The sequence below is a fragment of the Leuciscus leuciscus genome (assembly GCF_965113295.1).
Source record: "Leuciscus leuciscus genome assembly, chromosome: 3".
In the NCBI taxonomy this organism is placed as follows: domain Eukaryota; kingdom Metazoa; phylum Chordata; class Actinopteri; order Cypriniformes; family Leuciscidae; genus Leuciscus; species Leuciscus leuciscus.
In genome coordinates this window covers 11097250-11320640 of record NC_138727.1, presented here as the reverse complement: position 1 = coordinate 11320640, position 223391 = coordinate 11097250, and the positions used below count along the sequence as shown (strand labels likewise).

The window sequence follows — 223391 nt, the reverse complement described above, 5'->3', positions numbered from 1 at the left end:
AAATGTATCAAATGTTACTCCATTCGTTGGAAAAACCTTAATCATTTTCTTTGATAGGTAGGATTCTCTCTAACAGCGACCTTTCAAATTTTTCAAAGAAATTGTGTTCCCATGCACTTTTAACTTTAAGTTTTGTGATTTGTATCTAAATGCAGGAACTATGAATATTAGTTGAACCACTGGCACAACTTACCCTGAAGCATCTGACACATTCACCATTTTGGGTAAATTTTTCATGTAATAGATGAGCTAAAATAGCTAACCTTTAGCCATGTAAAATACATAGTTTGATACATTGGAAATTTACTAGCAAGTTTAAAAAAAAAAATATATATATATATTCTGATAAATTTAGTTTAAAATAATTTTTGTCTAGAAAGTTTATTTTGACAGGCAAAAACAGTTGCATCAAAACAATGTTCATCAGTTTCAGATTTCATGTTCATCTCTCAATCATAGCTGTATATATGGGTCCTTAATAAATATTAATTCAAATGACAAAAAATTGTAGGCAGTTTCCTCGATCAAGGGGACGACACATCTTACCCTATTCTCCACTACTCTACACAGGTATTATTAGACATCATGTCATAGCCCTCAAAGCTTAGAGCAAAACACTATGCTCAGAAGAGCCACAGGTCTATTGTGGGCGACCGCCTTCTAGAAGCGCATAACCGCATACATAACGCGAGTATAGAAACATTTGTTGTCAACTGAATGTTATCAATGTCCGCCTCTGGCCCACGACAGCTGCATGCCCGTATTAGAGCCAGTGCCTGCTGCCAACCGTACAGAAGGCAAGTTGGATCTGGGAAAAAGACACGAGAACCACTACCCAACAAAGAAAGAGAGAAAAGAACAACTGCAGAGGTGTGAGGGATATGACAGTCTGAAATCATGGCATCCAATAAGAAAGGAGACAATAAATCTAAGATGGTGACATCCAGTATAATAACAGCATATTTGCCTAAATCCTCATTTTTAAAATGCAACGTGAGGGGAGAATAGAGTCAGTTCAATTCTGAAACTTTGGTAACACTTTAAAATAACTTAAGAAAGACCAGAGCTAGATGTCACATGGGGAAAATCTCAATAACTGTATGTCAGTAAATAAATGTCTCAGTCAAAATCCAATAATTTTGTATGATGGTTACAAACAAAAAATTCAAAAATAAAATTAGGATATTTTTTATTTTATTTGTTCTGCATATTTATGTAGACTACTAGGTAACACTTTACAGAACAGTTTAACAATTTGGTAACATGAATGAACTACAATGAACAACTTAAAAAAAATGAAAATGTATTAGTACTCATAGATATTAACATTCATGAAGATTAATAAATGCTATTGTTCATATTTCATGTTAACTATTGCATTAACTAGTTATAACATATAGAACCTTAATTTAAAGTGTTACCAACTACTCATCTGAATGCACATGAACTATTACACATTTTACAGTGTTTATCAACTTAATGAACGTTGTTATAAAGTGTTATGGTTAAGCATTAAGTCTAACTTTTATTTCCATTAAGTACCAAAGAAAATATCAACTTTCACAATAATTGTGGGTGAAAAGAGGTCACCAGCAGAACAAGGATTCTTGATTTTTTTGCAAAAAAAACCCCCAAAAAACACAGAGTGCACCTTTTGTTGTAGCAGAAGTTGCAACAGAAAAGATCTAAACATTTAATGAGTAGAGACCGGCCATGGTTAATCTATCCTCCAGAGCCGTGGAGGAGCTGGGTACGGGGCTATATAGGACACCTGCTAACAGTATGTAAAGTATTTGCATATGGAGTAGTTGGGCCTTCACTCATCTCATGCATTACCATCATTAGTCCGAACGGGTAAACGATGGATCCACTATGACAGCTGCATATATAACCGTCCCGACTAAATGCTTCAGAGTGGCCGTTTTCACACCAGAACACAAACTGCTTACAAACTTGTCAGTGTCTGAATTTTTAACGACCTCTACAAAGCTGTTAAATTTAGGCAGCTATTTAAAATGTGGACGCCACACATGCAAGCACTTTGAGATCAGTTACTCACAGAGGGCCATATAAAACAGCAGGTGGCAAATCATGAGTGCCATTAATCAAAGCACAGGCATTAGCGTGGTATGTCCTTCTCATTCTCACTCTGCTGTGCTTTGCTGGTCTTTCGGCCTTACTTTGACCCTAAAGGTCAGCAGGGTTTGGGGACATCATCAGCAGCGCAGAGACGCTAAGCAATCTTTACAATTTATATCTAGCAAAAGCAGCGTTACATGGCACAAAATAGATGTACCTGTAAAAGCAGTTTATTTTCTAGCTAATATTATGCTATACAATATATATTCTTATTATTCGCCTGTAACTATCAACAAATAGACTTTTAGACCTATTATCACAGTACTTATGTGATTGCAGGTGGACAATTTAGTAGACAGCTCATCTCATGTCCCTGTGTGCATTAGTTGAGTCAGTGTGAATGATGATAAAAGTGTGGAGGGTTTTGAATTTCAGAACTGCTATGCTGAGACTTCACAATTAGGTCACAAGAACGCACTAGGCATGAGAACAGAAATAAAAATGCCCCACTAAAAGGGCTTGAGGAATGAATTCATTACCCTTTTGCGACTTTAACACTGTTGAATAATTTTGCATCCATAGTTCACACATGAGTTTTGACATAGCCTGACTAAATGAATATGCAGGCCATTCAATCAATGGGAGGAAAATGTATGGTCTGAAGCAGTGAACATGTGCCTTATCAATTATGGTAACAGCTAGCTATGAGAAAGAGCTAATGGAAAACCAACCAACAAGCTCTGCACATGCACCACCATTTAAAAGTTTGGGGTAAATTGATCAAAATTGACTGTAAAGACTTTTAAATTGTTAAAAAATAAAATACATTTCAAATAAATGCTGCTTTCTATTCATCAAAGAATACTGAAAAAAACGGTTTTAGCAGCACAACTTTTTTCATTGACAACAATAATAAAAAATAAATTATATATATATATATATATATATATACACACACACACACACATTTGTATTATATTATTAGAAGGTTATCATAAATTAAATATAGGATATTACTGGAGGTGTCCTACGTTTGGTCTTATTCTACAGTGGCCAAAATGGGATAGAGAAGAAAAAGCTAACAAGATATAGGGCGGACACAAATTATGACAGCAATGCAAGGCATGTGTAACCCTGCCTTAGTGGACATCACGACAAAAGGAACTATCACACATTCACTCTTACTCACACACACAAGCTTTCCATGATAAAAGTGGGCATGTGGTCGCTGGTCCGATCATATGAGTCCCTGAAGAATAATAATATGCATGTTTGTGGTCTTTGAGACATCGAATAATAAAAGCTGATAATGGACAATGTAAACACAGAATGGAGAAACATTTTCTAATTTGTAAAAAATTTATTACAAACATTTCATAGACTAAATTCATTATTTATAATACAGCAAGAATGTATCTAGCAACCTTGGCACGAAAGGTGAGGACGAAGAGCGTGTTTGTGCTCCTTGTCGGATACTTTCAATAGTCACAGAGACTGAAACACAACACCGTGAGAGAATCTGTATGGAATCATCAAAATCCCTTGCCGAACAAACAGGCACTGGACTTTACGAGGTAGGAGACTGAGAAACGAGATCTTGTTACAAGCTCAACTTTGGACCAGTTTGGTGCTTTTGCCTCGTCATTTATGATAATATCACATGTGAAAGAGCAGGTTTTTGGTTGTCACGTCCTAAATATTAAATACACAATTGAAAGGGTGTAATATTGAATATATTTCCTTAGTATTTTTTTCTTCTCCATTTCAAAGATATAAAACATGTTCAACAGTATACTCGCCCCTAAACGACAAAAACGCAACCTTACGTCATCTATCATTTTGATTGCAGTTTTCTCAAAATGGTAGCTCTACAGTGCCCTCTTGTGATCAAATCTAGTGCAGCAAACTCTAATCTGACACTACTGCTCATGCTTCTACATTCTACATAGCGCCACTGTGTTGGTTAGGACAGGAGTGTCGGATAAGTTCAATTCTGATTCAAATTCATGAAAACTCCATTCATGAAAACTGATGCAAACCTGTATTGGTACCTGGACTGCGAGCCAAAGGAATGTGTCGAGGACCAGAAACGTGATCGGGATTACTCTTCGCTGACCTGCATCCGGACGCTGCTTCTTCCCTGTACAGTGGTTTGAAGACGCATTTACATTTTCTCAAAAGTGAGTTCGTGTCCACAGGTTTGACACACTTTCCTGTAGAGATCTTCCTCTTCGTCCAGAATCTCCTCAGGGCCGTAGTCATGCTGATGGATGCTGGTATCTTTCTTAAACATACTGCTCCTTACCGCCCGCCTCAGCTCTGAAAGCCAGACGAAGATTGACAGCAATGTATAATTCCACACTGTGACCAAATGAAGTCTCGGTTTATTCATTCATTTGAAGGTGCACAAAATAATTTTGTTTCACGATAATTTTAAAATATAGATTATTTTTGATTACTATTTTTATCTCTAAGTATACAACCTTTTCAAGTGGAAAAAGATTTTAGCACACATTTTAAATCTGACCGTCCAAGAGTAATGCACTAGGCTGGTCAGCTTTCATACCTTTAACCTTTTTATTAAAGCGTTTCTGCTTCTGAACCTCCCTGTTCTCCTCTCTACTCTCCTTGGCCTCCTCCAGAGCTTCCTCACTGCCCCATACCTCCAGAGAGCGGTTTTCCACCTTAACATTCAATAAAATAAAACAAAATGGTATACAAAAATCAACAAACCAAACACACATAAGAACTCATGAAACCGTTGCATGATATAGTAAAACTTAAATTTTTTATTTGTTAATTTGATGCATTAGGTATTATCGCAATGAAAACTATGTTTTACAGCATTTATTATTCTGGATTTATAGTTAATTTATAAATATAGTAATGGTCATTATTGTTATGTTTGCTCATAATACATTCATAATAATGAATAATAATAAAAAAGAAGAAATAATACTTTTATTTAGCTAGGTCACATTAAATTGATTAAAATGTACAGCATAGATATAATTTTACAAAAGATTTATATTTCAAATAAATGCTGTTCTTTTGAACTTTGTATTCATCAAAAAATCCTGACAAATGTATCACGGTTTCCACAAAAATATTAAGCAGCACAACCGTTTTCATTGAAAACAATAATAAATGTTACTAGAGCACCAAATCAGCATATTAGAATGATTTCTGAAGGATCATGTGACACTGAAGCTTAGAGCTGGAAAAAAAAAAATCAGCTTTGCCATCACAGGAATAAATTACATTTTATAATATATTAAAATAGAACACAGGTAATTTAAATTGTAAAAATATTTCACAATACTATTCTCTATATTACTACGTTTGACCAAATAAATGCTGTCTTGGCAATCATAGGAGCTTCTTTCAAAAACAAACAAAAACTAATATCATTTATCCTTAGAAGGGATTTGAGTTTAATAACTGGGTTGAGTGAGATCTGGTTATATTTACAGCTCTGGCTTGAGGATGTGTTGAACCTACCTGTGTCTTTAAATAGAGTTTCATGTCTCCCCAGTGTGGATTGTGAGGATTTTTCCTCAGGATAAATCGCAGCAGTGGCTCCCTCTTATCCAGATCACAATCCTTCAGAAGGAAAGTCTGTTTCGCTTCAGTGCGAGATATTAGCTTGTGCTTCACTTCATTGTCTCTATGCAAACATATGCAATTATAAAATGAATTACGCATACACATTACAGTACTTGTTTTGAGCACTTGTTGAACTGCAGGTGCACAGGAAACACAAATAAAGTAACGGAACTGAAATACTGAGACAAAAACAACTACATTATACTAACAACACCAGCCAGTAAACTCTCTGGAACAAGTTTAACAGTATGTTTTAACCCACTGTGACCACGTACAGAATGGATGACATACCTGCATTTATCACACACAGACAAATCAAAACTGTTGCTGAGATAAGAGTCCATAAATGGCTTCTGACACTCCTCACACATCAGGTAATCAGGCTCCATCACTGGGGCTGAAACACACAGTATTGTCACTCAGTATTATAAAGGATGTCTATTGGGCAGGTAACATGGTTATTAAGCATGCATTTTTTGTTAAAGCACTTACATGAAATATTAATTAAAATAGATATTTAAAACAAATGCCATTTTTGGTCACCTGGTTGCTGGACCACTCTCTTTTCCTGCTGCTCATCCTCTGCTGTCTCCTCTTCAATAAAGAACCCTGCACCAGAGTCTATGGTTTTTGCCACTTTAGCACAAGTAGCACCTGAGGGAAGACAGATTATTATAAACCATGGTACATGATCAAATTAGGTACACAATCTTAAATAAGTGAAATTCATGCAATTTCAAGTACTGTAATTTCAACACATGCCTTCTACAGCTGAAGATGGTCTACTGGCGAGCCTGGCTTGTCTGAGCATCAACGCCCGTTGTCTGTTCCGTTCTATTTTGGCCAACATGTGTGGTGTTAAAGACACGCTGGACTCGTGTGAAGAGTTTACAGAATCTGCTGGTGCTTCTTGAGAATGACCGGCCTCTGGTACATCCATGATCAGTCTATATACACAATACCAGTTTGGGAGAAAAAAAAAAAATCCTCAATTTTCAGTAATTTACATTCATTAATTTATTTCACAATAAAATAATAAGTAAGCAATTAAAACATATTCATATAATGCAGTCACCAAAGATCAAAAACCTTTCAACCTTTCACAAAAAAAATACTATAATATCAGTGTTGAAATTATGCAGTGACTAAAATCAAAATCTTTCAAGATTTTAACACAAGCAATAAGATCAATATGAATAAATAAATAAGAACATACATATGTTATTAGAGAAATCACTCATCAAATGTAATATATTATGAACTTACAGTGGTAATATTACTACTATTATGTATAAAGCATAAACTAGTTGAGTTGATTATCATAATTCATCAGATCAAAACAAATAAATAAATGAAAAAATACATACAATATTAGAGAAATCACAAAACATAGTGAATATACTGTAAATTTAAAGTGGTAATAATAATATATGTATGCAGCATAAACTAAAGTTGGTTATTACTATACAGAAAGCAAACAGCTCGAGACTTTTAGCGACAATTAATCTATAAAGCGACGTCTTACCGGAAACCGTTTCTGTTTTTTATAGTCTAATGAGGAATTAAATGGAATATTAAAAATAACAGTCCAACAGCGTTTCTGTTCTGTTTACGAGTGTTCTCCCTTTCTTTCACTGTCTATGAGCGTGCTGTCAAGTCCTTCTCTTCTTTGGATATTTTGCGCCACAAGTCCAACATCGCCATCTATCGGTCCTTTCGCGGCTCCTGAGACTATGACTGAGACGAACTGCAGTCATTACAGCCGAAACTTCATTGGAAGAGTTTGCAGCATCCGTCGACAACTTATGTCATAGCTACACTTTGATATGTAAAGATGTAACAACATTAATAATATTGCACGTTGCTACAAGTTAAGCCGGGGACACAGAATACGTGTTATGGTTTAATTTCTTGAAGCATTTTGACACTGATAACGATGGATCTTTAAGAAAAGATTGAAAAAAATATTTCTTTTAAAGATCAGTTGTCTTTACCAGGAACTCCTGAACAATGACATGGGCAACTAAGACATTCCCTGTCGATTATTTGTGCTTGGAGCTTTTGCATCAAATCATTAGGCTACTGATATAGGCCTACCTGCGTATGTCTATTTTTTCTATTCTTCCCAATATTTCTCTTTTTTATTTTATTTTTTGATACAAGAGAACTATATATATATATATATATTCTTTCGAGGTTTAACTTTGCAATATCATCTTCTTGAGAGTGTTGTTGATGCTTGCAATGCTTGAGGCTGCATATCTTGTCTGGCAAAAGGACTGGCAAATCTGGAAGGAATTAATGTAACTAGTGGAATTCTTAGCAAAAGCCTAAATGTTTTCCCAATGTCAACGATACTGTTTTACAAATTGTAAATGAAGCTCATGGGATCCTCCTGGCACAAAATATCTACTTGAGGGCAGTTTGGCATGAAACCAAACGGATGTAATCTCACAGCTCTCCTATCTGCAGTTATCCTCGACTATGAGGTGCGTCCTATAAGGCACAAAAGAATGACTTGACCAGGGAAAGCTTTACTTTATGTAATTAATGAGTTTTGCATCGAAAAAGAACTGATGCAGGCCTGTGCTTCATCTCCATCACCTGTGGAGGATATCGATTCATCTCTTTGCTACACAGCTCAAGCTTGCGTCAATGAATGAGTACCAAGATTCTGGCCAGGAAGAAATAGATGAATGATGCTGTGCAGACCAGAGTCTAGATTGTGATAAATCTCTCGGTCTAGCTAAGTAAAGAAATGTATTAAAGTCTCCCTTTCCAAACTCTTCTTATTTTCAAGAACAAGGCTAGTCAGCGAGTGGGTCCATCCATGTCCTTAAGAATATTTATTTTCCCCCCAAAAAAAAAAAAAAAACTTGAACCATGAGAAACATTAATAAAAAGTGTTTATTTATTAAAAAGCATTTATGTGCCTTTTATCTGAACCTTGACTTCCCTAAATACTGTAGGCACATATATTTTATATGTGGAGTTCCACACATTCAGAAGATATTTAATTATTTTAGTATTTGATTTATAATTTTAAGCACTTTTTGGATGATTATTATTATTATATTTCTTTTATTAAATAATAATAGCTTTAGATATCTTTTTTATACAAAATCTATTTCTATTATTTTTTTCATTAAATATATTTAAATCTTTATTGTTTTTCTTTATTTGATTTATGAGTTTAACATTTTATTATTATATTTAGGCATATTTTATTAAATAATATCCTTTTATATATTTAGGCCTAGTATACTAATTGCTTTTAAGATAGCCTATTTACATAAAGTTGCTTTATTGTTCTTTGTTGGATTTATGAATTTAAATGTTTTATTATTTGTTTTGAGTTTTACTCTTTTTTATTTGAGTAAATAACAGATAGATAGATAGATAGATAGATAGATAGATAGATAGATAGATAGATAGATAGATAGATAGATAGATAGATAGATAGATAGATAGATAGATAGATGGATAGATGGATAGATGGATGGGGGGATGGATGTCCAGTAGATGGCGTAAATGCGCCAGTTAGTTTGCCAAACGCCATTCAATGTAAAGGTAGGTAGTAGAAGAAGAAATCTGCTCATACATCAGCAGGAAGTAAATACTGTCGCCGACTCGTACTGTATTGATAACTATTTCTATTAGTAAAAACAACCTAGTTATCGCAGATCTATTTAAACATTATAGTGCTCTTTTTGGAAACGTAAATAAAACAAATACTTTACACATAGAAGATTGTAGAGGTAGCCTGTAAAGTGGCATTTGTTGGACTATGCCCTGTCGTGTCATCTCCTGCGTTACACTGCTGCTCTCTGTTGGGATATTGATGGATGTGGTTAAAGCTGATGAATTTAGTGAAGAAATTAAACCTCCAGACTGGAGAAAGACCTTAAAATCCATCCGGAAAGGGATTCACAGCGTGGACGCATACCTTAACATGGCTTTGGACCTGATCGGAGGTTCAGACGGACGGTGTCACTTTAAGTGCAGCGACGGTTGGTCATACTTTTAAGAGAGATTAGACATCAATAACTGATCTATTAAACATAAAAAAGTCATATATATATATATATATATATATATATATATATATATATATATATATATACAATTAAATAAGCATCTTTAATTTAACGTTGAAGGTGTTTGACATAAAGGGAAAAGACGAACACCGTTATTAGTTTGGTTTAATTATTTGGTTTAATTAAATTGGGTGTGTAACCCATTACTATGTCACTAATTACTGTAATCTAATTACTTTTCCCTTGAAATATTAAATAAGGGAAAGTTAATTTTCTGTAATTTATTAGGTAAGTTACTTATGGTGTTTTGCATTAGTACGTTAACGTTACTGTACAGAATACAATAGTGGATTTAACATCAAAATTTAACATGTAATGATAAAATGTATTTTATTGTAACCTTCTCCCTTTAAATACTTTGGTCAGTTCAAGAATAATTTATGCAATTTTATATTATTTATTTAAAAGAATTAAAAGAGCAATTTCATGTCTATCCTTGTATTGTTCGACTGGGCGAGGTTGATATAGGATTTAGAAAGTAATAACAAGTTATGCAATACTTTTTGGTAAGAGATGATAAGTAGTACAGTAATCTAATTACACGTTTGAAGATGAAATTAGTAGCTATTAATTAGTAACTTAAGCAACACTGTTTATAGGATACTCACCAGTTCCTCGCCCCAACTACAAATCCGCTCCTCCCAACGGATGTGGCTCTCCACTGTTTGGGTTTCAGGTGAGGAGGGAACACATGCAGTCACTCCTGTTGTTGTGTAGGAGCTAGCTATTATTGAAATTGCTGTTTTGTGGCTTTCATGAATTGTCTGAGATTGAAATGCTTACTCTTTTAATATTCTCATTGGTGGACTGCAGTTTGATGTTGGGATGCCATCTTTGACCAGATGCTGTAATGAGCATGATCAATGCTATGATTCCTGCGGGAGAAAGAAACATGACTGTGACGAGCAGTTCCAGGTCTGTCTGGAGAACATTTGTAAGAATTTACAAACGACACTGGGCTTGTCCCAAAGTGTTCAAGGTAATTGACAGTCTTGCTAATATCATGTATCGTCTTGTTTCCACCACAGAAGAAAAGAATAAAAAAAGTATTTGCAAGTTTATATCACAATTCTGAGAAGAAAAGTCTGAGATTGTGAGATACAAACGTGCAATTATGATTTTTCTTCTAGTTTATAGTTTATCAATGCTTTTTTTCAGAATTGCGGGGTTTTATCTTGCAATTCATACTTTATAACTCACAATTGTGAGTATATCTCACAGTTCGGAGGGAAAAAAGCCAATTGCGGGTTATAAAACTTGTAATTGCAAGATAAAAAGTGAGACTTATGAGATCATTTTTATTGGTATCACTTTACAGTAAGGTCTCATTTGTTAACATTAGTTAATGTATTAACTAACTAACATTAACTAACAATGAGCAATACATTTGTTAGACTATTTATTAATTTTTTTTTAATGTTAGCTAAACAAAATCCAGCTGTTATTTGATTGTTCATGTTAGTTCACAAGAGCATTAACTTATGTTAACAAATACACCATTTGATTTTAATAATGTATTAGTAAATGTTGAAAAATGGAAAAGTATTGTTAATTCTTATATATCTATTATATTATTTATTGTTTGCCATTTGCAGGATATGTATAGCTGGCCTATTATATCCTACTGTATTTCTTGGACATTATGCTGAGGTAAAACCTTTATACCCATATGTTTTCACAGCCTGTGAGTCAGCAGTGACTGTGCTGTTTGATACTGTCATGCACTTGGGATGTAAGCCTTACCTGGACAGCCAAAGATCATCCTGTATTTGTCACTATGAGGAGAAGGCTGATCTGTGAACACTTCATATGAGATCTGCTGATCGATTGTTATTGTCTCAGGGTGCAGCAGTAAAATATCTTATGTTATTTTTTTTTTAAGTATTTGTTCATTGCAATGTCGATGTCAGTTGTTTATTTTGTAATTACAAAATAAGTGAGATTTATTGAATGTGATTCTAAATATATAATATATATATGTATATATTTTTATATTTGTAAATGTATAAAATGTGATTCTAAACACTACAAGTATAATATATAAATATAAATACAAATACAGATGTACCTTTTTGTGTGTGTGTGTGTGTGTGTGTATATATATATAAATGCATACATACTTATACATAAGTGAATAGAAATAAAGTGTCATGAAAAATAATAAATTTATCATGGTTATATTGTTCTGTAACCTAAAATGAGTATTTACTTAAACTAGTATGAAATGATTCATAGTTTTTTTTTGTACCGGCATATCATAGCACCTTTGGACACCAGTGGTGAGATACAGTATCGTAAATAAATGTGATATTTTGATATGAGATAAAAGTTACAATTTGAAACCTGAAAAGATTAATAAAATATCTTTATATTACATCAAGTGAAAAACCTTGATGCGCTCATAATCTGAATCATGACTATAGCAGTAGACACATACCCATGATTTCACAGACAAGGTTTAAGCTAGTCCCAGACTAAAATGCATGTTTGAGCAGCTTCAACTGAAAGCAGCTTGCACTGACTTATCTTAAAATACATCAGTGCCACTGTTTTGTATCAAGATGCACATCAGTAATGTTTTTTTTTTTCTAAGGCACAGGCACATTTATCAAAGCTACTTAGATGTCCTAATTTAACTAAGGCCTAATCCTGGCTTAATCTAAGCCCTGTATGTGAAACCAGGCCATTATGTAGAGGTGTATTTAGTATGAACATGCTCATTTAATTGAGACAACCTTCAAAAGGTCTACACACCTTGTCATCAACCTGACATGATTATTAAACAACGTCACAGTATAGTCAGTCAAAGCTTTTCCAAATCAGAATTTTAATATAAAGACAGTAACAGAGTAAGCAAATTTACATCTTTATGCCTTAACGAATCAGTTTGCATGTTTTCACGATAGCCAATGGCTTAAGCACTTTTTCACAGTAGGTCCAGTAACAGTTAATTTCACACACACACACACACACACACACACACACACACACACACACACACTTTACATGATTTTGAGTATATATTTTTATGAAGATATAAAGTCAACATAAAAAAAAGCCATTTTACTTTATTAATTCACCATAAAACAGAATTTTCAATGAGAATCTATCCAGGGGACTTATTTTATTGACTAAGATTGTCAGAAGTGGGAGTTCTATGCCAGAATGGAGCCAGAATAAATTCTGATGACATTTTTTACAAGGAGGCATTTAATAATAATAATAAAATAAAAATTTCTTTGGAATAATATTGAATCACTGCAGAATAAGACCAAGTACTTGCATTAAGTAAATAGGGTTCATTTTTACTTTATATATTTACAGAAATATAATTATATGGAAAATAAAGGCCTTTAATATTTAAAACATTCAAATAACATTTTTCTTTTGAGAAAAAAGTGCAATAAATGCTTGATAAACAGTAATTCACTTGTTTTTTTGTTGTTGTTTTTTTATCCATAGTGAAAAAGTGAAAAAAGAAACCGCAACAAACCAATCTAGATCAATAACGTGCTACATCTGGGTTATGTATGAAGAAAAAGTTGTAAATATTTGTAATTTGCCTGTTGATCATGTCCAATCTGAGAACTGAGGCTGTGAGAGTAGACGCTCATATCTCATCTATCTTCTTTTAGTTCCTCCAAAACCTGCATCAGAAAACAGCATAATTATAAATCACCAAAACACATTTCTAATTGATGTCTAATGGGCTACTCAAGGCAATATGCAGCCTCGGGAAATCGGCTTTTAAAAAAAACACAAGAGCACATCTAATATCTGTAATAGAGTTTATAGCTTTATTATTTGCTGGAGTTTACCTGAGGCGGTTCGTGTTCCTGAGCTTGTTTTTGGTGCAGGAGAAGGAGAAGGATTGTTGGAATAAGATGGTCTAGCAAACCCCATTGGTGGCTGGCGTCTACGATCAACATAAAAGTCAATTAGTGCAGTTAGATTTATATTTGTTGTTAGCAAATATAAATCTTACCAAAAATACAAACAAGATCCAAACTGTCATGATTAACAACCAACAGTTGCAAACAGAACCAATGCCATTAAATAAAAGATAAATACTGTTAAGGTGTGGTCACATTTACTATAGTTGGGAATTTTCTTGGGCGGAATAGAGTGGTGCAGGGATGACGTATTTTTGTAGGCCAAAACAGAGAAACGAGTTAGCATTTTAGCACTTCCGGTTCCATCGTCCCGAAGTCCATGTGATTTTAGTTAAAAGCCTGAAATAAGGTCTGTGGTGAACACAAGCTCAAGAGATTTACATGTTTTATTCTACGACATAAAACTCACCAGTAATAACTCACTCGCGATTTTTTTAAAAGCTTTTACATGTCTTGAAGAAGGCGGTTGCTAACAAGTGTCATTGTGGTGGACATTAAACATCATCAGCTAAACTCATCTACTCACACTAGTCCGCTTTCACAGCCTTGTTGTGTTTATAATCACGCTCTTGCAAACTATTATAACTCATACTTTCAGTGAAAATGTTTTTTTAAAATAAAGACTGCAAGAGCTGTTGGAAGCTTAGTGATGGTGACGCTTAAGTCACACAACTGTGGTGTAGTTCGTATATAGCCTAAGGATATTGAATTTAGGCTTTGTGTTCATTTGTGAAAATTATCTTGATGGACAAAACATTTAAACATCATAAACTTTTGTTAATCACAGAGCTTATTTTTTGTGATAATTCAAAAGCCTATGGATAAATCTTATTGGGTTTTTGTCGAGGGAACCAGAGTGATGCTTACTTCCGGGTTGGCCAACAAAAATAAGAATCCATGGCATCAGGAATTTCACAATGAGTTCTAATTGGTTGGCTGGCCCATTGAAAAGCTGCTCGGTTTGAAAGTGACTTCTGTGTAACTATAAACTGTTGCAAATTATGTGTGAGAAAAATTAGCTTTCTTACCTCTGATTCCCAAACAAATATCCAAGAATTCCACCTGTGCCCATTCCAGTCCAGAATCCACCTCCACCCCCACCAGGTCTGTTTCCACCAGTGAAACCGGTCCAGGAACTCTGAGGTCTGGTGTACGCATCGGAAAAGCCATACCCGGGCCTTGAGCTGGAGTGGTCTTCTGAGAGAACCCACAAAATGGAAATCTTATACACTAGCCACAAATAAATATGCAAATATTATGCACACTAGGATATTATGTACACTACAGTTTCAGTTTGGAATCATAATGTATTTGAAGTCGCTTATGCTCATCAAGCCAATATATTGGATCAAAAATACAGTAAAAAACTGTAATATTGAGAAATATTATTACAATTTAAAATAACCGTTTTTTAATAACCGAGTAAATTTTAAAATGTAATTAGTTCCTGTGACGGCAAAGCTAAATTTTCAGCATCATTACTCCAGTCTTCAGTGTCACCTGATCCTTTATTACAATTTCCCACCAAACTCTTGCTCTTCGAATAGATTATTACCTGAGTAATAATCAGGTTTAAATCCAGGAGGTGGCGGTCCCATGCCATGGCTAGAATCTGAGGCCCCGCCGAATCCCTGAGTCCCATCTCCATTGTAACCTTGGTGGCCGTGAGAAGGACTGCACAGAAACATCTTGTATACAGCATATGCCACCAGCAAAAGGAAGCCTATTGCTACCAGACCACCCACTCCATCGCCAGACGGGCTGTTCTGGGAGGAATACTGGCTGCCAGCCTGCTCATAGGGGTCTCTTCTATGCTGTTGTTTTTGATTGGAAAAGCCTTGGAAGAAGTTAGAGGCAAAGCCTGAGAAGCCAGACGAGCCATGAGTGTTCTGCTGCTTCCCTTCTGCCGTGAGCTCTAGCGTGTACTCCAGACCGCATGAGCCTCTCAGTACATAGGCATCATTAGGACTGCTGTAGCCCTCACAGGAGACCTCCACACGCCCAAACCTGTACAAGTTGTCCATGTCAGCCTTGCATTCCCACTATAAAGAGAGAGAGAGTAATACTATGAATAGGTCCGAGACAGTTACCGACCGTACGCAAGAGGGACATTTTTTAGCCTGACCTGTGTGTCTATGCCATCTGATCCTCTGTTGTAACACTGCACCACCTCTGGAACAAACGACCCGCAGCCAGCGGTCCCTCCAGCGCACTGCAGCTGTAGAACGGGGCTGGAGCGGCGTGCAGTGGTGTAGCGTCCTCTGTAGAGTGTCAGCACCTGAACATCACGCAGTAACACCGCGTCTGTTGAAGGAACAAACACTGTATTATTACTTCTTATCTGTCTGTCTGCATCTGCACCGAACTGCCCTCTTAAAGATACAAAGCTAATGAAATATTACACTTATATTTTCCTTCTGTTTTGTATTATTTATGTATTTATATATTTTTGTTAATGTCAAATTGATTAATCATAATTCATTGCATCTTACATAAAAGTTTTTGTTTATATATGTGCGTAAATATATTATTATACAGTATTTATGTATAAATTATATATATGTGTGTGTAAATGTACACACACACATATATATATGTATGTATGTATGTGTGTGTATACATATGTAAATTTACACAAATTTTGTTTATTATATATATAAACAAAAATATAGCACTAATAATTAGGCCTACATATTTATATGATTATTCTAGTCTGGCCACACCCCCCAAATTTTGTATCACATAAAAGCACCAACTGTCCTCTTTAAGATATATAAATGTATTTAATTTATATTTCCTCTTTTTATCATTGTTATTATTAAATATTAAAAAATATCACATAATTATCATATTGGCCACACCTCAACAATTTTGTATCATATAAAAGCACCTCTTTAAGATACATATTATACAAATTTACATATTTAATTGATGTTTTCCTCTTTCTTCTTATGTAATATTAATAAAATATCTTCACATATTTATATAATCATATTGGCCACACAACCAACAATTGTGTGTCACATAAACTGTCCTCTTTATGATGTATTACAAAAATGGACATTCATTTATATTTTCCTGTTTTCTCTTCTTCTTATTATTAGTATCAAATATTACTAAAATATAATATATTTACACATATCTGCCACACCCCAAAAAACATCCTCATTATAAATAAATAAATAAATAAATAAATAAATAAATAAATAAATAAATAAATAAAGTAGGCTACATACATACACATATTTTATTGATATTTTCCACTTTCTCCTTCTGCTTTTTCTTTATATTATAATTATTATCATTTTAGTCATTATTATGTAATACTAATAATAGGTATTAGTAAAATATGATCATATTGGCCACCCATCCCCCACCCCAAAAATATTATTTATAAAAAAAGCCCCAACTGTCCTATTTAGGATACATACAAAATGTCTTCCGTTTTCTTCTTGTTTTTCTTATCATGTAGTATTACTAAAACATCATCACATGAACTTAAATGCTCATTTTGGACACATCCAAAAAATATTTGGTATAAAAAAGACAAAAAATTTGAACTTCAGGTCGAAATGAACAACATAATTGTCTCGGAGTCTCAGCAGGGTAACGTTAACAGCATCCACTGAAACTGAAACTTCAATGCAAATATAAAGTAAGTCCAATACAAACTTATTTTACTCAGACTGACCCATCTATCTTCTCTGAGATCTCTGATTTGATTAGGATTGTTTATTTAGCTGTATGGTTCATATAAAATAAGACATTACCATCATTCCAGCAGCGGATGTGAGGCACAATCAACAGCAAAAGTTGAAGTAATAAAACTCCTGAGCTCCTCATTTCTCCGGTTGTGCTGGAAAAATCACGTCTTTATCCTCGAGTAATATGGTCTGAATGCCCCTACTGTAGACAGGTACGTGTCTTTTACCAATAAGTAAAAATAAAGTCTGATGTAAACAATTGTAAGAGCTCAGTGCATCATCATTCTAATCACACTTCCGCTTCCGTGTTTCTGGTGTTAGGAGCTTCTCACTATCGCCATCCACTGAAAGATGTCTTGAATCACATGCTATTGACCGCTAATAACAAAGCGGAAAAGTTTTAGACTGACAAAATGTTTGAGGCTAAAAATGTAGGTCTCTTTTCTAATAGTAAATGTAGCAACCTCTCTAAAAGAATTAATTATTTACATGATCTGGTAACGTTAACTGTTTTAAAGCGCGCGCCTGTTAGCATTTGACCCAGCTCTCACTTTATGGGTATTTATTTATTTTTATGAGATGAAATGACCATTAGAAATTACTATATTCAGAGGTGGACAGTAATAAAGTACATTCACTTGAGTACTGTTCTTAAGTACACTTTTTGAGTATCTATACTTGAGTATTATTTTTCTGGAAACATTTTACTTTAACTTCGCTACAATTGAAAAACAAATTACTTTTTACTCCACTATATTTCTGTCAAGGTCCTTGAGTAGAAAGTAGTAATGTCAGTCAGGGGATGATTTTGGTTGCAGGGGTTGCATTTTGGTTAGAAATGAAAGTCGGGTTGACATTTTCAACCACAATACAACGTCTGTCCAACGTTGGAGATTAATGTCAATCTGACGTTGGATTCTGACATCAATCTGATTTTCATTTTCAACGTTTGGTTTGGTCTTCTAAATGCAAATGTTGTCATTGTTTTGGAGCACACTAGCTTATAACAGTAAGGCTAACATATTACTAAAAGACAAAAAACTTTTAATAGGGCACTATTTGAGGGAACAGCCATTTGGGTGTCCGAAACCATCGTGGACGTTATTGAGTGCACTTATTAATCTCACATTCAGTCCCACTACTGGAACTGTGTTCTAGAAATAAATATGATATTGATATTAGGGTAGGTAAGCAGGCATATATTCAGAGTTATAAGGTACTGTAAGTATTACATACATCAATGCATCAATAATAAAACAATGCATTGACATTTACTTTTTACTTTTGATACTTAAGTACTTTTAAAAACGAGTACTTCTGTACTTTTACTTAAGTAAAAATCAGTCTTTACAACTTTTACTTGTAATGGAGTAATATTTGACCAGTAGTATCTACTTTCACTCAAGTAAGGAAGTTGTGTACTTTGTCCACCTCTGACTATATTATGTAATTTTATATCATATTAAATGATCTAAATTATTCTGTGGTACTGAAGGGGGTTTGATATTTATTGTTTAATCTCACAAACAAAGCTAAACCACCAGACAATAACATCAGCCAAAATTGTAGGTAAGTGTTTCACTGTCTCTGCCGTACTGAAGTAAAATTACAGTGTAATGTATGTTTTAATGGCTTTGCAATACAAGCATCATCATAACATTTGTAGCTAAATACATCACCATGATACTATAAGCAGGGTTGAAGCTTCACATTGCCCTTATAAGCAAAACATGTGAGATAACATTATTTTAACAATGATTTATGGCAAGAACCATATCAACATCTCAAAAATATGAAGCAAAAACTATGAATTACTTCCTCCAATGATTGTTTGGCATGCACCACAAAACAGCATTTAAGCTCAAATTTAAAATTTAAAATAATTCCCAAATAAATAGAAATCCACCAAGTTATACCGCTTACATGTAGGTTTAGAAATAATTTTATTTTGTCCACCACTCATGTAAATATACAGAAATTATGAATGGATAGATAAATTTGTATTTAACTAAGAATGACAGTCAACTGCAAAGCTGTTGGGTGCTCCATTTCTTTAGTACTTTCACTTCCAAATTTCATCCCATCTTCCGAAATTATTATTTCAGACAGGAATAAGAGATACAGGCAGAGATTCTTAAAGAGTTCTGCAAAGTGCGCCGTACAGATCTACTTACATTGACACCGCCTGGCAGCTCTGATAACAGTGGATCAATAAATGTTCATGAACCCTGCTCAATGTTCTAGACAGAGGATGATGATGAAGACTTGTAACTGTAACTGACTGTGAGAAGAAAGTGATAACTGGTTCTCCTCTACAAGCAGAGAATGTCTTGCACTATTCATCCATTCATTCGATTTCGCCAAACAAATCACCTCAAATTAAACATCAGTCCCAGAGAATAAGCATACAAAATATCGCATTTACAGGTAGCATCATTAATGTGGTTGATTATATTCAATAGTACGAGCGTTTCAAATCTGTGTCGGATACTGTTTATTTGCAGTTTTAGACTTCTGAAGACTACAAGTCTATTCAATAAATTATATGATATATTATACTCAGAATGAAAATAATCAGATAACGATCAGAAAGGACCAGCAAATATAGAGCTTTGTTTCTTCCTTCTTTCTTAAGTTATTGTGCAACACAAAGCTTATGATATCATGAGCTTTAAAGCACAGTACCAGGATCTTGATTTATTTACTATTGCATCTTTGCACCAAAGGTCCTTTCCTGAGTCTGTAGACATTCCCCACTGATGTCTGCCTCCCCATTGGATGTGGTTGTCTCCTCGCTCTTAACGTCAAGCCTCATCCTGCGGCATATTAAAAATGGCTAAAATCTACAGTACATCAAGTCTCTATGTACTGCTTCTGAGAGTGCATGCAGAATATTGCACTACTTTCCCATAACAAACTACTGCTTGGAAAGCCCTGCTACTCAGACGTCAGTGGATATATAGATGCAGTGCCACAGCGCAGCTTCTGTGTTATAACTCGTATGCCCTGGAGTGCCTTCGGAGCAATAAAGGAGGGTCTGTTCCTGGAAAACGAACAGCGGCGGGCGTGATAAAGGAATCAGATGGAGACTGGGCAGACGATGACCTTGTCCTCCAGCATTACGCTGACCACCAGAAACACAAAGTACAGCAGGAACATTAAGAGACCCAGCAGCTTGCTCATCCTCCACTTGCACACAGCGATGGAGATAATGACGAAGAGGAGCATGAGGAAGAGCAGAACGATGGCGCAGAACAGACCGTTGCTGCTCACGGCCACTGGAGCCATGTCGTTCAGGATTGCAAAGAGTAACCAAGGAAATGGCAGGCTGGGGACAGTGAACAGACATGTATTAGAAGCTTGTTTTAGGTAGTCGATGCAATTAAATGAGGATTATTGAGTTGATGATGAAGATTTCTCACCCCACAGTGATGTCAAATATGTTGGAGCCGACTGAGCTGGAGACGGCCATGTCGCCGAGACCTTTCCGGGCGACAATAACACTGGTGATGAGATCAGGAATGGAGGTACCAGCCGCTAGAATAGTTAAACCCATGATCTCCTCCGTTATTCCAATAGTCTCGCCAACCTACGGGAAAAATTTGCATTGGGTGTTTAATGTGCACAAATATTAACCACAGTTGATAACACTATGATAAAATGATGCTAACCTGGTATTAGCAACAACTGTCGTCAAAGAAATTAAGTGACAAAGACTTTGTAAGCTTTTACTACATTCCTAAATTCATTTATTATGATTTTACTCTAGTGGCACTACAGGAAAATGCGGTAATTTGGCTATTATTGGTGGGAATTATGGTTACCATGGTAAATCTCTGTAAGGGCAAATAGAGTGGTGTAGGTATGACGTCACTTTGTAGGCCAGCCGACATTTCGCATCACACTGGTTCCCTCGAGAAAACCCCAATAGGATTTCCCCAAAGGGTTTTGGATTATCGCTAAAACAAGCTCTGTGATCAACAAAAGTTTATGATACTAGCACGTTTTGTCCATCAAGATAATTATCACAGATGAACACCACTTTTGAAGCCTAAATGCAGTCGCCAGAAGTAAAAAGCTAAAGGTAGGCTATAAACAAACTACACAACGGTCCCATGAATTTAACATCACTAAACTTTCAGTTTTTATCTAAAAACATTTGCCTGAACGTTTGAGTTAGAATAGTTTATAAGAGCACAATTATAAGCATAATGAGGCTGTAAAAGCGGACTGAGTTTGCCTTTTCTACTTGATGACGTTTAATCTCCTCGACAGCCTCTGTAGTCTCATTTAGCCACTTGTTAGCAACCGCCATATGTAACAGCTTAAAAAAATCTCGAGTGGGGTAATACTGATGTATTTTATGTCGTAGAATAAAACGTGACAGTGTCTTGAGCTTGTGTTCACCACAGACCTTATTTCAGCAATTTAAGCAAAGCCCCATTCAAAAAACCCATTGACTTCAGAACGATGGAACCGGAAGTGCTAAAATGCTAACTCGTTTCCGCTTTTTGGACAACAAAGTGATGTCATACCTGCACCACTCTATAGAGTGCAACAGTGCCCATCCCCTTTTTCAGCATCGCTGGTTCCGGAATTTTTTTTTCCATTCATTTTTCTCATAGGGATTTTAAAATAGTCTTCGTTAAAGAGTTATAAGCCATGAACCAAGCCAATCAGCTGTGAGGTGAATCACAAAACTACAAACTTTGATTTGAAGTACAAAGGTTTTTTGAAAATCAGACAAAAAGACAAAAGGTACAAGACTGTGTACTTAATGGTTTAAGTGAGGGAAAGAACTACAATCCCATGAAGCATTGCAAACAGCATAATCGAATTAAAAACTTTACAAAAATTAAAAAAACTACTCAATTACAACTGTCGATTATACTATATGTATTAAAAAAATACACTTATATTAATTTATTGCAAAATATGCATATATATATATATATAAATAAACATTTCAGCCTTTTGAAAGCGTAGGGAGAACGACTCGATTACATAATTTGTAGAGCATTATGGGAGTGGGCGGAGCTAAAGAGCTACTTTGGAGCATCTCGACTCTCTGATTGGTGTAATTTTCTGTACAGCATCATGGGTGATGTAGATTTTCCACCCAGAATTCCACTGTTAAACACAATTTTAAAAATAAGCTGAAATAATGTGGGCTGAACAGGTTTATAAGTTATTGAGTCAAAATGCTGTCATCATTTAATCACCCTCAGGTTGTTTCAACCCTGTATGCATTTCTCTATTCTGCTGAACACATAAGAAGATATTCTAAAGAATGTCGGTACCAAACAGTTGATGGGCCCCCATTGACTTCCATAGTATGAAAAAAAAAAAATACTTTTGAAATCAATGGGGCCATCAACTTTACCGACATTCTTTAGAATATCTTCTTTTGTGTTCAGCAGAAGAAAGAAATTAATACAGGTTTGGAACTAATTGAGGATGAGTAAATTATGACAGCATTTTTATTTTTGGGTGAACCACTGTTATAGTTGATTCGCTGGAAATCTGGCTGAATAGGTTTAGAAGTGTTTCTACTGAGGGAGCTGATGCAGAGCTAGAGAACAGTTGCCTCTGAGGAAAATGACAAGAATAGCTAATTGGCTTTAGGATTTGGCTGGTTTTATTGTGCTGCTCTGAGTTACAGATTTAAAGCAGAGTGATAAGGATAGATCAACCTTCACCTATGACTACCTCACATTGAAGATAACGCTCCTCTTTCACTCAACAGTTCTATTCTTTTTTGGACATACAGTATCCCTACAGTGTGCCTAATTTCAGAGTATTGCTAACAGTAATTTAAATACATTGGAAAAAGAAAGGGCATTAGAACAGGTGTGTGTGAAGACATTGAGGTACCTGATGAGCCCACCACACCATCAGGTAGGAAAAAATAGCAATCCAACAAATAGATCCCAAAAATGTAAACGGGAAGAACCTCTTTGACGTCTATGGAAGAAAAGAGGACAGAAGGAAAATTAAGGAAGGGGTGTCATACTATTGTAATATACAGTACATACTGTGTACACACACACACACACACACACACACACACACACACACACACACACACACACACACATATATATATATATATATATATATAAACACCAAGCAATCTGTTTGTTTCACAGCCTGAAATAGCAAGTGTTAGAGAGGGAATAAGTCTTTTAGTAACACTATAGCACAGAAATTGCATGTTGCACCTTTAAATACAACGGCAAGATCTGCTTTGCTGTCTGTTGTTGTAAACAGCATTAAATATGTCAGTTTCTCAAATGTAAAAATAGAAAATGCTACTCGATCATACATCTCTGCGGACATCTGGCAGTGACAGCCACAATGGAAAGACGATGGGGAAGATTAAGACGTATGTTGCTCGCTTTCTCGGTGTGTCTGGCCATGCCAAGCTCAGAGGCTGGTCTTCATCTTCCTCCTCCTCCTCAGCCTTTGAGATAAGAACCACAAAAACACAGGGATGTCAGTCAGTTGCCAGTGAAATTTTAGTATAGAGGGTATGCATTGATGTCACTTTCCCGGCGGAACGCGCCCCCCTCAGCCGGACTGAGTGGCAAAAGAGCTGCTGCGTGACTGGATTTAATAGGGGAAACTGCGAAAACGCGAGTAAAACAAACGATTATCAGTTTAAACTAAAAGTTGGACTTTGATATAGTGTTCCTTACAACTTACCAAAGATACAGTGATCCATGGATATTGACATGCAGCCAGGAATCGTGTTTCCTGACATTTATGTGCCTGATTTCGACGCCGGGGAAATACATCAAGCAAATTTACCAGTGAACGCTTTATATAAATACAATATTGGAAGGTCTAAATCCGAGCGATCACTTATATCAATGTTATATATATTCATATCGTCATTTGGATGTGTTTTGTGTGTTTTTCACGCATTCACACTGAAAACAAATGCTGCCGCTCAGTCTTTTAGCCACTCACTGGACGTAACTGCAGTCACTCCGGCCGACGGTGACGTCACGCGCATACCCTCTATTAGGATCTTAGGGATTCAGATATATTAACATTTGGAGGGAGTATGCTGGACATGTCCGAGGTGATCTGGTCGTGTTTAGATTATTGTGTATGATGACATCACCTCTGCTCCAACACTGCCATTCATGGGAGGAGTGACTTCTACCTCCACGTTACTGCTGTTGGGAAGGTTCTTATCGGCTAGAGAATAAAACAACAGGAATCTCAATTTAGTCAATTGAAATCTTATTTTAATATTACAATATGTAATGATGTGATTTAAGCACTAACCCCAACACTATCAGCAGATTAAAACAAATATTTACTAATAATTTTTTCTGGTTGTAGGCTGTGGCAAAATAGGAAGGACATTTTTTTGAAAAAATCCAAATGTTGCTGCTGATGTTATTATGCACAATTCATTGCAAACTGCAAGTTTCCAAAGAATTTTTTTTTTGTCTTTATAGTATTCTTTTAGAAGTTCTGCATCAGAAATGACTTTTCGGCTGACGTCACCAAATCACCAATCACTTTTTTTTTTGGAATGGCCACTTTTCCTTGGATAAATGGTAAACCCTGCTGTGATCATCCAGATTTTACACAAAATTGTCACAAGTGTTCCACGTTGAATTTTAACAAAACATTTAAACTCACCAACACCATTTGCCTCATCTTCTCCCTTTTTTCTTGCGATCTTGTGTAGAATTGATGCCTTCTCCTTGAACTTCCCTGAAGTTTATTATTTAATTAATAAGACTACAAATCTACAATGTGAGTCAATATGTGTGTATATTTGTAAATTTGGAGTGTTTGTTTTAACACATTACCGTCACTGAGAGGATCGAGTGTGTGAATCATAAGCTGAAAGATGCTGTTTCTCATGAGAGTGTTGTGGAGGGAGGCGGAGCTTCCTCCTCTCTGGAGGCGGGGTTTAGCCTATAGGGAAAAAAGAAGAAGAAATATCGTCAGATATCTAATTGTATTGTCTATCATTACCTAAATTATGCTGAAAAGCGGATGTAGATGTTGAGAACAAGTGCTGATACTTACAGAAAGTTTATTTTCCTCATCTACTGCAGTGATAACCTTGAGAGAAAAAAAGAGAGAAACAGAACTCATTGAATTCTAGAAGTGGGGGGAAGGGGGGATCAAATTAACAATTAGTTTAGACACCTAAAATACATATTCTTAAATAACTGAACAAAAACAAAGAGAAGGAGACTTTTAAGGCCACCTTTAAAATAGATCAGATCAATCTGTCAACATGTAGGTAACCAAGAATACGATAAGCTGTTACACAGAAAAGCTAAAAACAGCTAAGACCTGCTGTAGTTCTGGTCTTCTGCTTCTACATGACCCTAAATAGCACCTCTTAAGTATTGTATAGGAAGGCCTAACATAGAATTCTGACCCACCATCAAAATACCATCAATTAGGGAATCAAAACAGTTTCAAAACAGTTTCAAAGACACCACTAAAACCAAAATATCAAAATCACTCCTTACAAAATTCGGCCTCAAAATCTCATTCAGATGTAGCCTCGAGCATTACATCCTTTCAGACAAAAAGTACTGCATTTAATACCATATCCAATAAATATGCAGTAAGTCAACCATATAATACTACACTAAAACTTATGAGGAAAGGTGAATCTTTTAAATATTATATTATATTATGTAAATGTTTTTGATTAATATTAATATTTATATATTTACATTTTATTTAAGTTTTTACATAAAAATTTATATGTTTGTATGTATATATATATATATATATATATATATATATATATATTCAAAAACAAAACAAAAATTCTGCATTTTTTGACTCTAAAACTTATTTGTATATATTTATGTATATATATGTATATATATATATATATATATATATATATATATATATATATATATATACATATATATATACATATAAGTTTTAGAGTCAAAAAATGCAGAATTTTTGTTTTGTTTTTGTGGAACTACTTCATAAGAGAGAACAAAATATCATTAAAACATTTTAAATACATTTACACTTTACAATATACTTCACTTTCCAAAATGAGTATCAGATGTGAAAGCTCTGCTCCTAAAGGGTTCAAATAAGCTGTATTGAAATAAGCGGTTGCCCAGTGGGGTGGCAGCACCAGCGGTGTCCTCAAGAGAAAATGAGTTGGCTCAGCAGAGACACACGAGCAGCCTTAATTAAGCCTAATCAGCCCAGTAGAACATAGAGGGCAAGCACGTTTCGCTTGTGATTAGCGGGCCCTGCCACTTGCTCTCTGTTCATGTTCCTCCCTCCCCAGCTTTGGTCTTTCTGCAGGTGGAAGATAAGCTCTGAGCGATGCCTGTGGAAATAGAGCTGAGCTCTGTGTGCCCAGCGAGCTTTAAAGCAGAGGTCAGCCAACAGGAGACCAGCTTGCTGAAGCTGTCTAACATTAGCGGACGTCCTGCTGCTAGGCCAACAACACTGAGTTAAGGCCGTTCGCACCAAGAATGAAAATTACATTAGCGTTATGTTTATTCTTACCTACTTTCCAATTGCCCATACTTTAAAGTCAGATGGATTCTGATTGGCCGTCAATACGCTTAAGAAAAAAACGCTCTAAATGTGATTCCAACAAAATAATTTCTCTGTGTCAATCATTATTGTTATAGTTGTGGTGTGGACTTCGCTATTCTCGTATAACGTTATAGTTTTAGTTATCATTCTTGAAGTTGATATTTTACCACTTATTACACTGGCATTTTTCAGATTATTAAAATACCCTTTACACTAAGAAAAAAATTATCTTTTGAACTGTTCACTGAAACGTTCTTTGGGGAATCCAAACTGGTTCTTCTATTGAATCGCTACGAAAACCCTGTTTTGGAATCTTTATTTTTTTAAAGTTTAGCTTAGATGCAAGTGCACATTCACGTTACAAAACTCATTACACAGCAATCATGTGAACATCTTTTTTTTTTACATAAAATTAAGCACCAAATGGTCCAACAACAAAAAAAGAGCGTTACCAGACCCTCAAAGCTGAACCCTGGATCAAGATCAGTTAAAATGACTGGTGTTTAAAGCAAACCATTTTAAACATGGTAAAAGAATTGAGGTAGAAAATGGTTTGAAATAGTGGATATTTTACTGCATTTGTTTTACAAAGTAGCACATTGCAGAGACTGTCCCCATTCATCACAAAGCCAGTTGCATGAATATGCGATTCAAAATAATCTTTGCCCTGACTTTTTGAGCCAATCCCGTGAATCATAAATCATTCTGAAGTTGCAGGAAAATTACAGTACTGGTGGGCTGATGGCACCACCACAACATGCACATTTTTAAGCATTTTGCTAGCGACTAGCTGAGATGTGAAAGGCAGAGTCATCCACAAAGGAAAAGAATCAACCTTGTTGAAGAGCTACCATTCAAAACGATTTCTAGATGTTTCACCAGTCATGCACACAGTACGCATGCAATAGCTTAAATTCTAACAGGATGACCTGTCGACATCATGTGACAATGTTAGAAAATAAACAACTGACCTTGTGAAACCTTAAATTCTAAACTTTATGCATGACTAAAAATGGATTGTGGAGGTAAATTTAACACAATGTTATATAACTATGTCATTGTGTTTGGCATGTCATGTACCCTTACACAAGACACAGATGCTGCTGAAATTGAAGTCAATGGGATCAAGGGCTGTCTTACCAAGAGCAGCTAATGACATTTGCAGAGTAACAATTTTAGCAATTAGTTGGACCAATTAGCAAGCTGGATCCATGCAATGCCACCATTACAGTATAGTACTGCAAGCAAGCAAAAAAAAAAAAATATATATATATATATATAGAGCACGTCACTGTGGAATTACAGTTTTTTAAGCAATGATGCAAAAGTCCATTTTCAGCTTGCATATTCATTCTTTTCATTCACTTCATCACCCTCAATTACAGTTTTAAACCTTGATAAATGACGGTAAGAAATGCAAACACTTTATCTTATCATTCCCAAATTATTAAAAAAACTAAACCAAATTCAAACTTCCCCAAACTTTTAAGTAACTCCATCAGTCTGCATCAGTCAGTATAACAATGGATAAATAGACTGTCCGTTACATCACAAAAGCAACTGAGCAATGTTCCCATTAGTCTCCTGGCCTGATGCCTTTACTAATGAAGATAATTCCAGCAAAAGATCCAATTGAGCTCAATTCTGCAACAACTGTTTTTGCACACATCTGTGAAAAACACAGAGAGACAAGGTCGATAATCTTGTGGAGTTAATTTCAGATTATTCACATGGGTCATCTGGGAACTTGAAATGCCTCTATAGTGTCCTGTAGTTAACCAGAGAAGGCAGGTGAGCACACTAAAGAGGCTTAAGGTGACAGGTAACCAATTTTAGAGACAGATGCATTTAATGATTCACAAATAACCTCACACAACAAATGACACCAGGTTCTCACACTCTCCCCTCTTTACTTTTCATATGAAGTTAAATATCCTTAAGCACTTAGAATTATGCTTAAATATTCTAAGCATTAACATATTACATAACAAAAGTCAAATGCACTGCTTGTTTTTTTATAAGTCAGAGGGCACTTAGAATAGTATACAGAACCACAAAATGAATTACACAATGCAATGTTTTCTCAAAAGGTGTTTGTCTTATTTTGAACTCAGACACACAGCTGCTTTATCACTCATCATTTAAAAGGTTTCAAATTATCCATAGTGCGCAGCACGGTGTAATTATTAATAATTCAAAATTGTCTCCTAGGTAATTGTCTTTTGTAGGACAGATAGTGAAAAGGGTTGTTGTAATGTTCCCTATTTCTTCAAAAGTCTTCTTCAGAAGGCAGGTCACTTCCCTAAGCACTAAGAGTCTTTTTACTTTGGTTGGCGTCACCCCTTCTAAGCAGTTGATTTGGGATTACAAAGGATTTCAGGTAGGCAGTCATAAAATTCAGAGATAAAGATATCCGCCATGTTTGAGGCCATGTTTCAGAACTTACATTAAACACTAACAGACACAAAGGTCTTATCGCGAAAGAAATCCGATGTCCTGATTCAAAAACCTGCTGGTTTCCCACAATACTCTATATTTGAGTCCTGTTTTAAAAAGAACAGGACACCTGTCTATACTTAGCAGTACTAAAAGGATCACGTCTTATTGGATTAACCCGAGCTTCGGCTAAAGGAGCAAAGAGCACATGTCCCAACTGCCCTATAGCACCCCCCCTGACTATTCATTTTAATTTTAGAAGTCTTTCTAAACCAAAGCCATTTTTCATTCCAATTCAGAAGGGTGAAAATCATTTGTAAAGTGCTCTATAACACTGTCATCTTCTACTAGGCCTAACTGTCAAATCAATTCTAAATGAAAAGTGGGAAACATTTTCACAAGCTTTCTGGAATCATATTCCCAATGTACACTGTGGTGACATTCCTACATTTAAAAAGCAATCTACCAGCAAAGAGCCATCTAACACTAATGAATGTGGGTTTGTATAGATAACATGCTACTAATGGTTCTTAAAAGTAATGTAAATGCCCCTGATGCATCTCTAAGAAGCCTATCAAAGCAGCGCGGTATAGGCTGATTCACCTGTGTTCCATATGTGGGACAAACTGCATCTGCAAACAACAAATCCGACTCCAGCTGTTTGAACGAAACAAGATACAAACGAGAGCTTTAATCCTTAACTGGCTTCAAATAGGCCTAAACTATACCAATAATACATTTCACTAAACTGATATATCCAGATTCATGTTACTTTGACAATGCATACAATCATACATTATTTATATGACATAGTAGTGGGTTAATATACAGTGGCCACAAAACCATTTGGACACTTTTGGACATGTTTAAAAATGTTGCTGCATTAGTGACTTCTGCAAATAAATGTTGCTTTTATAAACTGTACTTATACTGTATATGAGGCTAATTTGTCTAAATACTTTTTGGAGCCACTGTTTAAGTTCTTACCAAAGAATTGTAATAGAATCGAGATCTACTGGAAATATAAAAATCAGCTGCATATACTGTGTACATCGATGTTCCTTGTGCCAGTCAGATTTATGCTTATTAATAATGCGTATTTGATAGAGAAATAACTCCACCCAGTTGTTGTTTGTGGTGTTTGTCCTATAATGCACTTGTAATATTCTATGATGGACACACAAACACACACAAAACATTTTAACAGTTCAGTAAACAGTTGATGTGAATCTAGACGTTTTGCACTGTCATTTTTTTTATAGATTTCCCTAATGACCAAATCGGTATTTGTATCGTTTTTGACCCAGGACAAAAAAATCTAAACATATTTAAAACAAGATTGCAAACACTGCTGTTCATATATCTTGATTCTTAGTTTATTGATCTTACCGTGCTGGCAAAGTTAGTTTTTCTTGTTTAAACACAGTATATACAAAATTTAGTGAGGTTTATGCTTAAAACCTAAGATTCTCTGTTATAAGAGAGATGTTTGGACAAAATTCCTCTGTTATAATTGGCTTTATTGAAGCCTCTAAGGCTTTAATAGAGCTAATAAGACAAAGGGGTGTGCCTAATAGCATCCTAAGAATTTTGGTATCTTGGTATGTACCAAATGGTATGTACCTATGTAATATGTTTGCACTGTTTTTATGTTTTTGTTTTTGTTTTTTATTTTCTCTTTTATATTTTTCTATATAGCACTTTGGTTCCACTTGTGGTGTTGAAAGTGCTCTATAAATAAAGTTGAGATGAGTTGAACTAAAGGGGATAGGGACTTTAATTTTCCAGATTTTTATCTGTCAGGGCAAGTAGTAAATGTATGTACTAAAACGAAATATTTGGGGCATATCATTAATGATGAAATGTGTGATGATGAGGATATGTATAGGCAGCGTTGTATGTTATATACCCAAGCTAATATGTTGGTGAGAAAACTGTATGTGTGTTTATGCTGCTCCTTTGTGGGTTGAGTTAAAAAAAAAAGTGAGCCTATGTTTATTTGTTGGCTGGATAATTCACAGAATTCTATTATTATGCTGTTGTCAAAACCTAAGTGTGGTGCAATACCAGCCACCTATTAGAAAATAATGGTACTTTTAAATGTTTAGTATTGTATGTAATTTTGTGTTGTCTCTTTTCTAATGGACCTTGAGTCTGGACATAAAGTTCTGAATTGAAGTTTTTAAATTGAATTGATATCATGCAGCTTTGCTTTTCGAGGGATGATATTAGATATTTGTTCACTGCAAAACAAGACAAAATACTGCTTGTCACAAATTCACAAAACCAACCCTAAGAACTCTCTGAGGTAATATCAACAAAACTAATTGAGCCAAGAAAATACAAATATAGATATCCATCCCTCTTGAGATGTCTGGCTGCTAAAAGGCTTTTTTAGCAAAACGGTTGAAAGTAAAAGATTGTACCAACTTTCTTCCTTTATATCTCCATCTTGCCTCATCTCTACTACTCTTGATCTCACTCTCTCTTTTTCTGTTGTCTATCTCTGTTGGTACCGCAGGGGTTCTGGTCTTACTCAGCTGATTGTGTACTCAGAGCAGTGTTGTGTGCTCTGTCCAGTTGACACCTGATAGAAAGCCTAATCCGGCTCAGAGAGGTGATAAAACTGTCTGTGTTCTTTTCATTGGGAACGCTAATTCTCAGCCAATATTTGTGTTCAACTTCCATTGCTACTGCGATCAGCTCCTTAGTTCTGTTGTAATTGCTCAACAACCCTAGAAATTCCCCAAATCCACCATAAAAACCAGTGAGCATCGGCTGCTCGCTATATTCACAGTGTTCTCAGTGTTTCTCAACTGGTGGGTCACGACCAAAAGTGGGTCGCAAGACTGATGCTTTTGCTGATGCAAGACTTTTATTTTGAAAGACTTGCGTGAAAGCTGTTGACACTTCTTTCAGATGGATAGCCTAAGTGCCTGAGAAAAACGCGTTGTCCTGATTCAGTAGCTGCTGTCAGAGGAGATACTAGGCTCATTTGAGATGAGAAAAATCTGCGCGATCACCGCGAGATGCATGCCGGTTAGAAATGTGTCTGAGTGCGGTCTGCCTTGCTCTGATGTCATGCTGACGTTACGTATGTCAAAAAAAACTCTCGCGGCGGCGAGGCGGACGTGTCGGACTCTGCAGTCAAGCGCAGTTGCTCTCCACCAACTGCGCAGATCAAAAGCATGATGGGAAACGACTTGCTGACAACACAGCTTAATGCTCATTGATTGGTTTAAACAACCATGATGTATTGTTCTCTTTTAAAATGTGTGTCAACAATTTTTGTGAAATAAACTTGCTTGTTTAAAAAAAAATTTTTTTTTATTATTATAATAGGCCTATATATATATATATATTTCAAAAAAAGTGGGTCGTGGCTTATTGACCATGAGAAAATGTGGGTCCCATGGCCAATCCAGTTGAGAACCACTGGCGTAGATGTTGCCATGTCTTTTTGAATCAGTCTATTATATGTGACCCTGGATCACAAAACCAAAATAACCAACAATACATTGTATGGGTCAAAATTATTGATTTTTCTTTTATGCCAAAAATCATTAGGATATTAAGTAAAGATCATGTTCCATGAAGATGTTTAGTAAATTTCCTACCGTAAATATATAAAACATTTATTTTTGTGAGTGAATGCAGCACAATCGCGAACATAAATGGACAACTTTAAAGGCGATTTTCTCAATTGTTTTGATTTTTTTGCACCCTCAGATTCCAGATTTAATAATAGTTGTATCTCGGCCAAATATTGTCATATCCTAACAAACCATAAATTAATGGAAAGCTTATTTATTCAGCTTTAATGTTAAAAAATTGACCCATGTGACTGGTTTTGTGGTCCATGGTCACATATTGGTTTTCCCCCTATTTCATGTTTTTTTTTTTACCATCACCATTGTCCCTTTAGGGGCACAAGTGCATATTTCAAAGTGCAGCTATTGCACAATGGTGTATTTTAGAGCAAAGTTATTGTTAAATGCTAGTTATAGCACATCAAATTCATCTTCATAATATACCAGTGGTTCTCAACCTTTTTGACTTGAAGGCCCCCACTGTAAATAATATAAACTATCTATAGTTATATTAGAAAGATATCTATATCTATCTACTTTATATATATATTTGCTGAGCCCCACTGGTTTAGAACCACAGTGATATACTGTTTCCTAACAGGAGTGGAAGGAGAGACATCTGTAATTCACATCCACTGAATACCATTGACCTGGGAAGCAAATAATTTGCCTGGAGTAATGCAACTCACCTTAGGAGGAGCTTCAATGTCGTCCACTTGATTCCTGAGTAGTTTAGTCTTGATCAAAGTCTCTACAGACGCATTGTACTTCATAAAAGTGACATAGGTAGCGTAACAGCTTAACAGCGCAATGCTCTCACCATAGGTAATGTGGTTATCCAGGAAGAAGACAATCAGCATAATTAGTCCAATGATATAAAAGGTGACATCTCTAAACAGAGGCCACCAAGTGAGGTTGAGAATTTCACGTGAAAAGAGAGCGCACATCCCGATCACGAACAAGATGTTGAAGACAGCAGAACCCACAATGGTCCCGATGCCCACGTTGCTGTGTGAGACGAACACCCCGATCACAGAGGTGAAGAGCTCGGGTGCAGAGCCTCCAGCGGCCATGAAGGTGGCTCCCGCCACGTCATCCGAGATCTCCAGTATTTCTGTGATCACGGTGAGGGCGGGAACGAAGAACTCGTCGCACACGATAGCGAGGGCGACGAACATGTAGATCATGCCGAACATATGCAGCGAAACAGCACCCTGCCTCCTCTGCTCCAGTGTGAACAGATCCTCAGGGTAGTCGCCCTGGCTGTGTTCATCGGTTGAGGCCATGGCGATGGGCGTATCTGCTGAAACATTATGCTCTTCCTTGGAAGACAGGACAGTTCTGTGTGGCACTGGCTCTGCAAGTCCCTCGTGGTTGGCGAAAGAGGTGAGTGGCATCCATGTCGGGAACGGGCCCAAAGTGAGGGTAAAGGCACTCCAGGACAGGAACAATGTGAGGGCAGAGAGGCTCAGGATAAAACCAAAAATCCGTGAAGGACGTAGTTTCCTCCTGACATGCTGCAATCGGTGGCGCTTGCTGTTCCGCTCCAGAGGGGTGCAGTATGACCCCAGTTTGATGCTGGGGAACGTGGGATCCATTGTTGACGGGCAGCTTGGGGGTCCGGTGGTCTGAAGTCTATGGAGTGCCGGTCATGGTTACACTCCTACTCTACTTAAACCTGACAGGAACAATGTACTCCCCGATTCCTCGAAGGGTCCAGAATCTCTAATGGTTTCCTCATAATAATCTCTGAAACACAACATATCACAAGAGTGTGTGAGAGAGAAAGATTATTCTTTTGGATAAACAATCACAAATATCATAATTACCAGTCTGTGATACCAAAATATAACATTCTAGTATGACTGAATGGCATGAATATTCATTTTATTTATTCATCCTACTTCATTTAAGTAGGATTAACATAACAGATTTCCTCAGCCAATCAGGTATCTGGCTGTCAGTCACCTTGCTGTAACCTATTAACTTCCAGAGCGTATCTGTCTTTGCAGTAAAAGTAGCAACATTTTGAATACTACAGGTTCACTAATCAAAGATGGAAATGACAGATGACAGATGCTGTGGTTTTGGTTCGGCACACATACAAAGCTCTCTCTCCCAGTATAATAGTGCCATTGAGCTGTAGATCGACAGTAATCGGATTGACAACTGGACTGTCAACAAAGCAACAGAGAGCTTAACTTTTCTCACCTCACTTCCTACTGTAACTTCTAATCAGTGAAATTATGTCAATGCTTTGTGCAGATTTGGCGATAGACCATTTTTATCTTCCCATAGTTTCATAGTTCAAAAAGAGTCGATGTTAATTGCCATGTTGTAAGAAGCAATAACATGCACTTGGTAGCTTTGTCCACCATATCTGACTCAAGTTGGTGTAAATACAAATGTCAGAATGATTCAGTCATATTAGTATTGAATAAAACCAATTAATTTAGATGTTAGCACATATTTTAACGTGCATAACATGAAAACACAAAGCCATCCAACATGTCATGAAAAGGTCACTTTAGATCACCCTGATACTGTATATCAAATCATATTAGACACCTCACAAGTTATCGTTCTCCTTTTTGGAGGCCTATATACTGTAGGCTACCACGTGAGTCCTAAAATAGAATCCAATCAGATATGATTACCAATCTAAAACAGTCTAAACCACTGAATGATGTTAGTTACAGTTAACATTGCCAATAATTCAGCTCCGTAGTGTCTGTAAATCAAAAATGTAACAATCACAGTGTGCAGCTTTTGTTCTGATCTGTATAGGTTACAGGAGGACATGTGCTAATGTGCCTTAAACCCATATATAACCACTATAATCTGGCAGACAGGTCCTGTACTTACACAATGCATACAGCTAATAAAGTAATAATTCATTCACATGAGATATTAATCCAATAAGCAAAAGGAGTGTTGCATGGCTTATTTCATTAGCAATTTTAACAATAAGATAAACCAATAAATAATTACACTTATTATATAAAAATGATACATTTCTATTATAAATCATTAAAATAAATGAATAATAATAATCATCAAAATATAAAAATGATCAAATTAAGCAATTTTTCTAGCTCTGTAGAAAGACGATTTTACAGCTTCAGCATGGCTCATCCAAGTCAGAACAATAATTCATATTTTAACTTAACATTAGAACCATGAACAACTCGTTGGCATTTTTTTTTTATGCATTTATGTCTTTCAAAATGTAAAACTCCTGGCTGGTTCCTCTGTTGAGTCCATCTGTCAAGTTAAGGATTTAATCGGATCTATGGGCCACTGTTATCCTGATTTACACAGCCTTTACTTTTACCCTAACTCACAGTATATCCCAGCACATTCTGTATCACACACACACTTATATATATATATATGCTTAATCAGTGATCATATCTGCATGATAGGAATATTAAGAAACAAATCAGTAAACAGCTAAATGCACAAGCACAGTGGATGAACACCACTTGCATCGGTGACCTTGATTTAAAGACATTTATAGAAAATCTCCAAGTTGAATAGGATAAATAATCATCCCATCATTTCACATTAATTTAATAGAATTACCTTATGTCTTTCTTTGAATTTGTGCATTGGGCTTATAGATCATATACACTTACATGAAAAACTATTCATTAAGAAATTATAAAAACAGAAACACAGGAAAAACATGCCAAATGCCAGAATACCACTATTAAATAATAAATTTACCTTCACATCTGGTGGTTTACCGTGTATGGTGAACCTCTCAGAAGAATCCCACAGACTTATGGACACCAACCACTTGCTGTTTCACTGTCATGGATCAAGAATACTGCTGCCACAGGTTAAAGGGGAGGTCTGATCTTTCCTCTCTCGCTCCCTCCCCCGTCTCACTCTCTCCTTCCTTGCCCCATCCCTTACCCATTCGTTCTGTCCTTGCCAAGTTGGGTACAGAACCTGCAATGGTGTAAAGAACACATAATGTGTCAATGGGCATAATGCGTCATTTTATTATCATGAAAGTTTTCGAAAGTACAAATATTCCATGTACTCTCAATCAACATGAGATGATAAAATGCATGACATAAAACAATTAGCAGAATCTTTGTAAAATAATTGGTAAAAAATTTTCACCTTTCCAAAACCCATATTCCACTTATAAACTCATAATATTATACTTTGATATGATACTTTGAATTATAAAAGTTAGCAGTTGGAGGTTGCATGGATAAAAACCATAATATTACATAATATTTTGCCAGACTTTTATATCTCATTGCTCATCAGATTTAGAGGGGATTTTTTCCAATTAAATGAACATCATTTCTTTCTCTGTGTTCAAGTACTAGTCTAAAATAGTCATCTTTAGCTATGATCTCACTCTTGAGTGGTCATCTGTGTTGCAGGGTTAAGATTACCTTTAGCCACTCTCTTAAGCCATATGGCAAATATTATGCAATCTCCACACCGCTCCCCTCCCACTCCTTCCCTCCTTTCAGATAAACTCTGTCTTTCTCAAGGGCCTGTTCCCAGAGACAGATGCATGTTAGCGAGCCCCGCACGCAAGGACAAGATATACACCAATACCATAGAGTCCTGAAGCAGCTGTAACCCATCCCACTCTTACTGGACCTAACGCTGTCATCCAGCCCCATAGATTGAAGCCATAGATTAATGCATCTTTGTGAGGAGAAGATTAGGCCTGTAAGGCCAGAGCTTTCGCTAGGCTTTAAATAGCATATGAGCGCAGCATGCTGGATGCAGCTGAACCTGACCCTGCCCTGCATAGAGGACATTTCAGCTTAACTATTGACTAATTCCACCTCCAATCAACCACACAATCTTCCAGGAAATGGTCCTTGCAGTTATATGGAAAATCATGTAGAGTGTGCAAACACATCTGACCTGAGGCTAACTCTGTTCTGCAGGGTGAAACATCCTCCTCCTGCGGTTCTTGACGCTCTGGAGATTCACACTACACTGTACAAACATTGCCGTTTAATTTAGTTTGCCCGTGGTTGGTTTAGGCATTAGGATGGCATGGTATAGGCCTACATAAAATGTTATAACTACATATTACACTCCATTAGTTGGTGACAACAAGTCTCCATGAAATCAGAATTGACCATTTTTATTTAATTTTTTTATAGAACATTGCAGTATTTATTTAATGAAATAAAAAATAATAAAAAAAGATTCCCTCTTGCAATAACATCCCTTATCTATGACGTTATTACTGGCGAAAGGGCAGGACAATTGGGACCTTCATTTTTTCTTGTTCAAGAAGCCATTTTCTCGGATATGATAAGACTATTGCAACTTCCATTTCATGCCGACTTAAACTAAAAATCGGTTGATACTTATATGTCGAATCCATGATTTATCCTCCTGAATTCAGTGATGAAACAGTGACCTTTGACCCCAGTTGTGTGTCTATGAAGAGTGATGCATCCATGACCACCATAATAAAGCCGCATCTGATAAAGTCTTTTTCAGTAATAGGGTCAATATTCATACATTCACAGTGTTATATAAAGACACATAAAATAATGCAAAAAAACATAAAGCCACTACAAAATAAATTTTAAGGTAAAAACTTTTTAAAATGTCAATTAATGAGTGAGTAGATTAAAAATCAGTGTTCACGTCATTGGTCCTTGTGTCTTCTTCGTAAGTAAAGAAATGAAGGTCTTGCTACTTTAGCAGCAAAAACTCTAATTACTTACTTATTTTCGAATATACGACTTGTAGGACTTTCTTACTGTGAGTGGCTCATAGTGTTGAATGACACTGATAGTATCCACCTTTTTGTTTTTGTTTTTTTGTAAAAGCAGGTACGGCCATTTGAGGCTTCCGGTGTCATCCGCTTCCAGTTAAAAAATAAAATAACTTGCACTTGTATGTTTAACCACAGATGGCGATAGAGAGCTAGTGCACCTTTACATGAATAACATAATTTTACATACAATTTTAACCGTCACATTGTAACAATTATGGTTTGATATTTTAATAAATACACCTACTTTTGTATTTTTATAAATAAATCCTTAATATTTTTATAAATAAGTTTATAAATGACGTAAAGGCAAATCAAGGACATACTGTACTAGAAGTTACAGTTTACTGTAGCATGGTACACGTCGGACTTGATCTTGTCCATTGGGAATTGATTGGATCATTGTGGTTTGCCATTGCGATGTCATGTGAGTAACAGGTTGTCCCGCCCTCGCGCCTGTAAACACATCATCAGAGAAGAGATGTTGTTGCAAGAGGGAGGAGGAAGTTGTTTTTGATTAAAGATTACAAGGGCACTTGAATAATTTTTTTATTTTTTATTAAAATAGTTGTGTATGGATAAATCATACTGCCCTACCCCTACAATGTGATCGTATGAAGTAGTATTATCTTCATTTCAAACCACAGACTGTATAAAACAGTTTCAAACTTTTTTGTTGTTGTTGTTGCTATTAAATTATAGCCATACATTGTATGCATATGTGTATAGGATTTGGTAGTGAGCAATGCCATGCTGCCTGACATTATGAGAGTTCACCCCTATTGCTGTTCCTTTGGTCCATGGGACAGAAAGACGGAGTGGCAGTGCCACTGAGCAGTTACTGTGATACTGAGGCCAGGAGATGAGTTCTAATCCTATTTTAATCGTGGTGGGATTAAGAAGACACAGCAGATCCTAATCTGCTCAGATTACCCATCCTGCTTCCCAAAGAAAGAAGGAGGGTTGTATAAGCAAGTGCAATTAAGGTGATTTAGACATCGCGGTTTCATTCCCGCTTCCCAGCAAGGTCTCGAGGTGGACACACCCCTACAATTTAGTTAAAGTCAGTGTGTATGCACATGTGTATTATGTATTGGCTACTAATGTTACAATTCACGTTTCATATTTATACTTTAATGTTTGTTGGTGGATTTCAATGAATAAATAAACTTTTAAAAGGGCATCAGTGAAATACAGCGTTGAATCATACCTTCTGAGATAAAGATCCACGTTGTTTAATTATTCATAAACCATGAAGACTCAAGCAAAGGTTAATCTGTAGCCTAATCGTGTCACGTGAACCATGACTGGCTCATAACTGAATCGAGGTTTGTTCTGACAGTTGCTGTACAGCTCTCTGCTATGAGTAAATATATTTCTATGCAATTTAATTAACTCCAAACCCTCATTAGTTTATCTTTAGAGGGCAGTTCCTATTACACCTTGGGTTGGGTAATATGTTTCATGCATGGTTTCATGCCTCTAGCGCCATCTGACGTCCAAACTTAAAACTGCACGAGGAATGTTTTGTCTTCAAATGTACAGGTAGCCACAAATTTACATTATTAATAGCTAAAATAGATTGTTATGCTCATATTCTTAATGATCAAACGCAAAACATAAAAGCAAATGCTGTAACTTTAAAGTACATATTTAAATAAATTCTAAAATAAAATGTCAGTAACAATTAGTGTATTGCTGATGTTTATGATTAAATTTTATAAAGTGATAACATTAAAATATCTAATGAATAATATGTTTTTTTTTAACACTCCAATGGTATTTTATTTTTAAAAAGTATAAAACTTTAAAACACATTAAAAACATGCAGCACATGATCCTTATAGGTTGGTGATAATTAAATATTGGAGACAATTAATAACACTTTATTAATGAGTAGGGTCTAGAAAAGAGTCACAGACATAGACACAGGCTTACCACACATACAAAAACATATAAAATTTATTGTTTCCAATACCACCATATTGGAAAACAATGTAAATTGTTATTACATTTGTTAAATAAGATAATGCAAAATTAATATTATGAAATGACACAGAAACATGGGAAAATTAGAATTAAATAATAAAAACAAAGTTCTGCCCAAATAAGACAAGCAGATCCAGTTAAAAATATTTTTTGTAACCCCCCCCCCCCCCCCCCCCCCCGCCCCGCCCCCTAATATGCCATTATTAGATACATATTTAATCAGAAAAACTATACTTTCTGGTGATAACAAGATGATTGTGTGATTATGCAAATTTTTCATTTTACCATAAAATTTCATTTTCCCAACACAGTTTTCTGAGAAAATGCATGAAAATTAATTACACTTTTTTTTTTTTTATGGCACTACTGGTCAATGATCGACCAAAAGTTTAAGCTGGCCTAAAATTCAGACTAAATTACAAGTGCTAGAAAAAAGGGAATCTTTTAGATCTGGACATTTTCAATACTAAAGCTTCCCTGTTCTCCAGTTTCACTGTGCACATACTGCAAAACCAGTGAACGCCAGTTTAAATGCAGTCTTTTGCTATTGTTTGGACTTCACTTTTCACAAAGACAGTCCAAAATTTTAGCCAACTGAAAACAAACATATTATGATGTATTACGGTTATACACATCATGAAAGTGTAAAGTGAAAAAGCATTATCACAACCACATTGATTCATCAAATCAGCTTGTGTTTCAAATAATCTCACAAACCCTGTTTTTACAAAAGTCACAAAACCACTATGTAACAGGCTGCGGATTCATTTCACAATCAAGTCAAAACATTCTCCTCATCTTTCTGACAGACACTATGAGTTCAGAAAGATTTCATGATTCAATATCATAAATACAGGTGAATCTCATAATAACAAGCCCCAATTATAATCCACCCCATTTACATTTATGCACATGGCATATGCTTCCATCCAAATCAACCAGTGGTGTAAAGTAAATGAATAAATGTAATTAGTTACTGTACTTGAGTATCTTTTTGGCTACTTTGTAGTTGTACTGAGTATCAAACACATTAGCAACTTTTACTCTCTTCTTGACTGCATTTTTGAACAAGTATATACTTTTTACTCCAATACATTTGTAATTCACCCATATGACCCAGTTTGCTTTTGTTCTAAACCTCCCCAGAATCGGACAGTCTGAATCAAAGTATTAAATTCCAGTGCTAATGTTTTTAAAACATTCTAGTGACACCATTACTTACACAGTGGCTATAATTTCAAAATCCAGTACAGATAAACAGAGCCATTCACAAAAATATCTTCATATAGCTGAACACACGGGGAAAATGTAGTGTAATTCCAGTAAGCATGCAGTGCATTTTCCTTAAGTTTCAAAAGCAACCGTTTTAATAAAATCCATTAAACAGTAAATATACACACAATCTGACAAATGTGAACAAAATAGACACATAGTTTCAATGAATTCTATACATTTGAGAGTCATAATGAGACTCATGTAGTGTGTAACTCAACATTTAGCACAATCTGCCTCAGCAGAATTACAGAAATCTGAAGGCCCCGGTATACTTCATTTTCCGTGATCGCTGTCGCATGCGCTTTTGTCTATTTCTTAAGCGGTCAAGTCAGTCGCACATGCGCTGTTGTACGCGTCCGTGGTCCTACTGATGATGAAAATGACATCACAGGGACAGTGCGCGGACAGTCGCGGAATGCGGACGGCCATATACTTTGGGCTTGAGCAGATTTCCACAGGATGCTAGTAATTCCCAAAATTTTAAACATCCCCCGCAAGTTATTAATATTTTGCCTAATCTAATCATGTTTTCAGCTACCAATATAACTATTCTCTTAGCACTGACAAACACATTTTATAATATTTAAATTTCCATTCAGTATAATTATGCAAATAGTGCAGAAAATGCAGGAAAAAGGTGCGCTCATTTGTTTAGGCCAACTAATTATCTATAAATACTGAGCTTATTTGCATTTACCTGCAAACATGGACGGATTTCAATGACTGAATCGTTGTTGCATCTGCCAAACTGATGAACTGCAGTGTAATAATCATCTACCAGACATTTTGCAAAATGCAATGCTCAACGTTTCAAATACGTTGTGGATGGTCTTAAGGAAGACAAATTAGTTGTATGTAGATTCAACATGTTAATACTGTTGAGATTATTGTGATATTTGAAGAACAAATCTAGCATTGGACACACCATTATGATGGAAACGTGAAGATGTCGATGTACAATGTAATAAAGGAGGTATGTGAATGGAATCCCTCACTGGTTGCTAGGAGACTGTGATGACAATGCAAACCCTGTTGCTGAGTGACAGAGAGATGGAGGCTCTGTCTGCAGAACGGCTCAAGTGCTTCAGGTAAACAAACTGGAGGACGAAAAAAAGAGAGAAAGAGAGAGAGAGAGCAAAATGTTAGCAAGATGAGACACCCTCTACCTGTCTATTACCATCAAACTGACTGTTTGATTAAGAAAAGATTTCTTCCAGTGCACTACACACCAAAAAAGGTCTGAGAATGCATTAAACTAAACAGATTTTAAGTCTGAATTAATACAAAAGGTGGTTTTTAGCCATAATTATACAGCCAAATTATCTGTAACATATCTGCATTAGTCAGTATCATCATTGTTAATGCCCGTTCACACCAAGAACGATAACTTTAATGACAACTATGTTCACACTTGTAGTTCGGTTCTCTTGATCCGAACAAAAACAAATATTTTCATTTAGTCCTGGTTCGCTTAGTGTCCACACTGTCATTTTTAACACCAAACCTAAAGATACAGGGAAAAAAAAAAGGCTTTTATGACGTATATTTTGCAACAGAACTTGTCGAACATCCAAAACAATACTGAGTGCTAGCTAAACACGCTCGCTGTATGTGCGTACAGTACATATGATGATGGTATATGATGGAGCCGACACCCCCCGTGAAGAGCTTATAAAATGTGTAAAGGAGTCAAAACAGCGGCAGGAATCCCTCCGTCACACACACACACACACACACACACGAAGATCTGCTGTGAGGAGACGCGGTTCGGAAGCCTGAACTGAACCGTGATGGGCAACATCTAGACTATGATGAAAAAAACCAGGGTTCAGATGGCAGCGTTCACACTTAATCAAATGAACGGCACTTACAGAGCATTCGCACCAAGGTTCGTTTTAATCGAACCAAACCTGCCAAGTGCGAACACACCCTATATATTAGCGTCCCCGCCAGCGGACGACATCATTCTGTTTATTCTAAGAGCGAGCTGCAGTTTTGTCATCTGCCGCTTTAAATGCTTGAGCTCATTAAAGCAGAATGGATTCTGATTAGCGCTAAATGTTTTTATCGTTCATCAGCTGAAAAAAAAAATAATAATAATAAATAAAAAATTTTTAATCGCTGTGAAAGTGATTCCAGCAATATCATTTGCCTTTGGTTTTATCGTTATAGTGGTGTGGACTCTGCTATTCTTTCAAATTTAGAATATATACTGTATATTTAGAACTATATCTTTATTATTATAGTTATCATCCTTGGTGTGAACAGGCCTTTAGTCTTTTCTTTTTCAATGTTTCCCAGCCTTACATTAGGGTGTGTGGTGGCTCTAATCAAAATGCAGAGCTCAAGACAGTGTGCTTCTTATATCATCAATGTTTCTTACCAGCTCTCCCTGACCGCCTCAATGTCACTCAGTAGATTCTGTGCCAGACAGATCCCAAATATCTAGAAGCAGAGGACAGGTTAATGTCTCAGGCAACAAGACAACACAGAGATGACACATTACATAGCACAACAATTTATTAGGTGGCTTCCTGGACATTATTAAATCTGATCTAGGCTTAATGCCTTCTAAAAGTATTCAAACACCCTGAAGAGCACACAGCTGTCAATAAATCAATAAAATAAGCACACTTGGCAGGTTGTTTAGGTTGTAAATTTGAAGGACAGCAGCTGAAATTAAAAAGCACTCACGAGAAGCTGGAGATAAATTAAAACAATGCATGAAATATAAAAATGGTGATCAATGTTGAAGGGTTTTGATGTATCTGAAGGCCCCAATTATTTAATTGTCAGAGATTGTAAGTAATATCAAACCAGCTACATTTTTGTTCAAAAGTAGTTTGGGTAGAATTAGTCAAATAAAATAAATACATTTAAAAAGTCTCACCAAGGCTGCATTTATTTGATTAGATCAAAAAATACAATAAAACAGTAATATTGTGACATATTATTAATTATTTTATGATTTAAAGGTACAATATGCAATAATTTTTTGCCGCTAGAGGGCGCTACATTCCAAACAACAACAACGGCGTAGCTTGATGACGTGGAATGATGGGAACTGTCGTTTTAAACTCCACCGTGGATGTAAATCAGTCAGACGGGAATCGAAAAATCATGTTCATGGATGAGGCTAAGTTCTATTTTTATAAATGTTGCGTTTAATGACATGCTTTTTTTGGCGAGGGGGGCGTGGTTCAGCGCGGTCTGTGATGGGAGAGAGAAGAGACGAGCAAGTAGGTCAAGTGCAAATGACGAACACCTGTGTCTTATTGCAGTATTATTGGCGTGGAGAGACCGCTTATAAGCCGCGCTGGAACGAGAGAGAGACTGGAGAGAAAATTGGACGCAGAGGAAGAAAACCGGTGGATCCGAGCTCTCATTTTTGAACTGTTTTGTGCCGTCGCGGTTGCCACGGTGAATGCGCGTTGTGCGCGGCTTTTGTTTGTTTTGCTTTATTTTAATAAAGTACGAGTCCCAGTCTTCTTCCTTCCTGACTCTTAAACCTCATCACACTTTTATTTCATTAAAATGAATTAACCGCAAGAAAAGTAAGGTTTAATACTAAATTTGTTGAATTCATTGTTGTGATAACGCTGCGCAGTTTTACGTGTTCTAAACAATTGTTGTAAAAGTACATTCGAACATACCCACATCATTTGCCAAAATACTGATTAATCTTTATGTATAACACATGCTATGTTTATTTACATGGCCATAAACACCAGACGTGATAAACAATGTCAATAAACTAATCACAAATCTAAAGCAATAATACTTTCCTTACATAAACATAACTATTACCGAATGCTACATTTGGAAAATATTAAATTAAGCATGCTTTGTCGACAGAACCAGCAGCAATCGGTAAAGAATAATTGTGTACCATAACGACTGCAAGAAACAAGCTAAAGTTTGTAGCTTGATAAACGCTACAACTACAACTTTCGCATTTGTCCAGGACTCCACGCAGTACGAGCGGAAACCGAGGGTAGCGCGGATATGACGCAATTGACTGGCGACTCCCAGCTCACCCCTGATCTAACGCCCCGTTTCCTTGGTTAAAATTGCAATTTTCTCACGATTTAAAAATAGTTGGAAACATTTGGGATATTGTAAGTAATCAACTTAACAAAATATATAACACTGGCCTTAAGATTTTGGGATATTTTAATGCAAAATTCTTACATATTGTACCTTTAAAATAACTGGTTTCTTTTTGAATATATTTTGAATAATTTTATAAGTAAATGAAAATAATAAATCACTTATAAATTAGAATGTAGGGTAAATGTAAAATGAGAGAACTGTATGTAGGTCTTCATATTCTTGCAGAGCACTGTATCATGTTTCAAGGTGCCTGAATTTTCCATTATCAGTTATCCATTATCCCTTCATTTCTGTTAACAGAGGCACATGCACAACATGTGTGTGTATTTCACTGATTGTCATTGTTTATTCACCTGCAGAAGTGCAATTCCTATGAAGATTCCGGCAACTACGGTTAGATTCTCCTGTAGCCATTTTTCAAACTGCGGCACACATCCTTTCGTGTGTATAAACACCTTCTGTTCGTTGTCCTTTACACACAAAAAACACACATTTACAGAGTATCTACACCAATAGCTTGAGGCTGTTTGCACTGGACGCGACAAAATGACCGCTGCAAATCTATTTGTTCTTTGTGTCAGAAGTAGCACGAGCACTTGGCGTATGCCAGGAATTTGTCATGTGTGTCGCATCCAGTGTAGACAGCATCAGTGATTATAATGGGTTCTAGTTTCTTTTGTCGCGTCGCGCCGCTCAGGTCTGGTTCTGACACAGTGTTAGCCAAAGATAAATTAAATACATGCAAAATATAAAACAATTATACTTATTAAAACACATTAAGCTGTCAAACAGCTTCAGAAAACTTGCAATATAGTTCATATGGATTACATTTATGTTAGTTTTATTAGGATTTTGAGTAATTTTGAAGCTTAACAGTCCCAGTATACTTCAATTATATGGAAATGCATATTCTTTAAATCCATATTCTTTAAATTGGTTGACTGAATTTTTGGGTGAATATTATTTTGCAGAAGAGAAGAGTACTTACACCTTTCGCTCGAATGTCATATCCACACTGAGTGTTGATCACATCCTCCTTTGGGAAGAAAAACAGGAAGAAAGCTTAGATTAAGTCCTCTGAAAAACATCAACTTAACATTCCACATTAAATCCTAGGGTCTGAGCATTATAAAATAGAGAACTGTTGTTTTGTATGTGGGTGTGTAGGTTTATGTTCCCACGCCTTCCGGAAGGAGACTATGACACATTCTAGGTGATAAGATGACTGAAAGATGTGTGTTTACTTACAGCAGGGTCCTTGGTGCAGCAGGAAAAGGGAACCCCACATTTCTCTCTGCTCAGATTAGTGTCAGTACAATTAAAGTAAATATTCAGATTCCAGTCATCAGGCCCAAAAGCTCCACAACACTCCCACTGCAGAAACATTCATGCAATGAATATTGATGTGTGAACCAACCAATAGATGAAAGCCATTACAGATTAGAACAGATTGCAGCTACTAAGATTAACATTAACTGCTTTAGAAGAATTTTCATTGTTAGCTCATGTTAACAGATGGAGCCTTATTGCAAAGTGGTAACATACACATACGCACACACACACACACACACACACACACACACACACACACACACACACACACACACACACACACACACTGTATGTATACACTTTTCATGGTTTGGTTTTCTGTGTCCTTACATAATCTTGCGTGAAATCAATGAGATTCTGTAGGTCAATGTCGTCTCTGTATGCTCGAATATTGTTGTTGATGAAGAACTTGAGCTGGTCTTTAATCCAGTCCTTAAAGACAAACGCCAAGACTCCCGCTGTCAACTCCAGGAAAAATATGATTCCCAGAAAAACGGAAAACTGCAAAAAAGGACAGCAGAGTTTGGGTTACGCAACTCATGATGGATAATATCTGCCCTAAGGGTCTCCAATGAATAAAGAACGTGTTACTTTCCCACAACAGATTAAACTAAATTAATGTTCTCTGTTTTATGATTCCTAACCCTGCCAACAACCCTTGACACATTTCCTTTTTTTTGTTGAGATGACGTAGTTCTTATTTTCCCTCTCAAAACATTCACATATTTTCACAACGCTCATCTCCAACTGCACACACAATCTTTTATACAAGAACAGTGAGCGGTGATTTGTCACTGTGACCGCAATGAATGCTTCCAGAGTGACATCACAGTTCATCTGGTGTTTCCAGATGTTTTAAGAACCCTAAAGAGGAAATGGGCCTCTTGTAATACTTTTGCAATACCATTCTTGACATTCCCACAAAGCTCTCACAGCATCCTCTCTCACATGAAAGGAATAACACAGATCATCAGAACCTGTGGGAGAGGAAGTTCACACACTTTCAAGCCCAGTCTATCCCACCCCTCCACGTAGTTACTCATGTCATATCCAGCCATTCAAAAACACATTTACACAACTGCACTCTCTATTCACATTTGTCTGCACAGTAGGTATATTCTATGCAATTGTGTTGATAGAAAAAAAGAAAAAAAATTTATTTGTTGTTCAGATATTCCTCTTTAAATTAAAAAAGTAACAGCTGTATGCAAAGTGACCCGCATTTGGTTTTTGGCCACTGAAAATGTGTACAATTGACCAATTTACTCATGGAGTTGCAATAAAATCTCCAAATATCTGGGATTGAACCATATAGCGCCTTTAAAATGAAAATACCAAAACAAACGTTTCTTAAAACCCAAAATCTAAAAGGGTATTAAGATATACTTAATACTTCTTGAGTTACAAGCATGCAAACTTTGGGCAAAAAAAAGAAAAGAAGTGGATTACATCATTACATTTAATTTTTTTGGCTTTCATAATCACTATTTATGTTTGTCTTTCGTCAGAAAAAATATTAACAATACATGTTTTTTTTTTTTTTTGACATGGAATGACCCTGCAGCATGAGTATAATAAACAGAAAGATATTGTGTGTTGGTGTGGAGGACACTAATATAGTCATCATAGCTATAGTAATCTGACAGGCAGTCATGACGTCAATGTAATAATTGCAATCATCCTACATTCTTCCAAATCTCTGTAACAACTTTCACCACAATACATTGCAAAATGGGGCACAGAAGCTGCATTTGGAGTAGAACATTTGCACGGCAGACAGATAAAGATTACAAAATATATGCCGAGTGTCATAACAAGGAAATTAATTTATGCCAGCATGAAAGCCTAAAACCTAACCGTACCTAAAACTTTAACGTTATTCTTTTGCTGCCTTGTAGACCAACCTAGAGGTTAGCATCACTCTGGTTTACTCAACAAAAAGCCAATGGGATTTTTCCATTGGCTTCTTGATTATTGCCATAAAATAAAAAAAGCTATGTGACCAACAAAAGTTTATGACTCTTGCATATTTTGTTCATCATGATAATCTTCACAAATTAACACAATTTGAATACATTTTTAAGCCAAAATACAAAAAAAGCGAACACAGGCTATAAACAAACTACACCGGCACGGTCACATGACTTCAGTGGCAGATGGTAGGTGCACTAAATACAATTTGCTTAGATGTTCTACTTGAACTCATTGGTAAAAACAAAATATGACATACAAACTTAAGAAGAAAGGAGTTTTCCCTCAGAGCACCGATGCATCCTGCGAAGCCGAGCACGAACATCACCCCTCCGACCACAAGAAACAGCCACACTGGGTCAAACCCACCCAGATCTGTGATGGAGGATATGTTGGAGAGGACCCCCTGATGGAAAGACAAACAGGAACAAAACTGAGAACACTAACTTTATTTCACTTTAATTAGACCAAGATCTCACTTGATTTTTTTAGATTGATATATGAAGTGCTTGTGAAAAGATGGGCTTCACTCACCTTCTCACTCCAGGCCCACAGAGCCACGGACAGGAATGCCACTCCCAGCAGCTAAAGGGTGTGTGTGTGTGTGTGTGTGTCAGACAGAGAGAGAGAGATCAGATCAGCACTATAAATTACTTTTGAAACTAAATTTGGTTTGTGGTTACATTCACATTCATTCCTATGGAAGCTCATTTCTGCCAAATAAGAAAAGAAAATCTTGCTTTTGTAAATCATAATTATTAGAAATTATGACATGCTGAATCTAATTTGACATGTCGAAATTCTGACTTAAAAAGGCACAATTATGACATAAAGAGAACTTAATCTCATACATTTTTTTAATCTCATAATTACGATTTACAGTAGTTATAATTATTCATCAGTATGCCATCAGTTGACATAAAAAGTTGTCACACTAAGTCTAATTTATGACGAGTAGAAATTCTGACTTAAAAAGGCACAATTATGACATAAAGAGAACTTAATCTCATACATTTTTTTAATCTCATAATTACGATTTACAGTAGTTATAATTATTCATCAGTATGCCATCAGTTGACATAAAAAGTTGTCACACTAAGTCTAATTTATGACGAGTAGAAATTCTGACTTAAAAAGTCATAATTATGACATAGAAAGTGAATTATGACAGTTATAACTAACTTTTAATCTCGTAATTTTGATTTATTCTATCTCATAATTACAATTTCAGTAGTCATAATTATTACTTAGTATGTCATACTTTTGACATTTTATCTCAGATTTATGACTTAATGTTGTAATTATGACATACGTCAAAATTATTTGCATAAGTTATTGCATAAATTGAAATTCTGTGAGTCATAATTTAGATTTTTTTAAATCGCATAAATTCACATATAAAGTTTTATGAATGTACATAAAGGTGTACAGTTTAAGATGTTATTTACAGATGAAACAATTACGACCAATGTATAAATTATGACATACAATTATGACTTATTTTTTTCTTATGTGGTGGAAATAGGCTTCCATAGATTGACCTCTGATACGGACAAAGCACAAACCACCTGTCACATGGGTTGTGTGCTCAAAACCTACTGAGCTGCCTGCGTAGACAGCATGTTTGGAAAAGTTGACAGCATTTATGTGTCGATCATAACACAAGCATATTGTGACCTTTAGAGCCGCATTTTTTTTAAGCATCATAGGTGCATTTGGAATGCTTTAACAGCATTTCTGAATTACTTTTTAGCAGCAAAACGTAGTGTTTGTAACGTTTGAACATTATTTATATTACAATAAGTGCAGTCGGAACGTTTTAGAAGCATTTCTGGAGTTATAAGCGCGTTTGGAAGGTCGAAGATAAATTCCTTTCGTAACGTTCGAATGTACTTTAATGTGTCATAGCATTTGAAGGATAAGCTAACGAACATTTAACACAGGTTTGGGGCTTCATAAGTAAACCTAGAACGTTCGATTCTGGCTCTCATTGGCGCGTTTGACAATGCTGTCTATGTAGACAGCTCACTAGGATTTGAGGCAAAGCCAATGTGTCAAACAGCCAGAGGTTGGTCTAATGCAAACCCCGGACGAAAAAAAAAAAAAAAACAGCACGCACACAATGTCAAAAATGGATAACTCACCCAAAATATTATATTAAATCCAAATATGAAGTATTTGATGCAACAGCCCACTTCGTGCACGTTAAAGTGTTGTCCTGACATACTTGCGTTTGATAAAACAGAGAAATTCCTCCCGGTTTTATTAATGACGGAGAGAGAAAAAATCGCCCACCGACTGGAAACCTGGCTCCGTCCTTTCACTCCATGTTTATGACATTTCTACAGACTGGTAGGCAATGCCACACGGGGCTTTGCCTGTTTCGCCGGAACAGTTAATTTGCCTCGAAAAATCTAAATAATTATTGATGATGATAATAATGATAACAGCGAATAACGGGACGAGCGCTCGTCTACAAATAAAGACTGTAGAGTCACTTCCGGTTAAATGAATTATGTCATAACACGATTCTTCAAAATAAAGGTTCCATAATTAGCGCTAAATTAAGCGTATGTGGTTGACAATGATGATGACTTGTAAAATAACGAATTTTATAATAATGATAATAGCTGCATGTGTATTATGATGTAAACAATTATTATGAAAAAGGAAAAAATAAATACAATATGCATATATAAATGCTTTATGTTATTTATAGTGAAATACTGTAACATTATACATGATTTCTTTTTATTTATGCTTTTAAATTGTGTGATTAGAAATTTCAAAGTCTAATTCTCGGTTGCAGCAGTATCACTTCTGAATAAAAAAAATTGAAACTCAAAATCACATGGCTTGTTGTTGGTTGAACAAAATATATGTGTGTAATTGTGCATAGAAAGAATAATCTTCAGAGGTGCATGTAGTTGTATTATCACGTTCTGAACTGTCCTTGTAACATGCGAGTATTCAATTAATCACAATTTAATTGTCACTGCCACTGTAGAGATGCAGTTGTCATTACCACACCCATTTGACAAAGGCAAGGCTACAATTTCAAAATAAAAGTCACCAAATCTTGAGACCCAAATATGAAATAAACTGATACGACATAAACTAAAGCTACACATCAAAACTTAGTTGATGTGCCAATAGTACAGGAAAAGCATTGATTCTGTTTTACATTATGTTTTTGGTGTACAAGGTGACTACGCAACAGAATACTTTTGTACATTTTTGAAGAAGCAAAGTGCTGCCATAAGATGTGCTTTTTGATAATTAGTCACATTTTGTGGGTCACAAATACTGAATAAAAACACTGCAGTGCTCCGCATCTATTTTGATTGGGTCAATTCATGTGAATGGAATGTATATTGAATAAGTGGATTACAGATTCACTTTGACTTAAAGAGGTGTGTTTGATAAGCTTTGCTTTCTACAATATTTCATGCCATAAAACCTTTAGTTTGCAGAGACACTAAATGCAGGTTAGCTTGGGGGTCTATTGGTTATTATGGAAGCTTATTTAGTGACAGTGTCTCAGCCAATTAATTGGAATATCAGACAGCTGAGTGTGCTGTCTAGACAGGCTGTATCTGTGTGTCCTTGTGTAAGAGTGAATCAGGCTGTAATATCCCCAAGGGCGGTGGAAATCCAAGGCCTTGCGACCACCTCACTGTTCTGCATTAAGGTCATCCATGCACAATCACCTCATGAGTCAGCAAATCACTGCAGTTATCATTATAGATCTCACCCTAAAATTCCCAGACACAGTGATTATACCAAAGATCACGTCCTTCATTAAATAAAACTCACTTGCAGTCAATACTCATGATCTTCATATAGTCAATTGAGTTCACAATGTTGATATTTCTCTAAACTAGACCATAAAAAATATATTTTCATGATTTATCATCACAACTTTTTTTCATTTGTCAAATCAATAATTAATGTGGTTCAGATAACATATTATTTTGAATTTCTGTTCATTAAACCAATCTTCTTCATTGTATTACATTTTTAATTCAATGAACACACAATTTTAAGGCAACCAGGTAACTTACTTTTTTTAAGTTAAACCAAAAGTACATTTTCTTCGGTGTACAAACTATCAACACTTTATAAGGGCCCTGCATGAACAAGTTGAACTGCAAATTGAAATTTTAATGATCTATTATGATGATCTCCTACAGTATGTATCCAAAAAGAAAAAAACATTACAGTGCACATTTTGTGTTTTCAAATATTTTGTTACTAACTTGCTCAACTTCAAAATTCTGATATTAAGCAAATAGGTGAGAAATATGTATAATGTGAATTTAATCTTATCCTCAGCAAATAATGAAATATCTACTTTTGAAATGATAATATGAAAATGAACTGCCCTGAGAGACATTCAAATTGCAAAAATGTGATGATGAGTAAACTTGATTTTAAACAACATTGTCTTTTTGCAACATTTAGAGTAATATATAATTATATATTATTTCTAGTGTAAGTTACTCAAAAAATTTAATTAGCTACTAATTACATCTTAAACACTAATTAGATTCTCTCTCTAAACAGTATTGAATTGCTTATTACCAATTACTTTCTAAAGCCCATTTAATAAATAATATAAAATTGCATAAATTATTGTTGAAATGACCAAAGTATTTAAAGGCAGAAGGTACACTATTGTTTTATAATTGTTTGGTATTTAATGCAATTACGATCAGCAGTAACTGTAATTAAATTCCAGAAAAAATAAGAGTAATCTCTTTAGTTTTTCAAAGGGAAAAGTCATTAATTCATTACTTAGTAATACATAACACCCAACACTGATTATTTCCATTAGAACTTTTGCTGTAATGATGATAATGCTGCTTGTTTGCAAACTTTTTAGGAGTGTCAATTAACCATGATTCATTTTGATGATTCCACAAGTTTTAAGAACCGTATGTTCTTTAATAAAAACAGTTCACAGGACAAATTGAAATTAAATGTCAGTTTGACATGTTGTACATCGTTTTCTGAGGCCCCCTAGTGGACCTCGTCCCCTTTGTTGAAGAACCAATGATGTGAATTCATTGTTTGTTTGTTTTTCACCTTAAAAATATACCACAGTATACGTAACATTAAAATAAAATTAATAATATATAAAAATAGTAACTAATTATATTAGATTATTTCATGTAGGCTACATACATTAGTGTAAAGTCTGTTAGTTACACTTTGTTTAATGTAATGGATATCGTATCTTCAATATGCTAACATCAGTAAAAATCCATAGTTGCCCAGTTTCCCAACAAATAGTTAAATAAATAAAAAATCTGTAGCCTGTTTATCTGGAAGTTTCTGCACTGAGATGAACTTGTTCATAGCCTTGTCTTTGCTGGGTAAATGTAGTGGACGATAAATCTGAGTAGCTATTATGTGTGAGAAACGTGATGTTTTATATATAGCATATTTGCAATACTTTGAGTATTGTAGGCTCTAGGCTTCGCAAATATTGTAAAAGCAGACAATCAGATAGAGAGCGAGACTGTTAGGTTACATTCTGGTTGTAAGATGATCCCTCCTCCTCCAGAGCTGACGGTGTAAGCGAGAGCTCGCTCGAGACAGGAAGGACTGCTGAGCACTGAATGCTAACAAGGGGGAGAGAGAGTAACGTTACATGTCCACGGCGAGCGGAAAGGTGGGGGGTTCAACAGCGAGATATGGAGAAATACAATTAACCTGCAATGTGCCAACGCCAAATTCACGCCGATCATAACCATCCTCACCACCGAACATCATCCTCATCATCACCACCACCAACAGCGCGACCGTCCTCGTCTTTTTTCTCCTAAGTGAAATGTATCGGGACTGCACGGGATCTTTTTTCTGACAATGGAGATTGAGAATATCGTGGCCAACACCGTGCTGCTGAAGGCGAGGGAAGGTAAGATACAGGCAATGGCGCAATCAATTATCGATAAACGAATCCCGTATTAACTTTATCATGGACGGGACTGAATCCAGCGTCTTATTGGATCTGACTACATTCGCCACATCTGTATAGCCTACATTCTTGAATAAGTGCTCTCTGTTAAATAGCATCTCATTTAGTATGCTAGTACGCACTTCCAATGCTCAGTCTCCTCTGTCAGACCCCTAATGGAGGTTACTATGTAATTTTCCCTGGATTTATAACGCAGAGACCGCAGTGTACACCCATCCCCGTCTCTTCACCTGAGAGGGAGGTTGAACTGCAGCTGTAGGCCGCAAGGTTGCCCCTCTATCTGCGCACAAAGGAGTACACTGTGATATGAGTGAGGTCGGCTTGCTCCTAGCTGGACCTGGTCTTATCTGTGATAAATTGGGTATTATTGGAAGACTCGATTCTGATTGGTCAAGCGCATAATTGAGCGGTCAAATGTGTCTTTTCTTCTTCTTCTTTTTTTTTTTTTTTTGTATAATAACTGGCAAACAGAGTGGCTGCTTACGAAATCGCATACTCTCTTGAGTAGGTACTTATTTTAAATAAGTAATTACTTCGCAACCGCTAAAAAAGTATGTTCTATATGTGTGTAGTCGGAATATAATCTGGGCGTACTATATTTGCCAAATTGTCATCATCATGTGACATACCATCAGCATTTACAAATTCTCAAATTTATAAAGTGTCCATCATATGCAATCTCGCCAGAAATAGTAGGTCTTTTGGGTACTTTTTTCCTACTCTTTTATGAATAATGTGAATTCACACATATTTATTTTGTCGCATAGCCTACTGTTTTTCGCCTACTACATAGGGAAGTATGCGATTTCGGATGCAGCCGATATTTCACCATTGCCAATGGCAACTTACCGGGGCTATGTTTATGTCTCGGGTATAACTCTGCGTACTCGCTCTTCGTGTCAATGCAAGTTTGTGAATCAAAACCTTTATTACAAACGCTTACAGTAATGACCTCGGATGACAGTATTAATTTTAAAGTTGGCATGGAATTAATATATTTTTTTAAATGCATGTTATAGATGTTATTGTGAACAATTCATATCTGAGTGACACTGCTTCTCAAACAAGAAAAAATGTAGGACGGGACTTGATTTTGTCTGTCAGGAATTGATTGGATGGTTGTGGTTTGCTATTGATGTGATGTCATGTGAATGACAGGTTGTCCCGCCCTCACGCCAGTAAACACGTCATCAGAGAAGAGATGTTGCTGCAAGAGGGAGGGGAAGTTATTTTGATTAAAGATTATGAGGGAACGTGAACTAAAACATATAATGTGCACGAATAAATCATTTATAATAAATACTACATTATTACATAAAAAACAAGAATTGCAAACTTTGATTTCATGGTGACTTTAAAGGGGCGGTTGAATATGATTTTACTTTTCTAACTTTAGTTAGTGTGTAATGTTGCTGTTTGAGCATAAACAACATCTGCAAAGTTACGACACTCAAAGTTCAAAGCAAAGGGAGATATTTTCTTTTAAAGAAATCGCTTTTTAAGGACTACAACAAACGGCTGGTAGGGACTACACGACATCACTAACCCTAAAATTTACATAAACCCCGCCCCGGAACACGTTTTATAGATTATCAAGACAGAATATGCTAATCAAAGACTAGATGATAACTACACATAAGCTACATAAATTCACCAACTAACCATTCAGAATTGTTGTCTACATGTTGTCACTTCTTCTTGAGTCTCTCCATCTTTCTGACTTCGGTTTGAACATAAAAGGCTTAAAGTTTTTTGAAATTTTCAGTACGTCTGTGTGAGGTAAAAGGACTCAAACTGTTGTTGCTCCGCCCACTCTTCTGGGAGCAGCAGCTCATTTGCATTTAAAGGGACAGTGTTTTTGCGTTTTTTTGCTCACCCTCAAAAAGTGACAAATTTAACATGCTATATAAAAATATCTGTGGGGTATTTTGAGCTAAAACTTCACATACACACTCTGGGGACATCAAAGACTTATTGTGAAAAGGGCATTATACCACCCCTTTAAACACCTACAAGCTCATGTTCATCTGCTTCTGCTTTTGAGTGCAATACCCACATTTCAAAATCCAATCAACAACTGATACATAGAACTAATTCCCCGTCCAATTTTTTTTTCCCCAATAATCCGTAACACTCAAATGCACGTCACAGTATGGAAGTAAAGATATCTCATTACCTCCAATTCATCGCAACATGGTGTGCCTAAAACTTTTGGGTAGAAAAAAAGTTCAGGTGCGCTCAAGAAACCAAAATCATCAGTTGGAAGATACCAAAATTTGGGTAGAAATTAAAATAGAAAGCACTGAGTACATGTTAGCTAACTATGCCTTTAAATAGTGATAATATATTTTAATAGTGTTGCAGCCTTTGTCCTGCTGTTGTTTTCGGTATTTTAATGGACTATATCTCTTAAACCACATTTAATTAATTAATTAATTTAATTAAACATATTGTGGCTTCCGTATTGCGACTTGCATCCGAATGTAACATTATTGAAAAAGAAAAAAATGTGGGGACTTGGTTCTATGCATTGCTTGTTAATTGGATGTTGAGTAAAAAAATTGGAACGACGCACCGTCGACGTAATAGATTACGTCGATTACAAAAATCCGTTGATTTGAGGGGAATGTGTCGATGTGTCACACTGTTCACATTAATCCCTAATCCCCTGTAATGTTTCACATAAAACAAATCCATCGATTACAAAAATCTGTCAATTTGAAGGGAATGTGTCGATGTGTCACACTGTTCACATTAATCCCTAATCCCCTGTAATGTTTCACACAAAACAAAACTCTTGACCAGATGCTAATGGCTAGTATGGCAGCTCCGCTTAATACGATTGCGTTCATACAGCCTTTTGACAAGCGCATTCTATAACCAAACTGACACCTGCACATTTTCAGGACTCGCAACCACATTCTCGACAAACCTGCGCTGAATGAACAGAACCGCACTGGACAACTAGTTGTCTGCCACGACATATAATGTGAGAGCCACACTGAACTGTATAATCATGACGGCTTTAGTCTACTTAAAATATATATATATATATTTAAATATCTGATGGTGATCTGGCGGCTTGATTGGATTCGTTTATTTAATAACTCTCTGTCAATTGTGATAAAACTTCCTGGTGTTATGGACATAGCCATTTTTGATACTGTCGATGCATGGCGTTGTGACTGTCTTCTGCTCTTTGTTCATACAGAATAGATATGAACGAAACATTTCAAGACTCACACCTTGCTGTCAATCCTAAACAGTGACTATGAGTGCAGCCATCATGGACATTTGTATTACTGATAGATGCCTTTTAATTCTTGTCATTTAGTTATTTTTTAAATTGTATTTTATGAGAAAATGTTTGAATACAACATTGAAAGATTAATGGCAGAAGCTATGTTTATTATTTATTGGTAAATTAACCTAAAGGATTAATCGACTGATCAGAAAATAATGAGATATAATAATAATAATAATCGATAGATTAGTCGACTAATCGTAAAAAATAGGCTAATCATCAAATATAATTGTAGTTACAGCCCTACATGAAACATGGATGAATCATTCACTGTAAGATCTATAATGTGCATTTGGAATGTTCGATAATCTACTCAATATTTCTGTTATTTATTTTGACAAGCTATGAAATACTCCACAGGGAATTAGGGGGCCTCAGCAAACTTCTGGGGGCTGCAAGACAAAAAAAACAAAACTTACTTATTCACTTAAAATGCTAAAAAGACTTTATGCTAAATGCTAAAATCAACATAAACTGACATCATATGTATCGTTTTAATTTGTCCTAAGAATAGCTGTTGTTGTTATTTCTGCTGAACGTATACAGTTCTGAACAGAAAGTTCTGAAAGTTCTGGAATCACAATGTTAATCGCAGTTCATTATTTTAATTAACCGACACTCATAGTTTCTGTTAATAAAAGGATGGAAAACAAACAGTATTGTCATCAATACCGCAGAAGTACCTAAGGGACTATCTTAGCCTACATGAGAATGGGGGCTTTATATGGTCTGGACAATGGTGGTCTCGGAGTTAAAAAGCTTGAGAACCATAGTTTCTTTATAAGGCCTTTTTTGTTCATAGTTGCGTCAGTAGCTTCCTCTTTTCTTTGAGTGTGTTAGTTGATTAGATGTTCTTCACTACTTGTTTTGTAGAGCAAGTAACAGGTCGTGCACTGTTTTTTTTTAGATAGGGCTCAGTATTTTTTTGTCCAAGATAAAGCTATTCTTTAGGTAACTGCCTTTCTGAGGTCATCTAAGCTTATTACATTAATAAAGCTTACAAATGGAGTGGTTTCATGAATTGATTTAGGTATTTAGCATTTGCTGGGATTGTTTCAATTTAGATGATTGGTTATAATTTATAGATTTTATACGTTTTGGGTTTATAATTCATACGAATGTACAAAGGAAAGGGTAGGTCATGTATCTGGACATTTTTACTCTTAAGATTTTCCACTGTTTTTAAACAACTCGTTGCTGTAATCTCATAATTAATGTCAGCTCATAAATGCTGAATTTTTATTAAAAGCACAATGCTGTTTAAAATAGTTTTAGATGGAGTACTGTAGGACATGCCAACTTTCCGAATGTATTTCATGTCAACTTCCCAAATACATTTTGAGGAATGCTGAAACAGCATAAACATTGTGTTTCTTTTAAGGTGTGTGTTTGTGTCGAATAATGAGGAAAAAGTATTTGTCGGACTTAAATTTGTCTGTAGGCAAATTGATTCAGAGTGAAAGAGTGTTTTTCTTGTTTTCAGCCGGTCATCTTGCTCTTCTTCCTGTTTATCTTGTTGTGCCTTTATGTAAATACAGAAAATATGCTTGTCCAGCTTTACATTAGCTGTTCCAAAAACTACTTACAGTCTTACATAGACAGACATTTGACTTGTGGCATGAAGTCTTGACCAGGATGTTTATTGTTGTCTCTTTCTTTGTCTCACTTCAGCAGTTGCTCATATCTGTCCTTGTAGATTTTAGAGTAGATTGAACAGATGTGTATCATCTGTGAGGGTTTGACCGGTCAAACGGCTCAGTGGTTGTGTGTGTGTGTGCGTGTGTGTATGTTATTGCATTAGTATTGAGTGAGTGATATGTTGTCAATGTATAATCAAATGCAAGAATGCACATGTGGACTATGTGCATCTGTGCTGTGTGAATTAACATGTTAGATCTTAATTATGTGTAGGAGAGACTGTTGTTTATATTAAATAATATATAGATGATTTTAATAATCACAATGCATAACGACTACATATTTTTTGTTGCAGTTAGTGGTTTAACAGATCACAAAACTCACGGTTAGGATCATATTGCGTTTTGAGTCACGGATCGGATCATTTTTCACATTTTAGGGGTGGGGTGGTAACTTTGCTATCCATTTATTACTTAAAGCACACTTTAAGTACTCTGATACCACATCAAAAACTTCTAGCCTAACTAATAAAGTTCAGACATTATTAAAGGCAAGTGAACAGTCAGTAAAAAATAAGAACAAAACAAATAGGCTACACAAATCAGAAGCATAGATAAATACAATATAACAAAGTTAAATAAAGTATTCATTTCAGGTACAGAAATGTAATAATTAATTGTAAAATAACACCATGTTCACTGTATAAATTTAACATAGATTCGTCTTTGTTAAAGCTGTGTTTTGTAGTTTGATGACAACAGCAGGTATTTATAGGCTGTGTAATCTAGCAAGACAAAACACGTGCAAATTATAAAACTGAAAGTTTATAGTGGTTAAACTTGAAAGTGAATTCACATGCGTGTCGAACCGTGGGGCCTCGTCTATACGGATCACGGATCAGCAATGATCCGTTTAACCCCTAGTTACATAATAATTCATTTAGTTAATTATGTAAAAAAAAAATATATATTTTGAAAAATGTTAGATATTTTTTTTTTTTACTCCTCTCAATAACTATTGGTTTTATTGAAGAACATACGGTTCTTGAAACTTCTAAAATAACAAAATTAATTGTGGTTACTTAACTTTAAGGGATAGTTCACACAAAAATGAAAGTTCTGTCATCATTTACTCACCCTCAAGTTGTTCCTGTATGAATTTATTTCTTCTGCTGAACACAAAAGAAGATATTTTGAAGAATGTCGGTAACCAAACAGTTTCTGGTCCCCATTTTTTTCAAGGGGGACCAGCAACTCTTTGGTTACTAACATTCTTCAAAATATCTTCTTTTGTGTTCAACAGAACAAAGAAACTCAGACAGGTTTAGAACAACTTAAGGGCAAGTCAGGGTACGTTTACACGACAACAATGTACTAAAAAAGGACGTTTTTCCTTTCCTTTTTTTCACGTTCAGACGACAACATTGTCAAAACGATCCCTGTTCACAAGAATTGGCGAAAACCACTAAAAACGCTGTATTATGCTGCCAGGCCAGTAGTTGGCGATGTCACTTTGTAAAGGAACACTATGCGCCTATAGACTTGACCGAACACATAATACGCATATGCATTATGTCACCGTTTTCACATATTTAAGTTTTTGTAGTTTACACGGAGAGATAACAGTAGTTTTCAAAAACTTGCACTTTGAAGCCCTATTTCAAAAACTTATGTATAGCGTATATTCAGAAGATCATTCAAACCAGTTATTCGTTCTGATTTCAGAGTACAATAACATCCAATCGCTAAAAAAACATCGGTGCAATGTTTACATCGGCGCAATGGCGGTTTCCGATAGAATGGGTGAAGGTTTGTGTGTTACTGTCTTTCCGCGTGGCAAAGTAATTTAATTCCATTTAAGCTTTTATCTGACTCCATTTTATCACAACCTCGAATTTAGGTTAAATTTCCCAATTGGTTATTGGTCAATTATATAATAGTTTAGCAATACATTTGATTATTCTATTTAACTCTTTACTTTATATTTTACTCGTTCATTAGGAATCTATGTCGCTAAGAGAGTCTCGTGCTGGCCGTATTTATATCACAAACTCGCCATTCTGATCAATAACCAGAGGTTATGGCTAAAGCAGTTACACGATGCCACCGCACATGCTTGCTATTGTTAAAAAGAACCCATGTAGCCCCCTACAGTCGCCCATATAACAACTTAGTTAATTACCAGAGGTTATGGCTAGTACATTAAGATAATGCCGCTCCAAACGGTGCTATTATCTCAATAGTAGTTTTATCTAGCCACCTATTTGCGACTGCATAACAACTTAGTTAAAGTCAAGCAGTTAGTCAGGAATCTAGAATCCCACCAGATGTGCCTCATGCTCCATCTAAACTGGGATTAAAATCAAATGTAACAATTTATTATGTCAGGTAAATGTATCATGCCAATTTCATATTCATAATCAATTCAAAGATAATAAATACAAAACATCAAATGCTCTGGAATAAAGAGAGAAGATGCGAACCTGACATTTAAAATACATGATGCATACACTCTGCATCACAGGCTAATTTGAGTTACAAATCACCTCTTGTTGCATTTCTTTATATAGACAGAAACTTTTTTTACATGGAAACATTTGCTAACAGTGGGAATTTGCATTCAGAGTTGACACCTTTGAGAGCAGGATGCCATTTGCCTGGAAAACACACCCTCCTCTGTGTGCAAGTTATCTCTAAACTCTTAAGAACTTTATTACCTTTTGGTTTACTTCTTTGGGAATGAGACATTTGTACCAGTCGCACTGAGACATTTCAAATGATACCTAACATGTGTGATACTGTATGATAATTATTCACATTAAACCATGGATTTTGGTGATCTCAGCATGAGAGAGAAGGAGTGGGGGAAGAGGGAAAGAGATGTGTTCTGAGGTGAGACTTGCATCTCAAATGGTGATGCTAACTTCACAAGAGAGAGTTCAAATGTTAATTTCCTTTGTTTTCTCAGAGAGTTGCCATCTCTTCCAGTTCTTCCAGTTTTTCCACTCTTACACACTGCTAATTTGTTTTCCCTCAGAGACATATGCAGCTGTAACCTAAACATTTTATTTAGAATAAAAATGTTGTGTATTTAAAAAAAAAAAGTACGTTTTTTTTCTTTTTTGCAAAAAAAAAAATCCTTGGATGGAAACCCGGATAATAAGACCCTAAATAGTCACCCTAAATGTCTCCAAGGGTAATTTCAGAGGCCAGCAGTTCTCTCTCTCTCTTGTGTGTGTGTGTGTGTGTGTGTGTGTGTGTGTGTGTGTGTGTGTGTGTGTGTGTGTGTGTGTGTGTGTGTGTGTGTGTGTGTGTGTATTTTCAAGAGCATGACTTGTAAGTCTTTCTGTAATGTGGCTGGAATTTGCAGTCACTGAAATTACAGTAAATCCTGGAGGATAAACTCTTCTCATTCCTCAGTTTGAGGAAAACTGTTTTCCTGGGTACGAGGAATGCCTTCTCTACATTTCGGCCTCAAGACGGCAAGCTTTTGATTACAGTCTCTTGTACGCTCCTTGAGTGTTTTGCATTAAACAATTATACGAAAACAAGGGATGATTACTTCATATTATCTTACAGGTTCAAAGTTTTCCAGCTGTCATGATCTCTCTAAGGCAATGTGCATTCAGGAATAATAGCATTGATTACCAGATGTATGGAAGAATGAAAAGTGATTGGAGACTGAAAAAAGTTTTTCTGGAAAACAGTTGTTATTGTTGTTTGACTTTGTCTGTAGTCTGTTAAAATGCCTTATTTCTTATGTCATCCTCATGTTTCTTTTCTCTATTTCTACAAAATATTCTTGTGTTTTGACAGGTTATTACTAGGGCTTATTCATTTAATATTATAAAGGCTATATTATGAAAATGATATAATATTTAATAATTAATATATAGAGTGGAATTTTTTCACACTCATGTGGAATAAGTGTGCCTAATAAATTCAGTGTTTATGTGTTTTAACCATTGATAGAGACTGAAAAATAATAGTAAATAGCCAATTGAGTTTATCTTATTTGTTTCTCTCTTTATCTCTCATAGGAGGAGGAGGGAAACGGAATGGGCGGAGCAAGAAATGGAAGGAGATGCTCAAACTGCCTCATATCAGTCTGTGTGAGGAACTTAGACGCACTATTGGTAAGATAAATGTATGAAAGAGTGCATTCAGAAATGAGCTTTGGCAGAATATATGTTTTACGTAGGGCTGGCAATCAATAAAACTACATAACTAACCACATAAATATTTGATGAGGAAATCAATCAATTCAAACACATTAGCCTACATTATTGTGGCAAGTGTGTAAATCATTGAATAGGCATTACAAAACAGTGTTAAAGGTCAAAATATTGTTTGTTTTATTTCTGTATCATTGAACATAAGCCTATCACTGGCCTATACAGGCACGTTTCATGTGGACTGGTACTTCAAGGTTGAATTGATCTGATGGTCGGAAAATCCCTCTAAACAGAATTTAGATACGGGTCGGGGGGCATGATTAATTGCATGAATAATTCACTTTTTTATTTAATTAATTGCACTAAATTTACAGCCCTAGTTTCAAGGTATTAAAAATACCAATTTGTTTGTATTTGTATACATACAAACATTGCTAGTCATGCAGGGACCAGGTGCAGTGGTGCAGATATCCTCTGATCACGTTGTTTTTTTTTGGTAGTTAAAATCAAATTATGCAAGCTAAATCCTCTCTCATTAGTGCTGTTTGATGTTATTTAAGCATTGCCCGTCTGGCTGATACCTAGAAACCTTTTTTAGCATTGCAAATAACACGTATAGGATGACCTAAAAGCAAATGTATTTCTTTTTTTTCCTCTTCTTTTATGTTAGATTTATCTACATCAACTTTTTAAATATGCATATCAGATTTATAATGTTGGCCATTATCACCCATTAAAATTCTGTCATTATGAGCAATGTTTTATATTAATGCATCCCTGATTTAAATAGTTCAATCAATGAACTGATTCCTTTAAATTAAGTTAAATAGTTAGTTGCAGATGCAATTGTGCGGTATTTGTCATCCATAAGTAATTAATTCACAATACGTTGTTTTTTTTACTTGTTGCACCTTAAAAGTAGTACATATTAAAATATTTATTTATAATTATAATTATTCATAATTATTTTGTGGTTCTCTAAACAAAGCATACTTATTAGTGTATTCCTTGTTAGGTTTACATGGTTTAGAATGTTTCTGTCAGTTAAAGATTTATGCTGGTGTGTGGGCAGGTGTGTGTGTATGTGTTTGCGTCAGACAGCTGTAGACCTTGGCTCACTGAGGAAGTCCTGGCTGTTTCCTCTTGGCCCAGAATGCACCAGGCCTATAACGTTCCAGAGAGTCCTGCAGCAAAGGGCTCAGCCTGAGCGCTCTGCTCAGCATCACTGTGATTTAGTGTTGTGGCTGTATGCTGAGTTTTGCACTTTTTGTGTGTATATAGAGGAAATATTTCATAAAAGGGGTCATATATCATGTATTAAAAATTTTTATTTTTTCCCTAAGGTCTACAAAAATGTTATTTAAGGGCATTGCACCTCAATCAGTCAGAATTATGTTTTTCATGATTTTCCATCCTCCCTGGCACATTCCATGAATGCAGCACAGTTTTGTGTCTGGTGTCTTTATTTCTAAATTAGAGGCACAAATGTCATGTTTAATCTGAGACCTATTAGATATGTCGAGAAATTATTATCTAACATCAAATTAACGTAGTATTAAAAGTATCTAATTTCAAATATATTTGATAAATGTCAAACAAGGTTTCTGTTTTGTTCCTTTGCTGAGTCCATGGCCCTGTTTACACCTGGTATTTAGATGCATTTTGGTCAATCCGATCATAAGTGAACGACGCTAAATACAGGCGTAAACGGGGTCTAAACGTTTTGAGCTTGTCCCTTTCAACCACTTCGAAAGGTAGTTGAAAACGCATTTGACCGAATTGCTTTCGTAGTGTCGATGCTCATGTGGTCGAATGCGTTTGAACAACCACAAAAGACCGCCTATTTTCCGGCTGACCTAATGTGTAAACATAATGAGAAGCGCACTAGCCAGATGGGATTTAAACTTTGTGAGCTGAAGACCTAAGTTTAGTTTGAAGACAAAAAACTTACCAAGCATGACGTTCTCGCACCATTTCTGATTTCCGGGTGATTCTTGCCTGGGTTCAAATCCCGGACGAGCCCCCATAAATGTTACGTCCCTTAGATGTAATTTGATGTTGATACAAAACAGGACGTCTTATGTGGTGGGCAATGTATGTCATGTGACTTACCTGCTCCCTCCTTCCCAGCCTCACACAACGTGTCGACTGAAGAAGACATTAGCAACAGTACACTTTACAACCACAATGCAAAGTATGTTTCAATCAAAGATTAAACACACAGTATACAAGGACTCTACCACAGCAATGTACAAAACAGCAAATAAGCAAGAGCAAATGAGCAGCAACAAGGTGAGCAAAAAGCTGGAGGAGATACAGGTATTTGAAGAGGCTGGTGTAATGTGATTGGCAGTGTGTACTGGGGTGTCAACTTCCTTAGTGAAGACTGACAGGCTGTGGATCCAATGATATCTGAAACACTCACAAAACAGACCCACACATACATATACAACACTCATTCCTACTGTACGTAACACGCACTGGTCTTGCCATGGTCTTGCGGCTATCAGAGCAGAAACGAAAGCTGCTGCTCTCTGTGGGTTTTTTCGTGGTCTCCGGTCGCATTCATGTATGTAAATTGCGTGAGCTTATTTCGTTCATTAGATTGAAAGATCTGAAGAGGCCCAAATATTTACCCTAGACCCTCTCCTCAAAGAAATCAGGAGAGAAGTGGTTGAAAGTGCACAAAAGAGACAGATTAAAACGCCAGGTGTAAACGGGAATCATTCTCCCTCATCTACTTGTGATCCGATCGGCCAAAATGCATCTTAATACCAGGTGTAAACAGGACCTGTGTTTCCTTGGTTTATAAAATGTTCTCTTTTGTTGTCATGGCTACTCATTGATTGATTGATTTGTTACACCCAACCCCTTGTGTAGCTCTTCAGTTACTCTGTGTTTACTGTTTATATGGTGCATTCAAGTTATGTCGGGAACGATCGTATGCAAATTGAATGCACGTTTTTCCTTCTTTTCCCACCTCACTTACTCATGTACTTACTCATACTCTCAATTCAGTTCATTAGGCCAACTAGAACTTCTGTCAGTATTATAGGCTAATTAATCGGCCTGGTTGATGGACATGAACCATATGAGTTACATGTCAAAACATCTCAAGGGCCCCAAAAACACCTCAGACCCCAGAGGGTTAAATCGCTTACGGGATGAGGAAAATAATGTGACGATGATAGGTTTAACTGTCTTTCTCTGTCTATCTGCTTTTTTTAATGCTCTCAGAGAGGGATTACACTAGCCTTTGTGAGAAGCAACCAATCGGTCGTCTGTTGTTTCGGCAGTTCTGTGACACTCAGCCCAAATTACGACGGTGCATAGAGTTCCAGGATTCTGTGGTATGAAATCTCTTCACAAACATACACCTTCAACCTCTCTATCTTTGTCTTTTTCTCTCCGACTGCCTTTGACATACGCATACAGTCTATCTCTATGTCAAAGATCGAATTGTTCTCTCACCTTCTCTTTAATGGAACACATATTTTGTGCACCCTTACTGATTGTCATATGTAGTTTTCAGCAAATTAATTTCAGCATTATTTGTGTGTGTTTGTTTAGGCAATATATCAGTTGGCTGCGGATGAGAAGAGGAGAGACGTCGGTTTAAATATTTTAGACACATATTTTAATAATGGGGTAAATATTTATTCAAATTTTGATCGCACGCACCTGTGTCCACATGTTCATTGAAAGAAGTGCTGAATTAATGATTGAACTTTAAACTTCTCTTTTTTTTAATGACGCACTATCAACCCCCTTCCTGTTTACTCTCCCTCTTTTTCATTCTGTCTTCCTCATGTAGTCAGCAGCTCATCTACCAGAGATTGCTCAGGATGTTGTTGGGGAATGCAGGCAGAAACTAGAACAGACTCCATGTAAAGAGCTGTTCCAGGAGTGTACCAGGTAAATAACACATTTATTTAATATTAAGTAAAAGAAGTTCACTTGGCAGTCATCTACTGCAGGTAACAGATATGTTGCTGTCAAGTAACACCTATACAAGAACTATGAAGGGAAAACTCCAAGACATTTTCTGAAGTTTACTCTACTATTCAAAAGTTTGGAGTCGGTAAGATATTTTATGTTTTTGAAAGAAGTCTCTCAGCCTACAAAGGCTGGATTTATTTGATCAAAAACTTAAAATTCACTTTAACATGGTGTTTAAACATAAATGTGTGTCACCAAATCCACCCACTCCTTTTTTATATTCCCCATAAATCATAAACAGTTTCTAAAAATGAGTCGTTCTCATTTTGTATACATTGTGACCAGTGTAAATTTTGACAGCCATTTTTGATTTAGTCTTAGTCTTCAGACGAAAATGCTTATTAGTCTTAGTTACATTTTTGTCATTTTTGTCTTTCATAGTTTTAGTCGGCTTGTAACAGAAAAAAACCAGACTGAATGACACTTTCATTTCAGCAGAATCAATGAAGATCGCTGAACTCCAGCTTACTTGTTTGTCAGTATTTTCAAATCATCCGCGCTTATTCCACAGTGTATAGAGAGCGTGTGCGGATAGTTGCCAGATTGCAAAGATTTCATAAAATGCAAAAATGGGGGGTTTAAATTCTTGATATCTGGCAACCGTAAGCATGAAAGCTCGTAATGCTTTGTTTCCTCCTTTATTTGACAAAAACAAAGAGTCATTTTGGTCACGTTTTTATTTTTAACCACATTTTAGTCTCGTCTTTTTTCGTCAACAATATTACATGTTGATATAGTCACAGTTATCGTTTAATGACTTTGATGTCGACTCGTCATCGTCTCATCTTAGCCATGGAAAAAAAGGTCGTCAACGAACATTTTTCGTCATAGATTTCATCAACGAAATTTAACACCGATTGTGACGTCACAATGTAACGGACTCCGCCCACGACTGGTGACAGAATCTGACCTGTTAGTTTAGATCCTCCCCTGAGTGAGCTGTACACAGTCCGCCATGTTCTCTTTCAATATCGGTCTCTCGTTGTTAGACCTATGTTTATCTCCTCGCTAGAGCAGCTTAATGGAAACACAAGAATGTCACAGCTACGTGATAATCTAAAAATTTTATCTTGGCTGTATCAGTGAACACAGAATTTGTTTTTCCATTCCACTGCGCTACTTTTCCATTGTGTTTCTATGTAAACGTGCTAGTCGGACGTGCACTCGCGTCTCACATCTTTACAGTATCTCACACAGGAAACATCATTCTAAAAACGCAGCACTCAAGTTAAAAGAAGTTTAACTTTTAAAAAACATCTCGACACCTTGAGTTTTCCACTGCCTGCGACTCGCGTTTTTAGACGCATTGTATTTGAATGGCGCAAGGTCCGTTTAGCGTGTTTACATAAAAAATAATGATTGAATCTGGAAATAAAGCATAATAACTGAGAAAAATTAGAAATAGTCCTCAGTGTTATTATCAGTGTCTGTAATTTATATCAAAACAGCCATTACTCCAGTCTTCAGTGTCGCATGATCCTTTTTAAAATGCTGATTTTGTGCTCAAGAAACTTTTCTCATTATTATCAGTGTTGAAACAGTTGTGCTACCTATTATTTTTCTGGAAACCGTGATACATTTTTTCAGAATATTTTTGATGAAGAGTAAGTTCAACAACATTTATATGAAATAGCAATTTTTTGTAACATTATAAATGTTACGTAATGTATTTTGATACATTTTTTAATGCATCCTTTTTGAATACATATACTAATTTACTTTCTGACCCCAAATAGGGTAGTGTTGGTGGTGTATATACCAAATCAGCTAGCTCAAATCAGGCTTGATAAATAGTATATTTTTTAATACTATTTTAGTAATAATTGAGCATTAAGATTTTTCCAGCTATGCTCAGAATGGAATACTAACATACAGCATACCACCTACTGCACTGTTCACACTACCGATCAAATGTTAAGACATTCTTTGACTTTGTTCTGCTCATGATCTTAAAAATGTGTTACTAAATAACTTGGTCTGTTTGTCACACAAAGCTGTTCTGACTTCAGAAGATACAGCACACAATGGTGCTTTCATAGATAATTTTTTTTAGCACAAAAGCACCAGTCCATATTCACTTTATTTATATTTAATAGAGTGTCCAAATTATTCTTTAAAAAGACCACCTTTTTGTATTTTTAAGAAAGAAGGAAGGAATGTCTTGAGGCTAAGCAATTGCCTGACTTTTCATTTTTGGTTGAACTATTCCTTTAAGTTTATGCAATAGGATGGTGCATGTGTTAACACATGCTAGTTATTTAGTTTATGTAAATATTGAAGTGGAATCAATAGTTTATCCACCTCACTTTTAGTTGTGGTTTTCACCGGTGTTAGTGTGAAGACCTACGGTATTAGAATGAACCGTTCGCTGTAGCCGCACTGTTTGTCTGAGTAACGTAAACACGTGACTTTAAATCTAAACAGAGTTTTGTGTGTTTGTGTTTAGCCTCAGTCAGTCTTTTAGTTCTGTTTAGTTTAAGCTTCCTTTCTGTTTGAGAGGGGGTGAGGTGGAGTACTTTAACCCTTCCTGTTAAATCTCTATGGGCACTGACTGAGTTTGTTAAAGTATGTGTTGCTGTATTTAAGCGTGATAGCGTGTGTGTTACATTAGAGGGTGAGATGGCATGAGATGCATGAAAAATATCCGGCTCATTTCCAATCATACTTGTACACGTCATCATCGAGATGCTACTAACTAAGGTTCCATTAGTTAACATCACTTAATGCATTAACTAACAATGAGCAACACTTTTTTTTTTTTTACAGTATTTGTTCATCTTTGTTGACGTTAGTTAATTAAAATACAATTAAGTATTATATTAAGTGTTTTTCCGTGTTATGTCATGTTAACTAATGTAGTTAATGTTAACAAATGGAACCTTATTGTAAAGTTTAAAGTATTGTAAAGTACCTCAGTTTTCAAAACACGGCCTCTCAGGACCAAGTTGTTTGGACTGTTTATTTCATTTAACAAGTTCTAGAAGTTCTTGCATGACGTTACATTTTTGTAGCAAAATAAATATTAGAAATATTTTCAGCTCTATTATTTATTCATTTATTTGAGTAGTTTTACTGTCATTTAACTACTTGAAATAATGAATAGCTTGTAGCAACACAAACAAGTATTATGGCAGTACTATGGTACAATGATGGTTACAGAGGGTAGATACTGTATAATTACCATATTCATGTACACCATGGCATTTGTACTTATCTACATTTTCTCAAACATCCCTTCTCTTTTTTCAGGATAGTTCGTGAATATTTAAGTGGAGTTCCATTCTCAGCATATCAGGAGACAATGTACTTTTCCCGTTTTCTTCAGTGGAAGTGGTTGGAGAGGTGAGTAACATCTCAATCAGCCTTTGTGATTGGTGGAGCTGTTCAGACTTCCTGTCCAGTCAGGACTAATAATTAACACACACAACTAAACAATCTTGCTCTAACAAAGGGCCATTTGAAATCATTAATTAATTTTTTTTTCATGGATTTTCATATTTTTACAGTAAAATATACAAGTTTCCAAGTTTTAACATGACCTTCATACAACAAAACGAAATGTTTGCTTTAATAAAAATAAGTTGTGATGCCCATAGTTGAAGAAATGTTCTTTTGTTGCATCATGTTCGGTTTCTGAAATTGTTTTGCGCAGTGAATTGACTTGATCTGTATTTCATTTGCAGGCAACCAGTAACCAAAAACACATTTAGACACTACAGGGTATTGGGCAAGGGCGGATTTGGTGAGGTGAGTAATTTCATTCAGTCACTGTCAGATCAGTTTTTAAAGAATTTAACATGACTTAATAAGTCTATTTTTTTATTTTTTATTATAATAATTATGTGTGCAGTATTTAAGACCTTTTAATTGAGAGACTCTGTGGAAGAATTTTCCAGTTACAGTTTAAAAAATTACTTTGTTACACAGCATGACTGTTTAAAGGTGCACTCAGTTATTTTTTGCTAATTGAAAAAGTTTTACATATGTAGAAATGAATAGCACTTTAGAGAAATAACGTTGACAGGGCTGAACACTATGGATTTTTCCTAGTGGATAGTGGTTAAAATTGGCCCCACCACAACAAAAAGTAATAAATAAATACATTAAAATAGTTATTGTTGTTGTTGCATTTGACTCATGCAACCTATAAATAAGGTTATGACACCAGATTTTAGTGAAATTTCACAATTCTAGATTTCAATTTTATTACTACAGCTAAAACTACCAAATAATATAAATTTCAAATATTATTAAAGGCAAGTAAACATTCAGTAATAAATTAAGACCAAATTATCAAATTATAAGCAATAGCACTAATAGATACAATAGAACAAACATGCAAATGAAATAGTCTAAAGGTTAAGGTTTTTCAGGAAGATCTAACAGTCGTTTTCAAGTACAGAAATTGAATAAAGTAATCAAATGTAAAACAACACAGCAACATCTTCACAGTATAATTTAGTACTTTATTAAAATTATATTTTCTTATTAAAGTTAAAGTTATTAAAGTTATATTCGGGCAAGAGCAATGAGTGATTTTTTTCTTTGCCTTTTGTTATTTGATTAACATAAAAAAACAGAAAGCAGAAGGAATATTAGGCTGCTGTCACTTTAAGACCTAATACCCGGATCCAATATAGTGTTACACGTGCGTTTTTTTCTCAACTGTTTACAACCACTCGAGACATATTTACGAGGATACTCACCAAGACGGCTTTTTTGACAAAATGTTGTGTATAATTTGTCCGTTCAAGCGCAAGAAGACGAGAAAGAGAACTCAATTCAGTATCGGCGCACTGTCTGCGTGTGCACACTTCCGAAAGCTGCGTCAAGACAGCATGTCACACACATTGTGCGAGTACCAAATTTAGTTATTTTTCCTGTCTTCTTGCACTTGAATATTTAAATTGGCAAGACTTATAAACACATGCAAATGATAAACTTTCATGATGATGCAGCACTGGCCCGATTGGGCAAGTGACATGTCCGCCTACTGTCCCGAGCGTCGTTCACGCTTGCCCCAGACCCCAGTCTGTATCGAAGTCGAAGTATTACTTTCAATAAAAGTGGGGTTATTTTATTTTATTTGCTTATATTTTGTTAGGTTCAGTATCATTAAAAATGATTCAATTTCATTAAAAAGTCTAATATAATTAAAAATAAATTTCTGTTTCGTTTTTTGGCCAAGTGCATACAGAATTTTTGGTTTCGGTTTGGGCCCAGAATTTTTATTTCGGTGCATCACTAAAAATAATAAGAATGTGTGCAGATTTAAGTGAACTGCAAAAGGTGATTAAAAATAATAAATCAATTTTTCTGTGCCATTTCGCTCTCTTCATCCTTTCAACCAGGTTTGTGCCTGCCAGGTTCGTGCCACTGGTAAGATGTACGCCTGTAAAAAGCTGGAGAAGAAACGGGTGAAGAAAAGAAAAGGTGAAGCAATGGCATTAAATGAAAAACGCATTTTAGAAAAAGTTAACAGTAGTTTTGTAGTAAGTACTACTTTCTTTTTATTCCTCATTTTTTACTTTTCTCTTAACCTGACGTCTCAGTTGCATGCTGGTCTTGTCTGTATTGTTTGTGCAATAAACGTTTGACTCACTCTCTCTGTGATTCAGTTTCCGTGAGCTTCTCAACAGAGTTTTAGGGAAAATCTGCCTTATTTTCCAGCTTAATGGCAAATCTCGATTTCATTTGTATTTATCATGGGTAGTTGAGCTAAATCTTGCCCAGTGTAGAAGTTCACAACCAATTGCTCTGAATTGAATCATTTACCTCCTGACTTGCTAAATCACAGAGAGATGGTTTAAAACAGCTATTTGGCTGTGGTCCCAAATATCAGCCATAAAAATTATTTTAATATTTGCTGTGTAAAAAGAAGAATTTAAGCTATTTTCATGGTAAACAGATATTAAAACTAAGCATATTTCACAAAGCAGTTCAATTTCTTCATTAACAATGTCTTAAATAAAGATGTCTACGTTTTGAACCAAACCAGTCCGCTCCAAGATTATTTTAATATTATGACTTTTGATTCAAAATAAAATAGCATTTAAAATTGTGAAAAAGGAAGACAGTACAAGACCATGTACTTAAGTAGGATTGAATTAACTATTTTTGTTTTTGTATGATTTTTTTTCTTTCATTATTTATGTACTATTATAATATTTAATTAATTTTGAAAACATTATTTAACAAAGATTTTATTTTTATTTGTTCAGTTTTCATTATAAAGTCACCATGACATCAAACTGGAAAATTCTTATTTTTTATGTAATATTGCAGTTTATTATAAATTATTAATTTACACACATCATTTAAAAAAAAGAAAAATCGTGTGTCCTCGTAATCCAATTGTATGGACAAAATCACTCAGATATAGATCAAAATAGCGAAAGAAAAGACTATCGCAACATCTGTTTAATGCTGACTTTAATGCATTTTAGTTTTAGTAATTTTGTTATGTACTTCACTCATTTTTAATTGTTTTTTTAATATTTCTATGTAGCTTTAATTTATTTTAATTTTAGTTTTAACTATTTTCATACTGAAACTTATTTCAGGTTTTTAAATATTTCTATTTTACTTTAATTTAGCTTTATTTTAATTACTGAAAATTATTTTAAATAGTGTTAGTTAACAATAACAACACTGCCATGGAAAACACAGGGAGATGTTAGTAAACAATTTTTTTTTTTTTTTTTTTTTTTTTTTAAATGACTTGATTTGTAAAAAATGACACAAAATGCACTAAAAATAGTGGTCCATACAATAAGTGTTCTCGTGCACATTCAAATATGCACCTCAAGATATTTTACACCAGATTTAATGCCAGTGACATCAAATGTCATTCAACTTGATTGTATGCAAACAAAGATTTTCGATTAACAATGATTCATGTTTTGGTCTATTCTTTACACAAAGATATTGTATTCAGAGGACTTATTATATTGTGCACAGGTCTTACAGACCACTTTTATGATACTTATTTTGGTCATTATTGAAGCTTGATAGCCCCAAGTCTACATTCACTTTCACTGGAAAGCGGCCATAACATTCTGCAAAAATTCTTCTTTTTTGTTCCACAGATGAAAATGATTTGAGTTTAGAATGACATAAAGGCAAGTAAATTTGCCGTTTTAGCTGAACCATTCCTTTAAATAACTTGAAGCCTTTTTACATTATCTTTTTGAATTTGGTCACGCAGTAAACATTCTAGGACCTCAAAAAATTTGCCATTCTAGCACCTCAAAAACGATATTGAAAAGAGAACAGCCAGCCGAACATGTGTACAGACAAAGCACAGTGCCTGCAGTGTAATGTCGGCCTCTGATTCATTCCACTACAGCTGTAGAGCACCTGAGCCTCTGTCCACCCACCCACACACTAACACACACACACACACACACACGGCCACATACACATACAGGTGAGTTGTGCTTAGTATTGCAGCTAGTGCAAGTGTCTTTTAGGTATGTAAAGTACATCTAAATTTAAAAGAAAGATTGTATATGTGTGTGGATGTGTGTGCAAGAGTGTGCATGCGTGTGTGTGAGTCTTTGTGCGCATTCATGCTACAGGCAGGCACGATTGCTCCTCATGAACTACTTCACAAATGAGAACATCTCTGTTGCCTAGCAATGCTGACCAAACAGCAGCTTTAGAGAGCAGAGTCAAGTGCTCTAAACCCTAAACCCACACATACACTCTCACTCTCACTCTCTCTCTCTTTCTCTCTCTCTCTCTCTCTCTCTCTCTCTCTCTCTCTCTCTCTCTCCATCTCTCTCTCTCTCTCTCTCTCTCTCTCTCTCTCTCTCTCTCTCTCTCTCCAGCCCCAGAGTTAATTCAGTATGTATAAACAGACTCATGTTTAAAAGTTGGGGACGACAAGTAAACTCCAAAAGTATAAAGTGACATAATGCCGTGACTAACATGAGCTGTGTGTGATGGGAAACAGCTTTTATTCTATTCACTGTTTCTCTGACTGCGTCACACTGCTATTAATCGGTACACTTTAAGCAGTCAGACTACTGATAAATGAATAATATATAGATCAATATTCATGTAGTTATTTTATATAGTGTTTAGAATTTTTTGGGTATATATTTGATCAAAAATACAGTAAAATCAGTCAATATTTTTATGAAAATTATATATAAATGGGTAAAACTTTACAATAAGGTTTAATTTACAATAAGGTTAAAAACTTTACAGCAAGGTTTAATTTGTTTACATTAGTTAACTACATTAATTAACATGAACTAATGATAAACAATTTTGTATTATGTTGTAACATAATACAATGTCTTAATTTTCACTTCTGGTCAATTTATTGCATAATTTATATATGCATCATATATATATACTGTATATTCAGTGCTCGAAGTGGGCCAGTACCGGCACTTCTGTATTTTGTTATTTAGCGTACTTTCACTTTTTCTTGCACTTCTCACAGGTTGCCGATACTTTAATATTTATATAGTGTGTGGCAGTACCATTGTACAGTTATGGTAGTGTCATGGTGTTGATATACATGGTACAGTATTTACATGGTAGTCCAAAGTAGTTGGTAAAACCAATGTACAACGGATCCTATGGTATTACCATCTGTAAAAAATGCTAGTGTAATAGACAAAGAGATGTATTTTTGATGTTATTGGAGTTTTTGAGGAGCCATTTATTTATTTCAGATTTAAAATCAGCTATTTACATGATAAATGAGCAGATTGCTTTACAATATAGTTATTAACCATTCAGATATGCTCCCATTGGGGTTATGTTTCATGTAATGATGTAAAGGGTCATTTGATTATCCTTGTGGTCTCGTTGAGCAGCACGTTTTCACAGTAACATCAGCTTGTTGCTCTTAATTCACAGCCCATTCCCGCATCTGACTACTTTTGAAACCTAACCACCCACAATGTTGGGTGTAACCGCTGAGATATGAGAACCCCTCCTTAAAACAGCGGTTTTCAACTTCTGCAGTGGTTTTCCTCACACGTCACTCAACAGATCACAGAGGACGTGCTGGTGTAAAATGATAATTCACTACAATAGATGTAGCCCTTCTAGACAGGCTTGCTAAGTCAAACATCACCATTATTACTGCAACTTGGGATTTTTTGAAACCCTTAATCCTACATCTAATATGCTGATTATATCACAATATTACAGTTTTTAATGCATTTTGTGATAAAAAAAAAAAAATGAAGCTTTGGTGAGCATAAGACTTATTTAAAAACAATCTGAAATCACATATAAAGTCACATACTAATGTCCTAATGACTTCACAAAACACCCTAGCAACTGCATAGCAACTTTATATGGGCATACGTCTTTTTTTCTTCAGAAAATATAAAAATCTAGTTTTCCTTTGATTCTCTGACCATTGAAATGTCTCTATTAATCTCTATACTAGTATAAAAAAAAAACTAAAGATAAAAAGCAATAATCAAGAATAGATCCTTTAATGGTTTAAGTGTATACTGTATTATATTTCCTGAGTGTCAATTTATAGTTTATACTGGCATAACCTTGTGGAGTTTTGAAATGTGCAGTATTACAGGTGCCAGTCACCCAGATGATTCATGTGAAAGTGCTTGAAAAACATTCTCATGAACTACATTTGTCTGTTTCACATGCACCTCAAAGTTTCATGTATCCTTTCTTTATGAATAGATAACAATGCACCTATTTTTCTCTCTTTTATTTCCCCTAGGTTTGTTTGGCATATGCATATGAGACTAAGGACGCTCTGTGTTTAGTGTTGACTATAATGAATGGCGGTGACTTGAAGTTTCATATCTATAACATGGGAAACTCTGGTTTTGATGAACAGCGTGCCATCTTTTATGCAGCAGAGATCTGCTGTGGCTTAGAGGACCTGCATCGAGAGAGGATCGTCTACAGGTGTGTTTAGTTTTCTCAACGCTCACATTCTAACATATTTACATCCGTTTTGCAGATTTTCCCAAAAAAATTCCAGCATATACGTGATAAAGTCCACAGATTCTGTCTAGTGATAACTTTTTTGGACTTTTTTCCTTGTGTTTTGCATGATAGATATAGCAAATTTTGAATGGTCAGGCATAGCAATGTTAGGCTGTGAGATTTGAATATATTTAAATTGTGAATATTTAAAACAAAATTCATGTAAGGCTTTACTTTCCGTCAATTTTCGCAGGCACCATTTTCTATGCAAAATATTTAAACAAATTTTTTTTTTACGCCTTTTATTAAAAGCAGGCAGATTGAGGAGACAGTTCGTGTGGAATTACCTGGTCAGTGCTAGAAATAGAGCAGGATTATTATCGGGTCTGTGGTGGAGTAGTGAGTTTGACGTGATTGATTCCATTCCTAGAGCTTCCGAACACAAGCCAGGTTTTTTGGGGTGCGGACTGAAGAGGCAGTGAACCCGAGGTTACCCCGTGAGTCGGTCCTAGAGCTCCTCCTGTCCGATTTTAGGGAAAAATCTGGTCTATTAGAGACGTCCAATAGATTTTTTGGGTGCATCGAAAGAACACCACAGACACAGTACAATCCACATGGGAAAATCTCAGAGTAAAACAAGCAGGTGTGCAAAATGTGATACACCGGTGTTTTGCCAGATGAGAAGTTTATTAATGTATAATCTTATTACTCTTTTTATTCTTTTACTGTATCCACTGTATGTCCGACTGATTGCACTGTATTCCTCCTTTTGATTCTAAACTGAACTGTTAGGTCTAAACTGTATGGTATGTTCTGTTAGGTTTATATTTAGTGAACATAATATAATGCAATGTATTGAGGTCCTGGGCCATTGAGTGATTTATTTACCAGTAATAATACTTTAAAATCAATTCTAAATGCAACTGGAAGCCAGTGCAAGGACCTGAGGATAGGTGTGATATGTTCATATTTTCTGGTTCTGCTCAGAATCCTGGCAGCAGCGTTCTGTATGAGCTGCAATTGACTTATGGTCTTTTTGGGACGGCCAGTGAGGAGTCCATTACAATAATCCACCCTGCTGGTGATGAAAGCATGAACAAGTTTTTCTAAGTCTTGTCTGGAAACAAAGCATCTAATTCTTGCAATATTTTTGAGATGATAGCATGCTAAGGTCTGACTCCAGAATCACACCGAGATTCCTCACTTGACAGGGAGTCAATGGGGCTGTAGTCGTTAGACGATAAGGCTAAGTAGATCTGTGTGTCGTCTGCATAGCTTTGGTAAGCAATGTGGTTCTTTTTCATTATTTGGCTCAGTGGGTGCATGTACAGGTTGAACAAGAGTGGCGCAAGAATTGAGCCTTGAGGGACTCCGCATGTCATGGATGTCCACTCAGACTTATGGTCACCTATACTCACATAATAACCTCTCCCTCCTAAGTATGACCTGAACCATTTTAGGACTATCCCAGAAAGCCAGACCCAGTTTTCCAGCCTGTCAAGAAGTATGTTGTGATCGACAGTGTCAAATGCAGCACTGAGATCGAGTTGTACCAGAATTGATGTTTTGCCTGTATCATTATTTAGCCGAATATCGTTTATTATCTTTATGAGCGCTGTCTCTGTGCTGTGGTGCGGTCGGAAACCAGATTGACATTTTTTCAAAGTATCCATTTGAGATTAGGAAGTTGTTCAGCTGATTGAAGACAACTTTTTCAATGATCTTGCCTATGAAAGGAAGATTTGAGATCGGTCTGTAATTGCTCAATATGTTTCTATCCAGATTGCTCTTTTTCAGGAGGGGCTTGACAACTGCAGTTTTAAGGGACTTTGGAAAAGTTAATGAGAGAAGTGAGGAGTTTACCACTTCTAGGAGATCTGCTTCTTAACAGTTTAACACACTTTTGAAAAAAGAGGTGGGGAGTGTGTCAAGGGTGCAGGTTGATGTTTTAAGGTGCCGTACTGTTTCTTCCAAAATTTTAGCATTAATTTCTTCGAAATCAGACATAGTAACTTTCTGAGGATGTGGTCTGATCTGTCTGACCTCAATGCCACACAAGGATATACTGATCGCTTTACTGATATTATTCATTTTCTCAGAGTAAGCAAACTCATTGCATTTGCTGTCTGAGAGCATTTCACTGGGAATCTGGCTTGGGGGGTTTGTTAGTCTCTCTACAGTAGCAAAAAGAATGCGTGTGTTATTTCTGTTTCTGTTTATGATATTTGAGAATAAAGTCTGTCTAGCTTTGCCTAGTTCCACATTGAAAGCATGAAGGCTGTCTTTATGGATGTTATAATGGACTACAAGTTTTGTCTTCCGCCACATGCGCTCAGCTTTTCTGCATTGTCTTTTCATATTTTGCACTGCTGTTGAGTTTCTCCAAGGTGCTTTTTGTCTGCCACTCTTCTTCCTGACTTTCACAGGAGCAATATCATCAATTACACTCTGTACTTTTGAGTTAAAGGACTCAAGGAGAAAATCAACAGAGTCCGCAGATATGCCTGGTGTTAAAGATATGGCCTTCATAAATAGCACACTAGTGTTCTCATTTAAGCATCTCTTCTTGACAGACACAGATCTAGCTTCAGTGGCAGGAGAGATCAATATATCAAAGAAAATACAGAAAGGATCAGACAGTGCTACCTACGTCCTTAATAACAATCGATGAAATGTTTAGACCCTTACTGATAAGTAAATCTAGAGTGTGCCCACGATTGTGTGTGGGTCCGTGTACATGCTGAGTCAGAACAAAAGAATTGAAAAAAGTTATGATTTCTTTTGCCATATTGGTTTCTGCATTATCTATGTGAATATTAAAATGCCCAGCAATAGCAAAACAGTTAAACTGAGGAAATTGTTGATACCAGTTCTGTTAAGTCCTCAGCAAAGGCTGGAGAGTATTTTGGAGGCCTGTAAATAATGATAAGTAAAGTGCGTGGAGCACCTTTTAACACAATGCCCAGATATTCGAAAGACGGGTAGTTCCCAAATGATACTTGCTTACATTGATAGACATCTTTAAATAGAGCAGCTACACCCCCACCTCTCCTACCCGCTCTGCAGACACTCATAAAAGTAAAGTTAGGAGGGGCTGTTTCATTGAGGACTGTTGCACTGCAGCTGTCTTCTAGCCAAGTTTAATTTAGAAACATAAAATCTAGGTTGTTTGTGGTTATTAAGTCATTTAGATATGTAACAGGCAGCAGATTAGATAGGTTTGCCGTACGGCTTGAGAAGACCTTAGACTTTCTATCATGTAGTAGAACAGAAACAGAAAGATGTAGGAACACTGGGTTCCCGCTTGTTCTGTAAACATTTGAGAAAGTTACTGTTATCATAGCGGGGACCCGACACATATCACTGAGAGCTGGTATCAGTTGTTTTTGCTTCACCTAGAGCAGATGGAGGAGAGTGTGGGCCCTGGTGTTGTGGCAGAGGCCGAAGAGCTCTCACAGGAGGAGGGGGAGGGCGAGCTGGGCCCGCAGGCTTTGGTGGTCGCCCCTTTTTGGTTGATATCTGGGGGCTTGCAGCAAAAGAGTGAGATAGTTTAGTTCCAGCATACACCATTTCCTCCAATTTCTCGGAGAAGCTCAGAAGCAGGGAAGCTGGAGAGAGGAACAACATGTCTGGTGAGAGGGGCAGTTGCTCTGGTGTTACCAGAGGCTGTGATATGTTGTCCTGGTTTTCCTGGCTAAAGACTGGAGTAATAATGCTGAAAATTCAGCTTTGCCATCACAGGAATAAATTACATTTTAAAAAATATATTACAATTGAAAACCTTTTTTTTATTGTAATAATAATGATATCATATATTACTATATTTTCTATTAAATAAATACAGTCTTGGTGAGCATAAGAGACTTGTTTCAATAATATCTTACTGACCCCAAACTTTTGTTTTGTATAGTTATTAGAATTCTGCTCTCTAAAATTATTTATTTTCTCTATTTTTGCAGAGACTTGAAACCTGAGAATATTCTCCTAGACGACCGTGGTAAGCCATTTTAATTTTTACCACTACATATTAAAGGGGTCCTATTATACTTTTCCACTTTTTCAACTTTAGTTAGTATGTAATGTTGCTGTTTGAGCATTAAAAAGATCTGCAAGGTTACAAAGCTCAAAGTTTAACAGAATCTACTTTCCAAGAAGTACAACGAATGGCTACAACACTATTTTTCCAGATCTTATGAAGTCACAATGTTCCTCATTTAAATAATAAACGCCCATGGAAAACGCAAAAAAGGGGACGAGGCCTGCGTTAGAGAAGACTGTGCTGTTGCTATGTCAAAGAGACACAGTTTTTTCCTAGCTTGAGTTTCCCCATGCTGCTAGGCAACCTGGATTCCATGGACCAGATTTTCGCCTCAGCGAGGGGACCAATCACAGAACGGGGAGGTACAGCAAGATGATGACGACGTCTATGCGACTGTCACCCCTAATAACGCTAACCTCTCGGATAAAAACTGTTTTTTTTCGATAAAAACATGTCTGTAGAATGTCCATATATACCTTCTACCCTCATGTTTGTCTTGCACAAACGGCAATAGTCGCTGAACGCCATCATGTACACATAAATCTCTGACCCATCGTCTTCTTCCTCGTCAGATTTCTGTCGCTCTACATACGTCATCTGGTATAATTGAAACGATTGGCTATGAGCTACGTACAGGCACATTTGATAGACATTCATAGCACCCAATAAACTCTGGGCATTCGTAAACCACGCCTCAAATACGAGAAAATGAACATGTGGTTCCCAGACCACGTCTCAATGAGACGAGGTCTGACGTTAGCCATTCTAGTTTTTTCCACCACATTTTCAAAATGTATTTGTTTGACCTTCCTGAAGCTGACGAACTTAGGTTGGTTAAAATTTATTTTAAACACTGTTCCTGAACTTTAAAATCCAAACGTTTATCTGTGTGCGGCACATTTGATTGAGAACAGTTTGTTTTTTGTTGCTTCTGTAATCTCTCGCTTTTGTAAGACGTTGACCGATCCTTAGGAAAATTAACCATGGTTTTGTGATCGATTGCTGTTTGTTTTACCTTAGTTTTCCGACGAATATCACAATTCAATAGTGGATAACATCGTATCTATAATGTATAAGAAAATTACAAAAAACATACCACTCTGAAACGTCCTGTAAAATCTGTGCTTGCAAAATCTGGACATGAAATCCGTTCTGCACAGTCCTCCTGTTCGTTAACATTGTCAGGGTCTGAATCTGGCTTGAATTGGTTTGAAATTGTCGCCATCATTAATATTTACACTAGAGAAGAACTTGCCGTTATGGAGGGGCGGGACATTACATCTCGAGTTTTCGAGCCAGACTGGAGATAGAGGTGCTGTAATAATGTAAAATATGTGAAAAATAATGTGTTGTTTTGAACGATCAAGCATGAAATCATATTCTAGTACACCTCAAAAACTAAATCAAGACTTGGTAAAAGGCCATAATAGGACCCCTTTAAGGTCTGTTTTTGTTATGTTTTTTTCTCCTGTTTATATTATTTATGCATATCTTCCCTTGAGGGTAGTCTCTTTAAACATTTGCCACCCAGAACGCCCTAGCAACCACATAGCCATGTCTTGTCATTCTCCCATAACACTCTTGCATTGTGGTGATGCATTTTGCACAAACAAACACTACTCGCATTTTGTTCAGAAAATTTTAAAATCTAGTTTTTCTTGTTAAGCTTCTTTAATTAGAGTTTTTACCTCTAAGCAGAACATTGTTTTTACCTGTAGCCGTTTTGAAGCATGTCATGTTTGGGCATGATAGGAATGAAAAAACTGCAGGACCTATAAAGCCCTTTCACAAACTCCATTTGGAGTGGACTTTGTGCATTGCAGACCTTTGAGCAACATTACACACTAAAGAAAGTTGAAAATGTAAAAAAGTATAATAGGTAATCTTTAACGAGATGCTGTTCTTCAGGGCACATCCGTATTTCTGATCTGGGACTGGCCGTCCAAATTCCAGAGGGTGAGACGATACGAGGGCGTGTTGGCACGGTGGGATACATGGGTAAGAGCCAAACGCATTCCGGATCTCTTCAGCAGTACTTGTCATAGAGTGTTTGACCTCATTCTTCTCCGTATGTGTTTTTAGCACCAGAGGTCATTCAGAATGAGAGCTACACCTTCTGTCCCGATTGGTGGGGTTTGGGATGCCTAATATACGAAATGATTCAGGGTCAGTCTCCTTTCCGTCGCCGCAAAGAGCGAGTGAAGAGAGAGGAGGTGGACCGTCGTGTATGTGAGGACCAGGAAGAATACACTGAAAAGTTCGCTGAAGAAGCTAAAGACATTTGCCGACAGGTGAACACTTAATGCTCTTTAGGTTTTTTTGGTGCTGTTGCGAATGATCATAGTCATGAGATGGGAACAAATGAACAAAGCCACAGTAAGTTGGGAGCGTGTCAACTAAACCATTGTCAACATAAATTGGTATTGGGGTCAATGACATGATCATATTTTTTACGATTGTATTAGTTTATACAGGGTTCCCACGGGTCATGGAATTTCTGGAATGTCATGGAATTTAAAAAGGTCTATTCCAGACATTGAAAGTCAGGGAATTTTATATATTTTTTGTCCAAGTCATGGAATATCAGGGAATTTAGTTTGTTGCTTTAAATTTTAGTTTCTATTTATCAAAACGTAATTTTCTATACCGATTTTTTTATCGCGCTGTTTCACACATCTTTCTGTATTGTTGTGCTTACTGTACGTTCACACCGCCGCCGACTTGAGCTTCCAAAGTTACCGGAAGTCATTCATTTTCAATGGAAGCTGGCTTCTCTCAGCTGCAAGGAGCGTCAAATCCATCGGCGTCGCGTTTTGGGCGTTTTGAGCGTCAATCAGAAAGTTGAAAGTAGCTCAACTTTATGGTAATGAGCTATGACGCGGTTCAGCGGCAAGCAGCGGCAAAACGCCAGAAACCAATCAGAAATATAGACGTCCTTCGCGCTGGCTGATTCCGGAGAAACATACGATGTAAACTTTCGTTCCTACCAAAAACATTAGTTCCGAGAAAATGGAGGAGAAGCTGATCATCGCCGTTGCTGGGTTTCTTATCATTATCGGATTAATTGCAGTTTAACCATAGAGTGAAAGTTTATCATTTGCATGTGTTTTTAAGTCCTGTCAGTTTAACAGGGCGCGCTTGACAGGGCATAATATATAAGAACGAGCCCCGGCCGCGCGCGCGCGCACTCACTATTAATAATAATAATAATAATAGCTAATTATTTTTTTCCCCCGACCAAATGTGACCAAAACGGTTATAAAAATGCTGTCATTATAACATTTCATGGTGTGACAGACTTCAGAGCGTCAACAAGCGTCAACAAGCTTCCCCGTACTTTTTGACAAGCGTCCTTGACAGGGCGGCCAGAGCTTATTTGCAGCTCAAGTCGGCGGCGGTGTGAACGTACAGACAGTTTAATTTTGTTTAATTCTGTTTGGTTTTCGTGTTTAGCTACGAACAGAGCCCACGCGCGGTTATGATTGGCTGTGATTTATGATTGATTTTGTCGTCTTGTAGCTTTGTCACGTCAGGTTAGGACAAGGTGAGCTAAAAAATAATTATAATAATTATAAAAGGGTCACAGTAAGCAGCCTTTTCACTGCACATGGCATTAGGATACGACTGTCGCATTTCGCCCCCTAGTGGCAGTAGCACATAATTTTAAAATTGATCATTCGCAGCCCTTACCTTCATTAATTTACCATGGTAGAATTAATAAATCAATATATGCACATTAGATAAACTACCAACATTACTTTTGAAGGACAAATATTATGGGTTTTCCAGGACTTAAATAATTAATATTTATCAAATAATTATTTCAGACCTACACTACCAGTCAAAAGTTTTCGGACAGTATGATTTTTAAGAGTTCTTCTCTTAGGACAACTTTGATGCACTTTTTTGATCCACTTCAAATGTTGACTACTGTATATTCAAACAGAAGAGTTATTTTAAATAGTAAAAATATTTCAAAATTGTACTGTTTTTGCTGTACTTGGATCAAATAAATGCAGGTTTGGGGAGTGTCTTCTTTAAAAAACATAAAAAAATCTTACTGTCCAAAACTTTTGACTGGTAGTGTAAATAATCATCATAACCATTTTACAGAAATAGCCTAGTGTTTGTAACATTTTAATGAAAACATCAGTTTTTCAAACTTTACACTCATAGCTTTGATCTTAATACTTCACATCCAGTCGGTTGGTTGCATACAGTGTAGTCATTCAAATTCAAATATTAATGTATCCACGGCTCAAATTGGTTGGATTTAAAACACTGTCTGTGGCTGTTTTTTGTCTGTTCGGTGCTCCGCAAAACAGCGGCCTGTTTTGCCGTTCATTATAGGTCATGGAAATTCATCTTTTTAGTCAGTGAAAGTCAGGGAAAAGTCAGGGAATTTGACATTTGGTTTAGAGTGGGAACCCTGTTTATAGAAATATACATAAAAATGCAATGCACAAATGCATCTCTTCTGAAAATAATGATTTAGAAGTGTACTCATGGTGCAAGGGAAATGTTATTTTGCTTGACTACACCACATCAGTGTAATTTTAGTATTATTTATATACTATTATAGTATTTATTATGAATTGGTTTTAATTTTTATATTTCCGTTTTTATTTTAATTTAGGTTGTTTTGCCTTTTTAAATTTTTGATATATCTATTTAGCTTTCATTTATTTTTATTTCAGGTTTAATCATTTTAGTACCGTACTTCAACTTATTTGATTTCAGTTAATTGCCAAGTTAGATTTTTTTTTCCATCTAATTTTTTTTATTTTATTCTATTTCAAAAAAAAAAATTATTAACGAGTTTAGTTAACAAAAACAACACTGCACCACATTACATTTTGGAGTCATTAAATTTCAACTTTTATCAAAAACGCTATGAGTACTAGAGCTGCACAATTAATCATTAAAAGATCACGATCTCGATTCAAACTCCCACGCGATCTCGCTCCTAAATGACAACGGTTAGCCTGTGTCTATTAAACCTTTGACAAAATCATACCAGAACATTCAGATCTGCGTCGGCGCTGCCGCTGATCCAGAGAGAGCAGATGTCATGTATGAAACCGCTTCACAAACAGTCTTTTCAGCCACATAGTATCGCTATTTCTGTGCTACGAATACTCATATTATCTCAAAAGAACTGGGATAAAAGTTTATAGTTCGGTTTGGATATAAACACTGATGTCTACGGTAGCGGTCAAAATAGAGCAAATCACCTTTTTAAAGTAAGATGGCTCTTCAAATAACGATTGTATCGATTACATCATTATTTCAGTAGGTGGCGACAAGTGACCGTTAAAAATGTATTTGTCATTGAATCATTTATTCAAGAGATTTGTTCAAAAACGCTGATTCATCCAGTACCTAATGAAACAAGTGAAGTATTAATGAGTGAGTCATTAAATCATTCATTCAAACCAATTATTTTAAATAATTCATTCAGATTCATTAAACATTTAAAATAGATTACAGCAATTATAATTTTGCCAGAACCTCTAGTACATTACATGTTATTTTGTTTTAGTTGTCTGTTCAGAATCGTAGGAGAATCGTGATCTTTGAGTACTAAGTATAGGTGTATAAAAACTTGTGTCCTTTTCTTTATCTTAGACATGTTTATTGGTCAGAAATAAGATGAAATTTTGAATGTTTGCTATAATATGTAAGATTTTCTACATGGAAAAGAGTTAATGCGTAGTAGTGGAGGAGTGAGTGTTGTTTAGTCCTCTCTCACGGTGTCATGGAAGACTGTGACCCTCAAGGTCAGTTTTACTTCCACTGGGATTTCTCCTCTTCTGTGTCAGCCTTACTTCTTTCCCTCCCTGACTCAGTTCCTGTTTCTGACAGCACTTTCCCTCTCTTTTCCTGGGCTCCACAGTTGTTATGTAAAGATCCAAAGGAGCGGTTGGGGTGTCGAGGTAATGGAGCGGCCGAAGTCAAACTGCATCCCATTTTCCGCAACATCAATTTCAAGCGATTGGAAGCCAACATGCTAGACCCACCGTTCTGTCCTGATGTGAGTTATTGATTGGCTGTTTTCATGTTTTTATCTGCTTGACTCATGAGTACCTATTAGACTAAACATATAGGATTTCCAGGTGAATGTTTGTCATATCTGCTCATTTTTTTTTAGCCACGTGCGGTGTACTGCAAGGATGTTCTGGACATAGAGCAGTTTTCTACTGTCAAAGGTGTAAATCTGGACCCTACAGATGATGACTTCTACCACAAGTTTGTAACAGGAAGTGTCTCCATCCCATGGCAAAATGAGGTACAGCACTCTGGTCAATGTTGATATTTTTTTTTATGCTCACCAAAGTTGCATTTATTTGATCGAAAATACAATAACTTGGTGAAATTAAATTATCTATTTTAATATATTTAATGTAATTTATTCCTGTGATGGCAAAACTGAATTTTCAGCATCATTACTCCAGTCTTCAGTGTATTTTCTAAAATGCTGATTTGGTGCTCAAGAAACATTTCTTATTGTTATCAATGTTGAAAACAGTTGAGCTACTTCATATTTTTGTGGAATCCATGATACATTTTTTGATGAATAGAAAGTTCAAAAGAACAGCATTTATATAAAATACAAATCTTATACGATTCTAAATGTCTTTGCTGTCATTTAAAATATAATTTATAACTTTTAAAACAATTTTATACACTCTTGCAGTATGTAGTTAATTGTGTTTTTTTTTTTTTTATATTTCGGCGAAACATCTGATATAACGTTAAATGAGACAACTCCATTAAGTCAATAAAAAAGTAACTTCTGAGCAATAAAATTTCCTTCTAGAAATTCACGATAGATCATTGAATTATTGAAAATCCTAGATGGAAACACAGCCAGGATGTGAAATAGAGGACTGGCGTGGAACGTTTTAAGTGTGTACAGTAGTACGCGTGTGTGTGTGTGTCCATGTTTCAGATGATTGAGATGGAATGCTTTAAGGAGATTAATGTGTTCGAGATGGATGGAGCACTGTGTTCTGATCTGGATGTAAACAGGCCAAATCCACCGCCCAAGCGAGGATTCTTCTACCGGTTATTCCGACGAGAGGCAAGTTCTAGCGTGCCGCCCGCTGTGGTCAGAGGGGGTGGGGCTTGAGGTATTTTCTGGCTCTTTCCAAACAGACTTTCCCACCTTCATCTTTAGTTTTTTTGCTAAAACATTTTTGTTTAACATTTATGATCTTGAATGGTAAAACCATCTCTGCAGGGCCAAACTTCTCATTTCTGTCTCTATGTTCATACTACAGGGCTGAATGTATTTATTTTGGTTTACATGTTGTACTGTGTGTGTGTATATATATATATATATATATATATATTGATTTCATGTTGACTTTAAGCCCTGCTATATGAAATTCCAGACTATCTGTGTGTGTTTACTTCGACTAACTCTAACCAGAGTAATGCAAACCTCAAAGTAAATGACTAGACATTTGAATTTATGTGGTTTACCACTTATAGCAAAGTTTAGTTGGTTAAATAACAGCTGAATCCAGTTCAAACTTTTAACTGTGTAGTGTTTGCTCTGAGTTGAAAAAACTATCATTGGTTACAAATAATTTGCTCTCCAATAATAAAATATATCAGAAAAACAATATAAATAATTTGTGGTCTTCTAAAATACATTTAACAAAAAGTTAAAATACAAAGTAAGATATGTTATTAAAATTACAAACTAATGAAAACTGAAAGCAATCTAGTGATTACAACTGCACTTTTTCATTACATGGCAAGACATTTCTAAAGTGATTCAAAATTGGTCTGAAATTAAAATTCATAATGGAGATAAATTACATAATAAGGTTGATTATAAGATTAACACATTGATCCTTGGGTAATTTGGGTAATATGTTGCTAAATTTATACAAAAACTCTTCAAAAGTGGCCAAGAAGTATGCAAGTAATCACATGTAAAAAGTAATTTATCAGTGCATGTAGGTTGTTTTGGTAAATGATTTCAATAAAAACTATATTTGGTCCCCCAAACATTAATTTTTGGTTCATCATTATGTTTAGCCTTATTATGTCAGTCACTTTGCAGATTAACACATTTCATACATCATATTGTTGTGGGTTTGTGGTCAGATTTACCGTTGTGCAGCAGATTTTCGCAGGTGAAATTGAGTCATTTCGATAGGAATCCACAGTTGCTTATGTGTGAAAGATTTCCCCACGCAGATTTCGCAATGGGTTCAAGTTGGTAATGAATGAGCATTTGCTGCGTTTACCAAGAGAAAGCTGCTTGATGTCAAAGTGACTTCAGTGTGAGCGGTGCTCCCGTATGCATCCATATACTATAGGAAATAGACAATTAATCTTTTTTGACCGACCTCAGCTTTATACATCAGAAACACTAATGTTTGCCATGTTAGTGTGTATAAGCTTCACTGCATTTGATATATTGTCACTGTGTTCTTCATCATTTACAGGTTTGTTTTAGGAGTGCTAGCAATGAGGAGGAGGAGCCATCTTGACTTAAAACCACTCCCACTTCCCATCAGCTGCCAATCAGAATGCTAAACGTATGAATGTTCAACTGTATTTATGAACTGTATTAAACTGTATCATAATTAAAGAAAAGGGTATGAGTTTAAAGAATTTTGTACATTTGTACTTGAATTATGTGTAGATGTATATTTTCACTAAAGGTTGTATTGTACAAAAAGCCATAGAAATACCACTTGAATGCATATATAATGTTTTTATTGTTATTATTTTTCATCTGTACTGAATATGAAATGTGTATTTCTTTTTAAGCACAATTTAAACACTCACTTTTATTTTTTAATGCTAACATCCTGTTAGCACAGCCTTTGTTTGTATGTTAGATGGCTGAACAGATTTGGTGCACTTGTTTTGCACAGTGGGGTAAGATAAACCAAGTTAAAAGAGCAGTACAAATTATCTATTCATCGTATCATTTCTAGTGGTCAATGGAATGGGGGTTTTCTGATTGCCAATCTAGAAAGCAAGGTGGCTGATGGTCGAATATAGATGTAGATGGTATAGCCTACGTATGGGGTCCAAAAGTCCGAGAACACCAAGTAAAATGCTTACATATTTCTAATTCAATTCAACTTTTTAATTTCAAATTATCATCTTAAAAGGGGCTATATGTAGAATTCAGAAACCTTTGTTATTAGTGACACCGGTGGCCGTTAAATGAACTGCAACTTATTGCTCGCACTCGCGCACACGTAACGTAGGCTACACGAGACTGAACGAGATTGAAGTCCCCGATATACTCAAAGAGTTATTTTTCGTTAGTTCTTTGGTTAGAAATAAAAAGATTACGTTTTTTTAACGAACATCCCGACGCCGTCCATGCTGCTGAGAGCAATGATGAATATGTAAATAGCCTATGTACTGCTCGCTTTCCTCTCTATAACAAACTAATAAACACAACAAAAATGACAGCGGTGAAAAAACAGCAGTTGAGGAAGCATCTGTTCATAGCGATGTGGATATGTTTGCACAAGCTCTGCAATTCACCAGCATCACGTCAACAGATTTTTAAATAGCATTCACTTAATGTCTCATTCTGATGAGAGGCTCTCGGGAGCGCGCGGAAACTTCCCATCCTTTTGATTTTCCCCGCAAAAACGCACCGAGTCCTTCACATAAAAATCTACAAAAAGTCTACAGGCTTTCTTAGACAACTTACAAAGTCGGGGAAGGTCTAGTTTTTAAGTTGTTCATACATTGTCAATAAAAAAAGCAATTAATACATGAAAGTTTTTACATTATAGCCCATTTAACATTTGAGTAAAAGTTGAATTGAAAAAAATTACCTGAAAATCAAAATTTCTAGTTTTTGGTTTGTCTTTTTTTTATTTAATGACAAGCACTCAAGCTGCATGAACTCCACATGTTTGAGTAAAACCTGATGATTTTAGAATGATGAGTCTCTTGTGCTTTAACAAGATATTTCATATCAGTTTTATGTAATAACTTTTCTTTGTTTTAAATGTTTTTTTACTAAGCAATGTTTATTTTGTCTCCTCGGACTTTTGAATCCATTGTATATATATTTTTTTTTTAAACACGAAATGGGCACAGATCTTTGACAAATCTGTCAATGGATATTTATTGACACAAGGAATTAACATTTATGTTCATGATAAACAGTGTGCCAAATAGCTAGTGCCAAGAGCCTCAAAATGACCAAATATTGGACGATTAATTAGCCTGATCGTTATAAACATCAGTCAATCACTAGTCATGATAATTCCCCCATGCCATTTATTGAATTCATGCAGATGTTATGAACTGCATGAAACAAGTAATCATTTTGTATCTCTGTGCATCAGGTGATTAATCCCTGTTTTGGCCATGTGCATAAACAAGACATAAACCCACAATTTTGTTCTTGTTTCTAAACTGCTCTGTGTATGTTAAATACTGTGACCTCCACATAGCTTTCAGACGACAGGGATACAGTTGGGCATTTTAAGCAATTTTCAACTGAAATGGGTTTTTCAGTGGCTGATAACTGGTGCCGATATCTGGAAAGCAGAGTGGCTGATGTAATGTGGATATATACATAAATGACTTAATGACGGCATATCACACTATATTTACTCAAAATCCACATACGATTGAAAATAGGAAATGTTTATTATTATGTTGTTAGAATTTGGACCTGAAACAAGGGAATGATAGTAAGTGGCTGGTACTGATAATCTCAAATATTAGCCAAATATTGACAGATTAATCAATTTTGTTGACTGTTTGCGAATCTCCATTCAGTTCAGCTTTCTGCCTCCGTTCTCATTGTTACCTTTAGTGCCATCAGGTATCTTTACAGTGGTTTTAACCAGGCCAGTGTAAAATACCTAAATAAGCTTCATCTTTAAATTTGCTCAAATGACGGCTCTTGGATGAGCTGTTGATTTTGCCTTAGGTGTCATAGGTTCAGTTAATATTCCAAAAGGAGTATTGATTGATCGGTTACTGAAAATCATTTAATGTAACTTATGAGTGTGCACTATCAGAACTGTGCAATTTGTTTATCATACACGTGCACATGTCTTTGTTGCTCATTGTTTATTATTTAGTTGAACTTTTTGTATGCATATGGCATATATCACAATTCAGAGATGGGAATTAGTCACGAATACATTATACTTAAATATGTAGAGAAAAAGCCTTTATTCTTACTATTTCCCCCAAAATGTCTTTATATACGACATTGTATTTTGTGTCTTTTTTTTTTTTATCTTGAAAATATTTTCTCCTTCCCCATCTTAACATGCATAGACAAAATAAACCATCCGTACGTTGATTCCGTCTCTGGCACTGCTCTGATTGTTGGAGAATCCCAACCATGTCTCAACCAATAGCGTGAAGTCTTGGGCAGGGCTACAACATAATTCAGCACTGACAGTAAAGCTCAAACAGGAACCATTGTTTTACCTTGCACCATTGCCCATATTTGTTTCTCTCTTTATGAGGATCTTTATGGTCCCTTTTGCAAAGCTGTGAACTTAAACTCTTAAACTTCTGTTATTCCCATATGTGTGCATGTTCTACTGTATTCACGAGAGGAAGAGCACTCACTTTAGTTGACAATAAAATTATGAGTTGACATATGGCCATTAAAATGTACTTTTCATTCTCTTGTAAAAACATTATTAAAATGCAAGTTTGTTTTAACTTGTGAAGATTACACTGCCTTTTATCCCACGTGGTCATATCTTTGATTACAATATTCTATATAATAATATTGAAAAATAATTCAGTAAGAAATTAACTAAACATTTTGTGGCTGAACCAAACAGGCCAAGTTCTGTGTATTTGATGTGTTTGGCACCCTGTTAAGTTTAGAGACTATAATGTGTATCTAAAGAGTTACATTTTTAGACAGGAGGTTCAAAATGTAAAGACTGAATCTAATGTACACACAAACATAACTGTAGAGACTGTTCAGATTAACACCACTGGTAAAAATGATGAACATGACATGATTTCATCTTAACCTGTTTCTTCTCATTATTTAGAAAAAATTCTCTTACACTGTTTGTTTTGTTTCTCTCTTTTCGGTGGAGTTGACTGGACTGACTTAATTTGAAATCATTTTTCAAAAATCATCAATTTATTCACTGATACCTTTTAACATAAATGCTTTAGTTGACAAAGCATCTACTAGCTGCAAGCTTAAATTTCATGCTAACTGCCTGGTGTGAAAATGTCAGATCAAAACAATGACAACAGACCTCCTGTGCTGTACCATACCTGACATCTGGAATTATTAAATGATACTCTGCCATTTGTAAAAAACGTATCGGTCTTGTCCTTTGTATGTGTGATGGTCAGTGTTGGGGAAAGTTACTTTTAAAAGTAATGCGTTACAATATTGCGTTACTTCCTAATAAAGTAACTAATTGCATTACTTAGTTACATTTTGCATCACTTTTTCTCCACTGGGCTGGGCTTGCTTGTTTGAAAAGAATATGCCTCAGGCTGAAGGATATGCAACTGAACGCCTGTACAGTAGAGATCAATAAATGGGAAAGCAAAGTAAATTGCGTTACATAATTAAAAATGTAACTTGTTTTGTTGTAAATTTAAAAGTAATGTGTTACTTGCTACCTTAAAAAGTAATCTGATTACATAACTGAAATTATTTGTAACGCATTACCCCCCCCCCCCCCCCCCCCCCCCCAACACTGCTGATGGCTGTGGATCGTTTTTCGAGGACAGGTGCTTTCCCGACATTACATCAGCTGGTCTTGCTTAAAATTTTTTTTTTCCAGAATAACATTAGTCTTTCTTTGAATTTCTGTACAGGGCCGTTTCTGATTAACATTTTCATCCATACTCAAAATGTGGCCTTATCTGAAGGACAACACATGTAATCTCTGAATATTATGTAAGTTCCTGCCTAAATGAAATATTATTATGGGTTACCTGAAAAAAATATGAGATGAGCAGGTTTTGGAAGATGTGGGATTATTTATTTAAATGCGTAACCCCGTATTGCATCAAACATATGTGGTTCAAGTATTAAAAGAAAAAGGGAAATTGGGAATTCAATGAAAAGGTCAAAAGTGAAGACATCATCATGTTAGTCTCAAAAGGTGTTTTTCAACAACAATTTTTAAAAAATAAATATTTTCTATATTCTCTGAATATATAGAGGCCTCAAAAAGTATTTGGATACTTAAGGCGCAATTAAAAATGTTTGACATTCCTTTAGATAACAAAATATCAAACCAAAAGTAAAACAAATTCACCAATTCAACTTAAAAACTTACGTTCAGATACTGCCTTACATTTTTTAAGTATATTTCAATTTCATTTCAACAAATTATATTTCCATATTTTGCTTAAATAATTTTTTATGATCTTAAGTAATGTAAAAACATGCTGCCATGACCTAATGATCGATGATCAATTTTTATTTTTTAACATTATTATAAATGGTTAACAAAAATAAAGTTACTTTTGATAGCACATTTGGTTAGCAGACAGTTTGATATTTTGTCTCTAATGACAATTTATGTGACCTTAAGTGTTCAAATATGTTTTAGGGCCACTGTGTTTTCTGTATTTACATATTTGGAAAAGTAATGAAGATAATTATTAAAGTATGTACAGTCAAGAGAAAGGAAACACGTTGCATGAAGCAGTATACTGAGTTCTTGGGTTTCGAGAAAAGGCTGGGAGTTTCCCTCATATTTTACTGTCCTGGACTGGTTATGCAGGGCCAATGACAGCGCAGGTCTTCTGTCCTCTGGAGGTGTGTGTTTGAGAAGAGGAGCGAGAAGAGGGTTCATTAGGGCTCTCTAACAGATCCTTCAGTTTCGGATGAAGTTCACCCCACACATCACCCATCTGAGGAATGAAAATGCACAGTTCACACAGTGTAAATAGTGTTGAACTGCTAAAATAATCAGTTGAAGTAATAGAGTTGATGTGTCATTGGAAATGTACCTCTTTGTGCCCTTGTATTTGTGAGTGGACAAATGTCCCCAGTATTGAAGTTACAAGGGGCAGATGGGTGAAGACCATCTGGGTTTCTTGATGCAGACACAAAAGGGAGAAGTAGCTCCTCATCTCCATGGTGATAATCGTGTTTTCCTGCTGTAGGAAGACAGAATTATAGTGTTTAGTTCACCTGTCAGTGCTGTGGATTTTTTCTGCAGGTTACATTGTTATGCCACTAGGCAACAAAGTGAATCATTCACTCGTTTCGTTCAAACGATGATTCATTATGTGTGCTCGACACTCAGTTGATCCTGCTTTGACTTTGTTTGAAATTTTTCCATTGGCAGAGCAAAAGTGGACAAAACAATTGGAAGAATTGTGTCTAAAATTTAAGTTGCTCAATATTAATGTCATGTTTGTATAAAACTATTGTATAAAAGCAATATCACAATATCAGTTAAATTATGAGAAATAATTAGAAAATAAAACACTAACTAAAAAATATTAAATATTTGACTTTTCCATGTTATAGTCGCCTGACTAGTGGCGGGTCTGTGAGCAATTTCAGAATTTTTTTTGAAGATAAAGATAAAAAGGAGAAGGATTAGGGAGAATCATCCTGCCATTTTGTAAATATTAAGTAATCATGTTATCAGTAACAAGTATTTTAAAAAGTAATAATCTAATTACAAGTATTACATTTTTGGAATCTGATTATGTAATCTAGATTACATATATTAACATTACCCAGGACTATATTGCGATGTAAATCCGAGTAAAACGGCTTCTCAAAAAAAAAAAAAAAAGTAGAACGGGACTTGATTTTGTCCATCGCTCAAGGAGTTGTAGTTTTTTTAAAACACATATTTATACCTTGCTTTTTTACATTCCACTCCATTCCATTCTGCCTTTTTTGTTGCAAAAAAGCAAAATTTGTTGTGCGTGAATCACCCCTAATGAATCTTTTGGACTGATTCATAAGCCGTTGTGAGTGATTCATTCTAAAGAACCAACAAGGACCAAGAACAATTTGCTCACAAGTCAGACATCATTATGTGCACATTAATATTTAAAATGGATATCTAATATAGAAATTTCTATTCCATTCTCCATGCCAGATTTTTTCTCCTAATATTCCCAGGCTGTAAATGTGTGAACCCTGCTGAATTACTGTAATGTTTTTGTTGTGAACAATGTAATTTTACTATGGTAATAGGAGACCTGTATACCTCAGTTTGGTTAAGTAGTTTGTACTGTATATGTTGGTGGTGCAATACTGTATGTGTTACCTGTGTGAGTCGAGACTCTGGTTGCTCAGTGTTGCTCTGGTATTTTAAGTGTGTAGCCACAGGCCCGCTGCGCTTTTCAAATGCTCTCTGATGCTCTAATAACACACCGCTGTCATGGCGATCACACAAGTCCTATACACGCACACACACACATACATATGCAAATATATTAACATCGGAATGTCATTACAGTTGAATTGTTAAAGTGTAAAATGACCATCCTTTCACAGATATTGATTTAATCATACAAACTCCATCTTACACCAGCTGCATATGCCCCTTTAACATCCATACTATTTTGTGGCACAAATTGATATGAAAAGTTTTCTACAGACAGAACTCACTTTATACGACCGCAGCTGTTCGAGGAGAAGGTTCAGTTTCTCCACCACTTCATCCTCTTCTCTGCTGCCCTGGAGTATTAAAAGGGGTTGGAAATATTCAGTTTAATTTCTGTTCAACCAAAGCAAACTGAAGAAACTGTAGCGAGAGTCATAATATCGTGGGGGTATATTATAACACTTCTGTTCAGTGCAGATCAGTGATCTGCGTAATTTTTGTAGTGGTGTTTGTGATTAGGCTAATGCTCAATAATGATCTGTTTTAATACCTGGTGTGCAGCTTTGTCTGCGAGAAGACCAAATTCTCCTGACAGCTCTATGAGTGACTTCCTCTGTGTTTTCCATGCTTTGCTCATTGTAGCGTTCACTGGCAGGTCTGGTGTGTCCGAGCCCAGTTCACTGTTGAAGAATCAAGTGATAACCTCTGACTTGTCCACATAGACTTTCACATTTTCAATATTACTTATCAGGGTTATTATCGTTAAATAAAACTAAAACCATTAATTGAAATAAAAGAAACTAAACATTTTAAACTTTTTTAATTTCAACTAGTTGCCAGGGCAAAATTACTTATTTTCATTTGACTTGACATGAAGTACTAAAATAACTAAAATAAAATAAACATTTATAAAAAAAACTACATCAAATTACTTTATAAAATGCTATAAAAAATCACTTATAAAATTACTAAAACTTTAACTTAAATTAAAATAAAAAATAATTCAAAATATTATTGTATTATATTAATGATACTAAAATAACACATCAAAATAATTTACTATTTATCATTCTATAAGTGTTAGAAACCACACCATGCACTTGGTTTAAAGGTTAAACACTTTTAAATATAAAATAATTAATAATTTAATGTTAACATTGATATCAAGTTGTACAATTGTACATTGTACAATTTAGCTACATACATTTTTAGAAATTGTATGATATTATATTTTATATTCTATCACTACATTCATTATCTTGATTATAATGATTATTTTTTCATATTTCTATTAAAATTAGAAAGATGGATGGATGGCGGATAATGATGAATTAGTTTACCTCAGGTCTTTTCCAAACATGAGCAGATCCGTGGAGTTTTCTCTTGAGCGCTGAGCCATCCGCTCAGCTACATCTCTGAGTTTATTGAAACTGCTGTGGATACTTGCAATGACCTCTCGATTAGCGGCAGCCTGGCTCTGCATGTCTTCAGGTAGGTTCACCTTAAAAATGACAATATTCATTTTGTGTGTTAATTTCCCTTTCAAGAAGTACTGTTATACACAGTGTTCTTATAGCCAACCAATGTCCTAGACAGCAACATAGTGTCGGCCCAGATCCGGCTCACATCTGGTAGGCTACACGTTGAATCCACATGTGCGAGATGTGGCCCAGATTGACAATACTGGACAAATGAACTGAGAAAACTCTTTACACGACACGGTTTTCAACTAAAAGCGATAACTCTTTATGCGTTTTGGCCATTCGTTTACGACAATGGAGTTTTGGGTGCCTGAAAACGCAAACTTTTGAAAACGGGTTTCAAAGTGCACGTTTTTGAAAACGGTCACCGTGTAAACTACAAAAATCTCTGAAAACAATGACGTCATGCACATACGTAGCCTATTACATGTTTAGTCTGTTTCATCGTTAATAGCCTACAGCATTTTTTGTCGCGGAAAACTCAAAGGAAAACTTCTCTGTTTTAAGCATATCGTTGTCGTGTAAACGTACCCTCTCAGTGCTTAATGTGGAGAGTAATCATGATAAAACAGAACAGTTGTGTAGGATTAATTAACAACAAGGCCACACAGGCAAACAGAGAAAACAGAACATAGCCTACATGTTACAATTACTTCTGATGTAATTGCATTAAATACTGTATACTAGAACAATTCTGTATAAAACAATAGTGGATTTAACATCAAAATTTAACGTCTAATGTTAAAATGTATGTTCCCCCCTTTCTCCCCCCTGTCAGTTCAAGAATAATTTATGCAATTTTATATGATTTATTTGAAAGAATTAAAACTGGTTGAGGTTGATATGGGATTTAGAAAGTAGTAATAAGTAATGCAATACTTTTTAGAGAGAGTCATCTAAATACACTGTTGATGACGTAATTAGTAGCTAGCAATTAATTACTTTTTAGAGTAACTTACCCAACACTGTATACCAATACATGATTTTTACATGAAATATCGATTTTTATTTCATGTCTTTGTTATTTTTTACCCACCTTGCCATGCAACGCTATTTGGGAGGTCAGAAACTCGTCCCCTGTCTTTTTATATGCATCACGCATCTTGTTTAGAACTTCCTGTAACATAAAGAAGGACGAAACCTGATAAACAAGTTTTTATTAAACTTTTGGAACAAATGTTTGATCAAAGATGAATTAGTTTGACTGCCATCTGGTGGTTTACAGGACTTACTGCGCTGCTTACTGACAGAAAGATGTTGACCAACTCATCTCCTGCTAGGACTGGATGTCTGATCACCAAAGTCATGAACCTTTGTAGACCACGGCGGCGACTATCGTTAAACTCTCGGTCTGATACTGAGTTCAAAACTGAGAATTAATAGGAGAGATAGAAAAAATAGAGAGTTTTAGTGGCATTATAGGAGCGCACTCATTTGAGGACAGTTAGTTGAAATCTCACCTCCTTTAAGGATACGCTTTGGGGGCAGAGACGGGACCATCCTGTAGATGAACTTTTGCAGCAGCAGACCGTGGAACACCTCAAAATCACTGTATCTGCGTTGAACCGGGATCTGGAAACACTAAAAGAGATGGAATAGTTTAATATTGTTTAGGGATAGGCCATATGTGTGTGTTATGCTGCATGATAAATTGTTAAAACACCCACATGAACTTATTCCTAAAGAGTCAGAGGTCACTCTTCGGCCGGAACATAGTTTATAAAGTTATAAATAAGGATTTTTCGGACAAAAACACAACGCTTCGCTTCAGAAGGCCTTTATTAACCCACTGGAGCCGTGTGGATTACTTTTATGATGGACGGATGTGCATTTTTGGGCTTTAAAATCTAAGTTACCATTCACTCCCATTATCAAGCTTGGAAGAGGCAGGATACTTTTTAATATAGGTGAACTAACCCTTTAAAGTTTCACATAAAGTTTGTATCAATTACATCGTATCACCAGTAGGTGGCGACAAGTGACTGTTAAAACATGTATTTGTCATTGAATCTTTCAATCGAGAGATTTGTTAAAAAAATGCTGATTCATCCAGTAATGAAACAAGTTAAGTCTGTATGAGTGAGTCATTGAATCATTCAATCAAACCGATTTAAAAAATAAATAAAAATTGATTAATTCAAATTAATTAAATATTTTTAGATAAACTGCAGCAATTCACATTTTGTCTTTACATTAACATTTAGAACTTCTTGTAAATTGCATGTTATTTTGTTTAGTTGTCTATTCAGAATCGTGGGAGAATTGTGATCTCTTTTAAATAAATAAAAACTTGTGACTGAATTTATCCAGAATTGTGCAGCTCTAGTGTGTGTGTGTGTGTGTGTGTGTGTGTGTGTGTGTGTGTGTGTGTGTGTGTGTGTGTGTGTGTGTGTGTGTGTCTAGGCCTATATAGAAAATTGAATTTACCTTGCTAACAATACGGTACTCCACATGTTTGAGGAAGGGCAGTCCTTTCCTTCGGGGCTCTATCTCCACCAGCACACTGTCCCCCAGCTCTTTGAGCGACAGCCCATCCACCAGGGCGCTTTGTTGACCCAGATGCATTTTCTTTGCACCTGACAACAAATGCACAAAAGGTCCAATTAACAGTCTGCTAATTATTTAGTTACTTCCAGGAGGGTCATAATTTCATGAATGGCATAATTTCTTGAGGTTCAACCCTGATTGCCTTTTTTTTTTTGCGTGCTTTTTTAGTCCAACGTTAACTTACGCAAAACACTAATGCTTTTTGTTTTTATGTTTGTTTTATTTAAACTGTTTTATTATACCATTCAAAATCTACCTTTCAAAATTTAGGGTCAGTACAAGTTTTTTTCTGTTATTTAAATTAATACTTTTATTCAGCAAGGATTAATTAAATTGATCAAAAGTGACAGTGAAGACATTTATAATATTATAAAAGATTGCAATTTCAGTCACACTTTACAATAAAATTTCATTTGTTAACATCATTTAACAACATTAGTTAACATGAACTAACAAATTAACAATATACAGCATTTATTAATCTTAGTTCATTTCAACATTTACTAATACATATTTAAATTCAAAACTTGAATAAGTTAACATTACTATGCAGTGAACCAACATGAACAAAGGTAAATGTGGTAAAAATGTAATGCTCATTAGTTCATCTTAGAACATTAACTAATGCTAACAAATGAGATCTTATTATAAAATGTGACCACTATTTCAAATAAATGCTGTTCTTTTGAACTTTATTCATCAAAAAATCTTGAAATAAAATGTATCATGTTTTCCACAAAAATATTAAGCAGCAATAATAACAAATGTTGCACCAAATCATAATTAGAATGATTTCTGAAGGATCATGTGACTCTGAAAACTGAAGTAATGATGCTGAAAATTCAGCTTTACAATCACAGGAATAATTTTAATTTTAGTTAGCCTATTTTAAATGGTAACAATATGTCACTTTGTTGATGTTTGTTATTTTGTCCGATATTTTTACTCTGTAGATAAGGATGATTTCGCATTTGAAATAATTGTGGTTGATTAATTGAAAATTCAATATCCATTTTGTATTATATAATACTCATGCAAATTACTAAAAACAGGGAATATTGTGATGGATTTAGATTCATCCCCACCCAATATGGTTTAAGTGAAGCGTTTTAATCTTCTGTAGAACAAAGTGACCTATTTCACATCAGATAACACAAGCTAAACGAGTATGCATGACTATTTTTCGTGTAAATAACAGTGGGGTGCATGGTTTATATTTATGGTGCATAAGCTTTGCTGAGGCTCATGTAAATGCATGAGTTGTGGTTTCGCCATTCAGCATATTTTAACAAGTTTTCCCCTATTTTAATTATGAATATTTCTGTGTTTCAACATAGGTATCTTAAATATAAATCTCCTAATGCTGTCTGTCCGTCTCTCATGTCTCAATGTGTACTTAGGTCTATATATAAGCTCTTTGTGAAAATAGGATTTGTTACCTTAACACTGGGGCAATAGGTGATTTCAGGTGATCCTGGAGAGCAATGCACTGGCCTTCGAAATAAAGACGAGAACTTGCTATTATAATTCCCATATAGCTACATGACTTATATGACAAAACACATTAACATTGTTTTAAACACTGTCATATAATACAAAAAGACAGGCTATGTCACTTCTCTTGAACGTTCACAGCAATGAAATCAATATATGCCTTGAACTATAAATATAGCTCTTTGCACTTTTGATTTAAAAAGTGTATCCAATGAAACAGTCATTTTAAGAAGCAATATCATTTAAAATACATTTCTAATACTTTATCTTTAGTAGTTTTTGTAGACACGAATGCACAATTTTCTTCATCAAATGCACAAGCTCTCATGAAAATATTATGTTTCGTTTTTTTGAGTGAAATTGTTTTAAATGAATAGTTCACTTAAAATGAAAATTATGTCATCATTTACTCACCCTCAAGTTGTTTCAAACCTTTATGAGTTTATTTCTTCTGCTGAATACAAAAGAAGATATTTTGAAGAATGTCGGTAACCAGACAGTTGATGAACCCCATTGACTTCCATAGTAGGAAAAAAAAAAATACTATGGAAGTCAATGTGGCCCATCAACTGTCTGGTTACCGACATTCTTCTTTTGTGTTCAGCAGAAGAAAGAAACTCATAAAGGTTTGAAACAAATTGAGGGTGAGTAAATGATCATTTTAAAGTGAACTATTCCTTTAAGATTGTTTCTTCATATCCTTACCAGATAGCTGATGTGTAGGAAGTTGGCTTCGCTTTGCAATCCCCAAGAGACCTTCGTTCGCACCTCGACTGCCCTCTTCACGCTTAATGCCTGACTGTGACTGTATATAGACCAACAACACCAACAGATCAGATAACAGTCTTTTCTCTCTCCCTCCCTCTCTCTCTCTCTCTCTCTCTCTCTCTCTCTCTCTCTCTCTCTCTCTCTCTCTCTCTCTCTCTCTCTCTCTCTCTCTCTCTCTCTCTCTCTCTCTCTCTCTCGCTTTGCTCTTTCCCTCCCCTTCTCTTTGCATCCCTCAACACATACATATGACCATTAATCATCTTAAGAGGATAGGAGCTCTTTAAAAAAAACATCACAGCCTCTTGGCAGGCAATCTGGAATTAAAGCTTGTGTAACTGGGTTATAATAATGAGAGTGGCAGGCAAAAGATTTAGTTTTTTTGTAAAGCTTTGCAACAGAGCTGCTTGATAACTACAGAGACAAGCAGAGAGGTTGTCTCATGTTACCCACACATTCATATACCTCTGTTTCCATTTCATTGAAAGAATAACCTCTTATTTGAATAAATAGTTGTAGTTTTAGATGAATTATTAGAGAGTAACAGGTGGCTTTTTACACACACACATGTAATCCCTAAACCAAATCCATCTATGAGATGTCTATCATATCGTGTGGGTTATGTGATGTGGTAGCACTAAATTACCAATGCAAGGTCATAACTGTTTTTACCCCACAGTTAAATATCAAATGATAGAAGCAGAGCAGAATTATGTCCCCCCTGTAGCGCTGCTCTAATCACTGTTTACGGTTTCTGTAACATTATTTTAATGATTGTCATCTTCAAGCATCTCACTTTCTATTTGATAAACTAGTAGTATGTTATATATATATATATAAATACAGTTTTCAAGTAGCTACATTTTGACATTAGTTACACATAAAGCCCAGCATGTTTCTACTTCTAATAAAAGCAATTACATATTTAAAGATAAACACATACAATCCTAACCCTACACATAATAGGCTACATACATACATAAATATACTACATACATAGATACATGCATGCATACATAGGCTACATACATACACACATAGGCTACATACGTAGATACATAGGCTACATAAAGAGTGATTGGGTGAATAACAAAAAAGAAGGAATTATGGAAAGAACAAAATGGTGCTTTAAGAAATCACATATTTTAAAGACCCACTCCGATGAAAATCATGTTTTTCTAGGTGTTAACATGTTCTTGTGGCATTTTTCTTATGCTAGAGGACATATCTTGAGAAAAATAAGCTCAAAGTTGTATTTCTGAGTATTTCTGCATTCAAATGGCTGTGAATCAGTAGCAGACGCTAAAATGCCAGCTAAAATAGACTGGAGTTGTGACGTAGTAACTCCACTGGGCGGGGCCACAAGCTCATACTCCCCTCCGCCCCGCCCGGTCAGGTTCTGAGGAGTAGAGAAGACGATGGCGGATCAATACCTATGTGCGGTAGCGGGTTGCAATGCTAAGAGGAGAGATATTGGTATTAGCTTTCATGCTTTACCAAAACATGTTGCTGTGAGAGATGAATGGATTACGTTCCAGGGTTCCAGACTGCGACCATTTTTTGAGAATGTGCGAGTTAAAATTTTATGTGGTCGCATTTGTGCGAGTGCATGGTCATGTACTACTCAGTTAAATTCACGCATGAATTTTCCTGCATTGAACTTGTTTTAGCGCCCGCCAAAGTGAATTTTTGTCCCGCCAAAGTCTTATTTGATCGGTGAGTAATGTAGATGAACTGCTGCTTGTGACAGGACATGTTTATAACTGAAAGAACGAGCAGAGAGAGAGACCCGGACGCGCGCGCGCGCACTCTCTGTCTTCGGAGCCAGGCGAAAATGTAAACAAGACCTCACCGTCTCCAAACTAAGCGCTGTCTTGCTCTCTCTTCCTCGCACATATTAATAAAAATAAATCGACACGGCGGTAAAAGGTCGGAAGACCAAAGTTTCATGTGGAGCATTCGGAGATTTTTTTTTCTTTTTCTGAATTGCCGCTGGGTGTGAATTGTGCTAAATAAGTTGCCTTATCTTCTCTGAAAAGCGTTCCGGACATTCAGCTGACATAAAACAACACTTTAATTAAACGAAAAAAACTATCCAGTGATGAAATGTTTTCTGTGTTGACAGAAAGAAAGAAAGACAGAAAGAGGCTGTTGCTGCCTATGTATCTCGCTTCAGCCAACGGCTCCGCCCACAACGCAGAGGCGAATTGCTAATGAGCTACTGCCGCTCTGCTGAAGAGAAGTCCCAGAAAACGGCACCGGTTTTGTGATTTTGGCTAAAAACGGCATAATCATCATTTAAAGACCACTGCGAATGTTTAAAAATAGCTCAAAATATGATCGGAGTGGGACTTTAAGGAAAACCACATCATTTTAATAAAGCTGTATTTCAAACAGGCGACCGCTCACAGTGTGCGCAGGTATTGCGCAGTGCTGACGCACATGAACACGTTTGGTTTGCTGTTTATTGTCATGTTAAACATTTTCAGTTGCTAGACGACAGTAACGTTAGTGCACATTACATCCGTACAGCGAAGAGAGACGCGAAACGACGCTGTGCAACATTATTGCGTTTCATCTGTAGCTTTCACTCACAATATCGACGTAGGATCTGTTGCTTTTCCTAACGGCGACATCAGGAAACAGCTGCATCTTGGGAACTTCTTAACAGCCCCTAAACATTTCAATGCTCGTTTATGCTGGTTTATATTAGGATTTAACGTTACATATCTTTGAAATTAGAAAAATACAATTTCCTGCTGCATCATAAAACTCGGACATTACAAGTCGTACCTCCATAGATCATACTCTATGAGGAAGAAGGATTATGGTCCTGTTGTTTGTAAAAGGTGATGATAAAATAAACACAGGCCATCATCACAGGCTATAATGTCTGTGGTAGCTGGAGAACTTGTCACAGAAGAGGAGGTGGAGGATCTGGTAAGTACAGTTACAGTTCATGATGCTTATTCGTATAGATCTCCTGGACTGTAACACTAGCTAAAAGTATCATGCAATACCATGTGTTTTAGAGATGCACTATGGTAAAAATGCATTGCTACCACGCAATAAAAAAGCGTGTCATGGTAGTGTATCAATAGTAGGCTATGTATGAATGTTTCATATATCTCCATATGTATTTTTATTAATGTTTCATGCATGTGTGACTTATGTTGTTTGTTTTCAAGGCAGAGGACAGTCTCTGTAGCAGCTATGTGTCTGACACTGAAAAGGTGAGATAGACAGTCTTTAAAGACGAAGTTGCGATAGACTTTTCTTCCCTATTGTGATGTATGTCTGAGTGACACAGCTTCTCGAACAAGAAAGAATTTAGGACGGGACTTGATTTTGTCCATCGGGAATTGATTGGATCATTGTGGTTTGCTATTGGTCGATCTCATATGAGTGACAGTTTGCCCCGCCCTCGCGCCAGTAAACACGTCATCAGAGAAGAGAAGAGATGTTGCTGAAAGAGGGAGGGGAAGTTATTTTGATTAAAGATTAAGAGGGCATGGATAAATCATTTATAATAAATACAGCAATATTACATAAAAAAAAGAATTGTCCATTTTGATTACATGGTGACTTTAAGATTTTAGGCTTATCGGTTTCCTTAGTTCAACTGTTGCTCTTTCATTCTTGGATCTTTGCGCCAATATGGTATCACATTTATGTGTCTTGATTGTTGGATTTCTTTTCAGAAGTCAAGAAAAAAGAAAGTTTCAGGCAGACCACCTCCTTCTCCTAGTAAGTTTAAGACTGCCACACAGATGCCGTCACCTTTTTGTGTGCATTAGCCTATATCAACACAGTATTGTAAAAATGTGAAATTTGCTTGTTTCATTGTGTTTACTTAATGCAGCTACACTGCAAATATGCCTTTAAAATAATAAATATTTGTATTTAAATAAAGAGTCACCGTACCTGAACAGTGCAAACTTGCATTTGAAGAAAACTCCAGTAACATCATGGAGGACGGTGAAAGGGACACTGCTCCAAAACTGTAAAACCCCTCCGGCTGGTACACCTAGGGACGTCTGGCTGCACTTACAGAATGATGGGCAGGGTCTGTTACTATTTTTAAATAACTCTGCATTTAATGTTTGGTAACACTTTTTCTCCTTACCCTATAGTAAGTCTTAATATTTCTCACTCAGTACTTAAATGTATAATTACAGTGTAACAAAGACACCTTAAAATAAAGTGTAACCTTATGTTTCCTCTACCAAAAAAATAAATAAAGATTTTTCACATGTTTACATTCTAAGAACCAACCAAAGTTCAGATCTGTACCTCAACATAAAAATGCAATTTTGCTTCTCAGATAAATGTAACTTGTTTTAAAGATGTTCAAACATTTTCTGGAAAACTAGACAAAACAGATTATCATCACAGAAATCACATTCAAAGCAAAGCTGTGTGCTCTATCATAGCTATGCATTTGAAAGACATGCAAATATATTTAACTCTATAAACCATATTGTTTCATATTGATGCATTTATTCTAAGGCCTCTAAATTAACATGAATAAAATTTTGCTAAAATTACTAATGCTTTCTGCCCTCTGATTGATAGCGTATACCTTTTAGTATAATTCTAAAAAATGTCCACCTTCAGGTTGTGGTATACGTGTCTTTTTGCTGTAAAATAGTTGCTGATTTGTATAAAGTCATTTTGAATAATTTTTTATATTGTTAGTAATATTTCAAGATCAACATTTACTGGACTGAAGCAAGCAACTTAGGCTTACTTGATTGTCCATACATCATGTGTTTTATTTGAGGAAAATCATGTTAAAATGCTTTTAAAGGAATGTTTATTTGTACGTCTTCATTGTATTGTAATGTGTGCTTTATGAGTACTAGTAAACAGCCAATATCCTAGTAATATGCATGCTAATAAAAAACTATTGAGAATTGGACCCTAAACTAAAGTGTTACCATCAGGCTTTACAGGGTTACATTTTGTTCATTTCAGGGAAGTCTCCAAAAGGAGCAGATTACAGTGTCACACAAACCAGCATCTCCATGACCAGCACACCTGAATACTTGAAGGAGGCCTTAGAAATGAAAAAAACGAAATATTCCCGGTCTCCATCTAACGGTGAGATATTATAAAAAAAATAAAGTTCATATAAAAAGTTTTATTTTTCTAATTTTGTCACCATGTTATTTTTTTTTACAATTCTTTATCAGGTTATGTTCCAGGGACCCCAGTCTACAAAGAAAAGGAAGAAATGTATGATGAAATACTTGATCTAAAAAAGGTGATGCTCACCTCTGGCACACTCACTCGCTGACGTAATACTGCAAGTGTTTTTCAGGATGTGTATTTAGAATTTTGATTACATCAGTGTTTTCAACGAATTTGGATTTATGTAAACTCTCAATACTATCAGTCCTATATGTATACCAGGGATTAGTGGTTAGGATTAGTGTGTCCCAAATCATAGTTTGTTAAAAATAGCATGCCAAATGTTCCTGGATGGTGTATTATTTCCACTGGATTTCAGGAAATATCAATGCGAAATTCAAGGAAATGTTTTTTTTTAGATTTATTTCTGTACTGCGTAATTTTGTCTAAGATTTCCTATCACCAACCTAGAATGTTGCTATCTATGAACTAGAAGTATGCATACTGAAATTGCATGTACACATATTTTCTCTCCCTTTTCTCAGACCATCCAATCCCTAAAGGCTGAATCTGACAAGATGAAAGCCAAGCTGCGTCGTCTTGAAGAAGACAACACAAAGAAAGACAGACAAATCGAACAACTGCTGGATCCAGCGAAGGTGATGAGCAATTGTCAGTAAATCCAGCAGCAGAGATGAGCTTGAATAGTTTATATGAGTGTTAACATCCCTTTTATTGTGTAAATTAGTAGCTTAGTGTGTGGCCTGTTTTACACCACATGCGTAACTGCAACTGCCGTTATTCTTTCAAACTGTTCAAACTGAAAAGAATATGATTTATATTTTATTGAATATTTGATTGTCATGAAAGCTAAAAAAACCATTATGTACAGGGCAGATAACTGTCAGTTATACAGTACACTACCATGCACATGTTTGGGATCATATTTTTTTAATACTACATTTTTATTATTTAATTTTCAGAAATTAATACTTTATTAATCAAAAATGCATTTAATTGATCAAAAGTGACAGTAAAGACTTTTACATTGTTCCCCCCCCCCCCCCCCCCCAAAAAAAAAAATCAGTTTAAAGTAAATGCTTTTCATCAAAGAATCCTGAAAAAAGTTATTTTCACCATAATAATAAAAATTGTTACTTGAGCCGCAAATTTCATATTAGAATGATTTCTGAAGGATCATTTGACAATGAAGACTGAAGTAATAATGCTGAAAAGTCAGCTTTGACATCACAGGAATAAATTACATTTTAATTATGTATAATATATAATCATTTTTAAAGAATTATTTTTGCGTTGATCTTATAGGACCCAGATTATGCAAGGGGTTTAGTGGACAGAAAGACCGATCCTAGATCAGTGAGTATACCATTATAAAAACAATCTCGTTTCTTAATTTGATGAATGATATAAAATAAAATTTTTATTTCTCTCTTTTTAAACACACCAGATCATTAATGGACTGAAACAGAGGATTCTACGATTGGAGCAGCAGTGCAAAGAAAAAGAGAATGCCTTGAGGCATGTCGTGTTATACAGTCATGCAATTAATCAGGTTATGGTGAATCAAAACAGTATGAATGAACTTAACAGAACTTCAACATGAGAGTTATAGGCTAAGTGGAGTCAAAAAAAAAAAAAAATTGTAGTTTACATGGAGACGATAATAGTATCGTTTTCAAAAACGTGCACTTTGATACCCGTTTCCAAAAGTCCTAAAATGCAATTGTTGTGTAAATGCAGCAAAAATGCATGAAAAGTTTTCAGTTTTTTGTTGAAAACAATGTCGTGTAAACACCCCCTTAGACAGTAATAATAATAATATGATAAGACTAAAGACGTAAAGATGTTCTGAAACTCTTGAATTTTCCATTTAAATTTTCACTCAGTATTTAAAATATTATGTTGACATAAACTAGAGACTCCAATGTATTGGACCCCAATGTATGTTGTACCTAAACTGATGAATTGTGTATTTGCCATTACAGTCAGCTTCAGAGTGACCTCAAAACTACCAACATGCAGGAAATGAAGATCACTGTAGAAACCTACTTTGAGGAGGTAGCTTATATTATTTGATATAAACTAAATGTCTTTCACTATATATTATCTTCTGTTTTTTTTTTTTTTTTTTTACTAATACATTCTTTATTTTTCATGCTTAGGTACAAAGATTGCGAACACTGTTGGAGTCAGCTGAGAGAAGGTACAAACATTGTTAATTTTACTCATAGTTTGATGGTTCCTCTTGATTCCATGTGATTTGTATCAGTCTTTCTCTCACTCTTTTTTTACTCTTTATCACTCTTCAGTAATAAGATGGAGAGCAAAGATATCAGGCGCCAGAACAAGACCCTTAGTGCGACAGTTCTGAAACTCACAAAGACTGTTCAACAACTGGAGGACGAGAACCAAGACCTCAAAAAAGAATTGACAGAGGAAGAGATGAGCATGATGGACAGCCCTGTGTGCCGCGCCAAGGGTACTTGCATTTACAAAGGCGCATCTTAACTTAGATTAACAGTAGAACTGGAAACCAAACATTGTTTTCTATGAACAAAAATACTGGCTTAAGCCAGCCTAAGATGCTTAGCTGGTCTTAGCTGGTCTGTTGACTTGGCCAATTTGGTGTTTAACTGGTTTAGTTGAACGGCCAGCTGTTCTCCTAGCATGACAAGCTGAAATGAGCAGAAAAATATTTAGTATTTAAAATGATTTCCACACCCAGGGCTGAATTCAGTCAAATGATGCATCATATTTTAATGTTTACAGGTTATATGGATTGGAGTAAACAGAGACTTGTGCGACGAATCCTGGAACTTGAAAAGGTATACAAAGTTCTGTCGTGAAACTCTAGATGGCACAGGCTAATAGGTCCTTAACTCAAACTGCTTGCTTTCATCTCATTCTCTATAGAGCACAGCTGATTGTTTTCTGCTGTATCAGTAGCCAATGAGCTCGTGTGCTAAACCTTCAAATACTTGATTAGCTTTTGCCTTTAGCAGTGCAGTGTGCTTTCAGATACCCTCCACCTTCCCCAGCTCCGCCTAAATAGATCTGCAATAGGTAATGCATGTACGCTATATTGTACAGTATTTGGTCTTAGCGGAATAGATCTGCTACGCTGCTGCTGCTGTTGGTTATTGTAGCATTACTTGTAGAAAGTAATGATCATGTCCATCATCAAATACATAAAGTATGTATTTTATGTTTTTTGTTTATTTTTCTGTACAGCACTTTGGTCCACTTCGGTTGTTTTAAAGTGCTTTATAAACAAAGTTTGATTTTATTTGATTTTATTTGATCATGTGAATGTTGTTTGTCTCATTTTTTCAGAGAGTCGAGCAGATGAAGAATCTTCATATTACTAAAGCATCAGACTCACAGAAGAGCTCAGAGGAGAAAGCCACTGAGCCAGAATCGGCCAATCAGAGTGATTCTGTATACACAGAGATGGAGCCGTCTGAGATTACAGAGAATGATGTGCATTTGAGGGGAGCATTTAAGAAACTGTCAGAAGAGAAAAAGAAACTACAGGAAAAACTATCCCAGAGAGAGTGAGTGTACTCACAGCATACACACTAGCATTAAAAACATTTGGGGTCGGTAAGATTTTTTGATTGTTTTTAAAAAAGAAATCTTTTGTGCACACCAAGGTTGCATTTATTTGATTAAAAAAAATTATATTGTAAAATAGTATTACAATTTTAAATATATTTTGAAAAGTCATTACCAAAAAAAAAAAAAAGACATTACTCCAGTCTTCAGTGACGCATGATCCTTCAAAAATCATTCTAATATGCTGATTTGGTGCTCTAGTCATATTTTATATTATTAGCAATGTTAAAAACAGTGGTAACATGTCCCATTTATTATATTTATATTTCTGAAATGTTTAATGTATTTGAGAGTAATTCTGATTGAGCGTATTTGTCTTGTCTTATCAGTGAAGAGATAAAGCAGTTGTCTGCTGAGAAGGATGACGGTCTGAAAGAGGTAGAAAACGCGCTGAAGGAGCGAATTAGAGAGCATGAGAGACTCATGCAAACACACAGGTTTGTAATATAAACATAATGAAGGAATCAAAAATTAAAACTATATTTTGGTGGTGTTTTGGAAGACACTGAAATCTCACAAGATTGAATCATATGTGATTTTACTGTTATGTGAGACAAACTTATTTAAGCCTAATTTATATTTCTTATAGTTATTTTTTTTTATATTGAAAGCATTTGTGCTCCTTTAGAGATGTTTAGAGAAATGATTTACTGTGGTTATTGTTGGAATATTGTCACATTTCTGTGACATTTTTCTGAGTGAAACACCTTGGTTACGTGTGCAGAAAGAAAAGTCATTTTAAAGGTATAGGAAGTTATTACATTTCTATGATTTTTTTATTTATTTCTGTAGAATAACATGCATTGAATCATGAGCAAGAAATTTATTAAGAAAGTATGTAATGTCAGTTTAGATTTCATGGTGTTTTATTTACAGGCAGGAGATGGGTGCACTGACTGTAGAAATCAACTGTTTAAAAGAGAAATTAGAGGAGGAGAGAAAACTCAGATTAGTACAAGATCCAAATCAGGTAATACTTTCAAAATACGTATTAGCTACACACACGAACAGTTCACTCAAGACAGTGAAGATGGCAACTCATAGAAATGAAACGGTCACAGTCTATATATTTTCTCATCTCACAGATTCGAGACGGTTCTTTATCATTAACACTCACAGAACCATTGTCGTCATCAGCGGTTGCGTCAATAGAGAAGAACAAAGCAGCTAAGATCATCCAGACACACTGGCTCTCACACCGAACACGGGTTGGTACAACACATCGACATGAACTCTACTCCCACAGAGAAAGCAGATTATTCATCTCTTCCTTTATTCTTCTGCTCCTTTGCTTAGGATCTAATTCTCTTGCAATCCTGTCTCAGAGGGCATCTAATCAGGCAGAGGCAGATAGATGGACCTAGGCAAGCAGACCCAACAACCGTCCTTGTTGCCATGGTAATTCTTTTGATGGGATTTTTTATTATACACAGTTTGTTTACAGATATACATAGTTCAGTCATGAAACTCTAGAGGGTATAGACTGATAGGTCCTTTACATGCAATCTGCTAGTCAAGTCACCTTCATTTATATAGCGCTTCTAACAATATGAATTGTTTCAAAGCAGCTTTACAGTGATAATAGGAAGTTACAGTAACAGAGATTGTTTTGGCTTTACAGCAGCTCTAGGATAAAGTTATTGTCCAGCTAAAGTTAGTTTCGATTGATTGATTCACTTCCGTTGCGAAGATCATTAGTTATTAACTTAGGGGCCGCTAACACGACAACGTTCTAACAGAAAACCCTCAACACGCTCCGGCCTCCCATCCGCACGAAACAGTGCCTGGTGGCTCGAGAACGCACTCCCGGAAATAGGTTCCAAGGTGCAAACTGCAAGGTGCTAGCAATCACATCATTACCAGGTGGCACACACTAGCTGCTTTTCCACTGTCGGGCCAGTGCGAGCCAGGGCTAACAGCGTGTTGGTTGAGGCCTATAGCCTCGGACATCAAGCCATGGGGCCAAAATCAAGCTGTGTTTCCACTGTCGGGCCAGTTGCCCCACAGCGCTACCCTTACAAACCCTCCCTAAAAAAAACGTCACCCAACCCTACCATTTCACCAGCTGACTGAAGACTAGCTGGATTGCAAAATGAGCATGACATAATTGGTTCTTTACTTTAAGACTTAAGATTCCAGCATCGATATATGACCACTGATATACAATTGTAAACTCCTTGACCATATATTTCAGAACCAATCTGGTATTAACACTCAGGCTGTACAGGAAGAGGAAGTGACTCTGCTGCAGGCTGTCTTTAGGGCTCATCTCAAACGCAGCACTCTGAGGATGGACAGGTGATTTAGATACATAGTGTATACACTAAATTACTACTACACTGAAATTCTACATACAGTCAAACCAAAAATTATTCAGACACCAGATATCATTTTTTATTTATTTTTTTACTAGTGGGTGCAGGACACTATAGTTCATTTATAGTGAGGATAGCAAAATAAAGTTAACTTTGACATATTATGCCCAAATGTTCTTCATAAAGTGGACTACCAGTAAAATTTATACAAATTTGGGACCCTTTGACCTGACCATGTTTTGCTTAGTGTGTTTTCTTTAATTGCAAATGCGACCTTTTTATACCACAGATTGAACAAAATGAAGCATTGCTTGGTAATTGGTTGACCTAAATTGGTATTATCTAACTGTGTGCTTAAATTTAACAGCTGACAGCTATTCAACCTAACTCATTTGTGAGACAGTCTAACAGAAGGATGGCCAAAACTAGTGAAATATCAACTGATTTGATAACTCTGAGTTCTTGTCATACTTTATTACCATTTTCTAAAATATAGCAAATAAACTGTGATAATGTGAAAAATGTTGAAGGTGTCTGAATACATTTTGGCTTGACTGTATACACAGTTTTTGCGTATTTCCATATTTATGCATATTTGCACATTTATATGAAATAAATTCCATTAAAAAATAAACCTTGCACAGATGATGTGCTGGGTAGAGAATGCAAGAATGCAGTCAAAACAGTTGGTTTGAGTGAATATGATTGCATGCATGGCCAGGTGGTCTCCTGACAGACATACATTGACTTGACTTTGCAGGGCGTCTACAGTGACACAGTCTGAATCTTTCATTCATCAGAAAAAGCGGTATCTCTCCACCCCTCCACTGCTGCCCACAGCATCCCCACAGGCCATGTTTACCAACAAAACGCAAACCTCAGGTGATTATTCATCTTTAATAATGTGCTTTGTTCTCACTGAAGAGATTGATATGACCTCATGTTAGTATTCTTCTTTGTTAATCTAATAACCATAAATAAGTTTTGTAATCAAAGATATAACCCTGGCCATCCTTAAATCTCTTATACTGACCTCTCTTTAAAACCACTGTAACTTGTATTGGATGTTTTTTTATTATATTCTTCTAGGTGTAACACATAATAATAGTGAGGAGACTGAAGAGAAACTAAATCCTGCTTATAATGATGAGCTACGTGACAAGAGATCAATACCAGGTCTGAATATATAACTCATTCCTATTACACTGCCGTTCAAAAGTTTGGGTCAGTAAGATTTTTTTTTTTAAAGAAATTAATACTTTTATTCAGCAAGGATGCAATAAATCGTTCAAAAGTGACACCAAAGGCATTTAATAATGTTACAAAAGATTTCTGTTTCAAATAAATGCTGTTCTATTCATCAAAAGATTCCTGAAAAAAAAAATGTTTTATGATTTCTTTAAAAAGAATAATAAAAGACACTAAATAAGATCATATGAAATATTTCTTCCACATATTTGAAAGATTTCTGAAGGATCATGTGACACTGAAGACTGGAGTAATGATGCTGAAAATTCAGCTTTGCCATCACAAGAATAAATTACATTTTCAAATATTTAAATTTTAATAAAATTTCACAATATTACTCTTTTTGCTGTAAATAAATGCAGCCTTGACTTACTGACCTCAAACTTTTGAATGGTAGTGAATGTCGGAAAACACCAGTATATCTTTGAATAATCTGTGATAAACTACAATTATGCTTACAGTATAATCATTCATCTATTTAATGTAATGACCTATATGATTTTGTTTTCAGAAGAGCTGAAGATCCACCAACAGCAACCAGCCACTGCGATTCCAAAGACCACTGATTCAGACGACTCTGATGACATCATTGTGTCTCCTTCAAGGCCACTGAGAAAAAGAGAAAAATGCTTTAGTCCGTTCAATGCTAATGACTTGATTTAGCTCTTTGTTGTTGTTTTTTTTACAGTATGGACCTCAAAGGGTTTCATTAATAATCTCTTAATTTGGAACACACATTATTACATGAACAATTTAAAAGGGAATTAAAACAAACAAACTGTCATTTATATGGGCAATAATAACTGTACATAGAAGAACACAGATCATGGATGATAGATCATTATGGCTTTGTGATTTTACACTTTATTATTTTGCCATGGTAGACATTTCAGAAGTCGTGTCTTCAACTCCAAAAGTGCCTTGTGTTGGAAGATCATCTTTAAACGAGGATCAGGGATTTAATATGCTTCATATACTTTTCATTTCAGATAAATATACACATGACACTAAGCAACATATCTTATAAAGTATATTTAAGCCATTGTGTGCATTTAAAGGGATACTTTACCGTTTTTTCATATTAAACTATGTTATTCCCTTAACTAAGACGAGTTGATACATACCTCTCTCGTCTCAGTGCGTGCACTAAATCCCTCTGTCTTGCGGCGAAACTTTGTTAGCCCAGTTCATTTAATATGGGCCAAGCAGAGAAGCTACCAAACACCTCCACGTTTTCCCTATTTAAATACAGTTACTCGCGAAGTGTAACTCGACCTAGAACGGTGACACAAAACAAAACGTTGCGCTTTTCTAAGCGTGTAAAATGGATAACTATTTTGTATGGCGGAATACCATAGCAAGTGCTTGTAAGCACTTCGACTTGGCGCAGTAATATCTTCACTCGTGAAAAATCCTCTCACCGGCCCCCTCTCCCTCTAGTGAAGATATTACTGCGCCAAGTCGAAGTGCTTACAAGCACTTGCTATGGTATTCCGCCATACAAAATAGTTATCCATTTTACACGCTTAGAAAAGCGCAACGTTTTGTTTTGTGTCACCGTCCTAGGTCGAGTTACACTTCGCGAGTAACTGTATTTAAATAGGGAAAACGTGGAGGTGTTTGGTAGCTTCTCTGCTTGGCCCATATTAAATGAACTGGGCTAACAAAGTTTCGCCGCAAGACAGAGGGATTTAGTGCACGCACTGAGACGAGAGAGGTAGCCTATGTATCAACTCATCTTAGTTAAGGGAATAACATAGTTTAATATGAAAAAACGGTAAAGTATCCCTTTAAGGTACACCTCTGATTTATACAAAAGTACTGTGAATCTCCACAAACACATTGCTGTATAAGAGAACTTCAAGTTCAGATTGGGGAAAAATGTCAGTAAATGCTGTTAATGCAGTTAAAATATGTCAGTGTGTTCATTGTTATTATAGACGAATCTGTATTGATCCAATAATGGCACTGAAAAAAATGTGAAGCTGTTTTCTCGTTTCGATGTCTTTTCAAGACTGACTTTGCTCTAAGAGCTCATTATTTTTTGTGCCATTGTGTTTAAATTTGTGTTAGATTTTTCTTTATTAAAGATTTGATTTCCTGAACGTTTGTCCTTTGTGCTAAGAGTGTAAAAATAAAATGTCCTCATTATTTAGTCTAACTTCCTATCTAGCAATGGCTACCTGATTGTTCAATTTCAGAAATTAACATAAATACAGTACAATTATGTGATCTATTATGTTTTTTTAATACATTGGAGGCACAAACCCCAGTATATCATATATCAGTGGTTTTCAACATTTGTCCCCAACAAGATTTGATTGTCTGATATTCCCAGTTTCTTTGAATTCAATTTCAGGACTCCTGAAGCTTTAAGAGCTGAATGTTCCTCAGGCATCCCAATCTTTTTAAACAATGATTCGTTCCCAGTTGTGGTGTACTGGATAAGGTTTAAGGATAATGAATTTGTATTCAAAATGACAGATAATTGATTGCCACTGCTATCAGTGGTTGTAGGTTGGAGAAGTTTTTATTTAAGTGTTTGTAAAGCTTTAACATACTTAAGATTTATTGTGAAATCTCAACTCTCATTTATTTTTTGACCAGTGAGCATCTATTAGAAATGCATATTAGTGTTAAGTGTGCTATTATTGTACAATAAATAGGCTTACCAGAAATACAACTACAATTGTACTGTAAAAATAATCTTACTAACAATGAGCCATTTCTACAGCTGTTACTGTAAAATTACAGTAGGCTAGATATAATATGTATGTTTACTATAAATATGTGACTGGAATTACATGTCCTTATTAAACATTTTACAGTAAATTAGAGCATTTCCTGTGAAATTCAATAAAAAAATAATTACAGGTAAGATTTTTCAGTGCTGTGATATAGTAGATTTGTATAAACCTTCTTTTGCTGTAAATTCAGCTGTCACATACTGCATTAGTCTTTCCCTTTGTTAATTGGGTTGCGATTAATCGATTTGACAGCACGAAATATAACCTAAAAAAGTCTACTCTTGTATATTTACAATCTTGCTAGCAACTAAAATTGCCAGTAAGTTACTGTAAATTTTACAGTAATTTTTTTACGGTGTAGTTGTCACGACGAGCTAGAACGGTTGACATGGATCAGCTAAATCTCGAACCTCCGGGAATCACCCGGACAGAGGAGAGTCTGCTGGCAAAGAGAGAACGCGACAGAGCTCGTAATAAAACATCGGCATTGGCTTGGCTTTTCGGAGATAGCTAGAACTGAGGGATTTTAAATGTAAAAGCGATGGCGGCTGTTTTAATTCTCAACAGGTATTTTATTGAACAGATAAATTCCCTAATGTAGCTCTATAACAGACAGCTCATTGTAAAACATCAGGCTATCGATTGTGTAGGGTCATATCCCGCAGTTATGCAGAGCCGATCGGACAACCAAACAATGTTCTTCTGCAAAATACATGCAGTTTTGTCTCTTAACCGCTAGAGGGCCAAAAGTGACATGTACAGGAGTGCCCATGAATAAAAAATACTTCAACATTAGCCTACATGAAAATATAAATCTTCAATTTTGATTTCATGGTGACTTTAAACACTTTTTAATAGTACAATTTCTTATGATTTTAGGTGTTTAAAAATCTAAATCAATCAGGTAAACTGCATTTAGAGGTAAAGTTGTCTAAGGGGTTTCAACAAAACATAATATAAATAAAACTTATAAATATAATTTACAGTATAATATAATATTTTGTTAGACCTCCTGGACATTTTGTTGACAGTTATTTTTTTAAAAGACACAAAATAATAATACATCGTGCTATTTGGAAGATCACTTTGTACATGCCTTTGGCAAATAAAATATCTTGGATCAACTGATTATGCAAATTTAGAATCGCATCATTGTAGTCGGGAATTTTTCAGACTATAACATTGCCTAACGTAGGCTATTGGCTATAACGTTTATAGGCCTACTTATAAAGTTACAATAGGCCTACTTATAACGTTTATAATACTTATACAAGTCTCAGACGTTACCCTTTTTATAACGTAAACAGCTAACGTATTTAGACGTTTATAATACTTTTGTAGCATAATTAGCATTAGCATAACCTTTGAATTAAGAAAAAAATATTGTTAAAAATCAGTAAAATGGCCGAAAATTGTGGATGAGAACAATAAAAAGCAGACTTAATACAGTATTGCCAAGTGATATTCTGAGACCCAGAACATTTTTTTCTTTAGTTTTTTTTTTCTTCTTCATGTCATCACAGTGTTTAGACTAGACTAGAGCAGTGGTTCCCAACCTTTTTTTGTCTGAGACCCCCTTTTTCCCAAGAAAATATTTTAGGGCCCCCCTTCACATTTAATTATATTATCACTCTTGTAAGCTTGCAGCAAGGATGACAAAATATGTTGTTTTCAAACAAACGGTATGTTTACTATAAACAGATATGTTTATGCACAAATAATAGCCTATAATATTGAAAATACAATAACAAAAACATTAGTAGGCCCTTTGTAATTAAAAAATGTAAGCCTAGGAGTAGCCTATAAATTTGCCCTATTTTAAATGCAATAACAAAAATATCAGTATTCACACTTGTGTGTAGGTAAAAAAATAGCCTAATGAATATAGGCTATTACTAAATGACTTCTGTCTGGGGCCTCAATACTTGCATGTTATTAGTGAGGCTTTATCAATGTGAGGCTTTATTTTTGAGGCTTTTGGCGCTATAGCGAGAGATAATAAACTTGCGTTTATTAACAGAATAATGCGTCTTTCGGAAGAACATTGTAGCCGGAACTACTTCTCTCTCTGTGTGCGTCTATGACGAGTCACGCAGGTACTGGACTACTCCGCAGCGGCAGCGATCCGAACCAGGGTAAAATAGTCCCAATGAAATCACTTATTATAGGTGTACCATAGTGATTCAGGATAAGACAAAAACACGGTTTGGAAAATGGATTCATGATGAACTCGCTCATTATATAAATTTTTAACAGAAAAAGTTAAGGACTTTTCTTTAATACAAATTGCTCAAAACTTTTCAAAAATATGACGCGACCCCCCACCGAGCTCGCTGAGGCCCCCTTGTGGGCCGCGACCCCCCTGTTGGGAACCAATGGACTACTAGAGCATAAGAAACAAATGGTAAAAAAAAAAAAAAAAAAAAAAAAAAAACCTTTTTGCTAAATTATATTTTATTCTTGTTATGCTATGTCCTCTGTAGTGGACACCTGGACTCAGTTGTTTAAAAAATAAAATGACATGAAATTATATATAGGCAAAAACAATAGGATTTTTCTTTTCAATCACCAATACATTTTGGGGTTTCAGGATTTTTTGTAACCAAAATTTGTATAAAGATGATTCTCAACTATGTTATGAAAGATATAACGGAATGAATTGATACACTATTTTACTTTATGCAAAATGTGGGTAAAATGGCCATAAATGTATATTCCCATTCAATGCAATGTATCTATTCACTGTTTCTAATTTGCACACGTGTTCTTGGAGCAACATTTAATGAAAAAAGAAGTGTAATAACTGGAGTAATAATTAGCAACATTTTAATAACAATATCTAATATTTCATAGGAATATTGATGTATAATTTAATTCCATATTCACTTGTGTCTCCCAAAATGCCTGATAAACATGATTTAAGTCCTGATGTCCTCTACAGTGGACACGTATGAAATCAATGCCCTGTTCTGTGACAGAAAGTCATTTTTTTTATTTGAAACCCCATAACGTTTTCCTGAGATGTTGGTTTATGAAGTACAATTTGAAAAGTAGTCCGATTTAAATTATAATTGCAATATATTATCATATTTCCATAAGAGTGCTACATTTGATCACTAAATTAATGTCAGACATTTTTAAAGACCAAGGAGAAGTTGTTTTCATGGTGAAACCTCCAAACATTTGGTGTCTCTGAAAAGCCCTGAATGTGCTCTTTATAGACACCCAGGCTGTGACCTGTGACATGTATGGAGTCACAGAAATTCACTAAAATATAATGCCCACTTCATTGGACAAAAGTCTATTCCTGTATCCCAGGAGGATATGATTTGAATTTGCGTAATTTGGCCACCAGAGGTCTGTAAACACACTAATCCATTTGAGGATAGATGGACGTAGATGATTGACATTAACGCCCGTTTGTAGTCTTCCCACAAATCACTACTTCATCCTCGTAATGCGTGATATTATCGCGTATTTTATACATCTAAATTTTAACGCAACAGAAATGCACAAGCCCTAAACACAGGCGTCTACTGGAAGAAAGCAGTGCGGGACAACCTTAAAACAAAAGCGCATTGGACATGAAAGGCGTTTAAGGCTCTGGCTTCAGTTCCTGTGAGCGTATCGCTGGATAACATGCAGACGGCAGTGACGCAGGGCAGCGTTCGCTCGGTTCATGCTGACTGACTGCTGAGTTCAGATAAACCTGCTTTTGTTGCTTTTCGCCCAAAACATCGAAGGACAGGAGCCATTTGTCTGTTGTTGAGATCATCGCAGGTTTTTTTTTTTTGCTGGAACTATGGTTTAGGCTGATAACGGGTAAGAATGGATTCCAGATAACAAAAGCCTGTCTGAGCAAATTGCGGTTTAAATCCTAGTATATAAACAATGTATGTTAATTAATACATTTAAGAACAAATCTGTATTATCTAGTTAAGAACAAGGGGTGAGTGTTAATCACAAAATTCTAGGAAAATCTATCCATTTGTTTGCTTGGTAGTCTTTGGTGCAGATTTTAACCCCTGCTTAACTGCAGGTATGTTAGCGTGTAAAGAGACACTTTAAATGCATTTGATGCAATGCGACGTGATGTAACAGTCGAAGTCTAGAATCGGCTGCTGAATGCATCATTGTGTCTTTTACAGTCAGAGATCTGGATGAACGCTATGGCTGCAGTGATGAATTATTCTCCGCCGTGGTGGGTTAACCTTTTCCATCGCCTTCCACACTTAAACCTAGAGTTTCAGCTGACCAGCAGCGATTTCCGCCCGGAGGACACCGAATATCAAAAGGTAGGTCGAGTTCAAGTGCTAACGCACATGATTTTGGAAGTATGTATGAGACAACATCAAGATCGATGCGTGCGTGCGAGCGGCAACATCAAAGGCTGTTCTCAACATGACGTCACTCTCTGAAGGCTTTTACTGCATTGTGCCAGCTAGTTTTGAGGTACTAGATTGTGTTGTGCCATTTAGTGTCACATATTTGATAGCTAGTTATAAATAATAAACACTAAATGTGCGATTCATACGTAAATGTGATAAAACATCAAAGAGTTGTCCAAGAATAGACATTGATAATGCAGTAAGACAATACATATCTATTTAAAACACTCCGGCTGATGCCCTACCAGGCTCGATATCTTTGGTCAACCAGTCTTTTTTTTTTTTTTTACTGGTTAGTTAGTAGCATGGCTTTGTTGATTAGGTAGCTTGATCAGTACTAACCAGTTTAAACTATGATGGAAATTCCTGCTGGTCAAGCTGGGATGTCTTTTACGCCTAAAGAGTGGCATTGATTTGTAATCGGTTTGAATGACTTCATCTTTACTGAGCTTCTCGTGTTGCACATGAGAACAGACTGTCCAATCACTGAGCAGTTACTGTTCAGAAATGATGTTATGCTTAGGAGCAGTGTGGAGATAGTCAGTGTTTGTCTATTTAACCACCCACATAAATAGATATCAACACCCAGTAGGAGACATTATGAGGGTGTGCATAGGCTATGCATTTCTACATGCATATGCAACATTTGGTCATATGTATAATGTAGAGGCATTTGAGATTACTGTATCTCAGTCACAGCAATATTAAGGGAATGCTGCCAAAAAAAATTATAAACAGTATAATTGTGCATGGTTTCCCTTTCAGATGCAAAATTTATAAGAGGAGAGCATTTAAATGAATCATGCAAGGTGATTTACTAAGGTTTTCGCTCGTCAATTTACTGATATTTGTGCCATTATTTACAGCCCCAAAAAAGCAAGTTTTAAACCAGATGCTAATTTGCGCTGCTCTTGGTAGATTGCGTTGGTCATCATGGAAATGATCCGGCTGAGTCTCTCTGTTTTTTAATTTGCACGTTGTGAATAAATCATGTGCAGACCTTTCCAGCTTGTATGGTATTGCGCTCTCACGCTAATTTACAGTTTAGTAAATCCGGCCCATAGACTTCTTTCAGACTGAGATGAAGGTCACAGAGACACTTTTCAAGTTCAAATGTCATGAAGGTTTGTTTACTGTCCACTTCATAAAATGACGTTATTTTGTCAAAGCAGCCATTCTCCAGAGGACCAGTAGGAAATAGCATCCAGCTGCGTGAAATTGCAGCCATGGTTGCCTTTGCTCACCAGCTATAGCTGTCAGTGACCACATCCAGAGCACTCCAAAGCTGTATGGTAAAATGGCCAACAACAGTCACTTGTTCCCAAAAAGAAATATCTGCAATTGAAAAGATACTCAGGGCTGCTTTAATAGAAATTGATCTCTCAGGTTCAAACGTTGTTTGGAGAAATCGGATGAATGCAATACAGTGCTGCCATGTACCATCAACTATCGTTTAAGAGAAACGGGCTCACTTATCACTGCAAATTCAGTTGAATACAAATACATTTTCTGCTGTGAATAATTTTCCAAGGTCAAGACATATTATATGCGATTACATTCAACTCAGTGCTGAAAGACGAGTGAAACTTGTATGTGCTTGAATGTGAAGGTACTAACATCGTGGAAAACATCAATAAGGCCTGGTTTTCCTGGGATGTTTGTAGATGAGATTGGCCTAGTTGGTTGGCTTGGTAGGTACGAGGTCACAGGAAAGCCACGGGGTATGTGGGGGTAAATCTGTATGAGATGAGGTCATGACAAGCCCTTGGGTCTGTCTGGCCTGGCAAGAGCAGAAGGGAAGAGAGCGAGGGAGGGAGGGAGGGAGGGAGGGAGAGGAGAGGAGAGGAAGAGGAAGGGGGGTTGGGTGTTGTTATTCTCTTTTTTTATAAAAGATGAATGCACCCCTTTCTGTGGGCTTCTGTGAAAATGGGGTTTAATCCCTAATGTATCCCAGAGTGCTTTGCTGGCATCCTTTTGTCAAATGGACACATAGTCTTTATGCCAGTACCCCTTCGCTCTCATTCTCACACTCTTACACATGCATGCTGGGACATATGGGGGTCTGCACTCGTTCACACCGACACATAGGGAGAGCAAGCAAACTATTTTATTTTAAGATCACATGCCAGTACAACAGTTCTAAATGGAGAAATACAGCCTTGAAGTTAATACATAAAATTAATTCATAGTTTTAATATATTAAAATATTATGAAATAATACTATTATGAAATTTAATAGAATACATCAATAATAATTAATGTATATATTATAATAAACATTATTTTAAATAGTCTATTATGTTGAACAAGGCTGCACTTATTTGATAAAAAAAATGCAGGAAAATTTGTTATATTATTTTAAATGTGTAATTTATTCCTGTGATGGCAAAGCTGAATTTTCAGCATCATACTCTAGTCTTCAGTGCCAAATCGATCTAAAAAGCTGTTTTAGTGTTCAAGAAACATTTATTCTAATTATAACTGGTCAAAACAGTTGTGCTCCTTTTTTTTCTTTCTTTTAAATTTTTTCAGGATTCTTTGATGAATAGAAAATTCAAGAGAACAGCATTTATTTGAAAAATAACGAAATCCATTTTTTTGTAACATTGCAAAATCTTTACTGTCACTTTTGATGTGTCTTTGCTGAATAAAAACTTGTAAAAAAAACAATCTTACTGACCCCAAACGTTTGAACGGTGGTGTGTAATATATATTATAGACTGACCATTAGCAGATCACTCATTTATTTATTAGTCACCCATTTGTTGATTTTAGTGCACACAGAGAAAGAGGCGTATCGTTTCTGTACCCAAAGGTACATTTGCCACAAAACTGCTAATTTCTTTACCTTTTTGCAGTTCACATAAATAGTCCTGAATTGTGAAATAGTAATTTTAAAAGTACAAATATTCTACATAGTCTTTCATAGTTATTAATATGAGGTCATAACTGAATGTAATGTAATTATACTGTAATTTTTTTAAATAAATGTTTAAAATTAAAAAAGTTTTAGGTGGAATATAGCATTTTTTTCTAAACATACACCTTTCTAAACCATTTTTTTCAACAGACCTAACTTCCTTTTAAATGGGAAAGGGACAAAGAGGCCACATATGCACCCAAATGAACTCGGACACACACATAGCCAGTGCCAATTCAACATTATTCAGCCCCCAAGGCCTCCCTTCAACCACCTTTAAAACTGTGCTTACAACCTGGCACTGAGAAGACATATATTTGCACTTTTGGATTGAAACCATCTGTGTGGCGGAGGGTTTACTTGGATCTCAGGGCACTCAGTACAATTGTTTGTCTGGGTCTGGCCCGCCAGTAGCTGCCAAAACGTGTCAGCACTTTGTCCTCCTCTTTTCTCGGTACTTTAATGCCACATGGACCTTATCCACAACCAACACTGGGTTTTCTTATGTCTTTCTATTCAAAAGATCATCGTGATTGTCTGATTCGCTAATGAATCATTCATTTGAATCAGTTCTTTGTAATGATTTGGTCAAATCTATTCACAAAGTGCCTGTAGTTCACTTGACTTCAAGAGTTTTTTTTTTTACAATCTGTGCAACTTTATTGAGAACATGAATATAAACACTAGTATTTTATATTATAGTATATAGTATCAATATTTAGGAGTTTCACAACAACACAAAAACATAACCACACAGGGACATCTGGGAATGCTGTTAAAGGGCTAATTCACCCAAAACAAAAATGTACTCACTCTCATGTCACTCTAAACGTGTATGATACCTTATGGTCTGTGAGGATATTTTCCAAGAACTGTTTTTGTTCATTCAATGAAAGATAAAGGGATCAAACCCTGGTCTTCACTGACTGTCATTTGTATTTACAAAAACAAAAAACACACCAAAACATAGCTATTATTTACATTTGTTTAATATTTAATCTTTTATAGACCTTTTTCACAATAATATATAATAATTGTTAAAATAATTCAGTTGAATATATATATATATATATATTGAGGGTGAGTAAATAATGACAGTTTTCATTTTTGGGAGAAGTAGCTAAACTAAATATGTAGGCTAAATTTTCCTGTATTTTATCTGTACTATTTGTGTCCTAAAAAAAACTCCCTTTGTCCACCTTGGGCTAGCTGTCTCCTTCCTGTAAATGGGAATAGCAGATGCTGTACATATGTTTTAGTTGGTATCAGGCTTCTCAGCGCTACTGTTATAAAGGTCTCGGCACAACTTTTGTATGTTCCGTGTCCAAAATGAGAGGTTTTTACGACTCTTTCTAACTGCAATAGTTTGAGAGGATTTCTGTTTGCTTGAGGCGGCTCGTACAGCTGTGTTGCTATTTCTCGTTTGACATGTGGAAAAAAGCACTAGGGTTTTTTCTCAGCAGGGAATGCTGGGATAATTAAAAGCATATTGGGCAGGAAAGGGGCCCAGCTGGCAGGAAGTCACGAGTAGTGCCGATGAAACGATTTACACCAGAACACTGCGCTGTACACACAAAAACACACGTACTAATGACACATAAACACTGAGCTGAGAGGTAAATGTCATTGCGCTTAAATGACTGTGATTACTGTTTTAGCTTAACCATTATTCTCTTAGCACAGATTGAGGTAATATGGTGATTTACGTGTTCTGTGGTTTTGCCAATAGCAGTGTGTGCTACAGTGTGTATTACGGAGTAAAATTGTGCTGTCATAAACCAGATCCTAAAGATCAGTCCTGTAATTTACAAGCACGTGAATTAAATGATCTGGGTTTACCTTCTGATTCAATTGAAAACACTGAGCTGCACAATTAATCATTAAAAGATTGCAATCTCGCAAAAACCCTTGCGATCTTATTCCAAAATGACAACGATTCGGCTATGTCTATTAAAACTTTGACTAGTACGATCACAGTAGAACATTAAAATCGGCCTTCATGCTATCGCTGGGGTAAACGTTTTTAGTTTGGATATAAATGCTTGCATTCAAAATAGAGTAAGCCACCATTTTAAAGTAACCTGACTCTTCAAATGAATATTGTATCAATTACATAATTACACCAGTAGGTGGCGACAAGTGACTGTTAAAAATGTATAGACTATTTGCCATTGAATCATTCATTCAAGTTTCTTTCAATAACACTGATGCATCCAGTAACAAAATGATTTTTTTATGAGTGAGTCATTGAATCATTCATTCAAACTGATTAAATGAAATATTTAAAAATTAATTAAATGGTTTTTAAATAAAAAATTTACATTTTGTCAGAGCCTCTAGTGAATTACATATTATTTTGTTTTGTTATCTATTTAGAATTGTGGGAGAGTTCTGATCTCTATTTAAAAAAAAATCGTGATCATATATACTTGAAATTCACATTTGAGTTTTTTTAATTATTTGTATAAACAAATATTTTTATTTTATGCTATGCTATTAGTTTACAAAATATTTACTGTAAATTCACATTTGAGTTAAGTTTTACTATTTTACACTATTTTAGACCGTATACACTTAATTCACTTTTAATTAAACATTGTGAAGAAAAATTAAAGCAAATAATACAATTTAACAAATAAAAAAATATTTTATTATACATTTATCCAAACTATTAGTCTCCTAGGTAAGAAAGGATATGCTAAAGGAACAAATGTATAATTTCTGACAGTGCTGTTAATATTGCATATCCGCTTATATTTACCAATTCTGGTGCTTCATAATGATTATAGAAGACATTTGGCTTTAAAAACATATTGGATTCCTGCATGCACATTCATGAACTATTTGGGTTTGGTTTTAAGGCATTCCTGTAATTAGATAGTGCCAACGTCCTGCCATCCTGCTCTTTATTACTACTGAGTCGCCCAATACAAACTAAAGTTCAGTCTCTCCCTCCCTGTGTGTGTCTCTGAGGGCTGCTAATAAGATAATTACATCTGAGAGTTTTAGACTCCCTCCCCCACTCTCATCTTCTGCTGGATTATTTATATAGTCTCTTCTCTTTGGTCTTGATCACTGGTTATAGTCTCATTTTGTGATCACATTTTCTGTTGCCTAAACTTCATCACTTTTCCAAGAAATCTCAGCTTCATAAACTTGAGTTAGTGTTAGGTTATAGTAATTATAATAAGCTTTATATAAAAACAATAAAAGTCTCTGATATATCCTCATTTAGATTAGCTACGTGTGTGTGTGAGGGGGGGAGAGAGAGCTGATAATTAATTCTCTCTAATCTCTTTACGAATGCTGTCAGTGGTGACTGACTCAAATGAGCTTTGACACATCAACAGATAGAAGCTGACATCAACGCGCTCATAGGTCCCTCAATCTCACAGATGACCAGGATCGAATACTAATGTTGTAAATATCTCATGACTCCTGCTCTAAGCCATAGCACTAACAATAAAGCATTTAAATGTAACTTTACGGGGGTAAATGACAGCATTGTGTCAGCACTGTTTCAGTGACACTGGTGATCCTGCCGTGATGAGCGTCTGCACTGGGCCGTATCTGACTAGGTCACTCTGGGCATTTGAGGAGAAATTAGTGATCCTGCTATATTTTGCAAACCTGGGCTTGTGAATATCAACTGTTTGGAGATCTGGCTTTTTTCTTTTATTCCCTGAACTGTCTTTTTAGTAAGGTTTTTAGAGTAGAGGTTATCAACCTTTTTGGCTCGAAGGCCCCTGACTGTCCAACACAATATTAGAAGTCCCCCATATATGTGTGTGTGTATTTATATAATATTGTGTTGGTATGTATGAGCTATATTATATTATTTACAGAAACTATTGGCATTGGACAATTTCTTTTGTTGCAAGAACTGTATATATACTATATCAATAGTATATCTCTCTCTCTCTCTTTTTTTTTTTTTGCATTTTAATCAAGTTTTTAATAATATAAGATTTTAATAATATAAATATGAATTATATTAGTACTAATAATTCATTCAAATAAATTTAACTCATCATGCGGCCACCTTGGATGGTTTCAGTAGTTTGTCACCTGGTTGAGAATCCACTGTTTTAAAAGATATTCTTTTTGTAATTATTGGTAGAAGAAACTCAGGGATGGGATGTTGACTTCAGTCAGTAAGCTCCTACCTACAGTAGCCACCTCTAGTAACACCCTAGCAACCACTTTGCAACTATTGCAATGCCCGCAACCACCCTAACATGTTTGCATGAGCAAGCACCTCTCGATTTGACTTAAAAAAATAAGAACTATAGTAAGAATAGTATTGATATGAAGATTGTACTGCAAGAATAATAATTAAAAAAAGAAATCCCCATTGTATTCATTTAAACAAATTATCCTATTTGTATTCCACTTTTGGAATGCTGGAAAACACAACAAAAGATGTATTATGATGGAAAACACAAAGAAAAAGTCTGAAGCCAAACCTTTGTTGGCTATATTTTTTAAATGATTTACCCAAGTAGGACATGCTTCTGGATCAGCATCGTTGTTAGTGCTGGATGAACATTCAGAAGATAATTTCTCTGTGATTTTAAATTATGGTTGGTAATACCTTTCAGACTGTGATTTTGATAGGAACGTTGTTCCAGGACTAACAAGGGATGTTGATTCAGTATCATGTCCTACAAGAACTTGGCACCGTGTGTGTGTGTGTGTGTGTGTGTGTGTGGTTATGCAGACGTGTATACAGTAGAACTTCTGAGCTCTTACGTCACAGCTCTGAGACCAAAAGAAGTCTCCCGTGTTCAGGCTGACCTACATTTGCTGCATATGGAGATTTTCATGGTACACGGTAGCCATGGATTAAAAAAAAAAAAAATCTAGATAATTCATGACACTTCTGGTGCAGTGGAAGAGACTGTGGATGTAAATCTGGATTAAAAATGCACGACTCCTTCTGAAAAGGTCTTCTAGAAGACCATATCACACAATCACTCAATAAATAAATAAAATATTCTTAAAACGATGTTACTCCAGATTTCAATAAAAGAAAACGTGATGCCGTACAAAAACAAAAGATTGTGATTGGAAGACCCAGCCTTCAATGGCTTCTATTCATTGTATTCTTTATTGTTGTCGGTACATTTACGGTCTAAATCTCTCTAAATCTCTCTCTCTCTCTCTCTCTCTCTCTCTCTCTCTCTCTCTCTCTCTCTCTCTGCAGTCTGTGTTGTTGCTAGGTGCAGCTGCATTGGTGTGTTTGGCACTGGACCTCCTCTTCCTCCTTTTCTACTCTTTTTGGCTGTGCTGCCGTCGCAGGAAGAACCAGGACTCTCCCAATGCGGACTGCTGCTGCACCGCTTGGTGTGTGATCATCGCCACGCTCGTGTGCAGGTCTGAGAGTTGCACTCTTATACACTTCAACACAAATCACTCGTCACCTCATAATGTGGCAATACACATTATACATTCAAGTTAATCGGGCATCACGATTGAACTTCCACACAAATAAAACTGATGCAATCCATTCATCTGGGTCTGTTCCAAACAGCTCCCTTGCCGTCCGCTGTCAAAATAGGCAGCAAACTGAAATGGACGCTCGTAGTTAATCTTAAAAGCTCTTCAAGTGCACGAGAGACTAAGTGCGTGTTCACACTTGGCAGGTTTGGTTTGATTAAAATTAACTCTGGTGTGATTGCCCTGCCCTGTTAGTGCGGTTAATCTGAATAAGTGTGAACGCTGCCATCCGATCTCTGGTGCGCACCAAACAAGCGGACAGAGACCCCTGAACATGAACTCTGGTGCGGTTCGACTGAAATATGAACGCAATGTGATATCACAAGATGCAACCCTAAAAAGGACATAATGCTCAAGCATACCTGTTTTTCTCGTCATATGAGCTACGTTGCTCATTACAGTTCGGTGCAGGCATTGGAAACGTGTCTCCTCGCAGCAGATCTTCGTTTGTGTGTAATAGAGGAATTCCTGGTGCTATTTTGACTTCTTTACACACTTTATAAGCTCTTTCTGAGTTCTCAGCTGGTAAAAATAAATACCATCATATGTACGCACATACAATGAGCGCATTTAGCCCAGAACACAGCATTGGTTTAAATGTTTGGTAAGTTTCGTTGCAAAATATACGTCATAAAAGTAAAAAACAATTTCTTAAAAATATTTTTTCATGTTTGGTGTTAAAAATGACAGTGTGAACGTAAAGTGAACCAGGACAAAATGTATTATTTTCTTTTTTGATCTGGACCAAAACAAGCAAGAGAACCAAATTACAAGTGTGAACACACTGTCAAAGGGTTAGTTCACCCAAAATGAAAATTGCTGTTCCAAAGAAGAAAGACAATTTTGGGAACGTTTACACGACAACGATGTGCTAAAAACAGAAAAGTTTTGTCTTTGTACAGATAACAACGTTATCAAAACAATCCCCGTTCACACGGATCTGCAAAAAACGACTAATAACGCTGTATAATGCATGCCAGACAAGTAGTTGGTGATGAAAGACTACGCACCTGCGCACATCTGCACTCATTTACCACAGTGCCTTTGAGCCGAACCCACAATACATGCTTCTGAAATTACACAAATTTCACAAATTACATAATCTATATATTTTTTGGTCCAATATTCATTCTAAGGATGCTAATCTCTATAATACTGTATTATTACTTTGTCTTCTGGCTAATTTCATCTTTGCAAAGGCAGAAACATTCACTATAATCCCATTTTTTTAATGTTCTCCTCTAATATAAAGTCGCTTTTTACTTGCTTTAAGAAAATGTCAAAACCTTTGAACAAAAAGGCTTCGAAAACGTATATCATCTTTGAGTCTGTTGTAAGGAACCTTTAATTTTTCATGATGACCAAATGTATATGCCCCCCACCCTCACCCTATTTCTTACTGTTAATTTTTGTATCCTTTAATTTGCAAAAAAAAAAAAAAAGCCTAAGACTAAACACTTAATAGGCCTACGCATGTGCATGCCGTCACCGTTGTCACAGATTTGCAGTTTTGTAGTTTACACGGAGAAGATAATTTAAGAAGTTGCTCTGTTTGTTCTTTTGATATATTGCATGTTCAGATATTCATACAACAAAATATTCTGGGGGCCATGAAAGATTTGTGAAAATGACGAAAAATCCTGGCGGTGGCTGGAAAAAAGATGCTGACCGGGAAAGATTTAACAAAAGCCAAAAACTAAGAACAAAAGAGCACTCAACTAATAGCTGTATGACACATAATTCATGCAACGCTTATGGCAGCTTATTAAACGCCTAACCCACGCTGATGAGCGCCGGTGGCCATGATTCATATGAAATTGTAGGTGTGTGTTTCTCCTTGCGCAGTGTGGAATGGATGGTAACTCATCTGTATTTTTAGTAATAATTCATGTCTGTATCTCAATGTACACCTGACAGCATCCTGCACACACTCGGTTGTGTTAACCCATTCTTGCTTAGGATAGTTAGGACATTGCTGTAACATTTTTCACAATCCACATGCTGTCACATCTGACAGTTGACCTTGACAAATCACCTCAACATTTTAAACCATTTCTTTAGATTGACATGGTACTTCCTTTTATATGTGTTCAATCCAGTAAATATTCAGGTGTTTATATGCAGTTTAGCTTGTTGTGTACATTTGGTCTCTGGTTAAAACGTCTTTAATTATTCCTGTCAGATCTCTTTAAATATAGAGAGAGTTGCGAGGTCAGATCAGGCAGGCAGCCGTTGCACACTGAACCCTGAACACCGAGGTTAAGTAGTTTAATCGAGAGTCTGCATTAGTTGGGGGTTAAAATGATGTCGGCTGAATTGTCCTGCAATGACCCTGTTTAATAATACCAGCTGCTATTTTCTGTGGTCGTGTGAAGTAGTGGATTGGTTTTTAAATAAAAGCTTCACGGAAATACTTTGATTTTTAAATGGGAGTCTTTGCTGTAGTTGTTCACACTTGGTCAAAAATGGGTTTCAAATTATTTTAGGTTCTTTCATTTATGTAAACCATAAAGTTGCGTCACATTTACAGTTGCTCTGTGAAATTACGCTGATGAAATCGGGGAATTTCAATAGGGATCCATGAATTTGGGTGTCCCCCATGCAGATTTTGCTTATGTTCAAGTAATCTACAAGTCTATGATTTTGTACATCAACGGCCTTTGGAAGTAATCATAATGTTATCAAGTTATGTAGCTATTGAAGGGAAAACTCTTTTAAATCAAACAAAGTTACTCTAATTTGTGTAAATAATAAGCCATCTTTTTGCATATGAATTTTACATAGTTTTGTTTTTGTTAACTGTTACTCGTTATTGTTCTAATTGCTTTTGGGTTTTTGCTTTCTTTGTCTTCTGTTCTGATTATTTTCTGGGCTCTCCTCCCATTTATCCCCCCACAAGGGTCATCAGACGATCTTCTCCTCCCCTCTGTTCCACCCCTTCTGCTTTCCCTCCCTCCTTTTTTCCTCTTCAGCTCATGTCTGTCCTATATCTGACTTCATACTCTGCCGTTCATGCTGTGATTGACAAACAAAGAAGAGATTATTTCCCTTAGAGAGAGATGGATGCAGAAGAACCAGAGAAAAGGACAATGATGACTGATTGATTGAGCGAGATGCAGATAAAGCTTAACGGAAAAAAGAGAGCGAGTTGGGGATCAGACTGAGTGATGGGTCCATGGCAGAGATGAGAGATGTCATGCTGATATGATGGCTCAGATGAAACACATTGTGCCTCATGCATCATTAAGTACATCAAATAGTGCACACACTCATGGGGTGCCGAATAACGAATAACGAAAACATTTTAGCTCTCTCCTAAAAAGCTTAATCTCACTAATGTTTTGTGTTTTTTAGCTTTAGTAGCTCAATGAATGTTCAATCAGAAGCATTAAAAATACTGTAAGCAAATAATTTTCATGACATTCAGTTCCACTAAAAGAATATTCCGGCTTCAGTACAAGTTAAGCTTTAACAACAGTTAGGGTAATGTTAATCACCACAACATTTTTTTTTTTGAGCTTTCCCAAAAGTATTTTTTTGTCACATACAGCAAACATCTCCTCACTATCTGCTAGCTGCCTGTCCCCTGAACACACAGTAAAAAAACGCAGTCTCTTTAGACAGCCCAGGCTCCACAAACGGCAACAAAAACAAACTGGCCCAGCCTGGACCACGAAACATAACAAACAGTGTTCCAGCCAATAACCGACAAGAATGATTTGGGGGTGGGGGTTGGGGGGTTAGTGCGCGTGCACATGAAGGGGAGGAGAGAGAAGCATGAAGAGGAAAGTTAGCTAGAGGAGAGATGTCCACGACAACGACTAACGTTAGAATTATATTCTCTTGAATTTTGATATGGCCGACACACGGCCAAAGAAACAACGTTCCGATGAAGAAATAGCAAAGAAGAGGGAAAAGGAGAAAGAATGTGCGAAGTCCAGAATTTCGGAAAAAAGCCTGTTTCAGGAAGCACTGAAGGGAGGGGGAGGGGACAGGATGAGGAGGAGGGAGGGTCGAGCTATAGCCTCCGTTTTGTTTGACAATACTTCGAACGTGAACAAGAAGTGACATCACCCAACATCGCTTAGAGCAGCTTTTAGGGATCAAAGTTGATAGTTCACTTAATTTGAATCGCTTCAAGTTAGAAAAATACAGAAATGCTTCACTTGGTTGGTTGTTCCCTATGATTCAGATTTAAGGGCCGTTTTCAACTAAACACAAAAAACTTCTGCTTTTTGGCCATTCATTTAGACGACAATAGCGTTTTGTGGGCCTGAGGCTACGTCTACATTTATCCGGATACATTTGAAAACGGCGTTTTCATTTCAAAATGCTCTCCATCCACACCCGTGTTTTTAAAGGACAAGTTCGGTATTTTACACTTAAAGCCCTGTTTACAGATCGTATCTGATGAAATAGAACGGTTAAGATTAAAATTTGGACACATGCTCCTGTCCCGAGAATTTTAGGTTTATTTCGCTTTTGTGGACCTATTTTGCCAAACGCGTCACACCCGTGATTCTTCCGTTGAGAGCTTGAATAATAGACACTCCAGCCCAGTTGGTGGCGATAATGCACCTTTGCCAATTGCAAGCAAACCACGGGCATTTCATTGAATACACAGAAGAAGCAGAAGAAGAAGCGGCGGAGTAATACCGTAAAGGTGCTGCGGTCTCACAGCAAGTCAATGGAGTTGGACAAAAACTACGATAAAACCTGTTGGAATGCATCTTTTTCAGCGATTTTTGATGGAACATATCAGTGAACACCCCCTGACCACTCGGTGAGTTTCACGTCTTTGTAAACGAAAGTTGAATGTGTTTTTAGGACGGAATCTTCCAGTGCATATAGACAACCATTGTGGGGGTGGGGGGGGAAAGCGAAATAAACCTAAAATTCTCGGGACAGCAGCATGTGTCCAAATTTTAATCTTAACCGTTCTATTTCATCAGATACGATCTGTAAACAGGGCTTTAAGTGTAAAATACCGAACTTGTCCTTTAAGTGTTTTCCAAAAGTTTCTCGTCCACACTGAAATGTTGGAAATGGCAAAATTCACATTACTGTGTATGTGTAAACCCCTATAAAAGCTCACTGAGATGCTACAAATGGAACAAGACATAAAGTTATCACGCAATTCTTCTGGCAGGATCATTTTATTTAGCAAAATATCTCACTATTCACTGACGCGTCCGGGTCGCACTCACTCACCATTATACTATGTTTGGTCTAAAACGCATCTGCTCTCATGTTTTGCCACAGGACAGCAAATGCGAGTAAATTATCTGTCATCTTTGTAGGACTGCGATATGAAGAGTGTACAAAGTAACATATTTTAGCAGCCGTGTGAAAGTGAATAGCATGTAACAGGCACAATAGCAGTATAAAGACACATATCTATAGGTTCAATATGCGTCACATGACTAAACATGCTTCATCGTTTTCAAATACCTACATTTTGACAGTCCACATTACTATGCGAAAATGGCTTTTTCAAATTTATCAACTTTGTAAAGCAAAAAAGCTTTGTTTTCGTTCATAAAAATGCCATCTTAGTGTGGATGGATGGCCAAAAACGGAGAGAAAAAGATGCGTTTTCAAACAAAAACATATTAGCGTGTACAAGGCCTGAAAAGGCAAACTTTTGAAAATGGGTTTAAAAGTGAAGATTTTTGAAAATGATACCGTTATCGTCTCCATGTTAACAACAAAACCACAAATTAGTGACGTCAAGCGCCTGCATGTTACTTGTTCAGTCTATAGGCGCGTAGTGTTTCTTTATAAAGTGACATCACCAATTGGTGGCCTGGCTGCAGAATACAGCGTTTAGTTGTTTTCGCGGATCCGTGTGAACGAGGATCGTTTTGACAACTTTTCCAATTTTAGTACATCGTTGTCATGTAAATGTACCCTTAATTTTTATTTTTATTTTATTGTTTTTAGGGCTGGGAAAAAGTTAATCGCGATTAATCGCATCCAAAATAAATGTTTGTGTTTGCATAATATATGTGTGTGTACTGTGTATTATTATTTTGTATATATAAATGCACACATATGCATGTATATATTTAAGATTTTTATTTATTTATATATAAATGATTTATATTTATATATAATATAAATTATGTATAAATGTATATACAGTATATACATGCAAATATTTCTAAAATAAATACATGCATATGTGTGTATTTATATATACAAAATAATTATACACAGTACACACACATATATTATGCAAACACAAACTTTTATTTTGGATGCGATTAATCGTGATTAACTTTTTCCCAGCCCTAATTATTTTATTTTATTTCCATTCATTTATTTATTCTTTTCATTTTTATAATGTTTTTACAGTATGGATATTTTTATATTGGTATACACTGCAAAAAATGTCTGTTTGAAAATAAGATATAAAATAATACATTTAGTGAGGTTTATCTTCAAACTAATGAAAAATATATTTAAGAAATATTCAAAAACATCTTGTGAATTCAATTCTTATCTTATGCAGTATTGTTTCACAGATGCTGATGTTTTGACATGTTTACTGGAGAAAATAAGACAAAGCTACTGATGATAAGAATTGGTGTTTTTAGCAGTGTGTGTATGGTATTGTCCTGGGCTAAAGCGACCCGTTTCGGATATAAAAAAATTTCTTCCTCTGCATTACGTTCTCTCTTTTTCCCTCTGTCGCCCTCACGTCAGTTTTTTCCCCTTCTCTCCCTGGCGCTGCTCCCTCGGTTCCTTGGAGATGTTGCCATAGCAACAGAATCAGATTTTGAACATTGAAGCTGCGAGATGAATAATGCACTGCAGGTCTCTGCCAGTGTGTGTGTGGGGAGGCTCTGCGTATGTGTTTGCCATAGCCGCATAGTCATTATTCAATATCTCTTATCTAACAGTGCCAGATTCTCACGAAGATGTGTCTGGTTGTATCTTTAGGTATTTGGGTTCACTGTTTAATTATTTTAAGTCATTTTGCCTTGGTTTATGCATAACACTTTGGCTCAGTAATTGACCCATCAAGCCAGAATCGATTCTATTTAAAGCAGCCAGGACTAAAAAAGTAATGGCTTATTTTCCACAATAATGACATTTAACTGAGTTGATCTTGTTAAGGTTGAAAGTCTAAGGCGGCTTGTCCTGACTTTTCACATTTATGTTTGAATGTGACCCATATATGTCTGTGCCAACTGCATCTCTGAATGAACCCACACGAACTTCACAAAATTCTGTACTGAATTTCCTGTACCATTGTGTTTATATGATACTTAAAAAAATTATACTGCTAGTACCTTTGCTCTTTTTGGTGCTTTGTTTTTTAAGTGTGATTAATAATTTATTCAATATCACATTACCATCTTAAACCAACACTGTATCACTTGTGAATCAAATATTTTCATACTCATTATACTTTAACAATTAGCTTTGGTAACAGTTACTATTATCCTTCAAACAGAACTGTTAACATATGCCCACTCACAACTAACAGATAAACAAACAAACAAGCCAGTGATTGTGGTCAGTGGTGTTAGAGTGAGGGTTTCTGGGTAAGAGAGGGAAAGCCTAGTTGAGCCACGTGACTCCTGACCTTAACAAAGAATGACAGCTTGACCTCTCTCTCGATATCTCTGTCTCACACACTCTTAAGCTTATAAGAGCTCTCCTGCCTAAATCCTCTTGTATTTGAGTGACAGAGACAAAGAGTAACACATGCGGGAAAATGTGCACGTGGCATCAGATAAAACCCTCACTCTTACACACTAAAACTGCCCTGAGAATAATGTACTTTAAATAAATGCGCCATTATCTCACATTAATTCCGTTGTGTTAAAGGGGTCATGAATTAAGAGATAAAAAATGTCCTTGATCTTTTGTAAGAGGTCATTGTAATATAAAAACATCCTGTAAGTTTCAGAATTCAGAACTTCCTTGTTAGTCCAAAATCAGCTTATATATATATATATATATATATATATATGAAGAGTTCAGATGCAAAAGCCTCTAAGTGCCATCTGAAATTTTCTTCTAGAATTATCTTTTTTATCAAGCTCGTATATTTAAGTTAAATAATTTCACTTAAATGGCAATGCAAATTACCTATTGTTCTAGAAGAACATTTCAGATGGCACTTAGAGGCTTTTGCATCTGAACTCTTCATATATACACACACACACACACACACACACACACACACACACACACACAATGTGTTATACTTTATTGATGCAAGCTGGTAATTTTAGGGAAAGCCCATGGTTCTGTGTTTTAATGTCTTTATAAAAGCAAAAACCACAAGTTCAGATCTGGTAATTTTCAGGGTCTTCAAGAGTTCTTTGTAGTCTTAAGATTCCAGAATAAAGACATTTGCTTGTGAGAGAGTGTTATTACATTCTATATAAAAGAGTCTGTCACAGTCACATGAGCTAATTCCTATTTTGATGACTTTCCCGCAGTGCTGGCATTGCAGTTGGTTTCTATGGAAACGGCGAAACGTGCGATGGCGTGACACGACTGACATATTCTTTGCGCCATGCTAACCAAACAGTGGCAGGCATCGACAAACTGGTGAGTCATTCACGATTTTGTTTGTTCTGAGCTGTGGACAATTTTCTGTATCCAAGTGTTTAAAAGAGACTTAAATGCCCTTCTGTTGCCAGTGATAAACACTTTGTAACACTCTTTACATATTTTCTTTTCGTTTTCTATTTTACAGCCGTAACTAATAGTTGCATGGCGTACCGATACTAAAGTACTGTTGTACCAAAAATCTACCGCCGCCTCTACTGAACATCCCACTGCTGTTGCTAGAGAGTTCATTGCCCTTTGATGAACACTTTAACTTGAATAAACACTACTTCTCTTGCCAAATACTTCACTGCACCTCCATGGCCACAGCTACAATCCCCACCATGCTTGGTTGTTAAATGTTAATTATTTCAAAAGGTCATGAGCGCAGACAGATGCGTTTGGCGAGTACGCACTATCTAGTGGACTTTGTTTTCAAGCGCTCAAGTCACTGGCTTATGCGCTGTTGTATGTTGTTGTGCGCAAATGATGACGAAAATTACGTCACGTGGACAATAGTACGTCAGAGGACAAAGTTGGGCTTTAGAGAACCAGAGAGATCATTGAGACTAGTAATGCACTGAAATTATTTTTTTGCTGAAACACTGAAACTGAAATAGTTTCCATTTAGCCACAAACCAAAAATTGTTTATTTGATATAATTCAATAATTAGTTGTATATAAGCATTTAAATTGCACAGTGCATTTTTATATAAATGATATGTTTCTACTACAATTTGTTGTTGAAATATATTTAAACTGTGGTTGCAATAACTTGTTTTCATGACAGATTTATGCAAACAACAAACATACGATAAATAATAATGGCAATAGGTTAAGTAAAAATAAAATGAATATGTAAATATACTGCATATATTTAGCAAAATGCTTCTCTCTAGAGTTATTTCTTTCTTGCTGACTAATAAGCTATGGACAATGAATGGCTTTCCTGAGGCAAATGTAACATGATGGGACATATTGTTTACAAGATATTTTATTTCTTTGTCTTTCCTTGGTTGAAACACTGAGGGATTACATGAGTCATGCCGTGAAATGAAAACAGCATAGACTAAGAGCATTTTTAGACCTGAAGATCGTTTGCTTTGCTTTGTTTCCGAAACAGGGATTTCACAAGGCAACATCTCAAAGCATACCAAAATGTGTTTATGCAAGTCACATGAGAGTAAAACTGGCCTCTTATTGGTCAGAGTTTCCTCTGCGTCATCCATCAAGATGATTGGACAAGTTTACTCAACAAGCTTATTGTGGCTTTATCTGTAACTGTTGAGACACACGCAATCACTTATGCGAATGTAGCGATCTAGGAGTGATTGTTTTAGTGCGGATCCGAATGCAGTTGCCATGTTCATATATGCCTAAATGAACCGAACTAAGGGAGAAAACCACCAGGTTCCGAAACAAACGCTCCAAATGAACCAGGTGTAAAAATGCCCTAAAAGATAAGTTCATCAAAATGAAGATTGATTAAAAACATCAATATCGATATTGTCAACCCATCCCTAGTGCCCACAAAGCTGGCACATTTACCTCCGGTAGCTTATCCATATCATGTGCTAGAAATGACACTCACACAGCCAAAACGCACGTCATCGGATGAGCGCTAATTAAACTTCACTGTATGTAAATGGGATTTTGGTCCCTTTGAACATAGCTATTTTTAGGCTTTTTTGCCTTTTATTTAGATAGGCCAGACAGGAAATCACGGAAGATGAGAGAGGGGAATTGGACCGAGACAGGACCTCGAGCCAGGACTCAAACTCGGGTCGCCGAAGTGCAACCGTACCATATGTCGGAGCACTTGCACACATGGCTATGGCACCAACTGTTTTAACATTTCTTATACAGTAATCAGCCAGGCAGAAAATTCTCCAGGTCCTGGTCACTAATTATATCATTGTAATCTACCTATTTGATTCAGGTGGCAGGAAAAAAAAAAATGGATCTGATGTATTGAGCCTAACGTATTTCCTTTTGTGCGCGTGTTTGTATTTTAGGTATCAGAGAGCAGCAGCAGTCTGAATGAAACCCTGCAGGAGGGTTTGGTGCAGCTGGAGACTGTGTACTCCAAGCAGACAGACTACTTGTCCATCGTCCAGAAACTGCAGGGTCAGCTGGATGAGCTGATCAATCTGATGGTGGAGGTGCCTTTCTGGAGCGCTACGGATCTCTCTTTGGATCACTTGGCATCCATTACTGAGCAGTTTGACTGGTACAGGTAATTATAAAGTCCAGTCAAGTCATCTTGCTCTGTCTAAATTAGTTTCAAAGGTATTACAGCAGAGAGTGGTGGTTTCTTAAATCCTGTTTTTACAAAAATGTAGTCTAGTGTGATTTGTTTGCAGATTTTCTTAAAAAAATAAAAATAAAATAAAAATTCTAATTCGGTGGCTTTCAGGCATAAGAATGTCCAAAGACGTTACAAAGTAGAGTACACAATAGAGTTATTCAATAATAAAGTCCAGACCTGTCCCTACTTTTGGATAGTTATAAAGAAATGTAAGTGATCGTGTGTGTGTGTGTGTGTGTGTGTGTGTGTGTGTTTTGTAGGTGGTTGGGTTATCTGGGCCTGCTGCTCTTTGATGTTGTTATCTGCCTGCTCGTTTTGGTTGGTCTCATACGCAACTCTAGAAGCATCTTGATCAGGTGAGTGCAAAAATGATTAACACATGTTTTATTTAATATCACACACAATAGCCACCCATGTAATCTATCACAACAAATGCCTAATGAACCTTTTATGTACTTTTAAGAAGTGACTTTTTATCATTTTTTATTTAATTTAGTTCCAAAAAATAAGATTTTTTTAAAATCCTAAAATGAAAATATACTGTTTAACCCAATATATGTGTGTTGTATGTGTTTAATACTTAGTTTTTACAGTATTACTGTATAAAATAATTTTCATTAATAAAGCTGAGATAAAATAAAATATAAATATTAAATATTTTTTTTTACTAATTTCAGTTCAGTATTTCAGTTCTAGTTTTCTTTTTCTAAGTACTAAAATGATTTTGAAAACTCAATTAATAAATAAAAGCTAAATAGAAATATTTAGAAAAAACAAAAGCTAATAAAAATCACACGCACATAACAAAATTACTGAAACTTAAATTTGAAAACTTAAAAATAGTTGAAAACTGAAAGAAAAAAATATGCTACAATAGGATATAAATGCTACTAAAATAACACTTTGTTTTTTAATTATGTTTGTGGGCATTATTGAATTCAGCAGGGCGGTTTGAGAAGTGACATGACAATGTAGGGAAAATGAAATTGGAATATGACCCTGATTTGAACTTGTGTCAGTAGAACTTAAATAAATGTAACTGACTTTGACTATCACAACAAAGAAATACTGAAGTATAAGAAAAAAGAAAACTGGATATCAATGTTGAGCAAGATCACATGATATTTCAAGATTAATCATAAGGGCCTTTCTTGTTTTCCTGATGCATTGCAGGACGTGCCTCAGGATAAAATCCACTACCTGACTTTACAGTTTCAATTTGGAAATTTCCAGGTTGAAAATCGTTGTGTGAAAAGGCCTATTTTTAGCCTGTAACTATGCAAAATTGAGATCCATTCTCCGAAAGCCTTTAGAAATGGAGAGAGAGAGAGAGAGCACGAATCAGAGAGAGTTGTCAGTGGAGAGATGGATTCAGGCAAAATAAAATCTATTTAGTATACAGGGGAGGGTGAAGATCTCCCCTTGATTCACTCTGACTCACTTTCTCACTCCTTCTGCTGCAATAAGACACCTCTTCTGTCGCGTGTTGTGTACATGTGTGTGTGTTTGTGGTTATATTAGTGTTTGAGGGTGCATGTGTATCTAGAAGCACATTTGGTCGGTGGGAGGTTGTTTTAATCCCCAGAGATGTTTACTAACTGGGTTACTCACCATGAGCCTAAACAAGTTTAAAAAGAAGCCAACCGGAAAATATCCATAAATAACACAGATGCATTTAGGCTATGTTCACAGTAATAGCATTAAAAGAAAACTCAAATAACACCCAATTTTTGTACAGTTTTGTGCATTTAAAGAAGCCATATTATGCCCTTGATTTTGTTTTGGGGGGTCTACTAGAATAGGATTTCACGCTTGAATGTGAAACACATTATTTTGCACATATTTTACATTGTTGCAGCATCTCTAACGCTCTGTTTATTTTCGGTCTCTATGAAGCCTCTCCTTCTGAAAAGTACAAGGTGCTCTGATTGGTCGGCTGGATCAGTGTGTTGTGATTGGTCAGCCATCTTCAAACATGTTTCGGAAATGTCATGCCCCTTTACGATAACCCCGAGTTTCAACACACTACTGAGCTTCCAAAGTCTTCTATTTGTATATGTATGACTGTAAACACTGAGGGATGAGTGCAAATAATTTTCTATCGTAATCAATAATCTTTCTCTATTTCTTTCCTTCAGTGTTTGTTTGCTTGGTGTGCTGACGCTGGTGATCAGCTGGGCTTCACTTGGGCTGGAGTTTTCTGTTGCTGTGGTGTGTAAATTAGCAGAAACATCTTCAATTCTTTTCACCTTAATGCTGATATTTCTGTTTTAAGCAGTCTAAAGAGAGTTTGAATCATAAAGTAGAGCCAAATTATGTGGAGATTGTATTATTCAGGGTTCGGTAAGGTTTTTATTGATTTTTTTTAAATTAATATTTAAAATAACTAATTTCTAATATATTTTCAAATGCAATCTATTATAATTTTCAGCAGCCATTACGCCAGTCTTCGGTGTCACATGATCCTTCAGAAATCATTCTAATATGCTGATTTGGTGCTCAAGAAACATTTCTTATTAATAATCATGTTGAAAACAGTTTTTGCTGCTTAATATGTTTGTGGATACAGTGAGACATTTTTTTTAGGATTATTTGATGAATAGAAAGTTGAAAAGTCCATTTTCATCAATTGAATGCCTACTTGCTAAATAAAAGTATTAATTGCTTTAAACAATCATAATGCCCCCAAACTTTTGAACTGTAGTGTATGTTTGAAATGAGAATTATAGATAACTTAACAAACATGTATGTGGCGTTAGTCAATTAAATGTTCATAAACATTTGAATGTTTGTGTCTTTGTACCTGTATTTGAGTGCTTGTGTCTTGTTCTCTTCCCTAGACTGCCAGTGATTTTTGTGTTGCCCCTGACTCTTACATCACCAAAGTGACACGTGAGAACGCCGTTATCAACCAAGGTATGTACTCCCCAAGTCAAGTCCAGTTTATTTGTCTTTTGCACAGTTTACACAGGGTTCACTGGGCATTGAAATGCTTGTGACTAGGCTCAGATCACAAAAAAAGACAGTGTAGACAATTATATGCAGACAGATGGTGCCATGCATTTTAATCTGTATTTTTTTCTTCTTATTTGTGTTTTATTAATTACATCATGCACTGATAATTCAATGTATATCGATGTGTATCAAGTCTTGAACTCAATACTCCTCAGAAAATGTGCATGCTGACAATCGCTCTCATTCATTCATTGCTTTAAATGTTCTGAAGCATTGCTATGCAGAGGAGGCTTTCTTAAAGGGTGTTTATGTACAAAGCAGGTTTTGTATCCTGCACTCAGACCTTGGCTTTCCTGGACAGACGTGAATGTCTTTGCTAATTAGTTCTCACAAGCTGAAAATTCAGCTTTGCATCACAGGAATAAATTACATTTGAAAATATATTAAAATAGAAAACAGTTATTTTAAATAATATAATATAATATAAATATTTTGATATCATGTAATAACAGCAAATGATAAATACACAAAATTACTGAAATTAAAGTTAGTTTACACAATATTTATTAAAATTCACTCAAACGTATTTTAAAGTGAAAATTATGTTGTTATATTGTTATTATATTGGGATTTCTTACTGTGACTTTTCATGATTTATTCTCTATTTTTACATCTGCTCCTAATAAGAGTGTGATGATTTAGATCCTGAGGTTAATTCATCATTAAACCTCTGCCTGAGGTCAATCCACTGCTGCTCCTCTCATTCTCTCCTTTTTCTAGCACACAAACATAATATTGTTTGCAGTAATGTGGTTCAGATCAATCCAGCGTCTTTACAGTCATCTCTCTCACATACACTCATACTCACATTCACACAGAAAACGAACTTAATATCCTAACAAATGAAGCTAGTTGGCATTGCCAGTAAAAACCAGCTGGCTTAGTAAATAATAAACTAGTGGGTCACAGTGACTCATGAGAGGCAGACGCATGTACTGCTACCAACAGATTTGTTAGTTTGCATCAGCTGTTTATTTTTTTGTTTATTTGTTGAATTATTTCAACAATAATTCCATATCTAATCTTGAATTATCTGTTTGTTGACCAACGGAAGATGAGAGGAATGTTGCGGAAACCTATCATTGATGAGCAAAACAATGATCATGTTTATTGTATTTATTGTATTTATTATTATTTATGCTTTATGTCTATGTTAGATATCATGCAGTATTATCTGAAGTGCAGCATGGGACAGACCAACCCATTTCAGCAGGTACTTAATTAATCTCTCTCTCTGTTCTCTTTCACATTATCTCGTTCTCTTTCATGAATTATAAATGATTCTTCTGATTTGCAGAAACTCTCCGGGAGCCACAAAGCTCTTGTGGAGATGCAGGATGATGTTTCCGAGCTCTTGCGTTCAGCTATCAGAGAATTCCCTAAGACAAAGGTGTGAGATTGTGGCTGTAAAGAGTAAAATCAGATCTTTAAGAGTAAAACTGAGCGTGTCTTTACTCCGTATCGGGATGTTTATCTGTTTGTTCTTTGTCTCTCTCTGGGTTGGTTATCAGAGTAAACTGGAGGAGATGCAGGCGGTGTTAAACTCCACTGAAGTCAGCCTCCACCACCTCACTGCCCTGGTCGATTGTCGGAGCCTGCACATGGTACGCGTGTTTCGTGTAGAGCTTTTTTATGGCTCATCTCGGTATACAAAATGATATGATTGTGAATGTTAAAATGTTGCCTCTGACCCCCAGTATCTGTTTTACAAAAAAAAACTTTTTTAGATACACAATTTTATTTATTTATTTGTTTCACTATTATATCTTTTATTTCCCTATTATTTGTTTATATTATCATAGTTATTGTAAAATGTGATTTTTAGTTTAAAAATAAAGTTTAATAGCATAAAAATGAAAATATGGGTCTGGGACAAAGTCAATACGTAAAATGCTTTTTGAAAAATAGTAAACATAAATTATGGTAAAATGTTTTAGACATACACTATCGTTCCAAAGTTTGGGGTCGAGAGAGAGAAAGAGAGAGAAATTAATACTTTTAACCAGCAAGGATGCATTAAATTGTTCAAAAAGGACAGTAAAGACATTTATAACTTGACAAGTTATTTTGTTATTCCATTTCAAATAAATGCTGTTCTTTCAAACTTTCTATTCATCAAAGAATCTTGAAAACCAAATCAGCCTATTAGAATGATTTCTGAGGTATCATGTGACACTGAAGACTGGAGTAATGATGCTGAAAAGATGATGCATCACAGGAATAAATTACATTTTTAAATATATTCAAAAAGAAAAGAGATATAATAAATGCTTTTGTGAGCTTGAGACTTTTTTCAAAACCATAAAAAATTCTTGCTGGCCCCAATACCCCCAGTATATTTAAATGGTAACGTAAAAGAAAAGGCGCTAGTTTTAATAAAAATCAACCCTTGGGACTGAAGTTGAAGGAACACTCATATATTGCTTCCCACTATTGTGTTTGTACATCCTGTGCAAAAACATTTATGCCACTTCCTTTACAGTGTGCAAAGACTTCTGAAACAAGAACAAGTTCATTTGACTCTTCATCTTTTTCTTTGTCTCACAGGACTATGTCCAGGCTCTAACTGGACTGTGTTACGATGGAGTCGAGGGTCTCATTTATCTGGTCCTTTTCTCATTCGTCACTGCGCTAATGTTTAGCTCCATCGTTTGCAGTGTGCCTCACACCTGGCAGAGCAAGAGGTGAGCGGGCAAGGGTCAAAAGAGAGAAAGGAGGGGGGGTGCAGGAGGGCAAAGTATCTTAATCTCAACTCCAGTAGATAGACAAGGACTTCATTTCATGGACATAGAATTGACTGCCAGTCACGTGTGTTTAATGCTTTTTTTCACACATGCTCCTTCTGTTTTCACATATTAATCATCTTCTCATGATTGTGTGTAGTTTCTGTTGTCTTGTCGTTCATTCCTTTTTGTGTCATAGATTTGGAAAACCCACTGCCCCATAGTATGTGAAAGCGACACGCTTGCTTTGGTAGTGGTTACGGGGTTATCTAAATATAGCTTGCAATTGAAAGGAAAAATAGTAGTATATTTTGAAAGGAGTAATTTGAATTAAGGCGATGGAGGTATTTGCTTTTTGACTCACGGTTTAGCATCTGTCTGCGTCAGTGCGTGTGTTTCTCTGCAAAGGGAAAGAACAAAGAGACCCTATTTCAAATTCTGTGCAAAAGCAGACTTATATTTCTGTGGAAGATGTTGCCTCCCTTTGGACTATTATGAAATTGCAAGCAAGGCTGATGTGCATTTGAAAAGAGTATCATCATCATTGAAACTATGTTGGTGATGTGAAACTGTTCATTTGTCTAGATTACACACTCGGCAAGGTGGTTTGGAAAAGGTCTGTTAAGAGTTACACGAACAAAAGATATGTTGATCAAAGTGGCATCCAAATCTACACCTTCACAGATCCACTTTTTCTTTTTTTTATTTCTTTCCTTTAAAATGCGTTCCTCCCCTCCCCCCTTTGTTATGTTTCAAATCCGATTCATAGTGGGTGTTTGTTGATTTAATGCATGACTCCAATCACTGAGAGAACGTTCAGTGGTTACTGAGGACAATCCATTGGACATGCAATGGACATCCACAGTAGTTTTTGTGAGTTTTAAGTTCTCTTGAATTGCTTCTGACTAGCATCATTTTAGTACTTTTACTTTTTCTATGGCTGTAGGATTGTTTTGACTCTTTATTTTACTTATTTATTTTTTACATTGACTATGCACATGTATTAAAGCAAAGACAAACAAAAAATGAATGGAGACGCTGCCCTATTCCAAATTGACCACAAGTTTTTTGTTTGTTTTAGCATCCTGACTGCCAATTTTACATTTAATCTAAAAATGCCCTGATGTCTATGATTGGTTTGGAATCGGTGTAATGAGCCTAGTTTTTCCATTAGTTGGCAGATAAACCATTTCCTAATTCGTTCAACCACAACATTGAGTAAGCCATTAAAAATCATGAATAAAAAAATCAGTTGAGAGCATCAAGATTTCATGTACATTAGATTTCCCAGTAAATAGACTGACTCTGAAAACTTAATTTAAATTATTTTAATTCAACTTTTTTATATATATAAATAACATCTCAAATATAATAATGTACACTACCACTCAAAAGTTTGTGGTCAGTCATTTAAAAAAAAAATATTTTAGAACAAAATCTCTTATGCTCACTAAGGCAGTATTTATTTGATTAAAAAAAGGTAAAAACAGTAATATTGTGAAATATTACAATTTAAAATAACTGTTTTCTATTTGAATATTTTGAAAGTTTAATATGTATTTTAATTTAATTTAAATATATCTCCAAAAGCATATTGCTTGGCTAAAAGGTCTTGAGAGGATTTTATTTGTTCTACTCACTGTAAGTGTGGAGTTGAATGAGATCAAATTGAATCTGAATGCATATAATTCATATAAAACATGTGAACACTAGCTTGAGTAAGTTGGGATTTTTTCTCTCCAAAAAAAAGGCCTATATATTCCCTCATAGTCATGAAAATTCACTCTCAACAGAACTTTCCCTTTTGTCATGTTAACCGACAGAGATGAAACTGGGAAAAAAACCTAAAGCATTTGCCGTGAAAACTGGTTTTAAAGTTGTCTTCACCAAGTCTAGTGAGAGGAGAGACTTTTGCCTTGCCCTGCCCTCCCCTCCGACCCAGGGGCACGTGTTTGACCTGTGCTAATTTGTCTGAAGGTCTGAGGAGGAGGATGGCGATGAGACTACGGCCACACTCGGGCCGCGAGCACCGCACGATAACCTGTACCGCGTGCACATGCCCAGCCTGTACAGCTGTGGCAGCAGCACCTACGGCAGCGAGGCTAGTCTCCCCGCTGCGGCACACACTGTCAGCAACGCACCAGTCACTGAGTACATGTGAGTGTAGCCACGCTAAACTCATCCTAATGCATGGGCTGGATCTGAAGGACCGTACCGGTATTACAGGTCCTGTAGTATAGGTTCGCAAGCATAGATTACTGCATGGGCTTTGCTGTATTTACCGTAGGTTTTCAGATTTCAGTTGTTAATACTGCATGGGTTTTACTTCTTGATTAAAGTTATTATAAATATAGAACTGTAAACTGCGTGTAGAAACAAACATATTATGGCATGGGAATTATAAGCAGATTAGGGCTGCACCATATTGGAAAAAAACTACATTGCGATATTTCGTTTTTCTGCGGCATATATTGCGCGACATGAAAACTATTTCACCAGATGACTTGAATAGCTCTATTTGGAAAGAATGAATAATTGTAGAATGATTGGGATGATTTTGTAGGGCAATGAATCTGCATAGAATGTAATAAACAAATTACAAGCATAGATAAATACAATAGAACAAAGATACAAATGAAATAAACAGTGCTTTGTTTTTCAGGTAAGTCTAACAGTATTCAGGTACAAAAATGTAAAATAAAACTGCTTAGTCTTCACTGTATAAATTAAATATAATTTTTTTTTGTATTTTGTTGTTTAATTAACATTAATGACTCAGGCAGCAGCGGGTATATTAGGCTGCTGTCACTTTAAGATGGAATGCTCAGATCCAATATAATGATGCGCATCTTTTTTCTTTCTCAGTTGTTTTATGTTCACGTAAGCCATAAGTGACTATTTACGAGGATTCTCCGTGAGACAGGCATGTCCGCTCAAGCACAAATAGACGTGAAAGAGAACTAAATTCGGTGTTCAAGTGTGCGCAGCACAGAAAACAGTGCGCGAGTTTCAAATTGAGTTCTCTTTCGCATCTTCTTGCACTCGAATGGTTTAAAATAGCTTAAATGTTTAAACTGACAGGATCTAAAACAAGTGTGCATAATAAACCTGCGCTCTATGATGGTTAAACTTCGCAATAAATCCGAGAATCACATGCCTGGTCCGTACGGATCAACTACGATCCCTATACTTTACATACGGATACACACATCTCAATATCGATGCTAAAACAATATATCGTGCAGCCCTAAAGTAGATAATTCAGCTTGTGCAATTAGTTTTACTCTGTAAATATAGATGATGTTTCACACATCCTAAGCGATATCTATAATGTACCTCTACATATATAGTGGATATGACTTAATATAGGGCGTAGTGGTATCACTCAATGGCTTTGCGCATTACTCCTACCCTGCAGTTCAAAGCTTTGTCAGATTTGTAAAGTTTAGTGCATCGCGGTGTGGAAATCCCTCCCATGAAGAGGGAGTCAGAGTAACTGGTGTCTCGTTTGTGACGCAGGAGCCAGAATGCTAACTTTCAGACCCCTCGGTGCGAGAACACGCCACTCATTGGCAGAGAATCCCCCCCGCCGTCAGTAAGTGCACAAGCACATTTACACAAACACACATGTCTGTAGATATACAGTCGCTTTTTAGCGTACTGTCACACATTCAGTTACTCTTTTATTAGATAGCATGGATAATCCTGCAACCCTGCCCCTTGATTGACATAACTGATTTGTAGTTGCCCTAAGTTGCTTAGATAATCCAGAAAACTGGATGTTACAGTGGTAGTATTTATGCCTGTCTCTTACTGATAAGTATGTAATTACCAGCTTTGACAACTGTCAAACTTCGATTTTAGCATAGTTGAAGTATATTGATTAACACTGTCAACTCAAACACATACATAAAAAGAGCCTGGAAGGTCATTTTGGCAGCCTGTATGCGACACTAATTACAAGTCGTCTGAATAATCGCCACAAAAAAGTCCTCACAAAGAACAAGGTGAGATGGCACAAGCCAAATTTCTGTCATCATTTGCTTAATTTCTTCCTTTGAATTTGATTGATAGGTTCTCTTTTCCATACAATAGCCAATGGAAATGACATGGTCCAAATATGACAAAAAAGCACTGTAAAATCTATTTATACAACCAGTGTAGTCTTATGATAGCTTTATGTGAGGAACAGACCTAAATTGTAATTTTTAGATGTAGTGTTTTTACAATACCTTGAAAAATATTGATATTCAATACCATGGGGAATTATTATTATTATTAGTTGTAGTAGTAGTAGTAGTAGTAGTAGTATTATGGCAGAAATATATTACTATTGTAATACAACTGAACTGTAAAAAAAACAAAAAACTTTATATTTAGTAGATTAATTATTTTACTTCACAAATGCAGATCGTTTACTCATCGCTTCTCATTGCAAATCTGCTTGAAAGTATGAAATTCTATGATCATGCCCACAAAAATCCGAGAGGAGAGCGAGCGTGTACCAGTGCGAGGTACCAGTGTATCGGTGCTGCGGAAAAGGAGTATTTTTAATAACACTAGGGAAGCTTCTCTGCAAATAACTTACATTTCAGTCTGTTCCTCACACAAAGCTTTTGTATGGCTTCTGAAGACTTGGAATATTATGCATGGTTTGTATAGACTTACTTTTAGGGTATTTCTATGGTGCCTTTTTGTCTTTTATTATTTCATTTTTTTGGTCCATTTCCATTCAAATGTATTGTATGAAAAAAGGGCTGCATGAACATTTTGCTAACTTTCTCCTTTTGTGTTCTTTGGAAGAACATTGTATGGGTTTGGAGTAAATTAGTAATAGATTATGCATTTTTGGGTAAACCTTTCCTTTAAAGCATATTCTGAGACGGCATTCATTTTTCTTATTATTTTCAAGTCAAGGCCCCTCATTGAGTGGAAGTGGGTTTTGCAATGCTTTTCAGAATCCTGGAGTTTGCATGATTGCATGTATAGTCAATGACGAGACCAGAGAATGCCTCTCTTGGTTCAAGTGCGGTGAATAGGGGAGCATGGTACTCTTTTTGAAGTAACAGCGCAGCTCTTTTAACCAGACTTGGCATGCAAGGGCATCCTTCATCCTCAGTTCAGAAAACAAGAACACTCCGACTTCTAAGCGTCGCGCTCACTCAGTTTTACTTTCTAGGTGTTTTTTTTCCTTTTGAATCTGTGTTCATGGGCCCTGGACGTGACGCATGCGTATTCAAACTCCAGACTGGAGAGACCACCCAAGAAACTATGTTTCTTTGAAAGGATGTAATCTTATTCTCAATAATGTCATGGTCCAGGATGCTGCTTTTTGGTGCCTGTTCATGCTGGAATTGGAATAGCCAATATATTATGGAATAGTCTCTCCTTCTCTGGATTTTATAATTCAAAATATGCATGAATTTTGTCTCTTTCTAACCCATCTGAAAAACATACCTCATGCATGTCTGTTTTGTAAACTGTCTCACATTATCACCCCAGTTGTTAATATTCCCCCACATATAGCTGCATTTTCTGTATCTATGTGTCATTCTCATTCACTGCCGTTTTCTTTTCCTATTTGTTAGTGTCAATTTCTCCTTTTCTATTTATTTTCACATTATTTGCACTCTTTTTAAAGGACTCAAAAGCCGATCTCGAGGAGAAAAGTACCTTAGCGCTTAATGTTAATGTACATCATCACAGTAACTTTTGGCTTTAAAAAACCATCAGGCTGTCCAAATGACTGTCAGTTTGTCTGTAACGCATGTGAGTGAGTTAGCGGGAGCGACAGAGTGAGGTTCATATTTATATGTGCTTCATGTTTGTAAGACGCTATGGCTATACTCTGTCCTAATGGCCATGTAGACGCTGTAACTTTTCCTTACTTTGATTAAAAAAATTTTATGAACCATATTCTGAAAAAAGGTTTAGTATTGTACTGTAAAAAAAAAAAAAATGAAAGAAAAAAACTTCTTCAGAATGATGTGATGGTGTTTTCCCTCCCCTTTTCCTTGTTTTCTCACCCTGTTTTGCAGTACACCTCAAGCATGAGGGCCAAATATCTGGCAACCAGCCATCCAGACCAGTCCAGGCCATCAGAATCCCAGAACGGTCTGGAGCCCAACATGCGACCAGACTTGATCAGCCGCTCGGCTCCCAATAGCCGACCAAATTCAGCTATCCACCGACCCCACTCCGCCATCCATTAACCATCCTCAAATGCGTAACCAATATTCATCTACCTGTCAAGTCCACCAGTACAAAGTTTGTCTCCACCTCGATGTTCAGACATTTGCTAGTAAAGATATTCACCCCAACATCTTTATCCGATTGGAATCAGCCATCCATGCTTATATACTCTGGCTTTTTAAAGATTCCATTCAACCAACTTTTGTTAAAACTGCCAGTTTTTACTCCTCTAATCGCACACAATGCATCACAGCAACTACACTGCCCTCTTCTGGAGGACTCCTCTCAGTTGTCTGCACAGTAACTCCCATACTACCCTCACAGAGAGTCTCTCAGGGCAGCCATATTGGCAAGGACTGCAGGACCACATTACCACAGCAAGATAATGGTTTACACCACTGTCATTTTTAAGAGTCTTGCCTTGCTGTGCAAGAAATGTCACTATGACATTTGATTTTATGATGGAGTTCTATTTTTAAGTATTTTGCAAAATTACACTTGTCGATATAGTTTAACAAGGTTTTAACGATGCAGCTTTTGCGCTTTCTCTGCAGTTCCTGACAATATGGCAGTGTTCTACTAGTACAGCCACAATCCAAGGTATCCATCATTGCAATTTAATGTAAACGGAGATGTTTACAAATGTTCATGAGTTCACTGCATACTTGTGACTCTGTGGATTAACAAATGTTTCTGTCATTGAAGGCCATTCTTTGTATTTACAGTACAGTGTAATCTATGGTGTTCTACAGTGAATTGACAGCCATCAAGCCTTTGAGCCATTATGCACATTCAGTATCTTATTCTAGAAGGGAAACAATTGCACAGCACACTAACAGTGTGTTTGCGTGCGTGGCATGTTTGCCTTGTGCATTAGTGAGTGTGTTTTAACTCGGCACAACTCACGAGCTTTGCTCTTTGTAAATAGTAAGTGTTTTTGTACTTAAAAATGTCTAAATGATCAACACTACAAACTTGGTGCACTAATCTTCTGTGTAACAGTGCAGTGCAACATTTGCCGTGGCTTAAAGCTGCAGTGAAGAATACCTGTAAAAAAAAATTGTCAATGAACTCTGTGATGAAATAATAGTACATGTTTTGTAGACATATCACTTGAATTTGTGAATACACTCGTGGGTGCTTGTGTGTATGTGCACACTTTAAATGTGAATATTTCTAACGGAGGAAAATTTGCTCAGTGGAAAAGGAGAAGAAGGGATACTTGGACAAAAAGAGAAATGCCTCCCCACTGCCCCACATGTAAATCTTTTTTTTTTCTTTTTTTTTTTCTTAGTTGTCCAGGCTTTACATTCTTTAGGAGATTTTTCTTTGTCTTTTGTTTTGTAGTGAATCAGATTTGATTTTCACCATGGTCAGCCTTTTTCTTTATTTTTGTTTTACATCAATGGGGAAACACTTCTCTATGGTGTTGATGAATCTGCAATATGGACACTGGACTTGTGCCACCAACAGGACTTTTGTGGTTTCGCCTCCTTTCCACCACAGGATAAAGATAAAAAAATAAAAATAAAAAAATGGATAGGGAAAAAAAACTGATGGGACAATGAAACTGAGGAAAGTTCCTCCTTGTCATGCAGTCACTAAGTAAGACTTGTGTGGATGTAGTGTAAGATAACCTAGCTGTCTTTACCAAGTGCAGTATTGTTGGTTTCATTTACTTGCATCCAGTGTCATAACGCTTTAATAAGTGTTTAAACATTGTCATGACGCCAATCAACCGCTAATGTTATCATGCGTAAAATGTGGCATCCAATGCCACTCTCGAGACATCGCGATTCTTGAACGTAGGTGTTTATGGATTTTTTTGATTTGAATAAATATCATAAATTACATTAGCACATAGAAATGTCATTTCAAACTGGAAAATGCTATAATGCTGTATCTTTTCTGACTTTGTGACACCCTCAGTCTATTGAGGTTGCGTGTTGTTTGAATAATCTTTTTGTGTAAAAGAAGTGGATGCTGTGTTTGGATGCAAACAGGAAAGGGCTTGTATCCCTAACCCTTAAAACTCATGCACAGATATGCTTTGACCATGTAGTGTCAGGCAACCACGGTTACAATCCTAGAAAAACACTCATGCACAAAAAGCAACACTAAACGTTTCACATAAACACAGAATATTACAGAAAAAGTCATAGTGGATAAAAATGCACCTTACCACTCAATAGACACAATGTAAGATTGCTTTTTACAGTATTTACATGTATTCAACAACTAACCATTATATAGAGACAATCCAAAAGTTCAGATCTATGATTCTGTACCATATGATGCAGTTGCATGACTGAAGGAAATATTAGGAAGAAATATTCTGCCTTTCTTAACATTTTCATACAGTAACCTTTCTTTCTGTAAATGTACACATTTTTTTCTAGCGTATTGTCAGCTTTCAATTGTATAGACCATAACAGATGAGCCTACTCACTCCTTTCTAAATGTGAATAATAATTTGTCATAAATTGATGTTTTGATAACAATTCTTATGGATTTTTCATGTTTTTTATTTTTATTTTATTTTTCATTTGTGATTTAAGATGTTGTACATGTCAGGAAAATTGATTTTCTGAGCCTGGATTTAATGTTTTAATAATATATTAAAATGAACTTATCTGGTGCAGGGTGTTGAGCATCAGTGCCTGAAGACAGAAAAATACTTTATCGAGGTATGTATTTATCAAGGTATGCTCTTAAAAAAATCTTGGCCCTGGAATTTTTATGCTTAAAATGGAAAGATAAGCTATGAACGTATGCCAAAGTACTTGAATAGAGAATTTGTACACTTGTTTGTTTGAAAACTGCATGAAGTATGTGAGCAGGTGTACATTTAAAAATAGATCATGTAGTAGAACAACAAAAAAATGCAGTTGGGCTGTTAATAAACTGCTATATGTTTAAATGCCATATAGAAAAGTAGTTTAAACTTGTGTGTTGTTCCTGGATGCTATCCAAAGCCATTATAATAACATGCACTAGACACTAAAGTAGGCTACATTGATATTGCTTGTAGCTTATAGACATTGTTTTAGTGTTAAAGGGATGGTTCGCACAAAACGGAAAATAATTTTTTCATGTTGTCGTTCATTTTTTTTTATCATGTCGTTTCCAGGATTCCAGAATTGCCCGGGCTTTTTCATATAGCTCACCTACCGCAATGGGGAGTTCGGTTTACAAGCAACAAAAGTTGCAACCAAATATATTTATATTTTTGTGAATGAAAACAAGTCTGCAATACATATCTGTTCAATGCTTGTCTGTGTTCAGTTCCGTTGTCACGTCTAACTTTCGCCACACGTTTTATGGCACCAGGATTCGATCGTTGGAGAGACGCATTTTTAATATTGCGCCAACTGGTCGATATGCAGCCTCAGGGGCGCTGCTAAGGATTTTGGGCCCCATGAACAGAATCTTGACAGGGCCCCCAACACAGCTGAGACTTTTTTCATATTAATTTACATAAAATCATGGTTTATGGTATTTTGACTATCATTCTCATATATTTAAGTCAATCAGACAATTGAACATCCCATGTCCACACCCGTAATTTGTCCTCTGTAATACTGCACTACTTCAGTACTGTATAATGTATATACTGTGCATAGCTGTACATGTGTCATATAGTGTATTCACATATATTTATATTTGTATGTATGTGAGGCAAAGCCGTGCACCCGCTGCACCCTGCTCTATCGAAACGTGCTAACTTGTCGAAAAATGCTACCGTCGAGACCTGGGGCCTCATGTACAAAGTGTACGTACGCACAGAAAAATGCCGTAGGCTACGATCATTGTCACGGGCGGTCCACTAACAATTTAGGCCTACTTACAAACCCACCTTTTCTTATGAAATATTGGGTAACATACTGTCCACCCTTTGCCTCTTTCCAGGGTTTCCCCAGGTTTTATCACCCCAAATTTAAGACTTTTTTAAGACCTTTTTAAGACCACTTTAATGAAACTTAAGACCTACATCGTAAAACACCAGATCAAATCCCAATAATGACTATTACTAACAAATGTTTTAATTAAAAATACATTTATTATAAAAAAAAACTCATTCAGCACACTGCAAAGTGATGTTTTTGGTAAATATCAAACATTTATAACAATAAACAGATAAACTAACTTTTCAAATCGTCTTTGTAAAGTTTCTCAGCATTCAAATTGCTTCAACCATTGCTTCAGAGGGCTAGACAGATAGGTAAGAGAGATATAGATAGTAGGGGTGTAACGTTCACAAAATTCACGGTTCGGATCAATACGATACACTTGTGTCACGGTTTGGTACGTTTTCGATACAGCAAAAAGAAATAAATGCCAGAGAATTTTTTTTATTATTATTATTATTATTTTATTTATTAAAACTAATACACTTTGACCAATGATGGAGCTATAATAGACTTTTCTTAGGAGCATAAACAAAACAGCTCCTTGGAAAAAAATGAAATGTAACCTAATATTGTAGTAGTTATAAACAAAGGTCTATTTTTAGGTCAGATTAACATTTGAGGGCAGCAATTGTATTCATAATGTCAAAATAAAACCGACGTAATGTTACTTGAAGCCATTATAGCCTACTATTCCTGCCAAACTTCCATGGTTGCAGTTAGTGTTACTACAGTAAATCCATGGTGAATGTTGCTGATCTGTGGACACTGTTTCTTCCTGGCTTCCACGCCCTGTTTGATCCGTTAAAAACGGAGAAATGTGAATGTTTCTCACTAGATCTCACAGCGATGTTATTACTTCTGTGGCGAATTCAAATGATTTATTTACTGGATCTCTTATTAGCGCTGTGTAGTAACCGTGTCGCTTGATCAAGATCGCTCGCGCTGCACTGGTCCAAACTGATAAACGGTCCTTCAACCACACAATAACGAGTAGCCCAGTTTCGTTCCGCTTACGTTTGCACATTTGATGTTGGACAATGTTGTGGTCGCGCCGGCGTCTCTTACATTATGAGCGCGCTTGCCACGCGCAACGCGCCTGCATTTGAAATAATTAAATTTTGGTCGGCAGGAAAAATGGTCCAACGAAACGTTCGGTTCTATGATACTTCATCACACCGGCGCTATAAGTGAAGTCAAGCTGTTAGTGTTGCCTGGATACGATTTGGGCGGACTGAACCAATTTATGATAATCGAGAGGGGGAGAGGGGCCCACGGACGTTTGTGTTTCCTAAACAAATACATTTTTTGACACCAGGAAACAGCAAATAGAATAATTTAAAGTTAATAATTTTTACTATCAAATATTTTTTTTAGCACCACAATTTTATTGGGGGCTTCTCTGGGCCCCCTCTTAGTCATGGGCCCCGAGAATCGTCATCGTTTACCCCCCCTTTACAGCGCCCCAGTGCAGCCTCATTTAAAAAAAAACAAAAAAAACTTTTAGGTTATTTTCAGATAATGTTATGTGTAAAAACTATTTAATTAGCCAAAAAAAAATCTCTTTAATTAATTTGAAAAACTGTGAAAAATATGAAAAATTCATATTGTGTGAAGTTGGTGAGTTGATCAGTTTAGCGCGTGCGGCAGTTTTGTCCTCTTTAAAGTTCCCATGAAACCAAAATTTAACTTTTTTGGCTCTTATATGATTATGTTAGCCTTACTGTTATCTATAAGCTAGTTTGCTCCAAAACAATATCAAAATTCGCATTTGGAAGATAAGCATTCAATTTTGATGACATCACTACTTCAGCTTCTCATTTTCTGTCCAATCAAATGCTCTCTAGAATCTGAAGTGTCCCGCCCCCTCGGCTCTACATTATAAATCGGTCATTTTTTCATGTTTACTATTTTCTACATGGTAAATGGCACATTATATAGGGCATATAGGGAATAATTCAGACTGTGTAAATATGGGCAAATGAAATCTAGTTTCACACAACTGTCGCAGTGCGCACACAATGGCTGTGCCGGTGAAAGCGAGAATGAGAGTAAATTATTTGGATTAATAACCTTGATTTTATAACTTATGCACTTTGGCTGCAGTTTGTATAGTTAGCACCACTGCGACTCCTTAGAGTAGCCTTTGTTGACATTGATGAATATTTAACAATTAATCAATATCTTGATATTTCATTTCCATATATATATATAAGGGTTAGGAGACCAAATTTGTTTAACTTTTGTTAATCTGTTGTAGAGGCTCCAAGGACGTTATTCAAGTCTTGGTTGTTTAGTGCGTCCTTATAAGGACATTTATGGACATTTTTGCTAATGCCAACTGCATAACTTTTGGCACAAGTGTGTATTTTTATTGGAATTTTACTATTTCACCCCCATTACCTTTAATAAATCTATTTTACACAAGGTACACAAAATAGTTACACTTAGGATCTTAAGAAAAAAAATGTCCCGATTGAAACCCATTAAAACTGCAATTTTTAATCCCATGATACAGTCTTTGTTAATAGGCTTTCATTCTGTTGGCAAGGCTTCAAAATAAACATGTTTACTATTTTTTACCAGATGGTGCCTTTTTCTCAGATTTGGCCTATAAAGCAAATCACTTTATTCCTGTTTTCTGCTTCTGCAGAGCCAATTGGATAAATTATTAAGCTATAATTTTTTTTTAAATGAGACCAAACTTTAGTCTGTGCTCCAAAGCTTAACATTTTTATGACAGTGTTTTTGTTGACATTTTTGTCCTCTAAGGACCTCAGAGTAACTTTTTCAAATTGATGCACAAGGGTTAAATTATGACATGGTGTATTGTAATTGCATCTATATCACAGGGGTTATACGAATAATGGCCCATGGTAATTGCAGTAGGCACAGACGGAGCACAGGAATTCTGCACAGATGGTGTGCCAGAAAATGGAAACTCTTCAGTATAATGAATTCAGAAAAAGGAGAAATATCACATGAAATGTGCTGACAGGTGAAAGTAACATTGTCGTCCAGAACAGAGTGTGAGTTAATTAAGGGATGAAAGGGTGCAGATCTACAGTATGTGAGCTTGGTTTCTCTCTCAATAGGCTATTATTGCATAAAGAAATTCTTCTTTTTTGTATGCAACATGCAATATTAGTTTTTATATGTGTAATGATGAAAAAAAAAAAATAATTTTAACTTGCAATTTATTTAAGGAAGTAGCCTACTGATTAAAAAATAAATAAATATATATAAATCACTGTGTCCAGACTGATGTATTTCAGTAAAGTCTAATGAGAGTTAAATTTTTTATGGTAGAGCAGAACATGACTGGGGTGGGCTTCTATTATTAATTTCCTTCTATTTACTACATTCCATCACTTTACAACTTAAATATTTAAATGATTCTGCTAACTTAAGCATCTGGACGTGCTCTTGCCTCAGGAGGAAAGCACAGCTGGTGACCGGAGGTTGTGTCAGTGTCTTCATGCTGCCGCGAGGGGGCGCATGTGCGCAGCGATCGAACACAGTTAAAGACAAAGCTCTAGCTTGCCTTGAACCTCAACCGATAACTCACTCATCTCCTTTACCAGAGGTCGTGAACAGGTAACTGACGCCTCACCGCGCTGGATTTAATGGAAGTCTGTTGGAAAATGTTCGTTGATCTTTTCCTGGAGGGCATTCATTAACTTTTGACCTATTGGAAGATACATCCGAGCGTTTTGATCGTTTGAGTAAGTCGCCTTGGCTTTCCATTTCCAAATTCATCTGTGTGTAAAATTAGCTGTGTTCTGTGTCGACTGCTTAATATGTTTCGTCAATTATATATATATATATATATATATATATATATATATATATATATATATATATATATATAGTTTTTTTTTAATCTACAATTATTATTGATAGCAACAATATTTATATCGAGGGCATAGTGTTTTAATAAATTAGGCTACTTATGAATCGTGTATTTCTGCTTTTTTAATCTTAAATTATTTACCTTCATCGGCATACTATTATTATAAAATATTATGTTTTATGTTATTTTATATTCATAAAATAAAGTAAATAAATGTAATGTTTTTATGAAGGGATTAAAACATTTGCAACACCATTCATGATTATACATCAGCATGACTGCAAATCAGTTTGACAGGTGAATTGGGGAAAATAAAGCTATTGATTTACACAAAGTAAAAACCTTTCTGTCTTATTTACTGCTGTTAGCACTTATATTTAATATGGGAATCTCAGCTTCCCTTACTCACACACTATGCAGCGTGAGACTGAAAGCATGAATAAATCAAAGGATATGGAAAGCTTTTACTTGTTCGTGTTTGTGGCTTTTCTACATTCTTTTAAGGGGTATGTGAATAAATGTGTATGTCCGTGGCGTGTATATCTATGTGTGTAACTGTCTCTGTCCTTTTTCAGGTCATACATGAAGATACAGATGACCTCAAGATGTGAAGGAAGAAAACAAAGGAATGAAGACGAGGTATACATATTAGATAAAGAAGAGGATCTTATTTGCTTTTGTTGTCATCTATATTGTCTGGGGAGGTAAAAGTGAATTGTGTAGTCAGTACTGTGTGGAAGAAGAGATGCATTGGCTTTGAGTTAGTGAAACGACAAAAGGAAAGAATGGATTTCACATCATCTGCTTTTTTCTGTCATGGCCTTCAAGCTTTTTTGTGCATGAATGGAAACGTTAGTACCTGAAAAGTAAAGTAAAAACTTCAAATTGTTAACATGTAGTTTAGTCATGATGTAGTTCTGTCATAGTTGACCCACTCAACATCACGGGAAAACCACTATGAATCTGACCCCAGATCAGACACCAACCCAGTTCTACACCCTTCCCAGGGCATTGGACCTTCAGCGTGAACCTCAAAACAAGAGCAGGTCGACTCCAGCCAGCTTCTTCAACAGCTCCTTCTTCTTCCAGGATAATGCTGCTTTAGAATGGCAGCTGTTCCTCACCATCCGAGAGCCTGGCACCATTATATTGACTGTCCTTTACTCTATTTCCTTCCTTGTGGGTTTCTTAGGAAATGTCATGTCCCTCAAAGTCCTACTTGGCCAGCATGGAAGCATGCGTCTGTCGGGTGCGAGCGCCACCCGCTGCCTGCTGATAAACCTAGCGGTGTGCGATCTAGCAGTTGTTTGCGTGTGCATGCCTGTCACCCTGGGCCACCGCATCTACACACCATGGGTGTACGGGGACTTTCTGTGCCGCGCAGTGCCGTTCACGCAAGCGGTGTCAGTTTCAGCCAGCGTCCTGAGCATCACTGTCATCAGCATCAGCCGGTACTATGCTGTTCACTCGCCGCTACAATCCCGAGCCTACTTCACTCGTCGACGCATCCTCGCCTCCGTCACAATCGTGTGGCTCGTCTCCTCAGTGATCTGCATGCCCGTTGCAATAGTCACCAGGCGTGATGAAGTAGCTTTGATCGAAGGGCTGGCCATCGTGCTGCCCGTCTGTGGAGAGGTGTGGCCTCAGCCACGCTTGCGACAGGCGTACAACGTCCTGCTGTTCAGCGCGCTCTACTGCCTACCTGTTGCGTTTAATCTCACTCTAGCCTTCCTCACGTGTCGCCGGCTGCGCAGCACTGGCACCGAGGGTCAGTTCACAGAGCTGGACCCCCGTTCTCAGGCGCTTCATGAGACGAGGTTGCAGGGGCGCAAGCAGATCGCACGTATGGTCGCAGCTTTGGTGCTGCTCTTTGCTCTGTCATGGTTGCCTATGTACGTGACTGATATTTGGCTGGACCGTGAGCTCCGCCATCCACCGGACTGGCTCCTACAGACCAGGCCCTTTGCACAGTGGTTAGGCCTCACCAACTCTTCTCTCAACCCATTTTGCTACTGCTTCATTGGTGACCTCCACCGCTCAGCCAAGGCTTTGCGTTTGCGCCTCTGTGGCCCGTCCCCAGCCTCAGCGCTGGCTCTGGCCTCCCTCCCAAAAATATTCAACCTGCAGAATCAAGACAAATCTCCAGGGAGCGCCGCTCTCAACACAACCAGCTCCTGTGGAGAGGATAGTGGAAATCTGAATCTGTCGATATGGTGGACTCAATCTCGCACGTGCGAGTCTGTGAGCTTACCTTATCACTTAGGAATGAGCGAGGCGATTGCACTGGACACATAGCAGGCCTGATGCACCGCTGTGGACATTCGCTCACAGATGTGTTGTGCTTTGTGCTTCTATAAACCCTTCATTCCAAACCTCTTTGACTTTCTTTCTTTTTCAAACAGCCTTGGACCCCATTGACTTTCATTGTATGGACAAAAAATTATTTTGGATTCCACAGAAAAAAAACTAAATCATACCTGTTTGGCTGACTCCTATGGAAGCTTGTTTCCGCCACAGAATAAAAACTAAAAAAGGTAATTGCGACTTTTTATCTCGCAATTCTGAGTTTTTATCTCTGAAATGCTTGATATAAAGTCGCAATTGCGTGTTATAAAGTTAGAATTGTGAGAGAAAAGTCAGTCTTTTTTTCTTAGAATTTGACTTTATAACTTGCAGTTTTGAATTTATATCTCACAATTCTGAGAAAAGATGTCAGAATTGCAAGAAATAAACTAGCAATTGCGTGTAATAAAGTCAGAATTGCGAGATATAAAAGTCGCAATTATCTTTTTGGAAACAAGCTTCCATAGACTCCAACGACACAAGGATGAGAAAATGATGACTGAATTTCACTTTTGGATGAAACATCTCTTCATGTTTTGAAAAATAGCTTTCAAGGTTTGAGGAAAAATTGGCAAACAATTATTTTGTGGAATATTCTCAAGTGGGAATGGGACAGTCATGTGTGAGCATTGTGCATCTTTTTAATCATACATCATTGTTTAACTGCATAGTGATTAAACCATTCATATTACAGTTGGAGTAGATGTAACTCTTAGCCATGTTTAGATCTTCTGTAAATGTACTAATAATATATCATAAATATCTTGCCATTTACAACTTAAGTACCATGTAAGAAATCCATATTGTGAAGGAATAAAGTGGTTCAATGCAGAATGTATAAGGTTATGCTGCTAAGTTTTGCCTAGAGCAGTGTCTAAAAATAAACCAACCGTCTAGCAGAGCAGCAATTAAAATTATCATCCGAGTGAAACCGAGACACATACATAAGCACTCACACCTACGATCTCTGGTGAAGAAACGTCATGGAAGCGTCTTTCTGTGAACACACTCACAGCTTCTCACCTTCTCTACTAAATGTGGAAACCATCTGCATCTCAAGTCATCACCCTCTTCTTAGTGTTATCTTTCTGAAGTCAGAGCAGAAACTTAGTTTCTAAACTACACTACAAAGGTTTAGGGTCAGTAGGAAAGAAATTAATACTTTTATTCAGAAAGGATGGATTAAATTGATCAAAAGTGACAGTAAAGACATGTATAATGTCACAAAACATTTCTATTTATTTTGAACTTCAGATTCATCAAAGAATCCTAAAAAAAAAGAAGGTAAGCAGCAGCAACTGTGTTCAGTATTGATAAGTATAAGAAATTGTTTCTTGAGCACCAAATCACATTAGAATTAGGGATGCACGATATATTTGCCACCATATTGGTATCGGCCAATATATATACATTTTTTAATGTTATTGTTATAGGCCTGATAAGAAAATTTAGATGACATATTAAAGCCGATAAATAATGGATTATTTCCTTCAGCTGAGACACTTCATATTCGCACTGTTCACATTGATGGTTTTGAATTGATTGAAATATGATTAGAATCACTTAAAAAAAGGAAAATACAGTTAAGTGCAAGTCTGTCATATAGGCTACATAACATTATAATGAGAACATTATAATTGTGTGCTTGAGACATGGATTTTAATGGTGAGACCTTTGTTTTTGTAATCAGGCAAAAATTACATACAAATTTGGATTTAGATTTATCGGCCAATATATCGGCTATCAGCTTTCAAATATAAAGAATTATCGGTTATCAGTATCTACCAAAATTTTCTTATCGGTGCATCCCTAATTAGAATGTGACACTGAAGACGGGAGTGGTGATGCTGAAAATGCAGCTTTGCATCACATGAATCATTTCCATTTTCAAATATATTATAATAGAAATCTTTTTTTTTGTGATAATAGTTCACATTATCACTGCTTTACTGTATTATTGATAAGTAAATGCATCCTTGGAATGAGTATAAGAGACTTCTTTTAAAACCATGTAAAAATGTTACTGGATGTGAATGTAGAATTTACAGTGACTGCAACTTCAACCTAATGAGACAAAAATGATGTTTGGATAATATCTTTGGTTTAATAAAAAAAAAGAAGAAGCTGTGTAATGTCTGTCACTATGTCTTAAACATATTCTGAGGAGAAATGCCCTCTGGTGAAAATGCTCAATATTTTATTGACTTCGAAATTTTATAGCAGCAGTTGCATAAGAAGCTTCGGCAACTGAAAATAAATTTGACAGGTATGATGGAGATATAAAAACAGATATAAAATGTACAGATTTTTTTAAATATATATATTTCAGTCATTAGCTTACAAAAATACACCATGGCATTATAGTGTATGCTGTTATATAGGCTATACTTCCCTGTCCTACTTAGTTTTTTTTACACACACATTTATACGGGTACATATTTACCCATGAGTTTTGTAAATATTCATTGTTTTCTGCAATATAGACATGATATGTGTCTTGTGTATACTAGTTCCGCTATCTTGGCATTGCTATCTATGTTCAATTAAGATTAAGCAATCAATATAAAAGCATTATGTCTCAGAGAGGACATGACCTCAGATTTGTAAATAGAATTTATAATAAACAACTGCATTTCATTTTGTACTACCAACTGCTCTTGCTCTTTGTACCCACCTTCTCTCTCTCTCTCTCATGCTCTCTTCTAATCAGCCAGAAGCTTTCAAGTGACTTGAAGTGGAGTCAGTGCACAATTGATCCTGACTGACTGAATGTGGGTAGTGGAAACTGATAACATATTCAGAGACCAAACTGTTGTGCTGCGGTTTTTCTACGCATGTACATGCCTTATCTAGTTGGAGGAAAGTGCTACATCAAAAGCATTGAATTTATAAGACACTGTGTCATCTTCTTTGTTTTTCTTTCTGTTCCATTCTGTTGCGCTCCATCCACCTCTTAGCAGTTCAGACAACCCACCGACTAGGTAATTTGGAAAAGAATCTTCCTTAGGCCCCTGAATACATTTAGCCGTGAAACTACTGTAGGGATTTTTCTGCATCTGTTTTCTTCACGCTTACTGTTAGGTCTTGTTAGTAATAAGCACGACACTGTATGCATATCTTCAAAGACCTTGTATTTATTCTAAACAGTAACTTCACGTTTAACACTAAGCACACTTCTTCTTCCCTCTTCCACCCACTTCTTCTTCTTCTTCTTACAACACAGCGTCTCTAGAGGTAGCATTAGGAATTATACTACAGGACACAACATTTCCCCTCTTTGTAAAAACATTCTTCTTAAAGCTGCAGTCCACAGTTTTTCCTCTTTGTCGCCATCTCTGTTCGAAATCTGCAATTGCAGTTATTCGCGGAATTATCAACTTTACGTGCGTTGTGACTCGGCATGAAACAGCGTGGATTAATCCAATGTTTTGAGGAGAATGTGCGGCTGTCAATCACTGCGCTGGTGGTGTGGATACTGTCATTCGCAATCACAGATTCTACTTTTTGGAAGTATGACCAACATAGGAATTTTCACTGGAAAATGGCGTCTGAACAAGTAAGTAACATCCACTTTTGTTCTGACCAACTATGGGGAAAAAAGCATGCAGTAAAGCGTGCTGATTAAATCTAACGATCGCTTATCATATCATGTCAAACCGTGCAAATTATACTTTGTTTTCAAATTGTTAATGTTAACAACATCAGCATTGCGTGACTACATTTAATGCCCTTCCGATATTTGTCCTTGTTTTCGCATGGGCCTGTTGCAGTCTCTTTTTTTCTCCGAAGTCCGAAGTCTTTCGTGTTTTACAATGGGTGAATCTCCAGTTGTCACTGGTGATTGTCGTTTGAATCTTTCTGGATCCGCCATCAAATTGATAAGTTTAATTGTATCAGAGAAAAGGCTATAAATCTCCACCTCCAACATCCTCACACTCATAGCCTACTAGCCGAGACTCCTTCTTTATGAGTACAGATGTGACGTAATGACGCAAAGACATGCTCGAATTTCCCGCGGAAATCCACCAGTACCACTGAAATTAAAAACATTATTACAAGCTTACCATTTTGAATCGAGCTATGGCAAGCAGATAGTTTTGAACACTGGCTGGTTATGTACTTGCTAAAAAAATTATTTTGGATAATTTTTAACCCAAAAAAGCTACGGACTGCAGCTTTAACTCAACCATAAGGAAACATGTACTCTGAATAAAGTTATCTTACAACATAGTGTCTCTAGAGGTAGCATTAGGAATTACACTACATGACAAAACACTTACATTACTTATACAAACCTATAAATAACTGCATCTCCGTTGCCAAAGTGGTGTACCGTTGACAGTATTTCAGTATGATGTAATGCAGGGGTGTCCAATCCTGCTCCTGGAGTGAGGTAAGAAATCATACGAATTCGTAAGATCTTTGCTATCGTACATATTTTACGAGTTGCCCAATTCGTATGAATTAGTACCCCGGGGACCCCTGACCCCGCCTCTAAACCTAGCCAGACAAATCGTACGAATTGGTCGTGAGATAGCGTCTCCTTGCAGCATATCTCAATTTGTGTGTGTAACAGAGGATTTCCTGCCGCTGTTTTGACCCCTTTACACATTTTGTAAGTTCTTTGTGAGTTCTCAGCTGGTCAAAATACCATCGTATGTATGCACATACAACTGGCGCATTAGGTCCAGTACACAGCCTTGTATTGGATGATTGATCATTTCTGTTGTAAACAATACTTCATCAAAGCTATTTTGTCATTTTATATCTTTCAATGTTAATAATGACAGTGTGAACACTAAGCGAACCAGGACTAAATATATAATTTTCTTTTTTGGTCCTGACCAAAAGAACCAAGAGAACCGAACTACAAATGTGAACAGACCCTAAAAATACTCAAAGAAACATAAGGAGTTTGTAAATACAGCAGTATTGATTTTGTTAACTTTGGAGTGTTTTCTATTTCATCAATCAAATTCTTTGATAAAGCATGCACATACATATTGCATCTTAAAATTAATAATGACTGTCTGTGAATTCTGCAGTCCTGGCTTTCTCATACATTATTAATGAGTTCATCTTCATCAGCACAGTCTCTGTGTAGATTGATAGTGACATTTTGCCCAAGGGATATGTGGGTAAATTTAGTAGTTGTGTGTGTATTAATAACTATGCACATGGCCAAAACTATGTGTACACCCAAACACACCCATATGAGCTTGAGAACATTTAAATGAAAAAATCATGGATGTTAATCAGGAGCGCATTAACGCACTCAAGCACAGGGGCCTAGGCTGCTAGATGCACGAAAATAATATTCTTCAAATAATTATTTTTATATATGGGAGTTTACAGCAGTGACAACCGCATTCTATAAACAAACTCACACACCCATACAGTAGGTAGTCAACCAGAATTTTTATTTTTAGGACAATCGTATTTTCGGCAAAGCCTGGACTGGAAAGTCCAGTAACGATCCAGATACTGGAAAATCTGTAACGACACTGTGCACGAGAGCCACTCTGCGAGTGTTATCTAAAGGTTTTATACATCTCTTGTCTTCAATTGCTGCTGTGATTTAATTAAATAAACGTGAGCACTGCATGTTTCAAAGTAAAAACGAGGTGCTGTTGCATGTTCTACATACTCACACTTTCAGAGCAGTTTGCAATAGCACACATTTTTGCTAAACGATTGCTGATAAATTATGACTACTTTGTTTAATTTATGGTGTTGATATCATACCTGTAAACTCATCACATTTCAACCAAGTTTCAGTTGCATTTTCCTTTCATCCTTAACTACCGTAATGTTGTAACCCAGAGGAATCTGATTATCTTCTGGCACCCCTGGGGTAGATAGTTGGGCCTCCCTTATTTGCTGCTTTAACAGTTTCCATTCTTCTGGGAAGGTTTGACACTAAATTTTGGATGTTTTGCCAAAACAGATTTGTTCCCATTTGTACACACGAGCATCACTGAGTTCAGGCACTGATGTTGGGTGACTGGTCCTAACTCGCAGTTTGTATTTCATTCCAAAGGTCTTCAGTGGGGTTCATGATTTTGTTCTTGTCTTAGAACATTATTTGGCAGCCAGTATGCATTATTATAGGTGAATTTTTTTAAATGGATGTGCAATCTGTGCATGCACATACTATAAGTCTGACAAATGATGTAACGTGTGTGTGTGTGTGTGTGTGTGTGTGTGTGTGTGTGTGTGTGTGTGTGTGTGTGTGGTGTACCTGCTGTGGTCCTAATTCTGCCTTCCAGTCTCACCATCAAACAGTCAGTGTTGTGTAACTGTGAGGTTTGAGCAGCTAGTAACACAGGCTACTGATAATTTAAGGTAGTAAGTAACTACACTGGCTCAACGTAGGTAAAATCTTTTTTAAATATATTACTATCAGATTTATATTTTTCACCTCTGCAATCAAATCTTTGTTCATATGGCACAAGTTATCTACTCAACAGAATTATGGCAGATTAAATATGAATAAATACAGCTGTTTAGAATCAATTATATATCAAATGAGCAGCTTGACAGTGCATCATTTAAAAAGTGACTGCAAATAGATCATATAAAAATGTAACTGATTAAATAGCAAACTGCAAACACGTAGCAAACTGGTACGTGAATTATTGTGTTCATGTAGTTCTAAATTGTTTAGTTCCAGACTTTTTCAAATTATAATACAATTAAAATAAGTTAAATAAAATATAATAATATTATTTGAAATGTACATAAATATGTTTTTAGCTCCTATACTTAGACAATGTTTAAACATTAATCAGTGTTTAGCAGAATCAAAGTTGATTTGATCTGAGTTGGATAATTAGTTGGTAACACTGAGTTTATATATATGTGTGTGTATATATATATGATTTAACATACAATTATGGATATTTAAGTTTATACAGAACATGAATGTAAAAGAAAACATGTATTACATTTGGATATACAGAGACATGTTAGAGGATACACGACTACAACATCAACTGAGATTCTAAAGGCTGATAGTATTCACATCAAGAGAAAAAGCTGCAATGCCATTTAAAGGTTAAGGTTTCATGAGTCTTGAGTGAGAATGAAAAGTTGAAAATTGCCTCTACACTTTCAAACACATGCTGGCATCAGATATACAGCAATTATATTACTCGAATCAGCCTATTTAAAATATTGGGTAGTTTATAATGCATTCAATATCGACGTCACACGTTACTTTAACAGATTGTCTCGAGACTCTAGAGGCTTCTTGTATTCTTTCAGTCTGTCTAGACAATGAAAGAAAGTGAGAGAAGAGAACGTGTGATCCATATTCCCCATAAACACCACAGCTGTGAAGTCTGTCACAACTAATCGTATGGCTGCCAATCTCACTATACAATACATCAGCGCTGTATCTGAAAATGATGCACACAAGATGCAGTCTGATTACGTCTGAAAATCCAGCAAATCGATGATGATGATGGTGATGTGTGTGCTTAAGCTGCACTGTTCTCTATATTGATCTGTGACTGTCGACTCAATATTTCTCTTCAAGGAGCTTTCAAAGTGTATTTTCGCTTTGGACTGATTAAACTGTTCTGCCTTGTGAAGTTAGAAATGTAATTAAGATAATTACGCAACGTTTTTTATTCAGCAAAAACTTTTATATACTGTTACAAAATATTCCTGTTTCAAATAAATACTGTTCTTTTGAATTTACTCTTCATTAAAGAATCCAGAAAAAGGGTGTCCTGGTTTCCACAAAAATATTAAGCTGCTGTTTTCAACTTTGAGAAAAATAAGAAATGTTTCTTGAGAACCAAATCAGCATATCAGAAGGATTTCTGAGGGATTGTGACACTGAAGACTGGAGTGATGATGCTGAAAATTCAGCTTTGCCATCACATAAATAAATTACATTTTAAATATATATTAAAATCGAGACAATCGTAATATTTCACAATATTATTCTATTTGTGATGGAATACATGCAGCCTTGGTAAGTATTTTTTTTTAAAACATTAAAAAATCTTACAAGTGATTGTGTGCGTTTCACAAGTGTGTGTTTATAAAAGCAAATGAAGATAATTTAAAGACATGACAATATTATCACAAAAACAAAGCGCAGAGGGACCATTAAATGCTTGCAAGTTAGAGCAAAATTACTGAACTGTTAATTAAAGTTTTCTAAATTCCTCAGGGCATGCTGTGTGATCTCAGCATTTCTCACTTTTTAAAAATCTGATGAATAATGATCAAATTGGCATCCAGCAGCATTTTGATTAGGTAAAAAAAACAAAAAACCTTTCACCTAGTATTTGAGATAATTACTGATCCGTATGAGTACTTTGCTCAGCTAAAACAGAGTTCTTCTATGGGCAAAAAAAAAAAAAAAGAAAGAAAAAGTGTCCACAGGACCTCTCTGTGTCTCAAACATAAAAATATAATTATTTCATAAATAATCAGTAAAATGATAAAGTGAATCTGAATGATAAAGTAAATCTGAAAATATAGTCAATTTAAGTGATGTCTTGCATGACAAACACTTTTATTTATTATAAGTTTTATAATACCTTTACAAGGTATAAGTTTTCACTCACCCTCATGTCGTATTAAACCTCTATGACTCTTTCATTTGCAGAACACATATTTTGAAGAATATTGGTTGCAGCCAAATAGAGTTGGTGATCATTGATTGACACACTGAATGGACAAAAAACACACAGAGGGCCCTATCTTGCACCCAGCGCAATTGACTTTTTACATCAACGAATGTATCATTCATATTTTGATGCACAGCGGACTTTTCCCTCAGCAGACACACGTCGGTAAATTAGGGAATGAACTTGCGCTCCCGGGGGCGGTTCAGTGAAAAGAGGAGGTGTGTTCCGGCGCAAATGTTCCCTGGTGCTATTTTGCAATTCCAGAAAACAATTCCGCCACAGACCAGGAAAAACCTAGTCTAAAGTCAGTGGCGCGTTTTCAGTGGCGCATTCAGATGCTATTTTAAGGGCGCATGCTTGGCCATAATGTAGCATGTGCACAACGTGCATACACTCTGCTTCTCTCATATGCACACAGACGCAGCAGTTGACATTTTTGCAAACCGTACATAATTACAAGGAAAAAATATTCCACATGAGGGAAATCATTGTGGTGTCCATGAAGATGTGAAAAAATAGCTATAAATCTAGCTTACACATTTACCAAAATTATTATACGCCTGTTTAACCGAAGCTTATTTGGGTGGGTTTCTCACATCCCCATACAAAGTCACTTCTCTGTCTTTTACGGCCCTGACGAGAACGTCGGTCTCCTCGGCTGTGAACCGCTCCTGGCGTGCGCCAGGCAAATCCGCCGTTATAATAGCAGTCCGCCATGGAACAAGCGTGCCTGCTCTTTAAAGGGAATGTGAGATGATGCTCTGATTGGTTTATTTCACTAATGTAGCTACTACAGACCAACCCATTTTAGATTTGCGAGATCCGCCCACAAAGTTACTTGAGTTTCCTGTTTGATACTTGCGTTTCAGATCGTTAAAATAGGGCCCAGAGACATTTAGCCTACAAATATCTTATTTTGTGTTCCACAGAAAAAAGAAAGTCATAAAAGTTTGGAATGAATCATGGGATGAAGAACTTCATTTTTGGGTGAACTAGCCTATCATCATTGTGAAACATGTAGGCCTGTCACGGTAATCCAGGTAAATTACCGTAAAATGACCAGAATGACTTTTCTGGTAAATACACAATACTGTTCACACAAGCAATGGTGTTCTGTCTTTTTGCTGGTAAGATAGTTCACTGGTATTTTTGTACTGATGTGTGAATAGCCTATGTGATGCAAATCATCAGAAATTATTTTAAAATGCTGAGCCGTTTTCTTCATCCTCATGGATGAGGAAAAGGGCTTTAGTTTCACTATCTGTCCAGTTTGACTAAATTTTTTACATCTGAGTATGACCACAAACCAAAACCGATTTGTATTTTTAAGTCCTGTTCACACTTGATCCAGTGGCATGCAGTGGTGTCTGAAATTATTTATTTATTTATTTTATTTTATATATATATATATATATATATATATATATATATATATATATATATATATATATATATATATATAAATCAATAAATTCATGTCCCAGTTCAACTCAATCTTGTCACATTTTCCTGGTTAAATAAACATTACTTTACATTACATCAAAAAAGAAACCAAACACAATTCTAGTTTTAGTATTTTTTTTATTGTTCTGTTTATTAAAACCAAGTATAAATCTCAAGTTAGTGTTTTAAGCATTTTTACATTTATTCCAAAGGAATAACTGAAGGCAGTTACTAACATTTTAAACAATATTTTATTTGTGTATTGATGTTCAGCTGTTCTTTTTTAGTACTCAACCTATTTTCCGATCATCATTCATGCTTGGTAAACGAAGATGTATCTTTAATTTCACCAAGCTGATTGCTTATTAACGGTAGCCTAAATTACCATTAAAGACTGTAATGAAAGGGGCTATATATAGACTGACAGATTCCATCATTCTTTCTTTGAATTTCAATTGACAACATGTCTTTATGTCAGTATAGTGAATATGGCACCACAGTTCAAACATACTTCATCAGGTCTGTTGATGGGGGATGAAAACCTGAACCTGTATACAACACTGTGTCTTGCTTTAGTGCTTTTTAAAGTAAGTCTTGCCATTTCAAACCCGTCAAGAGGAAGCACTGAGCCAGTCACAGGAGGCGTTCCTGCCATCTCTGTCAGCTTGGCCCTTTTAAGATGAGGTGACATCAACCAGCTCTGTCTCCTCAGGGTGTAAACTTTATCTGGATGTGTCTGCTATCGTGATCACAGCTCCTGCAGTCAAGTCTCACGAGTTTAAGGGTGTAAGATTGGCTATTGTTGAACACTGTTGTTGTGCGTCACTAAAGCAGAAAGTTATTCTCTGTAAACTATATCACAAAATATTCTTCTTGCTCATAAGAGAATGGAGATGATGATTAAAGGCTTCTGAATATGCTCTTATGTAGCCTAAGTCAAGTCAAGTCAAGTCAAGTCAAGTTTATTTGTATAGCGCTTTTCACAATACAGATTGTATCAAAGCAGCTTCACAGTATTAAATTAAAATAATACAACAAAGTTTGTTTCAAGAGGAATTTATTGATTGATAAAATTAAATTAAATGTCCCCAAAATATCCCCAACTGAGCAAGCCAAAGGCAACAGTGGCAAGGAACCGAAAAACTCCATCAAGTGACCTAATGGTGTCCTAAAACTCCATCAGGTGACCTAATGGAGAAAAAAAACCTTGGGAGAACCCAGGCTCAGTCGGGGGCCAGTTCTCCTCTGGCATTTATGAGCTAGAGGCCGGATTGTAGTTTGAACTGTAGGATTATATGAATGCCTAGACTTTAATCTAGTTTTAAACTGGGAGAGCGAGTCTGAGCAACGAACAGTATCAGGAAGACTATTCCAGAGTTTTGGAGCCAAATGTGAAAATGCTCTCCCTCCTTTGGTGGTTCTGGATATCCTAGGTATGACCAAAAGCCTTGAATTTAGTGATCTTAAAGAGCGCGATGGATTATAGGGCGATAGAAGATCCGTTAAATAGACTGGAGCTAAGCTGTTTAGGGCTTTATAAGTCAGTAGCAATACCTTATAATTAATACGGAGCTTTATAGGTAACCAATGCAGTGATGATAAAATCGGTGTTATATGATCATATTTTCTTGATCTCGTAAGAACTCTAGCGGCGGCATTTTGGACTGTAGCTTGTTTATTGAGGATGCAGGACAACCAGCTAATAAAGCATTACAGTAATCCAGTCTCGAGGTCATGAATGCATGAACTAACTTTTCTGCATCAGAAACTGATAGCATATTACGTAGCTCAGCAATGTTTCTAAGGTGGAAAAAGGCTGTTTTTGTAACATGAAATATGATTTTCAAAAGACAGGTTGCAATCGAGTATAACACCCAGGTCTTTTACTGTGTAGAGGATAAAGTAACAGGACATCCTATGATGTTAAAGTTGTATTGTGCGAGGTTTTGTGGGTGGTTTTTTGAACCGATAAGTATTACCTCTGTCTTGTCTGGATTTAATAAAAGAAAATTACGCGTCATCCAATCTTTTATATCTTTAACACACTCTGTCAATTTGGAAAATTTAGCGTTTTCATCCGGCCGTGATGAAATATATATTTGAGTGTCATCAGCATAACAATGGAAACTAATTCCATGTTTCCTTATAATATTTCCAAGAGGCATCATATATATTGAAAATAACAGAGGGCCTAACACAGATCCCTGCGGCACTCCATAGTTTACTGGAGTTATGGTCGATTTTTCTCCATTTAAATAGACAAAATGGTAGCAGTCAGATAGGTATGATTTGAACCAGCTTAGTGCTTGTCCTTGAACACCAGTATAATTTTGTAGTCGATCTAAGTGTAATGTGTGATCTATAGTATCGAACGCAGCACTAAGATCAAGTAAAACTGAGATACAGCCTTGGTCAGAAGCTAAAAGTAAATCATTTGTGATTTTAACGAGCGCAGTTTCAGTGCTATGATGCGGTCTGAATCCAGACTGAAACTTTTCATAGATATAATTTTGTTGCAAGAAAGAGCCCAGTTGAGCGGACACCACTTTTTCTAATATTTTAGACATAAATGGAAGATTTGAAATGGGTCTATAATTTGCTAGATTATTATGATCTAATTGTGGTTTCTTAATGAGAGGTTTTATAACTGCCAGTTTAAATGTTCTTGGAACATGACCTAAAGATAAAGACGAGTTAATAATATTGAGGAGAGGCTCTTCCACTACAGGTAACACTTCTTTCAGTAGTTTAGTTGGTATAGGATCTAATAAACATGTTGTTGTTTTAGATGAAGTGATAAGTTTATTTAACTCTTTTTGTTCTATAGTTGTAAAGCACTGTAATTGTTCTTGCGGGGTGATAATTGAAGCTGAATTATAAGGCGCAATTGAAGATTGAACGTTTACAATTGTGGTTCTGATGCTTTCTATTTTCTCAGTGAAGAAGTTCATGAAATCATTACTACTGAACTGCAACGGGATATTTTGCTCGGGTGACGTCTGTTTATTTGTTAGTCTAGCCACGGTGTTAAATAAAAACCTTGGATTGTTTTGGTTGTTTTCTATTAGTTTGCGGAGGTGCTCAGCCCTGGCCACTTTTAGGGCCTTTTTATAACGTGACATACTGTCTTTCCACGTGATTCTAAAAGACCTCTAAATTAGTTTGTTTCCATTTACGCTCTAAAATACGTGTTTCTCTTGCTTAATGCTTTATCGACATTGACTAATAGGTCTGAGAGAAAATCTGCAAACTCTTTTAGGAAATCAGCGTAAGGCCCTGGCGGTCTATATACGGTCTATATACGATAATAGGGATGTTTTTCTAACATCTAAGAGCGTAACATTTAGTACAAGTACTTCAAATGAAATAAACTTATAACCCGTTTTCTGAGTAACATTGAGAATATCTCTATAAATGGTTGCAACACCGCCGCCACGACCAATCAGACGGGGCTCATGCTTATAACAGTATCCAGGAGGAGTAGACTCATTAATACCGAAATAATCATTTGGTTTAAGCCAGGTTTCAGTAAGGCAAAGTACATCGAAGCTATTATCTGTGACTATTTCATTTACAATAACTGCCTTAGGTGTGAGTGATCTAATGTTTAGAAGACCTAGCTTTAGAAATAGTTTTTGTTTACTAATAGCAACATTTTCTGTTTTAATAACAATTCGATTTTTCCTAGATCCTGCAGTAGATTTATTATTTGATCTCACTAAACGAGGAATAGACACGGTTTCTATGCAATGTTCTACACTAGTATTTATATCAGTTAAATTGGTGCAGCAGAGACTATGATTTGGACTTTTGGTTACTAGTCAAAGGGTATTTAACATTTTGGAGATGTTATCCGACAGAAGATCCGCTCCGAATCTGCTTGGGTGTAAGCCATCAGCACGGAAAAGCCTAGGACGCTCCCAAAACAGATTCCAATTATTTACAAAGAGCAGTTTCTGCTCATTGCACCATGACATTAACCATTCATTTAGCGCAAATAATCTGCTGAACTTTTCATGCCCTAATCGGTACGTGGGAAGCGGTCCTGACACAATGATCGTTGTTTCAGGCGATGTGCTGCGTACCGTATCGATTAGATTCCTGAAGTCTTTCTTCAGAATCTCCGTCTGGCGCAGCCTGATGTTGTTCACTCCCGCGTGCAGGACCACAGTTCCGATGCGCTCGTCACCGTTCAGGATCTCGGGAACGCGAGCAGCGATTTCAGAAACACGAGCACCAGGAAAGCAGTGACTGTGCACCTTACTTTTACCTAACGTAGCGTGTACGTGCCGAACGATGCATCGGCGCGTGATGTTTCAAGAGCCAAACACCGGTCTCTCAGCTCGGCCTGTCTCAATAAAAGGTCGTGGATCTGTTTCTCAACAGCTTCCAGCTCAGACTGCAGTGCGTGCAGCTCAAATGTGTCCTCACCTGCACCAAAAGGTAGACTACTTACATCTGATATATTCACCATTTTAACAGATGGACAATGAGTTAGCAACGAATTTGTCCATTTTTTTTTAAACGATTTTAAAATCGATTTTTTTTAAATTACAGAATCGATATTAATTCAAATTAAATTGCTTTATTTTTGTCCTTGCTTATGAGGTTGACAGAAGTTTCAACAGAGGATGAAATGTGTCGTTCTCTTACGAGAGGTCTCTCGTACTTGCGTAAGTATCTTACGCTAGGGGAAAACCTCTTTTCCTCAAGATATTGAAGCCAAAAATTATCCTTAATTTTGCAATAATGTAAAACGCATTGCAGCAGCATGCAGACATGGGCGAGACAGCTCGCGCGCCCATTGGCTGCTCTGCGGCAACTGCACCAGCCTATCGATAGAGGCCCCTCATGACGTCAGAACCAATGAGGGTGCTTCGCGCCCATTACGTCATGTCCCGCCGAAAGCGGGTGGGGCTAGGGCTATAAATACGGCCCAGAGAGGCTGGTTTGGTCAGTTTTTCATCGCTGAAGCGAATCAGAACATGACGCATGCATGGCAAGATACGCAAGTACTCGTTCCCTCTTCTAGAGAGAACCGAGGTTACGTTAGTAACCGAGTACGTTCTCTTACGAGAGGTCTCTCGTACTTGCGTAAGTATCTTACGCTAGGGGAACACAATGTAAAACGCCGTGCGTGCTTGAGACATAACACTAAAGTCCCAAGGGCAGGTGCCCGGGGCTCATACAGTGCCTAATCACAAGGAACTCACAGAGAATCCGGGAAGAGGGGCTAGAATAGCATCATTCCTGTAATATGGAGCTCTGATAAGAGCATGTTATATCAAGTGTTCCACACAGCCAGGGCGAACTCGGCCTGGACTGGTAAATATGGGGGACTTACGCACTGCCCACAGAAGTATACAGACGATCAGTGATCGACGCTCTAGCAGTTTCAGCATCCTGAGCCGATAGCATCGGGCGGGCAATTCTGAAAAATTAAACCGAGAGCAACCTAGCTTGTAAAGCGGGAACCTCGAGGTTATAAAACCTTATAAATGTAGACGGGGAGGCCCAGCCTGCCGCCGTACAGATATCTTGCAAGGCAATCCCACTGGACCAAGCCCACGACGAGGCCATGCCTCTTGTGGAGTGCGCTTTGACACCTATCGGGCATTGCAGGCCCTTGGATGTGTAAGCTAGCGCTATAGCGTCAACTATCCATCTGGATAGACTCTGTTTTGATGCAGCTAGTCCCTTAGAACGTCCGCTGAACAAAACAAAGAGCTGCTCCGTCTGTCTGAAAACAGATGAGCGAGACACCTAGGCTCTTAACGCCCTGACCGGGCAAAGGAAGCCTGCGTCCCCTTCCTCTTCAGATACCGGCAGGGCCTACAGGGAGATAACCTGTGCCCTAAACGGTGTATTGAGGGATTTAGGAACATATCTGTGCTTTGGTTTGAGTATGACTCTCGAGTCATTAGGCCCAAACTCCATACACGTCGCGCTCACTGAGAGCGCTTGCAAATCCCCTATGCGCTTCACTGAAGCGAGAGCCAGAAGAAACACTGTTTTGAAAGACAAGAGTTTCAGGTCTATTGACTGTATTGGCTCGAATGGGGCACCTTTCATGGCTTCCAGAACCGTGGAAAGGTCCCAAACGGGAACTGAGGAAGGTCTGGGAGGGTTCAGCCTCTTAGCTCCTCTAAGGAAGCGAATGACCAGATCGTTCCTTTCTAATGACTGGCCAAGCGGTGGTTCAGCGAACGCTGCTATGGCCGCCACATAAACTTTGAGCGTGGATGGGGTTCTGCCCTTATCCAGAAGCTCTTGTAAAAAGGAGAGAACCTCCGGCACCCCACAGCGTGAGGGTGAAGTGCCACTCGCTGTACACCAGCTAGTGAACACAGACCATTTTGAGGAATAGAGCCGCCTCGTAGATGGAGCTCTTGCCTGTGTGATCATGTTTAACACTCCCGCTGGGAGGTTAACGGGTACCCGTTGATGGCCCACACATGTAGGGACCAAAGCTCCGGGTGAGGATGCCAGATCGAGCCGTTTGCCTGCGACAGGAGGTCCCTCCTCACCGGTATCGGCCACGGGGCGGTACTCATCAGCTGCATCAGGACTGGAAACCAGACTTGGTTTGTCCAAAAATGGGGCGACGAGTAGCACCGGGCATCCGCTCTCCCTGATTCGCTTTAACACCTGGGGTAGGAGCATGACAGGGGGAACCGCATAGAGCGGGCAGCGGGGCCACGTGAGCCAGCGCATCCCTGCTCTTGGAGAAAAATTCCTGACAATGAGCGTTCTCTTAAATATGGTCTATTTTCGCTCTGCCAAATGTCCTCCATAGCAGTTTGATTGTCTGTGGGTGTAAAGACCATTCTCCTGCCGGAAGATAGTTTCTGGACAGTCTGTCTGGTCCCACATTCAGATGGCAGGGCACATGCGCTGCCCTGAGCGAGCGCAGATTGTGCTGAGCCCAGACCAGGAGGTGTTCCGTCAGCCTGTGAAGGATTCTGGATCTGATACCTCCTTGGTGATTTATATAAGCCACCACTGACATGTTGTCCGAACGGACCAAGACGTGGTGTCTTATCTGGGGACAAAAAACGCCTCAGCGCGTTGTCGACTGCCATCATTTCCAGGCAGTTTATATGCAGAAGCTTCTCCCGTTCCGACCACTGGCCGAATAACGGTCTGCCCTCGAGCAGCGCTCCCCATCCCGAGGTTGAGGCATCCGTAGACACCACCTTCACACTCGAGGAAGTCCCCAGGCTTACTCCTGACCGGTACCAGTCGGTCACTTTCCAAGGTTTCAGAGCTGCAACGCATTTCTGATCGACCTTGAGGCGCGCGAGACCGGAGGTCCAAGCTCTGCGCGGCGCGCGCTTTCAACCAATACTGCAGCGGGCGCATGCGAAGCAGACCCAGCTGAAGCACTGAGGATGCTGAAGCCATGAGACCCAGCATCCTTTGAAACTTTTTGAGCGGGACTAAAGCGCCGTGGCGAAAAATCTCTGTCATGCGCTGAATACTTAGTGTGCGCTGCGGCGACAGCTGTGCTGTCATAGACAGCGAGTCCAGATCTGTGCCCAGAAAAGATATTTTCTGACTGGGAGACACCGAACTCTTCGCCCAATTGACTGTGAGACCTAAATTCTCGAGGTGATCGAGTAATATGGTCCTGTGTTCTATGAGCTCCGACTGTGATCGAGCTAGAACCAGCCAATCGTCCAAATAATTCAGCACTCGTATGCCTCGGAGCCTGAGGGGTGCGAGCGCTGCATCCATGCACATCGTGAATGCGCGAGGTGCCAGGGATAGGCCAAATGGCAGTACTGTGTACTGATATGCCTGACCCTCGAAGGCGAATCTCAAAAATCGCCTGTGACGTGACGCTATTTGTATTTGAAAATAAGCGTCTTTCAGATCTATCGACATGAACCAGTCCCCTTGGCAAATTTGCCAGAGGATTTTCTTGGTCGTGAGCATTCTGAACCGTCGTTTCAGAAGTGCTTTGTTTAGTCGTCTTAGATCTAGAATGGGTCTGAGACCCCCGTCTTTTTTGGGTACCAGAAAAATATCTGCTGTACATGCCCCCTCCGCTCTGAGCTTGTGATAAGGGTTCTATAGCCCCTTTGCTCAGTAGCTTCGCTATTTTGGCTCGAAGTAGGTGTGCTACTTCCTTTTCACCGTAGTATCGATTCGCGCCGCTTTGCGTTGCGGGCGTCGATCTAACTGTAGCGAATAGCCTCTTTCTATAATGTCTAGCACCCACTTCGAAACCCCGGGTAGCCTTGCCCATGCGTTTGCACGAATGGCTAGGGGTTGGATGCGAAGCGCGCTCTGGTCGCTCAGCGACAGAGGGGCTTCAGTGTGCTGCAACATAAGCGTCGCGCTTATGACATTTGAGGCAGGGGGCGCGCTGATAACAGCGGGCAGATTGCCCGCGCTCGACTCCTCTGCGGTGGTCAACCGAGAGGGGGAGGGCTGGGCGAGTCCCGTAAGACCTGTCATGTCTATGTGTGAATGTGGGCGTGGGATAGCGGGCACATTTACAACACTGAGAGCATTGTCCGCCTGAGCAGAGCGAATGCATGTTGGTTTCGTTTTACAGAAACCTTGAGACATGCAGAACGTAGTGTTTGTGGGCACTGGGCAGTGGGCACATTTACCACATTTAATGCGCAATCGATCTGGGTCGATTTCATGTGCGCGAGCCCTGTGTGACGGGCTGTGTTTCTGTGTAGGAATGAGCACTGGGCAGTGGGCATTTTGTCTACACTCATAACACCATCGGCCGTGGCTGGAACACCAGAAAATACACTCTTATGGGATTTATCTGGGAAGCTGTAAAAGCGGCGTTTGTGTGCAGGCAAGCGGGCTGTGTCGCCGACTTGTTTACTGCAGAATACACTGGAACAGTAGCATTTACTGGAACTGAACAAGCGAGAAGTTGCCATAGAAACAGAGAGCGTCAACATGCTGGCGTTTGTTTGCAGGCGTGCGTGTATTACAATAGGCTCGTCCACTGCAATATTGACATTTCCAGAGAAATGTGTGAGAATGGAGGTAGATCCAGCCGCAGCTGGACTAGGGACACTCTTTTCTCCTTTCGCCAGTGACGGAAACCATAGAAACGGTGCTTGGGTGCAGGCGAGCGGGTTGTACAACGCGCTCGTTGGCTGCAAAAATACACATCTGCAGTCGCCTTTTCAGGGAACTGACAGAGCGAGCATTGACGGCATAATTTTATCTGCCGGTAGACCCGGGATCGAACACGGGTCTCTCGCGCGATAGCCTGAGAATCTGCCACTGGGCCACAGGGGAAGACACATAGGCATTTAGTTAGCACGAGTATTATGAGAGAGTGTCAACATGCTGGCGTTTGTATGCAGGCGTGCGTGCGTGCATTACAACAGGCTCGCTCACTGCAGTATTGACATTTACAGTCGCCTGAACTTCAGAGGGGAATGAGAAATGTATGAGAAATAGAATTCGGCCCGGCCACAGTGGGACATAAACGCTCTTTTCTCCTTTCGCCAGTGACGCACGGGAACCATAGAAACGGTGTTTGGGTACAGGCGAGCGGGTTGTACAACGCGCTCGTTGGCTGCAAAATGCACATCTGCAGTCGCCTTTCAGGGAACTGACAGAGCGAAGCATTGGAGGCATAATTTATCTGCCGTTAGACCGGGATTCGAACACCGGTCTCTCGTGCGAAAAACCAAAGATTCCGCCACTGAGCCACAGAGGGGAACACAAAGGCTTTCAGATGCACGAGCATATAAGAGCGTCAACATGTTTTCTTTGGCGTTTGCTTGCAGGCGCTGCAATATTTATATTTCCAGTCGCCTGATCAGGGAACTGAGAAATGTGTGAGAAAATTCAGGTCAGTCCAGCTTCGGCGGGACAATAAACGCTCTTTTCTCCTTTCGCCGGTGAGTGACGCATGAAAGGGGCGCAGGGGCAGGGTATAGCTTTCTTGTACGTAAAGAAAAACTAACCCCGACCGTCCGCTTCCAGCCTCCCCTGTGAACGGCGCAGTTTGCGCGGCTCGAACAGAGGGAGAGAGAAAGCTAGCCCCGTGACCGTCCGCTCCTGACATCCCCTGTGAACGGCGCGGTTTGCGCGGCTCGAACAGAGGGAGAGCAGTTATCATCCTCCAAGCAGGCAAGGCAAGCGGGCGCACCGGCGAGCTTTGCGTGTTGGGGGGGCGGAGGCGCAGTCTCGGAGAAGGATGCCAGGTGAGTCCGCAGAGTCACCATAGGCAGTAACTAGCTCGCAGTGAGGGCAGTCGCCGTCAGCGAGCGCGAGAGCTGCGCGTCCTCAGGAAAGGGGCGTCTTGAAAAAGACGCCCAGCTCTTTTAGTGCAATGGGAGTGTGTGTCGCGGCGGCGAACACACACATACACAAAACACAGTAGCAGAGAAAAGGATATGTACGCCGGCAAGCGTGAGCAGGAACGGCGACTGAAGGCGGCGAGTTGTCGACCGGCAGCTTCAGATGCAGACTAATCCCGCTGGGTGCTTGAATCAGACGGCGCGGCTTCCTCTCAGGATCCAGCGATGCGTAGGCCCGCTGAAGAGATGAAAAACTGACCAAACCAGCCTCTCTGGGCCGTATTTATAGCCCTAGCCCCACCCGCTTTCGGCGGGACATAACGTAATGGGCGCGAAGCACCCTCATTGGTTCTGACGTCATGAGGGGCCTCTATCGATAGGCTGGTGCAGTTGCCGCAGAGCAGCCAATGGTAGCGCGAGGGCGAGCTGTCTCGCCCATGTCTGCATGCTGCTGCAATGCGTTTTACATTATTGCAAAATTAAGGATAATTTTTGGCTTCAATATCTCGAGGAAAAGAGGTTTTCCCCTAGCGTAAGATACTTACGCAAGTACTCGTTCCCTCTTCTAGAGAGAACCGAGGTTACGTTAGTAACCGAGTACGTTCTTTTTGAGTGTTGAGTTGAGTAACGTAATTCCTTTCAAGTGGACGCGTGGAAGTGAGACTGAATGCATTGAAAAGCCCTCGCGCTACTCATATGCTGAGAGAGAGATAAGACACTAGAGCTGCACGATTAATCTTTAAAAGACTGTGATCTCTCGATTCGTCTCATACTAGTATCATTATTTCTGTGATACAATAGTTCAAATTATCATAGAAGTACTGGGATAAAAGTTTAAAGTTCAAATATAAACACTGATTATAAGTCTACGATAGCGATCCAAATAGAGTAAAACAGCTTTAGATAGAAACTTGGCGCATTTATCGATTACATTGTTTCGCCACAAGGTGGCGGCAAGTGACTTTTAAAAAATTGATTTGTTATTGAATTATTTATTAAAGAGAATGTAGTACTGTATGATGCTTCTGAAATAAGTCAGAAAGATGTGATTTAGTTTTGTAAATATGACTGTGTTAAGTTAACAACATGTACAGTCTGTATAAGTGATTGATTTAACTTTTGCCTATGGTCTAGTGTAAAAAATAAAAATAAAAATTCGTAAGTATCGTGATCGGGAGATAGGTGTATCGTCCCAGCCCTATAAAATAACTAGTAGGCCTATGTTCATTCTTAAAATTATAATAATAATTTTCTTATGTACAAATATTATTTATAACATCATAATTGCAATTATTAATAGTAATTAATTGCAAAAAACAAAAAGCATGCTACAGTCATAGTATCAGATGGTAATACAATAGTAATTTGATATATATCATTGTAGTGTATGATTACCATATTCATATCCCACTTATTGGTATGCACATAGTATAGTAGTCCAAAGATTCATGGTTCTACCATGGTACCATGTTCAAAACCAGGTGTAAATGTGTAATTTGTTCTCTGTGGTTGTCCTTGGATTTTTGTGATACTTCCTGTTTTCGGTCCCATGTGCCATTTTGTAGTCAGCTTGTAGTTTTTCCCCTTGATTGTGCTCCCCAGGTGTGTCTCGTTATATCTCAACCTTGTGTTTCTCTTGTTGCTCGGTCAGTCGTTGTTTTGAGTGGTTCCCAAACCTGTCCTGAAGGCACCCCAACACTGCATGTTTTCTTTGTCTCCCTAATCAAACACACCTGATTCAACTCATCAGCTCATTATCACATGGGTTAATGAGCTGATGAGTTGAATCAGGTGTGTTTGATTAGGGAGACAAAGAAAATGTGCAGTATTGGGGTGCCTTCAGGACAGGTTTGGGAACCACTCTTGTTTCAGTTTCCCTGGTTCTTGTGTGTGTATTGGTTAGGTTTATTTTTTGCTTGTCTGTTTATTTCAATATAACCTCTGCAATTAGAACTGCATCTTTGCCTGCCATCTATTCAACCCCCTGCATCATTACAAAATGAGAGACAATTTTTTGTCCAAAGTAATTATCATTATTATTATGGTGCTTATTAATGTAAAGAATAAATCTGACATGTTTCTCTTTATTTCAGATATTCTATAAAAAAAAAAATGCTATCATTAATGACTTGGTGGTGTATTTCATCAGTCATTAGAATGATTAGACTGCATTAATGATGATGTCTATGAGTCTAAACAGGTGTGACCTTCAAACACTGGCTGCATTCGAAATCGCATACATTCCTTATTATATAGTAGGTGAAAAATATTATGTAACGAAAATGTCTGAATTCACAGTAAAAGAGTAGGCAAAAAGTACATGGGTGACCTACTTCTTCCGGAGAGATTCTGAAGTGTGCGTATGATGGACACTTTACTATCCCATGAGGCCACAGGAGAGGATTTAAGAATGGCAGTGAAGCGACGCTGGTAGGTCACATGATAATGACAACATGGCGAATAGATTACATTCATACTATACACATTCATTTGATATAGAACATACCATTTTAGCAGTCGTGAAGTAATTACTTATTCAAAATAAGTACTCACTCTAGAGAGTATGTGATTTCGGTTCTGCCTCCTCACACTTTCAAATGAGACACCTTCCCACCTGTTCAACCATTCGTTCGTTGATTGCTTGGAGACCCCAGACTTCCTCTTCAAGATTATAATGGATATGCGTGAGTGGTGTCCACTTTTGGGTAATTTGAATCACAGCAAATACTGCAATTCACTTTATGACAAATACGACTGATAAACACAACTGCAACGATACGAAAAGATCTTGATTAAATGTGACATGTGCTTCCCTTTTTACAGGACAGAAAATGATGGCATTGATAGACAGATTCGTTAGGGAATGTTTTTTCACTCACTCATTATAGGAAATTTATGTAGATTACCTGTGACAGATGATGTGTGGAAGGAAATCCAGAGAGGAAAGAGCAGGAATATTTCACTTGAAGACTCAGATTCACACGCACTCTTCATTTCACATTGACAGGAACATTTCTATTCGAAGGTATTTGTGTCAGGGATATTTAGTTATGTTTGTTTCACTTTCATGGACTTTTAGTTAGTATTCATTGGTTCCTGTTTTCCATTATCCAGCTGCTCCTTGTTTGTGGAAGGAAATCCAGAGAGGAAAGAGCAGGAAGTTCTCTTACGAGAGGTTCTCTCGTATTGCGTAAGCTAGCTTACGCTGCGGGAAAGTCTCCTTTCTCGAGATACTGAAGCCAAAAATTATCCTTAATTTTTTTAAACCTTGTCAACGCAGTGCGGCAGCCTGCAGACCTAGGGCAGGCGAATCGCGTGCCCATTGGCTGCTCTGCGGCAACTGCAGCAGCCTAAGGCTGAGCCTTGCGCGTGACGTCACGTCCAATGAGCGCGCTTGGCGCGCTTAATGCGTCACAGCCCGTCATTAGGGGTGTGGCTTAGCGTATATAAGCAAGGAACAGAGGCTGCTTCGCTGATTTCTGTCTCTTCAGCGAAGCTCTTCGCATCGCTGATCTCCGAGGAAGCCGCCGTCGAATCAAGCGACCAGCACGCCGAGGATTTCAGCCTGAGGCCGCTCGCCGCCTTCAGCCTTCCCTGCCTGCTGCGCCATCCGGCATATATATCCTTTTCTTGCTCTGTGTTGTGTGTTTGTGTGTCCGCCGCGACACACTTGCATCTAAAAGAGCGCGAGGCGTTGTTGCAAATGCCTCGCTCATCCTGTGGCTCGTGCAGAGCCGCGCTCAGCGACGGAGACCGCCACGTGGTGTGCACTCTCTGCCTGGGCTTCGACCACGCAGCCCGCGCTCTCTCCGAGGGCGGCTGCGATCAGTGTGAGGAGTTACCGATGTCCCCGCCGTTGAGGAAGCTGTGGCAACGCACCTTTGCCCGCCGTCTGCTAGATGGCGCTCAAAGTCTGCCCTGCCGTCTAAAGCCTGCATGACCACCCTGCACTCAATGGCCGTTCTTTAGATCCTTCAAGCCGACCTCCTCCGTGAACTGGACGAGAAGGGCTCGGATCAGTCTGCCTTAACCGATCTGCGCAGCGCTACGGATCTTGCGCTACGCGCTACCAAGACCGCTGCTCAAGCCATCGGCAGATCCATGGCCGCGCTCACCGTCATCGACAGACACCTCTGGTTGACGCTCGCTGACATGAGTGACTCAGAGCGCGCTGTATTTCTGAACGCACCACTCTCGCCCACCGGCCTCTTTGGCCCTGCGGTCAGCGGAATTGTGGATCGGTTCTCTGAAGTACAGAAGGCGTCACAGGCGATGAACCTCTTCCTGCCCCGCCGTTCGAGCCCAGCCACAGGCCGCCCTCAAACTCAGCCTCCTGTGCGCAGCTCTAATCAGCGCTCTTCCAGGCCTCCCAGCGCTTCGCAGCGACGCCAGGGCAGTCGCCCCAGGTCGCGCTCGACCAGCCGTCACAGACCGCCGCCCCCACGGGGCCCGCGGCCCAAGATCGCGTTGAAGCCCGAGCCCGCGAAGTCCTCCTAGCATCCGCAAGGAGGAAAAGATGGTTGAGTCCCGCTACGGCCGGACCGCCATCAAAACGCACAGCTCTGTCAGTCCCCTATGTTCAGGCTACTGCAGCAGCACACACCGCAGCCAACGAGCCAGTAATAACACTCGCTCGCCTGCACACAAACGCCGTTTTCACGGCGACTCAGATAAATCTCAAAAAGAGTATAAGTGCTTTAAGTGTAGAAAATGTGCCCACACCCATGTGCTCACTGCTTCACACATGTACAATCCCCATGGTAACGCGCTCAGAGCGCTCTCTCATAAAGCGGCCTCACACCGCTCGAGTACTAAATGTAATAAATGTGCCCACACTTCCGTGCTCACAGCTACTCGCTGCTCGCTCTGTCACTCAGTTACCTCAAGTTGCTACGGCTCAAGCCGCAGGGATATTAAGTGTGGAGAAAGTGCCCACTCCCGTGTGCTCACTGCCTCACACAGACCAGGTTCCCATGGCAACGCGTCCAGAGCGCTATCTCTTAAAGCGGAAACATTCCGCTCGAGCATCAAGTGTAGAAAATGTGCCCACAGCATTGTGCTCACACCTGCCCACTACCCGCTCTGCCAGACAGGTTGCAAACCTCATAAAGCTCCCAAACACTGGCCGTGTCATAAGTGCAAATCCCGCGCCAGCTCACGAGCACGCGCACCCACTTTCAGACACCATTATCCCCACGCCGCTCTCGCGCCTGGGTTATTTGGCAGCAGTTCACGCTCCATCGTCCGAGATCGAGCTTCTAAAATCTGCACAGTCGGCCAGCCCTGTTCTTCTGCCCTCGTGTCCGAGCATCGGCGGCGCGCGCGCCGCCCCATCCTCTCTGGTACAGGTTCCCCATCCCGCGCAACGCGGCGATCTGAACCCAGAGACCATTCGACCCCTAGCTATGCATGCAAAAGCATGGGAAGCTATTCAGGGCGCGTCAGAATGGGTGCTCAACACCATAAGACACGGCTATTCGCTCCAATTTGCTCGTCGCCCTCCGCGCTTTCTAGCGCAGACGGAAACGAAAGTGAGTTTGGAAACAGCGCATCTGCTTCAAGCAGAAATAGCAAAGCTGCTGCGAAAAGGGGCCATAGAACAAGTTCATCCTTCCTTGAGCGAGTCAGGCTTTTACAGCCGTTACTTCCTCGTTCCCAAGAAGGACGGAGCATTAAGACCTATTTTAGATCTGAGACATCTGAACAAGGCTCTCATGAGACGGCCGTTCAGGATGATTACAACCAGACAGATCCTTACGCAAATTCGCCCAGGAGACTGGTTTATCTCTCTCGATCTGAAAGACGCGTATTTCCAGATCCAGATAACTCCCCGTCACAGGCCATTCTTGAGATTCGCCTTCGACGGTCGAGCTTATCAATACACAGTCCTGCCGTTCGGCCTGTCTTTAGCACCCCGTACATTTACGAAATGCATGGACACGGCTCTCGCTCCCCTGAGGAGTCAGGGAATGCGAATTCTGAACTATCTGGACGATTGGCTCGTTCTAGCGCAGTCAGAGACAGAACTTGTGTCTCACAGAACAGCGCTACTCGACCACCTGGAGGGTCTGGGTCTAGCGGTCAACTGGACCAAGAGCTCGCTCTCGCCCCGGCAGTCGATTTCCTTTCTCGGAATAGAACTAGACTCGGTGGCGATGACGGCCAGATTGTCGGAGCAGCGCGCGCGCCGCATCCAGCGCCTCGCTGCATCCTTCAAAGAAGGCAACCGGGTTCCCCTGAAAGCATTTCAGCGCATTCTGGGGCATATGGCCTCAGCTGCAGCAGTGCTTCAGCTGGGTTTACTGCGCATGCGCCCGCTTCAACGCTGGCTGAGAGCGTGCGTATCCCATCGAGCCTGGGCGACCGGCGGCTCGCTAATCAGAGTGACTCAGGTCTGTGTCTCAGCCCTGCAGCCCTGGCTAGCAGCCGAATGGTATTACACTGGAGTGACTATGGGAGTGGTTTCACACCGGAAAGTTGTCTCAACAGACGCGTCCAACCTAGGTTGGGGAGCGCTCTTCGAAGGCAGACCGGTCTATGGCCACTGGTCAGACCAGGAGAATCTCCTACACATAAACTGTCTAGAGATGCTCGCGGTCGAGAAAGCGCTCATGCACTTCCTCCCATTCCTCCATGGTCACCATGTTCTAGTCCGCACGGACAACACTTCAGTAGTGGCCTATGTGAACCGCCAGGGCGGTGTCAGATCAAAGCAACTCTGCGCCCTGACGGAACGCCTCCTCGTATGGGCTCAGCACTCTCTGCGCTCTCTGAGAGCATCGCATGTGCCTGGCCATCTGAACGAGGGCCCCGACAGACTGTCCAGGGACAACGTTCCCCCTGGGGAGTGGTCTCTACACCCCCAAACAGTCCAGTCGCTGTGGCGCCGCTTTGGCAGAGCGAAAGTCGACCTCTTTGCGTCAAAAGACAACGCACACTGCCCAGTGTTCTTTTCAAAGAGCGAGGACGCGCTGGCCCAGACATGGCCCAGCGGCCCGCTATATGCGTTTCCACCGGTCTCTCTGCTGCCTCAGGTCATCGAGAGAGTCAGGAAAGCGCACCACACAGTGCTCCTCATAGCCCCGTTCTGGGAGAACCAAGCTTGGTTCCCGGAACTCATACAATTGGCAGACTCAGCCCCCTGGCCGATTCCGGTGCGGAGAGACCTTCTCTCTCAAGCCCGCGGCTCGATTTGGCATCCCCACCCAGAGCACTGGTCTCTGCATGCGTGGAGCCTCAACAATTACATGCTGACCTACCAGAAGGGGTGATGAACACGATCATACAATCTAGAGCCCCCTCCACGAGGCGGCTCTACACGTCTAAATGGTCGGTGTTTAACAAATGGTGCACTACCAGAGGGCTCAATCCACAGACATGTGGGGTCTCGCACGTATTGTGCTTCCTTCAAGAGCTACTGGACGCGGGCAGGTCCCCCTCCACGCTCAAAGTCTATGTAGCGGCCATTTCAGCGCTCTCTGTCTCAGAGCCGGGCCGCGCATTAGGAAGGAACGAGTTTGTCATCCGCTTCCTTAGAGGAGCGAGGAGGATGAACCCCCCGCGACCCCCTTCGGTTCCTATGTGGGATCTTTCACTGGTCTTAGACGCACTGAAAGCACATCCCTTTGAACCCTTAGAAACTGTGGATATGAAATACCTCACGCTCAAAACCGTTTTTCTGATAGCTCTGTCTTCAGTAAAACGTGTGGGAGACCTTCACGCGTTATCCACTAACGCTGCGTGCCTCGAGTTCGGACCCAATAACTCTAAAGTTATTCTCAGACCGAGGCATGGGTACGTCCCCAAAATTTTGGGCACTCCCTTCAGAGCGCAGGTCATTTCCCTTTCAGCCCTGCCGAATGCTGGCTGCGAGGCAGATAGTAATCTCCTCTGCCCAGGTTAGAGCGCTGAAAAGCTATATTTCACGCTCCGCCGCCTTCAGGCGTTCAGAGCAGCTCTTTGTTTCGTTTGGTGGGCGCACCAAGGGTCTCGCCGCCTCGAAACACACCCTGTCCAGATGGATAGTTGATGCTATCGCAGCTGCTTACGCATCTAAAAACCTGCAGTGCCCTTTGGGCATTCGGGCACACTCCACCAGAGGCATGGCCTCATCGTGGGCGTGGTCCAGTGGGATTCCCATTCATGACATTTGTGCGGCGGCAGGCTGGGCCTTCCCCTCCACATTTGTTAGGTTTTACAACCTGGAAGTTCCCGCTTTGCAGGCCAAAGTGTTATCAGTCTAAGTCTCGCGTAAGCCAGCCCACTGTCTGTGCGCGGGCTATGTTGCGGATTTAGCTCTACTGGTTGAGCTACACTATGTGGGAAGTGTTAGTTGGACCGGCTGTGCCGCTCCCTGCCCCATATTATGTGCTTGTGTACTGTGGTATCTTGGCCGCCCAGCTCCGCTTCGCGTTCCCTGGACCCCCCATGGGATTCATTCAGGATGCTGGGCGCGCGCACGGCGTTGACAAAGGTGTTCCCGCAGCGTAAGCTAGCTTACGCAATACGAGAGAACCTCTCGTAAGAGAACGTACCCGGTTACTAACGTAACCTCTGTTCTCTCTAGAGAGGGAACGAGTATTGCGTAACCCGCCGTGCTCTCGCCACGAGCTCATTTCGCTTCATGCGACAGAAACCAGCGAAGCAGCCTCTGTTCCTTGCTTATATACGCTAAGCCACACCCCTAATGACGGGCTGTGACGCATTAAGCGCGCCAAGCGCGCTCATTGGACGTGACGTCACGCGCAAGGCTCAGCCTTAGGCTGCTGCAGTTGCCGCAGAGCAGCCAATGGGCACGCGATTCGCCTGCCCTAGGTCTGCAGGCTGCCGCACTGCGTTGACAAGGTTTAAAAAAATTAAGGATAATTTTTGGCTTCAGTATCTCGAGAAAGGAGACTTTCCCGCAGCGTAAGCTAGCTTACGCAATACTCGTTCCCTCTCTAGAGAGAACAGAGGTTACGTTAGTAACCGAGTACGATTTCACCTGAAGACAGATATACACACAGTCTTCATACATTTCACTGAACATTCAAAAGTATATTTGGAAGCAACAGTGAGTGTGCCTTTTGTTTTATATACTGTACACACATACCGTTCAAAAGTTTGGGGTCAGTTAACTGAAATTAATCATTTTATTCAGCATGGACACATTATCAAAAGTGACAGAAAAGACATTTAAAATTTTACAAAAGATTTCTATTTCAAATAAATGCTAATCTTTTGAACTTTCTGAATCCTGAATAAATGTATTAGAGTTTCCACAAAAATATGAAGCGTAAACATAACTTCATCCCAGATTTTTATACATTCTCGCCATGTAACTGGGAGTGGTTTCCTTGGCATGCCATGAAAAGAGTTCTTTCTTTGATTTGTTCAAAATAATTTGTGTGTGTTTTGAGAATAATTTGATAAACACCATGATTTCCCTTATTTTCTTTCCTCTCAGCAATCTGTTTTCCTTCCTGCCTGTTAAAGCACAAAGATTTACCACTCTACCTTTCCTTGATTCCACATTTTCCTCTCTCTCTTTCCTGCCTCACTGGTTGTTTGTTTAGGAAGGCGCCTACAGCTCCGTCCGCACTGGTGTTAAAGCATGCTAAGAGGGTGAGCATCTAATCGCAGCCTAAAGAAACCTGAAAACAAACGCACAGCCTCAAGACATCACTTCCCACACATTTCAAAACGCATATACACTCACCCAAAATAAGCCTGAGACGCATTCGGTCACCACAGTCACCCGACTCACCAGTGATAACACTTAAGGACAGGAAGCAGTGAGAACCACCCAATGACCATCCAGAGCCCTCAGGCTTTGTCTGGGACGGTGTGCTGCCCTTATCTTCTTCATGATCGCTCAAGTGAAGCATTACCTGGCACGCAGGTCTCTAAATCTTGTCAGTGTCTTTTATTCGCTTATCTTCATTCACAGTTTTGGTTTATTGGTGGATTTATTTCTCAGTATCACCACTTAAAATTGATGTGAACAATCTTCATGGTAATTCTGAATAAGACTATTGCCGCAAAGACAACGTAAAACTCTAGAAAGATCAAGCCTCTGACGTGAGTTCACGAGAGCGTCACGACGCACGCACGAGAACTGAGAAGAAGATGCTCACGATCATTTGATGGGAAAGTGTGAAAGGTAAGCCATTCATTTTGCGGCATTGGTAAGGCACTTTTACATTTTCTCGTTGGTTTCTCACTATTCGGACATCCAGGAAATGCACACTTTAGAACCATTTTAAACACTACATCGAGACCCATCTGCGTCGTCATCTCAGTTCTCGCGCATGCGTTGTGGCGCTCTCGTGAACTCACGTCAGAGGCCCACACAGAAGAAAATGAATAGTTGAATAAAGTCGTTATTTTTATTTTTTTATTTTTGCTCACAAAAAGTATTCTCGTCGCTTTATAAACTTAAGCTTGAGCCACTGTAGTCACTTGGACTATTTTAACAATGTTTTTACTAACTTTTCTGGACCGGCAGAGTGAAATTGCCTAGAAGCCTATGAAGGAGTGAGACAGCTCTCAGATTTCATAAAAAATATCTTAATTTGTGTTCTGAAGATTAACAAAAGTCTTACGGGGTTGGAACAACATGAGGGTGAGTCATTACTGACAGAATTTTCATTTTTGGGTGAATTATCCCTTTACCCATCCAAGTTAGAGCACACACATTAGAAGCAGTGAGTAGTGAACACAAACACACACACACACACACACACACACAAACACACACACACACACACACACACACACACACACACACACACACACACACACACACACACACACACACACACACACACACACACACACACACACACCCAGAGCAGTGATATTTGCTGCTGGCTCTGATGTCCCTGTTGTGGTTAGCATGAGATGTAATTCGCTTTGAGTAGCCTAATATCAAACGAGTAATCTTTGGTCTCAAAAATCTATTATTTGTTACCGGGCAAATCGTTTTGGCTGAGGGCAAAGTTAGTTCATAACCTGATATTTAGAGCACTAGGCTACCTTTGCACTTTTCACCAAATTGTTTGCTTTTCTTTATTTCCTATTCTAAAAGCTTCTTATAGGCTACATATAGGCCTACTCTTATAATAGTTATAATATATTTATTTTTTTAAATGAAAACAAAAAGAAGCAGGGTTGTTTTATAAAATACTTCGTTTTTTTGTAAATATTCATTACAAGATTACTAAAGGCACGTTTAAGGAAGCTTGTTTCTGCCACAGAATAAAAAGAAAGGTAATTGCGACTTTTTGTCTTAGAATTGCATGATATAAAGTCGCAATTGTGTGTTATAAAGTCAGAGTTGCATGATATAAACTTGCAATTGTGAGAAAAAGTCAGAATTGCGAGATATAAACTTTTTTAAATTGCCTATAAATGTCAAAATTAGCACAATGAAAACTACATCATGACAATATCTTTATAGAAAAATCCTAACACTAAAAATTATATTTCATTATTATGACTCATATTTTTGTTGTTGTCTGCCCTATAGCTCCCTCCAAACCTATACTATAAATGTATGTAAATATCTCTGCTAAATTACTACTGTAACTTTACAATATAATAATAATGTCCTTTAGCATACAGTATTTAGACCAGAGTAGAGTGACTAAAGTAATGTGGTGCTACTGCTTACATGAATTAGCATGTTGCTAACATGTTCTAACACGTTGCTAACATGAATTAGCATGTTACTAACTGTTCTAACATGTTGTTAACTTGAATTAGCATGTTGCTTGCATGTTTTAGCACGTTGCTAGCATGAATTAGCATGTTTTAACACTGCTAACATGAATTTGCATGTTGCTAGCATGTTTACATTTTGGCTCAGAAGAATAATAATAAGCTTAAAAATAGTAAATCAGTATGTTGGCTTTGTCAAGCCAAAATAATAATAATAATAACAACAACAATTGTCCTATGTAATACTTTGAATATAACTAAAATACATTTAGGTTATGTGCAAAAAATTACAATGAGGTGGTTGTTTTGCAACATGGGGGAGAAACTTCTGTTCATAGCAGTAGACCTGCTGATGAAGAAGTGACTGGTACAAGAAAATTGTGCAAAAAAAGTACACACACACACACACACACACACACACACACACACACACACACACACACACACACACACACACACACACACACACACACACACACACACACACACAAAGGGAGAGAGACAGAGAGATATCAGGGAAAATGAAGAGATGGAAAATGGAAGTGCAGTTCAAGAGATAACCTTTCATTATTTTGCACAGCCTGAGGATTGAAACCTTTTTTTATGTGATGGCCATACAAAAAATAGGGTTGTCCATGGTTCCAAAATTTGTTGTGGGTATATGGGATGGCCTGGATGATTGTGAGATTTCTCTGCCTGAAATTTCGTCGGCCCTGGAGATATAGACATGTGATGTGTGTGTGATTTTACCCCCCTAACATATAGCCTATGTGGAAGAACATAAATGTATGCTGCTGGTGTAAATTACTTGGGACACTACTTCTAGTTATGGGATTTCTGCTTCCTGTTTTTCAAATAATTAAAATGCTTTATAGAAGAAAAGGAAAGGCCCTGAGGCCAGTGGTCACACAAAGCACACACACACGCTGCATACTTGTTCCATAACTGTTGCTGACACATAAGCAGGAAAGCACAATAAATGTACGTCACTATGTTGAAGAGGTAAAAGAGCAAGGTATTGATTCTGTCAGTGCACATTTAGTTGCCCTGAAATCAGGTCTGAGAGGTTTCTGTTTCTTTAAATGGTTTAAGGAAGAGCAAATCTCTTTAGGTTGGACTAACAAGACCCTCATTTGATACTTCCTCTCCCAGACACAAAGTAACATCAATATATCTGTTTTATATTGAAAAACATCATTTTCTTTAATTCTCCTCATCTAATAGTAGCATTTATTGTTTTTATAAGTAATAGCTAGGCTATAGCTACACAATATAATTTGAAACAATTGTCGCTGTACCACACACAATATAGCCTACATGTTCCTGTTATTGCTTTCTGTATAGGAAAGTATACTTGGCAAGACATGAAATGAAAATCTAATTTAAATTGAGCTATCCGAATATGTATATGTTAAAACCTTTAGGCTTTTTTGTTTGGTTCCAAGAACAGCCCTGTTTTTTTCCTAACACAAAAATATTTTATTAATGGTATTTGTGCTTATATTTGCAAATTACTTATGGCATTTGTTTTCAGTGTCTGGTCACGTTTTAATTAATGTTTCATCGCACTACACTTCAGGCAAGGCGAGTTCTCATGACGAAGCAGGAGCACGGGCGCAGGAGCGCGCACAGTCTGAAGGTTTATGGGCATGTTGAAATTACCTAGATTACGAGATTACAGAAAAATTGGATTTAAAGGATTAGTTCACTTCAGAATTAAAATTTCCTGATATTTTACTCACCCTCACGTCATCCAAGATGTTCATGTCTTTCTTTCTTAAGTCGAAAAGAAATGAAGGTTTTTGAGGAAAATATACAATGGTTTGAAGGTCCAAATTGCAGTTTCAATGCAGCTTCAAAGGCCTCTACACGATCCCAGCCGAGGAATGTCTTATCTAGCGAAACGATCGTCCATTTAAACATGTAACGTTAGGCCTATACCTTTTAACCACAAATACTCGTCTTGCACAAGCTGCCATGCGCCAGGCATTACGTAATCACGTTGAAAGGTGATATGTAAATATAATTATACATATAGGCTACTGTATAATCGTTTTTGTGTGTGTGTGTGTGTGTGTGTGTGTGTGTGTGTGTGTGTGTGTGAAAAATTCATAAAGTTATGTTAGGGTGTGGTGGGTATAGTATAACTATCTGTAGGCCTATATTTAAAGGAACCGTATGTAAGATTGTGGCCAAAACTGGTACTGCAATCACTTTCAAATTACTGTAGAGCGGTGTATCCCCTCCCCCTCACAACTCGAGGTTGCCAGATAGGCTGCTATTTTTTATCCGACACATTTGATTCTGCAGCTGTGGTAACTAGAGCAGAGCTGGCAACCCGGATGCCGAAACACTAGCAGCTACTGACTTCGTGATTGGTAGATAGGTGGAGGGTGGAGCATCAGGCCAAAACACAACATCAACATCAAGCTGCAACTTCACTTTTAAATGACAATATCCTGGCCGGACTACTGTTGTCAGTGATATAAGTATTTGAAATGAACATGATTTCTTAATGTCTAGTGACATATCAGGGCCATTTTATGATTAATTGAAATACATTTCTTACATACGGTTTCTTTAAAAACAAAGGTCTATGGGATATCACTTATTTAGATAGTTTGACCTCTTGAGATGGATTAAGGTCAAGCAGTTCCTGACCACTTGGAAAAGAACATCAATGTGTCTTTTCAGGTCCTATTTTGTTCACCGTTAATGGAAAGTGCAACCACACTTTCTCCATAGTCCTTTTTTGGGCCTATTCTATTTTCAGTTCATTTACTGATCTACATTTTAGCAACAAGTAGGATCCCTCTTGAGGGGGACCAAAGAATGTGCTGAACTAAAGTAAGAAATAATGGGCATGATTCAGCATGGACAGGGGTCACAGGAAGCAAAAATGTACTTGCATCCTGTTCTTGTGGGCGACTACAGTAGGCCATTAGTATTGACCTTTATTCAAAAGCATCTCATAGAGGGGACAACATTAAAAGGACCTGCCACACAACCTTTCAAGCTGTCATACAGCAGAAGCGCAAGCAAGCTGAAGAGGACAGTTAGTTCAGAAGATTTTACTTGGCGGTGAATTCGCCCTTGACCTTTCAGAGTAGACCATCCAGATCTAGTCAGTTTGATAGAGAATTAAAGAGAGACGGAGAAAGAGGACAAGACAAAATAGTTTTTTTTTTTTTTTTTGTTTTTTTTTTGCATGATGGTATTACAGTGACCTTTTCATCTCCTCATTTGTAATGAATATGACTGAACAAAACACCCAGTACCATTACTTATCGTAGCTTAATTAACTAGAGAACAGATTATAACAACAAATAATGTGCTTATTAAAATAAAATTTATTATTTCTTTTTATAGTAACATTTAGAAATGACTCACACCGGTTTTCAGCAGATAGTCCCATCCAAAACTCGTGCCATTGGTTAACCGTTGTTAATGTGCTTGGGATGCTCATACAAACAGAACAATGTTGGCAAACGTGTGCGACAATGAGGGAATTTATAACCTATATATTATGTTTAAAAGTATTTTAACATCAAAAATGAAAACATAACCTGAGGAATCTGGTAAAGTTATGCATGCTGGTTTTCAGGTTAGTGATTTTCAGTGAAGGTAATATATTTGACTGCTTTTTTTTGCCTGTTGAACTGAAGAGTAAAAACTATATGTGCTAAAATCATATCAAAATCTATTCCTGAGAACATTAAATGGAGATAAAACATCAGAAATTGAAATGTCATAGTTTTCCCAGATAAGATTCCACTTTTTTCAGATGATGTGAAATGTCAATTTCTGTCCCCAATTATTTTTATCGTCTCTTACTTTTGCTCAGAGATGTCTGGTTTCAAACAGGAGCCCCTATTTCACATGTTCCACTGGACCTTGGAGAGCTGTCTCAATAGGCCTCCACTGGCTGCAACAAATCAGTTGAGAAACACTGTCCCCTTGTGGCCAAAACAAACCAATGCACTGGATTGGTAATTTCCAACCATTTCAAAATTCATTACATTTAGAATTTCACTACATTAGTCCAGTCATTTAATGAAAAAAGGTTGAACAAATTGCAACAGAAGCAAACTCAACTGATTTTGTATCCTTAATATGTCCTGAGTAAGGAAAAAAAAAAAAGCCCAGAAGAATCCCATTAGGGGGAAGTTTCGAAAAAGACCCAAATATAACTTATTCATACACATATTCATTCTTTTTCTTACGTGAATAGGGTAAAAAAAAATTAACCTTTAGATATCACCATGAAAATTACTGAGTTGATTACTTACATCAAGACAAACAAAAAATGTATTACAAGTTTTTTAAAAATTGTTTGTTAACATGGACAAACAGTGCATAATCTAATTACGTATGTGCTAATTTGCATAAATACCACAACAGATCTAAACATTGGGTAAAGCCAGGTGAAAATGTCTTGTTGAATCCATTTAGGCTACCCATGAGCATTAATACATAGAGGCAGGAAGAAGTACTTTAAACCAGCCTTTATTAATTATTATTGCAGAGATGGGGTTTTGGGCTGGGTCCGTGGGACTGTTTCTGGGGATTCACTTTTTATTTTGCCTACCTTTTGTCTTCTGCATTCTCCTTACCATTTTCTCCTGTTCTTCCCTCAGACTCGTCCCCCAGAAACAGTCCCACGGACCCAGCCCCAAACCCAATCTCTTAAAAATTAATAAAGGCTGGTTTCTAAAGTACTTCTTTCTGCCTCCATGTATTAATGCTCATGGGTAGCCTAAATGGGTTCCTTTTTCGAAACTTTCCCCTAATGGGATTCTTCAGGTTTTTTTTTTTTCCTTACTCAGGACATATTGAGGATACAAAATCAGTTGAGTTTCCTTCTGTTGCAATTTGTTCAAGGTTGACCCCCATTACATGCGCCTGTACTGCTGTCCAACAGTGTTTGTACGAACAATGAAATGTTACTGAAATTTGTATGTGGGCAACATTAAAATCTAATCATTGAGCAAAGCCATACAAAACAGCAACAATTTAACAACAAATATAAAAATGTTTTAGTCAAACAAATTAGAATTATGTTTAAGTACCAAAGTATCTGTACAATTTTATTAAATAATCCATCAATGTCACTTATGCAGAAGTGTCTCAGGTTTGTCATATCCAAATAATCTAAAGTCTGCTTCATAAAGATTGTAAAGTTTGCTCCTGTCAGCTACTGAAATGTTTGCAAACCAGTCTCGCTCCCAGTTAACAGCTGTCCTATTGCGGTACCCTGGGGGAAAGTGAATCTGATTATCCAGACCAAGAATCCTCAACAAATGTTCTGTATCCTCATCAAGAGTTTCCAGCTTCCCAACAAAATCATAGTCAATTTGGCACGGATGGCAGAGTCTGTACATCTGCTGCCAGTGTTCATTGAATGGTTTTACTTTCTCAGTCTGTGGATCTAACAGGTACTGAATAAAGTGAGTAAAGGACAGTCTGATACCTGCGGCGAAGGCCTCTTGAGCAGAGTCAGGGGGGGATGAAATATTAGCATATCGCTGAAGCATTGTGGAGGCATACTGCCTATAGAATTCCTCATTTGGCAAAGCAAATTTGTTCCGGAAAGCAGAAATAAGGCGTACAAAAGGATCCCGTACAAAAAGGAACTTAGTGTAATTCTGTAGTCTGTGATGCATCAAAGGACGTGAGAAACGACCAAAGAGCCTCCAAAACTTGTTAAACGTCAGATGCAGAGTGGCATTGTGGGATAACGCTGATGGTATGTCAAGAGGATCCAGATATGGAGCTCCATTAGGTGCCTTCAGGTTCTGGCTGAGCACAATCATGACTCGTTTCCAATTGGTACATGCTACCTTCGGTACAAAACAGTAAATAACACCATGATGATCATCCACAATGAGATGGTCCAGGGCTTTTCTTGGAATCTGGTCAAATGTCTTAAATTTCCCTGGGAAGGTCAAGCTGCTATTGGCTGAGCAATGTTCTCTTATATTACGTCTACGATGTGCTTGACGCAGTTTGAGTTGTGTGGGAGAAGTCTGCAGAAATGTGTGCATTAGGTTGTTTGGACCCTGATCATGCTTTAGGTGAGGTGTGATGATCGTCAGGTTTGGTTTGACTGACCTGTTTGACTGTTTCCAGATAAATGAATCTTCACTTGTCCTACGTTCAGAGGACGTCATGCTTGCGGGGACTTCAGGTAATGATGATGCCACGTGCAGATAAAAAGTCCCATCTCTCACGTCATCCCAGTGAACTATTGTAAAGAATATGATGAATACTGTTCCTAGCAGAAGGAAACACTGGAGCTTCCTCAGCATTTTCACTGAAAACAAGTCTGTAACAGATCCCGACTTGAATGCATATCATTATCATCAAGTCAAGTTGGGACTTCTGGAGAAAAACATAAACATTTAGGACATTCATGTTGAAGTTTCAATTCAAAATTTCTCCCACAAAAGATGATCCATCACTCACCCATATGTTGTCCTCTTGTGCTCTACATTTCAGAATGTTCCACATGAAAACTTTGAAGAGGGCAGGAATGCTTGAAGTTACATATGTAAACTCACACTAGGGTGTGACTGTGAACGCAGGAGAGAAACGCTCCGCCTTTCAGCCAGAACTAAATCATATGCTGCTGTTTTTCCAGAGGGTTCAGCTAAAACTAACTACCACAACCATTCACAGGAAACCACAGCTGAAAATAAACCAACACGCTTGCAGCATCAACTCCAGACATGACAAAAAATATGACCAAAAACAACATTGTCATAAAATACCTTTTACTAGTTATTTCATTTCAAAATAAATTCAAAGGTTCACCCGTGTACTAGGACTAGGTTATAAAAATAGCTGAACCCCTGAGATCGAGTGGCCTCTCGTGGGTTTTCAGAGGGATTGTTTTATGTGAAGGAGAAGGGACACAGACACAATCTACACACAGAGATTTCTCTTGATTGTTACAAATGATTGATTTATTACATTTTTAAATCTATATTCATTCCCATTTAATTTTCTTTTATTTGCACTTTGATTTATATTCATAATTCATGTTATTTATATTCTGTGAGTGATTTTTAACCTTTCATTTCTTGATGTCATCTTATTTGTCTTAAGTGCTCTTAACAATTTTGAAAATGTTAACATTCAGTTTTTGAATTTTGAGCAAAAGCATGCCATACGTTCAAGTGACAAGGTAGACCAACATCAACATGTCACCGGTGATGAACATTTATTTACTTTGTGTCTAAATTCATTCCCTTTGTATTCTATGTGATAATTTTCCATGGTTGGCTATATTATCAATGCTGTTCAACTTTTGCCAACATACCCATTTTCACTGAGCTTGACCAGCCATCAGTGTGTGCCAAATTTTCATTTAGTTGATATTTCCAAAGGATGATCCCCACTGGAGAAACAAATATAGGCTTTCACACAAATTTTTATATAATTTAATTTTTATTATAAAACAATCAATTAATCACAATTGATCATTTATTTTGTTTTAGCAGCTTACTCAATACAGAGAAAAAAGAAGCCATTCTGAATCATGCTTTATTTCCAAGCTTATTTAAACTTTTTTATTTCTAAGATTTTCTCCAAATAAATTAGCTTCAAATGTGATTTATCAAAAATTGAGTATGTGTTCTGTAAACCGTATAAAATCTATATTTAATATCTCAAAAAGTGTTTTTTCGAATTATAAGATTTTCAATACATATCTGAGAAATGCTATAATAAAATGAAAATAACATCAAATCGCAACATAGTCTCAGCTGTACAATTTAGTGCAAAAAAAAAAAAAAACCTTCTCTTGTTTAAGAACCAGAAACTCAAACATATGACCTTTTTACAGTATGTTTGTTTTTTTGCCGTGCTCCATTCATTCGGTTGACATCGGCCATTCCTTTTTGTCTAGGATTTTCATTAGTGGACTTCTTGTAATTGCCTGGTTGCTGTAGGAGATTGCTGGGGTAAGAAACATCTCCTGGGCCTGAAAACATTTGTATTAACTTAGATTGGACTACAAAACAATCACAGCCTGCCAACTTCATTTCACAATTACAAACAAAGGAAACATGTTGTTTAATAGCAAGAAAAAAAATCTCACCTCGCTGTTGTTTGTAGATTGCCTGTCCTCGTTTGACATTGGAGTGTTTTTGATGGATGGTGCTGGGTGGTGTTCCCCTGATCTCTAACTTCTGAAGCTGCACTTCTCCTAAATTCAAATTGACAAAATATTAAAAATGTGCTAATTTTTAGGCCTGTTTCACACATCTCACGTCTGCGACACGAGAGCAACAAGCTGATTTTGGTACCCATATTAAAAAGCCGGAAAAAATCAATGAAATTTAGCATTTTCTAACAGAGATCCAAACGCTAGCCTGAATCTCAATTTTGCTTGAGTTTGAAAAAACAAGTAGTTGTAGTTCTGTACCTGTAAAGTGAGAGACGTTGTTCTTCATTTTAGCTACCGGGGGTGTCACAGGGTTTCCAGCACCACCGTTGAGTTGCTGGGTCATGTTTAATGCTGGTTGCACAAGGCGGTTGTCGGAGATGCTCTCCAAAGCTGGATATCTCGAAGGGTTTTGTCTTGGTTTTTGTACGTGCTGTGATAAAAACATATCAAATTAAGGCACCTCCTTTGAGAGTGCCACCTGAAATTGACAGTTTTTGCATCTATTTACATAGAAACCTATTTTTGTTAATGTAATTATTAGGTTATCACTTGCCATGCGTACCAATGAAAATAAAAAGCAAAAGCACACTGTAAAAGTGATAGGCCTAGTTTGTCTGACATGATGAAAAGTGTATGTGATATTAGACAAAGAACAAGAAAGAAACATATAATAAATGCAATAATTTACTTCACATCACAATGATTTAAATACAGCTAATGACTATACAGTGAAGTAATAAAAATCATAAAATGCCAAATTTGAAAACCGCACTATATCAAAATATTTTTACATACCCCATATAATTACCGTTCAAACGTTTAGGGTCAGTAAGATGTTTTTGAAAGAAGTCTCACAGAGGCTGCACTTATTTGATCAAAAACACTGTAAAATGTTTAAATATTATTATCATTTTAAATAACTGTTTTCTGTTTTAATACATTGCAAAATGTAATTTATTCCTGTGATGGCAAAGCTGGATTTTCAGCATCATTACTTCAGTCTTCAGTGTCACATGATCCTTCATGAATCATTCTAATATGCTGATTTGGTGCTCAAGAAACATTTCTTATTATTATCAATGCTGAAAACTATTGTGGAAACCATGATATATTTTTTCCAAAGTCTCTTTGATAAATAGAAAGTTCAAAAGAACAGCATTCATTTGAAATAGAAATCTTTAGTAATTATATTATAAAAGTCTTTATTGTCACTTTTGATCAATTTGATGTGTCCTTGCTGAATAAAAGTTTAAAAAAAAAAACACACACACACAAAATCTTACTGACCCCAAACATTTGAACAGTAGTGAGGGTACATATTTAGCCTAACCAAAACTCACTGACCCAACAGATGTGCTCATACCCTTTTGCTTGCTTCAAAAGATCTGGACCGCTTCTTGCGCTGTTGTTTCTCAGGCAGCTCCATTCTGCCTTCTGTTCTCTTTGAGTCCTGCTTCAATTGGGAACTGCCTCTATGTCTTGGGGGGTTTCTTTTGACCTCTGCGGACTCATCTGCCAAAGTAGAAACTAAACTGTCCATGCTCACCGAAGACTTGAGTCCTGTGGCCAAATTCACACCAGCCACCCTGGAATTGGACTCCTTTACCCGAAGGTTTGAGCGGCGTTTTGCAGCAATGACTGAGATGCTCTTGGTGTCACTGACAATTTCCCTCAGAGTGTCTGGACTCACAGCTTCAGTAGGACATACAGGAGTCGAATTCTTAACAGCACAAGCCTGCTCAAAGACATTCAGCCGCATTACAATCTTCACAAAACTGACTTATGACGCACAAATGCAAAACGTCAACGTATCACTATCGATCAACATGCTTTGTCATCTAAATCAATTGTAGACTCATTTCAAAATAAAGTAAGATTTGGGAATAATATAGTTACATCAAGTTGAGTTCATGTTGACCTGTTTGATTTAATTGACTGAATATTTTCATTCTGATAGTCAAAAGTGTTTCTAATGTAAAGTTGTTTATTTACACAAATTAAAGGATGAGCCTGACAGTCAGGATGGTTCAGTGTTTATGAACGATTCTGTGTGTTTACCTTCATCACAAGAGTTGGGCTAGAAGATAAGTGGAGGGTATAGAGGTAGTGTATATTTAAAAATCAAAAGAGACTGTTGAAAAGGGACAAGAAAAGGAGAAAGAAAGGAAGAGATCAAATAGAACAAAAGACGAGTGTTGCTTACTGCTCTGGGGTTTGTGACGAAATGGTGAAGGTTGAAAATTTGGTCCGCGCTTGCATCACTTAATTCACCAAAGTATAGTGAATAAAGCTCTTGTAACTCTTCAGGTACACAGAGTCCTTGATCTGTGGAGAGAATTAATAAATAAATACATCAGATAATATATATTTATATCTGAAATTTCCTAATGTTTATTTAACAAATAAAGTTTAAAAATTTTAAATAAAGTTTTACAAATTGAACTTTTTAAAGACATCTGCCCATTTCAATGACCCACACCTTCAATCAGAGCCTTTTGCTGGTGTATGATGTCATCACAGAGTGTCCGCTGCTGCTCGTGCCGCTGAATGATGAAGTCTTTTGTTCGGAGAACGTTTTCTTTACAGAGAACAGCTGACTGGATTTCAGTTTTTTCAAGCTCCAGCTCATGGACCTTACAAAGCAGTGTCAGAATGTCTCTCTGCTCACTGTTACTTATGCGTTTAGGGAGCAACTCCTCAATCTTTGATGACTTCAGTTTCATGTTCAATAATTTTTCCTCCAGTTCACGCTGAAAAACAGAGTGGAAAAGCAATAGGGAAACAAATTTTGGCAAACAAAAATAGAAATATTTTAAAATGCCTACTAATTAAGCTTAGGTCATAAAAGTCCTTTTGCTTTTATGACTCATTCAAAATGAGTCTTAAAGGTGCTCTAAGCGATGTTGGGTGACGTATTGTCAAACAAAACAAAAACTCGACCCTCCCTCCTCCTCATCCCGTCCCCTCCCCCTCCCTTCCGTGCTTCCTGAAACAGGCTTTTCCGATGTAAATTCTGGACGTTGCGCGTTCCTTTTCCTTTTCCCTCTTCTTTGCTATTTGTTCATCGGAACGTCGTCTCTTTGGTCGTGTGTCGGCCATATCAAAATTCAAGAGAATATAATTCCAACGTTAGTTGTTGTCGTTGTCTAGTTGTTAGTTGTTTACATCTCTCCTCTAGCTAACTTCCCTCTTCATGTTTCTCTCTCCTCCACTCCCCACACCCCCCTTCATGTGCACGTGCACTAACCCCCCAACCCCCAACCCCAAATCATTCTTGTCAGTTATTGGCTGGAACACTGTTTGTTATGTTTCGTGGTCCAGGCTAGCCCAGTTTGTTTTTCTTGCCGTTTGTGGAGCCTGGCTGAGACCGCGTTTTTTTACAGAGTGTTCAGGGGACAGGCAGCTAGCGGATAGTGAGGAGATGTTTGCTGTATATGACAAAAAATGTTTCAGCCTAAAAAACGTGACATCGCTTAGAACAACTTTAATTAAACTTGCTTACTTTCAGCTCCATTGTTTTTCTTTGTTCAGCCAGTAGGGGGCCGATCTCCTCTCGAGCTGATGTAACATACTGTGGCTCCTCTTGCTCTTCCTCATTATCTCTCTCTCTTTTCTCTTCGGTTACCTCGTCTCTCCCTCGCCGGACACGTGCTCGATCACGCTCCCAACTACCAGATGAAGAAAAGAGAAAGTGGGTAGATGTGAGATGAAAATAATAAGAATAAGATGTAATACTAAATAATGTAATCAGGAATATTTTTTAATACTTAAAATAAAAAAAGAAACATTTAATTTCCTGGGAAATTTCAAATGGATTTTGGTATAATATGTGATGGTGTAGATTTTTAACTATGTGTGAGATGGCAATGATGTAAGGTGGTAGTGACATATTTGGAGGACAAGCCCAAAATAGACACTCTGTCAAATATACCACTGCAACACTCTTAAAAATATGGGGAAGTAATTAAATAGATAACATTTTAAAGTGATTAAACTTTGAATTATTGTTAAACTGTTATTAAACTTTAGAATTAAATTCAAATGAATAATAAAACCTAATCATTGTTGTTTTAGTATCTTTGAGATACTATTATAGTTTTAATTCATATTTTTTATATATTTAAGTACTTGTATATTTATCAAAAATATACGTTTTTGTAATTTTGTGTTTGTCATTATAATTATTATATATAAAAAAATGTATTTATTTATATTTCCGTTAATTTAATACATCAAGTTAAGCTTAACGAAAATGAGAAATGTTTAAGTTTTTTATATTTTATTTCTGTATAAGTCGGCATGAAACTAAAAACAATCATCCTTTTTTTCCTATAGTGACTTATAACTGACTTTTCAAACAAGAAAAAATGTAAAAAAAACTTGATGTTTTCCATCAGGAATTGATTGGGTTGTAGTGGTTTATTATTGCTGTGATGTCATGCGAGTGACAGGTTGTAAATACGTCGTCAGAGAAGAGAAGAGATGTTGCTGCAAGAGGCAGGCGAAGCTATTTTGATTAAAGATTATGAGGACACATGAATTTAAAAAAAATGCACAGATAAATCATTTATAATAAAAACAGCAATATTACATAAAAAATAAGAATTGTGAATTTTGATTTCAAGTTGACTAACGTTTAATAATTTTTATTGTTTTTGGTAACTATAATAACCCTGCCCCTAATTGAAAACTTGCTGATCAGTGTAACTGTTTATATGTGTAAGTTTGTGTTTACTCTGAGATGGTGAGCAGATGTCTGGATGTGTCTATGTGGAGTTCCATAGTGCAGTTCTCCAGCTCCATCAAGCTGCGTCTGATCTCCATCTGCTCCCTGAAGGCAGACAAGAGCTGCTCCTGCAGTAAAGCCATCTCACCATGACTGTACTCTTGCACCTCAGCTAAGAACAGCCCATTCAGAGAAATCAGTTGGCAATCATAAAAATGACCCTTTTAGTGCTATTTCAAGAAAGAATGTCCTCATTGATTGTTCTAACATGGCAAGATCTCATATTATTGCTCATACTTGCATACTTTAAGGATTTGAACAGAAGACTAAGTCTTAAACACTGGTCCGTAACTTGTAAAGTGTGTACATTTTTAAGTCTAAAATCCCAAAGATACACTATGTAACTTTTGGACCTCTAACGGTTAAAAAACAAAACTGCATGCATTTTGTGGAAGATAATTGTTTTCGTTGTGCTTCGGCTCTGCCTGACTGTGCGGATGAATATGGTTCTTTCTCATAGCTAAAAAGAGAGAGAGAGATTATCATACTGCTCATAAAACATTCTCTACTAGGCTTAAGAGACACAACTAGTTTAGATAGAAAGGATCTCAAACTGACTAGCTGAAGATGTAACTTTAGCTATACCCATTAATAAACATGGTAGCTACTTCCTTGAAAATAAATTCCAGCACAGTGCTACAACAACCCATAATGAAATGACCCTTCACAGTAGATAGTGCTTTGCAATGAACTCTACATGTGGCAATTTATCTGTTTAATAAATCATTGTACTAAACTGTTGAGTAATAAAAACACCATCTCCACGTCGCATTTACAACCTTTCAAATCCCTCAGTTCTCGACATTTCCGAAAACCCAAGCGAATGTTGATTCTTGTTTTATTACGAGCTCTGACATGTTCCCTTTTTGCCAGCAGACTCTCCTCTTTTCTGCCTTTTTTAAAAATTGGTGATTCCCCAGAGCTGAAGGTAGGAGATTTAGCTGCTCCATGTCAAACTTTCTCGCTCATTGTGACAACTAATCTACGCCACTCCCACACCGTATATAATGTCAAAGTAGCCAGAGCAACTTTTCTCTAATTACGGATATGATGAGACCAACCCGATCTCACGGGAAAACGTACAAATTCTACGAGGTGGCTTATTCGTACGAATTCATACGACCTGACTCGTACGAATTAGTACGATTTTTGCAAAATCGTACATATTTTACGAATTTGCCAATTCGTATGAATTCATACGAATGACCTACCCCTGACCCCGCCCCTAAACCTACCCATCACGTGGGTTTAGACAAATCGTACAAATTCGTACGAGTGAGGTCGTACGAAATAGTACGAATTAGCCAACTTTTTATCATTCGTACGAATTCGTACGAATTGGTCGTGAGATAGCGTTGGATGAGACACACACGGGTGAGTGACACATATAAGCAACTTCCTGTGAAATCATCCTGACAGGTCTAAAATATAAACCCTTATAACAGGTTTACCATAGTGAATCAGGGTAAGACAAAAGCACATTTTGGAAGAGGGATTGATAACGTATTGACTCGTTTAAATTTGGTTAATTTTGACCAAAAAAAGTTACATAGTGTACCTTTAATAAAACTGATTATTTCAATATTAATTGTCAGCTACTGTACCCAAATACAAACACAAAATTGAACACACCTTGAGTGTCACAAATGCCTGCTTTCTCTCCTTTTTGTTGCTCTTGACTCTGTTGGTCAATCTTTGCACGAAGTCGGTCAATTTCACTTCGCAGATCAGCAATAATACTGGTGTATTGGGCAAGGTGATATGAAACATTCATCAAATTACGCTTCACCTAGAAGAGTTTAAACAATTGGGCAATCAGACACTGAACATTAAGAGAATATATCATTAACATCCATAATATTTATGGAAGTGTAGGTGTTTGTGTGAACTGGCCAACGCTTTTACTAATCCGAACACACTCAAAAGAAAAACGTCAATCCATTAAAGGGGACCACGTCAATCCACCACAGACAACTAACATTCCTAAAGGGGAAACCTAACAAGCACTATATGTGAATTCTGCCACACCTTTAATTGATGTCACCACAGAGTACAGATTGTAAACATAATTATGAAAAATTATTTCAATATAATGCTGAATTAACCATGTTAAACCATAACAGAAAATTATTTATCAGTGAAATATACACCACCGTTCAATAGTTTGTGGTCAATACGGTATTTTTTAAAGAAATGTAAAATTTCTTTTATTCAGCAGGGAAGGATTAAATTGATTAAAAGTGACAGTAAAAGTTTTTACATTTTAAAATGTAATCACAGTTTACACAAAAATATAACAGGAATAAATTACATTTTAAAATATATGCAAAAAATTTTTTTCATTGTAATAATATTTTACAATATATGAAATGCAGACTTGGTGAGCAAAGTAAGGCTATGTTCACACTTAGCGTCTTTTTTCAAACTGCCAGCGTCTGTTCTACATTATAACCCTATGGAGTAAACCGTTTTTTCAAAAAAGTCCTGAGCGCTTTTTTAGACGCCAGCGCCGGCGTCTTTTTCTGCAGCTCAGAGCGTCTTTTTAAGTTGAAAAAAGTTCAACTTTTCTGAAAAGAACGCCCTACGTCAAGCGCCTTTTTGACAGCTGACCAATGACAAGCGAGTAGCGAGACCTGTCGTTTCCATAACAACAAGAACAACTGTCTGTCGTGCACCCACAAACGTCTTTGTGAACCGACATTCTCCTCCCCGGTAACTTCAAAAGCCAACGCAAGAGCCAACTTTCTCTTTCTCGACATTTTTTGCATCACACAGCACTAGGCTACTGTTGCAGCTGTTGTTATAGCAACAAAAGACGCGCTCGGCTGCTATTTGTAACCGAACGCTGCCAGCGGTTTTTTTTTGCTAAAAAAACGCCGTTGTCAACTTTTTCTTGTAAAAAAAGACGCTAAGTGTGAACAAAGCCTAAGAGACTTTATTCAAAAACTTTTTTAAAATCTCTGTGACCTAAAACATTTGAATGGTAGTGTACTATAAATATCCTAATCGAAACTTAACCTAAACTTAACTCTGTCCCCGCCATTGACGAAAATTTCTGTGTTTCTGTTTTTTCACTGTTATACACTGTTTCACTATTACACATAGGCTTGGGTATCGAGTATCGAGTATCGATTGGAACCGGGACTAGCTTTGCGATTTTCCCGGAATCGTTCAAAAGTTTAAATTTCGATTCCTAGTTTCGATTCACAGTCCACCGACCGGAAGAAGAAACCGCTGTCTAAGTCATTTCTAGCCCTATTCTGAACTGAAGTAACAACATAATCGATTTCAAACTGCCAAATGTTAACTCGCTGACACTTTAGTTAAACATTTGTAACGTACACACGGCATGGTAAATGCGTGTACTAGCACAGGTGTAAGCTTATATTGATTGTTATGCTAAACTGCGAACCGACACATTTTATGAGACGCTGTGTGAGTTGCCTTATTAACTCACACAGCGTCTCATAAAATGTATTCAGAGCAAACAACCCTGACGTTAAACCTTAAAAACGTACATATGATGTTTTCTTATTCTTCGGTATCTTGCAAGTTGCAACCATATTCTCTCGTCCTCTGCTCGTCCGTTTGAAAACTGCACGCGATGCCGGCGAACGTAAAAAAAAATATATATTCATGAAAACACATTTACGAGCTGCCATCTCTCACGCATTTACCGTGAGACACACGCAATTGACACTTCTCACACCACACATCCATTTTCTCACGCACAATAAAATCGTGAAGCAAAGAGGACACGGAGACCGACAGACAGAGCAGTTACTTTATGATATGCAAAAAAATCTCAGCTCTCAGATTCTGTCAATTTTATTACGAAATTCAAACAATAAATACCGTTTTGGCGCTTGTAAATGTGACGCGACAGATCCCTAGCGCACGTGAACCGATCATCTCGACTAGCAGCTAATAGTACAAAAAACACGAACACTGTTGAAAGATACAGTAGACTACAACTTACCTAACTGTATATTCCTCATATATAATATCGATCAATCAGTGTTTTTTATCAGCGTGAAGAGGTCAATAACATAGCTGGAGAACAATTATGTCATATTTACCTCAGGAAAGCCATTTAATGAACATATAGGCTGTAACACATAGGCTAGTTGGCAAGAAAAAAAGAGCTATAGAGAGTATTTTGCTAAATATGTGTACTATATTACATATTTATTATATTTGAACTTATATCATTAAATAAAGTTGTTATTATAATAAAAAAAAACGCATTATATTTAATTTGAGTTATTTTTAACCTTAAATAATACTGCCAGCTGATAGGGCTCTCTGTATGTTTACAGCATTAGGTGAGTTGTTTTTTTAACAAATTTTTTTATATTTCAATTGATGGAGAAGGTCAGACTATTTCCTTCAGAAAGACCGTTGGTTAGCTAGCTCATTTAAAATGTCAAAAAAGTTGTTTAAAGTAGATTTGATATTTATATTGTAGTTGAAAACAGCCCTGTGAGAAATTCATAGTAAATTTCATAAAAAGTAAAAAGTTAATATAATTAAAATTGATCTAAACTTTTTTGACCCTGCCAAAGAATCGGAATCGAGAATCGTTAGGAACCGGAATCGAAACAAGGAATCGGAATCGGAATCGTTCAAATTCAAACGATACCCAACCCTAGGGTACTGAATCTCCTGATCAAAACACAGGCGAAGAAGAAACAGAAACAAGCGATATAATATGTAAGCAGATGAATATTTAAAATAACAAATTCATCAACAATAAACTGCATATAAATCAAAACTGCTTAATGTTACTGAATGAAATGTCGACCCAGGGCATAGGACTGTGCAAGCTTTGAGGGTGTTTATGGACTCAATCTACTCCATGTTCTATGTTTTATGATCTACTCAACATCTATGTTTTGATCATAGTTCTGAATCCGATCCAGACGTAGTGTTTGACAAAAACGCGATTTTCTCAGCTTTTTACTTACTCACATTCAAGTGTTAATAAAAAAAGAATTCATGAAGCTAGAATAAAATGGAGCAGAGAGTCTGTTCTTTCTTTTGATATATTGCATGTTCAGATATTCATACAATAAAATATTCTGGGGGCCATGAAACATTTGTGAAAATGATCAAAAAAATGTTGACGCTGGCTGCCAACTTTTTTTTCTTTTCTTTTTTCGCTGGCGGGGAAAGAGTTCATCCATTTTAATACTTAATTCTGTTTGTGTAATATTTATTCAATGGTTATTTAAAAATATTATCATCAACAGTTTTAAGTTGTGGTTGATGCAGACTTTCTAAACAAATACTATTACGTGTGTTTACCTTGTTTCGTATATTTTTGGCTTTGTCGGCATAAACCAGTGTGTTTCTTGACTCCTCAAAGTTGGAGCTGGCAGGACTAATATGGGTAATCATGACTGTGCGACTGTTTCCTCCTAAAGCATCCTGAAATCCACATCAAAATTTGCAACTATGTGACAACTGTGCAAACCAAGACTTTCAATGATTAAGGCATTTGTGAACATTGTGGGATACAGTATTCCATGCAGTGTGCTCTGGTTGTACACTTCACATTTTGGTAAATGTAGTAGTTCATCTGGATTTTCAATGCAGAAATACAGAAATCGTATGATATATTATTTATATCTTGTCATCTTGACAACCCTCTGAGTGTTTGTCAAGTTAGGACATATCAGTCTGCGCCATATATATATTATATAAATATATAATGCTATTTAAAATATACAATAGCCTGGTTTTTACAGTAGGCTTACAAAGTCTATTTGAATGAGGAGATTAATTAAACTTGTTGTAGTCTGGCTGGTTTTTCTCACCTTAAGAAGTCGAGTGAGTTTGCTGTCTCTGTAGTTGACAAACTGAGCACCTTTCCCACCCTTCTCACTCAAGGCATTGATGCAGTTGGCCAGTGCTAACAGGGAACGGTTTATATGTGCTCCTTCTTTCATTCTCTTTCCTCTGTTTTGAGTCTGAGAGAAGAGAATATGTGCTTCAGAACAGGACAAATGACTGTCTGTTGGTGTATATAGACAAAGAAACTGTCTAAGAATGTTTGAATTTAACTAAGGATGTTTGTGATGTTTTGGCTGCCATATGAAATGTGACATGCTCAAATTCTTTAATCAGTCTCACATTATTTGCATATGAATAATGAAGGATAGAAGAACTTAAATATTTATTTCGATGAAAGATGAGAGAGAGCACTGGACTATAAAATCTGGCATCCATGAGGAATTTAAAAGCTTGCGTTTCCACTTCAGCACATCTACACACACAGCATGTACCTGTGATGCTCGCTCAGTTCCTGCCAAGTCTACCATGAATAGCTTTCCCACCCTGACCTCCTCGTTGATATCCTTTACGCGACTCTTTTGCTTGACTGCCACCTGTGGAGTAGACAAAGCAGGAGGCGCACACTCAAACTACAGTGCCAATTTGAGGTCATGCACATGATTATTGTGTGCGTGTGTGTCTCTGTTTTAGGCTTGCCTGAAGTATAGCATGAGAGCGAGATGACGTCTTGTTAGCAGCTGTCGACTCCTGGGTCCTCAGTTTATTCCCTTTGGTCAAAAGAGCCATTATCTAAAATCACAAGCAAACACCAGGTTCAGAAGGACATCATCCTTTACTGGAGACACTATAAGGAGTAGACAGGCCAATCATGGGAAATTAATAATAATAATAATAATTCATTACATTTATATAGCACTTTTCTCTGCACTCAAAGTGCTTTACATGGAAGGGGGGAATCTCCTTAACAACCACCAATGTGCAGCATCCACCTGGATGATGCGACGGCAGCCATAGTGTGCCAGAACACCCACCACACACCAGCTTATTGGTGGAGAGAAGACAGAGTGATGAAGCCAAAATCAGTATATATGGGGATGATTAGGAGGCCATGATGATGGAAAGAAGCCAATGGGAAAATTTGGCCAGAATGCCAGGGTTAAACCGCTACTCTTTTTTTCTAAGGACATCCTGGGATTTTTAATGACCACAGAGAGTCAGGACCTCGGTTTAACATCTCATTGGGGCGTTAGGACCAACACAGACCACAGGGTGAGCTCGTTTTCACTAACACCTCTTCCATCAGCAACCTAGTTTTCCCAGGAGGTCTCCCATCCAGGTACTGACCAGTCTCAGCCCTGCTTAGCTTCAGTGGGAAACCAGTCTTGGGCTACAGGGTGATATGGCTGGCTGCTGGCACTTTCAGGATGACACTTACAATGACATGCTCACTTTATCTAAACCAACGTAACTTCTAATAACTAGACTTGCAGTCATTTTCAAAAGTTTTGGGTTGGTACGATTTTTTAATGTTTGTGAAAAGTCTCTTATGCTCACCAAAGCTGAATTAATTTGATAAAAAAATACAGTAAAAATTGTCTTATTGTGAACTATTGTTACAATTTAAAATAAAATCCTGTGATTGTAAAGCTGAATTTTCAGCATCATTACTTCTTCAGTGTCACATGATCCTTCAGAAATCATTCTAATAGGCTAAAAGGGGGTTGCACACTGGAATTCTGTCATGAATAAAAGGTTAAAAGAATAGCATTAGTTTGAAATAGAAATCTTTTTTCATAACATTATAAATGCCTCTACTGTCACTTTGGAACAATTTAATGCAGACTTGCTGAATAAAAGTAATCATTTATTAAAGAAAATTATAATAAAATCTTACAGACTTCAGACTTTTGAATGGTAGTGCCTTTTAAGCAATTAAAAAGTACCTCTTTAGCATTACATGTAGAGAATTCAGTGATGCCTGCAATTCGTATTTTCCCTTTAGCGTCCTCACGCAGCTCAAGGTATCCAGAAGATGGATTCAACAGATCTCTGATCATCTCATTATAAATCTGCAAAGAAGTTCATTAATGTTTTGTGCATTCAGGACACACTGCATTTGTATAAGTCCAAAAAGGGACAGTACCAAAATGTATGTAATATCATCAAATCAATAAGACTGACCTCTATATATGACATATAAACACTGCAATTCAAGTCCTCTGTGCTGTCTTCAATGGCCGTAAAGAGATCATTGAGTGTTCGGATGTAAATGCCCGGCTCAGAATCTAAGCCTAACATAGTGTATGTCTTTCCAGCTCCTAAAAAATCAATAGATTGTTACAAGAAGTTTGCAGGAAACGTGAATGCAGTTTTGTAGGGTATTAGAATATAAAGTATGTGCTTTTTTAAAATCCAAACACTAAAAAGAAAAATTCACATCTACATTACCTGTGGGTCCATATGCAAAGACGGTGGCATTATAACCAGCAATCACACCATCAATAAGATTTTTTGTTGTTGCCACATAAACATCCTCCTGAAAGTAAAGAAAAAAGTAAGTAACATTGAGGTCTGGAACTGTGATCATGCTGTATCTTTCAAAACCTTAAATTACCTAAACACAAAAACTAATTTGAAAATCGATTACTTTTTTTTCAAGAACGGCACCTTAAAATCTTAATGAACATGAAGGATGAGGATCAATTATCCCATGACCAACAAAAAGAGTAAATATTTTTTGTGGAAGAGCATCACTACTACACACCTGGGTTGCAGTATGATCAAATGCCACATCAAACATGTATGTTTTTTCACGTGAGCGATTGGCCCTCAGGACATTGTCAGCATCCTCACAGGGGTCCATCAACACCACCATCTGAAGAAAGTAATTAGACATGAGAATGAACTCTTAGATCAATTCGGCAATGTTTAAACATTTACTCGCTTCAAAATAAGTGACCTGAAATATGTTGAGACTGATGTCTACACTCTCTGTTTGGGCTCAGCAAGATTTGTTTTTAAATATTTTTGAAAGAAGTCTCTTATGCGCACCAATTCTGCATAAAGTAATATTGTGAAATTGTATTACAAATTAAAATAACTGTTTTGCAACAATTTTTCATGGAAAAGCTGAATTTTCAGCAGTAACATTTATTTACAATGCTAAAAACAGTTGTGCTGCTTAATATTTTTGTGGAAAGAGGATGCTTTGATTAATAGACAGTTCAAAAGAACAGCATTTAATTAAAATATTTTTTGAAGTAATGTAAAAGTTTTTACTGTCACTTTTGATCAATTTAATTCTTCCTTTCAGTATAAAAGTATTATTATTCTTTAAAAAAATGACTGACCCCAAACTTTTGCATGGTAGTGTACATGGCAAGAAAAATCGTTCATGTTGTGCTGTTGGAACTGGGTTCTAATTAAATGGATGCTGTGTTTCAGTCTTCCTTCCCTTAAAGGTGCTCTAAGCGATGTCACACGTTTTTTAGGCCGAAACATTTTTTGTCACATACAGCAAACATCTCCTCCCTATCCGCTAGCTGCCTGTCCCCTGAACACTCAGTAAAAAAAACGCGGTCTCTGTAGACAGCCCAGGCAGAAATGCGCAAAGAATTTACATCGGAAAAGCCTGTTTCAGGAAGCATGGAAGGGAGGGGGAGGGGATGGGATGAGGAGGAGGGAGGGTCGAGCTAGCCTCCGTTTTGTTTGACAATACTTCGAACGTCAACAAGAAGTGACGTCACCCAACATCGCTTAGATGTTTAACAAACCTTTAACAAAATCTTTTTTCCACCTTCAGGGTTCAGGCAAACCGTTCTCATTGCTTAACCGTTCCAGTCTGTGCAAATCCAGCCCAGCTGGTATGGATATGGTTTCAATTTCCACTTCGGGGCTGATAACAGAGCTCTTTGGAATGTAATACAAATGTGTCAGTTGTTGCCAACCGTGCAGAGAATTCCAAGCCGAGAACGGTTTGTGATCGTGCTTTGCCAAACCAATCTCAAGTGGAAATATAACTGGAACCATTCCTTGCCATTCTTAGAACCGTTCTTCCTAATGGTGGAAAAAAGCGACTGAAGTCTCTGAGAACCTGACACCTACTTCAGGTAGACAGTTCTGGAAAACGGTGGCATGCATTGATTGCATTCTAAAAAGTTCCTGGTGCCTTCAAGCTGACTGTAATTCTTTGCAAGTCTTTTGCAGTTAATTTGCAGCTTTGCTTCTCAGCATGTTTTTTCACAAACTTCTAGAATGTTGCATTCTTTCATAACCTGTAGTAAAAAATAACTAATAATTAAATACATCTAAACATAAGGTGCACTGCTAAAATAATATAATAAATAATTATTAAGATTGATGTGGTCTGAAATTGGAAAAATGACATGAACAATTATATAAAATGAGATTGAGAATATTGACTTGCCTAATAATCATGCATACAAAGACATGTCTGCTGCATGTTTCTTTGCCTTTAAGAATCCTAAGACATCAAGCATAAGCAAAGAAGACAGTAAACCTTATTTATTGACTGTAAACAGGATTTACTGCAGATGAAAGGGAGGATTAGGTCTTTAGACCATCATTCATCATGACAGATTCAGCAACAGACTCCTAATCAAGAGTTGTGAATATTATGCATATGTTTTCAAAATGTATACAAAACATATATAGGGGAGACAGTTGTAACAATGTATTAGGTTTAAAGTCAAAAGTCACTTGATTAAACAATTTCAGACAGGAATTATAGGTAATGCTGTACATGTGTCTCAGGTGGTCCTTCGTGTTGTTTTTTGCCTACCTGGTTGTCAATCTTGTGCGCCACTGTGGTTGCACCCTCCTCAATCTCTGCATCGTTCAGAGGCCGGATGCGCAGAGCAACCTTGAATCAGTGCAAATGATTTATTTAAAAACGTATCTTTAAATAAATCTGCCTTCATCCTATTAGCTGCAAAAGACGTTACCAATGTATGTTCATATCATTAAAAAAACTTGAATTCATGTAATATTCATATTTTAATCTACATGAACTGTTCAGATCTGTTAAGAACTATAGGAGAATGGGGCTAGTTGTCACAAAGGGAAGTGTTCACTGTAGTGTTATATCTAGTGTTGTATGGTTTTGACACTCTACTCTAATTGTGACAAGGTTCAACTGTAGGCTATAATATATATTTTTATTTTATTTTATGAAAGGTCGAAATTTGTTCTCAGGGTATGTCAGGTCAGTGCAAGTTGTAACATGTGGTATATATATTCTTAAATATTATAATTCATCACAACCTCTGATAGCCAAAAAAAAAAAAAAAAAAAGTCTCTAATGCTCACCAAGGCTGCCTTTATTTTTCTAAAAAAGGTCAAATCAGTAATATTGTGAAAATATTATTACAATTTAAAATAAAATGATGTATTAAAATATTAATTTAAAATGTAATTTATTCCTGTGATGGCCAAGCTGCATTTTCAGCATCATTACTCCAGTCTTCAATATCATATGATGCTTCAGAAATTAATCTAATATGCTGATTTGCAGCTCAAGAAACATTTCTTTTATATGATCAATGTCTGTGTAAAGTTCAAAAGAACATTTATCTGAAACAGAAATCTTTTGTTACATTATAAATGTATTTACTGTCACATTTGATCAATTGAATGTGTCATTGTTGAACAAAAGTATTAATTTCTTTCAAAAAAAAATAAAATAAATTTTACTGACCACATGAATAGTAGGATGCCTAATGCATGTTGCGTCTTACTTGTGGTTTTCATTAATTATTTTGCATTTCATAATTGTTTATTACCAAATATAATACATTTTAAATACTGTTATGTTGAGAAAGATGGCCATTTCTGTTTTCCTAAATCTGCCAATAATAACTAGCCTCCCTTTGACAGCTTAGGCTACTCTTACCTTTTTGTATCATCTTTTTATAACATTACTTTTTTTTTGTAGCGACTTTAATGTGCATACTATACAAAGACTGACTATCAAAACATTCTACTACACTGATAATATTCACTAAAAAGTGATAACTGCTGCATATAGTCTCCACATGTAGTGACATAGCCTACTAACGAATGTTATTATAAGTGTTATCACAACAAGAGACACGTTCTGTTCACTTGATGATTCTCTCCTGTCCCGCAGGAGACAGATTATCATGTATCTCTATGTGTAGCCTGAAACGTTACATTTTCCTGCGGGACATTCGTGACAGGTGCAAGTGACAGGTGTTCAACCTTACTGTTGAATGAACGGTTGTGCTTTAATAAAAGATCGACAGCCTACCGTGAGTTGATGGTCCTTCCACTCTCCTGGCAAATCCTTCATCTTTTTATTCCCAACTTAACGTTAATTTACTCCAGTCTTGTGCTGTATCAAAGCCTTGTTTTGTTTTTTACAGACAATATCAAAATACGCCTCAGCTAGTGCTACGATAGAATATACTGGTGATTTACTGCGGGTTAGCCTAGTTAATCTTCTAATCTCATTCTAAGACAGGACTTGTGCTGCTGCCTGGCCCCTGCGGAGGTCCTGGATTCACCAGCGGACGGTTGTTAACGGTGATGAAACCCCTAGAGGTGTGAAACAACCCAACTCGCTCCTACCATGCTGGGACTATGTCAACCCATCCTCTCCAGTGCAGCTAAAAGAACATTTTCATCAGTCCAAACCACAGTTATCCTCATATTTACGCTGACATTTAAGAGAAAACGTGTGTGAAGGATTTAACAAGAAGGATAAAGGTGTTTGCGCGCCTCTTTAAACCAGTCAGGACACTCGGAGCGCGTGCTAGCGCAAGAAACGGTTACTGTTGCTATGGAGACTAGTACACACTCGTTTGGTTACTTTGGCAAGTTTTTGTGCCAAAATTAGTCAAACCGAATAATATATTTATCATATTTAATGCTAATTTGCTCGCATTTGCAAATTACACTTGCAACAAATACTAAAAAAAAAATAATTTGCAAAAAATTGTATGGGGGTATGGGCATATAGTGCTGAGCCTGACATGAACTCATTGTTTTTGTGCAAAACAACCATAATGTAAATGCAATAAATGATAAAAAAAAATAGTTTTAAAAAGTTAAAAAAATATTAAACCACAGGTGAAACATTAAGTTGTTCACATTTACTATAGAGGAGTAAACATACACAATATTGTATGTTTGTATAGAGGCTTTAAAACTATTTCATATGGGAAATTCAAATAAAATACAACATTAAGTAAATTAAATAAAATACAAAGAAAATTCTCATATCAAAAATGTATGATGCTTGTGAAAAACTCATGGCTCATGTCATAAATAACACTTGCCTAAACTTTTTTCAATGCTTTTGTGTTAAAATTCCCTTATAATTTTACTATTTATTTTTTTAAGTGCAGCTTGGATTTGACATAATGCCTCATGATACTGCAGCACATTGGCATCACGAGTGAAGATGTCTAGAAGTATAACCTCTGGATTGATAGTGGAACAAAATAAGAAACGTTTCCTTAGTAAACAAATTGATCTTATACAAAAGACCAGACCACAATACAAAAGAAATTCCTCTCCTGCATGTATCAGAAATATTTTCTTTTGAGAAGCGATAACCCACAAAATTACCATGCTCTGTCAAATGAAGAATAGCAAATGATAAATCAATGCCCTTTACTCCTTTC

General features: G+C 37.1%; 12 protein-coding genes and 1 long non-coding RNA gene across 20 annotated transcripts; 5 read left to right on the top strand and 8 right to left on the bottom strand.

The window, feature by feature from the left end:
• Window positions 1-3041: 3041 nt before the first annotated feature.
• On the bottom strand, window positions 3042-7366 carry xpa (xeroderma pigmentosum, complementation group A). 2 transcript variants are annotated; one of them, XM_082164333.1, is made up of 7 exons: window positions 7211-7366; window positions 6448-6632; window positions 6229-6339; window positions 5977-6082; window positions 5581-5746; window positions 4646-4763; window positions 3042-4398 (listed from the first exon to the last, which is right to left on the bottom strand). In XM_082164333.1, the coding sequence occupies exons 2-7, from the start codon at window positions 6623-6625 to the stop codon at window positions 4244-4246; spliced, it is 834 nt and encodes a 277-aa protein (XP_082020459.1). In that variant the 5' UTR covers window positions 6626-6632; window positions 7211-7366; the 3' UTR covers window positions 3042-4243. The 2 variants fall into 2 exon arrangements, with proteins under 2 accessions (XP_082020459.1, XP_082020460.1); XM_082164334.1 differs by lacking the exon at window positions 7211-7366 and having other exon boundaries at window positions 6448-6748.
• A 1889-nt stretch (window positions 7367-9255) lies between these two features.
• pla2g12a (phospholipase A2, group XIIA) lies at window positions 9256-12823 on the top strand. Its single transcript, XM_082164968.1, has 4 exons — window positions 9256-9695; window positions 10382-10458; window positions 10596-10761; window positions 11464-12823. Exons 1-4 carry the CDS (start codon window positions 9473-9475, stop codon window positions 11580-11582), a joined length of 585 nt encoding a protein of 194 aa, XP_082021094.1. The 5' UTR covers window positions 9256-9472; the 3' UTR covers window positions 11583-12823.
• saraf (store-operated calcium entry-associated regulatory factor) lies at window positions 12589-17696 on the bottom strand. The gene is made up of 6 exons (XM_082164967.1): window positions 17446-17696; window positions 15801-15979; window positions 15231-15717; window positions 14704-14872; window positions 13601-13698; window positions 12589-13429 (listed from the first exon to the last, which is right to left on the bottom strand). The coding sequence occupies exons 1-6, from the start codon at window positions 17516-17518 to the stop codon at window positions 13404-13406; spliced, it is 1032 nt and encodes a 343-aa protein (XP_082021093.1). The 5' UTR covers window positions 17519-17696; the 3' UTR covers window positions 12589-13403.
• A 1279-nt stretch (window positions 17697-18975) lies between these two features.
• On the bottom strand, window positions 18976-36893 carry LOC309494874 (solute carrier family 24 member 2). Its single transcript, XM_082164332.1, has 10 exons — window positions 36699-36893; window positions 33659-34718; window positions 25435-25470; window positions 25212-25320; window positions 25039-25113; window positions 24509-24585; window positions 23705-23842; window positions 23254-23343; window positions 20802-20968; window positions 18976-20707 (listed from the first exon to the last, which is right to left on the bottom strand). The coding sequence occupies exons 2-10, from the start codon at window positions 34565-34567 to the stop codon at window positions 20458-20460; spliced, it is 1851 nt and encodes a 616-aa protein (XP_082020458.1). The 5' UTR covers window positions 34568-34718; window positions 36699-36893; the 3' UTR covers window positions 18976-20457.
• Window positions 36894-41808: 4915 nt separating this feature from the next.
• Window positions 41809-51928, bottom strand: tspan5b (tetraspanin 5b). The gene is made up of 9 exons (XM_082163463.1): window positions 51570-51928; window positions 49960-50010; window positions 49685-49831; window positions 47785-47955; window positions 47371-47496; window positions 47111-47158; window positions 46476-46592; window positions 44393-44454; window positions 41809-43106 (listed from the first exon to the last, which is right to left on the bottom strand). The coding sequence occupies exons 1-9, from the start codon at window positions 51648-51650 to the stop codon at window positions 43094-43096; spliced, it is 816 nt and encodes a 271-aa protein (XP_082019589.1). The 5' UTR covers window positions 51651-51928; the 3' UTR covers window positions 41809-43093.
• Window positions 51929-55018: 3090 nt separating this feature from the next.
• Window positions 55019-93812, top strand: grk4 (G protein-coupled receptor kinase 4). 2 transcript variants are annotated; one of them, XM_082163431.1, is made up of 16 exons: window positions 55019-55348; window positions 64390-64485; window positions 67762-67874; window positions 68095-68172; window positions 68339-68439; window positions 71773-71865; window positions 72207-72270; window positions 73875-74015; window positions 78242-78432; window positions 82413-82450; window positions 84401-84490; window positions 84575-84783; window positions 88389-88526; window positions 88644-88781; window positions 89445-89576; window positions 90958-93812. In XM_082163431.1, exons 1-16 carry the CDS (start codon window positions 55297-55299, stop codon window positions 91000-91002), a joined length of 1719 nt encoding a protein of 572 aa, XP_082019557.1. In that variant the 5' UTR covers window positions 55019-55296; the 3' UTR covers window positions 91003-93812. The 2 variants fall into 2 exon arrangements, with proteins under 2 accessions (XP_082019557.1, XP_082019556.1); XM_082163430.1 differs by having other exon boundaries at window positions 89445-89625.
• On the bottom strand, window positions 92499-105239 carry snx8b (sorting nexin 8b). Of its 2 annotated transcripts, none has more exons than XM_082163432.1 (12): window positions 104034-105239; window positions 103274-103328; window positions 101715-101863; window positions 100748-100868; window positions 100520-100656; window positions 100324-100404; window positions 99147-99307; window positions 98357-98486; window positions 98091-98159; window positions 97747-97878; window positions 96464-96613; window positions 92499-96364 (listed from the first exon to the last, which is right to left on the bottom strand). In XM_082163432.1, exons 3-12 carry the CDS (start codon window positions 101850-101852, stop codon window positions 96227-96229), a joined length of 1257 nt encoding a protein of 418 aa, XP_082019558.1. In that variant the 5' UTR covers window positions 101853-101863; window positions 103274-103328; window positions 104034-105239; the 3' UTR covers window positions 92499-96226. The 2 variants fall into 2 exon arrangements, with proteins under 2 accessions (XP_082019558.1, XP_082019559.1); XM_082163433.1 differs by having other exon boundaries at window positions 101715-101855.
• A 1254-nt stretch (window positions 105240-106493) lies between these two features.
• On the top strand, window positions 106494-117089 carry iqce (IQ motif containing E). 5 transcript variants are annotated; one of them, XR_014204575.1, is made up of 22 exons: window positions 106494-107033; window positions 107282-107326; window positions 107795-107840; window positions 108007-108159; window positions 109071-109196; window positions 109289-109359; window positions 109772-109885; window positions 110553-110603; window positions 110695-110765; window positions 111233-111305; window positions 111410-111450; window positions 111557-111726; window positions 112017-112072; window positions 112581-112801; window positions 113192-113299; window positions 113739-113832; window positions 113948-114070; window positions 114159-114260; window positions 115057-115160; window positions 115978-116059; window positions 116267-116353; window positions 116937-116987. XR_014204575.1 is itself a non-coding variant. In XM_082164787.1 (22 exons), exons 1-22 carry the CDS (start codon window positions 106983-106985, stop codon window positions 117086-117088), a joined length of 2178 nt encoding a protein of 725 aa, XP_082020913.1. In that variant the 5' UTR covers window positions 106496-106982; the 3' UTR covers window position 117089. The 5 variants fall into 5 exon arrangements, 4 of the variants coding, with proteins under 4 accessions (XP_082020913.1, XP_082020912.1, XP_082020911.1 ...); XM_082164787.1 differs by having other exon boundaries at window positions 106496-107033; window positions 107798-107840; window positions 110695-110769; ... (1 more) ...; window positions 115938-116059; window positions 116937-117089; XM_082164786.1 differs by having other exon boundaries at window positions 106497-107033; window positions 107798-107840; window positions 115938-116059; window positions 116937-117089.
• Window positions 117090-117091: 2 nt separating this feature from the next.
• LOC309495170 lies at window positions 117092-119156 on the bottom strand. The gene is made up of 2 exons (XR_014204576.1): window positions 118227-119156; window positions 117092-117488 (listed from the first exon to the last, which is right to left on the bottom strand). It is a non-coding gene; the product is annotated as an uncharacterized lncRNA (long non-coding RNA).
• A 3392-nt stretch (window positions 119157-122548) lies between these two features.
• Window positions 122549-157426, top strand: ttyh3b (tweety family member 3b). The gene is made up of 15 exons (XM_082163460.1): window positions 122549-122994; window positions 123321-123467; window positions 131687-131856; window positions 140439-140550; window positions 142566-142786; window positions 143119-143214; window positions 144997-145069; window positions 145699-145774; window positions 147031-147086; window positions 147171-147263; window positions 147385-147477; window positions 148421-148557; window positions 150574-150753; window positions 152116-152191; window positions 154635-157426. Exons 2-15 carry the CDS (start codon window positions 123333-123335, stop codon window positions 154806-154808), a joined length of 1692 nt encoding a protein of 563 aa, XP_082019586.1. The 5' UTR covers window positions 122549-122994; window positions 123321-123332; the 3' UTR covers window positions 154809-157426.
• Window positions 157427-162252: 4826 nt separating this feature from the next.
• On the top strand, window positions 162253-166968 carry LOC309495935 (QRFP-like peptide receptor). The gene is made up of 2 exons (XM_082165873.1): window positions 162253-162421; window positions 163125-166968. Exon 2 carries the CDS (start codon window positions 163507-163509, stop codon window positions 164842-164844), a length of 1338 nt encoding a protein of 445 aa, XP_082021999.1. The 5' UTR covers window positions 162253-162421; window positions 163125-163506; the 3' UTR covers window positions 164845-166968.
• Window positions 166969-202080: 35112 nt separating this feature from the next.
• LOC309494069 (carbohydrate sulfotransferase 12-like) lies at window positions 202081-203345 on the bottom strand (the record flags this gene model as incomplete). Its single annotated transcript, XM_082163287.1, has 1 exon — window positions 202081-203345. The coding sequence occupies exon 1, from the start codon at window positions 203278-203280 to the stop codon at window positions 202081-202083; it is 1200 nt and encodes a 399-aa protein (XP_082019413.1). The 5' UTR covers window positions 203281-203345.
• Window positions 203346-204372: 1027 nt separating this feature from the next.
• LOC309494297 (kinesin-like protein KIF19) lies at window positions 204373-222494 on the bottom strand. The gene is made up of 19 exons (XM_082163569.1): window positions 222014-222494; window positions 220526-220606; window positions 218489-218599; window positions 218173-218260; window positions 217906-218042; window positions 217668-217793; window positions 216421-216513; window positions 216216-216317; window positions 215748-215900; window positions 215236-215358; window positions 211561-211717; window positions 209878-210040; window positions 208645-208810; window positions 207622-207892; window positions 207346-207467; window positions 206506-206877; window positions 205401-205572; window positions 205074-205181; window positions 204373-204956 (listed from the first exon to the last, which is right to left on the bottom strand). The coding sequence occupies exons 1-19, from the start codon at window positions 222053-222055 to the stop codon at window positions 204796-204798; spliced, it is 2748 nt and encodes a 915-aa protein (XP_082019695.1). The 5' UTR covers window positions 222056-222494; the 3' UTR covers window positions 204373-204795.
• Between the last annotated feature and the right edge of the window lie 897 nt (window positions 222495-223391).

Excerpts from the sequence above, each read along its gene's own strand:
- xpa (XM_082164333.1), bottom strand. The coding sequence starts at position 6,625 with ATGGATGTACCAGAGGCCGGTCATTCTCAAGAAGCACCAGCAGATTCT. Across the intron at positions 6,083-6,228 it reads GAGAGTGGTCCAGCAACCAG|CCCCAGTGATGGAGCCTGAT; the intron begins GTGACCAAAAAT and ends TGTGTGTTTCAG. Across the intron at positions 4,764-5,580 it reads AACTCTATTTAAAGACACAG|GTGGAAAACCGCTCTCTGGA; the intron begins GTAGGTTCAACA and ends TTGAATGTTAAG.
- pla2g12a (XM_082164968.1), top strand. The coding sequence starts at position 9,473 with ATGCCCTGTCGTGTCATCTCCTGCGTTACACTGCTGCTCTCTGTTGGG. Across the intron at positions 9,696-10,381 it reads TCACTTTAAGTGCAGCGACG|GATACTCACCAGTTCCTCGC; the intron begins GTTGGTCATACT and ends CACTGTTTATAG. Across the intron at positions 10,762-11,463 it reads CTTGTCCCAAAGTGTTCAAG|CCTGTGAGTCAGCAGTGACT; the intron begins GTAATTGACAGT and ends ATGTTTTCACAG.
- saraf (XM_082164967.1), bottom strand. The coding sequence starts at position 17,518 with ATGAGGAGCTCAGGAGTTTTATTACTTCAACTTTTGCTGTTGATTGTG. Across the intron at positions 15,718-15,800 it reads CAGATGGCATAGACACACAG|TGGGAATGCAAGGCTGACAT; the intron begins GTCAGGCTAAAA and ends CTCTCTTTATAG. Across the intron at positions 13,699-14,703 it reads TATTTGTTTGGGAATCAGAG|ACGCCAGCCACCAATGGGGT; the intron begins GTAAGAAAGCTA and ends TGTTGATCGTAG.
- LOC309494874 (XM_082164332.1), bottom strand. The coding sequence starts at position 34,567 with ATGGATCCCACGTTCCCCAGCATCAAACTGGGGTCATACTGCACCCCT. Across the intron at positions 25,114-25,211 it reads ACTCGATCCTCTCAGTGACG|GGAAGTTCAAGGAGAAGGCA; the intron begins GTAATGTGTTAA and ends AATAAACTTCAG. Across the intron at positions 20,969-23,253 it reads TGGTGTGGTGGGCTCATCAG|GTTGGCGAGACTATTGGAAT; the intron begins GTACCTCAATGT and ends TTTTTCCCGTAG.
- tspan5b (XM_082163463.1), bottom strand. The coding sequence starts at position 51,650 with ATGTCAGGACAACACTTTAACGTGCACGAAGTGGGCTGTTGCATCAAA. Across the intron at positions 47,956-49,684 it reads ACTCCTTTCTTCTTAAGTTT|TTTTCCGTTTTTCTGGGAAT; the intron begins GTATGTCATATT and ends CCTTTTTTGCAG. Across the intron at positions 47,497-47,784 it reads TTGATTTCACGCAAGATTAT|TGGGAGTGTTGTGGAGCTTT; the intron begins GTAAGGACACAG and ends ATGTTTCTGCAG.
- grk4 (XM_082163430.1), top strand. The coding sequence starts at position 55,297 with ATGGAGATTGAGAATATCGTGGCCAACACCGTGCTGCTGAAGGCGAGG. Across the intron at positions 68,173-68,338 it reads ACACATATTTTAATAATGGG|TCAGCAGCTCATCTACCAGA; the intron begins GTAAATATTTAT and ends TTCCTCATGTAG. Across the intron at positions 84,784-88,388 it reads CTAAAGACATTTGCCGACAG|TTGTTATGTAAAGATCCAAA; the intron begins GTGAACACTTAA and ends TGGGCTCCACAG.
- snx8b (XM_082163432.1), bottom strand. The coding sequence starts at position 101,852 with ATGCATCTGGGTCAACAAAGCGCCCTGGTGGATGGGCTGTCGCTCAAA. Across the intron at positions 100,405-100,519 it reads TTCTGTCAGTAAGCAGCGCA|GAAGTTCTAAACAAGATGCG; the intron begins GTAAGTCCTGTA and ends TTTATGTTACAG. Across the intron at positions 99,308-100,323 it reads AAATAGCGTTGCATGGCAAG|GTGAACCTACCTGAAGACAT; the intron begins GTGGGTAAAAAA and ends GTCATTTTTAAG.
- iqce (XM_082164785.1), top strand. The coding sequence starts at position 106,983 with ATGTCTGTGGTAGCTGGAGAACTTGTCACAGAAGAGGAGGTGGAGGAT. Across the intron at positions 111,727-112,016 it reads CCCTGTGTGCCGCGCCAAGG|GTTATATGGATTGGAGTAAA; the intron begins GTACTTGCATTT and ends TAATGTTTACAG. Across the intron at positions 113,833-113,947 it reads TAGTACAAGATCCAAATCAG|ATTCGAGACGGTTCTTTATC; the intron begins GTAATACTTTCA and ends CTCATCTCACAG.
- ttyh3b (XM_082163460.1), top strand. The coding sequence starts at position 123,333 with ATGAACGCTATGGCTGCAGTGATGAATTATTCTCCGCCGTGGTGGGTT. Across the intron at positions 147,478-148,420 it reads ATTGTCGGAGCCTGCACATG|GACTATGTCCAGGCTCTAAC; the intron begins GTACGCGTGTTT and ends TTTGTCTCACAG. Across the intron at positions 152,192-154,634 it reads GAGAATCCCCCCCGCCGTCA|TACACCTCAAGCATGAGGGC; the intron begins GTAAGTGCACAA and ends CCTGTTTTGCAG.
- LOC309495935 (XM_082165873.1), top strand. The coding sequence starts at position 163,507 with ATGAATCTGACCCCAGATCAGACACCAACCCAGTTCTACACCCTTCCC.
- LOC309494297 (XM_082163569.1), bottom strand. The coding sequence starts at position 222,055 with ATGAAGGATTTGCCAGGAGAGTGGAAGGACCATCAACTCACG. Across the intron at positions 220,607-222,013 it reads GGAAGGACCATCAACTCACG|GTTGCTCTGCGCATCCGGCC; the intron begins GTAGGCTGTCGA and ends CACTGATTCAAG. Across the intron at positions 216,514-217,667 it reads CTACATGTAATGCTAAAGAG|ATAATGGCTCTTTTGACCAA; the intron begins GTACTTTTTAAT and ends TTGTGATTTTAG.